This window comes from Ammospiza nelsoni, chromosome 1 (assembly GCF_027579445.1).
Source record: "Ammospiza nelsoni isolate bAmmNel1 chromosome 1, bAmmNel1.pri, whole genome shotgun sequence".
In the NCBI taxonomy this organism is placed as follows: Eukaryota; Metazoa; Chordata; class Aves; order Passeriformes; family Passerellidae; genus Ammospiza; species Ammospiza nelsoni.
The window spans coordinates 88,157,920-88,446,277 of record NC_080633.1 but is presented as its reverse complement, the minus strand read 5'-3'; the positions used below and the strand labels follow the sequence as shown (position 1 = coordinate 88,446,277).

The 288,358-nt window shown below is 41.1% G+C and overlaps 1 protein-coding gene across 3 annotated transcripts; it reads left to right on the top strand.

Annotated features, from left to right (window-relative positions):
* Positions 1–115,685: 115,685 nt before the first annotated feature.
* EPB41L4B (erythrocyte membrane protein band 4.1 like 4B) lies at positions 115,686–280,922 on the top strand. 3 transcript variants are annotated; one of them, XM_059477000.1, is made up of 25 exons: positions 115,686–115,985; positions 166,808–166,912; positions 177,648–177,690; positions 179,873–179,951; positions 183,356–183,400; positions 184,113–184,165; positions 188,120–188,240; positions 188,847–188,934; positions 189,491–189,579; positions 189,818–189,887; positions 190,060–190,229; positions 190,333–190,442; positions 192,455–192,485; positions 192,964–192,997; positions 193,952–194,019; positions 211,707–211,888; positions 217,398–217,513; positions 226,958–227,071; positions 238,162–238,229; positions 250,974–251,078; positions 253,949–254,087; positions 254,529–254,606; positions 273,896–273,964; positions 277,701–277,864; positions 279,470–280,922. In XM_059477000.1, the coding sequence occupies exons 1-25, from the start codon at positions 115,686–115,688 to the stop codon at positions 279,537–279,539; spliced, it is 2,511 nt and encodes an 836-aa protein (XP_059332983.1). In that variant the 3' UTR covers positions 279,540–280,922. The 3 variants fall into 3 exon arrangements, with proteins under 3 accessions (XP_059332983.1, XP_059332974.1, XP_059332991.1); XM_059476991.1 differs by having other exon boundaries at positions 226,958–227,083; XM_059477008.1 differs by lacking the exons at positions 211,707–211,888; positions 217,398–217,513; positions 226,958–227,071; ... (5 more) ...; positions 277,701–277,864; positions 279,470–280,922 and adding an exon at positions 197,037–198,469.
* The last annotated feature ends 7,436 nt before the right edge of the window (positions 280,923–288,358 follow it).

Below are 288,358 nucleotides of genomic sequence, written 5' to 3'. Positions count from 1 at the left end.
AAAACAAGCAGCAGTCACAACTTCTCCTCTTAAGGGTTTTACTGGGGCACCCAATACAGAATCACAGAATCACAGAATTTTCAAAACTGGAAGAGACCTATAAGATCATCTAGTCCAGCCGATGTTCTAACTGTTCAGCTAGATCATGGCAGCAAGTGCCACATCCAGTCTTTTTTTAAATTCTTCAAGGGATGATGCCTCTGCCACCTCACTGGGTAAATGATTCCAGTTTCTGACCACTCTTTCTGTGAAGTATTTCCTTCTTACTTCTAACTTACATCTAGCTTGACGCAACTTGAGACTGTGTCCTCTTGTTCTATCCGTTGTCGCCCGGAGAAAGAGGCCGACCCCCAGCTCACCACAGCCACCCTTCAGGAAGTTGTAGAGAGTGATGAGGTCACCCCTTAGTCTCCTTTTCTCCAGGCTGAACAACCCCAGCTCCCTCAGTCGTTCTTCATATGGCTTGTGTTCCAAGCCCCTTATTAGTTTCGTTGCTCTCCTCTGGACACGCTCAAGTAACTCAACGTCCCTCTTAAAGTGAGGGGCCCAGAACTGGATACAGTACTCCAAGTGAGGCCTCACCAGTGCCGAGTACAGGGGAAGAATGACCTCTCTGTTCCTACTGGCCATACCATTTCTGATACTGGCCAGGATGGCATTGGCCCTCTTGGCTACCTGGGCACACTGCTGGCTCATATTCAATCGACTGTCAACCAGCACCCCCAGGTCCCTTTCCACCTGGGCACTATGGAAATACCCAACATTCACAATATTCTAAATGCCAATGTAGTAACCCAGATACTTGATCCCAGATCAGCTTCAAATATTTTGTATCAGAGCAATGTAAGCTGATTTCTTTTTCCTCAATTCATCCAGCTTTATTTCTTCTAGGTAAGCAGAATTGCAAGAGCTGGATTTGATATTTAGCTGACTAAGTTCCACAAAGCCTGATGAGGCTAATGCAAATGAGGTGCATGGATTGTAATCATCCCTGCAGAATAAAAGATGGCAATGTGGCATGTCACAATTACGAGAGGTGGGGAATCACCACATTGCTGGGGTCCTGTGCATCTCCCAGGCCCATAAAGAGCTCAAGCAGTGGTTAAGATAAATTCCAAAGCAGACAAGGACTTTGAGTGTGTTACAAATTAGCCATTAAATGCCTCTCTTTCAGTGGTTGTGCTCACAAACATGCCAGCTGTTTTCTCAGTGTCTATAGGAGATATTGCTCCTGGACTGCTGCTGTTTATGTGGCAAGGCAAAACCAAGCCATTTGTGCAGAGGGAAGTTCTGCAGTGCTGCAGCTGCCACAGGGAAACCCTGGCTGCAGCAGGAGAGACTGCACTGCATGGTGGGCTGTGCAGAGGAGAGTGGAGCATGGATTCCCGTGAGACATCTTGGTGTTGTATCATAAATGAGCTACTGGACTTGAACACTTGGATTTAAACCCATTCACTCAAGCACAACTTCCTTTCTCTTGGAGCAGGCAGCAGTTCAGGGTCTGCCACAGCAGCACACCAGCCTTGCAGTAAGATGCCGTGCTGTGGTTGCTGATGGAAGGGCTGATGGATGTGTCCTGCTCTGCTGCAGGTGTGCTTGCTAACCCCAAAAAAGCAGCAAAGTCAGCAGCCAGCCATGCCTGGAACCTGGACAGAATGCCAGCAGGGCTGGGTGTGAGGGGAAGGCGGGTGGGCAGCAATGGAGAGCTGTGACTCCTCTTGGCTGAGGTGGAGTTTCCCCAGAGCTCCTGCCCATTCACTCACCTGTGTCTGCTCTTTCACCAGCAGCCAGAGAGGTCAACCCTTGAGCATGGATACTCACCAAGGCTTTCCTGCACCTACCCCTCTTGTCACAGCAAAGATTGGGGATTTTGCCTGCCACAGGCTGAAACTATTTGAGAGACACAGATGCTATCAAAGCTCTCTTTGCTAACGGAGGGTGGTTTGTGCTCCTGTGTTGCCTTCTGAAAGAGTCTTGATTTGACACCCAAGGAGTTTCAAGAGTGTCATGCTGATGTCTTTCTGTTGCTGTGACACCTTGAAAATAGGCTAACGAAGTCACACAAATTTTGCCTCTTACAGTCAAATTGTCAGGCTTTCCTGTAAAGCTGTACATGCCATTTTATAAATGCTGAATGTCTTCATTAGGCTGAGGGGTTTTTCTGTGGCAATTATGCCAGGGAAATTGCAGGCTCTTCCAGCACCATTTTATTGACAGTCCATCTGACCTGCTGCCCTGGGTACAGCATCAGCTGGCTCTGTCACCCAGATATTGCAGAGTTGCATCTTCTTTTCCTACATTTCCTGTGACACAGCAGAGTTGTGTAGCACAGAGGTTACTTGGGGGAGCAGCCACAGATGAGGAACAGGGGAGAAACAGGAGGTCAGCAGCACTCACTGCTACAGGAGCTTCTGCCCCAGCCCTAGCAGGGCTGAGTGACCAGTTTGCCCCAAGTAAACGGGGACATGACTTTTCACAGGGTAGCTCTAACCCAGAATACGTGGCTGGGTTTGTAAGCAGAGAGATTCAAAGGAAATAAACTCTTTGAAGCAACTTGTCCAACCCATTCTGAATGCATGTGTGTATGTGAGGGTTGCTGGCTTTTCCTTTTTCTTCTCTTCAGATTGGTGTGTGTGAAAATGGAAAAAACCCTCCAACCCTAAACACAGTTAGCCTTAATATTCAAGAGCTAAAAATCTGCACCCACTCAAACCTGTGAGATGCTTTCAGCTTACTGAGGCCTCCCTGGCCCAGTGAACCAGAGTGTAAAATGTGTGGCCAGTGGGAGTGCCCAGCACAGATCAGTGTTCCTGATATTTCTCCCTGCTGCTTGCAGGTGTTGCCTCACATCCTCATCCTTGTGCCTGTGCAGATGAACCTGGCAGTGCTACTCAAACCCAGGATTTCCAAGCAGTTTGTGAACAGAGGCAGAGCTGTTTTTCCAGAGGAGGGAAACAATGGAAAATGAGCAATAATTCAGTGGCTTGACCTTGTACTGACTGAGAGTGGCCCTGACTCCCAGTGTTCAGAAATGAAACATGAAAAACTTTTTTTTCACAGGTCACAGAGTAATTGCAAATCAAAGAAGCATCCTGCCAGCCTTAAGCAGGTGGGAAGATGTTCAGGCCTTGGCTGCCACCCCCTACTACCACATCCAGTGGGCAGCTCCATCTGGAATCCAGTCAGAGGGAAAGGGCTGGAAAATGTGTTTGTTTGGCAAAGAGACCCAGCTCCAGCAGTCACTGCAAGAGCTGTTCACCTGCAGGAATCACACCTCTTTTGCTTCCTCCTCTCACTACAAGGTCATGTCCAGGACATAACCCAAGTTTTGATTTCTCAGGTAAAAATTAACAGGTTTTAATTTGTACTTTTACCCTTTTCCTTTTGCACTTTGCCTGAAATACTTTCACATGGTGCTTTTGCAACACAGATATACAAAAGACAAAACAGGATAGAAAGAAAAACATTATCAGGAATCTGGTCAAAATCACTTTGTGGAAGCAAAGATCTAGATCAACAGTATTGTACACAGCAGTAAAAAAATATCAGATGGTTGCATTTGATGGAAAAGTGATTTCATTCACCCATTCAACAGAGTGAGTCCAATGTCAATAAAAACAGTAATTCAGAAAATAATTTCCCTCACTATGTTTGGAAGCTGATGTGCACACTCATATTAATGTGTGTGTGTTGACTCTGTGTATGCCTCATACACCAGTGCTTGATTTTATTACTGCCTTTCAGCTGCACATTAGCTCTTTGCTTAATTTTCTAATTAATCAGCATCTGCAAACATCATGAACATGTTATTAATCTGTTCTAGTCACCCCTGCAGATGTTAAATGGAGCCCATCCTGAGGAGTGTTCCTCCCTGAAAGCCTTTGCCATGTCCCTGCTGACCTGAAGACTTGGTCTTTAGAGGCAGAGGGCTGAACCTTCCCTCTGGCCATCACCTTTGTGGGTGACAAAGTAAATCCCTCTCTAAAAGGACCTTTCCCACATCTCTTCCCTCAGCATCCTGGGCCCTCTGAACCTTCCTGAGTCTGACAGAGCTCAGCATTAGAAACTTTTGAGGCAGCATTGATGCTTTACCTTTCTCCAAAGAGAGAGAAGAGTGCATTTTGGTGCTTTGGTGGGTGGAGGTGTAAATTTTGCTGCAACTACTCATACAATTTGATTTCTTTAAAAATCTTATGTTGTGTGCTGACAACTACCATCCTTTTATATAGTCAGCACTTAAAGCCACATGGCCTGGAGTAGCCTGTTTAAAAAAAAAGTGGTTTATATCAGCCCAACTTCTTGTGGAACTCACACACTTATCCTGTGATACCCTCAAATTCTGCCATAGCTATATTGCTCAAAAGAAGATAAACAGAATTTGAATGATTAGCCAGATACCAGCTCACTTGTCTGATGAGATACTTGAAAGCCTTTCTATTGTCTGTAACATTTTGTTTCCTTTTAGATTTTTTTTGGGGTTGTTTTTGATGTGGTTTTTTATTTGGTTTGGTTTTTGGTTTTTTTTGTTTATTTGGTTTTTTTTGCCACTGGTAGATTGGCAAAATCTGCCAGTGCAAAAAAAAAAAAAAAAAGTCCAGAGATTGATACTAAATTCTTTATTGAAATACAGTGTTATCTCTTCTGAATAGATGTATAGATGTGCTCAATTCAGTACCTACTATAATTTGGAAACAGCTCAAACTGCATGCCTTTAATGTGACAACATTTTGTCTGGTTTTCCACCTTTCTCCACTTTCCTCTGGAATTCCCCCCCAAATAGCTCAGTGTCATCAGCAAATCTTGGAAATGGAACTCAATTTCAAACAGTGGAGAACTGTTGATGGAGCTCGGTGTGTTCCTGTCTGTTTTTATTTTAAGCACTCATGTAATGTTTAATTGAGACCAATACAGCTTCATTTTTAAGCCATTGTTTAGGTATTGATGCCAAACCATGAAGGCCTCACACAGCTCTGTTATCTTCTGTATCCATGAACCCTGGTCCCACCCAAAAGACTCAAATATTTCTTGAGTGGACACCATCTCCTGTGCTGCTGAACAGGCTGCTGGCCTTGCCTTGTTCCTGGAGCCTGGTCTTCCTGTTGCATAAAACATTTGCAGATTTCAAAACCAGTTTAAGAAACATTTCTGTTATTTTTTCTAATCCTTAAACCAGTATCCTGGGGCTTTGCCTAGATTGCAAATATCAAAGAGCTGATTGAAACACTCTGGACTTTCCTGACCTCATAAGGAAAGCTCTGTAATCCTTTTGTTATGCAGGCATTAGTTTGTCCTGAGCTATGCTGATTTATGGACAGGAGAGGATGGTTTGGGTGTGAAAAACTGCAGTTTCTTTCAGGAGGCAGAAGTTCCTTTGGGCCTTATCACATGGACAATGGCTGGGTTTGTCACAGCAGTGCTGCTCCTCATGGGCTGCAGGGTCTCCCTGCTGTCCATGCAGCCAGCCTCCTGCTGTGCTTGCCAGGTCCTCACTGCCTCTTAGGGGGCTGGATATCCCAAATACACATGCCCTGGGTGTGGCTGGTGCAGCCAGAGAAGCTGGTGTTCATGCACAGCCAAGTCCCTATTTGTTCCCAGCCAGGTGCAAGACTGTATGAAGCAACAAGGATGGTAGGCTCCTTTCACACTCTGTTTTCAGGAACAGGCTGGAGCACAGCAGCTTTTGCCACTTGTCCCCGGGTCAGTCTGGACTGTGGCAGGGGAAGGGCAGAGTGATGCTCAGAACTGATAGCCAGGAAGGGTATCACAACATTTTCATTGCCTTGCAGTCCCCTTCCACAGACATCACATGTTGTGTGTTGAGCATTCTTATCCTAAAGAAATATCCCCCTATCAGCACATCTTGGTGATTGCAAAAAAAAAAAAAAAAAAAAACCAACAGCCCAGACCTGTGTGAAAATGCTAAGTAAATTAAGACCCCTCATCAAAAGCAAAGCAGTCTTGACCCAGGGATTTTAATTTTATTTAATTCAATTAATTTCTGATTAATGGAAACTTTTAATATCTTCTTTGGCTATTGAGGGGAAAAATAAGGGGTTGATCAATAAAACAAACCCTGAGGGAAATGTTTTTCATCCCCTTTCCCCATACTGATCTTCAGCCCAACAGTCTTCCTGCTCCTTTCCTGGTCCCCACTTCCCTGCATGTCCCTCTCAACCCCTCCCTGTCCCTCTGAGTGAGGGGACAGGTGACCCATGAGGTTGGGCTGGTGCACAGCAGGTTTTTTCCTGCTGATCCATGCCACCCAGTGCTCCTCATCCTGTCGTGGGTCCTTCATGGGCTGCAGTCCCTCCAGAATCCTCCTCAGCAAAGGGATCCACCACACAGATGTGTGTCTCCAGCCCTGCCCCCTGCTGCCTGCCTCCCCTGTGTAATTTCCCCAAATTTTGGAAGTCACAGCAGTAGAGTGTTGTTGTCCCTCCACTGTCCAAATTTATTCTCTTCCTGACACATGAAGCCTTTTCTTCAAATAAGGTTATGTCTCTTTTCCTTGAGCCACTGCAGTTTGTCCATGCTGGCTCAGAGGGTTTTTTCCCACATCACTGGTGGTCCTCAAGTTTCTTTTAATGTTTCTTTTTCCAGGTGGAAATGCTAAACGTTTAAGATTAAAGCTCCCAATTTGACAATTCCTGGCTGAATAGTTCTTATTTTGACACACATCAAAACCTCTCCTTTTCAAGTATTCAAGGCACATTTTAGGTGTATGACTCTTAAATATCCTCTCTCAGGTTTATGTGAGAAATTTGTGGAGTGTGTGCTCAGCTGAAGGAGCACTTCTCTGGAGTTTACTGTTGAATTGAAAAGGTGTGGATGTTCTCTGGAAAATACAAACTGCTCAGCACGTAGAGCAGTACCCCTGAGTCACTGTGATGCAAAAATAGCTGCTCTCTCTTTTCCTCCATTCCTTTAAGGGACTCAAGACACAACAGTTTGTTTATATTGATTAATTAGTAACTGTGCAGCTTACTACAGTTTTTGAACTAGCTGTGAATGCTTAATCAAACATGGCAAAGGAGTGCAGCAGAGATATCTACAAGATAGTCATGTAATACAAAGAATAATTTTTCAGGTAATGAGTTCCCTGACAGAACCATGCTTTCTATCTACATCTAGAAATGGATATGGAGCAATTTTCTTGGCTATTCTTAATAATGTAGAGAAGATACTGGCAACATGTCTATGCTCAAAATTCCCCAAGTCTGTTGTTTGTGTTTGAATACAGGTATAAAAAGGCTCCGCTTTGGTGGGCTAAGAAGTCTTTGCAGATGGAAAACACTCCAGTCTATGACCTCCACTCCACTGATCCAGAAATATGCTTCTGTTATTCTTCAGCTATTGTGTCTTTGAGAAGAGACCTTTCAGCTTTATCTCCACCTTCCTAGATCCCTTTCACTGCAGGTAGGTTGGTCCTGTACAAATAATTGTTACAAATCTGTTTGCTATGAAGCAAATACCCTCCCTGACTGAAGCCAAATGTACCTGCTTAATGAATGCATGCTGTCCTGAACTAATGGCAATCCTTACCATGGCTCTGCTGTGGCAGAAGGGACAGCATGGAGGGACATTCATGGAGGAGTGAGGGGGCTGACACAGGCTGCCACTTTTACAGATGGCTCTTCAGAGCTTGCTCCCTCATGTTGGACAGCACAGCAGGCAAGGTCATCCTTGCTGCAGCATTGTATGTGAAATCCCTTTCTAAACCACATAGCTGCTCACAGTTGGCCTGGTGGAAATGATCTGTGTCCCCTTCTGATCCTCAAGACAGGCAGAAACAGTGTGCAGTGTGCCCTGTCTACGCCTTACATATGAGGTCCTGGGCACAGAGCACTCATGCTGCAGGTGCCCTCTGGATGTTGCAGCTGCCCTGGGGTTCAGGGGATCACTGCAAGCTGCCTGCCAGAGGCTGGCAGGAGGCAGATATTGCTCACCCCTCTGCACCACCATCATTCCACACATAAAAATCCCTGCTGTCCTGGGGCTGTTCCACAGGGCAGCTCAGGGGCAGCTCTGACACCCACCGGTGCTGGCTCTCTCCTCGGCTGGTTTCCATCACGCTGTGGGCACAGCTGCACCATGTTTCAGCCCCTGAGTCTCTGATTTTTTCACCTTCAGCTATCAGGAGCTGGGTGTTTGCTTACCTAATCTGAGGCCTGGTTTATGAAACTTACCTCTGTTGAAACATGGCTTTTCTGTTAAGCCCTTTGATCTACATTGTGCTGCTTTGGGAAAGGCTGGGCCAGTCCTTTGTTTCTCTGTGTTACTTCAGTGCAGTGCTGGTTGCTGTACTCTGATTTTTCTGGTTGGGCCAGGAGAAGGTGGTGGCAGGTCTTATAGAGTCTAAATATTAAATAATATTTTGCTGCCTCACATGAGGATAAAATCACAGGAAAAATATACTGTACTTGGAGCAGGAGCCTGACCAGTGTCATGTGTCTGCAAAGACACATTCACAAATCCTTTTTCAGCTAAATCCCAAGTATAAAGTAAGTTAAAGAAAAAAACCAAACAACAACAGCACAAAAAAGCAAAACCAAACCAAACCAAAACCCCAAACCTACAAAACCAACAAAACAAAAACAAACAAAAAGCCAAAACAAAAACATCTACAAAAAAAAAAAAAAACCTGAAAAAAACCCAAAAATCCCAAAGAAACAAACAAAAAAAAAACACAAAAGGGGAAAACCTCCACAGATTATTTCTGCTGTATATTAATATCTGAGCTGTTACTTACATGTGTAATAGCTTGGGGCCTGACTCTGCTGCAGTCATTGAACTTCATCTTATGGATGAAATCAAAGTTGTTTTCATGAAAATTTTCTCTGACCCATCTACAGGCAAAGTCACTGCTGGCTTTTTTATCTTGTCTTCACATCCTGCTGAGATAGCAGTGCTGAAGCCAGAAGTTGCTGAAATGAAAGATTTTGCTGTCTGTTTTGTCACAGTAAAGGGTTTTGGAGAGGAAACATTTGAGGATGGTGACTCCAAGAAGTCATCCCAGCATTAGTTTCTGTTGAAGGAGTGCCAGACATGTCTTAAAATCAGCTCTCATAGCCCTTGGAGATGATGTTCATGGCAGACAGATCCAACTCCAGTTTCTATGTGCATCACTAGCAGTAAAACGACTTATTTCCTGAAAAGTTTTGTCTGTTTGGAATGTGTTTGCAGGGAGAAAACAACTAGTAAACATTTTAATATACAACAAATTGAGCTGGATGTAGCTGTTTGCTGCTGGTTCTGTTCTTTCAGCTGCACCAGCCATGGAAAAAATCAAACCTGTTTCAAAGAGGAATGCACTCCTTAGATGTAGAAAAGCTTTTTAAATTCAAAGTGTACCTTGAGAATTACTGGAGAGCTTGTAGCAAAAATTTGTGCAGACCTGTGCAAAACATCCCATTCCTTGCAACCGAGGAAAGCAAGTGATGCAACCTTACTTAGCATTACAATTGACTGGCACTGACAGCTGAAGATAAAATGAAATGATCACCTAGCAGCAGAATATCTGAGATCTTTCATGATGCCTGTAGATTTCTTAGGAGTCACCTCTATCTGTTGAGCATTTTAAAGGATGGAGCTTCTTCATAAAGAAGTGGGAGGACATATCTATTCTTCCTCCCCAGCAGCTGTGTTGTGTCATCCATTACACATGAGAGGCCAGTTTTGCAGCTATTGCAAATGATTGTTAACTCTATATTGGTGAAAATAACAAGATCATTCTGATTTATACCAGCAGGCTTTTATTTTGTCCATTTCTGCCATGAGTTCATTAATGGATAGTGTAGGGACCTTAACTTTAGGGATTTCCATGGCACAAGCATGGCAGCGAGCTGTACTCTCGTGGGCACCCCAGTGCTGTGTTCCAGCCCTTGCCACCCAAACTGCTTTGGGCCATGGGAAGGCCAAGGCAGAGCCAGCAGGTTCTTTGCCCAGGCACCAGAGATGCACCAAGTTATTATACCATGCCAAGAACTCCAGAGATGCACCAGGTTATCATCCCATGCCAGGAACTCCAGAGATGCACCAGGTTATCATCCCATGCCAGGAACTCCAGAGATGCACCAGGTTATTATCCCATGCCAAGAACAGCAGCCAGCTGAAGTACTCTCTGCTGTGGGAGGAGACCGAGCCAAACCCGCTGCACATTTAAGGATCTGGAACTGGGGGGAAGTTGGTACAGATTGGTCAAACTTTCCCCCAAACCTGACTCCAGTGAGGATGTGAAAGGTGGATTTCCTAAAATATGAAAGGAAGGACTTGTTCTGCCCTCATTGGTGGCTGAAGTTCCATCACTCATGTGATTGAATTGACAAAGCTACTGCCTTTATAATGCCATGGCTGAAGGCTCTCCAGGGAAAGCACTGACTCATAGGGCTACTCCTGCTCATCCTTTTCAGCCAGAGCAGGGAAGGACATGTGCAGAGGTATGACACATTTGAATCTCAAGCAAGTGGAAAACGTACCCTTCTTTCGCATTCCAACTTCAATGTCAGGAACACATTGATATGCTGGTCAATCCCAGGATTCTAAATATGGATGTTTGCATTAGTAAATTAGGTAGCCTTATTTTGCATGAATTTTCAAGTTCTCTTCTTATTTCCCCCTTTGTTCTAAAAATAAAAGGTCAAAAGAAGAGCTGAGCAAGGAATTTGAGTGCAAAGGGGGGTGAAATTGATGTCTAAACTGTAAATTTGGAGGGAGAAATTATTCTCTTGCATCTTCTTTTTCTTTGGTTGGGGTTTTTTACTTTAAAATGAAGGAGGGAAAAAACATCACCAGTCCGAATCCAAAGAAGGCCTTTTGTATTAAACCTGGTCTGTGAAATTTGGAGGTTATTTAATTGCATTTTCATAATTTATGTTTAAAAATTTTATGCCCAGGTGATAACATAAAAGGACTATTATATTTTTATTGAGAAAGCCAAAACAAACTGGCCCCCTAATGTCTTTGTTTTTGGGAAAAGGTGTTAATTTGACTTCCTCTGTATTTCTTATTTCTTTTAATAGAGATTTGTGTTTCTGGTCAACTTTGTTATGAGTCTACATCAATGCAGGCAGTGTGTAGTAATAAAGAAGAGAAAAATAAAGACCTATTTTCATAACTCTCAGAAGAATTTTCTAAAAACTTGTCTTTCTGCTTTCTAGTTAATTGAAATTTTCTTCCCTTGATGCATTACTTTCAAGGGCAAAACCAAAGGGCATCTTCTGAGCTCAGTTCCTGTGAAGAATTATGCGTGGTAGTCACTGCCCACTGCCTGAAAATATATTTTCTGAAAGTCTCTTGTGGCTTTTTTCAAATATATTTGGTTTTTTGGGTTTTTCAATCAACTGTTTTCTCAATAGTTTTACTTATGTCATTTAACAGGCACACAAAGAGCTGTATATAAACTATAACATGAAATTACCACACAGCCAAATTATTGTTAATATACTTTCTTCTTCTCCTAAAACAGTGTGGAGTATGACACAATTTCTACATTAAACAGTAAAGAGTATTATTAAAGAGTAAAAGTATTATTTGTTTTGTGCTTCCTCCAGTTTCTCCCAAAAGCAGAGGTCAAAGGAGACTTTCATTAGCTGGGGACTTGCATTTTGTTGATATCAGACTCATGGTAAAAATACAGCTAAATATAGATTACTAAATCCCTCCCTCCAAAAATCCCAACTCCAAGGGAAAATGAAACAAAAATCCAAACCAAACCCCACAAAAAAAACCCAACAAACCAAACAAACAAAAAGCCAAAGCCTAACAAAGCCTTGTCAACATTTAGAAAAATAAAAGCTCATAATGCACATTAGAAAATTGAAGCTCTTTTTGTTCTCTTCTGCTTGAGGAACCAGAGTTTGTCTTTTTCTTGGTGGTACCTTACAGAAAGGAGGGTAATTCCTCAGGCAACTAGATCAGATAAAGGACCTTTGTTAAAAACCTACTTATCATTATTGTTTGGAAATGTGCTGAAACCGCAGTAACGCATTTATCCCATGATAAATTTACAAGCAGTTGTGCCATTGCTTCTCACTGTGTATCTATCTACACAGACTCCTGAGTGTAAAAATAGATAAACCCTGGGTAAAGAAGTCAAATTTTTTGCTGTCTTGTAATAAATGGCTTAGAGAAAGATGAGGCATGCAATAGTGTCTCTGTGTAGGGGAAATACCTGTCTGTAGTTATATTTTAATTACTGACACACTTGGATTTGCTAGAAGAACTTTATGCCTTAAGGTGTGGATGGAAAGTCCAAGGACAGCAGTACTTGCATACTTTCCCAACTGATCTTCCATGTGATAGAAAAAGGCAAAATCTAGGTACATACACTCTGGAAACATACATATATCACAGAATTTGAAGGATTGTAAGGAGAAGGGAAAGATCAGAGCAGGACAGAGCGTGTTTCACAGTGTCATGTCAGAATCCCATGCAGAACCCTTACTAACTTACTCACTAAGTTACAGCTGCTTTGAAACAAGGGTTCAGTCAAGGACTCTGCTGTACCATGCCCTTCTTAGTAATTTGCTGACTGAAAACCAAATGTGTACCTTTTTATGTTTTTGTACATTCACATTCTCTGAACTAAAACGTATTAACTTAAAAATTCCGGAGTTTGATTTTTATCACGCCTTTGTGCTTGATTCTGGAAAATGAATTACTAGTTTAGCCAGATCTACTATAAATCAGATGAAATTTTTAAACTAACAGAAATTTTTTTTTTTCAGAGGCAAATACTGAGATGAAAATACAATGAATGTAGCACTCCCCTCTATTCCTCTCACATTTTCCACTGATGCCTCCCAGTGATGAGAAATGCGCTATTATGAATATTTCTTGCTGAGATTCTGTTTCTGGGGGACATTTTTTGGTTTAAATGCTTCTTTGGTAATCCATACTTAGCTGTATTTTTACCATGAACCTGATATCAGAAAAATGCAAGTCTCCAGCTAATGAAAGCCTCCTTTGACCTCTGCTTTTGGGAGAAACTGAAGGAAGCACAAAACAAATAATACACTTTCTTTACTGTTTAATGTAGATATTGTGTCACACTCCACACATTTTTTCTTTGAACATTCCCTTAAAACTAAAAATAACTTTGTAACCAGAGCGGACATCGCATTTTTACTTCTGTGTGCATCTCTCCACAGCCTGATGAGTCACTGTCTATTTCCATTTGAAAACCCAGGGCATCACTTTGCCCAGGTGCTGCACTCACTGGACCTGGGGCAGTGTGGATGTGAGAACTTGCAATGGGAATGTCCCCCCTGCCTGTGCTGCTGCACGAGGAACGTCCCTGCAGAGAGCTGGTGCTGAGCTAGCCTCAAACACTCTGCTTGGTGAGAGGCTCTGCTCCGGTTCTTATAACAGTAGTAGAAAAAATACCAGGAAATATTTGCTTCGTGTTTCACTTTTTATGACAGCCTTTATAATGGTTTATGTTGCAAATTCGTGTTAAGAAGGTTCTGCAAATGAATATTGCCTTAATGTGAACTCCTAAATTTTTCCCCAGGGGACAGTAATGTGGTTTTTAAGATATGCTGTAGTCCTTTTCTCCGTGTTTTTCTCTCATGGAATCCAATATAACCATTCTTTATTTTCTGGATTGCCAATTGCCAATTCTCTTTGCTACTGTCCTCTTTGGAGAGAAAAAACTCAGGAAATAGACTGAGATATGGGTGAGGAGAAATAAAATAGAAAGTCTCTCCCAGGCATAAGTTGCACTTTTTGAAATTGATACATCTGGGAACATCCAAAAAGGAAATATTACAGTATGTGATTTCCCACATCCCTGCTTCTGACAGTCTCTGATGATGAGTATTCAAAAGTATTTTAAATTCAACTTATAGAGTATCAGAAAAAGATAATTATCATTCTGAGGTTTTAAATTGCTTGCCAGTAAGATCCAGGGGGGAATTCCAGGTGGATTGCTCTTGTCTTTTCAGGGGTGAGCAGAGGACAACAACTGGGTTTTGAATCTTGCTGTTTCCAGCTGGTTTTGAATTAGGGTGTATTTAAAAAACCTGAACTACAGCAGTGGTGGTGGGAAGATGCTTCTCTTCAGTGTGGTATAGGTCAAATACAGATTTTGACCCTGGATTGTTGCCATTTAGGAAGTTTAGAGACTTGAGTTCAGGTATCTCTTTTAGATTTCCTTTAAGAACTTTGCATTGTGATGGCACATTGAAAGTCAGCTGGTTTGCATGGTACCTTAGAGTGTGGGGATGAATTTTAAAGTTTTACAAACTCCAACAGGATTTATTCAAGTGTGTGTATTAAATAGCTGCAAAAGGATTTTATTCACAGTGATCTTGTGTGGACTTAGAGAAGGCAAGATGAGCAATGTGTATTTCTGTATTTTATATCTGTGTGTGTGTGTGTGTGTGTGTGTAAAATAAGGCATAGGAATACTGGCAATTCTCTGTGTTCACTCATAGATGGCACTAGAAATTCTTGTAATTCCTGTCTTTGGAAAGTAAGTAAAATAATTTTTACTTTTCTACCAATAGATGGAAGTAGTAGTGTCTTTGCTACTTATGGACTGACTCAAGGAGCAATGCTTTCTCTTCCTACCTCCATTTAATTAAAAACTAAAATGCAAGCAATCTCCTAAATCCCAATTTTCCCACCAACACCTCTCAAAGAGCAGCCCTCTCCCCTAAAACAGCAGTATTGAGTTTATTTCAATACACAGGCAGAGCAGGCTAGCAGAAATAAAAGAAGAAATCAATGTGATTTTGAAGGGAGGATGCTGGCATTCTCCTGTTCCCAGAAAAGCTGGAGAGCCAGATACCCTTCCTCTATGCCTCATTTTTATAACTCTGTCTTTCCATCTGAAATCAAACCTTGAATGGGATGCAGCACACTGACCATGCTGCCTGCCAGCTGCTCTCAGGTGTTCATTCTATCCTCATCAGTATTCTTGAGATAATGCTAAATGCATGAAAATTAGGGCAAATGGTCTAATTTCATCACATTTAAATTAGGTTACATTCACCTCTGATGGCTAAACTTAGAAATTGTCCTCCTTAGTCTCTCAGCATTTTTTCCTCCAATACAATGCAGATGTTACTGTTTTAATTGAAAGTTATCAAGCATGCAGGGCTTATGGCCTCCTAGATTGATGCTACTGGAAAGAAGCACTTCAGGAGAAGGTGAATGAGGCACTGTCCACAATGAAAGGATGTACTGAGAGCCCCTGAAAGGGTGAATACATCTCCTATTAATGTACAGCAAGGGCACCAGGATGAATGGGGCTGTGTGTGTATCTCTTCGCTTTTTTGATGAGCTGAATGAATTAGGCTGTCTCAAAGGTTTATCAGTTCCCTTTCTTGGCTGAGTTTTTCCTTTGACAGGATAAGGGAAGAGACCCAAAAGTCATCAGCTGTATTTTTCTCACCTCACGTTCCTTGGTTGCCTTTCAATGGTGATATGTACATCTGTGTGTTCATGAGGAAAGAAGAGCCTGAAATCTGCACACATGGGAAAATAATTCCCGCTTGTAAGAACTAGCTGAGCAACTCAGCAAGCCAGCACTCTCTCAGATACTCTGAAGCACTGAAAACAACCTCTTCTCCAGCTTGTTCCCACCCTCCAGCTTAGTGCTGCTTAAACACTGCACACAGGAACCCTATACTCCAGAAAATTTATGGATTGCACACCATTCCCTGCTACATAATATTTTCTGTCTCCCAAGGGTCATGAATGGTATGAATGGCAAGGCTTTTTTTGCATCTGTCTGCCTTGCTCTGTAGGTATTCCTCAAGCTACCCTCTGGTTAGGAAAACATTGCAAACCCCTAAGCTGCTCACTTGCATCTGCCTTGGCAAGGTGTCCTGCATGGCCGTTCCTTGGGGAAGTGCCTTCCCGCACTGGGAACATTTCACTCCATATCAAAACAGCCTAGATGAGTCTTCTCCAGTAGGTAATTTTCAGTAGGGCTTCCAACATACAGATTTTCGAGGAGAAGAAAGTAAAAAAAAAAAAAAAAAAAAGCAGTTTTCAATATAACTTTGTCAAAAAGAAAAGTTTTAGTTTTATTTTTGAATACTCATCTTCCCTTTCCTAAGAATGATTTTTCTTGACAGCTCTTTTAAATTGTTCATGTTCTGTGTTACCTTGACTTTTAACACCATCCCTGTACCTGATGACGGCAATACTTATTTATCCATTTTTATTGCCTATAGTAAACAGAAAAAAATGAGTGAAAAACAAATAATATTGAGCAATAACTAGTATTTTGCTTGTTTCCAAGGGCAGTAAAGCAGGTTGTTCAAAACAGGTCAATATACACAACAAAAGGATGATCTCTCTGGTACTCAGGGCTATGGTTTTATTACTTTATGAAGGTTTTTTTGGATGGGATTGTTTTTTTTTTTGTTCATTTACTTACTTTTTCTCTTGTCTGAGTAGCTCTGCAGAGCTGCTTCAGAATTTTCCCATTTTAATTGTTGGAAACCTTTACTTTCCATAACGTTCATTTATGACTACTTTACTGTTATTATAACTATTTTTAACTGGCTCTCTCCTCTTGGAGTCTGTTTACTTTTTGGTGTGGAGCACAGAGCTGTTGATGTCTGTTTACCCTCTGAAGATGCATATGATGATAAAGTGCCATATTGTCTATCATATTACCTTAAAAACATCTAAAATTTTCATACAGAGAGAAAAAAGAAGAAACTTGTTCAGAGATTGGTAAGGAGATGCATCCTCAGGCAGCACATCTGCATGTCCCATCATGAATTTGTTTGCTCTACTGGACACTCTAATATTTGTGCTTCTAGGCTAGTATATCAGATGTGGGCTGTGTTGGTCACAGCCATATTAGCATTGCAGTATGTTTCCTTATCACTGAAAAGCAGTTTGCTGATGTAGAGACTGGACAAAACAAGGCTACCTCATCCCATGACAAAAAGTTATATCAGTTTCAAGATATTTCCTGTTCTACCTGTCGAGAAAGTTGCAAATTTAGCTCCAAAAAGTGAAAAGATTTCTTAGCCAGCTTCCCAATGGTTAGAAAAGTCATCTAAGAGGAAAATGCCCAGCTTCCATTCTCTACTCCACCCTGCTGCAGTGCCACACTTAGACCCAAGTTACTCATTTATTGTCACTCCCTGAACAGCTTCTTAGTGGTTCAAGTAGCAGCCACTGGGCGCACTGGTAGCACTCAGAAATCTCGCCCAGAGCGTGAATAACTTTGCTGTGAAATGTTTCCATTTGGGGGAATCATCATGAATAGCTGTGTTGTCAAAACAACCTCTGCTGGCGCCTGACGAGCGACCAAGGAGCTCTCGCGCAAACGCTTGCAGGAGCGCGCGCCGTGGGACAGCGCCAAGTGCTGATAAACATATTCTCCTGGAAACCACGCAGAAAGCTGGTAAACTCCCTGAACCTGCAGGGTATGGAGTGCCCTCCGCTTCCTCCAAGGAAGGATGAATGGGAGCTGCCTCCGCTGATGGGACATCAGTCTGTGACTACTTTTCTGTGCTCCTTGAAAATGTAAAAAAGCTGTAGCACAGTCGCTCTGGGAAAGCCTCCTGAGGGTCAAGGAGTGCCTGTGGCCACAGATCCACATTCAGTCATGAGCCGAATCCACCTGAAACTATAGGAGCCCTTCTAGTCCTTTCTAGCTCGTATAGTTTCTAGCAATGCTCAAGAGCAAGATCCTGTCCCAGCTACTCAGTCTTATTGTCTCCACACTGACAACTGCTTTTTCCCCATGGAAACAACACAGTCAATAGAAATGCCAAGGAGAAAAAAGCTCTTCTGAATGAGGCAAGGGTAAAATGACTGGACTTTAAAATTTCATTTCTTGTCCATTAAACTGGAGTTCAAAAGCAACATCAATCTGGGGAGCGTTTGTATTTTTAGCTGTTATGTAAAGTGAGTTTTGACATCTATTCATTAGTACTCACATGAAAATATAAGTTTCTCCTTGCAATGTTTTAGAGACACACGGCTTAAAATCACAGGTATACTTGGCACTTTTCATTTTAAAAAACTATTACTGCAAATAGTATATATCTGAAATACATTAAAAGGAAAAGCCTATGTTTTCACTTTCCCAGATTGAGGATTTAATTCTGTTTTGCATTAAATTTTGAATCTGCATCTCCTGTCAATAGAGGAGAAAAAGGTGTTTTAGGAATGGCACAGCCCAGCTGGCAGTGTGATGGAAAAAGAGAAGAGACAGACTCTTCTCAAACTTGTTCCCCAGATTTTAATTTTAAGTTACTGTACCCTTAAGAGAAAAAAAAAAATTCCTTAAGAGAAAAAAAAAAATTGTTTCCTGCACTTATGCTGCTCAGTAGCTACAATGTGACTAGAAAAGATATGTAACCCCACTTGTTGTCTTGTATTCTTAAAAGCAACCCTGAACTTAGACAGTCCAAAGTCAAGCCAAGACATTGTCCTGAGTGTGGGTATTGCTGCCTTGGTAAACAGAAACTGAGATTTTGATAACCAGGAATCTTGCTAAAGTAATAAAAGTTCATGGAAGCTGCAACCAGAGAGAATTTAGATACAGAATAATTAACCGTGAAATTATGATCTCAACCAAAAAAGAAGTGCCAAGATTCATTCAACTAATTTCAGAGGCTTTTTTTTCATGGTCATTATAAAGACAGATAGGAGAAAAACGATCTTATCTTTCATTTCTCCTCCCACTATGCAAGAGAGCGACTGCCATTACTTTTTAAGCTGATTTGTCTGAAATTACATTCACTGGTAAAAAAGATAAGACCGTTTAGGGTATAAAAAAGAAATAACAAGCCATGTCAGCTGTTTGCAGCAATATCACAGGGATTTGTGCACAAAGATCAACGACTGGAAAGTCCCATCAGCTGTTGGCAGGGAGGCAGGTACAGCATGACATCCCTGTGACCGTGCTTATGCCATGGTCAAGTCTCACTCAACTTCTGCAGAACCACCTGGAAATTTTCAGGACTTTGAATCGACCTTGATTTTTAAATTTTTGTTATTTTTTTCCATCTATGTTGTTCTGAAAATCACTGTGAAAAGGACTCAGTGATTAGACCTGTGGAAGTTGAACATGTGTGTGGGTGCTCCAAACTATTCACAGTGGCCGTGGGCTGGAATACAAGAGTGGGTGAAGTTTTTGCAGCAGAGGAAAAAGCATTTTAAAAATGGCAAATAACTTAAATAGAGACCATACCATCTTTGAATATTTTTCTTGTTTCCTGAGAAATGCATTTCAGCTTTTATTCTGTAAAATATCTATCTTATAGATTATAATGTAAAATTCTTTTTCATGGCTGAATTATATAAAGTTAAAATTAAATATGATAACACAGAAATGAAAAAGGGGGGCCAGATGGAAGATCTGGGGAGGCACAAAAACGCTGTGCAGTTGGTAAAAGTTAACTAAAAAAAGCCTATTGACCCAGAATTGACACGTCCAAGTGCAAGAGGAGAGGCAAGGCCTGCTCTGGAGGGAAAAAAAAGGAGGTAAACTCAGAGTCTGCTCTATAGGTACTCCATGAAGAGGCTGTGGATAACCTTAGAATATGAATCCTAAAATAAGGGAAGAAGTATTTAAGATAGCGAGCAATATGAAGGTGTTTCTTGTTGAGGACAGAAGCTACAAGTATGGATAGACCTAAAATTTTTGCTGATATAGAAATTGGGGTTTTTTACAGGAGCATGACAAATCATGCTTAATAAATTCTGTCTCATTTGCAGTTAAATTCTGTCTCCAGCTTGAAAGAAAACAGTGTGTCTTTCACAGAATCATCAAGGGTGGAAGAAACCTTCAAGATCATCTTGTCCAGCTGTCAACCCAACACCACCACAATCACATCTAAACTGTGTCTCCAAGTGCCACATCCGCCTCCTCTGCTCCAGAGGCAGTGACTCCACCATCTCCCCAGGCAAGTTATTCCAGTGCCTGACTGCTCTTTCTGTGAATATTTTTTTCCTTAATATCTAATCTGAACCTTCCCTGACACAACTGAAGGCCAATTCCCCTCATCCTTCCACTTGAGACATGACAGAAGAGCCTGAGCCCCACCTCACTACAGCCTCCTTACAGGTAATTATAGGGGACAATGCAGCTTCCCCTGAGCCTCCTTTGCTCCAGGATAAACAACCCCAGCTCCCTCAGCTGCTCCTCACAGGACTTGTGCTCCAGACCCTTCACCAGCTTCCTTGTCCTTCTCTGCACACAGGCCAGCACATCAATGTCCTTTTCGCAGTGAGGGGCCCAAAGAACACAGTACCCAAGGTGGGGTTTCACCAGCTGACAGTGAATTTCTGAACAGAAGAGGGAAGAAAACTGCCTGCAGCTTCTGAGTGCTGTGTGCATTTGTGAAGCTCCGAGACATTTTGTTTTTAATAAGTGACATGGAACATGAATAACAGAACATTTGCAAAGCATAACCCTACTGTGACCACAGCATTTTCCCACTGTTTATAATTCAGGGGAAAATTTATCTGGTGGGGGGAAAAATATGTCCCATGTGGAATTAGAATAGGGTTAGACACAAGAAGCCTTGGTTCATGTAGCTCCCTGGATGACACACCTGACTGGCTGCAGGCCCGGGGTTGGGAAAAGATTTTCCAATATGCAGCTCATGTTGGATAAGCTTTGAGCTCAGTGGATGAAGTCATGTGCAAGGCTGGGAAGCTCCAGGCTGAGCTCATCTGGACACTCATTTTGCCATGCACTGGAGTGAAGGAGGCCAGCCCAAAAACCTGTAAGATGCCTCGTGGGCTGGGAACTGTGCATTCCTCAGGGCAGGGAGCCCACAGCAAACTGTACCCACCTGGCAAGATGTCATCAGGACAAGCCCACGCATGTTCTGCCACAGATTTACAAAATGGATGAGGGGCCCTTCCCACAGCCCTCACAGCCAGCAGGAGCTCTGCCAGCAGCACATCACAGTGCTCCTGCAGCCTGCATGGGTCAGTGCCTGCGGGACTCTGCTGCCGCAAGCAACACCCCAGTGCAGCTACCTTCAGAAAGGAAAGGCCACGGGAAAAAAAAAAGGGAATAAAATATTAATTTCAATTGTATTTGATCAATTTTTAATATGGTGAGACCAATGAATTGAAGGCCAAATCTACTTTCATTAGAAAATGGAATTACAGTATTTTCTAAAATGAAACCAAAGCTGGGATTTTGAGGAGTAGGGATTTTTTTCTGAGCTCTACTCCAGCAGCAATACTGTGAGTCACTCATTTCAGGGAATAATAGCCCTGTGTTCCACTCCTTGGTGCTTTCACATAATTTACATTAATTTGTGAACGCAGGTCTCTTGTACTGGATAAGCTGCTTTTCAAGGTGACATACAGCCATTGTGGCTTCTCACAGAATCTGTGACAATTAGGAGATTTTCTATTTTACCCACTTTCATTCTGGGAACACTAAATATGGCAAATCAAGATAAAATATTGACCTGTCTGTGAAAAGAAATGTGATTCAGTTTGAAGAATAGGGTGTTTTTCACACATGAAGAACATTACATCCCCTTTTTTAAACTGTGTTTTGCAGGCCTGGGGTTAATGTGCAATCTGAATTTGTCTCTGCTGGCAAAGGGTTTGTCAATGTACAATATATTTTCCTTCAGATTCAGGAAAAATTAATATATTCTCCTTCAAACTCTAAGGTATATGTTGGCATAAATAAGTGAGTGTTTTAGGAAGAGAGAAAATAGTAAGATGGAAGGACTGATGCAACTTTTTTATTATTATTGGGGGTTTTCTAGTTAATTAGCTAGAATCATGGAAGTTGGACAAACAGATTAAATCAGAACCTATAATTTCCATTGCATGCCAGCTGCAAGAGAGAGGTCTTACTTATCTCAGTCTTACAGGTAATACTGTTTAAAACATCTATGTTGGAAAAGGAAAAAAAATCCAAAACGAACAAAAAAGAACCACAAAGTCTTTTTGTTTGGCTTAGACATCTGTGTTCTAAAAACCAGGCAAAAAGCTTTGATTATGCAGCCCTAATAGAAAGCACTGAAACACATACACTGACTTTCATAATGAGAAGAAAGAGAGGAGATCAGAGTTTTCCAACATACAAAGGTGCTTTTTCCAAACTCCAAAAGATAGTGTTTGGCTTTTTACCAAAATCAGTAGGAACCTCACCCTCTAAATATGCTTCAATTTTCTTTAAAACCACAGAGCATAAATGGGGCATCCAGCAATGAATTCAGATGGCAGCTGCATGGCAGCAGTGAAGGGACGTGGGTGCAAACCTCTGCAAGCAGCTCAGAGCAACAGTTCATGAAGCTTCCACAAACCTCTGGCTGTCAGGTGTGATTGCTCACTCTTTGTCTTATTCTGCACCCATGAACTTCCTACTTTATCTCATCTTTTAATCTGAGAAATAATCATATGCAGAATTGTGTGTGCACGTGCCTGGTGTCAGAGTCTGCCAAGCAAGCTGCTGCTGATAAATTCCCTGAAAATGGCAGGGCCCCTCCAGCTGCCTGCTCCATCCCCCTGTCCTCCCCTCCCTGCCCCTAAGGGTGCAGGCCCTTGGCCAGCAGCTGCTGCTGAGGCTGGGACAGTGGCTGGAAAAGCTGGGTCACAGGTTTGGAATGTGCTTTTTGTAGCTTTTCAATCTTGTACCATTTTTTGATGTCAATGAGAGTGGAGAGAGGGACATTCAAGACTACCACCCAAATACACTCAGAATTGTGGTGTGTTATTTTATGTTTTGTCTTTTCTCAAGGTGCTGGTCATTTGTGTTTCCCTTTGAGGGCTGCCTTTTGATGGGCTTCACTCAGGGTCTTGTGCTGGCTGCCTTGTTTAACCATTTATCATCAAAATGTTTGCTGCAGTGGAGACTTCTGGGTGCTGAGACTCCACTGACCCACTGCAGCTCTGAGCAGCACTACCTGTGCCCCTTGGCACTTTTCTAAAGTCAATCTTTGATTCTACAGTTTTTCCAGCTAACTAGCATACTTGGTAATTTAAATGTACTGCTCATCTAAGAGGCATAGAGATCTTTGAAAATGGAAAATACCCAGATTTCTTCTTAGACTACTGATTTAGATTTCAATTGGAACTTTGGTTCTGAGATAGTGCTAACATTGAACTGGTAAATTTTTGCTACCTTTTAACTTCCTTTCCCAGCTATTTTGAAGCTCTGCTGTAGCCAGCAGCAGGGTCAGACCTAAAATAAGGGGGAGCTGCTGAGTGCATTCACAGACCCTCAGGCTCTTGTCTGCCTAAGCCTCTGGGGTACCAATACCGAGGTGGACACCCACCCAGTTACTTCACAGCAGGAGCTGAAGGTCCTGCCAGCCCTCTCCTGGGGACCTGAGCAGACTCAGCAACTGACTCCTCATGCATCTGCTCTGGGCATTGTCCCTACTCCTTGTCCCTGCCCTCTAGGCTTAAAAGCTGCCTGAGAGCAAGACTTACCTCAATATTTCAGCACAGTATCTGTGCTTCCCTCACTACCCAGAGGATGAAATAACCTCTGCTCCCTATGGGAAACTCCCTGCCACCAACATGTCTGCTGCATGTGTTGCCCAGTACCTATGTGGGTAGGGGGACCTGACCCAGAGCACCCAAAAAAAGATTATATTCCAGCACAGCTCCCCATGCAGTTTGCTACCAGGCTACTAAAGATCTCCACTTATTTTTTTCCAGAAATGTATGAATAAATTTCCCATATTTATTCCTTACCTTGATTTCTCTTCTTACTCAGACAGTCAGTGAGTGGTTTAGCTTTTATATCCCAGTTGGCAAGGGTTTTGTTTGATGTTGTTGTTAATTTTGCTGGATTGGAAAGTGCTCCTGTGAAGGACGCTGTGTGAATGAGCAGTACTGTTATTTATTAGTGCTCACACATTTGCACACCAATCATGAAGGACAAGATGATTTCTGTTGAAGTCAGGAAAAGACAGCGTGGGTATCATTTGTTCAGGCAGAGAGTAACCTTGAAAGTGCCAGCAGAGAATGAAGTTGCCTCACTGGATGGGGAACAGTAGGGAAGTTTGCTGTATTGAGCAAGAGTGAGCAGGATTTAGTGAATTAATAGAGAAGGGAATAAATTTCTATCTTAAGGGCATGTTGTGGTTGTATAATATCTCTGCTTTCAAGGCCTTGTCCTCTCCTAGAGTCAGCATATATATTCTGCTTTTATATAAATACAGCCAGGATGACTTATGTAAGAATTTTGATCTAGGATTTGTACAACTATTATAAATATTTGTGTTCAGTATTTATAGTATTCTATATTTGTACATACATATTACTGTAACTATATATGGAATACATTATTACAATTTTACAAATTATTTGTGTAATAAACCCATAATAGAATCAGGCTGTATTAGTTGATATTTTAACAGGTTAATTCTTATTATTAGGAGTAGACTAAATCTCCTGCACATTAACAGTAAGGCAGTAGTTAGAGCACAGTTGCAGATGCAGGACATTTTGTTATTTTGCATTTCCTTGTAGCATCAAAAATTTTATAAAAGCACTTTTTGTTTTATTTCAAAAGGTGTTAATTCAGCTAAATTAAACCTCTTGGTTAAATTGAAACATTTTGTTTTCATGCAGTTGATGTGGGTATTATTTTGACCTCATAGAAATATAGAGCATTTGATTAAATTGGAATGGATTATGTCAACTTTATATTTCCTCTATAATGACAGTATTATGTCAGTGTTAGGTTCCATCCTATTCATTTGCACCTTTATTCTGTCCCTTGGGAATACCAGTGTGTCTGGTTTTCTGTCCTGGTTCTAGCCAAGCAAACAGAACCCAGAGAAATCAAAATTTCCCAATGGTGCCAGAATTGAGTTTCACTGACCTTAATTCTCTGAAATTGAGGTTAGATTTTATGAAAAACTGATTAACAAATCTCAATTTCTGTGGGGTTTGCATTCAGTGTAGTGAGTGCCACACCCCCATCGATGTCCTTTGACACAAAATGAGCGCAGAATGAGACTGGCTCGGCAGGGCAGCAGGGGGATGTGAGCAACACTTCAGGGTACAAAAGATACTCTCACAATCACAAATTAGTTTTTCCATAATGGATCAAAATGCCACAGTTCAGGAGTTTTTGCTCCTTCCTCTTTTCTCAGGCCTCAGGGCTTGGGAGAGGTATTTTGGCAGCCGTCTGTGCAGGTAGGAGAAAGAGAAGCAATAGCTAGCAGCTGGCTGCAGAGAGGCACTCGTAAAACTGAAATATAAAAGAGCTTGCCTGGATTTTCCCCCCTCCTAATTAGGTGATTTGTGACTATATTCTTATCAGTGACCTTGTTAATGCATCTGTAACCATTCTCATTAGCTTCTGAGTTATCCTTGGGATTTGCCTAATGAGAGTATGTGCTATCAGGATGTCAGATGCATTGCATAGTGGCCCTCACTGGCAGTATAATTTCCAGAGAGAACAGTCTATGTGGGACTGCCTAGGAGAGAAGAAATGGGCTACGTGAAATAGATGCATTTATTGATCCCCATAACATGTTTTGCAATTTTCTAATTCATCAATAAACTGAAGTGGTAACAAAACAGGGTGTTTGGTGCCCTCTGTGCTGAAAAAAGGTGATCCTGGCAGTGCTGAGTGTAATCACACAGGCAAGCAGGAGAGATGGAGCAGAGTTGGGACTTACTTGCCACACAGCAAGTTACTTTAGGACTTATGATTTGATGTACCCACTATTTAAAAGTGTCAGTTTCAACAATTACAAAAAAAAAATCCACACAAAACAGATCCCTATTTTCGTCACAGCAAGTGTTTGGAAAACAAGCCACAGAGTAGCATGAACCATGAAGTATTTTGTTTGATTACTTAAAATGGAATAGAAATTAGAATTCTAAAGACTATTTGACGACAATGAGAACTACTTGAGGAAAACTGCATCACATAGGAGAAAGTGATTCTTCTTTGACTTCTGATCTCTGCTATAGTCCTTCACACAAATATGTAAAATCCTACCAGATCACAAAGGGTCAATTTTATACCCATGGAAAAGATTATGGAATCATAGAATGTACTTAGTTGGAAGGGACTCATCAGGATCATTGAGTCCAGCTCCTGGCCTTGTGAAGGACCACTCCAAGAGTGACACCATGCGCCTAAGAGCATTGTCCAACACTTTCTGAACTCTGTCGGGTAGGTGCTGTGACCATAACCCCTGGGGAGCCTGTTCCAGTGCCCAAACACCCTCTGAGTGAAGAACTTGTCCCTCATATCCAACCTAAACCTCCCCTGTCACAAATTCAGGCCATTCCCTCAGGTCCTGTCACTGGTCACCACAGAGGAGAGATCAGTGTTCGCTCTTTCTCTTCCCCTCACAAGGAAGATGTAACTGTGCTGAGGTTTCCTTTCAGTCTGCTCTTCTCCAGGCTGAACAGACCAAGTGACCTCTGCTTCTCATTCAACTTCCCTTCAAGACTCTTCACCACCTTTGTAGCATCCCTTGGATGCTCCCCAACAACTTTTCAATCTTTTTCATACTGTGGTGCCCAAAACTGCCCCCAGCACTCAAGGCAAGGCCACCCCAGTGCAGAGCAGAGCAGAGCAGGACAATCTCTGTCCTTGCCCAGGCAGGGATGCTGTGCCTGATGTCATGCTTGGCCCTCCTGGCTGCCAGGGCACTGCTGACTCATTCTCAACTTGCCATCAACACATGGTATAGATGGACCTGTGGAGAATCTCACTGCATTACCCATTTACAGCAATTTACATGTTTGCAGCCCCAGCTGGAATTGAAATTTGCAATGAACTGATCTAAAGTAGGTCTAAGCAGTATCTTGTGGGCATAAGGGCCCATTACTGCATACAAAGGCACTGCACAGAGGTGAGCTCTTGATGATGTCCTTACAGGGCACCACAGCAATGTGCCCTTAGTTGTGCAAGGTGCTGTGCTTGGCCATCAAGCTCCTCTTGGAGTGTCTCACCCAGGTGTGTTATCCTGGTCACCAACCATCTTCCCCAAGCCTCTCTTGTGGTGTCATCTTGGGAAAACGGGGAGCAGCGATGCCAGCGCCACAGTGGGAAGCCCACAGGCAGTGACAACAACACTGTTGGAGGCCAGACACACCATCTTCTCCTGGGCACCATTCTCAAAATGCTAAACTGTTTGACTTGTCACATTGCTCACTCTGCAGACAGCATGATGACCTTTCCACTAATGACAGCTTTTTCTGTTTGCTTCAAAGTTGTCAAAGCTGCAATTCTATATTGGCAGTGTTACTAATATACCTGGGCCATTTCCACTCCATTGTGCTTATTGAACCTAGACACTTATTTTATGAATCCTCCCTGGTGCCAAGCAGCAGGTCTTTGAGCTACCCAGGGCAAGTGGGGAGGGGGAAATTTTTCTGTGTCAGAGGACAAGGTTAGAATGATGGCAAGACAGCTCAGCCCTGAATTAATGAAAGTGCACTTGATTGCTTGATCTGCGGCCAAGTTGCTCCCAGCCTGGAGCAAAAGTGAGGCCTGGAATGGGCATATGTCACTGAAGGAAGTTCATCTGCAAGCTGAGGATTGTAGATGGGAAAATAAAAAAAAATTGTCCCTGAATATATCTCTATTTTTTGCCACCTCTTTTTCTCTTTCCTTTCATAAAGAACTTGGCGACTTCCAATGGAAACAGCATACCTCTCTTCAACCAGAGCCCTGAAAGTGTATGACACACTACTGTACACTTAGCTCTTCCCCTTCTTACTATGCAAATTGGCTTCTTTCTTTTGCTTTGGGTAGTTTCATGTTCATTTTGTCCCAGAAGAGACAGCTAAGTCTTGCATTATGAATACATTAGCTGTAGCTTCTCCCTCTGTGTCAGTTTTGTCTCTTCATCATCAGATTCCCCAAAACCATTCTAGAATACTCTCACTTATTATTTAAAAAAATCTCATTCTGCAAGTGCTGAGGGTATTCTACATGCATCTGTAGTTCCAGAAAAGATGTGCTCCAAGGGCAGTGTTTTCATAGCAATACGTCCCCATTCTGGGAGAGAGGGTTGCAGGAAGAGGCACTCCAACCTGCCTGGTGGGAATGGCTTGCCTTTACATCTTGCATTCAGACATCAGAGGGCAAGAAGAAAAACTCTTCTAGCTCATGAGAGAACAACTCTTCAGCTTTTCCCCCAAGCTGGAGCACAAAGAACAGGGCCAAAAAGCAGATTACACCATATATGAACAAACAAGGATCAGGACCACACCATCCATCCCAGAGGTTTAGTCAGTTCCTTGTACACAGTCTTGCTCAGGGGTGCTGGCCAAGCCAAGGTGTTGGCCCCAAGTTTGGTGTTGGCAGCCTTGTATGGCACCTCCAGAGGGTAATTTGGGGCCCTGAAGGGACTGTCAGGCTATTACAAATGCTGGGTTTTAGAGTGCTAACTGTGTGACCACAATTCATTCAGCTGCTCCTTTGTCTTGAGCAGGCGCTTTACCAGCTAAGCTACCCCAATGCCGCTGTGCATTGGTTGCCTGTTGAGACTTCATATGGAGAGAAGGAAACAAATTCCAAAATGCTGCAGGACCTGCATTCTGTGTCGTGCTTGAGTTGGATTTTGGTTGCTCTGTGCCTTTTACAAGCTGGATTAGAGGCACCTGCAGTTGTACACCTCCTCTGTTACAGTCTCTACGTGCCTGCCTTCCACGTGCTGCAGGGAGAGGAGGAGGAGGAGGGGAAGGATGAGCAGAGAAGCTGCAGCAGCACTAAGGAGCACAGCAATGCCAGTGCCAGCAGGCAGAGAGGGGCTGACATGCAGAGAGACCAATTTAGCCATGCTGAGCCAAGGGCTCACTCTCGCTGAACAGAGCCAGACACAAACTTTGCTTCCCAATAAGTGCCTTTGCCTTATGCTTTCATAGCTGCTAAATAAGGGTACTCTGGCAGAACCATTAAAGCCAGGGAGGTTTATGACTTTCAGCAGGATCACACACAGCCTTGACTCAAAATATATCCTTTGGCTATGCTCTTAAAACCAGTTGTATACACTACTTTGTCTTTTTTTTTTTCTTTTTTAACACACTGAAATTGGTAAACAGAGGCACTCAGGCAGCTTTGGGGCTAAATCTCCTCATAAGAAGTGGCACCCAGATAAATGGCTTAAACAAAGAACTGCCATTATCTTGCCCATAAGGTGTTAATGAAGATTGTCTACATCATTTCAAACTGTAAGGGTTATGTAGGAAAGGTATATCTCTATGGTGCCAGTAAAATACTGACTGCAGCCGCAGGAAGACCTGGATATGAGCATTGATTCAAAGTGAGCCAGTACTGTAATAGACATGCTTTTTAAAATAGGACTGCATTTGCTTTAGCGGGTGCAGCAGTAATGGAGCCATGAGAGTTCGGCTTGCTTGATTTGTTCTACGTGGTTCTTCTGCTGGGAAGGTATTTGTAAGGGAGTTGGGGCCTGCAGTATTGTTGTGGTGATTTATTGTTATTTGACAGATTAGCTCAGGTATAATTCTTTTCACTGAGTCCTCTGTTCTTTCGGTAGAGCTGTGTGTGCCAACCAACTGAAATTTCATGTGAGCTATGTGTACATGTCTTGTTTTTGCCATTGCTCTCATCAAACCATCTGTGTTTGACCAGTGGAAGCAATGTTCCTCACGCAAAGCAAAGCTATATGCCAAAGAAACATACTCATGATATTGAGTCTGGGGGATTTTTCCATCAAATATGTAGTATTGCCATGAATTTGCAAAGATTATTATCTTTCAAAATATAGAATTTCAATCCATGCTTTCAAGTCTTCATGGGAATTACAAGAGAACAACTTGCGTGTGGAATTTTTTTCTGTAATTGTTGTAATTTTATTTCTAAGAAAAACGGATTCTGCTTTTTGTAGACACACTATATGTCTTATTTAAGGGACAAAAGACATTATCAGTACTTCATTTCTTCACTCTTCTATCTTCTAAGAAACCCCATTAATACTTATCTCTTCACATTTCCTCTGAAACAACTGGGTTATGGAATGTTTAATAGCTTTATCTTCTTTAGTTAATTCCCTGTGATTTAGATAATTCCCAGTCTGACAGTGCCTTGAACTTTTTACAGCACTCCTCATTGGAGGATCCCAGAGTTATTTAGCAGCAAGTCTAAATACAACTTTACATTACATTACCTTGAGTAAAAAAAGGGAAAGTAAGAAAAAAATTGCATGTGGGAGGAAAAAAGTGACAATAGCTGAGGAAAAAGCTGAGGTACATTATGCCTTTTTTTGCCTCCATCTTCAATAGTAAGGCCATTGTTCTCTGGATATGCAACCCCTTGGGCTGGGACATGAATGGAGAGCAGGATGGAGCATAATCCAAGGAGAAATGATGAGTTACCTGTCATGAGACTCAGACACACACAAGTCTATGGGGCCAGATGGGAGCCCCCTGATGGTATGGCGGGAGCTGGCAGACGTGCTCACTGGATCACTTTCCATCATTTACCAGCAATCCTGTATGGAGGGAGCTGGCAGATGTGCTCACTGGGTCACTTTCCATCATTTACCAGCAGTCCTGGATAATCGGTGAGACCCCAGTCGACAGAACGTGAGAAAATGTGACAGCCTTCCACAAGAAGGTTCAAAGCAGAATTCAGGGAACTCCAGGCCTATCAGCTGGGGAAGGTCATGGAACAGATATTCCTGGGTGCCATCACATGACACATGCAAGACAGCCAGGGGATGAGGTCCAGCCCACAAGGATTTACAAAAGGCTGGTCCTGCTTGACCAACCAGATCTCCTTTGCATTTGGAATCCTGTATTCAGTTTTGGGTTAGTGTGTCCAGAGAAGGGCAATGAAGCTGGAGAGGGGTCTGGAGCACAATTCCAATGAGGAGCATCTGAGGGAGCTGGGATTGTTTAATCTGGAGAAAAGAAAGCTCTGGAGGGAGTCTATACAACTAGGTTGTAGTTGGAGGTTTAAAGGGGGCTGTAGGGAGATGGGGTTTGGGTTCTTCTCCCAGGTACCAAGAGACAGGAGGAGAGAAAATGGCCTCATATTGTGCCAGGAGAAGTTTAAATTGGATATTAGGGAAAAATTTCTGCACAGAAAGGGTGTTCAGGCTTTGGCACAGGTTGCCCAGGAAAGAGATTGAGTCAACGTCTCTGAAGGTATGTAAAAGACGTGTAGATATGGCACTGAGAGACATGGTTTAGAGTCATGTGCTTGATTTGTGGTTGAGCTCACTGATTTTAAATCCTGTTTCCAATCTAAGTGATCATATGATTCTATGAAAAATTATATCTGTCCCAGATCAGGAAGCCAAGGGGCTTGTTCAGTTCTGTTCTGCAGACTTCGGCCGCTCAAGTCTACAAAGGGATGTTCTCTTCCAGTGAGTATGTTATCTTCTTTCTTTGCTTCCATTAATGGTATTTTTCAACCTAGTCAGTCTATCTTTTGAGATAAAGCAGGCTTTGGAGAGCTTCTAACATGCACCTGCCTCTGCAGTCTGATTAAACAGGCTTTGAGATTTTGAGTGAGAAGTTATGCAGTGCAAGCTTCTGCTACATGCAGCTGGTAACCAAACTTCCCATCTCCTGCAATCTCTTGCAGAAAAGACTCACAGCAGTTTGGGGTTTTCTTCACAAAATTTGCTACTTTGGTAGATTAGCTGCCTGCATAAGGTGGTAAACCAGAAAATCTTAAGGAGATGTATTCATATGAATCTATGATAATAATGAGAAGCAGGTGTGGATTTTCTGCACCTATTAGTTAAAAACTCATGAACCAAAAATCTCTGACCCCTGTGCTATATGTGCACCTCTGAATCTCAGACATGAGCCTGGGCCTTTCTTCAAATGTAATTTTTATCCTTCTGACCAGAACAGATTTTGAAACATTACTTAGGGACATGCAAGTTACAGGCTGTGGAAATTTCCCTTTTCTTAAGTATGAAGATCTGTAGGCCACCAGCAATTATTCTTGGTTCTGCTGGATGTTGAGACACATCCTCAACAGGAAGGGAAAAGGGAGGTTTGGTGACGCCAGCTCAAGGCAGCATGGCAGTAGTGGGTCTTCTCCCAGGTTCCCTGGTAAAGCATTTGTAAATGAAACTGCAGTCTTGAGCACAAACATACCTCAAACTGAAACTGGCTTTTGAGTTGGAGACCTGTGCACTGGGATGCAACATGACACACAAGTTAAATCCAAGTCAAGTTGCTTGTCCCTGATTGCCAATGGTCCAATCCAGAACCCAAATAGTATAACTGGATGATAATCCCTGCTTCCCTGATTCCAAACCAAGCCAGTATTGGAAAGAGTGAAACGAGCATATAGTGATATCCAGGAGTCCGTATTTATTGGACAAAACAAGGAACAAGCCTGAGGATTCCAAGCTATTTGTGTTGGTGAGTCAAAGCAGGCAGTCCTTTCAGTTCAGTATCAAAAAAAGTAGTGAAAGCTGATTTATTTGTCAGGTAACAGAAAACTCTGTTGGATACTGTAGTGTCTGCCTAGTTTCATAGCTGTGCCCTCTTTAATTAGCAGTATGCAGTGAATTAACATTTTAGGAATTCACAAAGGAATAATTAATATGCTAATGTTGTTGGTAATAATCTACATAAAAGCTTTATAATAAGTTTGGTGGTTTAGGCAAGCCAGAAAAATTAAAAAATACTCAAATAAACAGTTCCTTCTCTTCAGGAAAAGGTATCTCTAATATCAGTGCTATGGCAAATGAGTCTTTATAACTACCATCAATAAAGCAAGGAAGGACATCAAATTAGTAAAGTTTCAGTAGAAGGGCAGCTGTGGGGTTTTATAACAGCCATTTTCATTGGAGAGAATTGCAAGAAGAGGAGAGGTAGCACAGTGTGAATTGTAGAAAGTGTACCTTTCTGAAGGCAGGAGATGGTCTTCCCTTCTGCAAGGACCATTGCCTGAGAGCTAGAGGGTATCTGCAGTCAGGCCTGCAGGTGATGCTTTCTCTGCATTGCCTTCACAGGGTGGATTTAGCCTGAATCAGGAGTCATTGTCTCTGGAAGTGAGATCCTCCATGTTGCAGTGTTTGATTACTTAGCACCAGAAGGACAGAGGAAACTCCCAGTGCATAGGGTGCACAGACTTCCAAAGTCTACAAACCAGAAGTTGTGAACACGAGCTGTGGAGAAGGATGTACCTGAAAGGGAAAAAAACCTGAAAACATATTTCACTAGAATTAACATTGTCCCAGAAGCTCACCCAAGAGCAAGGATATGTACATGTTATAAAGAAACAAAATATATTTCCCCACTCTAAATGCTCACCTTGCAACATCCAATATAATGTATTTACCCCCTATGCAGAAAGGGGGATGTTAAAAGCAGTGACAAGCAGCTGTTCACTCCTCCAGAGACAGATGAATATTTCCAACCTAGTTTTGTAAATCAAAATCATCCAGGCATAGTCCTAGCTACATTTGCCCATGTGTCTCAATGGTAATCCAGCCAAGCCTCCAATCTCCTTCGGGTTTACACAGGGGGAAGACCCCCAGGGATAAGCTATAGGGACTTCAAATGAAACAGGCTTGAAATCCTTAGAGGGAAAGCTTTGCAGCAATGCAAACCTATTCATAATGATAGGTGTCGCTTTCCTACTCAATACGTGTTTATTTTAAAAATTTACATAGTCAGATGCTGTAAATATAAATCACTGGTTTAGTACTCATCTAATAAAAAAGAAACCAGTGCAGATATTCCTCTGGGAAAGCTAGGGTATGTTTCTCAAGATCCCTAAAGCCAAGAAATTCTCATCTGCTTCATTTAAGAAGTAATAGTTGTTTGTATTTGCTCTTGGAGGCAGAGGAACCAAATCAGAAGGGATTTAGGAGGACTCCATCTTCCAGGACTCAGGGGGATTCTGCATATGTTGCACATAATAAACCCAAATTCAGCACTTTGTAATTGTTGTTTTGTGTTGTTTTCTGGCTTCACCCTGCATTGACTGAGACACAGCTATCTTTGCAAATGGCACTTTGGGTTCTGTGCCAGGGAGCAGTAATGGTAATGACAGGTCTCACTGCAAAGGCACAGTAAGGTTAATAAAAACGCAGATGATGGGTTCCTAAACTCTTTTTAAGCTGAATTGTGTGTATGAGGCCACTTAGTGGCTGTGTTGCATTATGGCTGTTAATGACAATGAAGGTCAGCAAGGGAGAATTAGCTGATATTCTCCATAGAGAGAGAATACTGTGTTAGAGCCATGCAATACAATGCCCTTCCTCTTTCCACCTACCACTTTGTAAAGCTGGATTTCAGCTGTTGTTCAACAGTAAGTAAAACCAATGGCAGTGTGTATTGGGTGTAGATGGCAAGGTGTTAGCAGCTCAATAGACCTATTAACTGATGGAAACCTTCTTGGAAACACAGTAAGAAGCAGTCAGTGACTGCCCTGTGCCAAACACAGCCATGTCTGCATTGAGCCCACACACAGCTGAGCCCATCAGCTGGTGATGGGCACACCATGGACAGCTCAAACTCTTTGCGTTGCTTGGGGCGGGGTGATGAGGAACCAGGTATGAAAGAGTGAAGCTGACTCTAGGAAAAAGCAGGATGTGGCTAGGGAGAAAGGCTTGTTTCCTTTTTTTTTTTTTTTTCCCTTTGTTTCTCACTATCCAAATCTATTTTAATTGGCAACAAATTAGCTTTATTATCCCCAGATTTCTTTGCCTGAGATGGCAGCTGGCAAGCAATCTCCTTGTCTTTACCTCAGCCTCCCAGCATTTTCATAATTTTTTTTCCCCTGACCCTATTGAGAAGGAGGAATGAGAGAGTGCCTGGCTGGATGCCTGGCTGCTGGCCAAGGTTAATGTAAGTGAATATCCAAGTGGTTTATTTACTGGGTCCCTTCTCATTCCAGTCTCACACCTGACACTGTTAGCCTTCCTAGCCCATACTTCATGTTCTACTCTTGTCTCACTGCCAGCTTTTCAGCACTGCTGCCTCTGAGCTAGGAGGAATCTGATTTCCCAGAACTGCATGGGGGGGTGGAATAATCTGGTGTGCCTGTGGCAAGGGTGGGATTTAGGAAGGATCTGCCAAAAGCTGACACATGAAACATAACGGGGTGGAGAGAAAATTATACAGTATCCACATCAGCTAGGGGAGATGTTTTCTGTGTCTGGCACAAAGTGCTTAGGTCAGGTTATCAGGTGGCTTCAGTTCCACAGCCCTGTTTGCTTGGGAGCATAGCTGATGTACAGTCAAGTCTTATTGGGACAGTGCCATATCTTGTGTGTAAATATTTACTATAGGAGGGAAGACTATATGTGTTTAAAAAATGCATGGAAAGGAGAATAATTTTGACACGCCTGCTTATCTTAAGCAGATAAGCAGGTGTGTCAAAATTAGTATTGCCATCAAATATAATTTGTATCACCAAAATTTATTTTTAGAAATCACACAGAACATATTACTTTCATACAGACTTATCCAGTTTTAATGTTTGATATTCCTGGCTACATTTATTCCACTGATTCCACATCATAATGCATTTACATATGGTACACCGATTCTTTTTTTCCCCTGAAAGGTCTCCATTATTAGCAATAGCTTCCTGCAAGGCATCATGTTTCTGTGTGCTAGTTCTTTGAGTGCCTTTGCCCATACAGTATTTATCAAGATAGCAAATCAAGGTGTACTCTGGGATAATTATATTAAGTAAATGGCAGACCCATTTACCTGAGAGAACCTTTTTGGAAAGAGTTTATTGCTGGAAATTTAGAAAAAGGTTTTAATGTATAAGCTGTTAGCTGCTTTGCATCTCCTCCCATTTGATATACATCCTAGAATTCCTGCTGCAGAGAAAAGTGAGAACCAGATTCTATGTCCAGGTAATATATTGTGAAAGTTTGTAGTTGTGTAAGATAGTCACTCTTTGAGTGCTAATTGCTTGCCAGGATCAGCTCCTGACCAGCAGCATTTAAGTATGGTGTGTTTTTAAGAAGGCTTACCTCAGAAATAAATGACTGCATAGGGTAAATCTATGACACCATAAGGGCTGTATTATAGTACATTCTATATTAGGATGTACTCATCTAGGAATTGAAGAGGAATAGGGCAAAGCTTGGGTAAATATTTACCCCAGGAAATTATTACTTTTATTATTAGTGAGAGGGGTTAGAGAAGAGTTAGCATATTGAGTTTCTATCCAAACTAAATCCAAAAATGGGTGAGGCACATCTATTAGTATGCAGGCACCAAGGTATTTTCTTCCCTTCCTTTGCATCCTAGCATAGATGTTGTATGATATTAAGTCAGTGACATACAAATACAAAGCTGACCAGATGGTTAGACTAGGCAGGTAACTAAGTGATTGAGCCATGTTCAGTGTTGTATCCTGCCAAATTCACTTGATACGTGCTATAAAAATACCCTCTCTTACAAATAATCTGGCATTGTGAAGTGTTTCTGCCTCTGACTGAGTTGTGCAGGTTTACTTCTCTGCCTACATCTGAGTGAATGGTGTTTTATCCACCACAGATTCTTTCCTACTCTTTTTGGTATTACTCTGTTTAACATAAGGTCTCCCTGTCCATGGCTAAGGGTTTCTGCTATGGAGCTGGAGTTTACAGGAGTGTAACATAAGTTATGTGCTGCTTTTTGTACAGGTGATTTTCACAGACAGGTGAATGCCTCTTTGTTACACATGCTGTCTTTCCTCCTACTGTCTACTGCAAATGCAAGCACTTGGATCACTAAAATTGAAACCTCCAGTAGAGTAATATGAGGAAAAAAAGAAGAGGGTTGGATAAAAACATAAATTACCGTAAACTTGGTACCGTAAACTTTGGAGTGACCCAAAGCCTTGATCATACTGATGGGCCAAAGTCACTTCTCTGGGTAATTCCTATACTATACCACGTAAGTGTGAATTGTGCTCATTGCATGAAATTGGATATATTTGGCAAATAACTTTTATTCCTTTATTTGAAAAATGGTGCATTATGAATAATCATGCCATCTTAATTCCTTGTTATTTTTATTTTAACAATGATTATTTGGAATGTTTACTTGGGACATTTTTATTTACTGACTTTGAGAAATACCTAGCAAACCAAGAACTATCAACAGTGCTCTGTCATCTTTCCTCATAGCTTAAAGATGAGCTGAAAAGCATTCTGAAGCTCCTACAGGCATTGAAGTTCTGTGTCAGGATGATAATTTGTGGCAGAAAAGTTTCTTGTATGTCAGATCTATTCACAAGTGGAAAACCCAAATTCATTTTCAAGTAAAATGCCTAAACAATCAAGCTTAGCATAAGGCATCTCCCCACAGTGGAATGCCAGGCACCACTTTCAGAACTGATGAGGAATCTGGCTTATTCCCACAGCTTCTCACAATACAGGGAGACTGAGACTTAAAATATTCATCCAGATGGCACCTATGTGTGAGCTGAGCCACTTTGCCCAGCTGGACGTGCCTCCCAGCCCTGGAACAAACAGATGCAAAACTTATTTATTCAGTAGAGTTTAACTGTGATCCTGAGTCCTGTGTCTCTTCTCAAAGTAGCCCATGTTGTTTAGGATTTTCTCACAATTTCACTTTTTCTACTGGTAAATAAAGAAAAACATGAAAGCCTAAAAGTTGCCCAACTCTCCATATATCTTTGTCACCTTCTAATAATGTGGAAAACCTTAAAATCATAAGCCGCTTGCCATAATGACAATTTTAAATAAACAAGCCATCATTGTTACTCACTAAAAGTAATTTACGTCTCAAGAAATAAAAAGTAAACTTTCACTTTATGGAAGAGTTTTTTCAAATTAAGCACTTCACATCATTCCAGGAATCCAAGATCCATTTTCTTTTCCTCATTCAAGGTCTAATCAACACTTGCAGAGACAGCGTTGCATTATTTGTGTTTGTGTAAATGTGAGTGCATCTTCCTTGGCTAATGGGCTGGAAGGTTTTATATTGTATTTAAATTTGCTATTAGTGCCTATAATGAAGTTAGCAAGGCAAAGAACTTTGGACTTTCCCAAAGTATATAAGGAGAGGGCTTGATTTCCTTTGAAGAGTGAGACCTGTGTTGCAACTTGTGGAAACACCAGGATTCAGGATAAAAGGACAGCACGGAAGGGTTTATTTCTAACATTTGTCTTACTCAAACTGGAAGATACCCCTAATTTAATTTTGAACTTCCTGAAATGAGTGTCTAGTCTAACCAAATTCTCTCTCCTACAGTTGGTGGTAGTTTCAGTTATCAATTCTTCCTTCTGGTCTCAAGCATCTGACAGTGCCTGTCATTGTGGAGCCAAGGTAGGATATATGGACTATAGGGGTCAGGGCAAGTAACTTAGGGTTAGCTGCTGATATTTCAAACATCTGTAAGTCCAAGTGGGAAGCAAACATACTTTGGGTAACACAGAAAGCATTGCCTACTTCTTATGTTGGAAGTAAGTTCTGGAGAGAAGGAAACAAATAACAGAATACAGTGCAGACTACAAGGCTTGACCCCATTCTCCACACAGATCCTGCATCATTCCAGACATTACAAACTACCTGGTCCTCAGCTGTTTCCCCAGATATGTGGGGTCTCCTGTGAGGTTTGAGTCACGTCCTGCTAGTACTGACAGATGGATAGTCCCATCTCTATCCAAAATGCTCTGTACCATCCAAAAAGGTAATAGGAGCCTATGTTTAAGCAATTGAAATGCCTCTGCTGTATATTCTGTCAGCAAACTGCTCCTTTTCCAATAGCTGCAGTTCTGGGAGTCTGCAGTGTAGAATAGGAGGAGATACACCAACTGTGTTTGAAACACAGACCCAGATGAGGCTTACAAATGACAGGCCATGGAGTATTTTGAAAGCTTCTATTATTCCAGCTCTTCAGGGAAGATGCAAACCTTTTCTTTTTTTTAAACACAGGGAGCTTCTCTTTAGTTTTTGTGTCAACAGGAGATTTCTCCACAATAGTAATTGAAATCCCAGATATAGCTGCACTTTGTATTCATGTTTAGTAAGGAATTTAGGCTGTGAACTGGAACTCTACTTAACAGTGTCTGTTTATCAGCCAGAAAAAGCCATTTGCAGCAGGATGCTAAAATTGTGATCCAGTGAAGAAAAAATACAGGAAACCACACACATCCACCGCCCTTCATAACATCCTGTCTTTCTTGATCAGTGATAGTCAATCCCCAGATATTCTGAGACCTGCAAAAGCATAAAAGAAGCAACAAGTAGTATCATTCTTTGAAGAAATTGAAAAGAGTCTCTGTTTTCCTCTCTCAAATGCAAGAAAAAGAAGTGGTGGTATCTTTTCCCAGGTTACACCTTTTGTAGCTTGTCTCTTCTGATTAGAAACTTGCTCAGATTATTTTATAGGCAAGATGTGCCTGAATGGCAGACCTCAGGGGGTCATGATCAGCAATGGAGGTGTGTAGTCAGTGGTGTTTTCCGGGGATCTATACTGGCTCCAGTCTTATCCAAGTGGTTTATCAATGACCTGGACAAAGGGATAGGATGTACCCTGAGCATGTTTGCTGATGGTAGAAAACTGGGGGGAATGGCAGCTACCCATGAAGCCTGAGCTGCCATTCAGGACCTTGGGAGGCTGGAAAATTGGGTGAAGAGAAACCCGATGAGGTTCAGCAAGGGCCAGTGCAGGTTCCTGCATCTGGGGAGGAAAACCCCAAGTCCCAGCAGAGTCTGGGCTGTGACCCACTGGAGAGCAGCTCTGCAGAGAAGGACCTGGGGGCCTTGCTGGATGGCAAGCTGGCCGTGAGCCAGCAGAGCCCTTGTGGCCAGGAGGGCCAGTGGGATCCTGGGGTGCTTTGGGAAGAGTGAGGCCAGCAGGTCAAGGGAGGTGATCCTGTCCCTCTGCTTGGCTCCAGTGAGGCACATCTGGAATGCTGTGTCCAGCTCTGGGCTCCTCAGCACAAGTCAAGGAGGTAATGGAGAGGGTCCAGCAGAGGCCACAAAGATGATTTGGGGTCTGGAGCATCTCTCTCATGAGGAGAGACTGGGGATGTTAGTCTGAACAAGAGAAGACTAAGAGGAGATCTCATTAATACATATAAATATCTCAAAGGTGGGTGTCAAGAGGATGGTACCAGACATTTTTGGTGGTGTTCAGTGACAGGACGAGGAGCAATGGCCATAAACTAAAACACAACCTCAACATGAGGAAAAACTGCTTTATGTTGAGGGTGGCAGAGCACTGGAACAGGCTGCCCAGGGAGGTCATACAGTCACCCTCTTTGAAGACATTCAAAAATCAGCTGGACATATTCCTGTGTAACCTGCTCTAGGTGACCCTGCCTTAGAAGGGGGGGTTGGACTGGATGGTCTCCAGAGGTCACTTCAAACCCCACCAATTCTCTGATACTGTGGTTTCAAAAAAGAAGAGAAGCTCACATTAAGTGACATGGGGAATTGAGAGAAGGCTAAAAATAAAAGAATTATGAGACACCTAAAATTGGAGAAAGAAGTGGCTCTGGAAGTTAATACCTGAAGCTTATATATACTTTGGTTGTACCAGTACACAGACACACAGGTTCTGGATATGATGAGATGAGATGTCAGCATCAGAAGCAAACAGAAAACTTCAGAAGCTTGCTAGCAAAACCACAGGCATTATTAAAAAAAGAAAACAAAACCAGACCTTCTATTTATAACCTTTATCAAAAAGTGCAAGGCCACACAGGCTTGTCTTATAAAGATTGCTCTAAAATTAAAAAAGTTTCTGAAATAAGAAAGGCATACTAGGTGTCATCTACTGGTCCATTGTCTGTGCTAGTAAAAACCACACAGTTTTTTCTTATCCATCAGCTTTGCAAAGGCTGCTTCTCCAGGGTCTCCATCTGCCTTCTTCCTGCATGTCGTTCATGACCAACAGCAATGGAATCATGGAGATGACACTGCAGAGGTATCTGTGGCCTCCTGGTCACTCACAGTAACTCACATGCCAATGGGTGTCACGGCTGCCTGTGAGGAGCACGCTGCAGTTCTCCTGCCCGCAGCTGAGGTGTCCTGCAGGGCTAAGCAGTGAGTTGCTGCAGTTCCTCACACCAGTCACTTAGGAGCACAAGCACACATGAACACAAAGACGTGCTAAATCTGTTGGGTTGCAGTTGATTCCAGTGTGTATTAGCTGGATGCCTTCAGCACAGGAAGGAAGACGAATTTTGCATTTCTAAAAGGAGTGAACCAAACCACAGATCCACTCGACCCACAGGTATGAAGGATTTGGGGTCTAGACACAGATTAGTGCTTAACAACTTGCCAATTTCTAACCACTCTCCAATATCTTCTCACTGTTTTTTTTTCCTTTTGTTTTCATTCACCATGTGTCAAAGCACTGAAGCAGCTTGTTGCTCTGCTACGATTGCCAGCTGCTCAAGAATATATGGCACAAAAGCAGTTTTGGTGCTTGGATAGGAAAATATTGTTGGCTGTATTGGATACCAGCAGATGGCAATTTCCCTCTTTCTGTCATCACATAACACATTTTCAGTGAGTTGTTTCAGCCAAAAAATGAAAACCAGTCATGTGCTTTAAGTAACCTGAGTTTGTTTTGAGTAAACTTGACTTTCTTTTCCTGTTCTCCTTAGCCATCCTTACATTATTTCAGTTCCCAAGGAACTGGACATGGCTTCAGCCCCCACTAAGCCCAGGTTATCTGGGGACAAAAATGACAGCCACCTGGCAAGACCATGGTCACGTGTCGGTTCCCTGCGAATTTGCACTGTGCTTTTCTCTGTGCTTGTTTCCATTTCCCTTTCAGTTTGGTGAAAAAACCCTCCTTACATTATTTATTCCTTCAGTGAGGCGCATTGTCTGCCTGTCCTGTGCTGAGTCAGAAAATAGCACTATATAAGGTGACTGTACACGGCAGGCAGTGCTAAAGGGCCGTGGTGCTTGCCAAGAAGGGAGCTACAGTGGTAGAAGGAGAGGGGCTGTCATCCCCCCGTGCACATAACAAAACCTTTTGTTGCATGACCAGTTTTATTCCCAGGAAACTGTGTGTCTGGCACACAAAGCAGATAGTACCTAGTTTATGGGCAAACATAAATTTTTGTTGTTCTTTTGTTGTTTAATGGGTGATTTACCAAGTGCTGTACATGAAATGAATTATTCTTTGCTTTGTGGGCCTTTATGTGGCACTTCACAAACACTTTATATGCCATGCTTCTTCAGTCAGAGGGGGACCATCATGATGGATGCACTTTGGCAGCAGTGACTCCACAGTCTGTGGCCATCAAAAAAGAGCTTGGCTTGTCTTCTTCAGCAGAGGTAGGGAGAGAAACCAGCCCTTGAAGACTTCATTCAGGCCTTGAGATGCGCTGGGACAGAGGGGACTGTTCTCCCTGCTGCATGGCTTGCTTTGCAAGTTTCCCACAAACTAGTTTTTATCACAGATTAAAAGTTGTATTTTAAAAGCAGCACAAGTCCCCAGACTGGTCCATCCTGGAGCAGAGTTCTTTGAAAAATACAAGATGTGATAGAGACAAATCAGCAATCTGGTACATAGAAGTGAGGTAGGGAAGTGGAATACTTTTACATTTCCTTGGTGATTTCAGTGTTTGCACAGATAAGCTTTGGCATTTCACTTGGAAAGATTTTTTTTTTTAAAAATTTAATGTGCAGATTAGTTCTATCCTTTTATTTATTACCTAATTCTAGGTGGTCTATTATATGATGTCTTAGATTTTCAAAATATGAATGGGAAAATGCGAGGCTGTTCCTCTTCCTCCTCACCACTGCTGAGGGATAAAACAAGGTCCTACTCACATACATGACTCATTCAAATCCTTGTGCCACAGCACTGGGCCTTAAACATGTGCCTTTGGTCTAAGTCACTGAAGCCAAGGAAATGCCTCTCTGGGAAGGTGTAGGGCCATTGCAGCTTTTCGAGTGGGTCATCTTGCACTAGGTGAGCAACAGGGTAGGACACCCAGCAGTGAGGCAGCAGCACAGCAGCACCTGATTCCCAGCTGGGTACCTGTGAAACTTGCTGCACAGGGCCTGCCCGTGCTGGTCACTGAAGTGAGTGAAATCCTACAGACTAGGAGCTATGAGGTCTGAGGAGTGGCCCCACTGATAAGTCACTCAAAAATGTCATTACACGTTATTTTCCCTCATTTCCTTCATTCAAGTAATTTTCTCTTCTCTCTCATTTAATGTTGACTGGAATAAAGAAAATCATTCTGTAAACATTTTGTCATGTCAGACTTCAGCTTTTGCCCTAAATTTTAGTTCTAGTTATTTATTTTTTTTTGCATGATTGGTATGATATGAAACTGTGGGATCTCAGCACATCATTCCTGATATGCAGAGACACCGAGACAACCCCTGGGGGGCTCGGAGGTCCTGGAATGTTGCCAGAAGTGTCTGGTGGCTGGACTTTGATCCTGCACAGGAGACAACACCTGTATGAGGATGGGAGGATCTCACTGGGATAAATGGTGAAGGGATAGGTTAATTATAGTGTCAAACACAGGTTTTAGAATTTTGGTACAGGGGGGTCTAGAGAAGTAAGATGGAGGAATTGGGGCGTGTCCTGTCCTTCTTCTTCTTCTTCTTAGCCTCCATCTTCGGTGGTGGTGGTGGCACTTTGGGATTGGTTCTTACTAAAAGTGCACTTGTCAATAAGGGTGAAAGGTATTGGGGAAAATAGGTAAATATCTTATACGTAGTTTTGAGTATAAAGATAAGTGACCGCCCCGGGGGCTCTCAGTGTGCTCATGGCTGGCTTGCTGTGCAGACCTCTGTCGGGCTGAGAGAGAATTTTGTAGATAAGAAACTAATAAACACTGAAGACTGAAAAAAACCTGAAGACTCTTTTCGTCCTTTGGAGCGCGGGCTGCCCAAGGCCATCCCGAGCCTTTCCAGGCCATCAAAAACAGCCGAGAACGGGACATGAAACCAGTATTTTCTTTCTGTAGAACTGATTTTTTTTTCCTTCAAAAAAAGTTTTATCATTTTTCTTCTCTCTTATCCCTCTCTATGCACAGCTCTTTTCCAGTCACCCTGACAACGGCAAGGCTAAATACTGAGTATCAAAAGGCAGCCTTTTTCATATGGCACTGTGAAAAGTCCTCTCATGTAGCCAGAATGATTACTGTCAGGCTGATTTTTGCCTGATGACCATATTGTTCTGTGTCTGGAAAAACAGAAATACAAGTGCTCTTCTATGGGCTTTCCCCTTTATGACTCCACTCAGGACACAGCTCTCATTGATAATGTTGTGTTACCACTGAAGGGATCTGACTTGTCAAGATTTATACTTTGAAATTATTTTTCTGAGGTTTTAGCTAGATTAATATTTCTTCACTTTCTGGCATGTGGTCCTTAATTATCCTTTTGTTTCCCTTTTCCCATATGCTATGGACACATGTGGCAACTTAAGGCAAGAAAACTTTTGTTGACAATCCATGCTGTATTTCCCATAAGTAATAAATGTCAGTCCAGACCTAGAAGAACTAAAAACCCATCTGTTTGATGTTTGAGCAGGTCATTTTTTAAATCTATGACAGAACATCCACCCAAACATGAGTAAAATAGAAATTAGGCAGTTGGGTTTCTATAAATAAAACCATCTAGAGTAATGGTAAATATTCAATATCACTATATTGCTATTTTATGTCTGTATATGCTTAAAATAATAAGGCTCTCAAAACTCTAAACATTATACAACACCAGCAACATACATAGGATTTCAGGAAGTTTTCTTGCTGCATGTGACAAGTAACATGAGAAAAAGAGAGAAAAAACCTCCTATTTAATTTCATTTATTTCTTTAAGTCAGTCATTTATGTGACAAAAAATAGATGCTATCAATGTATAGGAATGCAGCCAAACATGCATTTAATTGCCAAAGAAGACAAGGTTGCCTGTTTCTAGGGGAACATTATAAATGTTTGCATGAGATAAAATAATGGGTTTTGAACATCTGTTTTGCATTATAAGTATATGTGTGCAAACACACGCCCTCCTCTATTGCTTTTCACAGCCTTTCTAAAAGGCATCTGAGTATTCACCAGTATAATAAGGGGGTTTCTAGTGATAGGCCACTTCTTTAGTAAAATAGGCCACTTCTTTAGAAAACTTAGTCCCACTGCATTTCCAGAGATTTGGGTGTGCATCCCCCAGGTCTCTGAAACATCATCCTGAATCTCCTGGGTGGCAGAGGTTTCAGCCTGTGAGTTATTTACGGTGGTGGGCACAATGTGGGTGGAGGTGCTCCCTGCCATGCCAGACAGCACAGCACAGAGGTTTCACAGGACCCCACACCCCAGGCCAGTCCCTAGACAAAGAATGACACCTTTTTGCCCGCGATGGCACACCCAAATCTAAGACCCTGTCCTGTCACCAGGACACCGTGTGACACAGGGTGGCAATTAAGAGCAAGCAGGCCCTGTGAAGCTGTGGACCATCATCTCCTGGAGCCCCCTGAGGGCCTGGCCACCTCTCCACTGCAGCAGCACTCTGTATTCAGGGCCATAGCTTGGTAATGATGGCTGTGTGGGGAGGGACAGACGTCTCCCTGGTCCCTCTGTGACTAACCCCAGGCGGCTGACGCAGGTTTGGCAATCGAGGAGCGGCGGCTGAGTCACCGTGATGCCGGCAGCACCGGGGGAAACATGCCAGGGACAACTCAGGGTGATGGATTTCGGCCCCAGCAGCTTCCCCCGTGCCTCTGACAGTAAACCTCAGCAGCACGTCCCAGCCTGCCAGAGTGGTTTTATTACTGGTACTTATATTTTTAGAGTTTGTTCCATGACAAAACACCAAGGTCTAACCCCCACAAACAATGCATGATTAATATCCCAGGCAGGGCAGGCTGCTGCAAAATTACTACATTTTCAGTTTGAAGATCCCACTTTAGTGAGTGAAGTGCCTGCCACTGAGATCCCTGGTACTCCCATCTGGACTGAGGCAGGATAACAGAATCACAGAATATTTATTCTGAGTTGGAAGAGAACCACAAGGATCATCAAATCCAGTTCTGGAGTGAATGGCCCATATGGGGATCAAACCTACAACACCAGCATCATCATGCTCTAACCAACTGAGCTAAGTAATAAACTCCTGAGAGAGAAAATAAAAGTTGAGCAACTTTGATAAGAATTAATCAACTAAACAGAAAAACAACTAGAAAAGAGGTTTTTATGATGTAACACACTTGCATGCCATCTTTTTCCACTATTCTCTCAGGGTCCTGATGGAACTGCTGATACAGCTGCACACAAAATTAAGTAAGACCAGAGTTTTGTACATATCCTAGAACAGAGATCTGATCAAGCATTGAGTTTCTTTTTTTATTTAAAACACAACCTATTTCTTTAGCTCTCCCCTCGGTATTTCAGTCTCTTCAACAAAACAGATAGCTGTTATTTTGTTAGTAAAGCCCAGGCAGTTTCCTCTGTGTTTCTTGCTAAATTTGGCAGGAGTGCATGTGGAAGAGCACGACCTTAGTACAGGCCTTTCCTGCTGTGTTAGGGCAGGGGGTTATGTGGGTTTCCCTGGGGCTATGCAACACAAATGTCTTATAGGGGACCAATACAGACTTTTCTATATCATTATAATATAAACATATTATGATGATTTGCAGCTGAGCATAAGAACAAGAAGTGTGTCTTCTCAAGGACCTAGATCTCTTCATGTTCCCTCAAAAAACTTAAGCTGAAACTTCACCTGGGAAAATGAGATTGAAGGTGAACTGAATAAGATGACTTTCTGATTCCACAAAGAAAATCTTACATGTATTATGCATTCCCCAAGCAGCAAATGTGAAGCTTTGACAGTTTTCTGTTATAATTTTAGTTCCGTTCTTCTGCTTTATCTTATAATGATGAGGCTATCTTCATTTGTTTATTCAAATAATCACTGAAACATGTATCGAGCAAAAAAATAAATGTCTGTATTCACATTCTGTTGTAGCAATTCTCTTTTTTCTCTGTGAAAACTGTAAACAAAAGCTGACACAGCATTAATAAGCAACTGTCAGTGTAATTAATATGAAGAAGAGACACGTTTCCCAAAGGAATGCCTAATCCTTTTCATTTCTATTTATCACAGCAGCTTACTAGTAAACAAATCTGTGCTTATTTTACTTCATGTAACCTATTCACTCTTACTTCCAAAACAGGGCTCACTTCAGCAAACTCTTGCTACCATAGCTACCAGGCTACCTATACTTACGGCAAGAGCTGTGTCCTCTTCTTGTTTGCTTCTGCAGGGGGGAGTTAATCTGAGTGAGCACAAAGGAGCAAAGCCTCTGTCTCTTACATGAATGAAAGAATAAACATGTGTTTAATGTGGCAGATTGCTTAAAGGAATGAGAATAACATGAAGATGCTTTATGATATCATTAGTAATGGCTTATAAGTTTGAAACACAGGGCTGTCTAACCACAGCATTCAGTGTGGTTATACCTGGATGTTGCTGTCCTGGTGTAGGCCATGGATTTTTGTGCAGTAAATAACAAATGTGCTGTTGGGAAAGGGTTTTTCTGCAACCTGAGGAGTTTCATGCTGTTGGAAGAATTCTGGAGTCAGTAACAGATGTCAGTCAAACCCAGCTTTTGCCCCAGTAGAGATAAGGAAGCTTAAGCAGCAAGGCTGGGAGGAGCCCTTTAGGCACCTGTGGGTGCAAGGGTGGGTAATCAGTGCCCATGTGATTTGATACTCAGCTGCAGCCTCTGCTAGCAACCTCTGAATCAGATGTGCCTGCCATTTGCCTCAATTCAAGGGGCTAAGGATGAGAAAATTTAATGTAAAATGAAGGGTGCTTATCTGGTCATGGAATAATGGTGTTACTTATAAACACTGAAGCAGACACAGAAAGTTTAACAGCAATATGTTATAGAAAAATTTAAATGCAGACTGCTTAGACAGGTTTTTTTTTAATATAGAAAAGTCACTTTTATCAAAAAAATTGATCTGTCTGCCAGTTATTCTAGATATATTCAAAATGCAATTGTAAATATATTAGATTGAGATAGTGTCTGGTATTTCCAAAAAGCAATACAGGGCACGGAGCCAGTGAATTGCAGGGTTTTTATGACGATGCAGTGCCTGTAACTAATGGATGGTCAAAGCTTTTTGAAGTGCTGTTCTACCCAGAGGAGAATCACTCTCAGCCTGACTGGGGAGACAACAGTTTCATCTCAAGTAATTTCATACCACAGTCATCCTGGTTATCTGCTTAAGCAGGTGATGGTCTTCATTCAGGCCTTTCATTTTGATTCTGCAATGTTGACATTACTGATGTTAAAATTATACACTTTAATTAGTAGTGCTCCATTATGTCCCATTCCAAAAGCCTGAAAGCAACAGTGACGTAATGGTTACTCACAGACTTGATTCTGCATCTGCTAAAACCCTCAGGAATCACTAAGCGCCCTGGCAGCACTGGGAGTAGACAGAGGAAACCAGTGCCTGTGGCATCATGAGCAAGCACTGAGTATCTTCACATGGCTGCCCACTGCAACCCAACTCACCCCACAGCCATCAGTCTACCAGCAAAACAGTCACAAGCTGGAATGCTACAAAAAGAGCTTTTGTTAGGTGACTAACCTTTTATCTTACCAACATAACACACACTGTCCATATTTATTTCTAATACTTACTCTATCCACTGCCCCAAACATGATTCATTAAGGTTAAGGATTCTTCTGTCTTCATGCATCAGTCATTCTAAGCTGCATTAGTTCAACTCCAGTGTATTTAAGGACTTATCATTAATTTAATACAGCTTGTACTGAGATTTGTAAATATAAAGTACTATCTAAAGACTAACCATTAATAATTGTCAGATCCTTCTTAAAATTATACAAGTATATCCATATTTTGCCCCATCTGCCATCCTTGCTGGGAATACAATTTCTCCATTGGATTTTATCCGTAGAGAGACGGATGTGGGTCCTCTAGAGCAATTTGTTTCAGACACCTGTGTTCAGTTCAAGCTCTGTGTTGCACTATGTAGTTCCCTTCTCTGCCTGATGCCCCCCTTTCTGTGTGCATGCTCATCAATAGTGTGCATCATCTCAGGAGTTAAGGTTTTGTCCTCAGCTTCCTGGAAACACAAAGTACCCTTTATCAGGCGCTCAGTGTTTTCTGTGCTGTAATTGTGGCTTCAGATGTGATTTTGCCACATCTTGCAGGGCAAAATCACATCTGAAGGGACAGTGTGGGGCAATTCTTCTGCTTCTTCTGCAGTCCATTTGCAAATATTCAGTCAGCCCAAATATCACATCTTGCTTGGACTGGATTTTGCATACACTTGCCTGCTAGTGAAAAAGAGCAAAGATAATTGTGCAACAGAGAACTCCCTCAGGGAAAAAGTAGTGGTGGAGAGGAGCCCAAACCAAAAGCTTATTTTCCACATAATTTCCATACTTCAGCCACAAGGTCTGGTATTGAGGATTTACTGAGATGAGGCACACACACCTTTGGCTTTAATGATATTTGTGGAGGAGCAATACACCATATTCCAAAGCCTTTATGAAATCTATGGAGCTCTTTTTTCAGGCAATATTACTGCAAGGTTGAAGAAGCCAGTGTTGGGCGAGTCAGAGGTGGAGAAATTCACGCATGACTTTGACAGAAGGTAAAATTTCTTGTTAAAAAATGCAACACTTAGAAAAAATTCAGGTCTTCAAGAAAAATTGTTCATCCAGGGAACACTTAAACTTGCTGTGGGCTGGCAGGACTTGCCCCGTTTCCACTCCTTTTCCTGCTCAGATTTTCCACTGGAGCAGGTAACACTTCCAGCAGACTTACTCCAGGGAAGACACTTCCACATACAAGGCCTTAGTGGGAGATAAGTTTGCAATGTGCTAACCAGAACTAAAAACCTGGGGGAAAAAGATGTTTCCATGTTTGTTTTTCTGTTCCAAATCTTATTCCATTACGTGTTGATGATTTGTTCTGAGAGTTGATGACCAGATAAGAGTGGTAAAGTTTCCTTCTCGCTTGAGGAGAGTTTGGTGGAACTTTGTTTGCTCAGTATCAAAATCTCTCAAGTATGAGACTGCTGATCTCTGTCAGCCAGTAAAGGCTGACCCAAATTGTGTCTACCAATCTGCAGTAGAATGGTAAACACCATCTCATCATCAACTAGTATTGAAATAAACCCCTGATGTTGGCTATCAGATAAAAATGTAATGAGTGATAAATTGATTCCATTTACAGGATAAAACCAGTTTGATCATAAGATTATTAAATATTAAACTGTGGTATTTCCACTCTTGCATATTTTAGTGATATGTGCCTGTTTCAATCAGGAATAGGCAGATTCACTTCTTAAGTAGGAAAAAATCTCCTTCTTCTGCTGTATATGGCATAAAGCATAAAATATATTTGCTTCTGTTTCCTGCACTGCTAGAACCTGAACAAGAACTTTTGATTTGTTGTTCAACTCAAGAATAAGTATCTTTTCTGTTTATAGACATCCTACTCTTTACTTAATTCAATAAAAGCCATAGACTTCAAAATTTAAGCATTCTGTGACTGTTAAAAAGAAGGTAAATAGTAATTTTGAGTAGCTCATTTCAAATCCAATCTTAATGAGCCAAATACTGTTAGCAGACGTTATACTGATTTTTGGTTATTTGAAATTTATTCTCACACTGCTGAAAGAATTCTCACTCTGCTGAAATAGTACATATACTCGGTAGAACAAATAAACTTTTAATGAAATCTAAAGCCTCCATAGATCATGTGAAGCAATATTCAAGCACATTTAGCTTTATATTACCACAGCTAAAACTTATACCTGAATAGGAACAGGTGATGAGACAACAGAGAAATACAATTGCTGCCACTGAGAAAGTGTTTAAGCTACAAATACTCTAAGTGAGATATTTTTGACAGATAGGAAAAATGAAATGTGGATCTACCATCAGGAAAGATAAAATATACAGTAAACAATATTTTGAGAATACTGAAATGTAATGAGCAAGTTTTAATGTGGTCTATTTGCACATTTTTCATCTTCTTTTTTTTTAATTTATTTTGTTACAGACTTGGTTATGACTTAGCTTCCAGGCTATTCTTCTTCAAAACCCAGACAAACCACTTCACAGTATTTTATAATAAATATGTCTGGGAAAAGTCTTCTGTGAACAAGTCAGTTTAAAAATATTCTTCTGCGTGTATATTTGTTTTATTTATATTTGCGTGTATATTTTGTGGTTGTTACTCATCACTTCTCAAAGCCCTGAGGAATTCATTAACACTTTTTTAGCTAGTATTTTTTATCTTTCAGCGGTTCATTTCTTTGTGACATAGGTACATGTGTTTGTGGGAACATGCACAGGATAAATTCTATGCACCAAAATACTTTAAAAATAGAAAAAGAAAAGTTAATCAATCCAAATGTTCAATAGAAATGAAAAATTAATCCCACTCTTCCTGGAAATGAGCAAGGAAAACTAAATAAATTTGCATGTAGAGATATGTTTTCTCTCCTTTTTCACTTTAACACCACCACTTTATAACACTTTTTCCTTCAGACCTATCTACAGAAATCTTTTTCAAGTCTCATTATTTGCTTTTTATCCACAGATTTGCTTGGTGAATCCCATTTAATCTTCATCTGATCTCCATGCTCTACCCCACTCTTGTCTTGGTTCAGGCCATCAGTCCTCATCTCCTGTCTACATCCTATTGCTCCTGTTCAACAGTAAATACCTCTCTCACATCTGTCACTGTTTCTGTTCTAAGATTTTATCCCTCCAGATTATTTCTCATTATGTCTTTCCTGCTTGTCAAAACATTACCCAGCAGCTCCTGAAGCTCCTGCCCATCTGTTTCAGCTTCTCCTTCCACCTCTGTAACCAGGCAGCCCTGCAGCTGCTGTGCTTTGACTTCTTCTGCAAGTCTATCACTTGTCCCATCTTAACCTAAATCACAAATTTCTTCCACCAGGATTGTCCAGGATGCATGGAGAGCTTGGAGCTTGCCTGGAGCAGACATGTGGGACATAATGGAAACCAAGATTTTACAATTGGTCTTGTGGAACAGCCTTTGTAACAGGAAATGAGGCAGAATTTGTATATTTATAAATTGATTTTTATAAATATTTTACCATAAAGTTTTGATTTACAGCATTTTCTTGCTGCTTGGAATAACACCACACAACTGTCCACACAACTGTATGTGTGTTCACTGGTTAAAATAGTGGATGTTTTTGAAGGGATTTGAAATGCGGGTTGAGCACATAGGTATGTACACCCAAATATGTTAATGTGCTTATGTTAATCCCGATTTATTATCTTAAAAAATAATTCAGTGGTTTAGATGTAAGTTTTTATTATTCATTCACTGGCCCTTTTATTTATTCATGTAGTTTTACTCTAAGCCCTTAAGCTATCATAGATATTTTATATGACAGTACTTAATTGTGTTCATCCACCAGAAATGCTGATTGAAAATTAAAATGTTCCTGCTCATTTCTTTCTGGGGATGTGCACATCGAAGATTAATAGATTCATTTTTATTACGTACATGTAAGAAACAGGACTTGTTAAGATGGTGAAATCCTTAAATTGATAGTTTCATAACTAGAAAGTCTACCTGAAGCAGTTAGTTTGGGCTTTAATGGGTGTTCCACTTTAGCCATGATCAGCTCACTAACAGTCCTAGTACTTGAGCTTTATCTTCATTATTGGTTTAATGAACTGAAAAAAGAGAGGACGAAGCTGAGAGCATGAACATTCCATGAAAGTGCGCTGAAACTCATTATAAGTAAGGTAAATTCATTAAGCAGGGGGTAAACTGCCTTTCACGGCACATGAGGTCTATTCCTGCATTTTCCTGGGAAAGGAAGAATGGAGGAGAAATGAGGGATCCCACAACACGACTCATTGGAAGAGTAGATGAAGGGTGTTTCCAATTCAGCGCATCCCACTGCCGCATGTTGGTGCCTCTGGAGTGAACTGAACAGATGGCCAGGCTGTCCTTGGTCCTCTTTCTCCTGTCCTCAGGGCTGGCCTCAAGGAGTGCTGGGAGCAATCTCTTTCTTATTGCCTATCCCCTGCCCCTCCTCTCTGGAGAGGTGATGTTTACACTCCCTTTCCTTGCAGAAGTGGGCCGAGGGGGTTGAGGGGCAGAGCCAGTGCTGAAGCCCCTCGAGAAGAAAAGTCCTTTCAGAGTGTGAGTGTCCTACTCTTGCCCTGGGCCACCTGACAGCAAGCACTTCCCCACTGCTGCCATCCTCCCTGAGGTAAAGAAATTAGACTGGGCCTAAGGTCCATAGACCTCCATGTTTTTTCCTGGCTGAGGGAAATCTCATCCCATTTTCAGTCTCCAAGAGAAAAAGATTTATCCACTTTTCTTTCTCTGCCAAAGCTCAAGAGAATGAGCTATGACTGGGATGGAAGACGAGAGAGATGCTGCCTATAAGACAAGTATATCAGAGAAATATGATCTATATTCACAACTTATGGAATATCTGGAATCCTCCTGAGCTCCTGGATGTGGCATGTCCACTTTGGGCTTTAACCCACCCTGTTCCTCATAGTCTTATCAGGTTGTGTTGAGGGAAAGAAGATAAGTATTTGCTATAGTTACTCATTTAACATGCCTTTGATCTTGAAAGACAACAGCAGATTTTTGCTTTTGAGCGAGGCCTCTCCTAGTTGGGAAATGAATGTTGGGTGTCTTCAGCTGCTAACAAATTCATTTCTGCCTGAAATAAAAATGAAAAGGAGGTAATGGCCAGTTTTTCTGGGCAGATGCCAGTCTAAAGGCTGGGTTCAGTGTGTTGTATATGGAATAAATGCCTGTGAAACCCTTACCCTGGAGATAAATTTGCTCCCAGACATCCAAGTATTCTAGTTTTTGAATCTCACATCCTGTGACTCACTAATGTACTGTCTTCTTGTGCCAAATATTGGTAGAGAAATAGAAGGAATCGTGGGGTTTTTTTGGATTTCTTTAGCCCAGTTGCATGATATTAATTGTTATGTTCTTACTTAAGAGATTTTTCAGAAGAAATACACTCCTTGTGCTTGAGATTAGGTTAATATGTATGAAAACTCTATTTTTGCTGCAATATGTTCTCATGCTGGCCACAAGCAAAGAAAATTAGGAAGAAGAAATCCCCCTTTGACTTCTAGGATTAAAATAGAGAGCAATGTGGAAAACTGAATACGTTTCCAGATTTTATGGTTTGCCGTCAGCTCCATCACTGGGACTAGCAGACCTGCACCACATAGAAGCGAAGGCAGGTGAAATATCCCAAGTACAAGATCGAAGTGGGTTTGGTGGCTTTGTTTGGAATTGCACCGAACGACACAGAATGAGTATGACACCTATTTGCAAATGTTAAATGGTTTAGGATTCAATGTATTGCTCTTCTCTCTAAACATGTGCATCACAGCTCCGAAAAAGTGATGTTAGTCGTAAGCTCAAGACTGGTGCCCAACATTCCCCTACTACATTAGCATTCACATTTGCTTGCTCCCCTGTTCCCAAAATGAAGATTAGTTTTCATCATGTCAAAGTTCTGAATGCCACAGGATTACTGTAGTCATCATTCACAAGATGTGCCAGGAAGTAATAGTGAAAGCAATTCCAGCTGTTGGTTTGGAAGTCTGGTGGCTGATGAGAACTAATTACACAATCATTTGAGAAGAAATATGTAGTGCTAACCCACTTCTTGATACGTATAACTTTGTTAATGCTTTGCTTAAATTTTGAAGTAGCAATGTGATTTCTACAAGCTGTAATGCATGCTTTGTTCCTAGTTAGTGTCTGCAGGCAGTAGAATTGTTGGGGACATAGTAGTAGGTAGAGAAGGTAAGTTGCTATAAATTGAAAAAATAATTGAAAGCTCTGAGTTATGAGTAAGAATTGTACTCTGTGCTATAATTTAGGTGGAGGGGCATTCATGATTTATGTTAGCAATAAAGAAAAGAACTTATAATAATGTAGCTGCTTTATTAATGTAATTATTAATTTATTCTTTATTATGTATGTGAAGAGAGACGAATTATCTCATAAACATCTTTTCCTAAAGACTGTGCACTAAATGAATGGTAAATAAGGCTGTGGTTGCAGAAGCAGGTAGGAATAGGAAAAATGTTGTGCAGAGCAAGATAATGAATGCCTTGGATTGAGAACCAGCATCAGAGATTCTGCATTGCTGTTATGGCTTTCTACCTTTTTATTCAATGGCAGTTGCTTTCCTGTTTCTCCTTGTTTCTGGTAGAAAATGTATTACAGCAAAGCTTAGCAAGCTCCTAAATCTGAAGTGACAGCAGAAGGGCAGGACAGGTAACAGAAAGCTTAACAACTTCTAAAACAGCTCCACATGTTGATGCACAAAGAGTATCTGAGATGCTGATTTCAGACTTCTCCCCTGGTGAAATCCTTCTGGAATATGAGTAAATGCTTTTTTTTTTTGTTTGGTTTTTTTGTTGTTGTTGTTTTTGTTTTTGTTTTGGGAGGGTTTGTTGTTTGTTGGTTTTGTTGTTGTGGTGGTTGTTGCTGTTGTTGTTGTTGTTGAAGTGTCTAAATGCTGTTGTGGTGTCTTAAATACCCAATTTTTCCATGATGAGAGGGCTAAATAGGCATGTTCTGCTAAGGCTTGGATGTGCTTTCAGTTGTTCCAAAGCAAGTCTTAGGCAGATAAGGGGTGTTCCTGCAGTTGTATGAAAGCTCAGGTAGCCCAGGCAGCCTTCACCCCACTGAACTACTCCATCCCATGAAACTCCTCTGCACTGGCATTTGTCCTGAGCTGACAGAAAGGCAGTTCAGCTACTAAATTACCTTGCCCAGATGTGCTCCAGATGAAGACAAAGGTGCTGCAGGCTGTTCAGGCAACAAAATGAAGTCAGAAAGCAGCACACTGAGGAATTGGAAAGACATGGCTCTGGCCTGAGGTTGTGCAGTAGAAGGGCAGAAATTGAATGTGCTTGTGGATCAGCACTTGGGAAGGAGATGGTTTAATTTCCTTCCAATACAATAATTTAACATCACATTTCCTAAGTGTAGCTGGAACTTTACCTATTGTTCTTTCCCACACTGAAAATTTCAAGGCAAAACCACAACAATATGGCTGATTTTGGGACATCAATCTTAACCAACTCCCATTTATTGAAAGTTGAAATCATTGCTAATGTGCTGCTGTTGCACTTTTGCTGCTCTGCCATAACAACTTCTGCCTTTGCAGCAGACTCTCTCTAGACAATGCAGAAGTGCTCACTGCAGAAAGGAGATTTCTGCTACTCCTGCAGTGCATCACCTACTTTGTGCTGTTAGCAGTTTGAAAGCTTTCAGTATGAATCTTCTTTGTGTATTTGACCAGACAGCAGGGGCTGTTCTTTCAGCTGGCAGCCTGGCGGCCTGGCTATTGCTCTGCACCAAGCAAGCCCCAGTCAGAAAGATTCCTTCCCCCTCCTCATGTTTTCCTGCCCTTTTACTTGCATTACTATAAGTCAGGCATAGGGACTTGAAACCAAAGTCAGAAGAGTGAATAGGACATCAATTTCAGCATCAATGCTGTCCTAGGTCAGATTGAACTGACATAGAAATGGGACTCTCCACAGCTATGCAAGGTTATTCCCAGACACTTAGCAGAAGTGGTCCATTGAAGTCTGGCCTTTTTTTCCAGGGGAGGTCACATCCTAACTGCATGAAATTCAGTTTTTAACTTTCCATTAGTGGTAACAAGCTGGTTTATGACTGATTCACCAACTGTCTCTCATCAAGTATGTTCTGCTCATGCCTAACAAAGTACCCAGTATTTGACTGCCCCCACAGCACTGCAGTCCCTGTTACTCTCAGGTGCTGCTGAGCAGGTTGACATGAATAGAGCTCACCCCAGCCCCACATGAAATTCAACAATTCCTGTGCTCAGAGGGATTGTTAGGCCTGCCCTGGCCAGAGCTGGCCATCAAAGGCCACTGCTGGACACTGCTGGCCACTGGAAGCAATCTCAGCTGCTGGCTGAGGATCACTTTGTGCCTTCATAGGGCAAATATTTATTTTGAGCACATGGACAGAACAGAGAGTGAGACAATACAAGAGACATCAGAAAATCATACATTTGTTAATCAATTAAGGAGTAATTGATTACTTACAAGAAGAGAAATCAAGCCATTTTAGGAGCATTTTGTTTTCAAATTGCTTGTATCTGGCAATCAGAGGGAATAATGGATCTGTGTGGAGGCATGACTGACAGACTGACTTGCATTACAACTTGCTGGAATAACATAAATGTTCGATCTAAGCTTTACCTATGTGAAAACTGTAAAATAGGTGCTGACTTTGTGGAATCAGTGGCAAGGACTACATACTGGTTGGGCACAACCTCCCTGTGCCTCAGGAGATGTACTGAGCCTGAAACTGAAAAGGGTACCATTTTCCCTCATGAAAAGGCAACAGCATACTTGATGGATCTGTCCAGGTTCTCTTACAGTTTCTCAGAAATGCACTTATCTCATCCCTGGAGAGTGTTTTACGGAAATATATTTACTTAAAATGTATGCAAGGGATTTCCAAAAAGCAGGTAAATTATGAAATGCTCAGTAACACAAACTGGGAGAGGTGGTTGCAGTATGTTTTTGTATATTTTCTAAGACATTTGGGATTCAAATACATAACTGGTGAGGTCTGCAGAGGTATCACAGTGAGCTGAAACCTGCAAAAATAAATTATAAGCCATTTAGATATTTCAGAAAACCTTCCTAAATGCATAATCATTTTCTTTAGGAACCCAGAGCTTCCAGAAATCATGCCCACTTATCCTATCTGCAAATGCCTATACAATGCAGGACACAGCTCCAAGGGAAAGGAATTTACTGTAAACTAAGTCCTTCTCATAAGTGATTTGGATGAGCAGAGTGAGATTTAGAATTTGAACTGCTGGTAAATAATTGAGCTCCAGACTTCAGGATAATGAAATGTTTTTGAAATCATCCAGTCCATCCCTGTTTACAAGAACACTTTTAAAAATTATTCTTATATTTTAAAAAAATTATCACTACATTTTTTCCTTTGCAAAAGAATCAATATTATAATAATTGCATTAATGAGACCTTGATGGTGAATACAAGTACAAAGCCACTTAAAGTGATTTTTTCTCCATTGATTGTGTTGGTTTGTTAAACTCTTTACTGGTTTGCAATATTTTGGCTTCATTTCTTTCTCTTCAGTTACTGTGGCATCAAAAGGTTCCCCTCCCCTACCATTACATCATTAGCATTCTCCTAAAAGCTCCAATGTACAATCTCTACCCCAAAATTAATGTCTAGTGACAGATAATAGCAAAGAGTAGTTAGCTAGCAATCCTTTTAAATATGGCTTGGAACACTGACTGCTGAGCCAAGCCATGTGGCCTGAAGCTATAGAGGTACAAATCTCTTTGCCTCTAACAGCTGGTGAGCACTGAGCAAGACAACTACTGAAAGGATCTTATGAAAGATTTCTTCCTTGTTATGCTGTGAAGCTGTCAGAAAGGTCTGCAGAATCATAGAATGGTTTGGGTTGGAAGGACCTCAAAGAGGTTCTGGTTCCAGTCGTCTGCCATGAACAGGGATGGCACCCACTGGAGCAGGGCCCAAAGCCCCATTCCACCTGGCCTTGAACGCTGCCAGGAATGGGACATCCACAACTTCTCTGGGCAGCCTGTTCCAGTGTCACCAGTGTCAAAGGCTTTGCACAATTCCAAGTACATGTCATCTGGTCTAATAGCTTAACTAATTGTAACAGGGAATAAAATCCTGGATTTCTCCTGATTTTGGTCTCTGGTGATGATCCAGGATGGCTCTGAAGTTGAAGGTGGCACTGGGCTGGCTCTCTGAGTTAGTGTCAGACCCAGCAGGATCCTGCCTGGTGATGCAGAGAGTATCAGAACTGATGAGTAAATTCAGTGAGGCCCTTTCTGCTCAGCCACCAGCCAAAGCCAAAAATCTCAGCAGAGGCAGATGGTATTGCCTGAGTTATAGGGACAGCTTTAGATAATGTGCCTCTAACACCAGGACTCCACTGCTCCCAATCTAAATTACAAATTGGCCTAAGCACAGCAGAAACTGAGAAAAAACGGGGTACAAGACACTTCTGCATTGCATGTTCACCCTAACTGCAGGGGAGACAAGTCTATAGGCCTTTCTTGCTTGTTAGACTCTTAATTTATCATTTGTCATCATAGGCTCCTCCTACAAGTCAGGTCCTCACTCTGCAGGCCTAAAATAATTCTACAAAGAATTATTTTAGCCTTGTCTGACAGTAAACATAAGGATGAGATGTTTTGGTGCTGCAGGGATGCCTTAGACTAACTTGTTTGTATTTACTTGTTTGAAGAAAAGAGGGACTCAATCTTAGCTAACACAAGTTGACCGTTTCCAAAAGCAGGACAGAAATTTTGGAAACTTTCTCTAAAAATTTCCATCATGTTAGTGCTTGTAGCCCAGCTTAGTCCTTTTCACAGTCTGTGAGGGGCATTTTAATGCCTGACCTGCACAGGACTAGAGGAAAACCACATTTGATAGGATGCTGACGTGGAGAACCACACCACCTGGATGGGACATACTAGATATGGTGTCGCATAAGGCTTTCCTCTAGAAGGTGGCTTTGTGCTTTCAGCATGACTTCACTTCTTGGCCAAATCTCCAGTTTTGCTTTGCTCTTTGATTAATGTTAAGCCATAATGACTGGTGTCTGGCTTTTTCCTCTTACTGTCTTGCTTTTGCTGACTAAATGTCCAAAAGAAAAGTTGTCTTCTTACTTCACCTTACTGCATTATACTTAGCCAGCTGTCCTGGTTTCAGCTGGAGTCAATTTTCTTCCTAGCAGCTGGTACAGAGCTGTGTTTTGGGTTTAGCAGGAGAATAAGTTGGTAGCACACTGATGATTTGGTTGTTGCTTAGCAGTGCTTACCCCAAGTCAAGGACTTTCAGCATTCCATGGTCTGCCAGTGAGGAGCTGCACAAGAAACTGGGAGGTAGCACCGCTGGGACAGTTGACCCAATTTCCAAAGGGAAATTCCATAGCACAGAATGTCATGCCCAGTATGTAAACTGGGGGATTCATGAGAGGGGCTGATCACTGCTCAGGAACAGGGTCTGGCATCAGTCAGCACGTGGTGAGCAGCTGTATCATGCATCAGTTACGTTTCTTGGGTTTTATTGCTCTCTCTTTTTGTTACTGCTGTTTTCATTACATGATGATGACGATGAATTTTTTTTTTCATTTATTAAACTGGGTTCTTAACTCACAGGTTTTATCCTTTTTCTTTCAAATTCTCTTCCCCATCCTACCTGGGGAAGGATGGGGATGGGGAATGAGATAGCAGCTCCCTGGTTCTTAGTTGTCAGCTGGGGCTGAACTATTTAAAGTCTGATATCAGCTCAATACCTTTCCTAGAAGCCACAGGAGTGCCACTCAAGAGGGAACTGGTGGGCAAATGTCTACTGGTAGTCCATTCAAAAGTGTTGTAGACAGAGCATCTCACAGTGAGATGCCTTTGCAGTCTTTGTGCAATATGGGTAAGTTACTCCTCTGCCTGCCTAGGTAATGACAGCTTTTAAGTAGAGAGGCAGACCTCTCAAGGGAGGCAGAAGTTTGTTCCTCTTATTTTAGTACAAATTTCCAATGTAAGTATGTTTTGTTCAGCATAAAGTTTAACTTTAAGAAAAGAGTTTGACACATCTTCACATCATCAAGACTATGTCTGAATTTCTTGGTGCTGAGGCTTCATGGCACTGAAGAGTATTATCTGACTGCTGAAAATAAAAACCTGATGAAAAAGGCAGCCTGTACTGTAGGAAGGACAAGGAAATGGAGGGTAAGATTTGGAAAGTTACACAGTGAGGGACTTTAATTCAAAAATCTCGGCTGATCTCATAGAGCTACACCATACCACACTGCTTAAAAATAGTCTGCACAAAACAGAGGAGAAAATTTAATGAAAAATCCATTGTCAGTAAAGGGTTACCCTTAAAACTGCATTTTAAACATGATTTCTGAGATAATTGCAAAACTAACAGTGTCTATTTTTAATATAATTCCTCCTACCAAAGAAATCCCTAAAGAATGGGAAGTAGTACCTGTTTATAGGCAAAATTGGTGCTTATTGCAGTTATGCTACATGCAAAAACTGCTACATAAAGCTTGTTCAAGTCTCACAAATTGATAGCTCTTTGCAAAGCAGTGGCCTCTGAAGGTCTCCAAAGTGACACACAGCATTGTACCAGAATTACCAAAGTGTCCTCAAATTTCTTGGTATAAGACAGAGGAAAATATCAAATTATTCTCTACTATGTCTGACTGATATCAGACAATAGTACGTGATTTTTATTATGAAGTGTTGATTGTGAGCCAATCAAGCTGTATTATGCTGTACTGGGCACTGGCATGGATAAGAAAGGGCAGAAAAGATTCAGGATAAAGGAATGCAAACAGACATGCAAAAGCAAAAGGGAAAGAGCAGTGGGGCACAGAGAAACAAAACATGTACAGCAGCAATTTCTAGGAATGAATCTGGTGGTCTTACAGAGTTTTTAAGAAAACATCTTGCCACCTGTGTGGCCTGAGTCAGTGCTTGTCTCTGGGTCACACTGAAAGCTGTAGGGTTAAAAATCAGGCACTAGATGCTTCTGTTCTTCCCATTAAAATGTAACTTTGTCAATTAAAAAAATAAGTTAATGGGATTTTCCTGGGCACCTGCTGTTTTCATGGCCAGTGGCATCCTGGCCTGTATTAGAAGTAGCGTGGCCAGCAGGACCAGGGAAGTGTTTCTTCCCCTGTACTCAGCACTCAAACCCTGTGTTCCATTTTGGACCCTTCTCAACAGGAAAGACACTGAGGGGCTGGGGCATGTCCAGGGAAAGGCAAGAAAGGTGGTGAAGGATCTGGAGCACAAGTCTGATGAGGGGTGGCTGAGGGAGCTGGGGTTGTTCAGACTGGAGAAGAAGAAGTTCAGTTCCTCTATAAAAGCTCACTCCTCTATAACTATCTAAAAAAGGGTTGTGGCCAGCTCAGGGGGAAGTCTCTTCTCCCGTATCTCAAGTGACAGGATGAGAGGAATTGGCCTCAAGTTGTGGCAGAGGAGGTTTAGATTAAATATAGGGGAAAATTCTTCACAGAAAGGTTTGTCAAGCACTGGCATGAGATGCCCAAGGAAGAGGTTGAGTCACCATCCCTGGAGGTGTTTAAAAGGCATGTAGATGTGGCACCAAGGAACATGGAATAGTGACATGGACTTGGCAGAACTGGGTTAAGGCTTGGACTTGATGACCTTAGAGATCTCTTCCAAACTCAACAATTCTATTATTCCACCACACCAGGATTCATATTGGAGAGGAATTTAAGGTGGAATGGTGCCCAGACACCTCTCAGGAGCTACTGCATGCCAGCTAAGACAGCAGAACAGTGAGCACCTCTGCTCCTCATCCACAGCAGTTGGTTGCTAAAAATACATGAACAAGCTGAAATCAGCAGTGGTTTGGGATTTTGAACTGCTGGAGCTCTGGAAAAGTGGCACTGCCTCTGTCATTGGCACAGTAATGTCTAGTGGAGGTATCAGCACAAATACAATACAGCATTAAATCACAATGACCAGAAGGCAGAACCTTAATTCTCATGTATACAACACGGGCACTGGCCTGAGACCCACAGAATCTTTAGGAGTGACCAAGTTGGGGGTCAGAGTATGAGAAAAACATCCCAAAGCATTGTAATTAGGTGGGAAACCAAACCCCCCCAGGGCAGGAATACAGGGACACCCATATACACTCTCCTTGCATGCTATGAGGATGTGCTGGCCTTGCTGGTGAGTTCTGGACAGCAAGCCCATGCCCAGGGAAAGCAAGCAGATATGGCACAGGTTATCTGGCTGAGTGGCAAGTGCTGTGCTGCTCCTGAAAGTGCCCTGCGGTCCTCCAGCAACTTATGTTCATTTTATTCATTTATTCTGGATTATGCTATTAAAGCAGCGCTGCTGCCTGTAAGCAGCTGTGCATTACCATGCAGATAACCTCTGACTGAAGCTGGCATAGCAACGGAGCAGTTCGCAGAATACTGCTACAGCTGCACCACACTGGGGAGGCAGAAGAAAGGGAACTGTGCTGAAGTCTTGGTTTCTTCCCCATTAGGTCCTCCAGGCAGTCACAGCAAATCTGGCTGTGCTACTTGCCCTAGATTTCTCCAAAACCACAAGCTGATTTTAAAGCCAGCGTTTGGGAAACAACTTGTGGTCATGTGAGATTGAAAGAAGCAGTAGTTTGTGCATTCATGAATACCTGCAGCAGAGGAAATGGTGTGTGCATGCTCTGAGCTGACTGTTTCTTTTTCTTACAGTAACACATATTAATAATTCCCTGCTTGGGAAAACAAAGGAGCAAACTCACCCAAATGGCAGAGAATGGTAGTTTTATAAGAATAGTGTCTTCATAGATGGCCCTTGAACAACCCCTGGAGATATGCCTGAGGGAGTTCGTGCAGTATCTGAGGATAGGATGGAAAACCTCACAAACTATGCACTGCATCCCCTTAATCTTGATGAGCAAAGTCTCATGGGGCATCAGACCCTTATACCAGTGGGGTGGTCACAAATATTGTCAGTGTGAGGCTGCTTATACATGGAGCTGCTCTATCTCTTTGTTAGAAGCACTGAAATGCTGCTTCTGCATTCAGCTTCAAAGGGAGATTAGCAATGTGATATGTATTGTAGCAAGGTGCTTTAGCACAAACTCCTCTTTTCTGTATTCTGAAGAGAAGAGCTGAGTGGAGTTAGTTCATGGCACATTTTTCTGAGTTAAGGATTACCTTCAGCTTTGTAACTTTGACATTGAGTCCTTCTCTTGTGTGACACAGCAACAAACAGCCAAGTGCTCTCTATGCATGAAGAAGGTAGGACCATGTTCCTTCCAGCTACAAGCCCAAATGATTTTCATTTAATGATTCTAGGTAGACCTTAAACAAGGACAATTTTAGAGGTAAAAATCAGCATACAATTGCTATTATGGAGACAGGCAAATCTCTAGCTGAATTCTTTTCACCTCCATAGAACATATACATTTCTTGCAGCATGATACCTGCATTAGGGAAGAGGATGGAGGGCAGCTCAGCTTAACCAGGCTGTCCTTGCCCTGGAAGCAACAGAATGGTGGTAGTTCATCTCCAGCTGCTGTGGTGGAAACAAAGAGTCCTTTCATGACCTGCAGAGCTTTGCACATATATCTTCTACATATGCCTGACTCTCCTTTAGAGAGAGGTTTCTTTATATTGCTGGAAATTGCTTGCAGAGAACTTAAATTTCACTTTTAAGGTAGTACTGAGCTGCCAGAGAGGCCCCAGAGATTGTTAGCAACAGGATTAAAAGCTAAACGTGACCTTTGCAGCACCTAATTTATGAGAACCTCTCTGCCTCTGAGGAGACACTTGCATACCTATTTTCCTACCCTGTTGAGTTACCACACTAGTTAGCAGCCTGACTGGGAGCTGCAAGTCACCTGCAATCAGCCAAATTTGCATCCTGCTGCAGCAGTGGAGTCGGGCAATGCCTTAGGCACTTATCAAGGGCTACAGGGCAGAAGCTCCATCTGCCATCTAGAACATTATCATGGGGGAAGATGGCACCTTATATCCATGGCTTGCAAAAAATCCCAGAGCAGAGTAGGAGTTTCTCAATCGCAGGGATTTGTTTCTTTTGGTACATTTGTTTATTTTTGTAGCTTCTGCATTAAATCCAGCGGCAGTCTTGAGAGTCCTCGTGAATCAAAGGCTCAAATCTCAGCTGAATGCCCTATTGACACTGCAGGCATTTGCATCCTCTCTGTTCTGATTCAACTCTTTTCCAGCAAGGTAGCACAGTTTCCACAGGGAGATGCAGCCTGCTGATTTCTTGTTGGAAACTGAATCCCCAAGAGCAGTTGTCCCACTGCTAAGAAAACACTGCACTTTGGAAGGGTCTAGGGACATGGAAACTGAGAGTGCAACAGCTGCCATCACTGTTCCAAATTTCAGCAGCTAGATTTTGTTCTGTGCCCTGTCCTATCAGTCTAGTAGGTTCAGACAATGATTACTGCAGGCACCTCACCCCTTTCCATGGACAGAAGTATCCTCATCTCCTGAATTGTATTAAATTTTAGCAGAAACACAGTTCATGATCGCTTAGCCCAGCTGGGAGAGGAGCACCTTATGGCATGATGCCCAATGCATGTCCAGGTTTTCAGTCAGACACAGTGGACCTAAGAACCTTCAAGGCAGTGACAGTCAAACTGTGAGAGTCATCCTTTTGGCTGTTGCTGGAATTTTGCTGAAGCCTAACTCCATTTCCATTTGTTGGATAAACTGCAAACCCAGTTCCATTGGAGTGACCAAGTTGGGGGTCAGAGTATATACAGTTCATTCCATTGAATGAACTGCAAACCCAGTCCCTGTTCCATTTTGGATAAGCAAGTATCAAAGCACTGTCTTGGAAGAAGTCGGAATTTTATGTGAAATGTCTTCACAAAATACGAGTGAGTGGCAAACTGCACGCCTATGTACCAAAGCAGTGGAAGTGCCCTGTAGGCATAGCTTAAAAAGAGCTGCACCACCCCCTCCTCCTCAGTAATTGCTGAATGCACATCATCAGGTATTTTTCATTTTCTGTTGCAAGATTTCCCTGGTTTAATTTTCTCTTTGCTGTTGAAACCTATTAAAGGAAAATGATGGAGCAAGCAACTAGAACTTATAGGTGTAATGTTCAGTTGTTTCCATAATCACGAGAAAATAAAGTCCAATGGATCATGTAGTAGAAAAATGAAGGAAATCTGAGCACCATCTCAAGCAGTGTTTACTTAATGAATATAAGACAGTGTTGATAACAATATTTCTTGTCGGTGGTACTTTATCATGTGATGAGGACTGCATTATGCAGCTCTAATTCTGGTTTGTGTTTTTTAATATACTTTTAATGAAGAAAAGTAGATCTCACAGCTCTTAATGAGTGCACTTTTCACCCGTAGGTAGAAGGAAGGGGAAGGAAATAGCTTTGGGAAAAAGAAAAAAAGAAACATTTTCTATCAGAATAGGAGGACAATAAGGGGGCCTTTGATGGAATGGTACATTTGGACCTTCCATGTCCTTTTCCACCAGCCACACAGATCTCTGTGTAACCAACACAGTTTCCCAAGAAAACTGCTTCCAGTCTTGAAATCTAATTTCAAATACTTATTAGTAAGAACACATTCAGGGACTGTTGCTTTTCAAAAGGCACTCTTACAGATATTTTCACAACTGTATCATCTTTTGGTAATATTCCTGCAGACCTAGGGCTCTCATGTGAATGCAGATACCCAAGGACATTTACATGCATAAGGTACGCATGTAAGGATAAGCTTCTAATTTATGCCTTAGGGCTGATGTAAGTGAGGAACTGAAGCAAAAATCTGTGCTTGAATTTCTTAATAAGGTTCGGAGGGATTTTAGTTATAAATGGTATTGTGAATGCAAAACAGAAAAACCAAAAGTTGTTCTTCTTGAGTAGCTTCTTTGTCATTGGTATGAACTTTACCACAGGGGGTAGATACGCAGAAGTGGAAAATTCATAGTCCATTGCCCTCCCTGCTGGAACTATTGTTTTTCATTATATAAAAAACTGAAATGAACTGTTGGAAGATTGGGTGAGTAGAGAAGGATATCTTTTTCTTTTAATGTAATCCTTTTTCCTTTAGTTCCTGTTACATGTCAGAACTATGTAGGTTAAAATCCTTTCTGAATCTCTTCCCAGAAACATCAATGAGAATTTGCTTTTAAGTGCCTTGGCCACCCCAGCTGTGGAATAAAGCAGAAGTTTGCTGCAATTCATATGCTCTAGCATCTTATGCTAATTAATCCCAACCCCAAACAAAGCTGAGGGTAGAGAGAGGGGGAGAAGCAATGAGATAATAAAACTAATGCTTATGCAATTAGGAAAGAAAATTCCTCAGTGGTTAGGAGGGTGAACATACTGCTCATTTTTATCTCCTCTGTATGTCCCTTTTTTGCTTCTCTATTTTATCTGTCTTCTCATTTCTTGCAGTGATTCTGGATGGAGGAACAAAGCACAAGGCAAACCCTATGCTCCTGTAGGAATACTTCATTATGCCATAGTATGGGATGACACATGCCTATCTCAGCCAGGAAACTTCTAGCCAGAAAGTTGTTTTAATACAACAAATGTGTGAATGATCAAACCCAACCATATCTGTGAGTCTTCCTTGGAAAGGAAAAATGAAATGCCTTTATTTACTGTTTTTTCACTTTTACAGACCCAAGTGACTCTGAAGGTGAAATCACAAAAGCTCATACTGGAGTAGACAGCACAAACCTAGGAGATCAAATTAATGTTCCCATACCTCAGGGAGACTCCTCAACACCCTGTCTTCATGGTAATCCCATCCTGATCTCCTTCCTTCCTCCACCCTTTATGTAGGGATTTAGGGTGTTTAGGTAGATTATAAACACACCGGCAATAAAATATAACTGTAAAAGCTTTCTACACTGAGATTGTTACAGTTCTTTCTTATTGCAAACCTATCCAGGGCACCATATTTGCAGCATTGTGTAATTTATCTCACCTGGTCAAAAAACGTGATGGCACTCTCTGTGAATGAAGGCCACTTGTCTTAAGGATGGAAAAAACCTGGATACCAGAATTTTAAATAAATTGGAGTAGAAATGTGCAACAATTTGAATTCTGAGTACTTCCTTTTGAACCAGACAATCCAAGAGAGAAATCCAGTCAGGCTTTCTTGACACTGTGTAGCCAGGATACTCTGACTGCAAAGCCCCTGCCCCAAAAACCACAATGACGACCCAGTGTCCTCATCCTGTGGGAGTGGGGCATGGAGCATGGGGTCCCAACCACACCTCTGGCACTGCAGCTCAGCACTGAAACACCAGTTGGAGCAGGTCTCTTCTGCAGAGCTCTGTTCAGTCCTGATGTGCCACCCCCATCACATGGATGGAAACAAGCACTAATGCTGAATTGAGGAAGCAAGCACACAGAAGAGATTTTTGTTGTGGAATTTTTGGGAACACAAATGTTTCTCCTATCTTGCAAGTGACAGACAAGATATTTTCAAATATAATGGACTTCAAATGTCAGGTGTCATCAAGGGTGAGACTGTGAATGCAAATGAACTGTTTTGATAAATGCAATCTAAGTACCAAAACCAAATTACAGCTTCCATGCCATGCCAGTTATCCTGTGTGAGGTGAAAGCAGCACAAAGTCCTGGGATGTGAGCAGAGGATGTGCATTTTCTCACTGCACTTGGGGCACAGGCACCACTTGAGACCTGAGGGGGCAAAGGGGTGATAAAAGTGCAGGGCAGTTGAACTGGAAGCAAACAAAATATAAGCAACTTCCTGATGTTTTCTGCTTCTGTCTTCCATCTGAAGGACAGGCAGGTGGTCCAAAATCCTACAAGAGGAGGTCTGCTACAGGAGCAAGCTATTTGGTCCTTCACATCCCATCTATTCCCTGGTACCTGCCTTTTTCTTTTGGGCATCACTGAATTACTCAAGTTCTGATCTGGAAACCCGCCTTCTACCAATTTGAAATTACTAAGAGTTTATTTTACTTTAGAAATATAATCTTTCATGAGAGCTGAGATGAAGATTTTTAAATTACTCAACCACTCTATGCAAACAATAACTAATTTTTGTAATGCCCCGGTGAGGTAGGTAATTATGTATTATCCCTTCTGACAGGCAGAGACATTAAGTTTGAATTGGCCCTAAACCAGAGGAGATTTTTGAACTCAGTTTTCCTAGGCTGAGGTGAAATTTTGAAGAAAGCTTTAGTTTGATCTGATGCAGGTTTTCATTTTCCATTTTTGTGTCATCAAGAAACCAGGCTTGGAAGAATATCCCTTGGCTGAGTTGCCAGAATATGTTCATAAATGATTCACTTGAACCTTTTGCAGTTAAAAATGACACTGAGAGTACCATGGAAATAAATTTTTGAGGGTAGATGAGTCACCTGGGTTTCATTGCAAGTAATGACAAAAGCTGATTCTGTTACTCACATGAGTTTTATCTTCATTGCCTAAAATGCTTTTGCTGTATAGTGATCTGGCTGGATTGCTCCACCTACCCTTCCAGTTTAGGGTCTTGTCATAGATGAGGGAGTGTGGTTTGGTTGTGCTAAAACTGTGTAAACCTGAAGTGATCAGCATCCATGTTAGGTGTAGGCCCTCAGTAGTCCAAAATTGGCTTGTGGTCTGAAACAGGTTTTGTATCTCTTCCAGAATCTGCCACCTACAACAGCTCAATTATCTTAGGAATGACTCACTGAGTTCTTGTGGCAGTGAGCTCCTGTCCTAATTAAGGGAACAACCACCTGAGCTCTTGCCTTGCACAGCTTTCCAGTTCCCCTTTTATCTTCTCTCATGACCTACCTTGCTGTGACCCGTCCCCAGCTGTTTGTGCCCATGCTTGCCTTCCCCAGTCATCACATTTACATGCTCAGCATCACTCTGAACCATTTCTGCATGCTTTTAGGTGATCAGAAGGGTTCACAGAGACCCAGGGGCAGCAACATGGGGGTTACAGGGCAGCAGCAGCACTATGAAAAAAGCACAGTTTCCTCTCCATGATGACAACTTGCTCAGCTGCTGATCTTTAGGTCACAGGTGGGCTCTCACAGGACATGCCAGACTGTGCTTGCTGGTGAAGGCCATCAGCCATGCTATTTGATGTCTGAGTACCCTGGGATAGCCACAGTGCTCATCCCTGAGCACATCCTACTCTGACATTCAATTACCACGGCCACTCTCCTCTTTAGCTTCAAAACAAAGCCATGAGGAAATATAGACATTTCTGTAACTTGTGCAGCACAACACAATATCTGGGTCCTGTAAAATACCCCTAAGCCCTCTCCTCACAACAACTCCAGCCTTGTAGGAGTCTCAAATATTTCTGAAAAAACTAGTTATGTTTTTGATGGAAATTACAGTTTTTACACGTTTTGAATGCACATTTTTTTAAAAAATGGTATTTTCTAATGAAATGATGCACAGACTGACAGCAAATCTTTGCTTCACTCTGTAATAGATCTATCTATCCTGATTTTTTAGAGAAGAATATTAGGCACAGCAGGATGAAGTTATTTGATGAAAATCACTCAAGTCTGCTATGATAAATGAGAACTGTAACAAGAACTGTGATATCCTGTTTTCTGATATGCTGTTCATTAAGTCACTCAGTAGTCATGCTATAGTTCTGTTTACTTAGTTTAAATACAATGTTTAGAAATCAAAAACTAACTTCTCTATCTATGCATGTACAAGTAGGCATGACATGTATCTCCTTAGACTTTAGTTCTGTGCTAATAGATGCAGAAAATTTTCACCACCTGCTATCTGGGCAGACATGGACTGTGATTTTTGCTACAATACAAAGTAGGATTTATATTCACAGACAGTGTACAGTTAGACATGCTTTAGCATCTTTCATCCTAGATCTCTAAAATGGAGGATAGAGACTTCCACTCCAGCATAGCAAGGTTTTTTCTCCTATTGTAAAAATGCAAACACAAACACAGATTCAGATGACAGTTCTATAAAGCAGATCTAAGCCATTTCTTTTTTGTTGTTTTCATTCCTGTTGTCAAAATGGGATCCAGGATCTGTCTGTGATGCAACTACCAACAAGTCAATGCAGTTAAATATTAATTTTCAAATTTAACAGATCACGTGTGTCATTATAATAATTCAGGGCTTTAGAATCATACTGAAGAAAGGATCTTGAGAGAGGCACCACCCAGGACAACAGAACTAATTTATCTGGTTTTGCTGCAACCACCTCAACACAAATGCTGATTTAATAAACACTCATTGCTCTTGCTGGCTGGATTCAGTGTTCACCACAGGTGCTATTTAGCTCTGAAATGCATGATGACTACAATCAGGCTCAGGGAGAGGCACATTTTTCAATAATAGATTGGTGTCTGGACATGTCAGCAGCTCGTGCCATACCTAAGTCTGGTAATGCTAAAACTGAAAACAAAGGTCCAGTTCATAAGTTCAGAGGGCTTAGCTAAGACAAGCAGGAGCACATCAACCAAATGCATCACTGCCACGTTAGACAAGGGATCATTAACTCCTGGAAGGTGTTTTTTCCCAGTGCTGCATGTTCTTTCCATTAACGTGTTTACTCATTTTGTTTTCAAATGCATTCCCACACATGTCCTGCCAACACTTGGGCATCCCTGTGACTGTGCACTTTCTACAAGAGCTCTCTCTGGACATATGTCCCAGGGTCACATGTGATACTGGGAGCATCAGGATATGGGAAGGGATTACAGAGCCCTGATTGTCATTGTCAGCAGGTTTCATCCTGGCCAGATGATAAATGGAAAGCAGTACACAAAATTGCTGTGAGTAATGAGGAGCAGCAAAAAGTGAGATAACTGAAGTGTTATGGAAGAGACAGAAATCCTGTTTCAAGCACATGTATCAAAGATAGTTACACTATTTAGGTTTGATAGCTTGTACAGGGGTACATCAGCAGAATGTGGTATTCTTGTGGCTTTAGGCATTTACACAGATCTAACTTGGCTCGGGGCAAAAACCTGTTTGTTTTTTGTTTAAAAAACTGGGAGTCTGAAATTTCCATTCTGAACAGAGTGTGAAAAAAAACACCTTGCTTAGGAAAGAGAACATAGACAAGAGAGCCCAAACAATACCATGGAAATTAATTTGTAGACAGAAATGTGGTGGTCACAGGAGTAAGTCTGCCTGCCTTGACCATGATTCAAGCAGCTTTTTGGACAAACAGATTTATGAAGAAATAGCTTTACCTCTCAAATCAAACTACCATGTTTTATATATTTAGCCAAATAATTACCAGCCTAAAAGGAGAGGTAAGAATTTCAGTTTGGGCCTCATGCATCTCAGGAGAATGCTTTAATCGTTAAGTACTAGTTGGTTTAAATCTCAGTCACTTTCACCTCCTAGAATCAATCCTGGGCTTAGTAAGCCTTCTGGATCAATAAACCAAGTTAATTGAACCTTTTCATGGAAAGGTCCTGTTTCACCTTACTAACATTTTCTCTTAGGAAAGACAAAATAGCTCCATATCAGTATCACTTCATATATCGTGCATGAAAATGCCATCTATTTTAGCAGCCTATTTTAGTAGAGATATTTGGGTAGACCACAGTATTTTTTTTTTCCAATTGCTTTTTCTGATTTTGCATAGATGCTATACACAAGAGGTGGCTGAGGAATTCTTTTTGCTATATTCCTCCTCTAGAGAGATTTGTTTTTTCTAACTCTGAGCTCTTTCTGAATTCAGATGAGCATCAAAGCCTAGAAAAGACTGAAATTTTGTCCCTACAAGAGAAAGATCATCTACTAAAAAAACCCAGCCTGAAATATCAGAACATCTCTCAAAATAACTATAGAGTGTCCTGATGAGCACACCTGACTTAGCATGGGATTGGAAAATGACAAGCAGGAACAGACAGTGTCATCACTCTGTCATAAGTGACCCTACTGAATTATGAGCTCTGTTTTAGAGGGGTTTTACCACATCAACCAAACATCACACTGGATGCTTTGTAGCACACAAACCAAAGTGAGACCCACATAAATGCGATGCTGGTCTTGAGGTGGCATTCATCAAAAATATGTAGGATGCCCAAAAAGATCACTTCCACATACCACCACAAATACAAAGTTTTCCCTTCTATTTATGTTTTAATTGTGGTGCCCAGAAGGCAGCTCCATGATCTAAAAGAAGAGACTTGGGTATAATGGGCATAACAGCTGGTGGGTGCTGTTTGTAAGAAACATGAGAAAGAAGAGAGGAAAGTAACTGTGGAAAATACTAGAACTTTTTGAGCAGTCGAAGTGCCAGTAGCCCTGGAAGAATAGCAAAAGTAAAAAAGAACTGCAGAAATACAGAGATGTAGGCTTTGGAGTAAACTCTAAAATCCTCTTTGTCTAAAGCAGATAAAGTGTTAGAAGACAGTATGTCACAATATCTTTGCAGCTCTTGGTCTCAGATCTCAGGACCAGAAGGAAGGCATTAATTCACATATGAAATGGATGCAGCTGAAGGGAATGTAGTAAATAAGGAACAGCCACTCAGCCATGTGGAGGGACTGCTGGTCAGGCACCAAAATAAATTAAAATACACTGTTCACCACCTATGCAAGAATAGAAGTTAGGATTACTTCTTGCATAGAAGTCAAGGTTCAGGTATTTCAACTCTCCAGCTGTGGCAAATGATGAAGAATTAGAATCTGCTTGCAGAAAAACTATTAACAATTACCAACTGTGTCAAAGCTTTCTCTCTTCCCTTCTCTTTCCAGAATTGCTCTTAATTAGACTACATTTCAAATGTGGTTACTATTTAATAAGAATCTTCAAAAGAAAACAGAGCTAAATTGACAAAGATTGTTAAAAACCACCTAATTTCTTTGGGTTTAATCCTTTGTGCCAAATAAACTGATGTTTTCCAAATTCCATAACTTATTTTAGAAAAGTTAATTGTCAGAGAATGAGTAACTGCAGACCAACAAGAAGACAAAGTTTGGTACAAAAGCACCCATTCCCAGTCAAGCTTTCATTCTCAGCCCCTCAGACAGGGTACATTAGTGCAGGAAAATCAGCAAATCCTATGGTAGCCAGAATCTATTACAGAGCTGTATTTATCACATGTCCCTTTATGCACACCTTTCCAATAATGCAAGTGCAGAGCTGCCTTCTAACCATTAATTTGCTGGTCTACATTTCTATGAAAATAATGATATTTACAGTGCTCTTGCTGCCCATATAAGAATTACTTAAATTTCTTCAAGCCTGTGAGGATTGGAGCTTTACTGATTAAAGTTCACAGAACAGTGAAGAGAAGCCATTTCCCCTGGAGACACTCTGATCAAAGGAGGCCTATGAGATTTAATGCTGAGGGTCACAGAAGAGGGACAGCTCCTGTCACAGGAATACACCTTAAGGCAAGTGGATTTACAAAAATCAGAAGGAGACAAGAAGGGGAAAAAGGCAAGGTACATGACAGGAGTTCATTTCAACTGCCAACGTAAGAAGTGGCAGGGAAGAGCAGGACATCCATGAGAAGTCAGGAAAGCCCAGACAAACATAGCGAACTGGCAAGGCAGAGAAGAAGACAAGCACAGAAAGTTAATTGGATCCTCTGAAGTTTAATTGAATGTTAGACAGAGAAAGGGAAACTAGTTTGTTGGCTTAAAATTACCTACAAAGTGAAATGGAAAAATCAGTGATAAGAAAGGAAAAAAATCCTTGATGCAGCTCAAATATCTGAGGGATAAAGAAGGGAAGCCAGTAGAAAAATCTGCAGGTTCCAAAAATGCATGTTCACCCATGTTTCTTTGGGTATATGTCTGTTTGGGTTTTTTTCTTCTTTCTAAAATATCTAAATGGGGAGGGCTGTTGCTACTTCACAGTTCAATGTTTCTAGACTCCACCTGGCTTGGCCAAAGGTGCCCGGATTCTCCAGATTCCTGACACTGCTAAGAGCCCCATTGGTGGCATCACATGGGAAGTTGATGTTTGCATCCTTGCTATCAAAACCTTGTCTCATAAACCCATCAGTGACTTGCATGGCTACTGTTGACCAGTGCAGCTGATGCAGCACTTCCAGAAAACCAGAACTGGTGCCCAGCAAGAAGCAGCTCCACAGCACATGTGCTGTATTAGTAGTCAAGCTGGGAAATGGGATTACTTTGATCACAAGTATCAAAGCAGAAGAAAAGGAAGAAGCAGGTATTGCCTCATATGTATTTGCCGCGCTCCAATATTACTGCTTATATAATAATTGGGGTAAAACCCAAAAGCATCACAGAGTGCATGTGTTTCACTTTCTGCCCCAAGTGGTGGGGCACAGTAATTAGGATTCTTTGAGGAACACAAGATTTTAAATTGTTAACTTGGCTTGCAGGGGCAGGCAGTTGAGTGTAAGAGAAACTATGATGGCATAATACAGGGAGGGAGAAATACACATTAGTCATAAAGGAAGACAAATTATGTCTGTAAACTTGATGTTTTTCTTTGATTTCTTACATATATATATATGTATACACAGATACATAAGCAACCTCTGAAATGCTTCGTTATAATTCAACAATTTATAGGAAAGTTTCTTCTGTGGTACTTTGCATGTTTTATTCCCAAGACAAGAGAAAAGAGGTGGAAACAAAACTGTTCTCAATACAAATCTGATCAGCCCCTTCAGTTTCTTTGTTATGATAATTGGTAATTACAGGGAGAAAAAAAAAATTCTTCATTTAACATGAAGATTGCTTCAAATGCCTTCCCTACACATGATCTATCACAGCCCACCTATGGATGACATCTGTACTGAAGGTTAGACCAGGTGACATGAACTCTCTCTGAGCAGCTGCCAGCCACTGCTCCTGCTCCCCCATTCCCCAGCACCTAGGGAAGCAACTAGGGCAGTACCAAGATCTGGATATTTGAAATGGGTTTTCAAATTTCCATCCACCAGGCTAAACAGGGAGTAGTGTTTGAGATACTACTCCCTGTTTAGCCTCGTGGATGAAAATTTACGTGGTGCCAATGAAGCCATCAGGAACGCTTTGGGCCAAAATCAGAAGCTTAAAGAGGATTAACCCCATCGTGAGAAGAGCCACTGCCTAGTCATCCTCTGATTGGGCCAGGCAGATCCTTGCTCCCTGAGGGTGACTGTGACTGCAGGCATCTGGGGCTGGGTCACTGCTCTCCTACCCTCATGAACTGAACCTTTCCAGCAAAAGCCTGCCCAGCTTTGTGCCCATCTGCTGCACTACACCGGGATGCATCCTGAGTGATGACAGCTGAGTCTGTCCTTCCAAGTCAGCTTCTGTGCTTGTCACAGAATCACAGAATAGTCTGAGTTGGAAGGCACCCAGAAGGATCTCCGATTCCAACGCTTAAGTGAATGGCCAGTAGAGGGATCAAACCCACAATCCCAGTGTTATTAGCACCCCTAAAAGGCACTCAGTTTTCAAGGACCAGTTTTTGACCAGCATTAGGTTATGGCACCCACACCAACCACCAAATTCAGACTTGGATTTCATAACCAGTTTCTGTTTACATCCTGGCTTGAACCTTGGTCTGGGTTATGAGGTTCACTCTGGTCTGCCTGCCACAGGTCCTGACACTTCCCCAGCCTGGAGGTGAGTTTTTCCAGCAGTATGTGGCAGATAAGCTTTGCTCCCAGCAATGTGGGGGAACTGCTCTGACGGGTCCCCGGAGGCCCTGGTGGCAGTGGGGAGGGAGATGGGAAATGGCAAAGCTCTGACTAAGGACAGTTAGACCTATTTCCCCAGTTTGATTATCCAGTTGCCTTCCTGACTGTCGCAGACATCTTTCATGAAAAATCCTTTCCTTAGGATTTTTCCTCCTGAGAAGCCGAGAGGCCTCAGGAACAAAATGCAAACATTGATTATCTGCTGCTGTGGAATACAATGAGTGGATCTGTGACTGGCCCTTAGATCTTAGATGTTTGTAATTGGTAGCCGATCACAGCCCAGCTGGCTCGGACAGAGAGTCCGAGACAGCTGCCTTTGTTATCATTCTTTCCTTTATATTCTTACCTTAGCTAGCCTTCTGATGAAACCTTTTCTCTATTCTTTTAGTATAGTTTTAATATAATATATATCATAAAATAATAAATCAAGCCTTCTGAAACATGGAGTCAGATCTCCATCTCTTCCCTCACCCAAAAACCCCTGTGAACACCATCACACCTGACCATGTTCCCTTGCCCACACACAGCACATGTGCAGGTCTGCACACACACACAAGAGCAGCCTTTCAGAGTTCAATGTTCTGTTATGCACAGCTTGCATTTATTACCTTTTTTTTTTCCTGGAGCCAACACGTGACATCTGTGATGGGAAGATTAGATTTGGATAAATTAGATGCAGTATCAGGCAATTTTCAGAGTGAAACTAAACACTTTTAACTGGTCCTGGAAAAGGGGAAAGTATTCATATTGCAGAAAAGTATTTGCTAACACTGCTGAAAGAGATTGCAGTTTGATTCAAGGGTAGCCTTGTCTCTTTGTTTGCTTCTGAATGCTTTTGGGAGCTTGCTTTCTAATCTTGACTAGATACATATGCTTATGTATGCCCATTTTGTACTGCTGTGCTCTTGTGGGTTTTTCTGAAGTATTATTAAAAAAGGGAAACAGAAAAACCCATTGATGTGAAAGAAATTTCCAGCTGAATCTAGGTGCTTGACAGTGTGTACAGGTGTGCTAAAGTAAATACACAGCCTCCAGAAAATGTAAAACAGGCATTCATGCACAGTCTATGGTACTCTGCAAACAAATCTGCCAACAGGTAATGAGTGAAAAATGTTGGTAACTACTGAACTTCAAACAAATATATTCCACTATTATCCAGGAAATGCGTGCACTCAAATGTAGTCACAGATTGTACAATAAAATTTTATGGGACATTGCCTTTATGCATAACACCTTTAAATGTAAAGGCAGAAGGAAATGACTGTGTGAATTCAGGAAAAAAATACCTAGCAATCATGCCACACCAACGGGAGACTCCATTGTTTGGAACAAAGCAAAATCAGCTTCAAACCTTGTTTCCATTAAGAAGCTGAGCAGTATTGTATATAGATAATGTGAGAAAAGTTGACAAAATCTGTTGTTGTCTGGGCTTTCTGGCTTGCAGCACGCACTTCTTTGTCATTTATTGGTAATTTCTCAGTGTAATGGAGTTAAACTGGAATTACATTGGTATTATCACTAACGATTTTCAATCTGGTTTGCTTTATGAGACTTTTAGACAGTTGTTTCGGTGTTCCTGTTACTTCTTTCCTATACTGTGAAGCCAGTTACAGGATTGCCCTCTCTCACTATAGATTTTGTATATGCCATGCTTGTGTAATATGTTTCAGCAGAGTGAAGTAATGACTTGTCGTAAAGGAACTCATATAGGAACTTCTTCAAATGTACACTGCCCCTGAAAATATACCTTCTACATTAACAGCAATATTTATCCCACAGAACCACAGCAGTTTTAAACTCTAAGTCACACATTCCCTAACTTTTTAGCTTTTGGCCATTTGAGCCCCTGGTCAGAGAAACCACCACCTGTAAACCTGAGAGTTGACTCCCTTGGCACTGAAGTGCCAAGGTTTTTGCTGGAGCCAAGGCATCCACTGTGGATGGGGAGCTCCCATGAACGACATCAGTATTTTCCACAGAAATAAACTTTAGCTCTTTCAGCAGCAGTTAGGAAACCAGGAGGGTTGTGCAAGTGATCCCCAACCAGGAGCTTTCCTTGGGAACCTGGTTTCCATGTCTGTGCCTCCTTCTTCTGTCCAGGGCTGTACCTGATACCCTGCCATTCCTGCATTTTTTAGAAATACCAAGAGGTGCAGAGGTGCAGAGGGGCTGGGCAGGCACCCTCTGCCTGTGCCAATCAGCTCACAGGAATTCTGGCAGCAGCTCTGGGGTGTGTGGAATGCAATGGGTGCCCTCGTGCTTCTCTGCAAGAATTTCTCTGCTGGCCTTACAACAGCCCCATTTCTGTGCCTTTGCTCCCTAGATTTGATCCGATCCCTGTGAGCCGTGGCCGTGTTATCTGTGCAAAGGGTCGTGATGTTTTTAAGGTATAAACAAATGTCATGCATTAAATCATTACTTTTATAGACTCATTTAGTGCGAAATCACATTCACACTTCATTTACCAGATCCCAAAGCTCCAGAGAAATCAGGATCATTTGTTCCTAACCAGGCGGATCTAGCTGAGAACGGCAGTGGAGGAACAGCTGTGAGGAGTTATCCAGGTGTATCTTAAAGCCAGTTTACAGGTCAATAAATACAGGTATATTCATTACAGCTGTATCCAGAGGCTGCACAGAGATGAGCTCATGATTGCAGACCATAAAGCTTTCTAATGTTATTCCAGAAGGATAACACTGGAATCGATGCTTCAGCCTGCCTTGAAGATGTGGTGTAATGAACGACAGAAGAAAGCCACAGCCTTTGCCCAGAGACAACTCACACTTTCTAAGTGGCCTCTGAACAAGTGAAGTAAACCAGCTCATGCCAATGAGAGCAGAGTTAATACACACAACAATATTCATTTAGCTCAGGAGACCAGAACTGGAGGTGAACAAAGCAACAGCAGAGTTTACTGGGAACCTGAATGTCTTTTATAAAGACAATCCTGCCATTTTATACAAGGGGGAAAATCCTTCTAAACTGGAACCAGGATATAAGAAAATTCCAATTTTGCATTACCCAGAATTTCTGGAAGATGTTGACTTGATACTTAATAATTTTCTCACGAGTCAATGTGAGCAATTTATTTCAACATGATAAAGACCTTTCTCTTTCTTTACATTTGTGGTTAGTTTCACTTACAGCTACGCCATATGAAATGTAATTTAAATTCCCATAAATCATTCAGTGAGAATCTCTTCTGCCTCGACACTGTGACTTGTTGCAAACAGTGTCTACTTGAGAAATCATCACATTCCCAAAAGCTGTATAGCAAGAGTTACACTTGGGGCTTTCTGTGTAGTTTACAGTCAGGAAGGAATCCTGCACTTTTTAGATTGCAATTTGGAGGGTCAGATTATTTCTCTGTTGGAGCACACCTTGGGAGAGATAGGAAAGAATTATTGGAATACCTGCTCTCCTCTTCATTTTCATCAGCATTAATTTGCAGCTTCCTTGGGCCCTCTTGCTTCCAAATTTCCTCTTTAATGAGCATGGGGAGAGCTGGTTTATTATGAAATACCAGTAAGCTACTGGTAAGTATATAAATATGGATAGGTTTAAGCAAGACAGCAAGGAAAGCTCAAGTTCTACTCCCACTCTTCCCATACCTTAAAATCATAAGAAATTTGACAGCACTGCCACTGGAACTAAAAAGTAACTTTGTTTCTGTGAGATGAAGGAGGCCAGACTGTACATAGGGCTGACATATCCCAGTACATAAAAAATGGCCAAAAAGACCAAGAAAATAATTCCTGACACAGAGCTTACAAAATTTGGGTCTCTACTGGGAGAGCAGCACTAGTGAGGTGCATCAGAGAACATCTCAACAAATGTGTTTTCTATGCAGAATTCACTGTATTTCCCATTCAATAGATTTAAAGTGTCTCACAACGGATAATACTGCATTAAAAAAATACATTTTATTTTTATTTTTTTTTACAAATATATACAGTTATATTTTTATGTCTGTGTTTATAGAAACTAAATTTGGACTTTTGACAATAATTCATTCCATTTTTTGCCTTTCATCCCTTTAATTTTAGATCCATGTATCTGTTGGGATTTCTCTGAGTTTACCTTGAGTTAGCTGCCTAACATGGGGCTGGGATGCTGTTTGAGATGCGCTGTGCTCTCTCACCTGGCCTCCAGTGGCTGGCCCAGGCACTTGCCAGAGCTGTGCAAACTTCTCTGCAACCTGAGGGTGCCCAAAATGGCACTGCACACCTAAAGAGCTGAATCCCAGTTTGCAACCCTTTCACTGAGGGAAGTAAAGGAGTGAGAGAAGCTTGAGATGCTGACATGGAAATTCATGTTTCTAACTGCTGCTGCCTACATTGCTGCTCTTGCAGCCTGGCAGCTTCTTTTTAAGAACTGCTGCAGGATGGATTTGCTCTTTCCCTCTGATTACACTGCTGTTAGAGCTGCCTGGCAGGAGCTTCAGCCCTTCTGTTTCCTGACTGAGCGTGTTTGTGTGGGGTTGGATTAAGTGAAGCTCCCTGTGGGAATGGCTTCTGTGTGTTCTTGGTTCCTTTCCCAGCCTGGTTTCTCTCCATGCTGCAGACACTGAGGTTCTGAGGGGTGGGATTACATGCATGGCATCCCTGCAATCTATTCAGAGCAGGATTTAGGACGTTTAATGGGGGCAAAGAGGCTTGTCTCTCCAGCTCACCAGCTGCAGTGTTGTCTGGGCAGGAAATGTTGTTCTGCTTGCCCAGAGCCCATCACTCAGGATGACTCCCCAGTCCTAACCCATCTCCAACATCTTGCTTTTTTCACTTGTCTCCCTTCCCATTTGTTGCTCAGGATGAAGCTGCATTTTTTTCACTTGATTTGAGAAAGCCAAATGCTTTGGAAGCATTTGTGTGCCAGAACAACATGGCCCTTTCTGTTTACTTACATGAGGCAATCAGCACTGGCTCAGGCAGAAAGGGCCTCCCAAACATTTTGGGGACAGAAGTGGAGGTGTATGAACCACAGGACTTGTCAAGCTGGTTATAACCTCTGCTCCCACTTCTGCCATTTCCTGCATTCAGTGATGTGGCATCCCAGTGATGCTGGTGCTCCTTTCCAAACAGGAAAATGCATCTTAGCCTCCTCAGAAGGGGATTATTTTGTGCCCTGAAACATGAAACCTTAATTCCTCCTACAACTACATTTCATTTCTGTGAACAGTTGAGCCTTTTTGATATTTTTTGAACCTGGAAATAAAGGACAATTATTAGAAGTAAAATATGTTATTAAATGAGAGCTGACATGTGTCAGGCTTATTGATGGGAACTTGCATAAAATGTGATATTACTTCATTCCTACCTTAATTGAAGATATTTTCAGCCTAAGTGATGTGTAACTGCTCGGTGATTTAGCTCTCTTTTATGAATAATTATATTACATGTATTCTCTCTGGGTATTTCCATTGATACATAGGAGAAGTATCTCTCAGAATAGCCTCTAAAGGGGTCAGGCAGATCTCACTTCATTGAATCCCTTTGAAAATAGCACATTTTGCCTTCTTAACAGTTAAATTAATAAACACAATGAGAAACCTTTCAAATGAGAGGAATATTCCCTCTGCTTATGATCTAATTCCCTGGACACCCACTTACTAAAGATTTGACAGGAGTAACATGAAGCTACAGTATTCACTATGTGGTTCATTTTTTATCAAACAAGACAGAAAGAATGAAGCCTTGTCTGTGTTTGAAAGCTGTATCATGTTTCTGCCATTTCTTTAGGCATTCTTACAGAAACCTTTCAGTTCTCCCTTTCTCATCTTCTGCAGGCTATTGTATTAGCAACATCTTTTCAGTGATTAACAAAATAATGGTGATTTTTGCATGAAGCATAGGAAGAGTCTTATTCTTACCTGTGTACTCATGAAACAACCAATTTCAAACTGTGATGAAAACAGAAATAATTATAAACACTTCAGAAAATAAAGAAATCTTCAAGAGTAATATTTAATATTAAACACCACACAGAAAATTTCCCAGGCAACAGGCCAAGCTGAGATTAACTGGATCTTTTTTAAGAGTTGTTTGTAATGTAAATTTAAAACCAAATAATAAAAAAAACTTTGACAAACCTTTACATCATCACCATAATCTGCACCTAGACCCAATGAAATAATAGACAGTAAAGCTCTCAGCATCCAAGCCAGGAGTATGCAAATGCCATATTCTGCAGCTCACTGATAGCAGCTGGTGAGCTGAATCTAACTGCACCACTTCAAAGCTTTCCTAGGAAATAATTGAACACTTAATGATTTTAAAGTTCCAAGATAGGTCTAATGCCAATTTGTTGTTTAAATTAATTTACCTAGCAAATTATCAATGTGTATGTCTGGAGCAGGCTTACCTCTGTGAGTGTGTTTGCAACTCTGCTACTGTGATGAGCAGAACAAGAAATGCAGTGAGGCATGGATCTTGTCCTAGGACACTGGAGTAAGCCGGGTAGGTAGTTGGTTCGGGATGAGATAAAATATCCACCTTTCAGGCCAAGCATTCCTTTGATATCATTTATTTGCTGCCAACTGGGTCTTCTTCCAAGGCAGACTTTGGAGGGCATCTTGCTTCAAAATGCCACAGAAGACTCAGACTTGCCTGTGGCCAAGAAGCAATGGCCTTTGTTTAAGGCATTTCTGTGTGATGTTGGTGTTTCAGTACCAGCTAAGCTGGCTTCTGTCAGCTGGAAGTAGAGAAGAGAGGGAGGTCAACCAGCAAAGCCACAACAGGACAGTTACAGGAACTTTCCTCTCTGTCCCATTTCTCAGAGTGCTCAGGGGCACCCTTTGAAATGATGAGGCAGCCCACTTTTAACCCAAAAAGCAGCCTGTTCCACACCACTTCTAATTGAAATGTGGCCTTCATCACCATGGCATGTGCACCTGCATTACCTGAGGCCAAGGTTGTCATGTTTGTTTCTTCTCCCTTGCCATGTCCCAGGCAACTTCATTTGCACCACCTCTAGGTATCTGCTCTACCTTTGGCATGATTCTCCACCTCTGTTCATCATCTCTTTTGGTCCCAAGACTTGCTGTAACCTTGTCTGCCCTTCTACAGGCCAAGCTGGAAGTATGCTGAAGGGTTACTGCAAAGCTGTTCATAGGGCCAAGGGCAAAATAGAACTTGCCTTGTGGATAAATAGGAATTTTCAGCCCTCAGGTTTCTGAATTAAAATATGTGGCCTCAAAAGGCTGTAAGATAAATTAGTGAAAAGTGCTCTGTGGAAAAATGTTTAAGAGCCTTACAGCATGAAAAGGGGAAAGATAAACTCCAACCAGCCTGGTCTTGCAAAGGGTTTAATCCTTCTTTATAAATTAGCCTCTTTGTACCGATGAAACATGTTTGATCAGATTCCAAATCATGGTAGTGACTTGTGCCAGCTGGGAAGCTGAAGAGTAGAGGAATGTTGGATATTTAAATATTTTACCAGCCCTTCATCCGGGTTAATTTTTTATTAGCAGCAAATATGCCTTTCTGCTGAGGAGTCTACAACTACTGCTCACCATGCTGAGGTATGGGTACTTTTGCTTTGCACAAAGACAGTATGAAAAACAAGAGTTGAGGGAAAAATTGGTGCCACTCATTTCTCTTTCCTAAGGGTGCACCCAATGCATCCATACTGATGAGCATTTGCGTTCTCTGTGCCTTATTTGCAAGCCTGAGTCTCAGAGTTCAGCGTTTCCCCACTCACATTGCTCTCTGCAGTATATAACAGCCACTGTGCTGCTGCATCATCCAAGCCATACCAGATCCCTGGGTCTGGGTGTGATGAGGGTGGCAGCTAGCAGGTCACTAGGACAGAGAGGATTGCAGCTCTATCTATAAAATCTGTTTGAACCTAGTTCTGACTAAATGGTTTCCAGTGGGACAGGCCTGCCCATGACCTGTCTGTTCTCACCAGCAAATCTTTCATGGTTGGGGTTATTGGCCTCTCCTGCAGTCAGCTGTGGCAAGGACACCACCAGGTCTCTGCCAAGAGCAGCCATGGATATTGTCTTGTAACCACATCTAGGATCTTGGAAGATGGTCAGCTCAGTGCTCAGAGTGCAACAGCTAGAGCAGGAAGCAGGAGTAGAATCTGTTCTGGCCATGAGCAGCTATGATCAGTACAGAAATGTCTGTGTAGATAATTATTAAAAAAAAAAAAAACAAAACAAGGCAGCTTTCTGAGCAGCTGCCTCTGGAAAGGGTACCAGTGAAGTGGCAGTATAGAGGTGAGCTGGTAGTCTGGGAGCATGGGGAAGCTACAATGATAACTAAAACATCCACATGAAAAACAGATATTTTAAACAGATATATTAGAGTAAATTTTGTGGGAATTCACCTGATTGTGTAGTACTACAAAGTCCTGAAACTTTATTCTTTATACATATCTAGCTAAAAAATTATACCCAGTCTTACTGGTTGGTCAACTCATAGTGAACTATTTATTCTACCCAAAACACTAAAAATTTTCTCCCAGTATTTTCATTGAATTATTGTGCCAAGGGATACCTGGAATTCATATTAAATTTAGTATTTGTGGAGATGACTGTAGCGACTAGGACCACCCTGCTTTGTATTCTTCCTCCACTCTTTCATACTATATGTCCTACTAAATTAATTAAAAAATTGGGGAGCCCTCCAGTGGCTAAAATTATAGAGCCTAAATTACCAGTGTATTAAAGAGGTATTCAAACATTTGGTGGTGTCATCCAACTTCACAAAAATCCATATAATTTTAGTATAGAACTTTACAAAGTATTATCTTTCTACTGAAGACACAATTTTTGAAAGGTCAATCCAGTTAATTACCTGTGGAAATACTTGAGGAAAAATTTCTCTAAATATTTTTTTTAGAAAATACCCAGAAATGCAACATATAAAATATCAACTTCAAGCTCTTAGAGTTTTCCTTTTAAAGGTAAACACCAGGAATTTAAGAATGTTCTGCATTTGGTAATACAATTGTTCTCCTGCTCCTCAGACTCTTACTTGGTATTCTGCTTTTCATTTAAAAAAACTCCAAAACAAGCCAACCATCCTCTGTGTGTATGGGAAATCACGACTCTTGACTCTTTGAAAATCTCTATATTGATTCTTTAAAAGTCTGTTTATTGCAGGTTTATCCAGAAAATGTGCCAACATGGTGTTCTGTTAAAAGAAGAGAGAAAAGGTTTGCAGCCCAGCTGAGGTAAACAAAAACTGCTGAGGGACTCTGCTCTGGATCCTCCTTGATCTCACTTCTAAAATGCTCATTGATTTCCATGAGAAGAGATTTGGACTAAAAATCCACGGGGAGATGTTGCAAAGAAAAATACAATTTTTTGTCCTTGAGGCAGTAACTATCTCCTGCTACATGCTTCTGTTGGAATTTCTGTTGGATCATGGAACTAAGCACAGAGGGAACATAAGTAAGACTCTTATAAATGAGGAAATCTGGGACAATTTCATATGCCTCTCATTGCAACAAATTGGAAACCCAATGCAAAGCCCATTTAAGTCAATAGCTTTTGGCTTGGGCTCTTGGAGAAGGATAAATGGAATAAACCAAGAAAAATGCTAAATCTCCCTTTGAGCCAGGAGACAATCTTTGCCTGGGAGGTGATTGCTGAACTGCAGGCTGGCTCTGCCATTGAGTGGGGTGGTGACACCCAGCCCAAAGCCTGAGCTCCCAGTCATCCATGGCTTGTTGTCAGCTGCAAGGCAGCCATGAAGCAGAGCCAGTCCGGTCACCAGCCCACAGAGAGACTCCTGCCCTCTAATTAGCTGTGAACTGACGTCACTGACTTGAAAGACCTCCCGGTTTGTTTTTTTTCCCCTTCCTCTCAAATACTGCAACAGGTCTCCATCTCCTTGCACACTGCTCCACAGCTGACAGGCAATAGGCAGTCTGAGACAACATCCCAGAGCCTGCACAGAGGGATGGGTGTCACAGGAGGGCAGTTCCATCACACAGGCTTATCTCAGGCTGCAATCACTGACCTTGGCAGTGCTGGGCTGCAGGGAATGACAGCCACTGTGAGAAAGTTGGAGCATCAGCTTCAGCCTGATGGAAACAGCCTGCTTCCCAAGGATGAGGATGGCCAAATCCTGCACTGCACTGTGACCACTGTCCTGGAAGCCTTGGCTGCTGCTGTTGTTGAAGGGCAATACCAAAGCCCTCTCCTGACTGCCACAGCACAAGTCCAAGAGAAGAAGGTGCAGAGTGCATCTATCATCTGCAGAAGCATAAAAATAGCATGGGGTGCCTACAAAATTGAAAACGGTCTGTGTCAAGAGCTGTCAAAAGCTGTGGTTGCCACAGGGATAATTGGTTTGTGCCAGCTGTAGTTGATGGGTACCAGGCTGATGAAAGGAGACAGGATAATATGCCTTCTGTTGTTTAATTAAGGATTTTCTAAATCTGTATAAACTGAAAGCTCTGGATGTTGCAAAACACCCAAATGCACCCCAATATTTGTAGCAATAACAGAATGCTGGGGAAACAGGATTCCTCCTAAAAAAAGCATGCCCTCAAAAGATGCAATCCCTGTGCATGAACGATGCTCTTGCCCTGCATTTCCCACCGAACTGCTCCCTTCAGATTAATGCTTCTCAGAATCTTCCCTTATCACAGGGGCTGCAATCTTTACTTAATACCCTGAGGGAGGGACATCTTGGGTTATTTTGCACAGTTCAAGTGATTGAAATACGACAGCAAATCGTTAACATGATCCCAAAACTGCTGGCTCCTAGCCCAATATCTTTTCTTCAGTCATTTCAAAGAAGGTGATTAATAGCATGTCAGAGAGCTGCTCTGTATACCAAACACTACTTGAAGGACTGTAAATAGATAAAACTGAACAATCAACAACTGTATACTGAAATAAGGCCAGGTACCCGAAGGGTTCTGGGAATCTTAGTTGTGATTTCTACTTTTATTGTTGTTAATGGTAGGTATCAAGAGGAGATGAATAGCTCTCAAATTAAATTTGCAGCTAATCTCATAGTAGGTGGCAAAAACTCTATCATAGAGGCAGCAGCCTTATCTGGAGGATATAGTAATAAAATCCAACCTGAACAACACCAGCTAATACACCCAGAAGAAATGAAGAAACACGTGTAGCTGTTTGATGGGGCTGGAGGTGCCTATAAAGTAGCAATGCTGGAAAAGTGCTGGATGAGATGATGTGCAGCAAAGCCATGAAACTGGCTGTAAGCTCCCAGCGTGGCACAGCAATTAGGCTGGGCAGCCTGTGAAAACAAACCTCATTGTTGTGAGTCTGGGCAACATGAAAAGGATGACATTCTTTTCACAGGACTGGCATGCTGGGGGAAAAAAGATTACTGTTACACCATCAAGTATTAAACTCGTGAGGAAAAGGCTGGTGGTCTCAGAAGTGTTTATCCCTCAAGCACCTCCCTCTCTGAATTCTCTCCCTGTTCCCTGCTTGGCCAGTTTTGCAGGGATCTGCTCCTGCAATCAACTCCAAACCAGGAAGAGCAGGGGTGGCACAGCTGTTCCCTTCTGCCAAAATCACTGCTGGGGGCTTGTGAGTGCCCTGTGGCCCAGCTGTGCTCTGGTTCTCGGCTGCAGAGGTGGGGGGCATCTTCAGAAGAGTGACTAGTATTGGATAAAAGAGTGATCTCAGCAACAGAGGTAGTGAGTATAAATGTAGTATTGCTCCACAAAGGGCACATCTGCCCTTATCCCAAAAATAAGAGGATGGGAAAAGATTCAGAGATGGGTTTACCAGGGTATTCAGGAGTGTGGAATGACTTTTACACCAGGAGCAGCCACAGACACCAGGACTCTCCAACGCAGGAAAAGGACTGATGCTCTCTAGATCCAACAAGCACCATGGAAGGATGGGTAGGGAGTCACTGTTGGCTGTCCCTCATGAGTTTGATGTTCCACCAGGATGCAGTGACATCAGAGAACGGCTAAGGCAGAACTGGCAAAAGGAAACAGTTCTTCACAGAGACAGGGTAAAATATCCATACTGGACCAAAACCAACTGGGTTAATTCATAAACATCCACTACAGCTTCTAAATACCTGAAAAACTCTGCTGGATCAGGAACTGCAAATTTTCAAAGGCTGGGAGATTATTCTGGCAAAACAGACCTAACCTGTTCTTGCACTCTTGCTTGCATGTCCACTATGACTGTGGTCAGAGTCTCAATACTGGGTCAAATTGGCAAATAGTCTGACTCGGAATGGCCACTCTGATGTCTCTGATGATTTGTAATGCCACAGGTTTCCTTGTGTATTTCCTCTGGCCACAGAGCTGCACCAGGCCAACCCTGATGTTTCACTTCTCTCTGCATTTATTGTGGCAGTGGATATATGATCGAGCTACACATTTTTGTGCCTTCACTAACCATCTCTTTCAGTGGTCACTATCTTCTCCAGGGCAGGACAGGCACTGACAGAGAGAAGTATCTAAACTGGGGAACAGGGCTTTTTAAAATCTTCCTGAAAAGTGATTTTTAGGTCTCTACACTGAAGTCACTTTTACCACTTTCAGGTCTGGTTGCTGGTACATTTAGCTGTAGTTCCCACAGTCCCAGACTTCACCGGGGCAAAGCAAGCTACAGCTGGATCAGTCTTCAGGGATCCCTCTGCAACTTCCAGGTGATGAGTTTCTTCAGGTCCTAGATGCTCATCCTTGTCTTAAAGAAATGTGTCTTGCAGCAGCTCATCTTGTAGCAATCCCCAAAACCCCCATCCCCAAAATAAACATAGAGTGTTTGACTGCACACTGCTCCCCTGATCAGGGTATCAGGTAGTGACCACTTTTCTCTCCCAGGTCCACTGGGCTTGGATCAACCCCCTGTTACCTTACAGGTGGAATTGGCAGCTCTCCAGAGTATGCACTGCACGTTCAGCTTCTCCATTTCTCCCCTGAAATACAATCTGTCTGCTTCTGAAGATTGTAAAAGTAATCAATAATAGGTTAAGTGGCACATTTTCTCCAGGCACTGGGTATGCTCTGTGATACCTTTTATTGTGCTTAGGGAATAAATTTTTACTCACTAACACAGATTTGGATGGGTTTGCTTTTATCACATTTAAAAACAGGAGGCTAGTCTGTCCCTGCCCCCCCACCTCTTACACCACTATTTCTTAATGATGCACTTTTGTCAGTGAAGATGAGTTGGTAAAGACATGAGGATTACATTCAAATTCAGCTGTATTTGTACTTTAAACATGCGGGAAATGAGATGAGGGGAGGAAGAGCTTATGCTAATCCAGACAAATGGAAGAGCTTGTTTTCACATGGTTTATTTGAAGTCACATTAAATTCTGTTTGTAACCAGATGCATCTGCAAAACTGGGGCTGTCAAAATTTATATGCTTACCTGTTGTTATACTACTGCTCTAGGGCTTTTAATGAACTGCCATGAGGATGCTTTAATCATGTGCTGCATATGCAAAGCACAATGTAATTTATTAGACAGCTAATCAACAAAGCCCATCTTCTAATTCATTCAGGTGGTCAAATGAAGGTAGAAAGATAGAAGTGACTAGCTTATGGCCCCACAGAAAACCTGCCCAAAGCTGGGACAACAGTATGGGAATCTGGCATTACCCTCCCAAGCCCTACCTCCTCCCAGGGCTGTGGTGAGCCTGTGACACCTTGGCGTCCCAAATGAGTGATTATGCAGCACTAGCAGTGTGTCTCCCAGCTCCAAAGGGAAGACTGCTTTACAGAGGAAAACAATGCTTCCTGGGCAGCTAATTAATCACTCCTCTCATCTTTAAAAGGCAGTGTTGGCCCTTCACACCACTGAAAATCTGCCCATGTGTCCCTTTGGCTTGGCTGTTTCTGGGAGGTGATGCTGGCTCCCTATGCCAACTGCTCCATCAGCCTTAGTCACAGCTCATGCCAGGTGAATGGAATAGGATAGCTGGTCTTGGAGCCATCAGGGAGATGAAAGACACAGAGCCCCTCCACCCTGAGCCAAAGATTTGACTTTTCTAGTGGTGAGGCTGGCCAGAGCAGTGTTTCTGCAAGTGGAATTGACTGGTTTAGGCTAATTTCATCCTTCATGCACAAGGTAGAAGAAAACAGATAGAACAGAGGCACTAGAAGGAGCTACCCTGCCTGGGTTTGGTGGGGTGTCACTCTTTAAAGGGTGAGCTGCTTTCAGTCAGACTCCACAGATGCTGCCCAGATCTACAGAAGGAGGACACATCCTGCCTGTATCAACCTTTTCTCTTGGTCTAATGAGCGTTTCTGTGAAGAATCAGGAGGCAGCTCACCAGCTTGCTCATGGGTGGTTTCCACTGCTCCTTTGAAAGCTCCCCTAGCACAAGACACCAAAGTGACACTAGGCATGTGTCCCTCATGCAGCCATTCAAACTGTGCCTGCCAAGTCCTTTTTGTAAACAGAAAGTGTATCACCCTCTTCACCAACATGGGTGTAAAATGATTGCTTCCTAAGAAATAGAGACCCATTTGGGTTTTTTGGAAACTTTTTATCCACTTTTGTTTCCATTTCTCCCCCTTTCTCCTTTTACTAAAGCAGGCCTGCTGGCCTATATTTGCAATGCTGAAGAAGGTGTTCCAACATTTCCAATGTTCAATATTTTTGTTGAAACAATCTTGAGAAAATAATTTTTAATTAAACACATTTACTATTTCTCATCTCTGTGTGATCTGTCTGATTTCCTAACTCCTCAAAATGACAAAAAACATTTGTCTGTTCATAGATGCTGGCCCAAAGCCCATCACACCCACAGGCTGTAGTTTTATGATATGAAATGTTTGCCTAATTCTATGTACCATGGAATTATAACCTTAGTTTAAGGAAGAAAAAAAAATCTGTTACATAAGCAATCCCACCAGAACATGGAATTAAAGGACAAATTCCAATCTAGGCAACTCAGAGGAGTGGACATGTATTTACTCTCTGAGATTACCTTTTAGCAAGTGTTAAGATACCACAGTGAGAGGTGCTGTTATAAAAAGAAAACACAGATTGCTGGAGCTAAAGCTCAGCCTCTCCAGAGAATACCAGAAAATACCTCTGCCTCTGCTTTCTAGCACTTGCTTTTAGCAGGTACCCTGCACAGCAAGGGGGCAAAAAAAAAAAAAAAAACAACACCAAAGCCTCACAGAACCTCATTTTGCAAGATGCAAAATGTTTCAGGTAGATGTTAATTGACCCCAGCTCTTGATTTCTGTGAAAGCTAAACGTGCTTTGCTATGCCACCAGGCAAGGCAGGAGAAGGAGGAGGATGTGCTCAGTACTTTCATCAAGAAGCTCTACACATGCCAGCTTTCTTCTCCTACGGATGGGATGAGACACAGGCAGTATTTCTTGGTGAGCTGTGCATATTTCTGCAAATCACTTTCATCACGTTGCAGCAATTCCAACAGATAACATGACATTTTTCTCCCCTTTTGCATGACACCTTTCTCCCTTTTCTTTTATAAAGCACTCATTTGTGTCTTGGTAGGTTTAGGAATATAATCATCACCCAGTCACATGGCTCAGTACAACATTATGTTTCTTACATCTAATAATGCTCAAACACTTCTTGGTATCGCTGTATCTACTTTGTATTTGCTGATACCACAAACTGCTCACAAACAATAGATGAACTGTTTCTGTTTCCCCCAAAACTGACACAGCAACTTCATTTTGAATGCATCAGTATTTCCCAAACTTGGATTTTTCAGGGTTGTCACATTCTGCTTCTCAGCATGCCCAGACATGCTCCTGCCTTGATGATGCTGAGCAGCACAAGGGCCGGTCCCTTATCACACATCTCCCTGCCCTGGGGAGTCACAGGCCAGGTGCTCCTCTGCCTGTGCCACCAGCAGAGCCTGATCCAAGGGCACTGTCCAGCTCCAGGAATGTGCCACGAGAGCTGGATGTCTGCAGCTGCTGCTCTCCAGGAAGGCACAGGGCCCTATTTATGTGTTCCCCTTTGCATGGGACAAATAAATGTTCACTGAGGGCGAGAAAGAGCACAAGACGGAATTTGAATCTGTACAGCTAAGGTTATGGGTGGTGAGCTTGCACATGGAGAGGTGGGATCTGAGATGTGCTCAGAAGGGCATGGAGCCCCAGGGAAATGCTGAGACCAAAGTGGCCTTGGGCTACCTGTGATCTCTTCCATCTTCCAGCTGGTGCCTAGTAATGCCATGGAAAGATGGACAGCTCCTCCAGGAGAAGCATGAGTGCCTCAAGTTCCGTCTCTCCTTGTGTTACAGCCAGCAGAGGTGAGAGATATTGGCCTAAGTTGTCTTGAGCAGGGAGCAGCCTTTTGTCACCTGTATGGTGAGCTCGCCACTGACATATAACACCAAAATACTTCAAAAATACCAAAGGGAGGAAAACACCAGAATTTTTTAAGCATCAGCCTCCAGGTGACAGTTGGGTTTTGGGATGGCAAACTTAAATTCATTTTGCTTGGTTTTTCTTGCTAGACCACAATGCAAAAGGTACAAGGGTTGATCTTTGCTGTTTATAGCTTAGTTTGTTCATTATTATTTCATCTTTCCCTTACGGTACATAGTCTCTATCACGCCAATGGTGTCTTTTCTCTCACCTATACTGGGACTAGTAAGTACTTGAGTGTAGGAAGCAGTTTTGTTATTCCAGGTCATGTCGATTGGGTTGGAGTTTGGCATCAAGACAATCTGTATTAGCAGATACCTTTCAGGTGTAAGCTGAATGCTTTTCTTTACACAAAAACACAACAATTTTTTAAACATCACTCTCCAGCTGACACTAAAGACTTGCACATTTTTTAGAGAGAAGTGGCTCCTGGGAGTCTGCCCTGAGATGGACATGCTGAAGGGACAGCCAACCCTCAATGTTTTCTTTGGACTGCCTCCAAGCTCCTGTGTTGGCTTGCTGACTCCTCTGACACCCTGCAGCTCCAGCACAGGTCACCAAGCCAACCTGGGCACTGCCCTGTCTGGAGCTTGGACCTGTTTAAATGTGCATGAGCACAGCTGCCACTCAGAGAAGGTCCTACAGTACAGAGGAGCAGCTGAGCACATAGTGACGAGCCCTGGTCATGGATCCTGAGTCCCTGGGGGTGGCAGCCAACACAGACAGGATGCTGCCTGTCTTTGGCCCACTTGTGCTGCCTGTTTTCCAGCCTGTGGTGAGCACAGCTGTGAGTGGGTGGCCCTGCCAGCAGCACGAGCAAGGCATTACACAGAAAGAGCCCCTGAGCCATGCAATACTGCTGAAGGAGGAGACATCACTGTCTCAGGACTTTTCACCTCAGCCAGCCAGCCAGTGGTGGCTGCTTGGCCAGCAAGGAGCCAGGAGGATTCTGCTTTCTGGGAGAAAGGGAAGCCCAAGCATGCAGCCAGCCTTGGCAAAGCTGTGAAGGCTGATGAGAAGCAGATCCAATTTAGCAGGTCTGGTGTCTGCCACCACTGCAAGATCAGGCACCTGTGCCCTGCCCTATGCAGCAGCTGGCCCGAGGGCTCCTCTCTCTGCTGAGCTGCGGCTGGTGCTCATGTATGGCTTCCTTCACAAACCCTACCAATAACATACACAGCTTGTGCAGCAGGTATTGAAAACTGATTCCTGAGGACATGTGAATCAGCTTTTAGAAATGGCAGCAACATCTTTCACTTGTTTCTTTTATATACTTGAGTAGCTGAAATAAATTAGCTATGCTGCTGCCTTAAGTCACTGATTAACTTCAAGAGAGTCCATATTTTTGTCATCCGAGGTTTGCAGGCAAAAGTGGTATTGCTAGTTAGATCAACCAGTACAATTTGAAAAGTAGCCAAAGTTTGGGACATATGGTTTCTTTTTTAGGTCTGGAGTGGAAGGAGCAGAACTAATACATTTCTTTGCAATACAAGTGAATCAAAGCAGTTTCTTCTCTTGTTTTGACAAAACTTCGTGATTTTCTGCACCTGATTTTCACACCAAATAAATATCAGGAAAAAAACCAACGCACAATGCTTTCAGTTTTCATTAGGAATTGAATAAACAGTCAAAAGAAACATACACAACTGCAAGTCATTTTGCAATGATGATTATGTACTTGTGACAAAAAAAGTTAATGTTCTAGACTGGAATCTGTTAATGAAAAAAAAAACATTGTTCACTCCTTGTTCAAAGAACATGCACTCATACACTTATAAGTATATTAAGGCCTATAGAACTATTAAAATATATTGGACTATTGAAATCAGAAGTTATATGGCAATAAGATCCAAATGACCTTTGAATGGCTTCCTTTTAAAAACAAGAGAAAAGCTGGGGCTGTCATAGTGAATTTCCCCCTTTACTAGCTTGATTAACAATAAAAATTGCAAACTCAACTCCTTTGCTCCTTTGCATACTCTTCTTCATTGGCTTTTGCAAGGAGCAAAGCAAAAGTAACCAAGAATACTAACCCTGCATCTTAAAAGTTCAGAAGATGTGTCACCAGGTACTCCAGGTTGAACTGCAAGGGCTGGGAGCAGCTCTGGAAGAGGGATCAGAAATGCAATTGATTCTCACCCACTGCTGTAAATTCATTGTTTCTCTCCTGTCAGTCACTGTCAGAGGTAGTGTAGGAGAATGACTGAGAAGCAGATGGCTCCATCTAATAAATTTTGCAGGCTCATTTTTAAACAAGTGAGGCAGTCAGCACTGACAGTGCTTCACAGAAGCCCTTCTGCCTGTCCCAGTGTCAGCAGCAGCACTGAAAATGGGCTGCATGTCCCTGCTGGTTAGTGGGCTGGTCCTGCCAGGCCTGGCAATAGCCTGTTTCTCAGTTCTCTCAGCGGTGGCACCAGTCTCTCTCTCGCTAGCAGACGTCTCCTGGGGGTGGGGAGCTGAGTAGAAACCTGCTGGATGGAAAGAAGCAAGAATGTATTCTTATGTAAGGAGGATGCTTTTTACAATGATGGTGGTGAAACACTGGAACAGGTTGCCCAGAGAGGTGGTGGACAGCCCATCCCTGGAAACATTTAAGGCCAGGTTTTACCAGGCTCTGAGCAACCTGATTTCAAAGTGTTCTTGCTCATTGAAGGGGAGTTGGACTAGAGGACTTTTAAAAGTCTCTTCCAACCCAAACTCTTCTATAATTCTATGATGCTACGATTCTCTGACTCTTTAAAGAATCAGCTTGCACTTTGATGCTCACTGATACAATGGTGTGTAGGACTGTCTTCAGTATGCATAAGCAAGGGGCATTAATTGGTAGATGGTGCTGGTGGTGATTTTGCTATTCTCAGTGGGACTCTTTTTCACTTCCTCACATCTCCAGCAGCTATTCTCAGCACTAGGTCAGCTTGGTCCGAGCTAAATGCTGAATATGCCTCAAGCAGCTTTTCCAAGCCATGGTGCTTTAGCATGCGTGCACACTCACATATGCATTATCTGTGTAGGCAAGAATATTAGGCAGACCCTCTGTGCAGCTTCTGGCAGCTTTGCAGAAGCTTTTCTCTGAGCAGAGTGCAGCAAACCAATTCCTGTTGTCAGTAGAATCCAGGGGGGAAAAAAATCGGTCTTCATGGATTCCTGTAAGTGAAATATTTAACATATTCTGAAGCCATAAGTTAGTTTTCTCACATTTCTCCCATTTTGCGAAGAAAGTAGTAGTGCATGCATATTCATGAGTGTATGAAATTGATGGGGAATAATTATGCTATTCCGGGTAGTAGTAAAAATGGTTACATTTTAGTCACTTTTAGCCTGAAAACCTCTGTGGAAATAGTTGCTCAAATTAAATCTATTTAGAAAATAGATTCCTAAAGAATAGAGGATTCCTGAAGTTTCTGTGTATCACAACAATCTCCCCTTTAAGAAGGTCAACAGATAGTTCAATTCAGATTCAATTGTCTATTTAAGTTTTATTTTATATAGAATATAGCATTTACTCTCAATATTATACACAGTATGTTTAATTATATAAAGCATCTTACCTACATATAATAGTGCGTATTTTTATGACAAAATTTGCAGTGAAGCAGGTAAATGATTATTACATTTGTTTTGTCTCAGGTCAGAGAGTCCCAAGCAGTTCTGTGTTTTGGGCTACTGCAGATGTGTTGCAGTGCACTTGCCAGAATAACAAGGCAGCTGCCTTGCAGGACTTCACAGTTATTCATGAGGAAAAGGAAATATTTCAAAGAACTGCTAACCAAGAAAACGGCCACAGAAAAAAATCACTTCAAGATTTTTTCTTCAGTTCACATTGCAATTATATGAGAATTTTGATTGATATTTAGGCAATAGCTTCCTGACTAAATCTAAAATTTTCTTGGTTTGGTCTCTGTGTGTATTCTTGTATAAAGGCAAACCATTTGGCTGAACATTCTTAAAAAGCTATTTTTGGTATGTATAGCTAACCACAACTTGCAAATCTTACATACAAAAATGCACTTCAGCATTTCAAGCATCATTTGAATACCATCAAACAAATTATTGCTTCCAGGTTGCAGAATGCTCCCATGCACTGCTAAAGGCTTTAAACAGAGAAATTTTGCTGTGGAAAACATGGCTATTGGACACCTGATCAAAAAGATCTCTGCTCCAAGACAGAAAGTCCAATTCACTGGCAGACAAAGCAATACTCTTAATACAAATTTGGCATCTCTCATTTGCTTAGAGAAGCCTAGGCTGGAGCCAGATGTAATGGCTATAGACATAATTAATGCAAATTATGCACTGCTGTCAGGAGACAGACTTTCTAGGCCATGTGTTCATTATTGACCTCTGCTTCTTCATGCTGCACCTATTGGGGGTAATATTGAGTATTTATTAAAAATCTTAATAGATATTCAATATCACTGTCATTTGCTGCTTAGTTTTCCTGTTAAAGATCAAAGGCAGATGATACCTGTCACCTTCAAATAGAGATGAAATAGATGGCAATTTTGGGACATGAAAAGGGAAAGGGAAGAGAGAGAAATCACCTTTCTCAGACTTCATTTTTTGGAACCTATTATAGTAGACCAGGCACTATTACAGGGTCACAGAGGTTGCTTTGTGACAGATACCTCTATTGATAACTGACTTCCCATGCACTTTTTCCACAGTGAGGAAGAGAATCTATAACTTCAATGACCAAAAGTGCCTGATACGTCCTACATGCCCCAGAACTCTGGAGTTACAGGTATAAGCAAGTTTTTACATAAGACTTCTTTCCTAACTAAAAAAATTTCACCACATATAGGAAAATAATGTATAATCAAAATAACAATTTTAATAAAATACTAGTGGGATTCAAACCACTCTGTGTTCTCCTATAACGTGTAAAAAAAGCCTCAGTTTTTGTGGAGAGACAATAAGATAAGTCACAGTATAATCTGCTTTCTTTCAATATACATCTTATGGACTAAGAGTTCACTTCATTACTGGCTATAGAACAAACCTCTGGGAACTGAAACATTTCTAGCCTTACCCCAAGCAGAAGGTACAGGAGTTTTCCTGTTTCTTTTGCACATTTTTCCTACGGCAGTATTTGGTCTGTGAAAATAGGGCAGGGCATGGAAGCAGGCAGGTGGCCTTCTTCCAGATTCAAGAAATTGTGTCTTTTCTTGTGATTTCAGCACATGCAGAATATTCAGTTATGCTCACAAAAATGCAGGTACCCAGCCTTGGCTCCAGTAAAAATATGCTTCAAGGTCCTGATTCAATTTATGGATGTGGGCAATTTTATCCTTGCAGGTGATTCTATTGAAATAAGGGAAAGCTCTCTGCTGAGGCAGTTTCTAGAAGCTGGAGATGTGCTTTTTGGATTTGGGCCCTTGAATATTTTGAAACATGTTGCGATGCACTGCCTTGTGGTGGGTTACACATTACTCTGTGTGGACTCCCACTGACTTCAGGGAGTCTGCCAGGACCCACTCAGAAGTCAAAACCTGGCCTTAGGCACAACATTTATTAACCCATCAAAAATGAATTTTGAGCTCTGTTTGGGTGCACCTCAGTGAGTGACAGCCATCAGTGTGTTTGGTGTTGCTTTCTAGCTATCCTTGATGCAGGAGAGAGAAAATTCATCTACTCTTCCTCTGAGGCTACGTGATTCACCAAGAGCTCTGGCACAGCATTTCTCACAAGTCACTCTGTTTACTGCTCCCACCTCCCAGAGCTGCAGACTTTGGAGTTCCTATCAGCGTGTCACCCTGCCCTTTTACGAGCTTTAGTGAAGTAATTTCTGTGCTCTCAGTTCAGTTTGGGCTCTGGAACAAGACACCAGGGACAGCAGGAGGAGCCTTCTAGCACAAATAAGATCTGCACAGCTAAACTTAGGGGAAACTCCACAATACTCTATTGATTTTTTTTCTTCTCTGTACTTAATAAAATTTCACTTCAGTCTAGAAGTGTAACAAAATGATAAGATTGCATATCCCATTTACCAGGATGTCATTCCTAAACATCAAAGGCCTGCTTTTAAAAGGACACAGGTTTCCTTTGACCATTTTGTACAAAAAGGGTATGTGCACAAAACCAGGTAAGAATTTCTGTATTGAATTTCAGAGATATACTAGTGGTTATATGGCTGGTTCACTGCAGAACTTTGAACACTAAGCAATGATGTTGTGTTTACAAATGCAGGAACTTCACCCTACTGAGTTATTTGTCAACTTCTGTCAAAGTTTAGACAGGTATTTTTTACATCAGACAGTTTCACGATGACATCACGTGAGTGTTCAAAACAAGGACAGCAGAAACCAATCAAAATTTCTTGTCACTGAGGGAGGAGAGAAAAGAGAGCATGAGAATAAGACCCTCTTATTGCCTCTTACGCATCTTGGTGAGAGATAAAAGAGTGCAGTCCCATGCCTAAGACTGAGTTATAAATAATTGTCGCTTTGGCCTCGAGTACCACAGACCATATGTCTACACTGCAGCCAGCACAGGTCGCATGAGTACACCTGAGTTGGGCTTGAGCTCTGGCCCAGGCCTGCCTTGGCAGCAGGGACATGAGCGCAAATTCACCTCTCCAGTCAGCCAGCTCCTTTGGCAGCATCACTGTGGTCCAAGCAGTGCCCAAGCCAGCTCACGGCTTTGTCTCTCTGACCCCCAGCTAGGTGTAGAAACAGTGAAAACAGGGAAAAAAGAGGGGGCAAAGGAACAGTGAAAGTTCCAAAAGTCAGTATTCTCCAGAACAATTCAAGACAGCTGCTCTGCATTAACCATTGAGTCACAGTTCAGGAGTATGACTCCTTTTTCTTCTCAGGGATCTCAGCCCATCGGTAGGATCAGCCTTCCCTGCTTCATTTCTCCCTTCAGGCATTAGCAGAGCTGCATGCTGCCCTCCTGCTCATGCAGGGCAGATCAGCTGAAACCTGAGAGGGAGAGGAAAGACAGCTACAGCATCAAGAAACTCTCCAGGGAGGGAGGGGTAAGCAGAGCAAGGTCCTGGATGACTCACAGTGGGGTTTCAGCGCTCACCAGGAAATGTGGCCACTGATTACTACACTTTCATTTGCAGTCTGAGGTGTGGGAGGCATGGCTCTCGATATGCATGAGCAAATGGCACTGTCTGAAGGCTGAACCACTACAGCCCTAGCAGAGTATCCCTCTGTATTTCATTCCATGGGAAGGATCCTTTCATTGACTTCCTGCCAGGAGATACCAGTGGCAGAATATCCTGGCACCACTTTTGGCAAATCCCCTTATGAGTTACATCCAACTCCTCACTCTCTTATCACTGATCTCTGGGAGACTCCACGCTACCTTTCTGTTGGTTGCCAGACCAAGGAGTACTCCACATCCATGGAGTAAGCAGGTCTGTCTGGGACGTGGGTGCAGTAACTCCTGCCCACCGAGCAAAGTAAACACGGCACAATATTTCCCAGCAATGCCATACACAGTTACAAGCACAACCAGATAAATGTTAGGCTTACTCCAATACAGGATTATGGTGTGGTTTGTCACAACAAAGCCAAATGAGATCCATGTTACCTCCTCATTTGCATGGCACACACAATTCCTTTGGTGCATGTATAATTTGGTGTATGTATAATTACTGAGAAGTGATTCAGGGACGTTTAGATCCTGCACTACGCATTTGGCTCCCCCCTTCTCCCAAGTCAGGGAAGTAAATATAGAAATAACTTCACAGGAAAATTTGAGTATTATGTTTCTAAAAAGAATTTCAAGAAAGTAACAGGTGACTAACATTACTGATGTAACAAGAATATATTAGGTGAATTTCAGCAGTAAATCTCAATCATGTTACCTATGCCTTAGGGTATTAAGACTTGAGAGCTTTAGAGACCTCTGATCTGTGTTCCATTACAGGGACATGAAAGCACTGCCTCATAAAAACAAAGGGGGAAAACAAAATAACACTGGAGTTTTTAAAAAGTTGTTGCATTCTGTCACATTAAAAAAAAGAGACATATTCTTATTGTATTTCTGACATAATCATGAGCCTTCAGCTTGAGATCTTGACAGACTGCTACTGTACTAAAATCCATACTGAAAAGTTTCCATGGTCTCTTTTTCTTAAATTTTTTTTTTTTTTAGCAGAGCTTCAAACAAAGAAACAAAATTCTGGAAGTAGCCACAGGTGAAACAACACACTACTTTCTAGGACACCAGTCCAACTGGTTCCAACTGGATATAAGGAAAAACAAATCCTCAGGAGGGAAATTAGGCATTAGAGCAGGTTGCCTAGGGTCATTGTGCAATCTCCATCCTTGGAGATGTTCAAGACAGAACTGGATAAAACACTGAGTACCCTGGTCTGATTTCAGAGCTGACCCTGCTTTGAGCAGGAAGTGGGATAGAGACATCCTGAGGTGCCTTTTGACCCAAATGTTTCACGCTCAGCTGAGTAGCCAGTAATGATTCTGCTTTGTTGTGAACCATTTTTTAACACGTAGAATGGGGGCCTTCCTTTCTTATAAGGAAAAATAAACCCTTCTGAATATTTACATGGAAATGGAAGTGTAGGAGTGTCAGCTGCACACAGCTGAGCCTTCTGGCTATGGTGGTGGCTCAAAAGGTGTGAGACCCAGCTTCACATCTCTGCTGCATGACTCAGAGTAGAAGTTTGCCCCTGCACCACTCCAGATGGGTTGCCAGTGTCACACCTTTTGGATCCGTGTTTGCCTCAGCTTGCTCGTGGATGTCTTGGATATGTTTGTGGTCACCATGAGGCTTTTGGCTCAGCAGGGCAGCATGGTTTGGGGATTAAGTCCTGAGCCCTCTGGAATCCAGCGGCGGTCAAAGGTGGTACAGTGCCTGCTGAGGCTTGGCCCAGCCTCAGACTGCTCTGAGTTGTTTGTGGCCCCTCTTTGTTCACAGAGCAGCGCTCTGAGACTCCACAATAGCCCAAGAAAGGTCATGTTGCTGATTTTCTCCTTCTCCTTAGCACATGCCTGTCACAGCCTAGCTCTGCAAGGTAAGTATGGGATAACAAATGCCAGCACCCAGACCCCAGACCAGTGTCCTTTGTCACCTTATGGACAGTATACAGAGATTGCAAAGGAGCCCTGGGGGAGTGCAGTGTTTTCAGCATCTCTGAGAGCTCATTCAGTGCTCTCGGAGGCTGGCTGTGCTGCATATAGCCAAAAGTTCCCAATGGCTAATCCTGCCCCCAAAATTCTCCTTCTATGCCCTCAAGCACAGCATTTCACCTCTCTGTTGCAATTTCTTCATCTGTAAAATTGGGATAATGACATTTTGCTAACTCACAGCACTGCTGTGAACTTTAATTAAGGTAGGTTTTGTAAAATGCTGTAACGAGGGAAAGCACTAAGAACAAGTAGATTATTTAGTTAAGCTGGCTGGTAATGGTGCTGCCAGCCTTGCCTGAATAACTCAGGATCTGTATGCACAGAGATTGCTATTCTGTACACCTTTAAAGATAAGCATTGCAGGCCTTGAGTCCTGGGCAGGCAGGATTCATTTTGGGAGTGCCTCTTCCTAAGAAGAGTGGTGTGCAGGAGTTGTCAGGATTGACAGAACGGGTCAGGTTGAAGGGACCACAGTGGGTCATCTGGTCCAACCTCCCTGCTCCAGCAGGGTCATCCTAGAGCACATGGCACAGGACTGTTCAGATGCTTTTCCATGTCTTCAGTGAGAGAGACTCCACAGTCTCTCTGGAGAATCTGTTCCAGTGCTTGGTCACCCACACACAAAGAGGTTCCTCATGTTCAAGTGGAACTTCCTCTGTTCCAGTTTCTGCCTGTTACCTCTGCTCAGCACCACTGAGAAGATCCTGAATCCATCCCCATTACGCTGCTCCTTCAGATAATCAGAGACATTGATGAAATCCCCTCTTACATTCACTTCCCACCTTCTTTTTCTTTATTCTGCAGACAGCGAACAACTTTGATTTACCAAGATCCACCTTAAAATGGAGTACAAATCCAGGATAGTTGTGATACCAAGGACTGACTGCACAAAATCCTCTTTCTGTGTATAGGAAAGCCACAGGTTAAAGGTAGGAAACCAAAGAATTTCTGTATTGCAGTGGCAGGCATTATAAGGTGACAGCATTGCATCCAAATGCCTTTTCCTTAGCATGTGAACAGCAGTTTTGTGATGGAGTTGCTCTGTTTTGCTGCCACCACACAGGCACAGACCCTCCTCTGCCATGGTCTATACCTTGCATAAGGTGGCTGAAGCAGAGTTTCTTGCAGGGAAGCAAGTGGTGTGTTCACAGTGTGCTGCAGGGGCATAGAAGGGATCACCCTGCCTGATGTATCCAACTCTTCAAATGCACTCAGACTTCATGTCACTATTTTCTCTACACTGGACAGCTGGACAGCAAGGCTTTGGGCATGTGGCAGCACTCAGCAGAGGGGTGACAATCACATGCAAACACCGTGTCTCACAGGTTGTGTCCACCTGGATGCTGTTTTTTATTTTGCACCTTACAGCAGCAGCAGGTGAAGACCATCATCCACACACCTTCCTTCCAGTTCCTTTGCTACTTCCTGGGCCAGGAGAGAATCAACTGCTCTGAGCGACACTGAGAAATTGAGCAAGTGAATGGCGAAAGGCACACCAAGAGAGGGGCCCAAGCTGTGCCTCAGAGAGCAGGAGTCAGGCAGTCAAAGGGACAGTGAGGGGACATTGTGGGGATCCTCTCTGTGGAGATCTTTCACTGTCCTTCTTCTACACCTGTAAGAAGGTCTAGAAGAAGGACAGTGAAAGATCCCCAGGCTGTCACCACAGCCTTGCCCAAGGAACAAGGCCCTGCTCTGCTCCCTCCCTGCTCACATGCTGCCTGGCTGCATCCCTTGCATGAGAAAAGACCAGTCCCTCCAGTCAATTCATCTGGAGCAGTGAGGTTTGGGACTCCATATTCTCTGAGGAAGATTCAATCTGTCTGGCTCTTAATACCACCCTGTTGCTCTTTGATCAAAGATTATTTAAGCTATTATTGAAATATTGTGCTCAGACTTCTATTATGGCTGGTATTCACAGAAACAATGCTCCTCACTAGCTGAGCAAATAATGTCGAGCTGTTTGTTTTAGACAGAATTCCACATATTCACTTTATGTTACTTTCACACTGCTGGTCACGAACAATGACACTTGTCTGGGGCTACAAATAATTACTGGGAATCATATTTCAGTGACATTTCCAGCAAGCTTCTACAGTGAAAATTCATTTGCAGCACGTCTAGTTCCTACACATTTCTTTAAGTATCAGACACCTGATTGGCTTTGGGGTTTTGTATTCTGACGAGTGCCAGACTTCCTCACTGTGTTTCCATTCTTTACATTTTAAGCATGTTTGCAAAATGTCAAACATCTAAATCAGTTTGTTTTCTGTCAGGTATGGAAGAGTATTGTCTGTAATGATCAGCTGCCACTAACCTGGCTGAATCCAGGCTGTTTGTTTGCTAGTTCTACTATGGACATCTTCACTTCCAGGTATTCTCAAGCTTGAGCATTAGCACAGCATCTTTTTTACTGCAAGATTGTTTAGAGTAGCAAATACAGAGTCAGAGCAATGGCCACAGCCCAAGACTAAATGTTTGATTTTGCTGCTCAGTTTAGATACCTGAAATGGCATATATGGATATGTATTTTCAAAGCTGAGTTATTTAGTCCAACCTGAAAAATCAAGCTGCTGATGGGAGGTATAGATCAGGCTTATGAAATTAGTAGATGCTCTTGACAACCTGGAACTCTGACAAAAAAAAGTTCCTGACAAGGCTTTTTGTTGTTGTTTCAATTTGGTTTATTTGTTTGTTGTTTTTTTTTTTTTTCAAGTGCTCCTGAGAAACACAGAACCATCATAGAATCATAGGATGGTTTGGGTTGGAAGGGAATTTAAAAATCATCTAGATCAATCCCCCTGCCACAGCAGGGACACCTTCCACTACAACAGGTGGTGGCTCAAAGCTTCATCCAATCTGGCCTTGAACACTCTCAGAGATGGGACACTCTGCTCCCCTTTTTTGTTTGTTTGTTTTTAATAAAGATTTCATAAAGTTGTTTCCAAGCTATATTTTGGAACAATTAGTGCACTTCAACTGCTGCCCCACTTAACAGAGAGAATTTGCATTGCTGAGATTCATCATGCATTTGAAAACTGTTGTATGGCAAGTCTAATAATCCAAATTATTGTTTGCTAATCCAATTAGGCATTTTAATTAAACTGTGCAAAGTTCAGTGCTGCTGTGAGGTTTTATATCTGCCTCTTGGTTCATTTTATTTTATAATTTTTAGGTGTTATCAGATGACAGAGCTCCAACTCAGAAAAACAAAGGTGAGGTGTCTGAATATTGGCATACTGAGTGGGTAGCTTTCAAACACTCCCGTCACTCTTTCCTGAATAGTCAAGTCAGATAGAATTGCAGATCTTATCATTAGCAAAGGCATCCAGTCCATTTCTCTGCCACTAGCTCACTCCTGGCTGTGTATTTACTTCTGTTTCCTTGTGACCATCACCCTGACTTCAAATCTGCTCAGAATACTCTTATGGGATCTGGGCCCAAACTGATGTAAAAGATTTGTTACATAAACTGGTAAAGCCCAGAAATAGACTGAGGGAGTGCACATGAACTCTGATAATTCCACCTAAAAAAGGCAAACTGAAGCACACCTAAGCTGGAGTTGCTTTTTACTTGACAAAAGAGCCCTACTGTTTAAGTACCCCTTCACTCCACAACGTCTTGTTACATCTGTTCTCATTCTTCTGGAACAGCAGGAAGAGGAGAATGAGAACTCCTCTATGGCCAGATATGGGAACCCTTTCCCCTCATATGAGAAAGAGTGACACACATAATACTCTTTTCTTCCTAAGCAAAGCTGGGGGGAGGCAGAAAACCAACCTTCCCAAGGGGAGAGGTCTGATGAGCTGTCACATCCCACTGTGCTGCTCTCAGGTCAGCACGAGCTTTGAGCTGGCAACCAAGTCTGCTCCGAGACTGCAATCTTTCCTTTCCCCTGTGCACAAACAGTGCTGATTCTGAGCCACCAAAAAGGGACTGACCATCCTCTTAGGCAAGCAGTACGACCATGACTGCTCCTCCTCTGCTTGTGGATGGGATATCAGATCTTGCCTCCACTGGGTGGACAGAAAACAAAAGCAGTAAAACTCACTGCAGGCACAGGAGTAGGACAGGCACTCATCTTTCCTGACACTTCTCAGGAGAAAGACTAGCAGAGCTTTAACTCTGCTCCATGCTTCTACAACAACACCAGCTGGACAAGAAAAAGAATAGAAAAGCAGCCCTATATTTTTAAAATTTTATTATACAGAGCTTTACTCTTTTCTTTGCCAAGTTCATATTGTCAGAATAGTTTATTTTTAAAAACTTTAAACATTAATTCTTTTATTTTGAGGTTTTTCATTTTGAATGATCTCATACCTACAAAAGTCTCCCCCAAATCTGTTTCAGGAAGACTAGAAAGGGCAGTTTTCCTGCTGTGATGTGGGATGTTAGACAACCCTGCAGCCTGATGGGGGAAGAGCCAGGTTACATGCAGGCAATGGGCTTCTCATCAGTTGCTGATTGAGATTTATAAAATTATACACTAGCTGATAGCCGATATCTGTAATTGTGCTATGACTGCCAAAGGAGGCAGCAGGAAGATTCCAGCCAGCAGACCACCACTCTTGTTAGCATGATCATTAGCTCAGTCCTGCATCAGCATTTAGGATGCTTTACCTGGGACTGGACTTCAAGGCCACCCACTGCCACCAGCATAGCCGTCTGTCAGGATGTATTCCTGCTGTGGAAAGCTTGATGTTGGTGTAGCAGACACAGGTTGCAGTGTCTGGTCAGTCAGTGGCTTCACCCAGTACTAAAGGCTACTTAAGATCTCGAGTGTGGCTGTCTCCCTGCTGATCCTTTTTCCCCGCCTCCAGCAGAAGCAGCCAGGGAGCCCTTCTCACCCTTTCTGAGGCATCCTCTGTATCTCAGAACTCTGGAGGGACTGCCCCTGCACAGCTCCCAGTTGGCTGGGCAGAACTCCAGTTTGGGATTCAGTTTGGGATTGCAGCCAGGCTTATTTTATCTGCAGAGGTTTTTGCCTGAAACCAGGCCTGAAGGGTTTTCAGTCCTCACAAGTGAGAGGGATTTTTTTGTTTGACTTTTACCAGAGGAGGCTATACCTCTCTGGGTTTCATTCTTTTTATGTAAACAACTCTCTAGTCTATGTAGATGTGCCTCCAGGCAGGTATAGATACATTTTAGGAACTGAATAAATACCTCAGCTACACATTTGATCTTGGCAAGCAGGGAGTTATTTCACCATGCAGGACAAGGATGGCCCTTGTAACACAGGTAGATAAGAGGTAACTTCCCAGAGATACACTTCCGTTCTATCTTACACATGGCAGTTCTTTTCTGGGCTATCTGAAGTCTCAAAAATAATTTCTTTCTATCCAATGCACTTTAAAGATTCATAGTTTTCACTCTTACAAAAAACCAAAATTTTCATTATTGAGTCAGAGAAAGAATAAAATGCACGCTTAGTTTCTGAGTTTGGAGGAAGGGTGATAAGCCTGACAGTCAGAGAGAGCAATGGCGACACCAGGCACCAGGCTTGGCTGGGTACAGCTCCATTTCTTCTGCTGCTCTTGGAAAATGAAACGGGATTACCTTTCTCCCCATGCCTAAGTGGGTGTTTCACAGAAACTGTCTGACTGACTGAGGGGGCTGGCCACATTCACCCAAAACACAATTTTCTGAGAAGCTGGTCTTTGAAAGAACATGTGCATCAACAAGTAAAACTTTCTCCATCCTTTTTTTTTTTCTTTTTTTTTAACCTGAGAGTCCTTCCCCCACAGTGAAAGAACCCTTGGTAAACTCCAGCTTGGGAGCCCAGCCGCTCCTAATATTAGCTTGCGCCACTATGCAAATGCAGCCCTGGTGTTCCCACAGTCTGGGAGGGACCCAATCCCAGCTCCCACAGCATCCAACAGCTGCCCACAGCCTGTGCTCTGCCACCACTGAAGACTGCAGCATTTGTCTGCACTTCAGTTCTGACTTGGCTTTTCCCCGCTCCTGTCACTGGGTGTACTTGTTGCAGCTCTGTGCTGGGGAGTCTCCCTCTGCTCTAGTCTTCAAGTGCAATAAAACATTAATTGCTGAGAATACACAACTTCAGCTGCTAACACTTAAGAAAGATGGTGAAAGCAAGATTTCAATCATAATGCTTTATCTCAATGCCTACATGTAAACCTAATCCAGGAACTTTCTGTTTACCTTTTCTGGATAACTGTATAAACCTGCTCAGCAATTTCAAAAGACATTGAAAAACCACAAAACCCTGTTTTTTTTTTAATGTTTAAATTTAATCTTGCAGCAAACCTGAGAAAACATTAGACCTCATGACAAAAAGTAAGCAGTCCATTTCTCCACACTCAAGAGCTATTCCAGTAGTGCACTGAAAGTCCTTTTCACTCAGGTCAAACAAACTATATGGACTCAATTTCTCCACTAAATAGGATCCTAGCCTGAAGACAATGGAACTCTAATGTTACAGGGTTCCAGGCTGATAGCTGTGTTTGGCTCAGTGGTTCTGGGATAAGTTTTGGGCCCTGGCTGAGATGGTAACATGTTGGTACGCCCCTGTGGAGAAGCAGGTCCAGAAGAGCTGAAATCTCTTTTCTTCCCACCACTCTTCAAAAGGCCCCCTCACCTCCCTATAGCACAGGATGGGAGCAGTCAGTACCCCTCACCCTACCACTGATGCTCTTGCATCATGCAAGGCAACCTCAATGAACAAATGTTTACAGCCCAGTCTATTCTCCCATTTAATTTTTCTCATCTATGATGGTGAGAATACTTAAATATCCAAACAGAGAATACTTATGGTTGCCTGCCTGTTAGCACAATTTTTTTACGCCCGCCTCTAAAACTGTAAACATGGGAATGAAACATCTGTTGTGCTTTCAGCAGGAAAAGAGATTACAGTGAGGTACAACTACCAACATTCTTTATTTCTGGCTCAGATTTTTTTTAAAATTGTTAAGAGTTTTAACACAATGATCTTATACACAATAAAGAACTTACATTTAAATAGGCTTGCAATTATTTTCACTACGTCTTAATAATTTGAATGACACATGCCTTACTCTTTCATGAGCTGCCAGGGAAAAAAAATCCCATCCAACCCAGCAAAATTCTCTCTGCATGGCTTCACACCAGTGAACAGGAAAGGAACACTCCACGAATCTCCAGTTTTCACCTAAAGCTGCCCAGTGGCTTTCAGGTCTGCAAATGGTCCTATTGTCAGGGTGTAAGAGAGATATTTTCTCCACTGCAAATTTAGAAGAGTTCATAAATTCAAACTTGTAAAGGAGTCAGGACCATGCCATTGCTTTTGAAAGCAATACATCCAGTCAACTGAGTTCATGTGTGGCTGAAGGCACACCAAGTATTTTGGAGAAAATAACTGTGGATATTGTTGTTCACATAAAAATGATGCTCTGTAAATTTATTTGTTCATTTCAGGCAGAACTGTCTGTATCAGGTTGTTTTTTTTTTAGAATGACTTGATTTTTAGACAGATTTCTTCACTGTAACTGGGACTACACTTAAGGGAAATAGAACTAAACACAGAAATAATTGGTTCCAACTCTTCAGCAATGTGTTGTAATATTGCTAAAGTTATCAAACTTTCTTATTAAAATATAAAGACATTTCTTTATAATTAAGTCATAGGATGCATAAAAGGAAATTTATTATATTAATAATTTATATATTTTTAAACTTCTCTGGCTCAAGATGTAGTAGCCAGCACTTTGCTGAGTGTTTTTATGCAGCCCTGTCTTCTGAGCAGAAGCAGCCCTTCATAGAGGAAACATATCTTTCTGTATCACTGACTTCAGAAAGATGAGAAAAATAAATTTATTTCTCTGCACGCTTGGGATTCACTGTGTTTGCTCCTGATAAATTTGAAGGATACAAATTTTGTCCCAGTGATATAAGGAGGATCTTTCTGATCTTTCCACATACTTCAGCCAGTCTACATGACTTTACTTTTGTTTTTGGGAAAGGGCTTCTGAAAACCTGCCAGAAGTTTTTCCCAGTGATTCCAACTGGCAAATGCCATAGGCATGGGAATATCTCAAAGCTGATATGAACCCCCTTTTCTACCCTTTGGCAGCATCACAACCGTTTCCGTGGTCTAAGTGTCTCTCCACCTTACACTGCCATCCTCTGACAGAGGATCCAGAGAGACTAAAAATACTGTTAAATAAAAACCCATTTATGTGACAAGAGAAGGAAAACAGACTCAGAAGAACATTACAGTGTTCTGATGCCATCACTGCAAGATAGCATAGGACAGTGTGTGCACAGCACAGTGTCTGGCAATAAAAAGAGGAAAATGCTGGGCAAGAAGGAGCCTCTGTTGACAGCACATGCATATTATTAATATTTGATGGAGGAAGGGAAGGAGAGGAGAAGGATTTGGAATAGGTTTCCTTCGGTTGGTGCTGCACTTCTTATGAAACAACAACCCCACAAACTCAGTAGGAAAGTAGCATGTCAGGAAACTTCAATGATCAAGTAGATGTTAAGTCACAAAATCTCTCAAAGATTTTCCCCTCCAGGTCATTTATTATGAAGAGATATTGCTTTCCAATCCTATAATAGATTTTGCTTTTATTACTGGGATAAATTTGCATTTGTGTCTGACAATCTATCTAGGAAGCTAAAGTCCATATACACACAAGAGAGTTCATTAGGAAGTAGATGGTGTTGTTTCATTCTATACTCAGATTATCAGTCAGATAAAGATAATATTTTAATGAACATTTATTTTACACCCTAAAATGAGCTGTTTGCTGTTTAGGAAATGCAGTTTCTAAAAAACAAGAGTTACAGAACATTTCTACTGTATGAAACCACTTCATAGTATGTCAACAACATAGTATGTCCTGCTGCCTGGGGAGGTGGTGGAGTCACCATCCCTGGATGTGTTTAAAAGAAGACTGGATATGGCACTCAGTGCCATGGTTTAGTTGAGGTGTTGGGGAATGGGTTGGACTTGATGGTCTTGAAGGTCTCTTCCAACCTTGTGATTCTGTGATTCTGTAACAAATTGGGCCCACATCCCTCAGGTTTCAGCAAAACCTGTGATGGATAATGTAAGATTAGAAATACAATTTGATTTAAAAAAAAATAATTTTTATTTAAACTATTGGCACGGATGGTTCAGTCTTTCAGTTTGGATTTTTCTTTCCTGTTTCCTTGTTACTGGTAGGCACAGGACAAATAAACTGACTCAGCAGCCTCAGTGATACTCTCAAACAGTTCAACAGGTGAAGGGCTGAAGTCTCCAAATGAGGAAGGGATCTCCTTTCTGCCACCAGCATAACATCCAGACAGTGGAGTACTCAGAGTATCTGACTTATGCTTCTTTTAATTAAACACATCTAATGTGATGCTTGTTCATTATAACTTTCACCTCTGCTTTATTGCTCAGTCGATTTTTAATATGCCCTGAAAGTTTCCAGGAGTTCTCATAAGTAGTTTGTTGCCCATCAGACCTATACAAGGTATCATTCAGCATTGCAATGTCAGTCAAAAGTAATTTTGTGGCAAATTTTAGAGCTTATTAATTCATCACAGCACAAGAAGCCATGGATATCTATTTTCAGTGGAGACAGCATTAAAAGATACATAATTATGGTTGGAAAATATTCCTAGAAAACTTTACTTTTTCAGCATGTGATGATTGCTTATAGGTAACATTCTGAGCAGTCTTCTAGGCTCACCAAAGATTAACATCAAAACAGTTCACCAGTGGAAAGTGCCTCAATTTTTTTCAGCTGAGCACCTGTTATCTCTGCAATTTAACAAAGCATTGAAAACATTTTTAATTAATGCTTTAAACCTAATCATAAGTTTGACTATAGATAATCAATATTATTTCTATGCATTGAAGTCAGTACAGAACTGATAACATTCTTACTAAAGGAAAGAATATATGATTAAGTCATATTGAACCTGCTTATTAGATGGAAGGGAGGCATTGTAAAGTGTTCATTCCTCAAGAAATATTTCCTTTCTCCAGATTTTCTAATGGAAAGTTTTTTGTTCTTTCATGTTTATGAAAAAACCGTTCTGGATATACAAAACCAGCTCTTTGAGTAGACACATTTATTCTTCAGTGAGCTACTATTTTATTTATTCTGTCAAAAAAAAAAAAGGATTTTTTTCTGTATATATGGATTAACATGAACAGCAATAGCTGCCACAATTCATGCCTACAGAAACACTGATATTCCAAATGGAGAAATATTAATTTTTTTTTTCTTAATGGACGACTTTTGAAACACTTGGAGCGTTATATGAGTTATATGTTATATGGAGTGTTAATGATAAAGTAAAGTCCTAACTACCTATGACCATGTGATACCTTTTGCAAGAATTCATCCACCAGCTCCAGCACCATGGCCCTATGACTGGGGTAACTTTCTGCCTATTCAAAGGCATATTTCCATTACAATTGTAGGAGAGAGATTCTTAGTATTTTTCTGGGCTGTTAAACAGCTGCTGCATTTCAGTGCTGGTAAAACAGTTCTACATATAATTTTCCTTTTTTGTAATGAAAGTGTTTTGGGATCTCTCTAGATGAAAGATAGACTAGAAATGCAAATTATCCTTAGCCACATAACTCAGAATTACCTTTGTATTTTATTCTAAATCTGTGTCTGGATATATAAAAATCCTGAAAATCAGTGACATTAGACCTGCTCATTTAACTGACATGCTTTTGGGGAAAATAAACAGATAGAACTGCCAGCTGCTGCATGAATGTTGTAATGGAATGAGTGCTAATGCTGAAAAGAATCCCCTTTAATGAAATTTTTAATAAAAAATTTAATTTGATTTATGTGTTTAGAGAAACAGCCCCAGAAAATTAATATCCAAAAGCCTGAGTGAATTTATGTCATAACTTCTCAAGTTTCTTTTTCCCCCTAGTTTTATTAACATAGACATTTGGGGTTGCACCAATACTTGCTCTTTGAATCTGTATATATAAGTTTGCTCCAAGTAATGACTGTAACAAAACATACCCTGGCAGAACCTTGCAAAATATAAGCCTGTTTAAGTTATTCAGTAAAGATAACATTTCTCCAAAAATGCAGAAAAAGAAACTCTATCTGCACGTAAATTAAATTTAGAACACTGCTTTGCATGGAGTGAAAGTCTGGCAGGCCAGGAAAAATCCACAAATGTGATTTCAGTGACAGAAAGTAAAACAAGACAGAGGTCTCTGATGTCCAGGCAGCCCATGCACGCCCTGTGCAGGAGAAGTCTCTTCACAGAACTGTCAGTGGCTTTGCTCCCCCAGCCCCATGACATGGTTGCCTCCATTTCCAAGCTTTCCAAAAGCTTCCAGACAAGATTTGAACAAAACCAAAACGCTGAGTGAAAGAGCAAGAACAAAGTCAAAGTTTATTTAGATACAAAGTTTTGTATCTATCAAACTTTTATGTAGTTATTTAGCTACAAGCAGCAACAAGGGGCTCCAATGGTTAGAGATTTTCCCATCTTGCTGCTGTTACACCAGTGTCAGGAAGGATTTTGGTAAATGCTCTCCCATTTACACACTGCTCAGCACCATGGCAAAGCCAAGGGTAAGACTGGTAACTTGCAGGGATTGCTACCAGAACTTCAACATGGGTTAGGAAAAATGGTTTGCCTATTGTCACCACCTTTCCTGTGGCAGTAATCAAATCATGGCTTCCAGAGGAAACTGGAGTACTCTGTAGGAGGTTAATGATGCAGTGGAAGGCTATTTTGATAAAGATTTAAGGGAAATACCCTTAACTACAGTACAGATGAGGACCATGACAGTTTCCGCTTGTGTCTCTCATGGGAAAGCAAGCAAGTTGCAGGCACTCTGAGGAGGGACCAGCAAACCAAACCCCTTCAGGACCTCTCCATCTGAAAATGGAGAGAGGACATAGATGGGTGAAACATTTATGTAGAAATCTGAATATAAATGCTAGTTTAAATACTTCTCAAGGCATCCTCAGTACCACTGTTGCTCAAGGTTTTTGTTTCACAGCTAAAGATAGCTCTGCTGGTAACATGAGACAAAATAACGGTGGAATTGTTTTACTCCAAGAGAGGCTGGGCACTAAGGAACCAGCTTTATTTCCTCCCACCACCAGCTCCTTCTAAAAGATGCTTTACTGTGAGCATTACCTTGTATTTCTTAAGATGAGCCTTAATTGGACCTCAGCATCCCTATGGCAGTTCTGTAAATGCAGGACTGCCTCTGGGGTATGGCCACTGGCCTGTATCAGGTGTGCTGCTAATCTAAGTCAAGCAAGCCTACGTTTCTGCATTTTAAAATACCAGACTCCTGTTTCCATGACAGAACTTGAAAGAGACAAAGGGCTGAAGTCTCACAGCTTCAGAGTAAAACAGATTTTTAGCATGGCAAAAGATTTGCTCAGTTTTCTGCCAGTCCAGTCCCAAGTGATGCAAGACCTCTCTTCCACCCCACTCTCCTTTGCACAGAATTGCTGTAGCTCCCTCAAGAGACAGGAGTATTTCTGCTGAATTTCCAACTCTTAAGATAATTTGTGCTGCTTGTGGTATGCAAACGAGCTTTATGGGACTGGGACATCTTCACAGTGTTCAAAGCAGTGAAAGAACCCCAAGGTATGCTGCACCATTCAGGATCTGAAAGAAAATTGAAATTCTGCTCCCAGTTCAAGGAAAAAAATGAAGAAAAAAGCCATAATCTGTATTAAGCGTCTGCTTTTGATTGTGAGCAGTAGCAGGCAGAGATCAGCACCTTTCCACTCTGTTTCTATAAAAGCTTTTATGCAGCCATAAAGTGCAGAAGGGCTGCAGGTAGATCACTGCCAAAGATCATGCAGTTTGGTGACGGTCTTGGCTGATGAGACACTTCAATACCTGATCCAGGGCATTGAAGGAACATGGAAAAGGATGCAGAAGCAGCAGGCAGTTACCTAATACTATCAAGTCTCAATAAAAAAATGACAAGCTGAGACATTTTGGCAGGCTTTCTGAATACCTAATAGGACAATGCTTGTGTAAACGGGCCTGGAAGTGAGGTGCAGGGAAATAAATTCACAGCAGAAAAAAAATCCCCCAAACCCACACTTTAGAAGCAGCAAATTATTTCAGTTCAAAGCTCGTCAGATTACATTTGACCATAGGGTAACAGAATTAGCCGCACTGATTGTTTCTGCAAGACACGATTCACGTCCAGTAGCAATTCAGCAAAAATGCTCCCACCCGAGCCAGAATACATAAGTACTTAACTTTTTGAGCGACCGTGAGAGTATTTGTACCTATGGATTTGCTATGACAGATAAACAAACCCGTACTCCTTAGGGAAGCGAAAGGGAGTAAAACCCCGGGACAGTCGGGAGGGTCTGGTTTTTCCACGGGGCCAAGTTCTCACAGCGGTTTCCTTAAACGACCAGACCGCGCCGATGGCAAAGGCAAACGCGGGGGCATTTCCACGCACCGGGCAGACGTGTCTGCGCACGGGGATGTAGGCGGCGGCGGGAGAGGCGGTGCGATGCCCTCCTCCTCCTCCCCCAGGTGGGATCCGCCGCTTCGGCCACCTCCAACACAGGCGAGATCCGTCCTTCTGCCTGCGCCCAGTTCTCCATCCCCCCTCCTTGCCTTTTTTTATTTCCAAGTAACTTCCCCCGTCCCCTCTCCCGCCGGTCCGAAGGGGCGGAAGCGGCAGACGGGCGCGGGAGGGACGCGGGGCGGGGGCAGCGCGCAGAGCGCGGCGCGCAGCAGGGGCAGCCCGGCCGGCAAGGGAAGGAGGCTCCGCGCCCCCGCCGCTGCTCTCCGCTCCTTGGGGGCCCGGGGGCGGAAGCGAGGGGCCGCCGTCGCGCAGACACCGCCCCAGCGCCCGCGGAGCCGGGGCTGCTTCTGGAGGGAGGAGAGGAGCGGAACAGCGCGGCTCGGCTCTTGCCCAGCCGGGCTGCGGGGCGCTCGCCCCGGCCTCCCCCGCAGGTGGCCGCCTCAGCGGCTCCCCCTGCCCGCCGCACGGCCCGGTGCGCGGCGGCGGGAGGGGCCGCGTCCCGCCCCGCCCCGCCGTGCCGCTGCCGGGCGGCGCTGCAGAGGGCGGAGCGGGCGGCGCGGCCGGCGCCCGGCGCGGGCTGGCTCCCGGCGGGCGGCGCTGCTGCGTTGCTCTGGGAGGCGCCGCGGGGCCGGGCGCGGAGCTGCGGGCTCGGGGGTGTGAGCCGCCGGGCAGGGCGCCCCCAGGATGCTGCGGTTCCTGCGCAGGACCTTTGGCCGGCGGTCGATGCAGCGCTACGGGCGCGGAGCCGGGCGCGGAGCCGGGCGAGGGGGGCTCGGCGGCGAGGGGGACGAGCGGGACGGGGGGCTGCGAGGAGCGGCCGCCGCCGCCGTCGGCTCGGGAGCCTTCCCCTCCTCGCCGCTTCCCGGAGGGGTCGTGCACGGCGCCGGAGCGCCCGTTCACATCCCGGCGGCCGGCGCCAGCAAGCTGGTGCTGCAGTGCCGCGTCCTTCTCCTGGACGGGACCGAAGTCAACGTGGAGCTGCCGGTGAGTAGTGCGCGCTTCCCTCCGCCGCCTGCAAAACGGCGCCTGCAGCTACCCTCTCCCCTCCTCCGCATCGTCCCCCCCTCCACGGCGACGGGCACCTGCGAGTGCCCCCCCCCGGCCGCACAACAGGCGCCGTTCTCCGGGAAAGCCTCGCTAGTTTCGCCCTTCCCTCCGCGGGCGCCCTCGCCGCCGTCTCCGCCTGCATGCACCTGCTGCCAGGTGCGCGGCGCGCCTCCCCGCCATGACCACCGCCCGCCCCCGTCCTGCCGGCGGGAGCCGTCTGCGCCCTTCTCGCCTCTCCCGGAGCCAGCGGGGCGGTGGGCAGCCGCTCTCCTCCTCCCCTGCGCAGCCCAAAGCAGCCCCTTGCAGCGCTGCCTCCCTCCCTCCCGCGGTGCGGGCGCTACCTGTGCTTTTCCCCGGCTGGGGCGGGGAGCTGCCCGCCGAGCCCGCCCGACGGCACCGCCGGCTAGGGGGGCATCCCGGTGTGCCGGCCGGGGGAGAGCGGAGCCTCTGCGGGGCGGCGGTGCCTTTGGCTGGGGCTCGCAGCACCTGTGGCGCCGCGGGGACAGCGAGGCGCGGCCGCAGGGGGGGTCTCCGGGGGTCGCCGCCTCCTTCTCCTCAGTTCTTGTTTCCCACCGTCCGCGCTGCCGGGGCCGGCGGAAGGGCCCTCCGGGATGCCCGAGGCGCTCTGCCCGTCTCCCCCCATGGTGCGGAGCCGGGGTCAGGGCGAGCCCGGGCGGCTCCGGCGGTGCAGCCCGAGCCGGTGCGGGGCCGGGGCCGGCGCTGAACTTTTTCCCCTCCCGCCACTGTGCTGGAGGAGTGAGGAATGAGGAAGGGACGGAGCTGGCCTGAGGGGCTGTGCGTGTGTTGTTTGTGCCTGCTCGCTGAGGTCGGGCCGTGTTTGTCGGTGTTTCGGCATCCCCAAAGCCCGTTGTGTGTCCTTTTATCGCTCTTAAACGCAGCTGCACGGTGTGTATCGGTCATTTGCAGTTTTGTTGTTTTCATTCCTCACAGCTGCTAAGTACTCACCACACATCTTTTTTTTTGTTGACTTTTCCCTCCCTTTTGAAACCCAAGTTTCCCATGAAATAGTATGGAACTTTACTGTGTTTGAAAAGCATTTAATCTTCTTTCCATTTCAACCTAAATAGTCAGCAGCCATTAAGCTTGGTCTCCAGAAACAGGTGGGAGAACTTAGTAATAGTGAGTGTAACAGCTTGAGAAATTGTGCACTGCTTTAATCTCCAGCAATATAAAAGAGAGCGTTTTTTTCAGAGTACCTTTAGACTCTTGTTAGGTGCCTTTCATATTAGCTGTCATCTGTATATATTGGCATCATTTCACTAAAACATGGAATTTGGCAACCCTATTGTTTCTGCTTGAAGGAAACAGAAGAGATTGAGTAAGACTCCTACAAGTGAAGTATGTGAACGGAGCCACCTAGAGATACTTGCTGCAGCATTATCAGGCCTCCCTTGCCTACAGACTACAGAATTGCACATTTCTAGATATTTGAAATGCTAATGTATTTCCTTTCCTCACATCTCCTTCTCAACTTGCTGCACTCCTCCTAGCATCTCAGCACAAATCTTTTATAATGTAGAGTTGATGATTGTTATCAGTGTGCTAAGCGTTTACTTATAGAGGTCTGTGTCAATAAGCTCGGTAAATATTTTGTTTAAGGTCATACTCTGATTGCCAAAGGTCAGATTTTGCTGTAGAGCCCGTTTAAGAGGGTCTGAGGGTTTGCAGGATCAGAAAGTGAGGTAATGATGCTCATAGTCCTTGAGTGCTGAAAACATATGGACATATCTGCTTGGCCTAGTAAAGAAACTGTGAAGCATACTTGCTTGAATGGACCTCCAAATGAAGTTTAGACTTGCCATTGCTCTCAGAATGTGAGCTGCACATGTGGTGGTTGTAGCTCAGCTGTCCAAAGAGAGAGTAAGAAGTTGTTTTGGTTTTTTTTCACCCAAATTGCTAGAGTGATGGAGGACTTTGGAGCATGTAAAAGCTGTCAGTGTTTTGAGGATTAAAAACTGTTCTGTTGAATTACATATCTGTTCCTCATGTTTTTTTCCTTTCTTTAACAGAAAGTGACAGCCACACTGAGAGTTAGAAAAACTGAAAGAGGCATTGCAGTGTTTATAAAAGTTGATCAGTAAAGTTTCTCTGAGCTTTGTAGGTTTACATTTCATGGGAATAGGGCGTGAAACAGAGTGTGCTTTAATACTCACAAGCGGAGGGATGGGATGGTGGAGCTGAATGAATTGAGTAACATCCCTTAAAAAAAGTGTATGGTGCTTTCTTTCATTTTAGCTCAAATTTTATCAAAAGGAGGGAGTGTGGGCTTCATTACCAATGAGCAGCTTACTCATGGAGTCAAGTACAGAGATGATTGCAGAGGATTTCACTGTGCTGCTGATTGTGTTTGCAAGCACTTAATTTCAGGAGATACTGGCGTCTATAAAATGTGCTCTTCGTGCTGACACTGCTCCCCTCTTGCCTTTCTAGTTGAAAAAGGAACTTGTTGATATTAGAACACAATACTCTTGCAACCACAACTTTTTAGGCTATCTCAAAGACTTTGTTTAGAAGTAATTGAAAGGTTTATTGGATTTCAAAGACTATGGGGTTTATTTGCTTGTGTGGAGGAATGACAGAAACTATATGACTGGAGGAAAATTAACTATATACACAGAAAAAAGGTTCTGAATTCTTTTCCTATTAGTTATTGTTTCATTTTTTTATATATTCCAATAAAACCAAAACCCTGAAACTTTTGTCCAAGTTAAATGTAACATATTCTGCCACAGTGTTTTCTTATAGGTGGGGGCTGTTGGAAAATAAATCCTGCATCAGTAAATCGATAACTGTCTCTGTGCTTAATGTTATAATTTGTGTGATAGTGTCTGTATCAGAAAGTACACATCTTGTAAGCTCTTGTTAGTTTATGGTGGCAACAGAAGCAGAGATCTATCCTGATCTCCAAGTTCTTCCTTAGCTCGTTCTTCTCTAGGCTGTACGGCAGTAGTGAACTAGAGTCACCTTCCTTCTTTATTGGTGCTTCCACACCCTCTTTCTCCTGGAGCATTTGCACTTTATTCTTTTTACTGCATGTGCTCTGCCCTTGGACTACCCCATCTGCTAGCCTGCCCTTCTCTGTGCTGTGTACTCTCTCATTTGTAGGTGTTCTCTGGCTTTCACAAACTTGTTTCGTACCCAGCTGCCCCCACACAAATGTCAACATAAGATTATTCTGAGCACCGCAGATACCCCTGGATAATGCTTTCTATACTCAGCTTCTTGCATGAAATTTCAAGGATTGCTTAATGATGCTGGCTTTTTTCTTCACTCTTAAGGCAAGAATCATGTGCTTTAAAAGTATTCTTTCTAAACAGAATAATGCACTGGATGGCTTTAGAAACCCACGAGCCCCTCGGGGCCCTGTGTTGAATGTGAGATGCTATTAAGGTTGGTGCTGCTGTTACACAGGAGTGAGTGGCAGTTGCCCAGTTCTGTTGCTGTGGGGTGATTTCCCATGGGAAGGGGAATATAAATGGTGTCATTACTTCTTCTTGACCTGACACCACGTGTCTGCACATCTGAAATCCAGTGATGGGAACTGATGCAAGGAGAAAAACTCTTCCATTAGAAATCATCCCTCCTCCCTCACACATAGCTGTCTGTGTATTTCTTTTTACCATTGGGAACCTGTTCAGTATCTTTTGTGTTCCACTCTCACACTGGAGGCTAGTAGCTGGTCAGAGTTTGCAGCTTGGTTGTAGGTAGATGGAAGGCCACTTGCTCACTGTTGCCAAACAATCCTGCCTCTGTTTTTCTGAAGCACTCATGACTTTAATGAGAGAAGAACTGGTTGTAGGTGACGCTGTGTTCTTACAGAAAGAATGCAAGGGGAGAGCATTGACATTTAGGCAGCAGTGATGGTGCCTGCTAGTTAATACATAGATAGCTTTCAGATAAAGCCAAAAAGCCAAATTTTTCTTAACTCTAAAGCATGATGGCTGACATTTCTAAGAACTGAGCCTTTGATTTTTAATTAGGTGCATCTTATGAAAGCTTAAAGGGCAGATATGAAAGATGGCTATTCAGTGTGACTGTCAAGAGCAGCAGGAATTAATGTTGCTTAATGCTGTTGAAAACAGTATTTTCTGATAAATTGTGGGAGGGCGGGAGGAGAATGTGTAGAGTGTTCTTGGCTTTCTGTAGTCTTAAGTGGGATAAAAGAAGCAGCAAATGGTAAGCTTCCTCCACTATGAAAATCCTCATCCTGCAAAGCAGATCTGAGATACCTTACATTTTCTGTGATGTGAATCCACAGCAGTCAACATGTCGTCTGTTATAAATACTTCTTTCTAAAAATCTTCTTGCTCTGATAAATTCCTCTGCTGCTGTGAAGGCTGTTACAAAGACTTGTGTGATGTATTAGAAAGTATGTAATGTTTAAGGATTAAATTAATCAACAACTCAAATATAACTCTTCAGATCTGTGAATTATTTTCAGATGAATGGCTTTTCTATTATTTTTTTGCCATCCTTTTGGTGTATCTGTTTTAATAATTGTTTTGGCTGCTATGGAAACACTTCAGGATAGGAATAGTAAATGTTCTTCAGTACTGTTTTCTAATCTCTGATCTGCTATGTGTCATATTCTTTTCTTATTGGGGTAACATGAACATAGCAAAAATTGCTGTCTGGCCTCCATGCTTACATCAAATGTAAATGTTAAAGTAACTCTAGAGCAGTCATCTCAGTTTTATTGATTAGTGTATTTGACTTGATAAAGTTATAAATATCAGGAGAGAAGTGCAACTCATTTTTTCTTTCTTTCATATCTTATATGACTTCCAAGTAATGTTTCATAAATGTTATCTCTAAAGACATGCTCTAATATGCATGTAGATACTTGGATTCAGGTCCTGCTCTGGAGTTTCCTAACTAAGCAGTTACACTCACATACACCCCCCTCTGACAGATATATTACATCACATGGGTAATGGGATTTTTTAATAAATTCTTTAAAGCTTTTATCACTTATAAAATTGGTAATATGCCTTCTTTATGCAGAAGTTACCTTTCAACAATATAAAATTAGAATACCTGCTGGAAAATGTTAAAAGCATATTTGCAACACTGGAAAGGGAAAGGCCTCTCATTTTCATGGGTTCCTATGAGCACCAGCACCAGTAATTTGCTTCATAAACTGATCAGGCTCTGTTGTAGAAGAGGTTGGATATTTTTGCTTCTTCAGTTTGTGTTGAAATGCCTTTTGAGTACGTTACAGCTCTGATTAAGCAGCTGTATCTGAAACTCAATGTGTTGTCTGCTGGTAATAACCTTTAATTATGTTATCCCTGTTCCATATGCCTTGATGCATTGCTGCAGTGTGTACTGGAGGTGTGTGAAAGGCATTCACAGTACAATCACATACAGAATCAGGAACATGCACAGTCCCAGAGAGAGAAAAATGAGATGGGGTGTGCAAACATGACTGCAGCCATGCTTCAGAAATGCATGAGATTAGGCTTTTGAGAGAGAAGAGGGAATTTTTGGCCCTTGATGTGCTTGCCAAACATCCCCAATAAATCTACAGCAGATAAAAGAAGCATAGTAGGAAAGGGAGTACATTGTAGAATAAGGAGACAAAAAGCAGTGTTTTGTTTTGGCATATGTAAGAGAGATTCTGCTTGTGAGTTCCATCAGTTATTAATGAAAACCAATACAATTTTTTCAGTACAATACAGATAGACAGGAGTGCTGCTGCAAAGAGTTGACAACCAGGGAGGGGGAGAAAGCCAGCGATGAGAGCAGTGTAATGCAAAAGCAAGAGCACCTGGTTCTAATTCTCTGATGGAGAGTTTATGTGTTTGGGGAGAGGATAAGGTTGCTGTATGCATTTGTTCAGAAGCCTTTTAGCAGTAGACTAGCAGACTAAGCTATGCTTAGGAGAGTAACCATGTGAAAAGTCAGTGTGACTCTCATTTATTAGCCCAAAAATGCATTTCATAGCAGATGTTTGCCCTGGGCTTACCTGTCTGATAGCAAGCCTTGGAGAAACTTTGAAGACTACCAGGGGTTTGAAGGGAGAGGGTCTGTTAGAAGGAAACTTACAGAACAGTTTGACAATACAGAAACTTTTTTGTCAAGTGTATGTCTAATATGTTTTGGGGCTTTGTTCTGGTGGTTCTGTTCTAGCCTATAGTGCTAGGTGGGAAGCCTGTAGGTTTGGGCTCTTAGTCCTGAAGAGGAAAAAGAACATCTGGGCATGTAAAAAGTTCCTATGAGGTAAGAAATAGGAGCAAAGAGAGTTTGGAAGTGCAGTACCATGCGTAAGAGCAAGCAGAGGACGAGTTTTGTTTGGATTGCCGAAGATGGTATAGGAAGAAGAAAGCTGAAGAGACTGTATGAATAACAGTATAACTATATATAAAGTATGGGATTTATTGTTCATCTGTTTCTTTTCTGAAACTGAAAGGGGACAGCTTCTCTGCTCCTGCTTCTCTGCATATGCTTTGTCTTCATGTACTTCCTTGTGCTCCTGTTTGCACTGCCTCTGTAAATAAACTGCCTCTTTTTTATGTAACTTTCTCTGAGAGGCCTTGTTTAGTGTCTTGCCTTCTTCAAGACTAGGCCCATTTTGCAATTCAGGTCTTCTGTTGTTAAATTCCCAACCATTTCAACTCTCCCTTTTCATTTGCAATCTTCTCCTTCAGCAATTATCTATACTTTTTCTGTGTGGATATCATCTGTATTACCAGCATGATACCTAATGAATTTTCTTCTTACAAGAGCAGATATATTTTAGTTTCATGGATCTTCCTTTACTTGACTCTGTTTTCCCAGTCTGCAAAAGTAGTTTTATTTTCCTCCCAGGAGCAGCTAGCTACACAAGCTGTGAGGGGTCTCTTCTGGAAGGCATTCTTTGAAAGAGCATTAGAGGTCTGCTTCCTTCTGGTTTGGGGCTTGAGCATAGTTCTCTGTCCTATTCCCTCTTACTAGTTTAGAAAATTTCCATGTTTTCCTGCAGTTGTCAGGAATTTGAAAGGCTCCTCAGTCCTGTTCCTTCCCCAGGAAAGTTCAATTTCCCTGCTGTGGCCATGGGTCTGTGGCTGGCTCTGCAGCTCATTCAGGCAGCTTGACTCAGCCCTCTGTGCCCCCCCTGCCAGGGCACCAGTGGTGCCGGGTGAGGGCAGCTTGTTGGGGACATCTGTGCAGCTGACATTAGGGAAACACTGGTAGCTACTGCTGAAGTTATTAATTCAAAGGTTAAACCTCCATACTTTAAAAATGTATGGTTTCACATGGGACGGCAAGAACGGACCTGAAAAGTCAAATGATGTGGACAGGAGGTAGAGAGAAGGAGGGAGAAGATACACATGGTTGAGTTTTTAGGCTCTTTACAGAGTAAATAGAAGGATAAGAACAAGTACAAATAGTTTCCTTTTTTGCTAGAAGGATGAACTCAACAGCTGCTAGCAGTATGTACAGTGTTTCTGGGTTAGTATTTTAAATACTTGAGAAACAGGGGGCTTTTAGTACTTGTTTTCCAATGTAGACTATGGTAAATGTTCTTTTATTCTTTTATTTTTTCTGCATTAGAAATAAAAGGGTTGGAGGGTAATGAAGTGTTTAGAGTGACCATCTGCTCTTCATTTGACTTACTATTTCCATTTATTTCTATGCATCAATTTAATGTGTCCTGGACCATTAGCTATATTGTGATGAGATTATTTTGAAATATTTGTTGAAGTTACAGACTCAGACTCCTGCTATGAAGCATGAAAAATATTAAGAGTTAATTTATGTTGGCTGTTTGGTTTTGATCTGTACAGATTCAAATTGTTTCCCTTCCTTGTTGTTATGGAACCACAGATAGTTTATCCAAACAAATACCAAATGTTGTCTTTTTGTTTTCTCTTCCTTTTTTTTTCCTTTAAACACATTGAATTTATTCTGTATTTCATTATATTAATATGTGTGGTACAGTTTGAAAATCCTAATAGAAGAGCCAGTTTCATGTTTGTGAAATATTACAAATAACTCTACACAAATACATGGAGAATGTTGGTGCTTTCTTTTGAAGAACTTCACTTTATATATGAACATAGCAGTATCAAATATACAGCTAGAAAAGCAGTGTTACCATTTGTGGATTGTGACCTGTAATTTAATTATTCTAGACTGTAACATTATTTTGAAGGATAACTTATTTGAGGATTAATTCTTTTGTGACTGTTTGAAAATAATGCTTTCCTCAGTAGTTCTTTGTAGTACTAGTAATTGATTGTATGTATTATTTTCATTTGTATGTTATGTATATATCAAAAATAAATGAAGAGGATTGAGAGGATTTTTGTAATTTAGCAGTCTTGACTGGGAAAACACCTGTTTGTTTTTTTGTTCTCAACTGACTCTAAACAAGGATACTGTTTCCCATTTTTAAGTTTAAAGTTTCCTATTGTGTGCTTTTCACTATGTGAGATCTTGTAGGTTATATATTGGATGATGAACAATTTTAGTTGCCTTTGTGAAGCTTTAAGATTATCCCATGTTCTGAACAAATTCTCACTTTGATTTTGATAAATAATATCAGCAGGCTAACTGCATCACATCTCTTTTGATGGTATGAGGTCCAAACATTACCTGCTTTAACTGTGCAAGTGAGTATTTTGGGTTTTCTGAGAAAATAAGCAGTCCTATGAAATTTTTTCCTTCTTCTCCCTTGTTTCCATCCAGAATTGATCAAGGCTGCTTTCTGTCATTTAAACAAATCTCCTTCCTACCTTGTTAGTGGTTCCTGGATCTATGAAAATGGTATGATTTTAAATTAAGTGCTTACATTTGTGTAAAAAGACCAAACTCAAGAACTTCCATTCTCGTAAGCAGGTCTGAACGCACCAGTGTTCAGTGCAATCATTGTGTTGCAATAAAGATCACTATTCAGTAGAGATGCTGATCCTCAGTGTGGAGGTTTTATATTCAAGCTACTTACTGAGTAGAAATTCTTCCTGAATAATGAACCTTCCATGAGTGCTGTGCTTTGAGAGATGATGAATGATGAGTCTGTTATCTCTTTGAATTAAGCAAATAAGTGAAGAGTGGTGGTATTCTTCAAAGTAGGTCGTATTGCTAGGAAGGGCAGCACCCTGCAAGTGTAAAGTCCAGCCAGCAGTATCCACTTTTCTCTCATTTTTTGGGCTTTGGATGTCTATGGAAATTGCTGTGAATTCAGACATCCTGCTGTAGCTCTGGGGAGGGATGAGCTGGTTTAATAGTGTAACAACATAACTTTGTTGTGCAAAAGACTTAATTCCTTTTCCTCCCTCTTCCTGCTGTTTCATGTTACTGGGTTTGATTTAGTTTCTTTCCCTGCTGTTCAGCAGCGAGGAGAGGGTGGCAGGAAATGTTCTGCTTTGTGGCTGGCATCCCGTTTCCCTGAGGAGGAGCATTTCCAGCCCTGCTCTCGCTGTCTGGACTCAGCCCAGGGATCTCATCTGCCCAGGGTGTGCTGTGAGCGGGGCTGGGAGCACCCAGCTGCAGGGTGGGTGGCTCCGTGTGCCCAGCATCTCCCTGGCACTGCTCATTCTGCCTGCAGCTCTCAGCAGCACTTTGGAGTTTTGTTCTTCCAGTTAATCAGATGTTCGTTTTGATGGGTTTTATTTTTAATGGGGGAACTTGCTTACTAAGACAGTAGAGACCCCTGGTTCCTTTTACAGAGGCCAGTGAAGCCATTAAATGTTGACTGTAGCACTTTTCCCTTTCTCCTCTGAGCTGATTGCTTAAGCTGTTATCAGCCTGTGTGTGTGCTCTGTTGCCTTCATTTCCTTCTTCTCACACAACGATATTTCACATTTGGATTTTCTCTGTTCAATGAACTGTTTCAAAACTTATAAAATCAAACCCCCTGGTTTTAGGTGTGAAAATGGGTGAGCCTTTGGGGCACCAAAACTCAAACTGTTGCAAACAGCAGGCACTTGGAGAGGAATTTTTCTTTTTATTAGAGGGGTTCAGTTCGTGAAGGGCATATAATATATTTTGGGAGGTCAGTCTATGAATAAAAAATCTCAACAACAAATATTTTATACAGTATTCTTAAAGTTATAATGGTAAAGAAGATGAGGTTATTTGTTGGGTTTTGCCCTCAGTGCAATACAACAGTTATTTAGCCACTGCCTTCATGTTTTCCCTTGAATTCCCTGTGCCATCACCTCTTTTGTTGGTATTACTTATAATTGTGGGGGTTTTTCCCTGTTTAGCATGTTGATGCATTATATGCATTAAAATTTATCCTACAGTAAAACTTTTCTGATGTGTCATTTCTGGCTTTAGAAAATAAAGATGCTTACTTTAAAGATGGAAAAAATGAGGAAGGAGTTGGCACATTTGTCTGTATATTAGCAAAAAAATAGGCCTAAGTTGATGACTGCATTTCTCAGAAGGGAGTGGGAATAGAAAAATTCAGTGCTGTGAAACAAAAACAAGTGGGTTTTGTTTGCTGCTATTGAAATTTGCCAGCAGATATTCTCATTTTACAGTTCATGTGCTTGGATTTTGATGTATTTTCACATTAAACACCCAGTGTATTTTGATCTGTGATTTGATCATAAAACATGTTTTGTAAAAAATAAAAAAGTTCATCTGTTTCAGCAAATGTTTTGCTTTAACAACATTGTTATGGTCAGAAAAATGGACCATATTTAATACATGTTATTGTATTAGCTACTGATAGAATGGTTTCTTCTTGAAGAATTTCATCTCATTTCGAGATAGCAAAACAAATCATCTGACTGCATTTCCAGTATGATCAGAATCTTGAAAAATTGTCAAACAAAGCAGAAAGATATGTTCTTCCATAAACAGAAAATACTGTTCATCCAAATTCCGTTTCAGAAAGCAGATTTTTCCCTGTATAAGCAGCCAGTTTCTCAGCATTTGTGTAATGCCAGGAGGGGAGAACTTTCCCAGCTGTTTCAGTAAGCTGCATGCTGGAAGCTTTCTAGGAAGAGAAAATAGTGAGAAGAACCTCTGTGTGACACCTTTGTGTGAGCTTGCTGTGACTTACGGGAGATGCTGGGAGTGGGAAAGCTGCAGTGCAAGTGCTGGCTTGAAGGATAGCCCTCAAAATGAACCTTGTTTCTTTTGCACTCTGTAAGGCTCCTTACTGCTTACTGAAATCAAAAGTTACTTCTGAATTTAGGGCAGATAGAGCTTTTACATAATGCCAAAATCTTCAGTAAGGTGTTTGGAAAAGTTGTTTCTTGCAAGCTACGGGGCAAACAACTGGTTAGGTTGTGAGAGAGATAGGGGAACATCTAAAGAATATGAATTTCTCTTTAATGCATATGCACTAACCTCATTAACAAGATAAGACTGTCAAGACTGGGGCAGCATTAAATGACTTGTGGGAGCCAGGAAATACAGATCCCATGAAAAGCCTCAGGCCTGAGGAGCTCTCCCTACAGACAGCAGCTCTCTGAGCAGCACTGCCTGCATTCCTTGCACAAGTTTTGGATTAGACTCCGAAATCCTGTATATGGGAAGGAAGCTTTTTCCCCAGTTTTCCTTTTAAGTCTTAGAGAGCTACATTTATTTTTCGTACTGGTTTCTTAAATGGTGCAGTGGTCTGTCTGCATTGCAGAGCTGATCCAGGTGAGGTGGAGGATGAAGTTCTTTTCTTTCTGTTGTCTTGTGCATTATGTGAAAGTGCTCACTGGAAACAGCAGATATTTGACTGACCCTGTGTGATCCAGCTCCAGTTTGTGGTGCTGGAAAAGTGTCTCTGAAAGCAAAACATGAATTCAGTGTGGTTCTGGAGGGACAAAATGTGACCACTTTCTCTGCTTCTGAGACTGTTGTCTGCTTTGCTTGGAGAATATCTTCTGTGAAATGCCAAACTTGGGTAATCTCTGCCTCTGCACAGATGGTAGTGGAAGCTCCCTGAGAGGCAGACGAGGGCGTGGGAGGCTGAGTGTAGGGCTGATGTTCTAGGAGATTCAGGGGTGACCTTACTGCTCACAGCTGCCTGAAAGGAGGGTGGGGACAGGTGGGGGTCACTCCCTTCTTCCAGGTAACAAGACACAGGACAAGAGGAAATGGCCCCAAGTTGTGCCAGGAGATATTTAGGTTTTATGTTAGGGAAAATTTCTTCACTGAAAGGGTTGTCAAGCATTGTAATGGGCTGCCTGGGGAAGTGGTGGAATCACCACCGAGGAAGTGTTCAAGAATGTGTAGATATGATGCTTAGATATGTGATTTAGTGGTGGACCTGGCAGTGTTAGGTTAGTGCTTGGACTTGATCTCAGAGGTCTTTTCCAACCTTAGTGACTCTGTGGCTCTACAATGAAAATACATGCTTTGGAGTATACTTCTCTTTCTGTCCTGCACATGGACATAACCCACAGTACTGATAATCTTGGAGTGGTTTTACTGCTAAAGGTGGGTTTTAAATGGAGAAGTGGCACCACAGACAAGCCTGCAGCTTTGGTTTCAGATCTAAATGAATTTATGGTGTTCCTTAAAGTGCCTTTGGTATCTCTAAAGCCTTTGTGAGGCTGCTGGTTCCTGGTGGCAGTAAGAAATGGGATTTATGTTTGAGGTAGGTAGGATTTATGATGCACGTTTTCCTTTTGTGCTGGCATAGGGAGGGAGACAGTGTTTTCAAGTCTTGACTAAATGAATACAAACTTACACAGACTAACAGAACTTCTTGTTTTTACAAGTAATCATTTTTCAAAGAGAGTTATTAGAATGAAATATATGCAGAAAGTCTCTGATTACTTTTACCTGCTTTTATTTCCACCCTACTCACCCCAAAAAACCTGTCTACTTCACCACTACTTCCGACCAAGATACTGCATTTGCTCAGAAAATTTACCTTGCATTAATGGTTAGCAGATGTTCCAGCTATCCTGGTTCCCATTTTTTCCTCCTTTTAACATCTTTTGTTGAGGCTGTTAGGATGATGTTAAATTGAAGTCAACTGACTATTCTCCTAAACATAATTTCTTCTATCACTCTTTATATTTGAGAGAGTCATAAATAAATAGGTTTGTAAATAAATAGGATCTAAACTGTAGGTTTGTTTCAGGTCAGAAAGGGTTATTGTGAACCCTTAATCTGTTCCTCTTCCCTGATCAGTCTCTAGAACTTCTTCCAAGAATATGTTTTAAGGCTGTCACTTTTTTACCATGGATGCTTTCCTTGGATCTCATTATTTTATCTGTCTTCAAGAATCTTTAATGAGAAGCAGTTACTTATTCATGTTGCATTTGGACTTATCAGTACAATAATTGGTCTTTTATGGTATCTAATATTTTTATGGTCCCTGTTATCCCCTGTCTTGGTACTTGAGCTGGCAGGCAACAAAAAGTCATGGAATTATGGGGAAAAAATATTCTCCACATGCAGGTATCTGAAATTCATACACATGCTACCTCTCAGTCTTGTCTATGTATAAGTAGATAAAAACGAAATATATTTACAGATGTGTTTCAGACTTTTCAGAAATATTGTTTATAGCTTTTTTCTGACTTTGTGACTATTGTGCAGACATTTGAGCTGCGTGCAGCAATGTCGTGTTATAATGGTTTGCTGAATGTTAAATGAAATGGCATTGCTTCTTACCTAATGTTCCCTTGTTTGTTTTCTTGGCTGTAAGGTTGCACTGAGAGATCACAGTCCATTGTTTTTCTGTTGTCATACCAGGGTTCTTGCAGTGCTGCTGAAAGTCAGGGCGCTGTCTTTGACCTGGTGAGTGTGAGTGAAACTCACGTTCCTCTCTGGGTGACTTGTGCTTTCACTGAATTCAGCTGCAGTGTGTTGATGCAGTTCTGCATCCCCAGGATTTGCAAATCAGTATGTACAACCAAAAAGACCCATCATCTCCTGCTACTGTGCCAGTTTTGTTCAGCAGGAGTAATTTTATTGGTTTCCTCCCAGGGAAAACTGGTGACTGTGAGCAGAACACTTTGGGGTTGCACTGACAGTGCTTCTTGCTGGCTGCTTTCCTCCTTTCCCTTCGTGATTAATTTTTTTTTTAAATCTGCCTCTTGTGAACTACACACATCTATTTTAGGAATGCTTCTGCTTGCTTCTGTCAGACTCATCAGCTGTGTTTTGAGAGTATGGGTGTTCTGTGGTCAGTTTAATTTGAAACAGTTCTTGGCTTGTCATCCCATCATGGTGCTGTAGACAGACACAAACATCTGCCCTTTCCAGCTGTTTGTGGGGCTGTGCTGGAAGCCAGGTCAGGGATCAGACCCAGGGATGTTTCATTGTGGGGGAAAAAAATACACATTTGCAGCATTGAATGTCAGAAATTTGTTAAAATTATGGCATAAGTGAAAGTCCAAGCAGTAGCCAGAGGGCACAGAAGCTCTTTAAAGTTCTGCAACAGCCTGTGTTGTTGAGTTGGGCTGTGAGGCTCTAAGTAATCACTTTGGGAATGGATTGGTTCATGTGCTTGGTGCTCTCATAGCTCGGTCATGTGGGTGCTTCTGGTCTGTCCCACCAAAGTACGACAGGTTAGTGTGAAGCGGAGAAGAAATAAGTGCTTGGTTGCTGCAGTCATGTTGTTCAGTGACAGAAATTGTGGCTAATAGCTTGAGCTAGATCTGCAAGAACTCATCTGGTCCGAAGTCAGAGATCTTCATCTAAGTCAAGAAATTCATCTAAGGTTTATTATTGCTGTAGTCAAATAACAGTGTAGTTTTATGGGGGAAGAAGTTAGAGTTGTTTTATGAGACAATTTGTTTGAGATCATGATGAGTGGTATAATTTATGCTGCTGTTATCTAATCAATTGCTGACTGGACCCAGCTGTCTCTAGTTTTTATTTTCAGAATCTAGAATTAACTCTCAGCTAGAGTTGATAAGAACAACAAAGCTGATACTGAATTTAGAAAGATATTTTGAATTTTAGAGGAAGTCACCTTTTGTCTAGGCTTCAGCAGTGGAGTTTCAAATGGAAGCAGGACTGAAAAGGTGATCTTAGGGTCATTACCTGATCTGGATATCCTGTGATGGAGTGCATCCCTTATCCCTTTAAGGCTGGCTGCAGATGAGGCAGAAGGAAGCTATGTTCAGAAAAAATGACTGCTGCATTGAGCAGGGCCTGAATTCCTAATCTATTAAGGATCCATAAAATTAAAATGGTCTGAGTTTAATTGTATATCTCTATTTGTAGATATTCCAGAAATGGGTCTTGCTACTACAAATTCAATAATTCTTGATTGTGAATAAATGTCAATTAAATTTTATCTTTCCATTTCTAATACCTCAGTTATTTTTAATTCAGTCTCTATGAAAGTAGAAAGTAGACTGTGGATGAATTTGACTTCATGTTACATTTTCCAAATTAACCTTTTAAGGTTTACTATTAAATTACTGCATTTATGGAAGGAAGTGTTGTTTAAGAGAATGATCTAAATCAATGCTTTTTAAGAAGCAGGTGGAAGATTATTTGTCTTGAAAGAACAAATGGATAGCTCTGAATCATGCTGAAAGTCTTCCAATGGAAAATATGATTCTACTTCCAAGTACACAAGTTACATTAGAACAACAGGTTTCTACTAGAATGACAACTATTTTAAACATTTGAATAAAGATACTTTCTTTTTTTTTTTTTTTTAAGGGGGAAAACCACAGGAAAAAAAAAGTTTTGAGTTTTGCTTCAGGATTTTCTTTCTTATGACTAAGTAGTTGTGTTCTTTTGATGGCTTGTGGCATAAATCCTGTTTTCAAAATGCTAAAGAAAACAGAGTTCCCAGGCCATCTGGTGCTTCTTTGTGTACATGCATGCCTGCATCCATTTACAGTCAGGGCTGTTGTGCTGCAGCTTTGGGGTGAGGGAGATCAATTTAGATCTGGGAAACTTAAAGGTTGCTGTGGTTGATGCCAACCAGAGGTGGGAAGTGTTGGTTTTAGTGTTCATGGCTGAAGGTTTCCAATTTAATATCCAATTTTTAAAAATTATTAGGCGTTTGCTGCTCCTCTTGTGATACTCCCAGAGCATCTTTGGAGGTGTTATACTGTCTGGGTGGTGAGGTGACAATGTGTGTTATCCCCATCTGGACAGGAGACTTGAGGCTCTGATAAACTGAGCAGAACAGATTACCGGAGGCTGCCTAAGACGCTGCTGCCTTCAGCTGTCTCGCTCTGTGCCTGAACTGACAGAAGGGTCTGCTGCATAAGCAGCTGTGAGTTTAAACCATGGGAGACACTGAGATAAAGGTGTGTGTGTGGTGGTGTGCAGGGAATGGTGATCTCTAGCAGAGTCATGGGTATGTGTGGGTTTTGTAGAGTACCAGTGAATTCTACACCTTCGGTAAGGTTGCCCTGTCAGGCTTCTCGGTGTGGTTCTGCATTGCTCTTTCTGCACCCACAGTATTCCTCTGTGCAGGTTTGTGTCTGGAAAGCCCCTGCACACTATTGCCATTGTATTTTGGCAGTAAATGCTTGAGTTCTGTACGGGCCAAAAGAGGATCTGAAACTCTGCTGGAGGGAAAAATTAGATTGTTAAAGTGTGGATACTTAGGACATATTCTGTAGATGAAAAGCCCCTTGACTATGTGAGAGTGAGGAAACACGTTCAGCTGTGGTGCCTCTTTATCTGGACTTTGTTCTAGAAGCAGAATTTCACCTTACACAAATACTGGGGGCTGACTGAAGGTATTGCAGTGTTACAGTACAAAGTTCTTTTTGCTCTGACATTTTTTATTGAATTGTGGTGACTGTCTTGTGATAACCTTGTAGGGTAGAAGATATGAGCTTTACTTGTGGAATACCCAACCAGCCTAAAGAAAAAGCACCTCTTTTGCATGAAACTGGCATGTAGAATTTGGTTAAGAACAGTGATAAAGCATAGACAAAGCTGATAATTTGCTGAAATACAAATCTGTCTGTGCTGCAGCTAATCTAGACAGATTACAGGTATTATTATTTGTTAGTGACTTGTTACACACTTAAAATCACAGAAAAACAGATATTTGTCATTAACTTTTCAAATTACTGGATAAAATTTGTTTTGAAGTTCCCCCGGCCCAAGTACTTTGGATTAACAGGGGGGAAGAGGGAGGTTGGGGAGGCAGTTTCAAATATTAGTCAATTAAGACCTCTGATTTCTTTGAGACTTTTGTTAAACATGTCTGAGAGGGAGAGAGAACCAATTTGCCTGTTAAAAATGTATCAGAATAGAACTTGAGACTTTGAACTTGTTGCCTGTTAGACTTTTTTCTTTTCTGATATGAATTTATGACTTGTCTAAACACACAAATTACTAGTTCACTGTCAGTGTAAAACAAATCAAAACCAGCTAAGTTTAAATATGATACTCTTATGTTGTGCGTCATCTAAAATGTTCTAATACATTTTCTTTACAATTTTGCCAGTCACAATGAAATGTGAGTGCTTGTAAATTGGCAGACTTATGTTAAATTGTTTTCACTCTTAAGTGCTAGATTCATGGTTTTCTTAGTGAAGTCTCTAGTTTGGTTGTTTTTTTTTTTTTTTTTTCCACACATGTTCCTGATCAGTACTTAAAAGATGTGGATGTTCTACTCTTTTGATATGTTTTTGATATGTCAGTATCTAAGAATCTGCCAGGTAATGATTGCAGCTTTATCCAAACTTCATGCTGCTGATACCAAGGGCATCTATTTTACCACAATAATCCTTTCCCATCTGATTCAACTGCCTTGGCCAATGTATCAGAAATTATACCTGAATGTGGCTGGTGCTGCAGCCGAACTTTTGTGTTACTATGCTTTGAATGGGAACAACCCGTCTGTCCCAATGATTGTCCTGTTCAGGCTGTTTCTGTGCACTTGGTGTCATTCTCTGAATCTGAAATATTCTGTTCTGGTGTGCCACGCTCAAAGCATATTGTTCTCCAGCCTGGTGGCCAGCATGTGCACTTGCATAAGTGCTGTGGGTCCTGAGTTAGTCTTGATGTCATGAATTATCTTCTCACATCTGCAGGAGCCTGCTCTTTTCTCTTGATGTTTTGTCTTGAACTTCATCTTTTGTTAGAAATGTTTCAAGGCTAGAACTTGGTTATTGTGACATAAGGTGTGGTTTTGGTACTTGATGAGAATGTGTTGAGGTCTTTAGTGTGTGTGTCTTAACTTTATCTAGATTTTGAGGAATCTGTCTCCTTCAAAAAGTAAACCAGTGGTAGGAATCTCATTTCTTAGGATGACCTGGTGGCTATCATTTGGAAAATGTCTCAAAAGAATAAGGCAGGAGAGTGATGCTCCCAACCTCAGACTGATAATGTCGTTTTGGACAATAAGCAAAGTAAGACTACTGTATTTGTTTTGATTAGGTGAGGAGTAATGTTGTAAACTGGCTTTTATAGAGGCCTTGCAAAGGAAGTATTCCTTAGACAGTCAAGTGATAGAGACCTTTATGATGCTCTGGAGTTTGGTGCTTCAGTGGACAGAATTTCTTTAACCTGTGGGAAAAGATTTGACAAGTTTTTCTGCTTAGACCTTGTAGTGAATAAGACCATGTCTTGTAGCTCAATAAAAAATAACAGTCAAAAAATGGGTTAAACTGGTTTTTATAAACTCAGTGATATTTGGGTTTAGTTAAATGGAATGTTAAACATTAACACATGAAAAGATTATTGGCAAAATACTGAAGTTAGAAACTCAAGAGCTTATAGCAATCCACTCAAAGTGCATTTTTCTAAACAATTATGAACTCTTATATTTTTGTGTTAAAGGAGAAATTGCATTAACTATTGCAAGCCTATGTAATTTATCATAATTTGTTCATGACAGGAAGAAAGAATGTAACAAACTGTGCAACTCAGCATAATCATTCTTTTTGACATGCTGAATTTGCATGCTAGCATAACACTTTTGACAAAAATAACATGTCTTCAGTTTGCTGCACATTTTTAAGGAAAAAAAAAATCAACCTGAGATCATCAAGTATGAGGTTTTCCCCACATTTAATAAATTGATAGTGTTTGCTAACTTGCATAGACATAGGGGCAAATATGAGATGAGTTGAGAAAGGGCTGGGCTTTTTAAATGCATGAACACTTGGTATATTTGAATAAAATCTGCTGCATTCCTCAGTGATCTTGTGTACATAGAATGCAGTAACTTTGTGGTTTTGCTGTAATAATGCTAAAGTGCACCTGGTTGTTGAAGAAAACTTCATTATGTATGCTTTGTGACTCTAATGATCTTTGTTTTGAGTAACTGTGACTCATCTGGGGATGGGCTGTGGTGACAAACCAAACTCATGACACTTAACAATTTTTGGGTTTTGCTTCCTGAATCTGTTGTGCTCTTCACATTAATTTTTGATGATTGTTGCCTGACTTCCCATCTTAATTGTATGTTGGTTCATTCTGCACTTGCTTTGGGCAAAGGAAACTCAAAGTACAGCTCTGGGACCCAAAGATCTAGTGAGTGATAAAAACTTATAAATCAGTAGATAAATTTAACTGGCAACAGTACTTGGCACGTTGTAAAAGCAAACCTGAACATGGGAAGGTAAATATAAAGTTTATCAAGAAAATAAAAAAAATGCCTGTTGCCTTTGTTCTTCCAGCATTGAGGATATACTTATTTAGTTTGAGAAGTGGAGGAATAGAGAAAAGGTTTGTGGATAAAGTCAGACTTGCATTCCTGAAGAAAATGATTCTTTGACAGAATAGGGGAAAATTTGTCTGTTGTCATTGGGATGACCATCTTCTATGTTTTAGTAGTACTCAAATGATTTCTAGTTATTACAGAGTTTCTGTTGTAGAGAGCCAAAGCACCTTTTCTTTGTATAAATCAGGTTGAACTAGGTCAGGCTTGCATTTTCCAGTGTTGCATTTTTTTTTCCTCAAAATTTTTATGCTGACATAGTTTTTCAAATCAGGGTTACCATAAGGTTTCTGAAAATTAATGAGACTAAAGCCTCTGCTGTGGAAGGTGTGGTTAAGGGTGAGAACCTTGTGTTAATGTGAAAGGTCACGTGAATAAAAGAGCAGCAGAACTGAGAGGAAGGGCAAAGGCAGTGAGAGAATGTGACTTTGTTGCTGGCTGCATCATGTGCACACCTTGAGCTGCTGCAGATCACAAGCTCTCTTTGTTGATAGTCATCACCTCCACATGTCTGCCAGTGTCACAGAATGGAGAAGGACTCTTGCTTCCTGACTGAACACACAATGTGCATGCACTTTGCTAATAACAAATGTAGGCTCATCTGTAACATACTCCAAATCTAATTTTTCTTGCGTCCTCCCTCCTGCACTCAATGTTATTTATAGTAATAAATGTTTTACGAGCCCTTTGTGCAATTTTAAGGTCTAGCAAAACTAAAATACAGATTATGGTGTTATTTTGTTGAGAAACTGAGATGACTGTGCCATTTTTCTTCTGAAATTAAGAAATCTGGCAGCCTGAAATGAGCAAGAAGTATTCAGTAGGGTGCAATTTCTGAAAAAGATCATTACTTTAAAAATACGGTTCTCCTAGAGTAATATGGAAAAGTAGAGGAGCTTATCCAGCAAACACCGATCACTAAATGCTGTTATTTATGTTGTCCATTTAGCATGAGTGCCAATTTTCAGATAAAGGAAGTTGAAGGGAACAGATTCAGGTCAACAGAGTTGCTATTATTCCTGATGTTTAAGGGATTATGTTCTTTAGTTCATGTTATTAGAAGCTTTTTGCCAGAAAAATGCATGAAAGATGAAATGAATCAACAGTATGAACTCTATTCAGTAGCTAAAACATCCTCAGCCACGATATTTATGTATTAAAGTTGAATACTTGTCTACTTTGCACAGGTCTTCCAAAATAATTAACATGTATATATTGCTACACAATAATTTAAACAACAATTTAAATTACACAGTAATTTAAAAGGCTTCATTAAACCTAAAAAATGCCAGGCTTGAGGAAGCCATGTGTATATGTGGTTGCTGGAGCGATTTGTCATTTGAATTGAGAATGAAGCCCCTATTGAAAGCAAATGAACTAGGAAAGAACTGATCCAGCTGTATTGTAAATGAGCCTTAGAAATGAGTATAAGGCCAGTGTTCATTCATACTGAGAAATGTAAGGCTGAGACACTGGAAGGATGCTTAACTGTTGCAGGATGAATTTATTTTCCCTATGGGTCTGATGGAAGGGGATGGGAGGCAGGGGTGGGGGGGAGAAAAACACTGAAGGAGAAGTAGTGTGTCCCCTTAATTAAGGGCTCTAAGCAAGCTGATATGGTGACATACTATCAGTCTTGGTACTAAATGCCAACTTAGTACTTATTTAAATAGAGGCTTGTGCTGAAAGTATGCCACTGCTCATGTTAGTGAATTTTAGTAATTTGCTACTGGGTGTTTTTACCTGCATGGATCCATTTTTTTGTGATGTACACTTCAGGCATACTGAGATTGTATTCGTTTTGTCAGTAGCATCACATATGTAGCCTATATATCCTTGAATTTCCCTCCTTGAAGCTGTGTTTCAGGTCCTGTTTCATTCTAGATCTTTGTCCCAAAGAGCCATTTGATGCCACAGCACTGTATCGAAACTCAGGAAGGCAGAGCTGCAGGTTTTTGGAAAAAACCAGAGTAAGATGAGCATTTCTCAGTTCATTGTAGTGCCAACAAGCTGGGACCTGCTTATTCCAGTGCTCCACCCTTGTCTGGAGACAAGTAGGCAGTGGAAACAGGGATATCTGAATAGGCCTTTCACCTGCCCAGAACAAACACTGAACTGGTAGACACTCTGGGCAGATGATATGTAGCCAGCTATGATGAATTCATCTTTCACAGTTCAGATTTGGTTTAGATCTGTTTTTCTGTGTGGAAAATACCATGCTTTGAAGCAGGTGTCAAGCTTCAGACTGCCTTTTTTTTCCTCTGTATTCTCTATGTTTGCTTCTTTCTAAATATGCTTTGCAGGGTGGGGATTTGAGAAAGGAGAGGGTCAGTGCAAATCTAGCAGTCAACAGCATTTAGATACCCCTCAGATTTCCTGTCTTCCATTTAAGAAACTGGTTTTTTTAAGAAAATTGGGCTGGTCCATCATGAACCAGAAATCTTTTGCAAGACTGCATTATTGATATAAGTAGGTGGTTTTCACCTGAGCTCATCTCTTACATTTCATTATTTAAAAAATTCTAGTGGTGTGTTTTATGTTAGCCCTAGTTTCTGTGTCTTCAGCACTTTTGCCTTTCAGTGTTACAGCCTGTATCATAAGCCCTTTTTGAGCTCTGCTAATGCACTGTCCTCAGATGCTGATTCTTTAAGCTTACCCATGGGAACAATTCAGTCTCAATACCTAGGTCAGCCCAGCTCTGTTTTAGTTGACTTGAACTAAGGTGCTGCTGTGGTCCTCCTACCTCCTTTTCCTACTCCAGTTGCTTAGCATGTTGTGTTTTTTCAGTTAAATCAGAATATTGGTTCTGCTCACTTTCCCAAAAGTCACTTTTACACCTGGAAGACCTCTTTAGGTCCATTAGTTTTGCTGGTGGGGAAAAAATGAGGACTTTGTTTGCCCAAGGAGACTTCTAGCTAACAGAGATGCTCTTTTCCACTTCAAAAAGAAGTCCTGGCAGCTTCTGTCTGTGTGAGAAAGTGTATGTGTATTGGATCTCTGTAGGGCTGCTGCTTCATCCTGGGTGTTCCTTTCCCAGAAATAGTTCAGCAGGAGCCCAGGTCTTTTGTTCTTATTTAGGTGGCTAAAGGTAGCTAAGACTCAGATTCTTATCTTGCAGACTTTGAGGGATTTAGTATTTCGTTGCCACAAGTGGGATGAGAGCCAGCAGAATGTGAGGGAATGAGGGAGCAGATCTTACACAACCTGTGGTTGTTTGGACTCCCTGCAAGTCTTACTTGACTTGCATTCCTCCTCAGCCCCCATCCTTGATGGTGAGATGAGACTTTAGCCAGGAAAGTGGGACAGCAGAACCTCAGCTGGCTTTCTATAGAAACTGCTCACCTCTGGGGTTATTGGGAAGTTCTGGGCTCTGTGCTCTGCACAGGTGAGCAGTCTCCCTGCACTGTGCCAGCTGGATACACTCTGAAAAGTGAGATGCTTGTCTGGGAGATCTGGAATCCACAGGGATATGTTTTCTTTATAGAGACCCAGTTACTGAATCACAGAACTATTTAGGTTTGAAAAGAGCTTTAAAGATAAGTAATGCTGGAGAGCTTTTACCTTTGTGCAAACTGGGACTATATTCTGGCCTTCCCAAGAGCAAGAGAGGGCAGAGCAGGAGCTCAGAACAGAGGAATATTTCTGGGCAGTAAAATAAAAATGAGGGTTTCATTCCCTTCTCTCCTGCCTGCCTTCTGATAAACATAGAAATTGCAGCTAAATTTCACAATTCTAACCTCTGGTGTATGCCTTTTCTTGTTGTATTGTAATCTACTATTGTATGACAATTAGCCATCCAAAGATAACAGAAGCATAATGATGTTTATGCTAATTCTCCTGTAGACTTTATTTTCTGGGTAATTTTATAGTTACAGTACCTGTATAACATGCCATGAATACTATCTCCTAGGAAGAGGAAAAAATCAGCAGCACAGTCCACACAAATTGATATGTGGATTGCAGATGTCTTTACAACCCTGCCTGGTCATCACAAAAGACCTTTGGCAAGAACTTCTATAATTTGCCCAGTTACGATGCTTGCCTGTGATAGTGAGATAGGGTTTCAGAGCCTGTATGTGCACTTGAGGGAAGATTTTGCTGTTTTTCAAGCTTAGGCACAGATTTCTGTTGGTGTTCTACTTCTGTTTTACTCTGACAAAGCTCCTGTATGTTTGCTGTACGCTTGTAGTGTGATCTTCTTAAAGGAGCTGATAGTACAAACACTTCTGTGCCTTTTTAATCTCTTGCCATATAAAGAAAATTTTGCTGAAAGCATCCAAAAATGTTTTTTTGTTTCCTTTTGTGAGTGCATGCCTCAGTCTTGTTGTGTATTACAGATACGTATGTCTTGTTGTTCAGTTGCTGAATGAAAAGGTTGAAGAATTAACATTCCCTTGGAGAGATAATCAGTTTTCTTGGAATAGCTGCTTAAATAAATGAGAGATTGTGCCTTACTCCTTCTTCCCCTCCAAAAAAGGCTGAATTAACAGATGTTTTCAAAGCAGCCTTTAGGTATTCTGAATCTTATTTAAACATGAATGAGGCTGGAATGTTGTTTGTTCTTGTGTATGCGTGTGCAATTTGAAAAAGACATTTATGCTACAGCTTTTACTAGTGACATCTATTTTGATTGTTCTCTTTTTCTAGTATTAAATGACATACATGCCAAGAGGGATTGCTTATTGTTTTTACATAACTTCAAAGAAAACTCAAATTTTATTAATTTCTTCTTGTACTTCTCCTCCAAGATGTTAAGGAGTTACACCCTTAGGATAAAGGACCCTTAATCCTATTCCACATAAACCTTTACATGTCAGTTGATTTTCTGAATATAGTAAATATTTTCCTGAAAGCTGATAACATTTAAAAAAATAAAACAAAACCCAGGTTCTTTTGGTTGGTTTTTTTTTTGTTTTCTTTTCTTTGTTTGTTTTTTTGCTTTCATATTTAGCGAAGGATTAATGAGACAATTAGAGCTGTAGGAACAATGACATTAAATATGTTTTTCCCAAAAACAAACTGTGAAGGCATGGAACACTTTTCTGCCAGTAAAGATGTGAAAGTCTCAGATAGCAGAGAATTTTGTAGTTTCAGTAGAAGCATTTTGAGTATGTAGAAACCAGCCTAATTGCTTGCAATAAAGCAGCAGTGCTTCAGGTGAAAGCTGAACCTGCGTTCCTGGATTATCTGATGTGTATTATCAAAAGTGTTCCTCATATGTTGGAGGAAATATGAACTCAGTGCTATTAAATAGCCTGGAATAAAGCAAGCTTCTACCAGTCATAGCTTGCTTGTTGCAAAGTGGAATACAGAGGAGAAACTTATGCAGAAAGAATCATTACAAACCATCTCTCCATCTGAGTTTTGGGTGTTGAAACAGCTGACTGGTAACAGAGTTTGCTTTTGTGCTTGGAAGCAGACAGAAATGCACAATGACCCCAAGTAAAGAACACTCTTATTAACAATATTATTTGGAACAAATTCAGTTTTTTATAAACTATGTTTCCAATGAAATTAGCTGGATTTTGTGCAGGCTTAATTTAAAGCAGTATTATCCTCTGTGCATTGTCTACGTATTAAACTTCACAGACAGCTGTTTAATAAATTGCAAAAACAAGAGATGGAGCAATAAGAAAATCTAGGGAAGTCTGCCTCCCAGCACTGAGTTATTTCTGTGGGTTACTGCCTTGATTGTTGTTGTCTTATTTTTTAATTTATTTGTTCTTTATTTGAACCTGAAGTATAGCTGAGGGTTATGTGCCTTGTAGGGTGGTGCTGTGTGCCTGAATTTCACTTCATTTTAGTTGGGTGCACACTCCTTTGGGCTGCTTTGTAAATACAAACCTCTGTGTCTGTGTGTTTATTTCTTAATCTTGACGGCATTTGTTTTGTTCCGTTTGATCCTGGCATGCATATATATTAGCCCCTGGTAGAGATGAGTCACATCTGAGACATGGTACATGTGCAGTGCTGTTTATCAAGCAGTAATTTCAGACTTGATTTAAATATATTTCGTTTAGCTGGAAGGTGTGTGCGCCTTGAAGAACAGGCTTGACAAGATCTTGAAGTGTAAGTGGTAGCAAGGCAAATGTGATCTGTAAGGAGTTTATAGCTCTGAATAGTTGCTGAAGTGTTGCAGGGAACAGAAGAAAGATTTGGTAGAAGATGGAAAAAATGTGGAAAAATAGAGGGAAGAGAGAGAGGATAAAATAAGACAGTTGGGAAACAGGTTGCTTGAAAGGAAGGATATAAAGTCTTACTTTTCCTGTCCCTTAGCTAAGGCAAGTACCAAGTGCTGCACCAACGGAGGAGCAAACCCAGGCATCGGCAGATGCTGGGTTGGAGGAAAGCTGCTGGAAAGCTGCTGTGCACAAAAAGGCCCGGGGGTCCTCGTGGACGGCAAATGGAGCCTGAGCCAGCAGCGTGCCCTTGGCACAAAGGAGGCAAGTGGCACTAGATGGAGTGTCAGCAGCAGGCCGAGGGTGCTGATCCTCCCCTGCTGCTCTGCCCTGGGGATGCCACACCTGGAATGCTGGGCCTCTGAGCTCCCCGGTACGAGAGAGACACAGAGATAACAGAGAGAGCTGAATGAAGGGCTGCTGAAGTGATCAAGTGGCTGGAGTATTTCATAGGAGAAAGGGCTGAGAGAGCTGGGACTGTTTAGCCTGTACAAGAGAAGCCTCGAGGGCTGGGCGGGGACACACGGATGGCACACGCAACTTGTGTTTAAATACCTGGAAGTGGGTGCAGAGATGGAGACAGGCTCTCTTCAGTGGCACCCAGTGGCAGGACCAGATGTAATGGGTGCAAACTGAAACACAGGAGGCTCAATCTGAACATCAGGAAACGTTTTTTTACATATTTTACATATTTTCCATAAGAATGACCCAGCATTGGAATAGGTTGTTCAGAAAGGTCATAGAGTCTCTATCCATGTACAGAGAAGCAGTTTGGACACAGTCCAGGACAGTGTTCTATAGTTGGCCCTGTTTGAGCAGGATAGCTGGACTAGACCTTCAGAGGTAAATTCCAACCTCAACCATGCTGATTTCCATTTCTAACATAGGCAGTTGTTACATTAAAGAACAGATTTACTCTGAAGATATCATGGACCTGGTACTCCAAAGTCACTGTAGCACAGAAATGCAAGTGACACTGTTCATTTGCCCAGGATACTGGGGCAGCATCAAGTCTCTTTGGAGTATTTGTCAGTCTAGTTGTTGCAAATTGTCCAAGGCAAGAGATCCCACGCCATCCTTAGGCATCTTGCTCCTTTGTTTTACTGTTCTAACTATTAGAACTTTTCCTAGTCTAAATAAGCTCAGCTGCAAGTTCAAACTTTCCTGTTCCATACTGAACATCACTGATTGCTGTCCTCTTCATAAAGCACTTAGTTGTATTGAAGGAGTGAACATGGAGACTCTTCTGACTGGGCTGTGTTCTTAGATGGTAGCATTTTTGAGACAAGCATCCAAGCAGCCTTGTTTGGTTTTCTTCTGTATGAGCCACATTTGCTAAAACTATTGTCCTTGCAGTTCTCTCTAGGGTGCTTTCTCTTTTTCTGTCAGGAGTTGTAAACACGGTGCTCCAAACTGAGTATGGGATTCCAGTTGTGATTTGTTATTAGCAGCAAGGAACTGTAATTGCTTTCCAGAGACTTCACTGATAACCCTCCTAGGAAGATAACACTCTGCTGGAAATCGAACCTGCTTCTTTGGGCAGCAGTCTAGTATTGACTACATGGAATTTTTATTCCATTGTGAGCACCCCATTCTCTCTGCTCTACTGCTTTCTTGATTTTATCTTCTTTGTATGGTATCTTATGTCTAATGGATTTTTTTTTTTAATGTTGAAACCTCTTTTGATTGATGCTTTCTTTACTAGTGCTGCTTTGATTTTCTGAGTTTAATCTTTAAAAAAGAAATCTTAGTACAGAATTGTTTGTTTTGGACACTTTCACCTAAGTTATTTGACCTGTGTCTTGATAACATCTATAAATTTTAAAAGCCAATGTTTGTCATTCAAGCCAACAGTTAAAACTGTTGGAAAGAATGACATCCAGGAAATAACCTAAAATGTCTATCTCCTGCTTATGAGCTTAGGTTATTTAGCTGCTGTCTTGAGAGTACAGTTGATCAAGGATATGAGTCCCCACATAATTGTAGTTTGGATTACATTTCTCTAACTTGTTTAGGAGTGTATTTAGAAAAATTTATGTTCAGAGAACACATTAAAATAGGCTGATAGTTCATGTGGAGTTTTCCTTTCCATCTTTGGGTTAATTGCTCTGCTGGGAATGGGGAAGGTTTGCCATTACATAACATATGTCTTAATCCTCTTCTCAGACACATCTTCTGTACTTTGACTCTTAAGTGGGAGACCTGGATCCCTGTGGAAACCTTGAAAGTAATATGTCCTGTGAAAATACTTGAAATGCCCTTGTCCAAGGGAAAGGGAAAAACCAACAAAAGTAGTGCAACATCTCATATGAACTTCTCCTGTGAAGAGAAGCCAAGTATTTTACATTGGAACCCTAAATACTGAGAATTTACAAAACCAGTTTGTTCTAACTGTAGAAAAAGAGCAGTCCTCTCATATTCTGATAGAGGCCACAAGCTGGAGAAAGCACAAGAGTATTTGGCTTTTTATTTAAGTACTAGGATTGAAGAAATAGTATATAAATAGGGTCCTAGCTCGTAAAATCATTTGACTTCATACTATTTGCTATGCCATTTTCTACAGAAATCAACCACCCTCTAAGGTATACTGAGGAAAAATACATAAATTTTAAAAATATTTCTCCAGGACCTTTGTTCTCAGAAGAAGCTGAATTGTGTATCCGAAGGATTTTTTTCTTTGTTTTTTTTTAAATGTGAATTTTCTTGCTAGTAATTAGTAGAGATAGAATCCAATACTGTGGAAGAGCTTACTTAAACTGCTTTCTTGGACTGGACTGCTTTGTATTTTGGGAGTTTTTCCCTTTGTACTTATCTCACTGAGGCACCACTGTGTTGTTATGAGGATTTATTTTGGATATTGCTCTTTTCCACTTCAGTGGTAACTTTTCTCATATAATGATTGGTTATGAAAGCAGCTTTGCTTTTATGGTATTATATGTTGACAAAAGAAAATAAATAGATGACTTTTCCATTTTAAAAGTAGAAGTTTTGGGGGAAAAAAAAAGGCACATGGCATGAGCAGTGCAAAGCTTCTTTCTGACTGCAGCCTGCTTGACAGTGGGGCTGTGCAGGTTCAGGGTCCCAGACCAATCTGCACCTCTGTGAGGAGAAATCTAGCTGATATTTTTGAGGCTTGTGTTGCTGGGGTGTAGTTATACCTGTATATAGCATGTAGATCCCTCAATTTGTAAGAGAGCAGAAAGATTCCTACTTTGGCCCCCTCACGACAGAAGTGTAGACACAGTAAAACAGATGCCTCATGGTGTGTCTGCAAATCGAGATACCTTGTGAGTTGTTCATTGTTACTTTGAAATCAGTTATTACAGCCTTCTGCAGAAAAGGCAGTTTCTTCTTTCCACCAGAAAATGCCATCTACCACAGAGATCTGTGAGCATTGTTCTGTTGACTGCCGGTCAGTGCAGTATTTTTATCAGCCTTTCTACTCTTGTCAGAAAGGATCAGGAACTGAAAAAGTGCTCCCCCCTCTCCTAAGCGTGGAGAGATACTGGGGTCTGTGTTCTCCTCTGTATTTTGTTGCAACATGCTGACTGTTGCTTCTGTACTTCTCAATAGAGAAGTACTTTTAAAATATTGGAGCTACCTTCAGATGCCTTCTTCTGTCTGTGACTATAGGTATTAACTCTGATTTTTTCACAGAAAAATCCTGAAGTATCTTAATGTTGATAGGTGTTTTCCTTCCTTCTTTGAACTCAGTTTCTTTTCTTTGGTGTCATGTTACATTTGGAGGCCATAATGAATTGTCGTAAGGTGATACTTTGTAAGTGACTTTAAAAGCCTGAAGTTATAAAACCATTTGAGATTCTCCAGTGGAAGAAAAAATGATGTGCTATATAAAGACAAAAAGTTGCTGTCCAAAGCTTGTGTCTTCATAGGAACTTGAACAGAAAAATGCTTAGGACTAGAGGATATTCTTGTTGTTAGAGACCTTTCTAGATGCTTTTAGTTGGTAGTCATGTGGGTTGTTTCAAGCTCGTACTCAAAGCAGAGTCAAAACTTAATTTAGACTTTTTATTTAAATTCAGACTGAGGATATCATCTCATCTTTAAACCAGTAATGAACATGCTGCAACTTCTCTGGGCAACCCTAAGGTAAAAGAAGTTTTTAGGACATCCATTTGAAACCTTTTCTGTGTCGATTTGTGTCTCGTTTTCTTACCATGCATCTCAGTGGAGACCCTGGCTCTGGCAGTTGCTTCTGCTTAGCTCTCAGATAGCTCTTCTTTTTTCCAAACCTTCCTTCCCCTGGGCCAAGCAATCCCAGATCCTTCAGCCATTCTTCATGGGGAAGGTGCTGCCCTTTGCAGAACCCCCTCCAGTTATCAATGGCTCTGTTGTAACTTGTGCTGCCTTCTCCCAGATGTGATCTAAGAAGCAGTGAGTAAAGAGTGAGTTCACTCAGTCTGCTTGTAGAGCTCCTGTTGCTACAGTCCAGTGTGTTTGTTGCCTTCCTTGTTGCCTGGGCATGCTCCTGGTTTGCCTGAGTGTCAGGTCCTTTCCAGCTGAGCTGATCCCAGCTAATCAGACCCCAGCCTGTACCACTGCAGGGGATTATTAGTCTGTCCCAGGTGCAGAACTTTGATGGGCAAATTTCATGGGAAATGTTCCTGTTGGACCATTCTGCCAGCCTGTCTGAGTTACTTTGAGGGGCTACCCTGCACTTCAGTGTGACTGGACCCCTCAGCTCACTGTGTGCCAACATCTCAGTGAGGATGCATTCTGGTTGAGGAGCTCTACTTGTAACTGCCCTTTAGGTACAGGATGGACTGATAGCTTCTGCCTTTTGAACCAAATCATCCAGCCAGTGTTTCATCCACCTAGAGTCTAGATGTGTTAACTGTCAATACACTGACCTGGATTCAAGGGTGCTGTCAGATATGATGTTGAAAGTTGTTTAGTCAAAGTGAGCAACTTTGATTGCTCCCTTCTCCTTCACAGATTTAGTCGCTTCGTCACAGTGGTCAGTTGTGTTGATCAAGCAGATTTATCCTTGGTAAATACATGCTGCTGTTTTTCTCCATCATCTGCTTTGTGTGCCATATAATATTGTGGTTAATGCTTTCTGAAAACAACTAGAGGTCTCCTGCCCATTGTCATCACAGAGGCTTTCAGCCATCCAGACATCTGCTAAGAAGGCCTAAACTTTGGGCAGATGATGTTGGAGGTTCACAGAGGTTGTAGCTGATTAATTCCTAGCAGATGGGGCTAATGCTCTGTTTGCCCTATTATACAGCAAAGAATAAAGAGTCTGGTGGATCTTGAGTGATCATGAGATGACTGAGTTCAGGATTTGGAGAAAGCTGGAAAGCTGAGCAGTAAAATTAGGCCTGTGGACTAGACTCAGACTTGCTTATCTGAGAATTTGTTAAATTGGAATTTCTGGGAAGGTGTTTGATAAAGGACTTAGAAAAGGAAATTTGAAAATCTGACCTGTTGGACAGCTCAAGAAAACACCATCTCATTTTCCAGGTATGTCAGGACTTTGAACTGAAAAGCCCACTTGACTGAACAAGAGACTTCTTTATGAACAAAACCAAAATCTTTATGAAAAAGAACATATAAAAAGTGGAAACATGGACTAGCAATAAGAGTATGAAAGCATTACTCAAGTATTTAAGGATGAAAAATGAAAGGCCAAAGCCCAGCAGAGGGCTAATGAAGATTAACTGGAAGGGTTTCTACATAATTACTAGTAGATAAGGGAAAAATTGTAGGAAAAGGCTAATCATATGTTCATCTGCAAAAAAAACTGCAGCAAAACTCTGAAAGCAATTGGCTATTCAGCCTTATTTCCATCCCTGGAAGGATCATGGCTGGTTTCCACATCGGTTAAGTTTGTAAATGCCTGGTCAAGAATTTATTACTTAATAGTGTGCATTTAACGAGAGTGTGCTTACTCAATCTCGTTGCCTTCTGTGGCAAAATGGCTCTGTGTATGAATGACAGAAGTGTCACCTTCTGAGGTTACTAAGGGTTTGAATAGTGCCACCAACTGCATTCACATTTAGAGGTCTAAGGAAGTATGGGATGGATGAACAAGCTGCCTAATGGGTTGAAAATCAGCTGGACTATTATCAATCGTTCAGCATCCAGCTGGCAGCTGACAGAGTGCAGTATGCCAGGGGTTGGTCCTGGGGTCCATATTTTTCAATATGTAGTGATTTGGATGATGACATATATTTGCAAATTACACTAAATTAGTGGGAGTGGCTGACTTGACATATGGCAAAACATAAATCCAGAGGGATCCTGAGAGACTTAAGGCTTGGGCCATCAAAAGCTTCATGAAGTAGAACATGAAGTGCAAAGTGGTGCACCTGATGCTTAGCCATGAATCAGTGCAGCTGGGAACTGATGGGCTAAGTGGCTGCTCTGCTCAAAAGAACCTGGGATTATGGTTGAAAGCAAGTTAAATATTAACCAGTAGTGTGCCATCATTGTCAATAAATCTGGTGCTGTGCTACATTAGGAGTACAGCCAGCGGATTATGGGAAATTATTGTTGCTCAGTCCTTGGCACTGAGGATACTCTGCTAAGAACGTTCCTTTTGGGCTGACTGGAAAAGTAAATGTCAGGAAACTGCAGATGTTTCGGTGGATGGTTCCCAGGGTGGTCTGCATGACCTTCAAGGGGGCGCTGAGGGGAGTTAGCCTTGTCTGGTGTAGAGTAAGCTAATAACGCTCTGCAACTATTTGAAGGGCAGTTACAAAGATGATGGAGCCAAGCCTGTGTTAGTAGTGATGGATGATGTAACAAGACCAAAGACCTGTTTTCAGCTTGAGAGGTTTACAGTGAACATTATGAAAACTTACTCCACTGGGAAGGTAGTATAGCACCGGCGCAGGTTATCCAGATTAGCCATGAGATCTCTCCCTGTAAAAGTTTTCAGGAGCTGGATGGATGGATATCCATCCATCTATCCTTATTGTGTTTAAATATACAAGGCAAAGGATATGTTGAAGCCTCCTGCCCTTTGATAGTTTTACATTATCTCATTTTGTTTTTCTTCTATTTTTCTTAGGGATGTGTACAAATAGATGTGAAGTCTCTCTGAATTCAGTGGAGATGCTTTAACATGCCCAAGCAGCAAGTTTTGCAGTTAATGAACGTACCTCCAGTGTATAGGGAGAGAGATGGGAAAAGAAAGAACCACAGTTGTCCCTTTAAACAATGTTCAGCATTGGCAGCAGTAGTCTCTTGGGCTTTGTCCTAGGAAAATACGGTAATTTCAGACTTCAAGATCATAGTCTGGCTTTTCTCCCTATTGAGGGAGTGGAAGTCTAGGCAGAGTTCTACTAAGCAAGTTTTGTTGGTTTTTGTTTTTATCTTTGCCATAATGATGAGACATTCTCTCCTAGTAATGAAATTCTAATAGAGCTTTTGGGGAACCCTTAGTATACTTGTAGGCTTTGCTGCTTCCAAACAGCTTCTTGCCTGAAATGGGGCTGAGAAAGTGGGATCTTAAGTGTTCCTGGGTATCTTCACATGTGCACCCATGCACACATTTGACTGCTTTGGGGAGCTGGGATTTTCTTGGAAGCAGTTTGCTCTTGAGCTCCTTGTGCTTCACTAAATCAACATCTCTTCCACAAGGGCTCTCTCTGTCACTGATGGATGGCAATTCAAGTTCAGCATAGCAGGAAGCAAAAAACTGGAAAGCACTAGAGAGCTTGAGAATTCTTAGATATGTTTAGCAATTCCTGTCTGTGGCTTCAAGAGTGAGCAAAGACTAGGTGTATTCACACCAAAAGGCTGAGTTTGCTCTGTGAGACTAAACATTGACTTGCTGCAGCAACACAGTCTAAGTCTGTGCTTAATATGTTTAATGTGAAATAATCCTCCATTCTCATTAGGACAGCACTCATTATCCCCCTACCTTCATCATAGTTGCTGCTTAATTGTTACCTTTCAGAAGAAGGATGCCATACCTCTACACTTGATACTTGATACTGTTGTCTGGAACTGGCAGTAATTTTATAAGAATATTTAAGTCTAGCTCTTCTGTAGTGGCCAGATGTGGTGAACTAGAAGCATAAGATCTGAGTGAGTTGCTCATGAGTTTGTGTTTGAAAGCTGTAGCATGGAAGTGGGCTGTGTGAGAGCTGTGCTTCCTTTCTCCTGATTTGAGGCAGTGGCACTTTGGAGTTTGTTGCACAATTTCTGGAGCTGTTTGTGTGGACAGTGTGTTGCTTGGGCAATCCTAGGCTGTTGATGCAGAGCCTTCTGCCAACTAATTGCCCAACTCTTTTCCCTCCTGTACCTTGATTCTTGCATTGCAGTCAGTTCTCCAGTACAATATTTACACATACAATAATTTTGTTGGTTTTGGATAAATTGTTTGTAAATATCTTTTGTGCTTAAGTTTTCTAATGCCATCCACTTCCCCCTGTGGGCCCTCCAGTTTCAATATTTACATTTGTTTCTGTGATTGAAGATGTTCTTAAGTAGCTTGAAATTAAAATAGCTGTGTTGGGCAAAAAGTAAACAGAATGTCTCCTTACAAGTCTTGTAGCTGTGTAAGTTCTAAAGGTGAGCATCTAGATCTTGTAAATGGTGCCCAGCCAGGCATAATTAAGGCAGGGTTGTGCTGGGCATTGCAGGATCACGCAGCAAGAGAAATTTATGACCTTAAACTGGTCTTGTAAGGCTCAGTATGTGTACCATCTAGAAGATAATGGTGTTTGCTGTGGTATTAATGCTGGTAATCTCGATGGGTTCCAGGTTAGTAGATGAATACCGACTGGTCTCCTGTCTTTTTCCACATTGTCTCTTCTAGAGGTTGAATTTTTCAATTGTACCTCATACATTTCAAAATTTATATTTGCTTCCATGACTCTTGTTACCTTCTTTTTCATTTTATTGCTGTCTTCTCTTGACTCTTCCATGCTACACATTGTTGCAGCCTTCACTTTTTTCAGTCCCAAGTCTTTCTCCTCTGCTCCACTACAATGACTTTCATCCTTTGGTTTCTGCATCAGTTGCATACGAGATATTAGATGTGCACTCCTTATAACAGATGTAATATATTTACTCCTGGTATTGCTTGCTTTCTCTGTCAGCTAGCTGATCTGCTTACCATGTTCAATACAGAAAAAAAAACCCACTTCTTTTGTATTAATATTGTGATTACATGAAGAAAATATTACTTGACTCCACTAACCCCTGCCCTGTCTGAAAACATCAAAATAATATTTCACCTGTTTATAGAGATGCTGCAAAAAGAATACAGGATTAATAGCTGGGCTGCTATGAAGTACAAAAATACAGATGCCATCTAAAGCTGTTGAGAAAAATTAAGATGTGATTTTAGTGCATGATAAAAGTATGGTATGTGATGTCTGTTCCATTATGTAGTGTTACATGTGCACCAGCTTGTTCTGACATGTAAATAAGGCAGTTCTGGTTTCCTTGTGAAGCTTTATAAATAGTGCAGCATACCTGCTGATATCTTCTAAAGGGAGAAAGATGTTTGCAATTTTTATGAATCCTCATATCTAAGGATGATGCAAATAATATGAGTGAAAAACACTGCTATGTACATATTGCATTGACCTCTTATTCATCTTGATGGGATATGTTCAGAACTACTTGTAGTTGTTTGGGGTTTTTTTAATTCGAGAAATGTCTTTGGTTTGCCTTTTAAGCCCTTTTTAGTCTTTGCTGAGTCAGTCTAACTTCAGTCGAAAATATGTGTTTAATCTAGTTTTTAGTATTAAGATGTAACTCCAGAGGAAACTTAGCCATAGTAGTTCTAGCAGAGTTGTTCTGCTGTGGTTACCTTGCAGACTTCCTATTCTGAAATGAGTGCTGAGTTTACTGAAGTGCAGAAGTTACTCCAGAACAAATTGCTTGTGGCACAACCTCTTCATGAGGGAAGTGGAGTTTCAAGTTACCTTACTGACCAGGAAAGCATCTGCCTATATCCAGATGGTAAACAAGCTGTACCATATTCCTTCAAGACCCTGTGGTCTTGAAGACAACTGGTGACTCTGTGGAAGATGATGTTTTAAGCATTTCTTGTGTTGGTTTAAAGCAAATTGGTTAGACCTGTATTTTTCTGAAAATTGTTGTTTGATCTTGTGTCCTGGGAACCAGATGTATTGTGCCAATGGATTTTTTTTTTAATGCTTGTTTTGAGTAGTTAGGCTTCCATTTTTCATGCAGTTATACTTAACTAAGTGGGTGCTTCAGAGGAGAATAACAAAGACAATTGTTTGAGTTTGATGTCTGCCCTTACCCTTGTGCTTCAAACAAATCTTACAATTTAATACTCACCCTAGATCATGGTTTATCCTGAAAATTCAAAGCAACCAGCATATTTAACAGTGATGAAAGCTAGAAGACAACTGGAACATAACTTGAGAAAATGCTTTGCTTCTAAATGCTGCATGTAAACAAAATGGCATTAATTCAGTACGAGTTACACACTATGTCAGAAAAGGCTTGTTACCAACAAACTGTCAATCTTATGTCTCTTCATTTGCAGGAAGCTTAAATTGGGGAGGGGGGAAGTGGGAACATTTATGACTCACATGGATTGGGAGATAATAAATCTAAACCTATGTTTACATTTAAAATAACATAAGGCTTTAAAAATGTTTCAAGATGTTAAATATTTGTCATATTGTAGTTTGTAAATTTTGTGTCTTCATGATTCACTGGGGAAAATGAATTCACTGGGAGTGAGAGAGTAGCTCAGGCTAAAGAAGGACGGTTTCCAACACATGAGATTTCGCAGCCCCTGGATGTTGTGAAAATGAAGCTGGAAAGCGTTTGGTGTTGCTTGCAGGCAGGTGTGCCCTCCCCACTGACTCCCTGTGGCCCATGGAGTCTTGGCACTTCCCTTTGTGTGGAATGTCTGAGCAGAAAGGAGAGAGTGCTCTCACTTCAAAATAAGCTGTATTTTGTTGATCGACTGTGTTTGTATCAGTAAATATATTCCATTTGTTAAAAGGTTGACTTCTAATTTAACTCCCAGAGTTATTGAATAACAAGTGTGGAATCATTTCCTCCTCTGAAAGTTGGGAGAGGGGAGGGAAGATGAGAGAGACAAACAAAGGAGACAGCCTAGTTCTCAGAGACTGAAAGAGTTGTTATGCCTTGTTGAGGATGTGAGTTCAGTGATATTGTCAGTAGAGAGAGTATTGCCTTTCAGTAACGATGAGTATGGCAGATCTAAGATAACCTTGCCTTGAGCTAGTACAGCAAGGCTCTCTACCCTCCCCCTGGAGCCCTGACTATTTTGAATTTCCTACTGATGGCCCAGTAGTCTGTATGTGATGGATGAGAAGCATGCATACCAAGGTAAAGACAGTGGAGTCTGCAAAAGGGCATAAACATATGTATGTTTGCATACATGTGTGGATTCGTGTGGCAGGGTTTGGTAGCAGGGAGGCTGCTGAGAAGTTTCTGTGAGAAGATTCAGAAGCTGGCCTCATGTCAGATGGAGCCAGTTCCAGCAAGTTTCAAGATGGAGCTGCCATGGCTAAATCTGCATCCATCAGCAATGTTGGAGCACCTCTGTGATAACATATTTAGGGGGAAAAAAGCCCTGCACAGCAGCTGTGAGAGGAGCAAGAAAACTGTGAAAGAAACAGCCCTGCAGACACCAAGGTCACTGGATGAGGAGTGACAGGAGTTGCTTCAGGCACTGGAGCACAAATTCCCTGCAGCCTGTGGTAAAGAGCAGGTTGAGGAAGGCCCATTTCCCTCTTGCAGCCCATGGAGGCCCACAGGGGAGCAGAGATCCACCCTCAGCCCATGGATGTCCCAAAGCAGGAGCAGCTGGATGTCCAAAGGAGACTGTGCCCTTATGGAGAGAGGAGCCCATGCTGGAGCAGGCTGGGGGACATGCTGGAGCAGTCTGTTCCTGAAAGACTCTGCTCCGTGGAATGATCCCGTGCCGGAGCCAGTCCTGAAGAGCTGTAGACTATGAGAAGATTGCACTCTGCAGAAGTCAGTGGAGTGTGTCCCATGAGGTTGGATCCTCTCCTGGTCAGTGAAGGAGTCTATGCCGTGGGGTTAGATCCTCTCCTGAAGGACTGTATCCCATGGGGTTGGATCCTGTCCTGAAACAGGGAAGGAAGGAGCAATGGAAGAGGAGGAAGCAGCAGTGAAGAGACTCTACCCATTTTCCCCAGACCCACTCAGTGAGGGAGGAGGTAGAAGAGTCTGGCATGAAGTCAAGCTTGGGAAGAAAGTGGAGGGGAAAGTTTGTTTAGTTCTGATTTTATGTCTCACCATCCTGCTGTTATTAATTAGCAATAAGATATGTTAATCTTCTTCGAGTTGAATTTGTTTTGCCCATCACAGTAGTGATCTTTCTGTACTTCTGTCAACCTGGTAGGATATATGACCCAGCCTTGTAACACTGTTGTAGCTCTTCCCTGATCTCTGGCTTGGCAGTGTTCCTGGCTACTGCCTTCACACAGGTCACCTGAACACCCCAGCTTGGTGTCCTCTGAAAAGCGATGTGTCCCATCTCTTCCTTCCTATGGTAGATGCAGGTGTTGAACAGGATGCAGGTTCCAGGATGGATGCCTGAGGGAATTCCCATTAGAGCATGTCTCCAGGTGGTGTTCAAATCACTACTCACTTCCCTTTGAGAGCAGTGATGTAGACATCAATGATCAACCTATCTAGACTGTAGTCCCCCAGTGTGGATGTGGGGATGTTGTGGGAGACCATGCTGAAAACCAACAACAATCGAGATAAACAACTTTTGTTGGTCTCTCATCTAAGATGATGAAAAGGCATAATTGAAGATCTTCAGTGTGTGTGATGGGTGAGTGAGCATTCAGCTTATCACTCTCTTAATCTAAACTGTTTGTTTTCCTCCAGCATATGGTATTTTTAATACAGGGAGATGAAAGACTAGTCTCTCTTAGTCTACAGTCTCTCTGGCTGTATCAACAGTCATATGTGCTTTGTTGCTCAGCCTGAATAAACTTCACGACATGCTGTCTCTTTCAGAGTCAGCACAGCTGAAGAAGTGAGTTGACACTTGTTCTTCCTGCATCAGCAGTGTGGTGTTGTATTTGGTTGCAATTGTAGGCTCTGCTGGTTACATATATATAACTTTGAAGTCATCTGAGTTGCTGGTGTCATCTAAAAGCTGTCAGGCAGTGAAGTTGTCCCTACAGCCAGAGTTTGGCTTGCAGAACTTTGCTCCAACAGAAGAACTTGAGTTTGCTCTTGACTCTGTCCAAGTCTGTAAGTCTGGTAATGAGAAACATTGTTCATATTAATAATGTCTCCAGGACAGTGATGGATTCCCAACACTGGACACTTATAAGATTGACCCGAACAGGGTACTGGGCCATCTTGGCTAGAATGTGCTTTTGCCTGGAAGGTTGGACCAGAGGTCCCTTCCAACTTGGTATGCCATGATTCTGTGATTAGTGGTAGAAAACAGAATTAGGCCAGCAAAATATGATCCTCCAGTGACTTTTTGACTTTTTAGACCATCAGAGTGTTTGGTATTAATGCTGATGGTTTAAGTTCTGTTGGATATTTAATTGAAGTATTGCAAGTTTGTGGGAGTTCTCTGCTCTTGTGTTCACTTTCATTGTGAAATAAAATTCTTCTGAGACAAAGGGACTGCTACCAATTTTGTTGGCTTTATAAATGAAAGGTTTTGTTACTGTCTGCAAAGAACTGGTGGTACAGTCTTTGCTGGAGCCATCAAAGAGTGGCTTCATTTTTAAGTAGTTCATTATCCCTTCAACTAAAACCTATTCTGTGAAGTGGCTATGTGTTGCAGTGATTTTTGGATATGGACTTTGATGTATTCAAACTATAAGGCCTTGGTGACATTTTTTTCCCTGAAATAAAAAAATTAAGAATTTTCACTTGAAAATTAAGTTGTTATTTTAAAGAACTGAGGTGGTAGTAGTTCAGCTATTTGTGACTGGCCAATTTGGAGTGTCAGGTCTGATCTATCTTGAGAGTCAGACTCTAAGAGAAAAAAATTTGCAAAAGTTGTCAAGCGGAGCAAAACTTGTGTTGAGGTAAAATGCCCAGGTGAAAAGAATCAGCCACAAGGAATGCCCCATTAGCCTGTCACAGTGCACTGGGAGTGTCACCAGTTTAATGAGTTCTGCTGAATTTCTGGCAGACACTATGGCAATAGCAAAGTTACCCTATGTTTTTCTGGTGGTCTGAATTAAACATGCAAGCTCTTATTGAGATGTTGTTAATACACATGTATAATAAGCCAGCTGATACTATATTTTTTTACTCCTTTATGCTGCTTGGGTTTAATTTCCATGAGAGTTTTTTGATTCTGTTTTATTTCGCCTTGCTGTGCGAGTGTCCAGAATTCATTTCATGGCATGGAGCAGGCAGGGTAGCTGACCCTGAAAGCAAAGGACAAAACTCAAAACTTCATGCAAACCACTAAAAGCTGCAGCCTGCTCCAGATGGATTTTCAAATCAAACCATATGTGGGGCAGCATTCTGGGTATTGCAAGTCTGTCTATACTCTCTGGAATGTATGTACATGGACCTTTGATCATGTGTTTTCATCTGTATTTTTGCCTTAAAATTTCTGAAGGCTGTCTTTTAAACTACATCCAGAGGAAATGCTGGCACACAACACTCCCTCCAAGTAGGCAGCAAAAACTGCAGGATGCAGGGAACCTGACAGGAAAGAAGCCAGACACTTGTGCAGATTAGCGGTTCTTCTTTTCTCACTTCTTCAAAAACATCACTTTTCCAGATTCTGATGAATACTGTGCTTTTCTGCATACTGACTCTGGGCTCAGAGGTTCTGTTTATAATGAGAGCTTTTATCTTCTCAGCCTCTTACCTAACTCGATTGGATGATCTCTTGGTTGGCATGAAATATCAACAGATCATTTTTGGCTTAAACCCAGTGTTCCTGCACCTCATATTGGCACTCAGAACTTCTCAGTTTATTCAGTAAAAACCCCCAGACATGAGTCCTTGCTCATTTTTTAGAATGAGGATAAACAGAACATTGTGCTGCCATGCCTATTTCAGTACAGTACGGTGTTCACTTGTCCTTCAGATCTGAATATTTGCAAGAGAGCAAGAAATTAAATACTATAGTATGAAGAGAATTTATCTTGTCATGTAATTCTTTGGCAGCAGTGAGAAGATTAGAGTGCTGAAGTTTTTTATAATAAATCTAGCTCTGCCATTGGTTTTAACTGAGCAGGAGCATGGTCTGAGAGGTGTTTTCTATTAACTTGAACTGCTGTTTATTCTTTTTTATAGTGGTTCTAAATGAAGTTTTTGAATAAGAACCACATGGCTTTTCATCTTGTATATTGTCTTTCTTGAAAGTAAATGTAATTTGTAGTGATTGTCTTTAATTGCATATACTTGTCTAATTATGCTTGTGTTTAAAAATAATTGTCTTCTTGGCTGTCCACTAAATGAAATACTTTTACTGGCAAACTTCCCTGGTCTTCCTCTGTTTTTAAATCTGCTGATTATAAACCTGCAGTTTGAGAGTTTACTGATTTTTCTGAATCTCTGGATTTTTGGGTCTCTTCAGAGAGAAGCAAATAATTGGGATTGATTCTTTGGAGAAGACTATGACTTAGTATATGGAAGAACAAAGAGGGAAGAGTACTGAAGTCAGTTGGCTGTCTGAATAAACAACTTCAAAAAGAGTTTCTCTGCATTTTTAAATCCATAGAGCTTCTGAGGAAAAGACCACATTAGAGCTTTGTCCTCAAGTTCCAAACTCCCTTTTTGGTCACTGGTTCTCTTTCACATCTTTGAGCTTTTTTTACTGGCTGTAACTGTCAGGGTGATTAATAATAAATATGATTTATATGGAAGGTTTAGCACATTATAGGGTAATTAATATAGGTAATTAATTCTAATGCTAGCATGCATGTGGAATTAATTTTGTGCTATGAAAAGTGCCACAAATAGTAGATGTTATTTAAGTTTTAAAAAAGACATAGAAATAATTGAATATGAATTACATGAGCATTAACAGTGTGCAAGTTTATGCTGGAGGAGAGGAGTGGTTTTAAGGAACTTTGTTTTTTTTCAGATGTACAAGTAAATTCATGCCGCATACATGATGTGATAGTACTGAAGGAATCTGCACCTTTTTGCTTTTACAGGTCAGCACTTGGTGGTGAGGATTCTGTCCTATGCACCCAGAAGTGGCAATCTTTAAGGCATTATGTAAGATACCCGTTCTTTGAGCAGCTGTCCTAGGTTTTGCCTTCCAGCCTCAGCCCAGCTTTGTGGCCTCCTCCTTGCCTGGATACCCGTGTCAGGAAGGAGCTTTTGGCTACCAGGCCCATGCCAGGCTCTGCTGTGTGGCTCTTTGTGTGGGGAGGGGGCTTGAAAGCACTGCTAGCTTGAATTAGGAGCGATGTTTAACTGATGTAACTCCTCCCTGTAGCCAGTTCTTTACAAGGCGTTCAGCTGCCCTGAAAAACCTCTTGGGTGGGGGTCAGGAACAGAACCTGTGACTTGTCTGCCTGGGAGAGTGGGAGCCCTGCAGCCTTAATTTATGTCAAGTACAGCTACTTGACTTGCTTGTGTGTCTGACTGGCCCTTACTGCTGGTCTGAGCTACATTTATGCTGAAGCCAGGTTGGCAGTAGAGCCTTATAGGTAGGTAAACTGCTTTATTGTAGACAGTCATAAATGTGTCCTATTTAAAACAGGTTTTAAAAATTGGAAGTAGTTGAGACATGCACCCATGCATGTGAATTGTATATGAAAGATGTGTCTATATGGAAAATTTTGTTTGTACAGTTGCATCTGTTTAAAACTATTTCTACTCGTGGAGAATTCAGGTGCAGGTGTATAAGAAAGCAAAGATGTCATTTGAAACTTTGCTACTGCATTAGCATAAGAAACTGCAGAGTCTTTGCTAAACTCTCTCGGGATCTCCTGATAGCACTTGCCTATTTCTCCTTGTTCTTTTTAATGTCATCTTATGCCAATGTTCCATGTTATTTCTCAGATACAGTTTAAATTCATGACCTAGAATTTTCTCTAGCTCTCCAGAAAAATGGCACCTCTATCCCACTGTGATTTGTGCAGGAGGGCAATGGGCAAGGGCAGCCTAAAGCATAACATTGAGTTGTGTTTGATGGTATCACCTCAAAGAGGTGGCTCCCGCTTCAATGCCCATAGCTTAGCTTTATCAAATAAAACCTCTTCCTCTGGGAATGCAGAACTGTAAATTTGATTTTGAGTGAAATCATGTAGGTTAAGGAGTCTCAGCATAGCTTTTGTTCTCTTTATCCTAGCTACTTCGTGTTTCCACCACTTTGTTTGAGGGGCATGTAATATTTCAAGTGGGTCAGGAGGGGGAGCTGGCATTCTAGGGGTGAAAAAGAATCTTCTTTGCGTACAAGTAAACCCTTTTTTTTTAATTGTGATGGGGTAACCTCTCTGTTCCTGAAATAACAGTAGTCCAGACTGACTTCCAGAACATAAAGTTGCAAGGATTTTTTTTTTTTTTTTTACTGCTTTGTTCTGTGGCTGATGGTTGCTTTTATCTGTTACCTGAGGATCATACTTAGAAGTGCTGACAGTGCTTTTCTCTTGGGAAGAGGTCTGTGTTGCCAGTAGTATATGCAGGTGATAGGGACAATGAGCAGAACCTCACCCTCCTCTGAGTCTAATAAAATAAAAATGTCAATAATGTTGACAGTAGTAATTGCATGTATAGGGCACCTACCATGGCAGTACCTGCCTGCCCTTCATGTGACTTTTGGAGAGATTAAAGGCTTTGCAAAGGCAGCTGCCCTTTAGATGAGTGATGGAAATGTGAAATTGCCCTGCATAAGGGTTTCCCCACTGCAGTGGGTTAGCCTTAGCCATCAGCCAGGCTCCTCCCCAGCCCCTCGTTCAGTCTGCAGGATGGGGGTAGGAAATATGGAGAAAGAATGGGAATTAAAAGACTCGTGGGTCAAGATAAAGCTGACTCTTTCCCTAACTCAAATCCACTCCTTCACTCCTGACTTCTGTACCCCCCACCACCAGTGGTCAGTGGGTCTGCTGTGGAGATGACTGAAACCAGCTGTGTCCAGCCTGGGACAGCCCCATCTTCTCTGCAAAAAACTAAGCAAGTGGTAAAATTATCCCTTCCAGATAATGTAGGTCTTGAGACATGGTAGTTTCTTGCTCCATTTTTCTGCAGCAAAACAGGCTTTGAGCCTCTGGATATGCTACTATAATCAGTTTTGAACAGCTGTACTGTAAAATTCAGCTAGTGAAAGTGCCTATTTCAAAAACTGTGCAAAACCAGCTTTCAGGAAAAGTTGGCATTGTTCAGATCACTTTATAAGTTTGGTTCACTTGTCCAGTGGAGGAAGAGACAGAATGTGTTTGAGAGGTGGGGAAGGAAGTAACTGGAAGCAGGGATGTGTGAAGTGGCAAAGGAAACCCTATACTCTCCCTTCAAATCTCACCTGACTTTCCTGGATCTGCTTTATGTTTGTGTTCCTGTATGTAGGAATCTCTCCAGTAAGCAATTCCTGGCATGGCTTTGGACTCTTTGGAGATTGTTTGCATCTGAGGTAATTCCCTCTCTGCTCTCTTGTCTGTGTATTCTCTATAATGCTGTGCTGCCAATTCAATCTTTGATTCATCCTAATGAGTTTGTACTTTATGAATAATGAAAAATCTTCTCTTTCTTCCTGTTGCAAAGCTTGAAAATAGCATATTATCTTTCCCAACCCTTAGTTCTTAGTAGTTTCAGTTTCTTGGTTTTGTTTGCTTTATTTGTTTTTATTGTTACTTTTTTGTTCTTGGACCATTTTAAATTTGTTTTTTTTAATTGACAAGTGACTGCCTTTATATAACAGGAAGAAAGTATAAGCCAGTGCAAGAAACTTTTCCAGTGTCACACTAGCATGGTAAACATACTGTGATCTGACTAGAAGCCCAGTGCCATTTGGGTTTATGTAGAGACTTGGTACATATAAAATACAGTGATCTATTTATTTGTCCTTGTTCAGGCTTCTCCAGTGAGTGCTGATTCTTCTTGTCAGTAGCTGGTGGATAGATAAAAGTCTGGCTGCTGTTAGGAAATGCTGCTGTGCAGCAATAGTGGGATTTACTATACCCACTGTTAGGGGACTTTTTCTTCATGGCCGTCTGCAAATTCTCATTGGCATCTTGGTTGCAGAAACCCAGCTGCCTTGCACTGTTGGCCAATCTCCCCACAGAGAGAACATTCTGAAGTGGTTGTGTGCTTATCTGAGGTTCTCTCCATCCCCTCGATGGGATGTGACTTGTGACAGTCCTAGCTTTTCAGACTTTTATCGTAGGCTTTGAGAGTAATTTGAAGGAAGCAGCTTGATTTGTTGGTTTGGTTTATTATTTCTGGGAATTTGGGGTTCTTTTTGCTTTGGTGTTTTCTCATTTTTCAAGGGGTTCTTTAACTTTCCCTCTAAGCTGCTTATGCTCAGGAAATAGCAATATTTTAGTTTGGGGCCTTGACAGAAATGACTGGGAGGAAAATGTTTGTTCTTTCAAGGTTATAATAAGTAAATACCATTAAAGGGATGTTTTTGTCTTCTGATGAAGGGCTGAGGGCTTGGTTGTGTGTGTGCATTTGGCATTTTTTGCTGGTTTGAGTTTTTATGCAGGGGGGAAGTTAAGGGGATTTTGACTCTTGTTTTCAGCTAATTTCTCAAAAGAACTAAAATGAATTTTGTTCTCCTTCAGATAAAAGTTCACATGCGTCATCACTTGCATTTTCTTCTGGGCACGTTCAGCAGAGCTCCTTGTTTCTGTGGTCTGTACTACATTTAAACATCATTTGCATGCAGTAGCAGGCTCTGAAGCAGTACTGGTGCTATTGCCATGACAGGGTGAGAGGCTTAATGGTTATTTGAACCGTGTCACATTTTCAAGTGAGCTTGTAGTCAGAACTGAAAATTTAAGTCAATGGTTGGCTGGTAAGAAAATAACCTGACATCTTCATTGCAGCTTGAGCAAGCTAGCCAGCCTCATGGAAGTATGATGTGCTAGTAAATAACTTTCTCTTCTTCAGTTAGCCCTGATTTTATGAACATAAAGTAGTATTTGCATGATTTCAAGCACAAAAAATGCAACTCTTTCCCCACTTTTCTGAGTGTGCTCATTAGGCCACCAGAGGAGGGTGGGACAGGCACCCAGGTCATGGCTGGTTTGCAGTGTGCCCTCTATGGATGGCAGCTTGCACACTGGCATTTGAACACAAGTGGCTGACTGACAGTACTGCCTGCAGCAGCAGTGCTGGGATGGGTAACGTGGTTTTCAGTGCAGCTTTTGCAAGCCCAGCCATGGCCTCCAACATGTACCTGGCTGAAGCTGTTGGATACCCTGGATTTATAAGAATGTAGAACAGTTGCATTTTTGTGCTTAAAATTATGGAACTACTGCTGGCTTTCAGTACAGCTGATTGTGTTTGAAGCAACTGAGGGCTTGACTGAGCAGAAGAAAGCAAGTTAAAGGACAGATGATAACTGAGCACCAGGAGTCAAGGCTAATTAGGAGCACAGATGGCTTTTATGCATGTTTAGCCTGTCTGAGACACTTGGAGACAGCACTGCCAGTGACTGCTAAAAGGCAGAGCGAATTCTCACTGCTGAGCATTATGGCCAACAGCTCAAGCCTTGAGTTTGAAAATGAGCTTTAGGTTTGAAAATTGAGTTAATAACAGTTCAGGTTAACACTAACAGGTGTGAGAGGGCAGAGCAGAACATACTGAGCTACTGTTGTTTTCAGGAGGTGTTAAGGACAGGAAATGCTGGTGCCATCAGAGCAGCCTGTGGAGGTGAGACTTGCTTGCTACAAAGGTGCCTTTTAGAATTTACTAGAAACTCAGACCTGGAGTGACCGACCATCAGACCATAGCAGCCCACTCTGAAAAAATATTTAACATATTGCAGAATACATAATATTGTGCTTTCTTTCAAAAAAGAAACTAAGCCTGCCCTACCTACCCATTGCTGTTCCTACTCACTATTCAGTTTGAGATGCATTGGCTTTGGTTAGAAAGCTAATTGGCTTTGACTTTCCTCTTGGTGATAGCTTATTTTCCTTAATTTTGGTTGTCATTTTGTCTGCTGGCAGGCTATTTCATGTACCTCCTGGCCTATTTGACAGGTTGTTTTCCCAAGCACTGCTTCAACTGTTTCTGAAATCTGTTAATAGTTTGTTTGTAGCCCTGTAGTCTGAGCTCTCTAATATGACTCAAGAATTTCAGCCTCTCCACTTGGGTTCAAGTAACTGCACTTGGGTTTGGGGAAAGTGTGGGCAGAAGCTCTTCAGCTCTGCTAGTATGTGCTCTGAGAGTGATCAGTGGCATCCTTGCACTGTATCTGCTTTAAAATGGGAATTTTTTCTGGCATGTATGTCCACTTTCCATGCCCTTTGGCAAAAACCTTTCAAAGAGCTCTGGAATAGCTAAGATCAACACTGATCAGCTTGTTTAGACAGGGCCAGGTGGTGTAAAATGTCCCTGGCTGACCAATGTTCTCTTTCCTTTATGTCTACCAGAAGCACATTAAAATCTCTTGCCTATTTCCATGTCAAGTCTGGAAGAGTTTCTAATTGGAGAAGTTAGTCTTTGTTTTGTCATGTTTTAGCTGACCAGAATTTCCATAGATTCCCTGAGACTGGGAGCTCTCTGGCAGCAGAAGATGTAGCCTACTTGAAATGTGGGCCATGCAGCTGTCACTGTTGTTGTGCAAGGTGCTTTGTACCCATCCCAATTGGAGTCTTTGTAGGATGTGCAGTGAGTCCTCATTTAACATAAGAATTCTCTCTGAATGTGATTCATGATCCAAAGGAAGGTGATAGAGGGGTTTATTTGAGAATGGCTTCAATGAAACAGTGGACAAAACTCTCATAACTTAGGTGGAACAGGGGTGGATGACATGAGAAACTCCTTTTTTTCCTTTCTCTCAGTGATTGCTCATTATCAGGGAGGCTCCCAGTCTGCAAGTGTAATTGAGTCTTTGTGTTTCATCAAGTGCCTGCCTCATGCTAATTCAGTTATGCCTTAGGTTGCAGCTGTAGTTTTGTTTGTAAGCTGAGCATTTCATGCCCACCCTCCCTGTGAGGTTTCGTGGTGCTCACACAAGTTCTCCTGAGTTCCAAGGAATACTCCACCAGAAACTGGCAGTGCTTTAATTGATGTTTCAAAACAAAACAAAAAAAAAAAAAAACCCAAACAAAAACTCCCAAACCAAAAAGAAAACCCTACCAAAACAGAAAGCAAAGACAAAAAAAACCAACAAAACCAAAACCCCAACAGAAACAAACAAAAACACCCAAGTCAACACAAGGCTTTGCAACTTTTCTTGCATCACTGTTCCCAATTTTAGTAACTTCATACCAACAAAATAGCAACTCTAGATAGTAGTATATGCATACTGTTTGTTGCCATGTACTTCATTTTGTGAGATAAAAGTTATGCAGGCCATTTACATCTGATATTTCTGAGCCATCTGTCTAGCAAGGTATGACTGCAAAATATTTTTAGTTTATGGTTGGGGTTTTTTAGCTGTATCTTCAGAAAATAAGCACAAGTCAAAGGTCTGTAGAGAGAGTATGATTTATTAAATTCCAGATGGTTTGATCTACTGTGAAAATTTTACTGTACAAAAGCATTATCTTGTCTTTATGTGGTACCCAATTTTGAAAAGGGAAACATGTCTTTTAGCTACTGTTTTGTCTAGAAGAGGGGAGAAGAAAAAGATGATGAAAATCAAAATTTTTTGCTTTTGAGACCATGCATATGTAATGCCTGAGGAAAAAGCCTTCCATTTTGATTATTCCACCCATTTCATTCAGTGCACTTTCATTTATCAGTCCACAATATGACCTGCAGGATTGTCAGTCAGTGATGAGGCAGAATAAAGAACAGGTAATCCTTTCCTGTTAGTAGAGGAAAGGAGTCAGTCGCTTTTATCTCCCTCTGTAGTCCAACATCTCAAAGGAAGTTTTGGGTCAGCAATTTGCTGGCTGCAGCAGCTTTATATCATTTAAGGGGCACAAGTTGCTGGGAAGGCTCATTTAGTGACGAGTTAAATGTTACAATCTCCTGTAAGCTGTGTATGTAATACTGCATTTTATGGTCTAGCTGTGCAGTGCAGAGCTATTCTGCATGTAACACATGTTAAGCATTAACTACTGCTTGGGTACAGAAGGTGGAGTGTGCTCTCTCTGGTTTATATTGGGTGTGTGGCAGTGGAAGATAAACATGTACTCGTAGTTAATGCCATAAAGCAAGCAACCATGAGCAGAGTAGGGCATCAAGTGCATTTTTCCTACTTTTGAATTTTTCATGTTCTGCTGTTTCTCTTCATTGCTTTTGAGGGCTTTCTCCTCCCTCACTTAAGCAAGGTCGGTTTAAATTTTGTTGAGCTTTGTTTGGCTTCTTTTAATCAGTGCTGATTTTACTCCATATAAGAAAATATGTTCTGGATGTTTTTGTTCAGTTTATAACAATTACAGTACAAGTAAAGACGATGACTTCTTAGCAATGTACTGTTTTAAGAGACCATTGTAGTCTCAGCTGCCTTTAATAGACTGTTGAACTTTGGTTACTGATGTCTATTATCTGCCCCTTTCCCCCCTCAAAATAATGAAACAGTATCTTACAATGACAGTTTAATGTTGGTGTTAAGCTTTTATGGAGCTTTAATTCTGCTCTTGAAATTTGATATGATTCAATTTCTGTGCTTCTGTTTTGTTAGTTAAAAAACCCTAAAAAGTACAACTTAAATAAAATTTGCTTCCTGTACCTGAGCTTGCTTCACTTTCTTGGAAAAACAGAGGTGTAACTTGTGATCTTGCCTGTTGCTGAAGAAAACTGATTTTAGACAGCCTAGAACCCTGAACAGGAGTTCTACATGTTATGATTGATGGTGCCTTTGTGCAGAAGGCCAAGCTAAAGGAACTGAATGCTTAACTGTGAATTTTGCTACATTTTGGGTAAAGTGGAAATGCCTAATATGTTAGTTTTTAAAAATGAAAAAAAAAATCCTTAAAGTTGTAAGAGGGACAGCAGTCACAAAAGTGGATCCTGGTCAGTACTTCCCTGTATAAAGCACAGCTGTAGCTTCAGTCTCTTACTCAGATTTATGATCATCTCATGTATATTTGGCCAAGGGGTGATTTTGCTCAAGAATTTGAAAACTTTCTTCGCCAAGTAACTCAACAAGATTTGCATGAAGAATTGGTTATTGCCTTTTTCTTCAGCCCACCTGTAATGTTCAAGCTTTTCTAGTGTTGAAGACTGACAATGTAAATTCTTGCCATAACCTCAAAACAAGTACCCAGGCCAATGCAGCCTACCTTTAAAATCTGCTAAGTTTTCTACCCTTACCTCTAGGCCATAGTTGGGGTTTTAGTTGTTAACTTTTATTTCCATTCTTGCCTGTTTCAGATGGCATGCCAAGTAAGTTTACAGCTTTTTTGGCCTTTGTTTCTTCATTTAAAGACTGTAAATATTATGGCAGTTGGCAACATAAATGAAATATTATCAAATCCTATAAATTTTCTTCACAGTGCTCTTTGAGTGTTCAGGCTGTCCAGAATTTATTTTGCAGCTTCAGTGGTGATGTGGCTCTGCATGGCTGCAGTTGCTGTTGATAGCCAGCAGATTTCAGGCAGTGTATGTTAATCAAGCTTTTCCTGAGAATCTGACTTCCTGGGGTACAAAATGACGGCTCTGTGACTTAGGACACTTGTAGGGCATAACCCTTCCCTTTCTCTTGTACATTTTTAATTATGATGAACTTTGAAAGCTTGCTTTGAGAGCAAAATCTGATGCTGTTGGAATAGTTGCAGACAAGAATGGCATGTCACTCTCTCTTTCCCTAGGAAAATAAAAAGAAATGTCAATGCAATTTTTCAGAATAAATAGAATTGCTCTTTTGATATTATTTTCCTTTGTGTATCTCTTCTCACATGTTTGAACTTGAAAAGAAACACACCCAAACAAACCCACACTGGCCAATTTTTAAAAAAGCATTTTCTTTTCTGTTACAGAAAAATGCAAAGGGACAGGAGTTGTTTGACCAGATTGTGTATCATTTGGACCTTGTAGAAACGGATTACTTTGGCCTGCAATTCATGGATGCTTCCCAAATTACAGTGAGTATAACTTAAGTTGATTTTTATGTTTTGTGCCTGTTACTTTATTGCTGGTGCAGTTCCATGGAGAGGTGTCAGCACTGGGGGCTGAAATAAGTGATGCCATGTTTGGTTCTTGCACATAAAGCTACATCCTCTGAATGAGTCCTGAGTCATCTTATGTGACACGCGTGTAACTTGATTGCACACAAGTTAAAACAACAATGAATTTTGGTAAAGAAAAATGTACTTTATGGTTACTAGACTCATGGTATTCAAATTGTTTTGCAAGCAAGGATTTCTTGTAAATTTTCTCTGTTGTTCTGTGCACACATTGTATTGCTTTGAGGGTTTAGGTTCATTTGCAAGAGCAAAACGTTTTAGCTAAAAGTTCTTCTCCTCTTCCTTATATAAGGACTTCCAGTATCTGCAGGTGAAAGAAATAAATCTAAAAAAAGTATTTACAGATATGAGTAGATATATTAATAAGATAGGATTAAAATACTACAGCATTGTGATTACACTGTATTGATATATATTTAATCTTTTCCTTTGTCTGCTCACTCTGTGTGAGCAAGACGTTTTACAAAAAACCTGCACTGTGGATAGAAAATATGCATATTTGGGAAATGAATGTTTCTTTTAGTGCTCTCTGGTCAGTTCATAAATATTTTTTCCATGAAGCAGCAGCAGATGTTTTCTCTGGGATAATAAAATAATGGGAAAATGTGGCTGCAATATTGACATCCTGGGAAGTGTAGGTTCTAAGTTTATCATCCCAGAATTCTCAGCTTTATTCTCTAACGAGCTTGGGTCAAAGGATGGATCAGGGTTCAAGCAGCTGCATTATCATCTGTGTTCCACCAGTCACTGTGAACAACAAACAGGAAACCTATCCAGGTACTGTACTAATGACTTGATACTAGAAGAAGAGAATCTGTGGGTTTGGGGAGAAGCAGTATTAATCTATTTAAACTTTATCCTGATGTCTAAATTAATTTAGGTTAATATCACTGAAAACTGATGTTTTGAATGAAGTATGTTCATAATGGTTTTGGGATTTTTAGTTGATTATGTGTGTGTGCTTCTGATAAAATTTCTAAATACATAAATTGTGTATACTTTTATGATGAATCTGATTTTAAGGACACAACTAATAGAGCAGAGCCTGCTTATAACGGGAAAAACATATTATATTGTCACTGATTGTCAAATCATCCAACTGGGAATTTGATAGCTAGGAATAATTACCGAGCAAGGAGCTCCATGTTTTGTAAGAAGGAAAGCAGAAAGGAAGAGTGAAATATCCTTTCTCAGCAAGAATGAGGGCAGATCAGCCAAAAGCTGGGCTGAGGAAGCTGGGAAGACTCATTTTCTTGTATGTTTGCAAAACGGAAGGGCTCTTTTGACTGGTAAGAAAGATGCAGTAGCTATGTCTTCTGTATGGAGCTCTCTCACTGGTGTTGAGGGCACAGTGTGGCTATCTATACATGCAAGTGTTTCAGCTTTGTTTGTTTGCTATTTCTTTGTTCTTTTAAGGAGGGAAGTACATGATGCATCTACAGCTGCAAAAGGGATGAGGGCTGTGAACAGCTGCTGGGGGGGTCTGAAAAAAGCCAACTCTGGTTGCAGGGCTTTGGTGGTAGGGTTGTGATATCCTGAATTAAGAGGAGTGTTGAGGGCAAAGTCTTTTACCTTCCCTGAAGTGCAAGGCCAAAAGCTCTTACTTGGCTCTTGTGTTTTTTGGTCTGGCTCAAGCTGGGCAGAGAGTAGAGCTTAGAGAACTTCAAGGCACAAGCTTTTATCTTGCCCAGCACCCTGTGCCAAAAGGTTCCATGCTTTAAGAGCCTTCTTTCATCTGCTATGAACCTGTGACCTGAACTTTTTGTTTGCACAGCAATTAATGCCTAGCCTCCATGGGCTTCTGCTTAGTGCCAGCCCAGACACACAATGCCAAGTGGGGGACTGGGAGATTAAAATTGTTAAACCCCTTTGAGGCTCTAAGCCTTTGTCTTTAGTGTGTATTGTTAAGGGCTAAACGTCTTTAAGCCACCATTACAAGTAAGAGAACACAAAATAGTCTTTGAATAGTGGAGATTGCTTCTGTGTGCTCCAAGGCCAGCAGCTTCTGAGTGCCCTGTTTCCTTCAGTCCTGTAACTTTGCCAGAGACTTGGGACAAGCAGTGTTGATAGCTGTGATTTAGAAAACAAAATCATGATTAGAGTTTATCTGCTTTGAGAGAGAAAAAGCTTTAATTGTTTGAACAGCTTATTTTTAATACAAACCCCCAACATAAAGCTGTAAAAAGCAAGATGTCAGCAGTAATGCAGAAAATACTGTAAAGCCTATTCAGTGAGCTCTGCATTAGCTTGTACCTTGTGCTCTTTGAAGATATCCATCAGAAGGATGCAGAAGGATAGAAGGATGTAGATAATCATCTAATAGTTTATTCTAAAACAAATTTTAGTGCACTGTTGTATTTTGAGTTACTTGCTGTTAACTCTGGAAGTAAAAATACTCTAATACAAGAAAACAATTTCTTATTCTAGCTGTTACAGAACTTCAACAGAGATGTAGTGCTTGGGGTGACTGAAGGGTGTCACTCTGATGTAGGAGGTCTCTGCTGTGGTTTAGAGAAAATACAAAGCTTATTGGGTTTTCAGTTACTTTTACTACAGCCTGTGTTTTCTAGCAAAGCAGAAGGCCTTGAAAACTTCGGCTGAGGTTAGAAATAGCAATAGTAAAATCTTGGGAGACCATACTATGGAAGTTCAGTTGCCATGAGGAAGTATTTCGCCGATCTTTGTAGGAACTGGTTGCATGCAACGTTTTCAATGGTTGGTATGGGTGTTTGACTGTTGGTTGCTGATGTTTATTCATTTTCAATCCAGGAATGTCCTTCCTTTCTCTTATTCTAAATCATCTTAATAAAAAAAAAAAAAGGCTTTCTGTGGTTAACAGCTCTTTGTGAACTCTATATTTTATAGGGTCTCTCAAGATTTAGATATCCTCATTTCTACAGTTGCATTCTTTGTTCCAATTTTCTGTCCTTTGATGCCAAAACATGGATGCTCTCCCAGCCCCTCCTGTGTTTTTTATTGAGAATTTATAACTGAAGGATTGCTCATGTTTATTAGCTTGGAATTTGCTTGTTTCCATCATAAATTTTGTTTCTGTTCACAAGAACAATCGCAGGGTAATTGAAAGGGAAGGATTTTTAAGATCAGTCTTTGAAATCTCTATTTTTTTTAGTTTGTGCAGATGAGCTGCTGTCATCACTGGGAATGGATGGAAGCAAAAGAATTAAATTGCCCTTTTTCTCACATGTGTCTCTTTCAGTGATCCTCTAAGTCATTTAAGTCCTTTATGTCTGATCTCTAATGTCACAAAGACCCCTTAGATTAAAGAAGATCTGTATGGAGCAGCCTTTCCCAGCTGTGCCCTGCAGCCAGTTGAACCCTTTGGAGGATGTGTGATTGCAGCAGTGTATCTGGCACGTTGGGAAGCACTGGATTTACACTGTGTGTACAGCAAGACTGATGTGTGAGGACACCCTGTACCTCCTGCAGGTGCTGCCCATGGCTATGGGGGGGACCAGGATTCCCTGGGAAGATGAGTACCAGGACTAAGCTACAGTGAGTTGTCCTGGTAAACCATGTTTGCATCTGAACTTCTCAGTATTGACCAGTTTCTAAATTGGGTTCTGATGCAGGAGGTGAGAAGACAGTGGAAGGAGAACATGGAGAAGGTCGTGTAGAAGTGAAATAGGCTTGCATGAAAGCAATTGCTCCAAGTAAAAAAAACAAGAGGGAAAAAAATTGCCCAAAACTGTGTTGCCCAGAATGGTCCTGACCAGCAGCAGTGTGTCAGGATGCACTGATTCTGACACTGAGATCCTCACCTCTATGAAAGGCTGCCTTCTGGCCAGGTTTTTCTGACAGAGTCAGGACCGTGTATGACTCACGACAAAGGATTTCAACAGTGCTGGGGAGCAGGAAGGAGGCAAGCTGGACAACAAATAATGTCAGTACCTTTGTTTTCTCTACACATCAAGAACTAGATTCCTGGATGTTTCAGCAGGTATTGGGTCAGGGACTTGTAGGGCTTTGGTTCATTATCACTGCCTCTGCTGTATCTATCTGAATTTTCTTTTAAGGGCTCATTGATCGGGTTTTTCAGCTGCTGCTTTTGATATTACTGTTATGACTTCTTAAGATGTGAGGGATGGGGAAAAATGAGCAGTTCAAACCAGTCAATTAGCCTCATAGTGTGATATCTGGGAGTCTTTTTCCTTTTGTACTTCTTAATACTTAAATGAGTGTTCGTGAAGCAGAAGAAAATTGGGACAAGCTTTTTTTTCAATATACTGGATGTGGGAAAGAAGGGAGATTAGTAAAAATTTTGATAATGCTAAGTATTTCTTTTTCTGCTACTGTTAGAAACATGCTATTTTCCCCATGAATAAGCTGTGACATGCCTCTGTGACTCAGTTTCCCTCCCTCAAGCTCTCTTGTTTCCTCTGGATGATGAGCACTTTGGGACTGTGGCAATTGCAGGACGTGTGTCTGTGGATTGTAGCCAAGAGCAAAAAATACCAGTCACAGATGGAGGGTCCCAAAAGCTGTAGAACATCCTGAAGCGCTTGATGCTTCAGTTTCTAATAGTGGCAGTGATAGGAATGCCAGTTCAGTCAGTGGACACAGGCAGTGTGGCTGACTCCACAGCGATGCAGAACACCTGATGAATGTGGAACACTTCCCATCTGTTGCTGTCCAAGTCTATATTGTGGTTTGTGAACACTTGGTGAAAGACTGCAAAACACTAACACATTCCAGTCTCTAGTCTTCCAGTAGCACCTGCTGTTTTGGGAGGACATTTTTCTGACACAGACTTGAGAAGCAGGCGTACGGGGCAGGTGGTTGTTGTGCTGTCTGTCAGTGATGCTTCGGCACCTCTCTCCGGAGTGTAAAGAATTCTCTCTGGGACAGCAAACAGTCTGTGTTGTCTTTCTTTTGTCTTTGTGTGTGGTTGGAGCATAAGCTGAAGTGATTTCTCAGTTGTCTTCCACTGATATAGTCAGGTTTGTTGCCTACTTGTTACAAATCCCTTCAGTTTATTTTTGCAGGTTTGGACATAGGCATCAAAATTAAAAATAAATTGCTAGAATTGATCTGGAGTGGTATCAGCCTTCACTGTCTGCAAAGTAAATCTAATGAGAAATATACTAGACCAGGAAAGTTTTTTATATAATTTTTCTATAATTCTGTGATTTACTTCTGTCAAGTCTGCAAAGCAAAATATTATTTGGTTATCACATGGATATGAATTAGGATAGGCTAATGGTCTTGAAGGACATCTCTCTGTTATTCTTGGTTAGTTTATCTGGTCTGCAGTTAAACCACATCATTTATCAGGATGCTTCTGAGATGGCTCTGTGCTGACTCAGACTGGGACAGGCCAGGCTTCCATGAATGCCACTCAATATGTGGAGCTCTCAGGGTAAAATGGATCTGGTAAAGATCCATTAAGTCCTACCAGTGCCCTCATGGCTCTGGAATTAGCGTCTGTGGCCTTGTACTTCCCAAGATCACAATCTGGAGCTTTATCACAGCTCCATCTGCCCTCCTGCTGCTGGACAGCTTTGCTTGCACCTTACATTGCCGGCTCTGTCCCACTGTGTGTGACTTGTGGAAGGCAATGCCTTTCTTCACAGGGCAAGAGAGAGCTTGGCATGGGAGCTGCACAGTGGTGTCAGCTGAAGGGGGCTGCTGGAGGGCAACTGGTCTGCCTTGTTCAGGCCAGGGACAGCTTAGAAAACTGACAAAACTTTCCCCCTGGATCAGGTTGGTCCTCCAGCGGTGTTGATGTGGATCTGTACCACTGTGCCAGGGCCCTGCTCAACAAGATGCTGACAGCAGTGTTCAAAGGGGGTCTAAATCAAAACTGGCCAGCTGGGACTAAAACCCCTCTAAGATCCTGCCACTGTTTTGTGAAAAGCTGGTCTCATCTGAGCCCAAATGCAAATTTTTCACCTCTTTAATCCCAGCTTGGCTTTGTAATGTGAATGCTATTTGAGTAGAAGTGCATTCCCTTTTTTCTTCTTTTCTTTCAAGTTGGGTAGGTGAGATTGTAGAGCAGCCTCCTGAAAAATGCCTGCAGGTCTTGTTTGTTGAAAGGGGTGTCTCTATCCAAGGTTCTCATAGCAGCTTCAGTTGTACCTGGTTTTTTGGGGCTTTGTTCAGTCAGGTTGGACACCCTCAAGGATGGTGATGGCTCCACAGTCCCTCTGGGCACCTGTGCTTTGTCTGAACAGCCTCATGGTGACAGTCTTCCTGTCTAGCTGGGATTTCTCCTGAGTCTGGTGCCACTCATCCTTCTGCCATGGAATACCTCTCAGAGGTGTCAATCACCTTCTCTACAGCCTTTCAGTGGGCAGCTGAAGTCACCAGTGAGGTGAGCCTTCCTTTTTGAGAGGAGCATAACTTTGTAGGAGGGATTAGAGGAACATGAGAACAATACCTCATTGTTTTACGTTGTGAACTCCTGGGAGATTATCCTGTTCCTAAGTGTATATTTGTGTACTCCCTGAGTTTCTACATAATCCCAGTTCTCATTTGGTATTCTGTTACTATAATAATTATGTTGAAAGGTGACCTGCAGAAGAAAAGAGGGCTTTTGCTCCTTTGCTCTCTTTTCAATCTAAAAATGTAGAGAAATCCCCAAACTGTGGTTTGGTGGGTAGAATTTTTATTGGCTTGATTTTTTGGTGTTTCCTTCCTCCATGTGATACATACATTTTTCACTTCTCTGCTTTAGAAGGTTGTGTGAGTAATAATGGCAGGCAGCTTGGTAGGATTCAGGTGCCTAGGAAACCAGAAAGCAAGAAGACAGCTGAAGGGATAATTGACTTTTGGTTTTAAAGATGCCAGCTTTTGTTTAGCACACCCTCTTTTCTGAACTTGATCACTGAGCATGATTCTCTCTCTTTTACCTCCAGGCATGACTTGAGAAAGCTTTCAACCAATATTTTTCAGTAAAAATGGGCTTCCTCTTACTGATCGTTAAATATATAAATAAGCATAAGGGAGAACAGTCTATTCAAGATGTTCTTTGTGCACTTTAAACTAGCAAAGAAAGCCAGTCAAAAAGGGTCAAATGCAGTTTTTTTTTCCTTTTCAGCTCACCTTTGAGGGCTGTATAAATCAAGACAAGGAATTTTCATTCTTTTAGGAAGCAAGTAGAGAGGTGGTGGAATTTACAAGCTCAGGTGTGTGATTGTGGGATTGTGTCAGGCTGTGGAAATCCTCCTTTCAGTCTTCATTTGGCACTCATGTGGTCCTCATAAGCTGACTGCTTTAGCAGCTGTAGCATATCTGCAAATATATACTTCCCATGCTGTATATCTATTTTGAGAAAGTACTGGCTACTACCATTAGGAAATGCTGAGCTACTTATTTTTTCCTCTTCAATTAAGCAAGTGATCAAAAGAGGAGACCATGCTGAGATAAATACATGCTTCCAGTATTTTAAGAAATTATATTTTTTTAAGTGGTGCTTCTTTCATGTGGAATTTATTGGTATTTGTTTTCAATAAATGAATCCCAGTCAATGGCCACTGTGTTATGTCAGTTAATACCATAAGAAACATTATTCATTTGATAGAGCAAAGAAATTTTGCTGAGATTAAAGAGGAATAAATGGGAGTTAATCTAGCATTTGACCTTCCAGTTTACCTGACAAAATTAAGGGAGGGACCACATTGTTCTCTGCAGCTGATGATGGGAAGTGGAGAGGGAGGCACTGGGCTCTCCTCCCTGGTATCCATGGAAAGGATGCATGGGAATGGTTCAAAGCTGAAACATGGGAGGTTCAGACTGGACATTGGGAAGCATTTCTTTACCAAGAGGGTAATCAAACATTGGAACAGATTTCCTAGAGAGGCAATTGATGTCCCAAGCCTGTCAGTCTTAAGAGATGTTGGACAATGCCCTTAACCTGAAGTGGTCAGGCAGTGGGACTAGGTGGTCACTGTAGGTCCCTTCCAGCTGAACTGCTTTGTTCTGTTCTAGCATAATCATAGAATTCTGGTTACCTGCAGTTTGATCAGGTTTGGGTTTTTCTTCCCTTACTATGGGCAAAGTAGCTTAGACACTGTCTTCCTATCATAACACAGTCCTAAAGCAAATAATCCCTTTCCTCCTCCTTGTTCTGCACTGATATTTCCAAATCCAAACAGGATACAGGGATTATGGTGGGGTATGGTTGGAATGAGTCTGGTCAGTCCTGGTCCTACACTGTGAGGTCCATAGTTAGGTTTCTTTGGTGAGTCCAGATCCTGAAATTATGTATGGTCATTTTGCCAGAGCACAAAAGAGGCAGAGATATAGTCTTGTATCTCTGTGCTGAGAGAAGAGCAACGCTCCTCTGGTTTTATTCAGCTTCCTAATGAGACTTCAGAATTCATTGCTTTCACTTCCCTCTAACTGAGTCAGCAAGCAGTATGTAGCCAAGCCCAAACCTATTTTAGGCTTTAGCTAGAATGCTTTGATTTTTTTTTTCCAGCTCAGAGGGACATTTGGAAGGCTGGTGTGGTACACAGTGTGAAGAAGCCCTCTGACATTATCTGAGGCAAAGAAGTGTTAAAATTCAGCCTGATTTTCACAGAAATTGCAGAAAATATCTGACTGTGAAATTGGAGTTGGTTCATAAATCTGCATGAAAACTTCCAGGCCTTGGAGCTCTGGGTCAATAATGCTGTCAGCCCGTGCCCTACCTCCGTCTTTGTGTTTATGATCCGTGTGCTGGCACATCACACACTTGATGTGCAGTGCAGGATGGGGCTGAAACAGCAGCTCACTGTTGCTGCTGAAGAGAGGTGACTTTAATGCTTGCTGTGCTTTATCTCCTGGAGCCGCCTGCCTGTGGCTGCTTAGGTGCAGAGAGTGATGATAGCTCCTGTCTAAGCTGTGGTCTCACTTAATGGTCTGCACAAGCAGTTCCTGCAGTCTTGTTGGGTGTTTTTTTAGCCATTACTTAAAGTATTTGCACTTGCAAATAATCAGTTTGAAACTTACTCTTATTTGAGCTTTAATGTACCTTAAAGACCACATGCCAAGAAAAGGGACTATCAGCTGTTTTTTAGTGGGAATTATTATAGTTCAGGTAGTGCAGTGCTAGTTCCAGAACATGGTGCTAACAGGAGTTTTTAGCATGTATTATAGATGTTTTTCTACATGAAAAGCTTTTCTTTTAATGCATTAATTATATTTGTCTTTGAGGGACTTTTCTTTAGCCAAAATAAATATTAGATAGAAAGACATTTTCACAGCTAGGTGTTTGAAGAATAAAAAATTTATCTGCCCTGGAGCTATGAAAGTAACAGACTTATATAATTTCAGTTAAAAAAAAGGCAAAGTTTCAATGTTGATATTTCTTTTCTTATCAAAAATTTGAGATTTCACACGGCTGTAATTTTTTCATAAGAGAGCAAAATAGAGACAAAGTAAATTCCTTGTAGCGCTAAGGATTATATTTATATGAGCTGCTGTAATGTTTTATTTCCATTCTGGTAGAGATTTCTACCAGATTAGAGATTATAAGAATTGATTTCTTGCCAGCCTCATCTAAGGGAGTCTTGCAAGTCTCCTGCAAATAAAATCACCTTCAGAATTGTTGCTCTATTTCTCTTTCTCCTTCTTGTGAAATTTATTTACCTTAAGGGTAGTAAGCTGTCAGACTTTTGATCTGTATACATCTATACCTGTGATAAATTTTTGCCTTGGTTTAGAGCATAGTTAGTAAGTAAATACCAGTATTACTAGACAACAAATAATTTTGTTCATTTTTTTCAGCCATAGTAGCATGGTGATGGTGTAACAAGTAGTCATTGAGAGATTATCCTTTTTCTGAAAACATTTATTCTTTAATAGCAAAAAAGGAAGAGGGTTTTTTCCAAAGATTTTGTTTCATAGTACCTACTTCATAATTTTAAAATATATTTAAAGATAGAAAACCACTTATTTCAAAGAAATCCAGAACTCTCTTACCAATTTGTATGACAGAAGCATTTACATGGAGTTGCTTCAAACAAGATTGAAGCCTTCTGTAGGGCATTGAGCAGAGACTGTCAAAGATTTAAGCTAAATTTACACCAGATTGTGTTTATTGCTGCCTTTCTGTAGATGCAACTTATACTGACAAGAGAGTGCATACACTTTGCTGGGAATCAGATGTTTTTGTCATCACTGTTGCACTATTCCAGATCTTCTGCCTTAGTTTAAAAGGAAAGGGTGAGATGGTGAGATATACATCAGTGTTTGCTCTTAATGGGGTTAAGTCTCCATCCTTACCTTGAAAAAAACTTGGCTGTGGAGCAGTGGAAGGCAGGATAGTACAGGCTCTGGAGGGCCTCTCTCAAACAGAGGTTTAAAGGAGGCTGAAACTCAGGGTTTTGGGGCAAAAGGGTGCCTTCCTTACACACCACTGCTTTGTGGCCTTGCATTTTGAAGTTTCTACTCTGGAAGAGTGACTTCCCTGGCCACTGATGAATTTAAAATCAAGCTTTCCCTGGTGGAAGAAGGGTAGTTAATAAACATGCCAATAAACGCTTTCACCAATATGAGAAGTTTAGAAAATAAATATGGCACTATTTCCTTATAAGAGATTTTTATCTGTTAAATTTTATTGTAATCAGTTTATGAAGTCAACAAAATCTTGAAATGGAACTGCTTCTAAGTGTGGATTTTCTTTTTTTAGCACTGGTTGGACCATTCAAAATTCATTAAGAAGCAAATAAAAAGTAAGTACTGTGTCTCTGCCTATTTATTTTGTTATTTCCTAAAGAATTTGAATTTAGTGTATTAGAACATGATAGAGAATGTTTAAATATGGCCTCTAATGGAATAAATATTCCTTAGAAAAGAGTTTTAATTTAAGGGGTAATTGGCTGACCATGTCTAAAGGCCAGAGCACTTATTAAGCAGCAGCCAGGCCTTCAGAAGCCCTTGTTAAACCTGTGCTGTTTGTCTAAGGCAGAGTGGGTTGCCAGGTAATTTCAGTCTGATCTGTGAAATTGGGTTGCCTGGACACAGATCGCCATTCCTGTCACTGCTTCTGATCCACAACAGATATCCTGCAATTTCTTTCAGAGAGTGAATGGAAAATACTTCATTGTGTAATGATTAATTTTTAAACCTTTTTTCCATATTATTATTTTAAGAGTTTAACTAGCAGAAATACCTGCTGTTTTGTCAAATGTAGTTCTGAAATAGCTGCTGTTTCATCAAAGGCAGTTTTGGATGGAGGGGTTGGTGGACTGTATTTTCTGTGAAAATTGTCTGAGGCAGGGAAGTAGTTCCTGGATTTTTGATAATCTGGTTGCAGGCTTGGGTACAGTACAGCATTGGCATTAACATGTTTTGTTAGAATGCTGCAGTTGGCAACAGTCATGCGCCATGAAGACATGGCTTCTGTGAGATTAAAATGTGTTCTTCAAGAAAATTGTTGACTGCCTTGGAGGACCTTGCAGAGGTAGATCTTGATTGCTTCAGTGGTGTTTTGCCTTTTTTTTTTTTATATAAGTACCCAAGTATCCAGATGATTTTTGTAAACAGTGGAGTTCTTCAGAGGCCTTTAGGATAGTTTGCTGTCACCCCATGGTGTGTGGGTGTCAGCCTGCTAGAATCCATGGTGAAGATAGCTGCTGTGGGTAAGGTTTTTGCTGTTTGGTTTTCTCTCCCCTTTTCATCACATAACTGCTTTACCTTAGGTGACTAGCTGGTTTGCAGCTGCACTTTCTCTAATAGCCTTGTCCTGGAAAATCAGTGATTCTGTAGAACCTTCAGCCAATTTAGTTGCATTTTTTTGTCTGTTTTTAATGTGTGAAGAGCCTATTTTAAAAAGAATTCAGCAAATCGTGGCTCTGAGGAATGCTGAAGAGGGAAGCAATTTGTTGGGTTGTTGTAAAGGTCTGTCTCACAACAGGTTACTTTCCTTTACCTTGAATTCAGCAGATGCTTTGTGAAGAGTTCCTCTTTCATGATGGATGTTGCTCACTGCTGTCTTTTCCAAGTCATTTTCTCAGCTTTGCAGACCTCACCAGTGGTGCTGAGCTGTGAGCTCAGGGTGCTATAACCTGACTTACAGGAGCTGTGAGGGAGACAGAATCAAAGCTCTAATTAGCTGCATATAACTTAGTGGAAGGATCATTAATAGGCACGTGTTTGCTTGTTGATGTGGTGTTATAGAAGATCTTAGAAAAGTGAGGAAAAATGATTTGTCCATCAATTAATACATCAGCAGGCAGCTGGCTGGAAGATGAGAGTTAGGCAGATGAGGATGCAATGGTCACAGTTTCATGGTAGCTGGATAACTTCCTGTTATCTGTGTTACATGGGAAGTTCGATGTAGCATTCACCTTCTGACTTCAGGTAACACAATTCTTGCAACCCCATGGAATTTTTGAGCTTCCTGTATTCATGGGTGCCAGAGTCTTCTCCAGAACTTTTCAGTCTATTTATCTTACCTTTTCAATTAATGTGTTTCAGTTGAAAGCTGATCTATTGGGTAGGGGGTTTTTTGGAGTAGTGTTTGTGCCTGGTAAGAAGGAGCATCACCCTCTCCTTCCCTCTTCCTTCCATTTCCCCCTGGGCCCAGCAACAGGGTGCGTACCTAGAAACTTGTCATTCACAGCATGCTATGAGGCACCCCTCTTTAGACGAAAATGGGTTTGCCAAATGGACTATTGGCTTGATAAATTTCAGTTAATGAGTATCAAAAAGTATGGTAATCATCTATATTTTTTGTTTATTGCATGCATTTTTGAATTTAAAAAATCATTAAATATTTTCTTTGACGAATCTGAAACATGTAATTAATTTTGGGTCTCTTGGGCTGTGGGGTGGTGTGGCAGCTGTTCTGCCTTAGCAGGGCTACAATGAGTGTAAATCTTTTTTCCCCATTTCAAATCTCTGCATGTGCAGTTGGACCTCCGTACACGCTGCATTTTCGCATTAAGTACTACTCGTCAGAGCCCAACAACCTTCACGAGGAGTTCACAAGGTAGGAACTGCGCGTGGCTGACGGGGATTTGAGACATCTCAGGCACGTGGGGGTACTGCAAGCAGGTGATTAGAGCTTTCTTATTAAGGGTGCTCATTTTGTCTGCCTTCTTAGGTGTTTTCCTACTGTCAGAGTAACATCATGTTTTTTATTTGCTGCCAGAAAGCATCCATGGGGCTTTCCAAGCGTGTTGGTGTGTAGGAGATGCTGTGTTCTGGTGCTTTGAAGTTGCAAAGAAGGGCAGAGTTGGGTGGGGAAAGCTGCAGCTGGGAGACACCTGCTCTTGATATCTGCCATCCTCTGAGAGGGGTTTCCATTATGTCCTGCTAAATGCCAGTGCCCTGCTTTGTTCCTGCTGCCCTCAGACTTGGGGGTGATTTAATAATGGTACCAGGGGTAGAGGATTTTGGGAATAGCCAGCTTGAGCTCTGAGTTAACAGTGAATTGAATCCCTTCTGCTTCCCCGTAGTTCTCTGTGAAGCAAAAGCCTGCATTGTATAAAGTCACTCTACAAATATCTGGAAGTCTCTTGTTTCAATCTGCTGGGCTCTTTCTGTGGACCTGTGCCTTGGTGGATCCATAGCACCTTGGTTCAGAGTGTATTCTGAGAGCTGGGAAAGCAGCAGCTGGGGTTTACTTATCTTTTGTATCTGCTTACTTTGTGTCTTCTCTGTATAATATTCATCTATCTTAATGTTACTTTATCTTTTCTTTTGTTCTGCCTCTCACCGTAGGGCACTTTCTGTGTCTTCTAATTTGCTTGGCAATAATCAGTGTACTCCTAATCAGCCTGAGGTGTTTAAGGATGGTTGATTGTTGTAGTTCATGTGCATGTGATGTTTACACTAAACTTGTGCCTGCAGGCAGATGATTACTGTCTCCCTGCTGTCTGCTGTGCCCACCATGCGTTTTTTTCACTGCCTGAGACAAGATTAAAGGGCTAATTGTCATCACCTCATGACAGAGACACAGGGTCTTCAATATCTGTTATCAGTTTAGCCCAGCAGTGATAATTCAATAAAAGGGCATATTCCTATAGAATGTATCAATAATTTATGGAAATCCCTGCCACTTATGTAGCTAAGTATAAGATCTTGAGAGAATCCAAAAATCTGGATGATTTATGGACATCTCTAATGAGAAAATGCAGTTAAATTAGTAGGAATAATATGTGTTTTCTGGAAATTGATGTAAGTCTTCATACATCAGGGTGCATGTCTGACAAGTATTACATTTCCCCTGTGGTCAAATTATGACATTACTGTCTACCACAAGATTTCTTTCTTATGTGCTCTGAAGCATATGATCCTAGTCACTGTGAGATTGGGTTTCTGAGCTATGTGATCATTGCTGTGATCAAGTAAGACATTTTGTCTGAAAGTATTAACCTCTGATGCCTTGTGATCTAATTATTGCTGAAAGGTGACATTTCAGAAGACTATTTTAATTAGAAAAACACTTTAGTCAGCTAAATATTCAGTGTTGTCAACAATTTCTTTTAATTATAAGCTTGGCAGAAGACCACTGTGAAACTGTGTAAGAAAAATTGTGGTGCCTTTTTTTTCCTTCTTTCTTTTTTTTTTTTTTCATTTTTGGTTGGGGAAAGTAATTTTGAATTTAAGAAATCTATAGTTACTAAATTTTTATTCTTCTAATTTATGGAGGGTTTTTTTAAGAGTCTTTGTGCTAGTCTTTGTGCTAGTCTTTGTGTCATATTTTCCATGTAGCATGTAGAGTGAAAAGTGAAGATTAATAATTGTACACTCAAAATCATTCCAAGTAGAAGAAAAATCGTCCTTAACAGTAACTGTGAATTTTCCAGGCAGGAGGTGTTCATAATTCCTTCTGGAGATCTGCTTTGTAGTAGACTTCCATTTATAGTAAAGCTAAAAACATCATATTCTCATAATTAACACATTATTGGGAAGCATTAAAACCCTTTACCTGCTCTGGTTTTGTGTTTAAAAAGACAGTTGAAATACGGTGCATTTTGGAAGACATCTTCTGTCACTTATGTGTGACCTGATTAGTTAGTTTAGTTAGAAGAACAACAGAGGAACATGTCTCTACTTGATGTTGTGGAGAATTTTCTAAGGTATCTTGTTGATTTGGAGTAGCAGCAATTGAGCTGCCAGTGTTTGCCAGCCTGTGCTCAGTAAAGGAAGAAGGGTAAGCCATACCCATCAGAATGGGGCTGCAGCACTGCACCAGCCCCCTGAAACTGATAGGTGCACTGCCTAGAGTCTTCTTGCAAGTTTAGAAGAGTTCATGGGATTGTGAATGATCTGGGCTACCAATAAGAACAGGATGTATACTTGTCTACCCTTAATCTACACATGCAAATACCCAGATTTGATTGGCAGTCAGGTATTAGCCAAATATGTGAATCAGGGATGTATCAAAGAGCTAACATGGATAAATCTGATTCTGCTCTAGTGTTATCATGAGATATTTTAATCTTCCTTTTAATTTCTGTTTCCCTGTGTGATTCCAACTGTTTGTCCTTCACCACATTCGCTCCATGTTCTCTGTGATGAAAAAGCCCCACTTTGTCTTTCTAGCATCCTTTGTAAAGACAGGAGAGGTCTGTGTTTGCATTCACTGGGCTCTCAGGAGTGCCTCGTGCTTTCCTCTCTTGAGTCACTCACCTTTGCAAGCCTCACCCCACAGTGTCCAGAGCAGTGCAGAGCCTGCCTCTGCCTTCCTGCCCTCTACACACCCCTTGCATGACCCAGGGCGCTTGTGCATGCCTCAGAGCCCACTCTCAGTGGTGTCAATGAAGCATGCCTACAACTGAAGGTTAGCAAAGAACAGCTTAAAATACTACAACAGTGTGAAGGCTGTAAATTCCTACTTGGCGTACTAAATAAATGTGTGAGCTCTATGGAATTCTTTTATTCAGAACTCTGCTATTTTTAAGTGACATTTTGGTATGAAACTTTCTGTTTGCCCAATTTGGACTTTTTCCCTGTTCTGTGTTTATGTGTGAGAAGGCAGTCCTGAAGCCTTCATGCCTTTATCTGTGTTTTGTTTCTAGATACTGTAGTTCAATTCCTGTCTGAATTAGGTGAGACCCAAGTTTAGGACAACACTGCAGTGTAAGTAACATTTAGGTTGCTGTGGTGTATGCTCAGATAGAGCACATCCTTAACAGCAAGGCTTTGGACAATGTCCCAGCCACAACCAGTGGACAAAAAATGATCTTCTCTTTGATTTTAGTGGAAGCTGTGGGAGCTTTGAAGCTTGTAGGGTGTATCTGTGTGATCCCAATGGCCCTTTTTTCTAAAGAGCAAGTTATTAAAGTTGCTGTTACTACTCAATGAATTGGGATATTCTTCCAGCCACTGGAACTAGAAGGATGCCACTATAATTACTTTTGACTTTCCGAATTTTTTATTTGTCAGGTACCTGTTTGTATTACAGCTCCGGCAAGACATTCTTTCAGGGAAGTAAGTACCTTTTTACCCTTGTAGCTGTAATTTAAGGAATTTATAATAGTTAATCTCCTGGTGCATTTTGTTTTTCTTTAGAATACAGACATATAGAACATTGTATGTCTCCTGACTATATTACTGACAACCAGAATGGGTAAAGATTTTGATGGATTGATGAGGTGATGGAAATGTTTAAAGAGAGTGAAAACTGTCCTGGGTTTTATGACCTGAAAATGTAACATGGGCTTGCCACATTTTTTCAGTATGGTGGGTGAAAGAGAGGATGAGAAAATTGCAGTGCAACACTTTTTGTTCAGGTCAACTCTGAAAAAATACTTTGTGTTTTTATAGTCTTACCCTGACCAATATTCATTCACACATGCACTAATTTATTTTTTTATTACAGAAATGAAAAACCTTAAACCCATATATTTGAAAATACAGTGTTATAGTAAAAATGGTTCCCTAGTTGATTTAGTGTTTTCTCTGTTGGTTCAATCTTGTTTTATGGTGAAGTGTATCATATTTAATGCTAATCAGAATGTACCAACTTAGGAAATAATGATACACAAGTAACAATTAATTGTAGATGTTTCATAGCATGAGTAGTTTGTGGAAATTAATGTTTCCAGTTTTTCTATCAGGCTTCTTTTTAGCTTTATTGCAAGAGGATTTCACTGACAAGAGATGTGATTTTTATAGTTTTGTGTTTTGTTTTGTTTTTAAGACTGAAATGCCCATATGAAACTGCTGTTGAACTAGCAGCTCTGTGTCTTCAAGGTATGCCATCTTTTGAAAGTGGTTTGTCCTAATTTATTAAAAAACTCACCTGCTGGTTTCTTTTCCTTTGGTACTAATGCATTCTTACTGATCATATATAAATGCCATTCTTTTACCCAAGGAGGAGAATTTTAGGGAGATCACTTTCTTGACTTGCCTCCATTCATAACTTCTGAACTGCATTAGCCAATATCAGCACACCTGCTATGGGGAGGGAGTCTCTAAAGCATGGCTGGACAAAAGTTTCATGGAAGCCCAGGGCTGATCAGGGAAGAAGGACCCAAAATAGCTCCCTGCTGCGGGAGAAGCTGTGGTGCATGCACAAGTGTTACCACTTGAGGCAGAAGAGCCAGCTGGCCCTTCACACAGTTTGTGGGAGGTGGGTGCCTGTGAATTTGGGCTTCCTGCTGCCTGAACTGTGCCTGGGAGAGGAAGCCTCCACAGTGGGTGACTCAGGAGATGGTTCCAGGGCAGGAGGGAGGGAGTGGCAGGTACTGGAGAGGAGAGAATTACATGGGGGGAGGGTAAAGAACTAAGATCACTTCTTAGTGGCAGGAGCAAGGATTTCACTATGTAAAAGCACTTCCGGTACACTGGGTTTCATTACGTTATTGTAGGACAGTGTGGTTTTTTGTTGCTGCAAGAATGTTAATACAAATATTTGTTCCATTTCAAGCAATTTGTTTTGCAGATGGGGAGGAAATTTTTGTAATGAAGCTCAAACCAAGTTCATTTTTTTCTAAAAGAAAGTGCAGTGAGCTGGACCATTCTAAGCAAATAGCAGCAACATTCATTGGAATGAAAAATTCTCTTCCTCTTTCACTGGTGGTTGGGCCATGGCACACAGACAGCTTGGGCAGAGTTGCTTAGTTTAATACAGCAGTGGAAGTAACTCAGTGATTCTAGATGGACTTGACAGGCAAAACTGTGAATTCAAGCAGCAACAGGTGTAAATTTTAAGGCAGTGGATTGTTTTACTGCAGCAGTTGGCACAACTGTGATTGTCAGGTGTGCAGAGAGCTGCTGCAGGCAGACTCCTTTTGTCTTTTTGAGGTGAAGGAAATATGGAGCCCAAATTTGATTTGTTGCTTATGTTTCCACAGATAAAAGCTCCAGTAGCCTCACATCTGGTCCAAGCAAAGAGGACCAAGCAAACAATAATAGGTTAATGCCTCAACATTTTGGGTAGCTGCTAACACCTGTGATTATTGTGTAAATGCAATACAATTGCTGTCCATCATGTTTATGATTTGTCCAGCTATCTACCAAAACTAATACCCTTGCTGTCTGTGGGAACATTGTTTTATGCTTTTTTGCTGTCTTTTTTATTTTCAGTTTCAGTTTTCCACTATTTTGACATCATTGCAATAAGCTTGTCCCAAATTATTTCATTATTGCAACTCATTCATTCTCTTTGCTGACATACATAATAATAAGCATTTTTGGTGTCAAGTTTGCTACATTTTATTGACATTGGAAACATAATTAAGCAGAAAAGTATAAAGAAATTTTGATTATTCCCTCCTCAGTAGGTTACATTTTCTTTGTAAAATGCAGTCTTGCTCCTTAGTGTGCTTTTCCTAAGAGTGAGAAAAAGCTATGAATTGCTATTTAGGCACTGGTAGTCTGAGCCCTCTGAAAGAAAAGTCTTTTTACAGATAAGCTTTAAATTTCATACATGTCTCATTTTATCAAGGGAGTTTTCTGTTAAAGTAATTCTTGATTTGTTGCCAGTCCCATGAAGGAAATTCTGTAGCAAGGAACGCTGGTTTATAGTATGGGGTAACATATGAAGCAGATAGGTAATATTACGCTTCATTTAGGGTTTATCTGTGGAAATGTCATCAAACTTGAGTTCTCACTGTTACAGTTAGTTTTTAACTGCATCATTAGTGTTGTATGGTCTTAGTGCTTAACCAGATATACTTTTGAAGCTGCTAATTATATTGGAAAAGAAAACATTTTCTCACATCTCCAATTTTCAGTTCTAATCATAAGATATTTTCATGGAATACTGCAAAATTTGTTTCCCTCAGTATAAAAGAATCAGCTATATATTTTTAAAAAAATATATTTTTTGGCATTTTCAAAAACTTTCTAGGAAACATCCTTTTGAAATGTCCCCCAGGTTATTTTTTGAAGAACACAGATAATGTGTATGCATTACATATGCATACATATGTATATGTGTTATGTAACACCTGCCCCACCTTCCAATCTCCCCCCCCCCCCCCCCAAGAAGGGGCATGCCAAAGCATGTCATGAAGACAAAAATGAAGAGATGGGTCTTCTGCTTTGCCCTTGCATCTCAAAATATGAGTGCTGCTGAGCCTGTGTGTCTTCTGTCCTACAAGCTCACGATTCTTCTTATCCCTACACATCCTCCTTACAGCACAGGCAGCCTTTGTTCCCCGCCTTCTCTCTCAGATAAGTAGTATAGAAATCTCCCATGTTTTTCCTAGATGGTTGGCAACACATCAAACTTCAGACCCATACCTTTTTCTCTCCCCTTTAATTCCTCCTTGCTAATGTGTTTGCTGTGGCTCCCTCTAGTATCCTGGAGAGACTGGACGGCCAGTAATTCTTAATATGTGTTAAATAGGTTTCTAGCTTTGATGAAACAGCCAGGGAGCTGAGATATCTGTATGTCCTTTTCTTTAACAGAGATAAGAATACTGTAACTCACTATGGAAGATTACTGTTGAGAGAAAAAAAAAAAAAAGTGTGTGAGACAGTAATTAAAAATGAAGACCGAGGAATTCAGTGTCTTTAATATCCTCAGGACTGCTAAATGTTTCAGCAAAGCTCAAGTTCTCAAAATCACCTAGTAGGTGTTATCAGCCAACAGATTGGATTTTGAATGTAACTTCCTATCTACTGATGGATCCTGTTAAGTATTTTTGAAGTCTGGCTGTGACAGAAATTTTTGCAGCTGTTAAGTGTAAAAGCGCCCTGAAGGAATAAAACTGTTTTCTTTGAGGGATTTAGTTTCCCTCTATGCTTCTTCAATTTTATTTTTATTTTGGCAGTAGTAGTAGGAGTAGTAAACAGTTAAGAAATGCTGACTGACAAAGGGCTGGTTGGCAATCACATCATGTGTCAGGTGACAAATGCTATTGCTGAAGAGTGTATTTTCCACTGGTGCTTGCCACACGGTCCTGAGGCAGCAACGCTGAGCCTGAGTACAGCTGAGAGGCTCCAGGAGCAAAGCTGTCACAGACACAAGGCAGTTAAGGGTGTCAGTCACTGAAATGCTCAGCACTTGCATCTCCTGCTGAGCTCAGTGGAGTGGGAAAGTATTCTGCTCCTAGAAAACACCAGAGCCTAAGCATAGAAGTAGAAAGTGACACCCTAATTATGTCAATGTTTCAGCATTTTTTTTCCTTAAAATTATTAATATGAATATTACACCACCACTGTGATTTAAAAATCCACACAGCTTTATCACTGGTTTAATGAGACTAGGTATTCTCTTCATGTTTTGACATGAATAGAAACATAACTCCTGAATTTGTCCTAAACCGGGACAAATAACAAAGCATGTGATAGAATGGGAAGTGTTAGGGAGTGAACAGTATGCAATGAGAGGAAGTTTCAAAGTCACCTCTTCTAAAACAGAAGATGCATTGATGATTGTTTTTAATAGAAACTTTATTTCCTGTAAATGCATTAAAAATCCAGAGGAGCAGCTTTATTTGAGCTGGTTCAGTCATAACATTCCTGAATGTCAGAATTCTGTACTACAGAATCCTGCAAATGCATTTATCTGACTTCTGCTGTGAAATCTGATTTGAATTTACTGGGGCCAGGAGTAGGGGGATGGGGTGTTAAAGCATTCTGCAACATGCATAGGAACTTGCAAACTATCCTTATCTTTGTAGGGACAATGGAATTAAATATTTCTGGTCATCTCAAGATCTTTATATTTTTAATTTCTCAATTGATTGATTTCAGCTGAGTTGGGAGAGTGTGAGCACCCTGAGCACACACCAGAGCTCGTGTCTGAATTCAGGTTTGCACCAAACCAGACTGAAGCAATGGAATTTGACATTTTTCAGAAATGGAAAGAGTGCAGGTAGAGTACCTGTGTGGGAGTGGGGTCTCTAGCGACAGGTTTTCTTCTCTTCCAAAGTCAAATCCTTTCAACAGGCATGAAGTGGGGGTTATTTTTGTCAGTGGAGAAGTATTGTAAAAAGTCTTTGAGCCCTCTCCTTCCCTAGAAAAGCCAGGCAGTAATTTAGGGAAGGTTGGTGGGGTGAGTTTTAATTTTTTAATGGTTTTTCTTTTAGAGTATTCTGTAATAACTTAAGGAGCCTTGTCTTCTTCCTGTTTATGTTGGAAATAAATCTCTTTCTCTTTCTCCCTTTCTTTCATTCAAACATAAATTTTATGTTTGGGTGTTAGGAAACTCATTTTCCTGTCTTTTGTTAATAAATATGGTAAATTTTAGTGATGCTTTGTTACCTGAACTTTCATCCTTATTGGCAATTTTAGACCTTCTTGCATTTTTGGTCCTCTGTTTTATTTTCATTTGGAGGGAAGAGGGTAAAAACATAAGATTGAAATACCATTTAGTATCTTTAAGACTGAGGACACAAAGAAAAGGGTTAGGGGGATGAATCTGAAAGCATTTGAAGTAAATAATTTTTTTTACCATGAAGTATGAATTTTATGTTCATAGGGGAAAGAGCCCGGCGCAGGCTGAGTTGTGCTACTTGAACAAAGCTAAATGGCTAGAAATGTATGGTGTAGATATGCATGTAGTTAAGGTAAGATCTATGTGATGTTCTATTTTATCAGTGTGATGTCCCTGCCCTGGTGTGGGCCAGTCCCTGAGGAGTGTCCTTGTTGTGGTCTGGGCTGTCCCATGGGCCATGGTCCCTCCCAAATCATTCCCACCTCCCAAGGGTGCTTCTCTGGGCTCCCACAGCATCCCTTTCCTATGCCCCTTTCCCACAGCATCCCTTTCCTGTGTCCCTCAGTTTCTTCCTGTTGTGTCTCCTTCCCCTGGCAGGAACTTGAACAGGTGAGGTGAGGTGTGGGCTGCCCTGGATGCAGTGTTGGTGTGGGTCCATCTCCATGCATCTGAGAGCCTCTCTGAGCAGCACATGGCCTCCTCCCACAAAGGGCACCCTGCAGCCTCCCGTTGCCAAAATATGCCACTTTGTACCCAATACAGCTGCATATTCTTCTGCTCTGTAATGTTAAAAAATTATGGCAACTTTATTGTTTAGTTTAAGACCTATGGATTTTGCAATACTACTGTATTAAAAAAATGTACACTGCTCATGGCAGATTAATTATTTATTCTGTACTTGCTTGCAGGGAAGAGATGGTTGTGAATATGCTCTTGGACTGACACCAACAGGCATATTGATCTTTGAAGGAGCCAACAAAATAGGCTTATTCTTTTGGTAATCTGCTTTTGTGTTATATTCCTTTTTGTTAAAATGCTGAAATCTTTCTCCTTTGCATAATGGGATCTCGACTGTATTTCGTAAGTTATAATTGAATCTACAAAGTTTAAAATCTGAAGGTTAAATCTCAAAGTGGATTGGCCTGATTAGATGTACCACTCTCAAATGTGAAAGTTGTAGAAATAAAATTATTTAATATTATTTTAATTCTGTTCTTTTTGATTCTTGTGTTTAGGCCTAAAATCACAAAAATGGACTTTAAAAAGAGCAAACTAACGCTCGTGGTTGTAGAAGACGATGAACAGGTAACTTCTTTCCCTTACTTGAGCCTGATCCAACAAAGTGTGGTGTGTGCTCAGGCTGGTAAGAACACAAGGGAGGCTCAGCACACTGTTGGCCCAGGCTGTGTTTCTCCTACCAAGGACAATAACTAATATCATGCATGCCAACTTGCAAAGCTTTTGTTTCTGCATTTAGGGCAGAGAGCAAGAGCACACATTTGTTTTCCGGTTAGACAGTGCCAAAACGTGCAAACATTTGTGGAAGTGTGCGGTGGAGCACCACGCTTTCTTCAGATTGCGAGCCCCAGCAAATAGTAAATCTAGTAGATCCGACTTCATAAGGCTGGGATCACGCTTCAGATTCAGGTACTTCGTGAAGTAACAGCAATGTATTTATCTTTGTACAAAAGAGCAGGTACAGCTTCCAGCAGAAGGCAGCAGTTTACTTTGTTTGTTTCTGTGTTTTAAGTGGGAGGACAGAATATCAAGCGACACACGGGACGAGGTTACGCAGAACTAGCACGTTTGAAAGAAGGCCCAGCAAGAGATACCCATCTCGGAGACATTCCACTTATAAGGGTAAGTGTTTCTAGACATCTGTGCACTGAGCTGGAAATGCAGGTGTCCCATTAAATTCCAAAAATGTCACATTACAATTGTGACATCTGTACAGAGTATGTCAGATCACCTAAAAAACCAGAACGTGCATGGAGTTTTTTTTTTTTTGCCACAGTTTGTTGTTTCCCTCTTCTGTTTTTGATCTCAAACTACAATTAATTCTTCCACCCCCATCTATGGAGGTGGTACCTACAGCTTCTTTTGTTACTCTATTGAGGAGGAAAGAAAAGTTGCAGAAAACCCACTAAGGCAAAGCATGTCATGTTTATTTGAAGAATTGCTTGTGTCATGTGGGGTGGAGCCGTGTCCAAAAGCCTCACTGACTTGCTTACCTAGCCAGACAATTTTAGGGTTATTGGACTCCTTATGCAGTTGTTGTGGCTTTTCTGATTGTAATGACATGTTATTCACCTGTCCAGACTCTGACCTTAACTAGCTTGCCCTGGGAATTGAGATGTGCTGAATTTAAATGGAATGACAGAGAAGTAATTTCTCTTGTGGTTTTGTAATCTGTCCTTAAAAACTTGAGCTTTTTGTTCCATGTAGAAAAAGCTTGAGCTTTTTGTTCCTCCTAGGAAGGAGCACTGCAGGATAACTCTCCAAATTCTATATTACTTGAGCCTGCAGGTATAGTTGCTGTATGGAGCAAGGCTGTACAGAGTAGGGTGAGATGACATTCCCCTAGAATGTCTTTGCACTCATTTGCATTTCCAGAATATAAACCACAGTTCCATGAGCAGCCCTTGTGGTATTATGGGGACATTTTTGTCTCACTTACAGTGGGGGAAGAAAGGGTGACAAGCATGCATGCTTTCTAGAGGCTGTAACTCTTTCCCCTGCTTCCTGCCTTAGTACATGGAAGGAGTTTAACTGAAATGCATATTTAATAAATCTGTGAGATGCTGTTATGTGAGACATGAGAGTCAACTATATAGTGTAGGGTATTTTTTAAGTGGAAGAATGAATTCTTTAATTCTTGCCATAACAGGATCTGACAGATGTGCAGGTTCTGCCTTGAGTCTCAGTGCTTCTGTACTTATGTCTGTGAGAGAGAGGCAGAAGAAAGTGTGGCTTATGCTTAGTTATGTTCTCTGTCCATTGCAGCCAGTCAGAACTTTTCACACCCAAGTGATTGTCTTCTAGAGAGCTCAACAGCATGTTTGTTAGGTTAATGCAAAAACTCTCTGTAGGTTGTTGTCTTTTCATGCATCTTTTGGCCATTAAGCCCTGTACCTAAATGCAGCCTGCAAGGGTTGGATTTCTTCTAGCTCTGTCACTTTTGAGACTTCTGCAGTGTGTCATTAACTTCCTGCATTCAGCAGTCAGTTGGATCTTCACTTTCTCTCTGAGAAGTTCTTCAGTTCTCTTGAAACACTCACAGCCATGGAAAAGAGATGATACCCCCCAGTTACTCAGCTGCCACCTTCACCATTCTTTCCAGCCTGTCCAAAGCAGAGGCCATGACCTTGTTCCTCAAGATTACTCAGTGCCTCCCAGGATTCCCAACTGATGGGCTATTTTGGCTACCATTATTCCCTGCAGTAAGACACAGGCCATTGCCAGCTTGGTGAATACTCTGGTTTCTGTAAGATAGTGAAAATTTCTGCAAGGAGTAGTTTCTGATTTCCAGTGGACTTGATGGTATTGGCATCATACTACAGTAAGATGAAGAAAAAAGTGTTCTGGTTGTGCAGAACGTACTCTGCCAAAAATTCTGTTTTGGCATTTGGGAAGAATATGCTTGTCTGCTGTCATCTCTAAAGGGCTTTTACTCTGGCAGGACCAGAGGGAGATGTGTGTCTCCTCATACTTCATGATGTTGCACAGGATTACTAGAAAGCACAGGGCTGCACTTGAAATTCAGACACTTCTGTGCAAATATGTCTGTGTAAGGATTCACTTCAGCCAACAAGAACTGCAAAATAGCCAATATTTCACTTGTCTTAAGATTTTTGTGTTTGTTTCTTTTTAAGCAAACAATCCTGTGAAAGCAGCACAACTGTGGTAAGTGACTGCCCAACTTTTTTCTACCCCTCAGTTGCTGTTTTCAGGCTAAAAAGATTCTGAAGACAATATATGCTTTAGGATTTGTAGAAACAGATTCTCTGGTGTGGGATGAATTGCTTTGGCATGTCTCATTATGCATCACCAGATTCTTCTTAGGGTCTGTCTGCTTCCATTGTTTAATCTATTTCTTTTATTATTTTTTTATATGAAATCAGACCAAAGTAAAATATACTTCCTTTTTGCTAAATGCTCTTATACTGTGTTATCAAGCGTAATTTGTTCATGTTTTTTAAATCTAAAGCAAAGAAATTATACACCGCTCTTTCACATCTTAACTGCTATGGTGTGTATCTTGAATAAAATTATGATGTCCTTAATAATATGAATTTTGCTTCTCTGTGGTACTTCCCTGAACTAAAAAACATTGTGATGTAGATGTACTGATTACATAAAAGCAATTTTTTTTCTCTCATAGTGCTAAAAATACTCCGGAACTCCATAACTACCAGGTAAGAGCATACCAGTTACAGAGGAAAATGTGGTCTATTCCATATTTTATGGTAAATATTTTTGCTCTTTATAGTTTGTACAGCTGTTTTGCTCCCCTTTCCTTACTCTGGAGTGAGATTTTATGATGTGTCAGAAATAAACAGCACCATATTGGGGTTAAGGACTTTTCTCTTTTTTCCCGTGTTCTTGGATGCTCTGCAAGCTGAGTACACTCCATTTGCCATCTTCTTTCCCTTCCTTTTCTTTCTGTGCAAGTTAAAGCCTTTGGGACTGTGAATGTGATGGGCCCCAGGAGACTGCTCTGTGAGCAAGCTTTTGTCTAGAGCAGCCTCTCACAGCAGGTGATCGTGACAATTTCCAAGTTGCAATTACCTCCCTCATCACAACACTTACAGAGTTCCCTGCTGGTCAAACCCTTGTTGGGGTTTTTTTAATACACTCCAGGGAAAACATTACCTGATTTTCATCTGTGCTGCTGACAGTCAGTAGGTACTGAGAAAAAGCAAGCTTCCAAACTCTGCATGTGCACGAGAACTTAGTCTTAACACTTTTTATTAAAACCAGTGATTTTGTTTTACTGTTTCTCTTCAAGATCTTGTGGATATAAGAAGGAAGTCCTGTCACCAAAGACAGGAGACCTCCTGAAGCCTGCTGTTAAAACCTTTCTTATTCTCCACCTTTGATCAAAGTTGACGTTTTTTGATGTGCTTTCTATGAGAAGCACTGGATGTGCCAGGTTGTCTGTCAAACAGGAGAACAATTTTCTTTGCATTGTCCCATGAGTGTGTCCTAATGAGCAGGCTCAGCACCAAGAGGCTTCACTATGTGCTCAATGACATGGGAGAAGGTCAGAAGCATTAGAGTTTCTAGGGTTCACCAGGAAAATAAAAGTGAAAACTTAATAGGGAGCTTTAATATGCTTTTATTAACCATTTCAATGTTTCCATTTGCAGCCCCAGTATCATCCTAATATACATCCTGCTCAGCCACACTGGCATCCACACACCCCTGTGAATGTAAGGTAAGTAATCTTCCCTTTGTGGATAAAAGATGATTACTTCTTTCATGTTACTTGATATGAAGCTTTGGTGGCCCTGTTGGGCAGTTCTCTGCACATGAAAAGCAAACAAAAGTTAGAAGTATGAGATATAGAGACATTCTAAGGTTTGCTTTGGAATATGAATCTTTTTCTCTAGTTGATTTCTAATTCAAAAATCAAAATAGAATGTTAGTGATCTCCTGTAGGGAGTCTGTTGGATAGGGAGCTGCTGTGTAGCTTAATTGCGAATCAATCAGTATTTGTTTGTATTTAATTTCCTAAGACAGAGGAGAAACTCATTTTACTGTAAAGTTAAGCTATTAATAATTATATTCTTGCAGTGGAGCACTGTTTTCATCTTTTGCAGAAATGTATATGAAAAAATGACAAGTACATGGAGCAATTTATCAAGAACATTAGAGATAATGAGTAAAATTATAGCACTGAGTTTTTGAGAACCATTTCACAAAAACATTCCTGCATGTGCTGTTGTGCTATCTTCTTGCATACTTCTTTCTTTGTAGCTAGTGATGAGAGACATTGAGGGAAAAGACATTTTGGAAGAAATTCAGTCCAATTAAAACTCACTTGGTGGAATGCACGGTGAAGGCATGCACCTGCTGGTGGATATGTATCTATACGTGTACACATTATAAAAGCCAGCCACTTCTTTATCCTAATAAAAAGTAACCTTTTTAGATGACTCAGGTTTTTAGACAAATAATTACTGTCTTCAGTGAAAAATACCAATACCCTAATTTTTGTTTCTCCTTATCTAACATTTATATTCTTACATCACAATAGGTAGACTTTGGTTTTAGTGTGGGCAGGCTCTGGGGATGAGGCCAAGTTTAAAATAGATGAAAAGACAATTTGGTGTGAGTTTGAGTCTGAGAATGCAGAAAAAGGGCAAGTACATGATTAGAAATAATAGGCAGAGAAGCAGACAGGCATTGTCATCTCAAAATTTCTAGTGCATAGCAGTGAAGAAGATATTAAATTTGTGTTAGAAACAGGAGACTTGAAGTTGTGCAATGAACGTTGCCTGTATTTCAGGCTCAGGAGTCTTCCTGGTTTTAGGGTTTCTTTATCCAGTTTATTATGAGCTCTTTAAAATGTACAATTTCACATTATGAAAGAGTGGCTGCCAAGAGAGCCCAATGATTTTATAAATCATTTGAGGTTTTGCTGAAATTTTTCTAAAGGTTTCATCACTTACGATACCAGTCCGTGACATTTTAAAGCCAAATAGTTCACCCTGGAGCAGAATGATATTGAAATAAGCACAATAATGTATTGTAGTGTGTGTAGACAACCTCCCCCTTCAGCCCCTCCACTGCCTGGGCAAAGACTAAGGTCAGTGAAATATGAACAATGGCTTTTTTATTGCAAGGCTTGTAAAGCTAAAAAAAACAACCCATACTTAAAAGCTCAGTCATAGATGCTTGGTAGAAAAGGTGCTCAGAATTTTGGTCCCATTCAGGTAGAAGCATTTAAATGTGTGATTAAAGTGGAAGTTTCAAGTTATTCTAACTTGGAGTCAAAGTGAAATAATTGGATAATTAAAATCTTGGACAGCTTGATTTGAAAAAGCTTATTCCATTTGAATGCAAACTTGAGATCACAACCACTGATGCATAAAATTCCTTCTGCTGTGCATGAAGGTCTGGAATAGGCATGGGCTGAAATGAAATGACTTGTGTAATACATATTATATATGGAGCTTTTGTTGAATAACTTGTGAAATAGTATGTGGAATTGTGTCTCAGTTTTCTTAGTAAATTTCTTTCACTGAAATTGTTTGCAGATTCTTTCAGTGAAATTGTTTGCAGTTAGCTTAATATTTCACCTTCTGGAAAAAAAATCCAACGAACAGCTGTCATTATATAACTTTAGAATATATCTAAAAAAAAAAAAAAAAAGGTAAAATCTAAACCTTGCCTGTGTTTCTGCTACTATAAAAAAAACTTACCAGAATCATAGAATGTCTTGGGTTGGAAGGGACCTTAAAGATCATCTGATTCCAACCCCTGCCATGGCCAGGGACACCTTCCACTAGACCAGGTGGCCCAAAGCCCCATCCAACCTGGCTTTGAACACTTCCAGGAATGGAGCATCCACAGCTTCTCTGTGCAACCTGTTTCAGTGCCTCACCACCCTCACAGAAAAGAATTTCTTCCGTATATATAATAATTGCAGCTTCAATTTGGTAATAAGGTAATGTTAAATGTTGTGGTTTCCTACATAGTGTTCAAAATCATTGTTTTATTTATTCCCCACTCTGCTGCAATGATTTAGGGGGCACTGTAGGAATGGCTGAGGTTAGTTTCTAAGCAGCAATAAGTAATGAACAAATAAGGAAAAAAGATATTAAGCAGCAATAAGTAATGAACAACTAAGGAAAAAGATATTTTCCTTGTAGTACTTTTGCAAGTCTCAGAGAATTACCTGTACTAACTGTAGACTGGGGGTGTTCTTAAGAAAATGCAACTCTGTAAATTACAGGCTGCTTTAGTGTTAATTAACTGCACCAGTGCCAAAGGAATGGCAGCACCTACAGAGCTATTTTCATTCATAATAGGATTGCCTTTATTAACCCTTTGCACTTTAAGGATGTACTGTCATGAGCTCAGTGTTTTGCATGATATGTTTTATTTTACTTGTTCGTTGTACAAATTTAGTTTTCCTGTAGCCTCCTCCCCTTCCCCACCCCCCTTTTGGAATTCCAGAGCATTGATGCACTGTGCTTGTCTGTAACATTGCAAACAGAGAGGGTTTTTAATGATTGAGCTCTGGTTGAAAGCCTTTTGAAATCAGCTACAAGATTCCCAGTTGCTTCAGCAGCTTCAGCATCAGACCTATGGGTCTGTCCCCATTTCCTTGCCATGCTGTAGCTCCACGTGCATGCCTAGCACTTGCAGGATGAGCTCATGTTTCTGTGTAGCACTCCTAAGTTGACTTCCATTCCTCACTAACCAATAACTGTGCAAATGGTACAGGCCACCCTATCATGATGACAGGCCCTATTGGAAACCCCCCACAAGTGGAGAGGACAGCAATTTACGGTATATCCAGGAACAGAACCAGAAGAATTTAGGAGGAGTCCAAAGCATGGTGTACCAAGATAAACTCATGACGACTCTCTGAAAAACAGCCATCTTCATTTCACCTGCCACCTTAGACATCATTGCATTCCATGGTCCTTGTCTGTCTGCAGTATGTTCAAAGTGTATTGTGCATAAAGTGTGTGTCTTTGTATGTACATCCATCCTTGTTTAGTGTTTGTGGACATTCTTGGGAAAAGTGTTTTCCATATCTTTGTTTAAAAAAAAAAAATCTTGAAAAACCTCTTTTGAATTCTGGTAAGAATTTTCAGTGCCCTGAAACCAGAAATATTTCTGGGGGTTTTCATTCTACCCTAGTTTCAAATCTGTGACCCTCTGCCTGGCGTTGAAGATCAGACATTTGTGCCTTAGTTATTTTTATTACCTTGTGTCTTTTGAGTCAAATTAATAGATTGAGAACATTGTTTTTTAGTGGCATGCAAATAGGAGATTGGAGGAAGGAAATAATTCATTCTGGCAATCAAATTGGCTTGTGGGCCACTAACAAAGGGAGCCTACTGAGGCAGTCATAGGTTTGGATGTTATTTGTTTCTAGTTTTTGTGTTCTGCAGAAGAAAATAGAGGTGCTTACCTAACTTTGAAAACAAATATAGGGAAAGAACACTGTAATAAATTTCACAGAGTATGTAGGTTTTTTTTGTTTTTGCTTTTTTTTTTTTACTTCTTGTATTGATAGCATTCCCCAAAACCATACCTGCTGCTATAAAGGCAAGAATGTTAAAAATGAGTCCTTGCTAAAAGGGTGCTGCTGTCATCTTATATTTAATGTGATTATGGAAGTGAACTTTTAATTACATGAAACTACCTGCTGATAACTTTTCTCTGAATGGGCTCAAAAACACAACATATAATCAGTACATTAAAAAATGAGGACATTCCAGTGGAATAGCTCTATTTTTTTAAAGTTAGACATTTGTGAAGTTGAATGTATATTTTGCAGACCTAGGACTTTGAATTGGACTGGCTGCTATTTTGATCACTTGCAGACTTTTTGTTATCTTTAAACCAAAAATCACAGTGCCATCTTCACTCATGCATTTGTTTTAGTTAGGCCTTACATCTGTGGTCTCTCTGAAGTTGTTGGAATGAATGAATCTTCATTTGGGATGTTTTCAAAATGAAGTAGTTTTTAACTTGATTTTGATAAATGCACATTTATAAATGGCTATAGCAAATTTTTTCAGAGGAAATTTGATAGTTTATAACTTTTTGTGAAATACATTTGTTTACAAATGCTATCTTTTATTATTTGTTTTGATCTTTCCTGTATGTGCTAAGTACAAATAAAAAAATGTCAATCTTGTTGATCTGCTTATGATGCATTATTTATTTTAGAAAGATTTTGGGGGAGGGTGGGTAGATATGCTTGTACCTGATTTCCCCTGTAGTTACTAATGCTGTGGTGGATTAATGTTTCCAGTACAATCTGTAGAGAGAGCAAGACAATAAAGCAATTGTGCACTGAGATGTGAAAATGCCAGAGTAAGCCTAAGGTGTGTAATCACAGAGGCTGACTTTGGTTTCCCCAGACTAGTCTTCCTCTAGTTCAGCAGCATTTTATTTAAGAAAGGAAGAAAGAGAAACTTTGTTGGAGCCACTGGAACAAAAGTGTAGTTTAGCTGCTGCTCTGAAAGCAGTCTGGAGGAGGGTTTCTTGAATATTCACATTAAAGTGTGAGGCAATGGTGCTTTATTCTTTACACACCTACATTCATAATACAGTGTCATTCTTGTCATATAACCTTGTCAGCTTCCATGTGCTCTGTTGCCAGTGTTCCACCTCATCCTGTGTTGCTGTGTGTGGTTTGGTTTGTTGCTGAAGGTGCACTGAGCAAGGGATCCATTCCCTGACAGACTGCAAGGAAAGACAGCTCAAGGCCCAGCTGGTCCTGTAAGTGTTAAAAAGCCTCAGGCACATTGGGAAGAACAACCTGAGGGCCCTGTGTGCTCTGCAGTTTGTGTGTGTTGCCTCAAGGGAAGCACTTGTCATTCTGCTCCTCTGGAGAAGGAGCCCACACACTCTGCACTCCCTTTTCCCTTGTTCATCCCTCACCCTCCCTGCTGCCTGCAGAAACCTGAGCCAGCCAAGTCCTGGAGCCGTCAGCTAGGTAAGGAGAGATCAGTGTGTCTGTCCTTCCTTCCTCTAGCCATAGTTGGCTTCCTGTAGCAAATGGGCTAGGATGCAGTTGGGAAGAGGGAGCGTTTCTGCCTGATTCCTCTCTGAGCCCAGTACTGCTCTCACCTGTGCAGCTTACAGCACCCAAACAAAGGTAGATATGGGTGGTATCTGTCTGAACAGGGTAGTAGAAAAGAGTTGCTTTAAATTTTAAAAAGCACATTGGTGGTTTTTTCCTAAAATTAGCACAGTTGTAACTCACAGCAGTTTGTTTTTAACAAGTCATAGAGGTCTTGTGATGCTAAGATTACAATTTTTTGTTTGAAGCAACACAAAATACTGCAGCTGAAACCAGATTACATGTAGAGAGGGGAGAGAGAAGAAAAGTTTGGAAAATGTTTGGTTAAGTCTGTTGTTAAACGCAGCAGCAATTTTTATTTAAATTATTGGGAAAGTTCTGTCCGAAAAAAATCAATACTACATCTTAACTTTGTGCTGCTTCAGGAATCCTCTGGTAGTTTATAGGCACAAACTCAATATAGGACCTTGATGGCCTGGTATGTGAGTGTTTATACACTGAATGACTGAATTACTTTGCCTAGGAGTTCCTCATGAGAAAATGCTGCACAGTTTTTACCAAAAAGCATGTTACACAGTCGTTCTAAGTCAACACATTTTAAATGTTATACATAGGAAAGTTTGTTTGTTTTTTTTTTTTTAAAGCCTTGAAGATTGCTAAAAGGAGGTAGCACCTTCTTAATCCAAATGAAACATGTTCTCAGGGGTACCCATTGAATTGCATGTGCAAACTTTCTCCACCCAGTTCTGAAGTGTGTTTGTTGTCTGAAACCTTTTTATGAATCCAGCATGCACTTAGAAACTTCTGTAATTTGATTACAGGTCATAAACACTATCCTTGGATCAGCTGGGGGTGGGGGGATGGAGGGGAAGTCTGAGTATAGCAATAGGTCTTGCAGAAATTGCACTGATCTGAAGTCCAACATGGAATTGCTTCTTCCGTGTGCTGGAGAATTAATTGATACAACCTGGCTGAGGGTATCTTTTGATCATCTCTCTGCACACCTTCCTCCTGTGCTTAATAAAGCTGGAAAGCAGATCTTCCCTGCCAGGGCTCAGGCCTGGCTCTACACTCAGTGTATTTGGATTTGCAGAGGGATTGGCCTTGTAATAACCATAATCCCATGTCCTCTCCCCCAGGAACTGCTGGGGGAATTGAAAAGCTGATGACTCTGTGACACCACATCTGTAACACAAGCTGAAATATATCGCTTTTCAGCCCCAGCCAGGCCCTGGCATGCAAACTAATGACTAATATTGAATACTGAAATATGATACCTGAAATAGAATACTGAAACTGTTGTCACTTTGAATATATTGTTTTAGTGTGGGCTTTTTCATCAAACTTTCATTTTCAGCTATTTTTCTCTAGTTGATGTGAGTCACAGGCAAAGTGAACAAAGGGATCAGGTTTTGTAATGCATTTCTAAAGCTGGCAGTCAAGGGTTTGCATACATAAAGGCAAGAATTAAGTCCTTCTGGACCCTGTTATCATTGAACCCATGGGCAAACTGACCAAGAGGAGGATTGTTTCCTCACATTGTGGATGGCAACAAGGCATATATTATGGCCTGGTGATGTAAAATGTGATTTTCTCTTCCTCTGAATGAGCACTGCAGAAGATGTCTTTTCAGCTTGCAAAAGAAAGTGGCAGAGCTTGCAAGTAATTTTGAAAATAGAACTTTAGGTGCAGGCAAGGAATGAGCTGGGAAACATCAAAGGCAGCAGGGGAAAAATGAAACTGAGTATATCACCTGCTTCTCAGGCATCAGAGTTGGCGAGATGGGGCTCTCTCAGAGAGAGGAGACAGTTCAGAGCTGCAATCATCTCTTTTGAGAGGAGAAATATTTTCAGTTTGTGTATCAAGCAGGCAGGCTTCTATCTGTTTCAAAGGAGAGAAGTTTTGATGGACATCCATCTAACCTGACACTCCAGTTCTCTGGAAAGAATGTTGGCAATGAGAGGTTTTCCTATTACTCTGCAACAGAGAACCAAGGAAAACAGAATTGTAGGGCAAATGCTGTCATTGCAGCATTGCTAATGGTAGCTAAAGAGACTGCTGGTGCCAGAGCTGCTATAGACCAGCATTAATGGACATAAATTAGGAAATGTAATGTTTTAAATTGACCTCGGAGTTTGTGTGTTGTGGTTTGAAAGGGCACTGATCCACCAGGACCCTGGCTTCTTTCATTAAGACTGAAGTTTCATGTGAACCTTGAGAACCAGCTTGAACTAACAATATGCACCCTAACCAAACTTTTGCTACATTGTGAGGATGGAGATTTTGAACTGTATCAGAATAAATACTTTTTTTCCTATGTTACAGCCAAACTGCACATGCTTAGAAAATCACAATGCTCTTACGCTGCTCCCAAATTTTAGTGTCAAAGAGCTTGCAGAAAAATCAGTCCTCCTTCCCAGCAGGCACGTAGAAGGATGCAGCTTTTGGAAGAAAACAGTCCTAGTCAAATCAGATCAGAAAAAACATGTAGAGAGGTGGGCCACACTTTTCTGTCTACCTCCTGCAGTACATGGTAAAGCAATGTGTGGTGATCATGAAGGTGTTGTTTGGCTTTCCTTGCTTTCTACCTACTCTTGTACCTTGAAGGGACTGGCCAAAGAGTTTCCCTTTCTCAGTGCTGTTGCTCTGGTTGCCACTGCATCACCAAAAGAAACCACAACAAACAAGAAGCCTCAAAAAAACCCCAACAGATAATTCAGTTGGAGTTCTTCCATTGGTATGAATCATTTCCAGTAATAAAGCTACAGAGTAAATGCTGTTCTCAAGCACTTACTAATGACTGCTTCATGACTGTGCTTTAAAGCAAAACAACTTACTTTCACAAAGCTGATTTCACAAGTGTAATCTGAATTTAATTGTGAAGTTCCCATGTCAGGCCTCCCTGTGTGCTGTCCCCTGCAGATATGAGTAGCTTGCTATGGAGGGTACAAGCATGTCTGTAACAACTTGCATATTGCTTTTAATTTATGCATGTAATATACTTTCAGTTTTGAACAGGAAGAAGAGATTTTTAAAAAACCAAAAACCTTTCTTTTCCATCTAGCTTTTCTAAAGATGATTTTTTTCCCCTTTCAGTTAGAATCTTGGCAGACTTGACACACATATTGGTGGAGATAAGTAGTTCCACGGCCTGACCCAATGTTACTTCTTTGTTTTGTGTTATTTTGTATAGCAGCTTTCTAATGGCTGTGGGATATTTCTTTGGGTTTGGTGGCACCTTATCTTCTATGATCTGTTGCCTGTATCTGTTCAGAAGCAATCTAGTTTGTCACTAGCAGAAGAAGCATTTATGATGACTGCCTTAATCATCACGCCCTCTCAGAACTGAGGAATCTGCCAATTTAAAATTAAGATAAATGTTCAGCTGTGGCTATGGGAACCAGTGGAAGTGCCCCTAGGGTTCTGTTTTCAAATTGCCACCACAATTATATTTCCACCATGAACATACTATCTTTGTAGTGTGCTTGATTTTTTTTTTCCATTTTCATCTTTCTCCTCCTCTTCCCTTTCCTCTTCATTTTCCTTTCATAGCAGTAGTAGTATGACCTTTATCTTTAAAACTATCAAACAGCAAAATCTGCATCACATAGATGATGTTTTGGATTACACAAGAACAGATGTTTCATACAAGAACAGTTTGGAAAACCTCTAGTTGGTGGTCTTATGCTGATGGATTTTAAAAAACACTATTTCTTTTTTTTAACTGAGGCAATGAAAAACCTCTTCTACTTTCTGAGTCACAACAAAAATGAAAGAATTAGACACACCTAATTAGAAGTAGGAAGTACTGATCTAATGCAATTAAACTCCAGATAAGAAGCTAATTATTTGTTAAGTTACTTTTTTCTCCCTAAACCCATAACACTCTGTGCTCGAGTTCTAATGACAGTAGCTTACCTGCCATTACCAATTTCTGCAATTTTGTCTTCCTTAGAGAAGCAGAAATACAAATCATTAGTGAATCTCCGGTGCTCTGTAAATTGTGTAATTGCACAGTAATGGACTAAGTACCTAAACAGATGTCAGAGTGGCTGTTTCCTTTCATCTCCAGGGACCAAGGCCCTGAATATTAAGGCCTGGCTGGCAAGCAGCAGAACCAGCATCAGGTGCCTGCGAGCCGAGTCTTTCTCATCAGTAAGAATATAGGAATCAAACAGGAAGGAAGAGCTCAGGAAAAAATGGGTCAGGCAAACAAAAAGCTCAAGTAGAGAGTTTAGGAGAAGCAGAGTTTTACAGTGTTATGTGCAAAAGAAAGGAACTAGAAAATGAAAAGGAATGGATTCTGCTAGAAACTCTGAGAATGGTGAAGAGGAATGAAAGCAGCAAGGGAGCTTTGTGATTTCAGCATCTCTGTCTTCAGTACCTGGGGCTTTCTAAATCAGTAGTAAGGCTGATTTGAAGCAAACTTCAAGGAACTTGAATGTAAAATTGGATGCTACTTCTGTATCAAAATTTCGAGCCCAGGAGGCCTTTGTTTGTTATGACTCAGTTTCAGTGGTTACATTTAATGTTTGTGTCTCATTCTCTGTTTCTGATTAAAAAAAAAAAAAAAAACAACTGTGAAAATGGCTTTAAAGGTAAAATGAACAGTTTCCTGCTGTAAGTTGGATGAGTTGCCCAAGTATTGAAGTGAGAACCTGCCCAGAGATAGGGCAGAAGTTGCAAGTAAGTAATTAAGAGAGGTCTTGCTGTGCTGAGTGATTGATTTTGTACTACTTTTACCTGTTAATACTGTGTTTGTGTTTTAAAAAGGGCAAAAATCTGTAACCTAAAAAGAAGTCATTTGTGTAGCAATGGAGTCGGTTGTGCTCACGCTGGACTTTAAAGTTACGGCAAATTACTGAAAATTCACAAGACAGCGTATTTTTTGTAAAGCATTAGCACAGTTCATAATCAGAATCATTTAGAAGCATGAAAATTAAACAGTTTGGTTAATTTCTTTTAAAACAAGTTTTTTTTCTCCAGCTTAGTAAGGATGGAGACAGAAAGGAGATTTTGTAAGATGGGAGCATATTGTTAAGGGAAGATAAATCCAGTGGATTGGCTTCAAGGCTAAAGGGATTACACCTTTCTAATCTGCCAGATGCAAGGCTGCTGTAGTTCCTGGCTTCACAGGCCAGGATGACATGCTGAGCATTCCTTCCAGAGATGTAAATGCTCACTGAGCACCCACTCAGCCAGCCTTGCCGAGAAGGAGAAGGGCAGTACCTTGAGCAGCATCTGCATACACCAACAGCAGCTCCCAAATGTGGGGCAGCACAGAGAGCTCCATCCTCAGTGCAATCAGAAAATAGGACTGCAGTTGAGAAGATGCCCTGGACTGTGGTGATCAGAGTTTGACCAGCCAAGCTGACTAACCAGCAGATTGCTTACATGGGGCTGGTTATTTTTCTCCTATGCATCCTGAATGAAATTCATCCTGCATGTGAATTCACCTCTTTCCTTTCTCTTGTCTCCTTGCAGGTACCCCTGCTTTTTACTTGCAATGCTTCTGGTTTTGCTAAGTCCATACTCAAATGTCCCAAGGCTTCCATGATAGTTAGGATCTTACACAGAGTTACTGACAGAGTTTCTTGGCCAATGCTGGCCTTGCATGGCTCTTCTCACCCAAGAGACCCTGATACTTCAGAGGTCTGTGATGTTTGGCCATTGCTCATAGGTACCTGTGAATTTCAGCAATCCTTCTGGGCATGCTCTGTAGCATTTTTTAGCTGCTTCTGCCTTAATCTTAATGTCCAGCAACTTCTGTTGCATCCTGTGATTTCTCGTGTTCCCCTCTCCTAGCTAAGCCTCAGGCCTGTGCCTGCTTCTCTCTGCACCCTTTGGCAGCAGTGTGCTACTGAGCACAGTGGAGATGAGACAGGGATGTGCTTAGCTCACAGGACCTGAGTTATTTAATGAGTTAAGTGGTGGGAAAAGCTGCACCATGGCTGGCAATCTGAGATCAGCTGCAGGCTGCCTCAGAGGCCACAGCTCTTTGCTTGGCTTTGCTCCTGTTTTAACCTGAGCTGGCTTGCTTGGATTAGCCACCCCAAGTTGTTTTATTTCCTAAGGACAAGGAAATTTGCCTTTGCCTCTGTCTGAAAGGGGAAGGCAGCAGACTTGAGGGAGGATCTTGTTGGTCTTAGAAAATTTTATGTCTGCTTTTCAGAGTTTTCTCATCTACAAGGACATCTGGGACAATGAATTTTTTTTTGACAGGTGATTAAATATCATTAGCTATTGTTAGTGTTAATTAAAAGCCTTTGTAAATGAAGAAAAGCACGCTTAGTTCCCCAGTGGGCATATTTTGCATGACAGTTTTGCAAGACTGTATTTTTTTAATGATCTTTATGCAGATAAGGTGAAATCTATGAGGACAATGTCTTTATTGAGTCAAGATTTGTTCCTTGGTATTTTATTAGAACATGCTGTAGGCTTTATTCTGGTGAAGAATTCCAGATTAGTCTTGCTTCAAAACTTAGTTCAGCATCTTGTGTCCTACAGCAGGCTTCTGTCACCATTTATTAATATATTTTTTCCCTATTATAATTTTCTCTTTAATTTCAAGGTTTTCTGGGAGCAGGCTGCTGGCTGCCTGCTCTGCTTTCTGAGTATCCCTAGGATTGGATGAGGACTGTGGATCATCCCTGGCAGCAGGGAAAGAAATGTGCAACACAATTTTCCATGCCTTCCCTGAAGGAAGCAAATGGGCCAGCTGTGATGTTCTGGTGTCAGAGCAGAGCAAGGAAGTGTAACCACAATGTTAGCTTTGGTTACACTTCACACAGCCCAGGAAGCCAATTCTAGCCAGCAAAGAGATCTTGGTTACATGGTGCAGGAAGAAAAATCAACATAGGTTTGGTTTTAGTGATCCCAGTTTTCCTTTACTTAGGAATAGTCATTGCATTTATATGTCCCAGTCCTTGGCTGCAAAATGAAAGTTCACCCTCTCTCCTGTTATTGCAGTCGTCCTGCTGTGGTCTGTTCCTTTCTCATGTAATCCTGGGTCAAGTCTTTTGCTTCACTACAATATCCCTGGCTATTAAGTGATATCCACACGCCTTCTTCCTATCCCCTCATTTCCTCTTCTTTCCTCTCCACAGGGACATTTTCAGAGAATGCAAAATTCCTTCTCTCTCTGTGCCACTTGCCATGCTTCAGCAAAACAAGTGGTATGTGAGACTCTAAGCATGATTAAAGGAAGTTTAGCTAAAAGTTCATTGTAGTTTATTTGGTTGGGATTTTTTAACTGCTTTTGAAGCATGGGCAGGCAATTAACCCAGAGTCTACCCTCCATCTTCCCAGTAAAGGGAGATACTAAACCCAAAAATTAATGTTTGGCTTCGCATAGCTGTTAAGTTTCCTCCCCCTGGCTGCACACTGAAATTTCACACGCAGTGGCTGCTTTCATTACATACACATTAATACACATATATGTTAACAGGCACTGCAACACTTCCCCTGGCTGCCATTTGGGAGCACATCTAAAGCCCATTTTGATGTTGGAGAAGGCATTGTAATGACACGGCGATGGGTGATACATCTCCCAGCACATTCAGTACAATGCCAGCAGTGTGAATTTTTGCTGCCAAAACCCATGCAAATCACCACCAGGCTTGCTCCGAGCTACAGATGGGGAGGACTGAGAGCAGTTCTGAAGATGTTTGTGGAAAGTTTGAGGATTTTTAAATACTGGAAAATAGCAGTGGTTTGGTGCAGGAGGAATGTTCAAAGCAAATAGAGGTGGGTGTGGTAATTGTTGAAGGTTATTTATCACAACCAGACCTGGAAGCCTGGGATCTTCTTAAGCCACTGTTCAGCTGTGGTAGGAAAGGTCTAAACTCTTAGAGTCATCCACAAGGCATGATAGTTTGAGCCTGCTTTCTGCTCTTGCCTCTCCAGCCTACCCATGGAGAGGAGAGAAGAAAGCCCCACCATTGCTCTCCAAGTGTAACTTCAGACAGGTGGAAGAGGCTAAAGGAAGAGTGGGGAAAGAGGGGCATGGGCAGGGTGCAGGAATAAGCTTGCTCTGGGACACAGGTGCAAGATGTTTCTGCAGAGCTACACCAGGAGACTGAGGCTGGTAGCTGGGAGGATGGCATGGAAAGGCAATCACGTTTTTTAAAAAAACCCTTGTCACTCATGGGTTACACCAAAATGGGAGTCCTTGCATACCGGGCCTGTCATGGATGAGAGAAAAATCCTGATTAGCTACTGATCTTAGCACATCAGAAGGATTAGGGCACAGCTCAGGAGGAATGTTTTTGCTGTTGGGTAAGAGTAATGTGTCACAGCTGAGGTTGTGGGGCTGGAAACCTGGCCAGTTTTGGAAAGGACCTGATATTCTTGAACATCATATGTTAGACATGAGTCAACAATCCCAGACTATATTAAAAAAATGTCATGTTCCATTGTGTAAACAAGAGTAGATCCTGTAGGACATGGGAAGCAACCCTTCCTCTTTGAAACATGTTTGTAAGGCCTCAGGTGGAATGGGGTGTCCAGTTCTTAGCACCACATGTTGGAAGCAGAGCAGGGGGCAGCTGGGTGGACAGGGATGGCAAGATGTCTCAGACCTGCATATAATGTGCAACCTGTGAGGGGCAACTGAGGAATTCAGAGCTCTACAGATCCAGAGGGGAGGTGTAAAGGGCCATTTTCAAAAACACAGGCTTCTGTGGCAAGAAATAACCTTCTTACTGTGTCTGTGATGGATGGGAGATAAAATAGTGGCTTAAATTGCAGTAAAAGAGACAGAATAAACAAAGAAATAAGTGTAGACATGTTGAGACACTGAAATTGATTGCACAGGAGGGTCATGGAGTCTTTGCTAGTGAGAGTGTTGGAGGTTCAGTTCAGGTAACACAGGCCCACATACTTTGGTTTTGAAGGCCTTCAAAAAGTTTTCTGTTCCTTATTTTCCTATGTCCTCTTAACACTGTTGTGTATGTGGATTCTGTACTAGAGATACAGTTTGGTAAAGAGTAGGTGACTGCAGCACATGAAATCTAAGAATGTCAACTGAAAACAGCTTTTTGGGTAAAGTGTCAGGAGGGTAAAATTGAGACAGGACTAGTGATGTAAATGAAAACTGTAAAATAGGAAAGGAAGTTAGAAGATATGTGTTATTTGCCTTGTTCCTTGATGTGCTGCCTTTTTGGTCAGAAGGAAGTAATTAATGTGAATTTGAGGCTAAAGGCAGCACTAACCTTCTTGTGAACACTGAGTGGCATTTTTGAAGGTTCAGCCTGCAGAAACTGAATCCTCAGGAGGCTTTTTCCTGACTGAGGGACAAAGAAGAAAGAAATGTTTGCTTCCTTTGCACACTTGCCTGTAGGGCTCTGCCTCATTTTTCTTGAAGGACAGGAGCTGTCTGTATAGGAAACAGCTGGAACTTGTTGAGAAAGCCACACAAGTAAATCACAGCAGAGAAAAGGAAATCTGCAGGACAGCTGAATGATGTTTAAAAAGTAAACCAAAGGTGTGACATTGGCATACTAGGATGGCCAGAATGCAGGTGCAAAAGAAAGGATGAAAACTACTACCTGTCCACATAATGCACATAATCTGAGAGCATTAGTTAATGTCTGGGGAACAAGTACAAATTCCTGGAGGTCAGGAGTATGAACACTTCAGCATGTGGTTAAAAAGTTGGTTCACTGAAAGTAGTGATTTATTTACATCAATAGACTGGGAAGGATACATGAGCATGTTTTCTATTCAGGTAAGCCAGATAGAAGCAACCAATAGAAGGCAAAGTTAGCAACAAAAGGATGCATTGAGTGGAAAAGTGTCAAGTGTCTATCTTTAGGCAGTGGAAGAACAGAAAAGTGAAACACCTGATATGAGATAGTAATGATGTCACCTTGTAGAAACTACACTAAGATACCTAATATCCCCCTAAAATATGTGTGAGAGAGCACATAGAAAAGGGATTTGGACTACTTATGATATTTTTGTTTGGGTACTGTCAGATTTTCTAGTTGGCAGGCTCTGGGGCTGCTGCAAGGCCTGTTGTTTCTGATTGTTCAGTAACTCCTTGGCAGTGAGGGTATCTGTGCCAATGCCCAGCCTCATATGCATTGGACATGCAAGAGTTGGCTGACTCTGAGATAAGCTTGCCTTGCCATCTGTCAGTTGCTGCCAGCCCTGGAAGAGTGCAGGTGACCACACGCTTTTACATGGCCGGCAGTCTGAACGTGGGATTTCACATTGGAGAGCACTGCCTGGGTAGTGACACCCTGTCTGCAGCTTTGTGACCTGCTGTTCTCAAGGATTTCAGAGCATAGCTGAACATCAGCTTTGCTGGGCTAGCTCTTTACTTCTTTGATGTAATGCTGTCCCTGCATTTTACATTTTACATGTTACTCTCCTCTCTGGACAGTCAAGAAATACATCTAGAGGATTTGGTGCACATTTGCCCTCGTGCCAGAGGTCAATTCAGTTGGCTCATTCAGTGCTCAGCTTCTTCTCATTTCAGCATGGAAGACACCTTGGGACCATAGCAGTATGAGGAGTCCGTGTAAGGATTTGGTGTGATTAATTTTGAAAAGACCAATTGAAAATCTGCTAAACCAACCTGCCAGTGGGTGAAATGAAAATCCCTACATGTAGGACTTTGTGTCCTGAAAAAAATTAATCAGATGGAAAAAAAAAAAAATGTGCTGAGGCTCCATCCCTAAACTCATTTCCCAGTAGAGTTTTAACCATGTGAACAAAACCACCTATCTTCTCAGTCAAAAAATGTCACGCCAATCCAAGGCCCTTGAAGGGAAAGTGCAGGAGAGCTGCTACAATTAGTGTGCAATCTCATTAGCCTGTGCCATTTTCCCCCTGTAGGCACTTGCTTGATGTGATTATAGCAGTAAAAATATAGTGCAGTTTGAAAAGACAGACCAGTCCTGCATTATTTGAGCTCACAAAAGCTATTCCCTGTGTATCAGACACCTATTTCTATTGTTTCCTTAAGGCAAAAAAGCCATCAGAAGTGCCTTTATTGGCAGTGGTTGCTTCATGCTGGGAACCTGCCAAGATTAATATACACAACATTCCCCACCTCCTGCTTTCAAAAAGTAACCAGCATAAAAGTATTATTCAATTAGTACCCAGTCAGAAACCTCATGTCGTCTGAAGTTGTTACTAAGAAGACAGTGGTTATTAATGATGTACCAAACTGTGTGTTTCAGTAGAACTTTGGAAATTATACAGATGTGTTTATTTACCAGATGACTGGTTAATTTTGCTTTGAATCACTGAGTAATCTGCAGAAAACATATGTAGCAACTATCTTAGGTATAATTTATTCATTGTTCCTTTAATTATTTGGTTTGCCTTCATTTCATGTTGTCAGGTTTTTTGGCTGCTGTTATTAATAAAAGCAAACTGAAAACCCATGCAGCTGCAGATATAATTTCTTTAGCATATTTCAAATAGGCAGGGGATTCATCTTTTGTTGAAATGGATTGATTTACTGCAACTACTGTCTAATGCACTACAAGAGAATAAGTTAAAACCTTATAAAATTTTTAAGCACTCTTCTGAGGAAAGCACATTCAAATAGTTTGCAATATCTGTGTAGAATTATCTCAATCTTTTTTGGTTGCTGGAATGGAGAGAAAATATCACTTCTAGAAATTCATTGTAATTTCAAACAATAAACTGAAACAGTATCAGTTAAAGCTAATGAAGAAAAGCAGCACTGTAATTTGTCACGTTTCAGTTAGAGATGATGACTTAAAAAGTCAATGTGTCCCCGTTTGCCAGCTATTGCAGATTGATGATAGTTAATCTCCTGACTAAACACATGAAAACCCCCCACCAAGACCCAAACTAGTTATACCAGCACCAGTACAATTCCTTCTTGACCAAGTGCTATTTTGTATGTTGTTATCTGTAAAATGTTTTATTTCCCAATTTTTTCCCTAAGTCAGAATTTTTTTATAGCTATTTTGCATCAAAAATGTAGAGACCTGAACATTCTCAGAAATGTAGTCTTACTCTGAGACTGTTCCTTGGTCTGCTCTTTGGACAATTTCACTTTAAAAGAGTTGTTGTTTTCTGCTTGATAATTTTCCTTTCCCAGGAAAGATTCTAGCAGAGATTATGTACTGTGTAAAATCAAAAATAGTTCTGATCTTAAAGTCATACAAACAAGCAGAGGCATCCTTTTTTCTCATCACGTAAATCTTGTGGAGATAGAAAACTGTAAAGATTTGGGATAAAAAAAACATATTTTATTTACAAAAATGCTGAGCAATTTTTCCCAAGAAAGTTTCCACTCTGTCTCTCCAAAAGTACAATTGGTGCTACTGTTTACTGCTCTAATTTGAACTGGATTTATTTTGTAGCTATCCGTTGAACAACAGCGATCTGCATCCGTTCAACATTGAGGAGAATGGTGGGACTCCATACACCACAAAAATGGCTGCAAGGCACCACCACCACCATCGGCATCACCACCACCACGCCAATTACGGTGCCCTTACTCCTGAAACCAAGGACATTGTTTCTGCAGTTCCAAATCCAACCAGTAAGTCCACTGCAGTGATTGTTATTTCAGTGACTCTGCTGCTTTCAGGTCTGTCTCAGGCAAGGAGGCAAAGGAAAGGAAAACAGTGTGCATTTCAGTTTTGCTCCTTGAAGAATGTGCTTCCTGTTATTATTTGCTAGCTTTGTAGCATAAACAAACGAGACAAGATTTGCAATTTCCTTGGTTTGCTGCAGGGCTGTGGGATTTGGTGTTAGGTGGGTGTTCCATAGCTGAACAAATACCCCATTAGTCACACATACTGCCTCTCTAACCACTTTTTGGCACAGGCTCCTTTTTCATTGTTACTATTTGTTTGTATAGTTTCACAAACTTACCCTCATCTGCTATTGTCTTTTGCTGATCTGTCCAGCTGGCCCTCAGCCCTCATTGTTTGGATCTTGTTTTCATGTCTGGGCACAGGCAGCAGAAATTTTGGAGCCCTGGACATACAGCATCTTGCTCTTAGTTTGGGTATTTGGAATAATCGCAAGCTTTAGCAACCAAGACTGGAATATTCTTGCTTCCTTAGTGGAGAAATTTTTGGCTTGTAAAAAGCAACAAGGAGAGAAGCCTATTCACTCCTGATGCAGTCTGGGGGAGTTTGGGTGGAAGTCTCTGCTGCTGAGCGTGTACAGGCACTTTTAAGCGTACAGAGCTTGGCCAAATATTTTACACAGGAACTGGAAGAGAAACATCCCTGTCATTGAGCATTGCCTTCTAGATTTACAATCTCTGCACTCTGCAGTGTGTCAGATGCTGAAGCTGTGTAAGAATGTCAGATGATGGGCAAAACAAAATATGATCTATTATATTCCTTGTCTCTAGGAAATGATGAGTTCTTTCCTTGCCCAGTTTTGGCTTTCATAACTGTAAATGACCCTGAGATAGCTATCCATTGTGGAATCGTTCACCCTGGTCAGTTAATCTGATAACTTTCAAATTCCTGAAACCAGGTTCTATGACTGTACTGGGTGACCCTGACCGTAAGCAGTCCTACCTCAGCAGTATCGCATAGGCATCTATCTGGACAGGCACTTTAACCAGACTTTGTTTGGAAGATCAGAAACATTTTCTTTCCCCAAGAGAGTGCGATAGTTTTGAGGTATTTGCATCTCGGCCCTGCTGTGCAGCCACCGGCACCCCTCAGGAGGGGAATGCGGGCTGTGCCGGTGTGGGGCAGCCCCGGCCCTGTGCGGCACAGGACAGGACAGCCCGCCCTGTGCGGGCTGTGCCGGTGTGGGGCAGCCCCGGCCCTGTGCGGGCTGTCCCCGCCCTGTGCGGGCTGTGCCGGTGTGGGGCAGCCCCGGCCCTGTGCGGGCTGTGCCGGAGTGGGGCAGCCCCGGCCCTGTGCGGGCTGTGCCGGAGTGGGGCAGCCCCGGCCCTGTGCGGGCTGGGCCTCGGCCCGGCGCTCCCGGGGCCGCCCCGCACGCCGGGCTGGGCGCTGGGGGGATGCTGGCACGGCTGTGCTGGAAAACCTCTCCCGGCTATCAGCCTGGCACCGTGGGAGGCGGTGACCTTTCTGGGGGGTGTGCCAGCCCATATTTTCCTTTCCCAAATTAGAGCTGAAGCATGCCAGGAAATTCATTGAGAGCCAGCTATGCTGCTGCTGTTGAGCGTCCCGAGCCAGAAGGCACTGCCGGCCCTGCTTTCCCCGGCTCCCTCCTCGGGGCTCCCATCCAGCCCCCAGCTCCGTGTCAGGTTCCCCTCCCGGTGCCCCACTTCTGTCCCCGCAGTGCTGCTGGTCTCCAGCTCCCCACTGCCGTGGGCCCACCTGCGGGACAGGAGGTAATTAAAGAAACAGCAAAAACCACTTGGCACAGGGTGTTTATTCCAGCACTCTGTCTCCTCTCAGGTCACACAGCTCTCCTGCTTCTCCTTATTGCAGAAACAACCTTAGGAAAAGCCTAGAAGAGCACAAGGGCAAACATCAGAAGCAGTTCTCTTTGTGCTCAGTGAGATGAAACTGGGGCCTGGGAGGCTCCATGTCCTTCCCCAGATATGGGGAGAGTGAGCCCTCTCCCTCAAACTGGCCCTGGTGGTGGGGAGCAGTGTCCCTGGCCTGCCTGGCAGCTGCCATGCTCTGAAGGGGACTTCAGAAGCCAGGGTGTGTATGGCACCTGTTGCTGGAGACAGATTCACCTTTCTCTTCACTTGGTCTGCTGAAGACTGCTCCACACTATTTGATGCAGAAGAAGAGAATCAGTGCTGGTTCTTGCTTAATGCCAGTAGCACCAAATGCCAATTCCCAGTTTCTCTAAGGGAGTGGAAAGGGATGGGACACCTCCAGGGGGAGGCTGTGGTGCAGCTGTGCTGACTGCTCCCAGCTGAGCTGTTCAGGCAGCTGTGCATGCCGTGTGCTGGGTGTCTTAATGCTGCTGTGCTGCCCCACTGCAACCCATTGCTGATCCTCTGTGGCACCTGTGCATTCGGCTGGAGGTGCAAAGCTGATTTACCTTGAGAAGCCAGTCCACGGTTATATCTGGCATGTTCATGCTGTGAGAGCAGTGGCAGTCTGGGTAGGAGCACTTCCCTTAAAACAGAATCCGACTTACTCATTTGCTGCTTGGGGTGATGGGTTTAAGTGACTTTTCAAGGTTGGTGCTCCAGGGACTAGGGTTGGTTTGTTTTTAATGGTTTCATTAAAATGCTGCTCAGGCTATTTCAGCTGAGAAAACTCTTGTAGAGAGCCTGTGGGAAAGGTTCACAGTGCATGTACTGAAATGGTTAGGAGCATGCTGGCCATTGGCTGTTTATGCAGGACATGGCACAGTGTGTGGGCCAAGAAAAAATCAGGCGGAGAGGAAACACTATCAGCAGTCTGCCTCAGGAACGTGAGGACATGGGGGACTGATGTCTGGCTCCAGGCTGTGTGGAAAGGCCAGTGCTGGGAAAGTGTTTCTAGGAAGTAAGTGGTCACTAAAATGGGGATGCTCTCAGGAAAGAGGGTGCTTGTGACCAAAATATCTTAAGTGGAAATGCCTGAAGAGCAAAAAGATCTCATGGGGTAAATACACTGTCCTAGCAGAAACTTCCCTCTAAGGCTGACAGAGGTAACACCAGCACTTAACCTACCTTGTGCTTTTCCATGGGACCACAGGTGTTTTGTGACTTGTTCCAGTTGCTATGGACTGGACTCATCACTGAGCTCTGAGATGGTTTTGGATTCATCTGAAGTGGAACATGGAGTGACCCACTGATATGTACCCAGCATCAGGCTGAGAGGGAGAAAGCATATGCCTTTCTTCCACTTACATCTATTCTGAGAAATTCCAAAAGTCCAGTGCAATTAGTGGGACACAGGCAGGAGGGAGGGAAACAACAATGTACCCAGCCAGGGTTCCTTTAAATGCTAGTGCATGTTTCCCAGCAAACACACAGCTCAGGACTTTGTCACAGAAACAAACAGAAAACAAACTCGGGCCAGATCTGCCTGATTTTTCACATTCCAAGTAATTTGTCTGCTTCAATTACTGGAGGAAGTGAAATCCAGTGAAACAAATCTGACGTGTGTGTTTATGAAGGCAGCTCAGCAGAAGATGTTGTTTTCCTGCATTCAGCCTGATCCTTGTACTCGCAATGCTACACCTCACCTCAAAGCTAACATCACATCTTGTGGTGCAGCACATCTTCCCCCAGCATATCCCAGAACCCCAGCAACAGCAGAACTCTATGCAACAGCAGTCAGCCTCACAGGGAAGAGAAGGTGAGCTGCTTGCTGAGCCTAATTGGCATGGTAAGGTTGTGCATGGATTTCCAGGTGCACATGAGCAGACTCGCCAGCAGCAGCTGGGGCTATCACTGGGAGCAGATGCCAATACGTATGCAGTGCAGCTCACAGAATTTTTATGACAGAAAATGAGGAATGGGAAGAGGGGACCCAGGTTGCCTCTTGAACTCTGGGCTGAGCTTGCAGGTTATCACTTCAAAAAAAGGCATCCTTCACTCCTGAGCAGCTCGCTACAAAAGACCTTGCATAATCCTGAGCAGAGAATGGTCTAACACAGACTGAGTTTCAAGCTGAAAACAGCACTTTGAAAAACCACAGTGCTGCCAGATCCTTCCTTGGAATGAAAGCCTGGGTTTGCCAAGACTTAATGCTGACTCAGGAAATTTATGCCTTTTGTAGAAATTAATTTTTTGCCTTTTCTTTTGTTTGTTTTTGAGGTTGGTTTAAAAAGCTAAACTGGCCTGCTTGCGTTCCAGAGCTCTCCTTTTAAACAATCAAAAAAATAAAACCACCCAGCTTAAAAATCAGTCTAAAATAATAGCAAACTTGAATAATTTAAATAAGGCACTTCCTCCCCTTTATTTTCTTTCTTAGGAGGAAATTAGAATTATTTTGTTTCTTAAAAAAAACTGCCCATCATCATGTCTGATTTTATGGCTGTGTTAATTTATTCCCAGTTTCACTGTCTCATATGCACAGAAGCAGCTGTGATGTGAGAAATGCTGAACTCTGGCAACACTAACTTGTGATGAAAGACCACCAAGAGGAGTTCAATGATGATATTGTAACCCTTTCTAGGACATTATTACCTCAGGGTCTGATAATGTTTCGCTAACACCAAAAAAACAGCTTTTCGCTTATATCCCTCTAAGCTGGCTTTAGCAATTTGTCTCTAGTTAGCAAAGCCCTTAATGTATATTTAAACAGCTGTAGAATTAGATCTCGAGTGAGTAATATTTAATATTCTTAGGACAGCTTAAGAACCTGATCCAAACCAAACTGCAGTCAGTGCAAGGTTTTTATTGATTTCAGTAGGCTTTGAATCAGACTCTACAGAACTGGATTGTTCCCAACTGTTATTATCTGGAATCCATGGCAAGAAGAAATATGGGAGGACACAGAAATTCACTAAATCATCACATTATGAAGGTTTTTTTTTCTCAGAGTACTTGCAAATATATATATATATATATATATATATATATATATATGCCACAGCATCCCCAAGATGATGACAGAGATCTTTTAGGGCTGTCTGAAAAAGTATTTTTTCCTTGTCTTTATGTGTCAGTGGCTTGTTCAAAATCTCTGTTGACAAAGCACAGCAAATTCCTGACAACAGTCTTAAAGAGGCTGGCATATAAATAAAGATGTCTGAGAGAAGCCAAAAGCTATACTCTGATCTCTTTACACATCACATGTTTTGAGAGTGGCACCTTGGCTGCATAAATAATCCCTCTGGTGTCAACTAAGTTTTAGAATATAGAGGGGGTAGAGGCAGTGGGGAGGTAAGGAGAGAAATATCTAGCCCAAAGCTGGCAAAAGCTCTGCTGAAATGAAAGGATGGGTGAGAAGGAGGAGGGGGAGGAATTGTTTGCTAAATAGAAGAAGGCAAAATGACCTGACAGGCATAATTATGAAACATTTTAGAGGGTCTTACAGAGAAGATGCTTTGCCAACCACCGTCTCTTCAAATTCAGTTGAGTGTCTTGCTCTGAAGTTCTTCTGTAGCCTCCCTTCAGACTGTCTCTTTTTCTTTCTTTCTTTTGGGCATCCTTTTAGAACTGAGCTCAGGACTTCCCCTTCTTTATGATGAAACTTCTCATCTGAAGAAAATAGAAACGGAGAGTGTGAAGGTAGTTGGACCATGGCCAGCCCTGCACGTCAGCATGAACAAGGTATAGCATATACATATATACTTTTACATATACATGCCAGAGCACCTTTGTCACTTCATATTCAAAAGCTGCTGCTTTTTCACTTCCAATTCAAATCAACATTCATCTTCAACTGGCTTGCTTTTTAATCACCTCTCACCATCTTCTTATGGGACTGGGATTTGATTTTTAGATTTAGCATTTCAATCAGCTTTGCCTTTTAAAATTTCAGAAGCTGCTGCAACAATGTTATGCTATAGTTTTAGTTTAGTTGTGAAGAGTTAGTCATCTAGGCAGCCCAGAGCTGTAAAAAAATAACAACACTTTAAGTGATAAAAAAAATCTTGTTTTTCTACATGAGGAGTCCGTGTTATGCCATAAACTCCCCCTGGCATCTGATGTTAGTGGGTGTTTTATGAGACAGTTTTTGCAGGGGTGGCCAAACAGCCATGTCCTGCTGTTTCTGCCAGAGATCAGCAAATCAGTGGCTCCTCATATCCATGTGAGGATAAATCCACTGTGCCTGAACTGGGATCCCTTGATCTGAATCTGGACCAGGATCTCTGGTTTGCAACCACACAGGTCCTGAGCTGGACCCTGTGAAATCAATGAGAGAATTGCCACTGTCTTCAAAAGAGGTGGGTCCTGGCCCTCAGTGACTCAGTACAGACCTTTTAAAAGAAAAGTGGTGTTTTGAGAGTTTTTCGTCAGCTTGAGGAAGAACTCAACTAAATTATTTTAACTTGGTTTTGCAAACAGCCTTTTGTTATTGATATTGCTTCCAAAAGTGTTAGGGAAATTAAAATCCAAGGAAACATGACCAAGTGTACCAAAAATACAAGCACAAAGGGACTGTACATCTATATAGCAGAATCTTTCTTTTCTCTGGATGAGAGATTCCAGGAGATGGAAGTCAAGGCTAAAAATCAGTGAGCCAGGTGTTTCTAATGAGACAATTAAATACTGGAATTTTTTTTCAACATTACAGTTAATTGAATTTATTCTTTAATGGACGGGATTTATTATCATTAAGACTTCCTTGAACCATGTTCAGTGTTTGTCATAGGATTGTGGTGTAGTTCAGCTATGGACTGCAGTCCTTATGCCTTATTAATGTAGTCATGAGGTAATTACCTGTGTCATGATTTTTGGAGATCTCTCAATGAATAGAGGAAGGTGGAATATTTTTGACTTTCTCCCAAATCTATTTGGTTTTCACCTGTGAGGGGTTCTAATTTTATCTGGCTCAAGTGGGAATTAAAAAGATAAATCATAAAGTCAACAAACTGGGATGAAATGGGAAAGTAGTCACCTTTCATTCCTATGTGCATTTCTCAAGTTCATCTTCTAGAAATATTCTCAACTGGTAATAAGTGCAGCTTTTTATAGGCAAAGCTTGTTAGGCACTGACATAGTTTGCAAAAGGAAAATTCTCCATCACTGACTCATCCAATGAATACCCAGGTCCTGTGAGAGGATGGACTGGTGTAGTTCAGATGTGACTACTGATGCTCTATCTGAACCCCGGCAGAGAACATTCACTCGGATGTAATGTCCAAAACATGCTTTAAAGGACTGTCCTACACTACTGAGCTCACTGAGAGCTGAGTTTGTCATATTTAAAGGGCCAAAGTGAAGATGTGAGAGGACTCCCTCCACATTGACCACAGTGCACAATTGGGCAAACCAATCTGACTTGTGCTGTGCAAAAGGTTCAAAGATGTGATCCTGTGATTTCAAAATGAGTAGATTTATGTTCTGTTTTCTTAAACTGAAAGCTTAAAACACTTTGGTCCTGTATCCCACCATACTGTGAAAGTAATCCAAATATTGTACCTGCAGCTTCTGCCTGATCTCTGATCCTCTTGCTCATTCATATTCACTGCAAGTCTGTGGAGGGAGGACTCAGCTCTTTTATAATTAAAGGTTTTCTTTGGCTTGTCCTCACAGCTCTAGAATCTTGTCCACAGTCAGATGGATTATTTATTTAAGGACTAATTAGCAGAACCCAGTATCATAACAAGTCAGAGCTTCACAATAAATGCAGCTGCACAGTAAATGCAGCCTGTGTCTGCTGTGATGAGTCTGCCATCAGTCAAAGTTTAGCTGATGAAAAAGTCTTGTAATGAGCACCAAGAGCTGCTAAATGCTTCTGTTTCTGGCAGAAACTCAGCAAAAGGCAAGACTAGAGACATAGGCTGTCTAATGAAAACCTTCCCCTGGCAGTCATAGAGGGTTTGGGTTTAAGAACTGGGCAGCATTCCCATGAACAGCAGCTACCATGTGAATGCAAAAGAGGCCAGCCCTTCAAAATTTATTAAAATTACTGGTTTTAGCAATCTGAAAATTGTACATACTCTTGAAACTGGCCCAGAGTCACCACTGGAAAGCATTTCAGTGATCCAGCCCTACATTACGAGCTATGGGGTGTGACCAACAAATCATTCTGAAGTTCTTTTGGCCTTTCGTTTGTGGTTTCTTCAAGCACCATTGTCTGACCTAGATTCTGGTGAAATGTGTATACAGAGCTCACAAAGCTAGAACAAACAAACCACAGGTCTCTGAGCTCTGAGCAGAGCCTGGAATTGCCTCATCAGATGACTTCTCCAGTGAAAGAGAGAGACATGCTGCAAATATTGGGCTGAAATGCCATAGAGCACTGCCCAGCAGAAAGGCAACAAGGCAGGTTAGACCAGGTTGAACAACTCCAAAATGCGACAAGAATTTTTAACTGAGAGTGAGGCCTTCAAAGTTCCTTTGGTTATGGTAGTTAGCTAGCTACTCAGTCCAGCAGCAAACAGGTTTTAATGAGTGTTCAATGTGTCTAGTTTCTGGCAAAAAAATGAAGTTTTAACTCCTCTCCTGCACCACTCCATTGATTTCTGGTCTACTAAGTGCTTTTATGGCCTACTCTTGCATCCTCCAAAATATTATGCTTAAATAAAACCACTGAAGCTTTTTCATTTACTTTTTCATTCAAAAGCTGTTTCATTTACTCTATTTCTGATTTAAAAAAAGGATATGATTCCCACAACTGTTGTGGAGTCCCAGTTTTCACTCCCTCCCTTCTTGTTGATAATTGTTATTTTTTTCAAGCAAAGTGCTTTCAGGCTGGAATTTGTCAGGCTTAATAATCGACCCATAGGAGAATTAGCAAGAAATTGGGTAAATTAGATTCTGCAGTTAATTAATTTGATTGTCTGCTACAGCAAACTTTGTCTCATGGGAATGATGAATGGATGTGTCCAAACTCTTTTCCAGAGCTGTTTGGTATGGTGTGCGTGTCTGTCCACCTTCTGAATGATGAAAGTCTGATTCAACTTGTTTTGCAATGCCCTTTGGTGCTAGCAGACTCCTTTATCTCCAAGACAGACAATCTCAAGTATTGTAGCTGTGAATGTATTTCTGATTTTCTTCTTGGAAGCCTTTCATTAGAAAAATATATTCTCCCATCCCCTGTTGCTTTGTGTGTGTGTGTGTGTGTGTGTGTGTGTGTGTGTGTGTGTGTTTATGATGTGAAGCCAAGAGTGTATTGTTAGCATTTCTGAAATCTCAGGAGTCTAGTAATTATTAGCTCAGCTGTAATTATGGCATAAAAATTAGGAATAATAATACATTTCAAATTGTTTCTACCTCTTTTCCTGATGTCAAGCTCACCCTTTCACTTCACCTATGGGTCCTAAGGTTGGTGATTTCATTTTGATGGGGTCAGAGGGGGAATTATGATGGTCATAGAATCATGGAAACATTTAGGTTCCAAAAGACCTTTCAGACCATTGTGTCCATCTGTTAAGCCAGCAATGCCAAGTCCAACACTAAACCATGTCCCTCAGTGCCACATCCACATGTCTTTTAAATACCTCATGGGATGGTGACTCAAACACTTCCCTGGGCAGCCTGTTCCAATGTTCTATCCAGGCATGTTCATGTTTTCAATATAATAGGAGTCTATATAATGAAAGTCTACAATATACTTTGGGTCCTTTTGTATGTTTTCAAATAAGCTTTTGCATTTTGCTCTTTCTTCAATGGTCTACATCTTTGCATTACACCTGAATTTACTCTACATGGTGGCTTTTACATATATATGCTATATATTATGTCTTCGCTCTCTTTATTGCCCCTAAACCCAATTTTGTCCAGGTTCAGGTCTGCACTTTAACTGGCCATTGATGAATTCTTTGCAGTCTTGGGTCCCCAGTGCCAGACTGTGCCCTTTGCCCTACCACTCCATATCAGCACTCTTCTAGACCATGTCCTGTGTCTTCCCTTCTCAAAGCCCCTGTTTTCATATCAGCCCTACATTGTTTTAAACTACATGATTGTGTTAGAGTCCTAAATACCTTATTCTACAAAGAACACTGGTGTTTTTTATATAAAATTATTGCTGCTACAGCTAAACTTAGTAGAACAAAGCTGCAGGCAGATTGAGAAAGGTTCAGAGAGAGCTAGCCAGATGAGCCTTAACATCTTTGCAAACTCTGCTCAGAACTTATGGCCTTTTGCTAGCAGGGCAAAAGTATGTTATAGGACTGCCCTGTTACACAGATTGTCTGCTTCCAAATGACACCACCTGCAAAAATCTGTGGAACTACCTGCTTCCTGCATAACAGCAATGTCCAAAGCCACTGAGGTTTCAGAAATCATTTTTAGTTTAAGAAAAGTCACCAAATGAAACTCACCTTTGTGATGTACCTGAGACTCTTCTGTGTGGTGCATCAGAGGGTATATCCAGGAAAAAAGGCTGCCATGGTCCTCTGAGACTGTCATGTTGCTAGCAGTGACAGAAGTAGGATTTATTAACATTGAGCAATAGCATTTTATAAAATAAATTTTATACCAAGAATTAAAGAAGTTTACCCCAAGGATATAAGCATAACAAGACTTATTGGGAGTTATATTTTTCATTAGACCAAGTAATAGCTAACCTCAGGAAAATATTCTGTGTCTGACAGTGTAATGAGGGGTTTGTTTTTGTTTTTTCAACTGTACTTTTTTTTCTAATGAAGAACATGCAGTTTCTGCTTGTAAAATTTACCTCAAATAAGAGTAACACATAATTGTACAGGTCTTATCATTGTGGTATCTGTTCATAATTGGTGTTAGTTGTCACATGGTTAAAAGCAATAAATTTTGTTGTGAAAAAGGGGCAAAAGTGTTTGCAGATTTCCATGCACATTTGCAGATGTAGTTGAGTCCCAGGAAATCTCAGTTAGCTAATGTGTTTTCAGAACCTATATATTTGTGTTGTCTTTGTTAAAATTTTACCTCCCACTAGTAGTGATGACTAGTGACAAAAATAGACCTGCATTCCTAAAGAAAATATTCATTCCATTCTTCAGTTATCTCCAGTCAAATACATGTTTTAAACATGTTGTTTGTCTAAGAAGAGGCTATCAATAAATTCACAGAGGCACAAGATCATGAATCTTGCCTTTGGTACAAAGTTTGATGCAGAACAAAGCATGAACCTTTTAAAGCAGAGCTTGGAAATGTTATCTACAGGAGTGGTATCGCTATGTTTCTTGTAGCTATTTTTATATTCTGTATGTGTACTTAATATTCACTTAGCTTTGCAAACCAAAGTCAGTGTCATCATTATCTGACACTCTACAAATCTGCCTTCAGTTCTAGTATCAGCAAATGTAATTGAATTCAAAGTAAATGTTTGGGAGGAGAAAAAGCAAATGTAAGACTTCAGTTACAAAAAGAAAAAATGCCTCTAATTTTATATGTGTATATATCTGAGCTTGTTTGACTTTTTCCATTTAAATGCAATTTTCCAGTGTTCTATTTCCATGGAAAAATAAAATTCTGCATTGGTGGTGAAAAAAATGTAAACACATTGCTGTTATTGAGATCAGCAGAATTGGACATGGAAAACTGGAGATTTATCAGGAATCCTAATGGGTTTTTTCTTAATTTCTAAACCTTTTATGATGAGTTTAAATTGCAATTCTAAGCAAGAATATTCTCTCTTTCAAATGCCAGTTTGACTCTAGGACTTTCACTTGAAAGGGGCATCTAAGATTCTTTTGAATTGTGTCATAAAAAATTATAAAATAAGAAGTTTCATTAACATCCTATCATGCTTAGCATTGTAATAATTTCCAAATACAATACTCTGAGTGTATAAATTAAAACAAACTGTTAATAACTGCCAGCCTGGCTCAATAGATGAATAGCTGCTCTCTTTATGCTGCGAGCAGTGTGGATTCTGGAAATATAAAATTTATTTATTATACAGCAAAATAAAGTAGAATACAGCTTTCATTCTTGTAGCAATACTCTGTGGAGATTCCTAATGCAGACAGGTTTTAGATCTTTGATTTTCTTACAAACTAGTGAAATGAATCACAGAAGATTCTGCAGGCACTTTTGTAGCCGTGAAATATTTTCTTTTATATTCTTGATGACAGTTATACTTTAGGAGTTAAACAGGGAGATGAAGGAGCTTATATGTAAAGATTAGTGGCATTAGGGAAAAATAGGAGCTTATATAGATGCTTAGAAGAGCTAGTAGTCTGCAATAAGGAGATGCTGCTTTGTTCTGTGATTAAAGTTTACTTTTCATCTGGATCCTCAGCGCCGCTGACTCTGTGTGTAACAGTCTCAGCTAATCAGCTGTGGGAGAGCAGAATTCAGCAATGATTCAGGATGTGCTTTTCTGTGGCAGAAAAGACTGCCGCTGCCAAGGCAGGCAGGCAAAGAAGCCTTTGACATGTGTTCAGAAGCTGAAGAAGGCCTGGGTCAGGCCAAGTATTGCCGTGCCCCGTGTGTGGTTTGTGTGCAGTTGACATTTCCACTGGGGCAGGGGGACACGGTGGCCTTTGGCTGCTGGCTCAGCGGCTGCTGAGCAGGACGAGGCCGAGCAGCAATTGCAGCAGTGTCTGCTCTTCATGTCTGACCAGTCGCTAAAGGTGCTGCTGCTCCTGATGCAGTGCAAGCAAAGCAAGTTTTGCTTGCCTGAAGGTGAACCCTTAAAGTGTCACCCAAACCAGGACTAAAGCAGAACTGAATACCCAGCACTGGCTTATGAGAAGTGTGCACCTTCTAGCAGCAGCTTTCTCTTTCAGCCAGGTCAGCCACCATCGGTATTTGGACCTCTCAAGAATCTCAGTGTGGGACTTGCACATCAGATCTCACACTGGGGGTCTCCGTTAAATGGAGTCATCTGCACAATACTGAATACAGCAGGAGATTTAGATCTTTTGAGGATTCCCAGCTATAGGGCAGCCCTGGGAGTTTTTATCTTCCTCTTGGTCAATGTGGGAAAATTGGGCAGTGGAAGAAGAACAATAGAACTGAAAAACATCTATATCCACCTGAATAACCCACCAGAGGGATGGGACTTGGGAACATTTCTTGTTATGAAACAAACTTGTCTCCTGAACAAGCCTCAATTGCCTTGGTACAGCAAGTAAAATACCATTGTCTATTATTGCTTGACTGAAATGTTATTTAATTAGTATACAGTGTTCAAAACAAAGGTGAGATTTTGCATGGCCTTTAGAAATGCCACTGTTTAATGTGTTGTTTTTTCAGCTGTTAGAAATCAATACACATGGGCGTTGGCAGTGGTAACAGCCTTTTTGAAATGGGTTCACTTTGTCTACCAAGAATATCAGTGAAGTAAAAGCTGTGCTTTCTTTACAAATAATTTTGTGCTTTTGATTATCTCCCCTTCTCATCTTCACAAGTATCCTAGAAAAGACACCTATGGCAATCAAATATTTCATGTTTGGGTTTAGTGCATTGGTTTTATTCCATATGCTTGCTGAACTACTATTTTAATCAAGACTGAATAGATGACTGCAGTTCCATAAGTTGCTCCAGCTAGACACTGTCACTTTTCATTTTATGTAGTTTCTTTTTCCCTTAGGAGGAGACTGAGGAGAATGGGAAGTCCAAATATATCTTCCTCTAAAAAAAGTAAATGTAGCTTGACAAATAAACATGTAAGAATTATTAGAAATTTGGCAGAGAAAAAAAAAATCTCATGACGAGCAGTCCTTTAACAGACAGTTATTCAAAATCATACCTGGCAGCTATGGAATTTTGGATGCAGAAGGCTGCTAGACCAACTTTGCTTACACATAAATATCTTGCAGTCTCAACAGAGTTCTGCTAAGGTCTGGCTCTTTCCCTCCCCAGTGTTTGCTGAACATTTTCCTCAGGCAACACAATTGCTTTTGTGACTTGCTCCACTTGCAGAAAGTGTTCCCCAAATCTTTATATTCCCATTTGTCGGTGCTTGCTCGAGGAAAGAGTCTGTAAGATTGTAGTTACCATCAGCCAGTGGCATGCCAAGGGGGAGGACAGAAGGAAGGATAAAGGAGACAGATTTTGAAGTTAAAGGGCTAATCACATGGTAATTTCACTAGCAAAAAAAATTATTGGTTCTGTCTTGAAATACTTGGCAGAGGTGAACCTTGAGGATCACTGGACCTGGTGTACTGATTCATTATACCTGTTGTGGCTGAAATCTGAATGGCAGCATTATATATCTGCTCTGTCTGGGTGTATACAACCACTCACCCTTCTCAGCCAGGAGAGCAGAAAATGAATGCACAATCTGGGCTGTTACTCATCTCTAATTCAGATGTCACTTCCAGGAAGAATAGGAAAGTTTGCAATGGCTGTTATGCCATAGCCCAATTATTCTCTAAAAATATGTGCCATATTGCAGTTGCATTGTTTAAGAGTTCTTGTTTACAATCCTGGTCTCACCATACTCTCTTTGTTGATACATTATTCTTACATTGTCTTTTTGTTTTCCTTTTCTGCATGAGAAGTTTATTAATGTGGCATTTCTGCTGGACATAGTTGTGTTCAAGGCACAGAACCTTTAGGTCATGTTTGACCAGAGCACTACACTAGCTACCCCGAGGCCAAAATTTCTGGTTCAGATCACTGCGTAGGTAAAGGATTGATATCAGGTGGAAGCAGCATGAGCAATGTTTAAAGTTCCTTGATTTTCCTTTTCCTTCTGATGAAGGAGATTTTGCTTGGCTTGCAATTAAGTGAAGATTCCTTCACATTTCTCTGGTTAAACTTGCAAAGCTTTGCACTTTAAGGGTGGTGTAAAAAGCCAGTGTTCACTATAATTGTGCTGTTTTCTCTTCTGCCTTCTGTGGGATATTTTGAGACAATGTTTTGTTTCCTTGGTCTGATCACAGGTTTGCACAACCACTCCAGGGCCTGGCTGGGCTTTTTTAGTGTATCTTCATTCCACATCATTTTTTTGCTTCTATTACTCAGGCTTCCCTGGGGCTATTCTTGTCTTGAACATAGTATCAAGTCATTAAACATTTCGAAATCTTCTAAGATATATCTTTCAGAGTATGAATATGGAAGTTTTAGCCAATATTGCTGAATCAAGTTATTACAAGTAAAAATTTAACCTTTGATAATTTTATGAACTTATCTTTCTAATGTACGTCACTGCTTTTTTAATAAATTCAGGTTGAAGACAAGAAGGTATCAGAAAAACCTCTTCATGCGCCTGTGTCACCTTCATCTGTACCTGACCATTTGAAGTGCAACATCCTCAAAGCTCAAGTGGAAGCTGCTTTTAGAGTAGGTGCCCAGGTAATCTGAGTTTAATACTTTGTTTTTTTAGTTGTTGCATAGCTTTCACCAGTTCTCCAAAATCCCATCATTCCTCCTGAGGAAGCATGTAATTTTTAGTCAAGTATGCACATTCACATAGCGTTCTCCAGCTGCTCTGCAGTTTCTTCAGGTAACTCAAAATGATTGATATGGTGGAAGTAGGAAATTTATCCTAACTGACATGATTAATACAGCCAGGAGAGGCTGAGAAAATAGGAAAGATGGCCTCAGGAAATCTCTGTTTTGTCACTCTAGCTTTTAGTTTAGTTTATAGCTTAGAAAGAGTAACCTCTGGAGTTTGCTGAGGCTACCCACTACTCATGGAAACTGGGTTTAAGATTGTTCTAATGATAATATCTATGTATCCAAATTCAAGCCTTATTTCAGGGGATGATCTTTAGATACCTGAGTGTGAAATATTAGCTAGTCTTTTGCTTTCCTACTTGTTCGTGTGCTTTTAACTAAATTTTAAGCTTCTATTTTCACTGCTTGGTTAATGTTTACATTAGATTCATCCTGTTTCAAAAATACTCTTTTAATAATGCCATACCACTGAAAACTGATGCTAAATAGCATGACTGTAAAAAGTTATTTTCCCAGTCAGAGGCTGAAACCTAAAATGTGGGATTCTTCTTAATTGAAATTTGTGGACAAAAAATAATGTCATCAGTGCCAAAAAATAAAACCAAATACAAAGTTTTAGGAAGGAAAATAGAGGTAAAAGATTTTTATAATGTTATCCCAAGTTCCTGTGGTATAGTTGAGCACACTATTCTCTTTGAATACAAATTATGTTGGTATTTCCATTGCTTTGTTTCTTTTCACAATAATGTACCAGGTCAACTTGCCCTGCAAAGGACTTGGTTAACAATCAGCTTTGTGTATTTGTTGTTCCCTGGCAGATCTTTCACTTGAGAGCTGTATTACATCTGGTCTAGATAGATTTAAGTAAGCATCAAAATTTTGTTATTCTCACTGCCTTAGATTTCAATAGCAGAAACCATAAATCTGGCAGCATAAAAGGAGGAAGGAGTTGTTTGGGTGATTCTTTTGTCTTTTCATTTTTGCTTAAAGCAGTTCTCTCACCTCTCTGAACTCTGTGTTGTATCAACTGTGTTTTATGCAGCATATTTCTGCCCTTGGGTTTACCTTCTGTTTTTCCTGTGTTTTTTCTACAGGATGTCATGGTATACTTCTCATATTTGTATTTCCTCCTGAATATGCTTAATGGTCATGTTTGACTGGCTAGTTAAAGGCTGAAAGCAGTGTGTGCTGCTGCATTCAGAATACATTATTAGGGCAAGATAGGAAATGTGCTTAACGTATGCATCTCTCAATTGACCTGCTCTGCCTTAATTTTTCAGTCTGAGGCTTTCCAAGAGAAAGCATCCTGGGTTGCTTTTCCTGCCATAACCATATTCTTTAGCTGTTGTTGTGTTGTAAATAATTTTCACAGCAAATTGAGCATTCCTCTTTTCCTTCTTGCCTGTGTTGTTTTTCACAAGGCTTTAAAAATCAAATTGGATTAAGTAGATATCTGTGGGCTTGGCCTTAATGAAAAAAATCTTATTTCAGGGGAAGGAAGGTAAAGAAGACTGTTGCAGCATAGCAAATATTGTGGGAAAATAATGGCATAAGGTTCAGTTTGAAATCCCTGAAAATTTCAGTGCTAACAAAGTGTGGCTTAAGATTTATAGCCAGTAAAATAGGAAGACATCTTAATCTTAGAAATCCTCATTCAACTGCCTGCTTAGCCACAAAATTGCCTGTGTAACTAGAGATGAGTTCTTTTGCATTTGAGCTCCCTTCCTGTCAATTATAAAATATCTGATACATTGCAAAATAAGCAGGCAGAGCCCAGGCAGTGATCAGCTGTTCCAGTAAGAAGCTGTGGCTACACAAGCACTGAGAAGGGTAGGAAAAATGGTCATGGTGAAGGTGCCAGTGGAAACACAACATTTATCTTCTGGAAGGCGGGAGAAGGGAAGGCTGCTACAGGAGGACCTGACAAACACCTTTATGGTATTAGATACCATAAATCCACCCAGTTGTCTTCTCTACCTGCCCCCCGCCCTCCAGACAATTAGCTGAATACCACTAGCTAAGCCATTTCCCAGTGGCAGTTCAGTCATCTTCTGGGAAAAGTGAGCTGGGGTGGAATTACAGTGCTGAGAGACACAGCATCCTTTTGAGGGAGCAGATAAGGAATAATTTTCTTCATGGAAGACAACTACTTTACTCCATATATTCCCCCAGGGCTGTGATCCTGCCCCTCTTTGACCCCATGTGACATATATTGCTGCTCAGTATATCTGGAGGACTAATGATGTTATCCTCTGCCCAATTCTATCTTTTGATGCCAGTTCCATATTATATCCCTGAGAAGTCTTGCCTTCTGGCCTTATTCTTAACACTCCGATTTCTCATCTCTTCTTTTTTGTACTGTCATATTTCAATTTACTAGGCAGCCAGAGCAAGAGGTATACCTAGGATCTGTAAGGCACAGCTTATATTCCTCGAGTTGTAAAGCAAGGCAGCCTTACTTTTCCTCATGTAGAGCACAGTTAATCCCATATTTCATGATAGCACAAAAAAATAGAAAAAAAAGGGGAAAAAAGGAGAATTTGCTCCTCTAGTTTATAAAAGGAAGAAGAAAGAAACACTCTGTCTTATACACATTGGTGTTTGAAAGGAAATGTTCTAAGGTCCCCAAAAAATCTATGGTCTAACTCATTCTTTTTGAAACTTCATGGGGCATCTTCATTATATGGTTAGGTTTAAAAGCATGAGAAAAATATTGGTGCACTGTAGGATCACATCCAAAATTAACAAACTGTTGCTTGAAGTATTTGTAACAGCTCTCCCTTCAAGCAGTAGGAATATTTTCAATACCATATGCTACTAACATCAGGATGTGACAAGTATATGAAAGCACCTCCTGCGTGTAGTAGAAGAAGAAGCTGTTCCTTGTAAATTCAGAGAATTGAGTAAATGTTTGCAAATGGAAAATATAAGTTGGGACAGAAATTTTTTGTAGTTTACTTTTTTTTTAAGGCAGCTAGGCACCAACACAAGACAGAGCCTTAGAAATTCCAGTGCTTATGATTTAAAAAATGAAACCAGGGGAAATGTTGCTAGACATTTGAAAATATATCCTGGAATATGATCTCTGTGCTTTTTCATTTCAGAATTGTGCCAAAGAGCTTATCACATTCCTAGGGGACAATACATCTCCCACAGTTATAGCCCTGAGTTAGAGACAGAAAATTTGTAAGGTTATGGTGCTGATCACTTAGCCCTGCTTCTGGTTTAGATTTATAGAGCAGCAGAAAACTAACATGAGTGATGATTGGTTTTCTTAATGTGGTGAAGATGGGAATATTTATGTGCCACTCATCTAAATGTAGAACCAAACTGCAGTGTGCGCAGGTATGCTGGAAGCTGGATCGAGGAGCTCACTGCCATGGACATCACAGATGAGAAACGTGAGGAACCCCCATGCAGCTGTGGGAACCTGTGGCTTGCACAGAGCATGTCATACTTACCTGTAGGGCGAGAGCAAATGAGTAATGTTTCATAACACACCTCTCAAACTGTGCCACAGGGATCTGCTACCTTTTAGCTGACAGACTACATGTCACAGTTCCCACATAATTAAGCTCCAGGGGAGCCCTAAACACTGTGAAGCAACTGACATGTCTTTTTTTTTTTTTTTTTTTTTTTTTTTTTTTTTTTTGCATATATTCCAGGCTCTTCATTTGAGAGGTACTCGTATAAAGCTGCAGTAAGGAGCTGTCAGAATACAAAAGACCAGCTCTCCCTAGCATTTAAAACCCCTTTGCAGCTTGCATGAGTCAGTGCTGAAATGCTGTGATTGAGCAAACGTAACTTGCTGGTATCAAACAAAGAGTCCCTTTGGCCAAAAAGTTCATGGCCCAAGTGATGAAGGAAAGATACTTGAAGGTTTCAGTTGCTATTTTTATCCATTTTGGCTTTGGACAAACCCTAATTATCCTTAAAATTAAGCACTGGGTCCTGAGCAAATGTACAGCTATCTCAGCAGGGCTTTTTATTTTGGCAGGCAGTGTTCGAGCAGTTTGTCATCCACAAGTGGTGTCTGTATTCTGCACCTGTTATCCAGGCTTTCCTAAATCCTTGGGTTGATGTGTGTCCAGCAGGTTAGCACAGGGAAGGATCCCTTTTCTCACAGATTTCTACTGCAGCTGATTTTTGCATCACTCACATCTTCCTCTTGTCTGCAGACACGGGAAGGCCAAGCTCATTCTGCAGGTACATTTTTGCAGTGCAGTTTATAGAAGACAAATAGAGGTGACATTACTACTGAGCTACATTATGGGTTGTTTGCTGAGAAAAAAAAAAAAAAAAGTGGTGAGAAAAGGTGGTTTGGAGCTGCAGGGTCCTTACAAAAGAGCGTACAAAATCCCATTTATTTCTCCCTTTTCAACCCCAATGGAAACTCTTGGCCGGGAGAGGTATCTTCAATCAGCCAGGTTTGGGTTCTCAAGCCATTGATTCCCCTGCCTTCATTCTCAGTAAACAAAGGGACATTTAGGCTGAACAAAGGGACGTTCAGTCCTCTAACTCCTTTCACACTCTAACTCTCTTGACAAGCCTATACACATGCAAATTTTTAGGCCAAGTCGATAGCCATCTGTCTCTTTTTTTCTCTCTTTCCTAGAAACAAGGCCGAATATCATGTAATTTTGCTTTAAGTTCTGCAAATATGTGAGTAAGTGCATGTAGTCTGTGCTGTTTAGAGATGTCTTGAGGAAAGGACAGGTCTGTGGTACAGAAAATACCTCAGGCCATGCAGGATACTGGTGTCATCCTGTGCTCTCTACATGGATGCAAGCCATGGCTGCAATGTAAATGAGTCTGGCATCTATGCATTATTTATGGTAGAAAAGGTGCAGAAGTGAGGCGATCCACAGTACCAGTCTCTCATGGATACATTTTTGACAATTCTTTGTCTCTTTTAGTGTTCTGCCTCCTTTAAGGAAAGAGCCAAATGTAAGAACTTGTCATCTTCAAAGTCCAGATGCTTTTGCCATATATTTCTGGAAAAAATTCCCCATCTTTATGCAAGCTGGGTCTTTGGAGCTTTATTCACTTAAGGAGGTCTGGATTCAAATCCTAATCAGGTCATGAATGAAAATAGAGTAGGTGAGGGGAAGACACTTGAGGATTTATAATCATATGTGATCTTTCTTATTATAGGACTTAAACAAATCCTTCTGGATACCCAGAGGAATTCTCAGCTTTCACTAGATGTTGACTTAAGTACCCTGAAAGGATCAGCTTTTCCAACATTTCAGGCTCCTTCCATCATGAATTAGTTGCTGTTTGCTTCCCTCTCCTCCTTTCCTCCCTCTCTCCATCCGTCCTTATTCACAGCACTGAGCTACTGCACAATTTGACAGTCTTCGCACAGAGATCAGAACTGAAATTATGTGAGCATAACAGGTCACAGCTGAGGTGTTCAGGCTGTGGGGGAAGCTTCCACAGCTCCTTATGTACACTGTGCCTTCCTTGCTAAAGCTGTTGCTGTTAGTCACCCACTTGGATGAGCAATAACCTCACTGTCAAGTTTCAGGCTAGGTAAAAAGAAGCAACTGCTCTGGGACTCTCAGCTGGAACAGCAGCAAGTGCAACATAGCATCAGTTATAATTGTTCATAACAATGGAATTTAAAAATGGCGCAGCTTCAAATTCTCTGTGTTCAGTTGCTATGTCGAAACAGGTTTGCTCAACTTAAAAAGTGAGGCTACAGGAATTTCATGGTTCCACAGGTATAAAAAGACAAGATTTTGATTGTGTGTGATGAATATATGGTACATGGCAGCTCATTAGAAGAGTGTCAATAATGATACTTCAAAATCAGGGAAGGAACTGAGGAAATTATGTGGGAGCCTTGCTGGAGATGCAGAAGGGGAGTGAAGATTTATATAAACAGAATATGGGAATTGATGAGATCTTCAGTTTATTCCCTGGGATAGTGGAGGCAAATGTGGCAGTGGTGTCACAAGACTCCCAGAGCTGTGGATATGTCAGCTCTGTCTCCTCTCTGAGACTCTGCCAGGACATGATGAGACAAGTACTGTTAATTGCCTTGATGTGTAAGAGCCTCACCATAGCCCATGGTGCCAGGCCTTGTTCAAGGGGGAAAAAACCAGAGTAGTCTGTTCCCAAGAGACATAAACATCATGCTTTTCTGCCTGAGAAGTTACATTTGACATATTAAATCACCAAGGTAGGTTTACCTTGGCAGAACATTCTTCCTGATGACATGTTCCTTAGCCTGTATTATCTAATGAGATCAGCCAACATTTGGCATGGCTGACAAAAGATTAAATTGTTGATAAAGAGCTGAAAAATCAAATATGATTCAGGGCTCCTTACCATCATTATAGATTCAGAAAGAGCCAAGATAGAGAAGTACTTCCAGGCCCACTGTGGTGAGAGTCATTCCTTCCTTGACTTTGAAGATCTCCAAACATGTGAAAGCTGTGTTGCTCTCCCCTCCTTTCTGCAACTGAGAACTTTGTGAAATTGCTGAAAAAGGGCCATCATATGTTTCCTATGAGCCTTCTAGATCCTTATCTTTCTCAGATGAGAACCTGGCACTCCCCCTGGGCTGCAGTGATCTGATTCTTCATGCAGTTTTTTTGCTTATCCAGGGTGCTCCCATTTTGGATCAGTAGAGGTGAGAGCCACAGCAATTCCCCTTGTGTAGGAGGAGAGACACAATGGCACTAGCTCCCCATGGTGCTTGCTTGAGGCATGAAGAACAAAGACTGCCTTGCACAGTGCCCCACTGGCAAAAATCACAGAAGGCTGGCTGCACCCAAAGTTCTGTCTTTACTGTATTTTCCCTCTTGGTACATGCTTGGTGCAACCAATTCCCATTTTAAGGTTCTGTCTTCCATTACCCTGGGGCTAACTCTTTCTTCAGAAGAAAATTGAAGGAGCTGCTGTTCACTAGGCAAATCCAGCCACCAGGGCTTATGAATTCATGCATGGGATTACTCTCATGGGCCAGAAAGTGTTCCCACCTCCTCTAGAAAGCTCAGCAGAGTCTGGTGTAGCATCCCTGGAGCATCCACCCCCTCTCTAAGGCTCCAAAGGGCCTGGCTGCCAAGGCAGCAGCAGGGATTAGCACTGCTCAGGAGCTGACTGAAAAGCAGTCTGAGAATTCCCAGCTGCCCGTAGGTAGATGGCTCAGAGAGCTGTGGACAAAATTTAGGTACTTTTCTCCTCTTTTCATCCTTTGGTGAAATTATCTCTTAGCAATCATCTGTGAAGAGAGCTTGTACAATGGCATTGCTGCCCAGTCATGTTTCTTGTCCCTTCATAGTATAAAGCAATGCTCAAAATGATAAAGTAGTTCTTTGTTTCTAATATCATCCAGAAAGTTAATGGCATATGAAAACAGAAAATAAATTATTTGTTTTTTCCTCTGGGCCTGATGCAGATAAAAAAACCCAGAATGGCATTGTGTGGATGGATTATATGGATAAACTTTTAATTTGATTTACAGTCTGGTAGCCAGAAAAGTGGCTTGTTTCTCTTTGGGTAATTATTAAATTAATATGCTTCTGTATAAATTGGGCTTCCAGGTCTGCTATGCCCTGAAATCTCTCCCTCAGAGTAGCAGCCTCTGTGGGAGGGGAGAATCTGCCTTAGTTAAGACCTAAGCAGCTTCATGCTTTGCTTCTGCCTCTGTCTTTCTTACATCAGTGCTGGGCTTTCAGTGGGTGAGAACCTCTGCCCAGCCCTGTGTGTGTGTACATTCCCTACCAGGCACCTCCTGCCACCCTTGGCTAAACCCCCTTTCTCCATTGCTGGAAGGCATCCTGCAATGGAAACCCAAATCCTGGCCCCAGCAGGTGCACTTGTTTTCAAATTAAGGCAAACCATCTGGGAATTACAGTGCCAGGGCTGTCTACAAGCACAACCCTTGTTCTGAAGTCATGTCTTTTCAGTAAGGCTGAGGAAGTCCTTCTGTGATTAGTGAATGTGATTTGCAGTGTTAAGAAGAAAAATAAAAGCAAGAGGCTGCCAGGTGATGACTTACTGACCTCATTTTGTAGAAACACCCCAAAAGCCAACAAGCCCTCAAGTGAAGCAGGGGTGGTACACTTTCTGACAGCTGCAGCCCTTTGCAGAAGGGTTTGCAAGTATAACATTTTCCTGTGTCTGTTCATCCACAGCTAGAGAGGCATAAGGTGAGAAGAATGAGCCCATCCTTGTTAATCTGTACCTGCCAATGCACACCCATGGCACCCTGAGGGCAGGCCTTATCACCTGGGGCTGCTCAGGCCCCCCCATTTCTTTGCGTGCTCCCTCTCTCCTTACAATTTAGAGTGGGATTACTTGCTCACTGGTCTGCAGTGCTTACTTGTGGGTTCAGGAGTATTTTCTGATCTCTAAAACCTGAGTAGTAGTGGAGAAAAATTAATACCAAGAGAAATTCCTCATTGATGGAGCATGCTGGTCATGCTGCTTAGGAATATATGACTTCTTCAGATGCAGGTTTAGCCTTCCAATGGAGAGAAGACAAAAGAGAGAAATAATGTAGCCAGAGAGCTGAGAAGCCACCAAGGCTCTAATACAGTGAAGCCCTCTCAGCTGGCTAATGAGATCCATGGCTTATTGCATTTAAGAAGGTGGAATTTTAATATTTTCATTGCTAGTCACAACCCCTGCATTGCGTTCTTGATCTCTGTAATCTCTTTTCCATTGTTGTGTTCAAGTGCATCTTAAAATGCAGATCAATTACTTTGGTGAAAATTGGAATGAACTAAAATTTGTAGTTTTAAAAAGTAACCAATTTGACACATAATAAGCAGCTAGCTTGACAGGCTTAACAATAAAATGTTGCTAAGACATCAGTGGGGAAGAAGAGACCTTGTATTAGGTTTCTGACAGCTGGATTCACATTTACAGATTTCAGAAACCAAACAACTTTATAAAAAGCATTATAATTTCTGCAGAACAAAGAAATATTGCTTCCACTGCTCATCTATGCCAACAAAGAATGATTTTCAATGCTTTCTCCCAAGTCCTTAAAAACTTTTTTCTTTCCTTTCAAGAAATCAAAAGAGTTTGAATAAACATTATGCAAGACAGAGCTACTAGAAGACTAGTAAAAATGTTTTCTAAAGCTGAGCTGAATTGCTTAAAGCTACAAATTTATTAAAATTGTAAAATTGCACTCTTGATCCCCAAATGGTTTATGAGGTGACATTAATTCACTGAAAACCTTGGCAGCAAAACATTTGGTGGCTGAGTTACAATGATGGTGGTGTAGTGATAATGTCTCACATTTATCTGATTCCTTAATTTCTGGAGTGTTTGTGCAGGACTGAGAAAACCTCTGCCTGAGGGAGATTAAACCCAAATATGTAAGGGCACTACATTGGAGTGGAGCTTCTCCAGTAGCTGCTGCTGATCCTGTTCTCCTCCAAGTAACCTAGCTGAAAACCAACTTCCTCTGTGAACTAGCCCCCTGGGAGAGGGATAAAGTTGCTGATGAGGGTTAGAAGGTCCCCTCTCTGCAGATGGGGGCTTTGGTATCAACATACAAGATTCAACAATTATAGTAGGAAGGGATGAACTTCCTACTAAAGGACTTGTCTCAAAATGCCCTCTAACCCATTACTTCAGGTGCTTGCCTGGGCTGGAGAAGACCCAGAACAGAGTTCACTTTCTGTCAGGTTCCCAGTGGTTCCAGTTTAATTGCCCATACAGTTAATTTTGTGTACACAATTAAGCTGGAGCAGTCCCTTTGCAGCATGGCTGATGATCTGGTAAATAATGATCTGGGAAGTGGCAATGAGGGTTCTGTTCTCTCTAGCACAAGGGGAAAACAAACCCAACACTTGGGTGATTTCCCCAAGCATTGAGTATCCCTACTGATATTTTTAATTTAGTTCATCGCTAAGGTATAGAAGAAACTCAGATTTGATTTTGTTTTCTTTTCTTATGAGTACCCACAAATGAAATATTTCAATTTTTATTGAATGGAAGGTCTTATGTAACATTACAATATTTTTATGTGTCTGTAAAATCCTTTGATTTGGATTTGATGGATTTGAAGAAATCTGTTTCATCCCATTTTAAGAGGATTAGACTGACACATTTAATTTAATTTGATCTGGACCTACGGCCTCAAATTACTGTGGTTCAGATACTGAACACTGAAAAACCACTCTGTTGTGGGACTATTTCAGTCCCCCTCTGTTCACATAGAGGGTTGCAAATGTCACAGTCTGAGAAGTCCCTGACTGATGGGGAGGAGTATTTGGAAATACTCTTGTCTCTGTAGTCAGTATTTTCTGTAGTGGGGGGCAGTGTTGTCCTCACACTGGCATTTACACATGGATTGGGAATACCGCATCTCAGATGAAGAGTATATCAACACCTGCCCAGACTGGGCATTTCCTAGGTAATAAAGCAATTTCCATGGGAGTTATTTTGCAATACTAGTATTTTCAAATCGACAGAAAAATGGCATATGAGAGACAGGACTCTGTAATTTAGCAGAGAGCAGTAGTGAGTGAGATTTTCTGTGAATTGTGCATACAGTGTGAATATATGTAGGGAATCACATTTTTCAGTTAGATTTTCAAAAACTGAATGAAGAGTTGGCATCATTATTTCAGAATAAATATTTTTTCTACTCCAATTGAAAGGACAGCTCAATTACAGTATGTTTGTCTGTGTAGATTTTGTATGATTTCTGCTCAAGTGCTTTCTGGAGGAGCCATAAATGTCAGTGTTCCTTTCTTTCTCCTCCATTACCAATCTCTCCCTTATACTATTGCCCTGCATGTTGTACATTGTTGCTCATCACAGTGAATCTCAGCTGTAGGAGATGAAAACCCAAAAAGATCGTGTCTTTTAAATCTGGACAGAGTAAGCATTTTGAATGCTGCAGTTTTCTGAGCTGCTTACAGGAATAATTTTTTAATAAACTGTTGTATTATCCTAAGTGCATGGATGTTGTACTAAACTTTGGCTCCTTCTTTTAACAGGCTGTGAAAGAAGAGACCTCTTTTGTAAATCCCAGTAAGACCTCCAGTCTGCAGGACCCTAATGTAAGGTCTGTTGCTTCTTGTCTGTAGGGGAAGAAAAAAATTAATGTAATGAGGGATTTCCCAAACATTATTTCAACTTGTTGTTACAGTTCAATTTGCTCATCTCCCGGTTGCTGAGTAAAGCTCACCATGCAATGACCTAAGAAGAAGGTGGCTGTCAGAGCAGTGCTTATTTTACACATATATATCAGATATAGTTCAAGAACTGATAAAAGCTCAGCTTTAAGGATCAGGCTAAGTGTATCTATTTGAATAAATGACAAAAGCTCTGGGTAAGAAATCAAGTCTAGAGACAATCTTATAAAAGCTTATATTAAAAAAGTCAGTTTTCATAGCTTTTCTATCAGAAACATGCTAGCTGTCCAAACTGGCATATCCCTGTGTCTAGATTTTCCCAATTTGTGCAAGGTCTTTTCTTCTCAGAAGAAGAGGCATTTGGTATACAGTCCTCAGAAAAATAACTCATTTGCAGACAGTAGTAACTACTTTTGATTGTACTTTTCTTCTGTTGATAGAGGATAATTGTCTTTCTTTATTGGAGTGGCCATTTTGAAGAGGCATGTTAATTGTAAACATGATTTGAGTGGCACAGTATGCTGTCTTCCAGCAGGTGATTAGAGGTTACAGCAGGAGCATTTGGAAATCACCTGCCTCTATGTGTCCGGTAGTTCCATCACGTTGAACATCTGCAGTGTTGAAATCTGAGGGGAGAGTTTGAGGGAAAACTGTTGCATATTTACAGCATGGCTGCTAAATCAGCTAATTACACCAGTGTATCTGGTTTTTATATGTTCATGTACATGTAATATACATATGTACTGGAGCACTAATCATCTCATTTTATTTTATAGCTTTTGGGTGGTGATTCTTGCAACAGAAAACAGACATTTAATCACCTTATAGAAAAGTCTAGTTGAGGTGCATAATGAATTATATTTGAAAAATTAAGTCATTCTGAACTAAAAAATTAACACTTATAGTTGGGAAAATTTGTCAATGTTAATTTCAAATGTGTATTTTCCCTACAGTGTGATAAATCTGCATAGCCTTCAAAACCACTTCATTCAGAAATTCCTTTCTGACCAGGTTGGGCTAGCAGAGTTGCTGTGTTTGCTTAGTGAAAGCAGCTACCTAGAGAAGAATGGTGGGGATGGTTGGTGGTGCTGAGGCAGGAGGAGACACGAGAGGCGATGCTATTGCCTCCCATGGCAGCACCTGGCTTGCTTGCAGTGCAGCTGTGATTCCCAGTTTCCCAGTCTCTTGTCTTGGGATACCCTGCAGAGCTGAAATGTCTCACCTGAGAGGCCATGATTTTCTCATTTGTTTGTCCAGGAGGCTGTAAACTCTGTTTGATATTTAGATTCACCCATTTTTCTTCTGTGCCCTTGCTCTTCTTAGACCTGAACTAAACTTTCTTGAGAAATTATTTTCTTTCTTAAGAAAACTCATCACATACATAGCACAGTGACCTATTTCTTTGTTTAATTGAAATGGGTTTCCCATGTTGTCTCTGCCACAGCGCTTTGTTGGTTTGCTGTCACTTCCAGAAGCAGTTCAGGAGGACCTAATTTGTATATCCCTGTGTGACTGGGATTGTGGCTACAGACTTGTTTTCCTTAATCACTTCTGCTGAACTTCTGAATAACATCTGAGAAAAGCCTTTTTACTCCACGTTTTGGAATAGGTTCTCTCTTGCTGCATACTTTTGAACTATAAATGAGTGGTGTGCTTTGTAAAGTGCTTTTTAGTTAAGTACTATTCAGCATGAGGTAAGGTTGGTAACCTGGCTGCAAAGCAAATTTCACTGTTTTCTTTCCCACACATCCAAACTTATAAAATTGTAAAAGTCACATTGGAGTTCTTGGTATGCAGCGTTCTGGTGTATACTTGTCCAATATCTATTTTTATCTGTGATATGTCAAGCATCATTTCCTCTACAGTGAGTTGTACCAAATGAAATGGAATTCTTTTATTGCTGTGTCCTGAAGGTGCACATATACAAGTAATCAATGCTCAGGGATAGACCAGTTTTAAGGGGTAGACCAATTTTAACAGCCTACATATATGTAAATCCAGTGTCTAGCCATTTTCTTTCTCTTTCAAGCAGCTGCTCTTTCTACAGGGCTGTATGCACCTCTGCAGCCAGACAGCATGTGATCTATTTGCCAATAACATTCTCTATAACCTCTGTCTTGTGGAATTTGATGGACGTAAATGAGCCTTTGCTCTGCTAGGAATTGCGTCTGAGTAGAGCCAAGGGTTAGTTCATACTGGGAGACAAATTGTCTGGGAGCTTTTCTCTTCTCTTTAGCAGAGACAAGCAGAACAACCCTTGGTAAAAAAACCTTCCACATGGAATATATATTTTTTCCCTGCAAGTGCTCATGCAGACATTTCTGTAAACAATGCCTCTGTGAATCTTTGAAGACTCTGCTGAAATATCTTGCTGGTTGAAACTAGTAGCTGTCACAGCTTTTTAGCAATACTCCACTCTTTTCATGTGAGAGATTTATAGCAAGGACAATGACTTTGTCTATTTTTCACACTGATAACTGTCGCAGATATCTTTTATGAAAAATCCTTTCCTTAGGATTTGTCCTCCTGAGAAGCTGAGAGGCCTCAGGAACAAAATGTAAACAACAGTTATCTGCTGCTGGGGAATGCAACAGGTGGATCTGTGATTGGCCCATCTTGGATGTTTCTAATTAATGGCCATCACAGCCCAGCTGGCTGGGACAGAGAGCCAAGCTACAAACCTTTGTTATCATTCTTTGCTATTCTATTCTTAGCTAGCCTTCTGATGAAACCTTTTCATCTATTCTTTTAGTATAGTTTTAATATAATATATATTATAAAATAATAAATCAAGCCTTCTGAAACATGGAGTCAGATCCTCGTCTCTTCCCTCATCCAAGAACCCCTGTGGACACCGTCACAGATAACTGTACAAAACATTACAAAATTCTTTGTTTTTTCCAAACCCAAGACACAGGGAAATTCATTCAGGCCTGCTAGTAAGCAAACATATGCAGTTTTGAGCAGTAACTGAAGCATGAATTGTTCTTATTAATAGGGAACTAGAGGGTGACAGAGGAGGGCAGTAGTGCTTGTTTGATTAAAAAACTGTGCTCTGTTTGCTACCATTTTGTCTGCTCCTCCATTGCCATTCTGAATATTACACTTTTAATGAATTAACTGCTTGGATATGGCCTGTAATCTCCCATAGCAATTATTTTAGCATCTGCCATGACAGACTCAATTTGGCTAACAATTGCTATAGCTCTTTGTAGAATTAGTTCTGGTTCAACTAGTAATTACTCATATGTCTGTGTGGTATAGCCACTTTTCCTGCAAGTCAGTCTCCAGTAATTTTCTTGGGCATGGCCTTGGGATAATGTTGTCATTTGACATGCAAAGTTGTCATGTATTAGGCAGTTTATCCACCTGTTTTCTGTGTCTTCTGGCAAACTCCAAACACTTCTTTATGTAAGTAATTTTAAACATGAGGAAGGGGGAATCAAAGCTGAAACTGAAATAACACTAACTTTGCAGCTTTCAGGAGGGAAAGCCTTGTTAAACTTGCTCTGTCATTTGGTGCACAGGCTGGAATTGCAAGGTTGTCTCCTGATCTTGCAGTTAATAAATAACCTGTACACACCAGATTAGGATGCAGGAGGATATGGGATCACAGCAGACTGCAGTCCTGTCTCACTCCCTGCCTCTGGAGAGCAGTCCTGCAGTCCTGCACATTTCTGTAGGTTTTCCTCCTCTGGATAGGATTTTTTTTCCTCCCAGACTGTTTCAAGTGCTGGTTCCAACATTAAATGATGAAAGAGCTGGTGACTCAGTAACTGAATACATGCTGCAGCATTCTAGCTTACATCCTCTTTAATCCTCAATTACACTCTGAATTGGGACATAGTTGTACATTCCCCTTGGTGACCCTACTGCTTTGCAGATAACCTGTAACAGAGCTGCAGATCTGGACAGTGGCTACAGGGAAATTGGGTGGTTGCCTCAGCTGGATCCATCTGGGCTGCATGTGACAGAGTTCTCAGCTGAACAAAGTCAAATGAGAGCAGCTAACAGAAGGGGAATTTCTCTAGCAGGTTAAATAGGAGAGCCATGAGTTACCTTGATAGGACACAGGAGTCCTCTGAAGAAGAGTCAAACCTTTCTTTATTACAACTCTGTTGTAACAGATCTGAAAGCACATTTTCTTCAACACCAAAGTAATATGTACTCTATAACTATATACTAGTCACTATGTAGCTGGGCTGTATGCATTTTGGACAAGGCAGAAGAGAACATTGGTTTTTGGAAGAAGAAATACCTGGGAAAAAAGTGTTATTTATGTATTTGCTTTCTTTTTTTACTTTTTTGTTTTTCTTGTTATTCTTTTTTTTTTTTTTTCTTTTTATACTGCCTGTGTTGAATCAATAAGAGATAGTTTGCAGTTACCACTTCACATGGTGAAGCATGCTTTGTTAAGGCATGTAGTAAAAATGTGTTTGTGTCAACACTGGGTTAGTTTGGAATTTGTTAGGGCAGTCATTTTGCTAGGATTTTTAATAGTGCTTCTTTGGGGATGTAGACCCCAAGTGTACAAGGGAAGAAGTGATCACATCCATCCCTTTCAAGGCCAACAAGAGGAATTCATCATACAATAGAGCTAGAAAAACCTTTCTAACAGATCACTTTCTTCTTTAGTATTGTAAAAGGACCTGTCATGGTAGCAAATGCTCCAGAAGGGATTATGAGGAAGCAGCAGAGGTATTTTCCCATCTGTTAGAGAATTCCTGACACTCGGGTATCTGTCTCTGTGTCCAGATGGAAGTATTGAGGGAGAAGTGTTTTGGGAGAATTTGCTGATTAGATATCTAATTTAATTCATGCTTGAGATTACTGAATGTTCTTATAGTTTTCACAAGGCTCTCATCCCCTGCCTCTATCAACTAGTCTTTTTGTATTTGGTTCTTTTAGCCTTGAGAGATCAAGGTTCCAGCTGTTTACCAGAAACAATGAAGGAAGTATAGTGAAGGAAATATAGTCAAGGAAGTAAAGTGTTGTTCAAAATAGAAAAATGAAAAATGTAGCAGCAGCTTTCCTATCACCTCTGGTCACACTTTCCTCTTGATCAGGGGCATGTCCCACCTTCTGATTTGGGATGTGGAGGTTTCTGTCCTGCAGTGTATCAAGGGAATGGGAATTGCAAAGTCACCTTTTCACTTTTTTATAAACCTCTCCTGTTTCTCAAGAAGGGGATGGGTGCTAGAAAGATAAACTCGTGAACTTTCTTTGCAGAAATATATTGCCTAATTGCCAGCCTACTTAATTTATTAAATATAAGGAATATATGGCTAAGCACAGATCCCCATGAAAAGAATTTGTTTTCTTAGTCAAATCTTTGCCAGAGAGAAGCACCAGCTGTCCAATTTCCCCAGTGCCTATATATTAATTTCTCCTCAAAACTCTTTGAAGCATGTTTTCTTTCTGGCTATGACCACCTAGATAATGCTATAGCATGGATACCTGAGTGCATGTGCATGTAGGTTCACACATACACATTTGGACTGTATTTAAGATAAAGGTCTGCACTTTTTCCTGTTTTGTTTTCTTCTTCAAACATGTCTGAATACAAGCCTGGGTATAATTCTGCTGTACTGGCTTAAGGAATTCCAGAGTTAAGAATTACACCAAAATAGTTCAGATGTTAAGAATTGCTACTGCTTAGGACAAAGCAAAATACTGTCTGTCTTTGGGCATGGCCTGTTTGCCAAAGTAAATTTTCATCTTGGGATAAGTCCAACAGTAGAAATGTTGGTAAAAATGCCTGAAGTTAAACAAGTTGGGTAAGCAACTGAAGTGAAATTTGTAAGACAGGACATTACCTAGCAACTGGATTTGCTGATAATATACACTTTTCTTCATGTTCACATGCTGCTCAGGAAAGCTTAGATATGATATGTTTGGTACCTGTAAACACTAATACCTTCTTCATCTCCTACATGTTAATCTTCATGAGGGCTCAAGGCAGGACTGTCACCAACTCTAGATCAAGTCAGCCATGGATTTTTCTATCTGAATTTTGAAAACATCCAAATACAGGATGGAGATTAGACAGCCTCTTACTCAAAATAGTGATCAAAAGTGTAAATATAAGTTCAGTTGTCAGTCAGGAACCCTCTTTAGCTGAAGCCCTTGAGTTGGCTGGTCAGTTATTACTGTTCTTGTTGCTGTTGCCTTTTGCTGTCATGCACCATGTGGTACATTTATGCACTGCAATATTTATTTCCCTTAAAATATGCTTTTGGGTTACTGCCAGGTTTGGCACGCTTTATATCCCACATGGTTCAGGATTTGTCTGTGGATTTCTTTCTGTTTAGACCAACTGCTGCATCACCCTTTGTTGATCCTTGTTATCCAAATTATCTCATCTTTCATAGGATTGCAAATAGCAATATTCTTCTTATGTGGGAGTAGGTATAAGCACCAGCTGGTGCTTTGTGCATTCATTTATTCTAATTTTCTTTGTAAATCTTCCCATCCAAAACCAAATTACGCCATTACATTGAGACTAATTACATTAGGAGCTGCTCAACACGTAACGTAAAATTAAATGTTATCTCGTAGAGCTCGATGATGCTGCACACCAGAAAAGAGGGGTGGAAAACATTGAATTATATCAAGTTTTACGGGGTGCAGATGAATCAGGAGAAGTAATCTCAGGCACTCTTCTGAATGCCTACTGCAGAGTAAGCTTGGCTCATACAGATTGTCAGAATGTGATCAGCCTGCTGTGCCTTGTGCCTCTGGGGTGCGCTGGGCTTTGAGTCTGGCTGCCTTTCAATGGATGGGAAAATGTCCAACACCTTTTGTGACCAAAGTAATACTTCTAAAATATAACTTCCATGTATCATCAAGGAAGGAGTGTCTCTCAAAGTAATGTCTGCACTCTCTGTTGGCTTCTTCCTAAGAATTTTGAATTGCTTTTAAAAATCTCCTTTTGTCATTCAGTCTTTACCTTAAAAAATATAATAAGAATCATTCTCCAGCTGAAAAATTTCAACCAGCCTTTCCAAAAATGAAGCGAATATCTGAATACACATCACCCTGGCCTCAGTCCAGTGACAGGTTAATGGATCTACTGCTCTAGCTTTTTGCAAGAACCTCACGGAGTAATTTCTGCATCAAAGTCATAACTTCAAGCTGAACTCTTGAATAGCCTTTACATGCCAGTCTGCATTAAAGATTACAGATAGCACGCCTAGGTATGTTCTTTGACTTCATTCTGAGTCTAAACTCCTCTTTGACCTGCTGCCTGAAGCCAAATGCTGATGAATTGTTTGTAATTGTATTCTTAACCTACAAACTACAGAGGAAGGAGCAGTACTCAGACCTTTCAGATGAGGTTAAGCTAAGGAAATACCCCACTTGAGGTGCATTTCTTTGGCTCTGTCCTGTGTCCCCTAAAGTGTGCTTAGGCTCCTTGGAAAGCACAGGATTCATTATGGCTGTCCTGGTTGCTGTGAGCAGGGGTAGGATTTGTACTCAGTTTGACCTTAGATACCAAGTGTTGACCTCTTGCATTACCCAGAGCTGTGAGAGAAGAGCAGCTCCTGTATGATCATTATCTATTTGTTGGACCACAGGGGCACTGTACTTTTGTCTAGACTGCACATAATTTTCATTGCAAGGGCAATGGAAGGAACTGACAATTTTTCCTTTACAAGAGGCAGAACTCAATTTGTGAGTAAGAAAAGCACATAAGCTGTAGCAAGGATCTTTTTTATACATCTGCAATCTATAAGGAGGGGGGTGTGGGAGGTAAAAAGAAGAAAAAAACTTTATTCAGAAAATTTGATACGGGTAGTAGCTTTAAAATGTCCAAGCAATGTTTTGAAAAGCTAACCTGTCTTCTGAGAAAAGGTACCTTATCAAAGGGAAAAAGAACATATTGTTTCTTAACTTCAGATGACCTTTGAAAAAGAAATGTGTGAAATACTAAGAGCACAGGTTTAGGAAAGATTTGAGTGTTTTTCTGTGTTTGCTTAGCTTGTTAGGCTATGTCTTTGATATACAAGAGAATGAATCTATCAAGTATTTTTCCTTTTCCTTCCTTTCTTTCTTGCTTATCCTTCCCAAGTTTTCACTATCATGTTCCCACTCAAAAGGAATTCTGCAGCCAAAATCAGCCTCTGGGGCTTTTTTTTTTCCTTTTCCATGAGTCAGCATCTGAAAGCAGGTTAACTTTCATGCAGCTGGCTGTATCCTTGTAATCATGGGGTTTTTATCCTCTATCTCTTGGCATCAGTTTGGGAAGACACAGGGAGAGGTATTGTTCCAGATGACAAAATAGACACAAAGAGAAAGAGAAGTAAAGAGGATAAAGCCTGTTAAAGAGAAGTGCAGGAAGTGTGTTCCCCCAGCAGTCTTTGGTAGTTTTAAAATCCTGAACGATGCAGTTCCTCCAAGGCAAGAGAAGTTAATTAATGCCATCAGTTTATGATGTGGACAATCATTTTATCCCGCATAGCCCAATTGCCACGTTTCAAACAAGCATGGAGGTCTGTCCAGAGCCTCCCAAGCAGGGGACAAGGAAGCCATGGCAAAAAAATGGGTGGTGCAGGAGCAGTGCAGCCTCAGCCTTGCAATCAGAGCCAAGGTGAGGTGGGACACCCTGAGTCCCTCAGCATGAGCACATGCATTGCACCCCCAAGGAAGGTTCAAGGTAAACCAGCGTACATCTGTGCTCACTTGAAATGTTCCACAGGGTAATTTTTTTTTGTGAGTAGTTTTGGTTTCAGTCGCCTCCTTGGCTGCTAGTCTGTGAACAAAACAGATTCCTTGGGTTTGGGGGAGATCTCTCTCTGGGTCATGTTTGTGTTGCTGTGCAGGCTTGTGGAACAGGCTGAAGCTAGTTCAGGAGAGCGTGCTGGCTGTGGCTCAGGAGGGTGCTGGGGCTCTCAGTGCACAGGCAGTTTCTGCTGACCTGCCACTGCATGCTGACATTCATGGCTGTTATTGTCATTCTCACCAGGAAGCGACAGATTTTTATGCAAGGTGCCAGGTCATTAAGTAACTCTGTCTTGGTTCAGTACCTTCATTTGTATGCAGTAGTGGTTGGGTACTGTTACAGGAAAAAGGTTTATGAATTAATGACATTGAAAAGAACCTTCTAAAGGAACTGTAATACACTGTACATTTTATTTTTCATTTTAATTCTGAGTCCCACTGATCCTTTAACACTTTCCTCCTATACTTTTCCTCAAGCTGTATCCTTTGTACAGGACTACTGTGATTTATATAGTTGTGTAATTTATATAGGACTACAAACTTGAAATGGTGATATCTGCACACAATCACTCCATTTAAATAATTGAAATAATTACAGGTCTTCTCTTCAAAAATCATATCTTTCCATATAAGAATTCTGGCTGTAGAAATCAAAGGACAGTAACAGAAGTTATTCTGCTACTTTTTCTGGAATATCAATGAGACTTTTTAAGAGTTTCTATGATATTAAAAGCCTGCCATTTTTAAAAGACAGATTGGGCACTGGGTTGATCAAGCTGAGCACTTCCTGCATCTAGTTGCTGTTGAGAGAGTAGAAACAGTTCTGAGCAGATCCAGACTGAGGAAAAGTGTTTGAAGATGGAACAGGAGCTGTCGTGGAATTTTTAGCCTGGTGTGAAAAGAGGTAACCTAGCAAGGTTTTAATGAGGACAAAATTCCAGCTCTACCATTTGTAGGACTAGTCTAACATTTCATCTTGTGCTAATGGCCTCTTTGGGTAGAGGCATTGCCACAGATCCTTTTCATTCGGGAGTAACTTCAATTTTCATCCTAGCTAACCTGCAGCTTCTCAAAATATGCAATAAATGGTGCCTGTCTCTTCCCCAGTGGCCTGAGAAACAGCAGGGGAAAGGTACTTGCTGCCACCAGCCTCTAACAAAACTTATGGCAAAATTTTATCATAATGGGAAAGAAGATTTTGCTTTTAAAATGGTATTGGTTTTGCAAGATAAGTGAGTAGAATACTTTATTGGTGTAGTACAAAACATAAGTTTATCTGAGCAATTACAATGGCTGAAAAAGGAGTAGGTGTGTCTAATGTTTACTTGACCTTTTTTTTTTTCCTACTTGAAAATCTGCAGCATTCAAATGAAAATAATACGTTTTTCATCTTTCTATTGGATTAGAGAGTAGACACTGTTTGTATCTCAAACATTTTATTTACAGTTCAGTGAAATTTTTCATTTTAAACATTTTTTCAGCATTAATTCAGACTTAGAATTTAAAAAAATTTCATATGTATAAGTGAGTTTTATAACTTGCTTTGAAATCATTGCAAACTGTTTTAGTTACAAAATTGCACTATATCTTTTCAAACAAAAATTTGATTGTGACAATTGAGATAATTGCTTCAAAAGCCCCACCTCTTCCCTTTTCTTTTCTTAAATTACAAACCACGGTATTCCAAAGGAGATACATAGGCTTTGTAAAATGAAACGTAACAAAAGAGCTGAAATTATCACTTCAAATCTTCCTTTGTGTGAAAGTATATGACTGACTTACATCACAGGTTATAATGTTGTCCTGAGAAATCCGAAGCACTCATGAACTGGAAATAGATTTGTAACCAGCTTTCCTATTCTACACTTTGCTGTTTCTTGAACCACTTCATAGCATTAGTTCATCACTTGCCATCATTTTGAGGAAATGTTATTCAACTCATGTAGTTTACATCACTCTGTTTCCACTCTCATTGAGTTGGTGAAAAGCTTTAAAAATTGTAAGGTGTCCTCTTACAAAATTATTGGAAAGTTGTGAGGACCATTCATACAGAGCAAGAATGTCAGCCAATATATTTGAGCTGAAAATAATTACAGTCATTTACACCCCTTCAGAATGTGATTTTCTGTTGTTTAATGTCTCTTAACATATTTATCCTGCTTATGTCAGACTTCAATTGGAAATCACTTTGGGTAAATAGAACAAGTAATTTTTTTCAGTAGCCAAAAGATATCTTTGTTTCAGGAAAAGAAGAGCTAGTGTAATCTTCCAATCTGAAGTCTGACTTGATCAAAAAAAACTTGGGAGCTTCCATAATGAGGTTGATTCACATATTTTCAGGTCAGATATATTGAATTCAAGACTAAACAGATGATTTGGGCTTCCCCCCCCCCTCCCCCTTTGCTTATCTTTCCCTTATTTGCCAGCCTAATAGCCTAACAAACTCAGCAAAAGGCCTTCAGATCTGGCTGGCTTGTTCTGCATTAATATCATTGAGAAATCTGTGATAAAAATGACTGACACTGAAATTCGAATAGGGGAAAGGAAATATGTCTGATATTGATACCTTACTGCTATCTATACCAACTTCTTGAAATTAATGGGAACAAATAACAGGTAAATAATTGACAAAAGTTGTTTTATGAGAAGGGGAACTAGTAATCAGGTTTATTATGTATTTATGCCCTTTGTACTTTACTATTTTCCACTGTTTCATCTTATGCTCTATGACCTCTCCAAAGACTAAGAAATATTTAGGAAAACTGAATATATAACCTGAAGGCTGTGCCATCTCATTTGGTTCTGTTGTAGCTCAACATCAGATTCAGAGAGAGAGTTAGCAAAGCTTAAAGCACACAGGGGCATCAGAGGGATCTACAATAGTGAAAATTAAACAAGCGTGTCTTATTAAGGCTTTAGAAGGCTAATACAATGTAAGTAGACTAGAAAAACGTTTGCCATTTGTGAAATGTACCTCAGTGCATGTGCAGTCCCATCAGCAATCAGTAGGGCTGCTCAAGTTAATAATTTAGAATCTGACTTCAGATTAGATGGCAGAATACCACTTCGCAAATTTTTAATCAGGAGTTTAAATTTTTTTTTTTTAATGTTTGGCATATTTATTATATTTATAGTACACATATAGTGTATTTAATCATAACCTGTTGCTTCAAGTAAAAGCAGTATTTAAGATGTTTCATGTGTCTTCATGCCCCTCAAGCTCATGGTTGAAATGGTTTCCTCCCAAGGTCATGAGGATCTTTTATTTAGTATTTATGATTTTTTTTTAATTGAAGCCTGAGTTAATTCTACTGATATATGGTTAAGAGAAGATTCTTTCATGTGGACCTCCTCCTGCCATGTCTTTCCTTTGTTGAAGCTCTGCAGATGTATTTCACATTAATGAGCATCTGAAACACATCTGAGTTTTGCTTTTTTTTAGCAAGCTGGAAAAAAATTGATCATTTTTCTTGGATCATATCCATTAGTTCATTTCCCTTGAGCTGTTCTTTCAACTGTGGAAGGATAATGTTTAATTTCAAATAAAAATATTATAAGCAGAACAGGTTTCACAATTTATAAAATAGTTTTTGTTAAACATATGTTTTGTAAAAATATTTCTGACGTGACTGAACTGCTGGTCTGTTATTAAAATGTGATATTTTGGAAACAGTGACATTTCCACATGGTCTTTCACATAGGCTCTGTGTTTGTAACCAGTGGCTGCTTCTATAAATGGTATGCCCAGCACAGGAGGGTGAGTTCACACATCCTTTTCTGTACACACACACACACACTGGCCAGTGAACTATAAATGGAACAAAAGGATGAACTCCAATGGGCACTAGCCACTTTGCAAGATAAGTAAGTGTCGATGAGTTAGAACTTTGGTGATATGCCTGAAGTAGTTTAAATAGAGCCTCTATGACATATGTTTTTCTTGCTATTTTTAGAAGCCCAGCTCCAGTGAGACCTGAAACTACACCAACAACTGTCCCTGCAGAAAAGCAGGAGGTTAAAGCTCCCCGTGTGAGGAAGTTAACAAGGCAGTACAGTTTGTGAGTAACATACAGCATTATCTTTTTGGTTTTGCCTACTACAGCTGAAAATGAAGGGGGATGCTAATTATTGCTCTAGCTGTGCCTTCTGAAAGTCATGAGTGCAATTACATGATAATGATCTTATGCCGATACCATTCCTTTCATCACTGAGAATCTTCATGCTTTTAATACAAAATGAATTTGCCTTTCCTCTGCAGTGGCTAACCCTTTGAATTGCAGGCCATCCACCTTTTCCCAAGCTTATGGATTAGGAATTAAAAACCTCTTTACCACATGAAATGTCAAAGACCTGGTGTGAGCTGGAACAAGCTGCTCTGTTGGCTTCATTACAACCCCATTTTCAAAATGAGGAAAACATTCTTTAGTTGTTGGGGCATCAAGCTGTGCTGCGAGCCATTGCCTCTCAGAGAGTGCACCCTCCCTCTCTGTGATTTGTCACATGAAGAAATTGCTGAGCCTGCTACAGCTACAGCCAGCAAAACGAACTCTCTTAGTCCTGGAAAGAGGGATCTGTGCCTAGAGGGCTTTGGCATCCCATTTACACATATTTCATTCCACTTGTAAGTCTCTAGAGATGTGAGGTACTGAGCAGAAGTGAAAGTCAATGTTGATTTGTCCTCCCATGAAAAGACAGACAAGGCCACCAGAAATTAAAGGGAAAAAGGAATAATGTCAGCATAAACTTATAAACTTAAGTACAAGGTTACCAATGCTATTATAAAGGAAAAAAATATGTATGCTTTCTGTGTGGAATGGCAACTGTTAGTCCATCCAGGATTTCAGCATTCTAATGTGAATAAATATATTTCTTGTCTCTTAAAAAGGATTCTAATAAATATCAATATGTTGGGGCTTTTTGTTTCACCGTTAAAAACGTTGTGTTTGTAACAATCTGCATTACCAAAACTGAAAAATTATTTAGGACAAGAAACAGAGGAACTAGTCAAATTGAAGCTAGGAGGAAAACGAGCTATTGGCCAAACTGGTATTTGTCCAAGAGGGCAAGACTGGCATGTGGAAACACACAATCACTTTTTGATTGATGAGGTTTTGATGAATAGTTTTGAACATGTCTTGCTCCCATGTGGATTTTTAGTTGTCCAGGATAAGGTGTGAGGAACAGCAGATGTGCACATCTACCCACAGGGGCCATCTATACTGTGGCCATGTGTAGGGCCAAGGACTCCCTAGTGAAAAATATGGGCCCTAATTTTTTTTTTTTTTTTTTTTTTGCTTTTGTGAACTCAAATTCTGTTCACTTTAAATTATCTTGTATCTGGAATGCAAACATGGGAAATGTGAAGAAACAGCGAAGGATTATTGTGAAAGTAATAACAGTAAAGGCCATTTCTCAGTCTTGCAGCTCGTGTGCTCATGGCTAGATGGCTGATAAATCAACCCTAACTCTTATTTTTCCACTCCCTTGTATACACCAGAGGAACTTGACTCAGAAAGAATGGGGAGGGTGCCAGTGAATTCCTGCTGAGAGTGGAGACCAAGGACTGGGAAAATGTCCTCTACATGTTTCTGAAAGAGAGATTAACTAGGTCAACAGCTCAGCTCTGGGCTTGTTACATTAATAAAATGTCTATTCAACAGGTCCAAAATATTTCACAATTTCTTTCCAGCATAAAACCTGTGTACTGTGCCTGCTATGGTGCTGAATTCTATCCCTAACAAGAAGGAATAAATTATGAAGTTTGAAAAAGATAATATTAATCACCAAAATCTTACATCATAATTAAAAAACAATGCTAGGTAACCCAGCATAAAGTTGCATAACCTGTATGTCATGTAGTTTTGAAGGTTTTTGTGTTGTCCAGGCATGCTGCCTTCAAGCGGCACTAAATCAAGTGTAGTTCTGTTCTGGAAGTATCTGGCAAGGCAGATACATGCAGTCAAGCTGGCATGGCAGCCTTCTGTGCACAGTGAGTACCTAATTGGTAGTTAAAATTAGTGCTGTTTTATGAGCAGAAGTAATTTTTCTCATTATTTTTCACTGTGCATTAAGCTGTCAATCTGTAGTCTTTTCACACATCATTCCCAGTAATAAGGCTTCTGTAGGCCAAATTATGACTCTGTTTACCTCCATCCAAATGCAATTAACAACTGGAAGCATCCTGACTCAGGGCTGACTGATCCCAGTGATCTGTAGTCAATAGGGTTCTGCAAAAGTAAATGAAGGTGTAACATTCTTTACTGGCTTCCATTTAGTAGTAATAGTAGGTGAGATAGAAAGAGTTCAGCTTGATGGCCTAAAGCCCAGGGTAGGCAGGCACCCTCATCTTAAATAAAATGTTTTCTCTGTAAATGGAATAAATGGGACAGGAAAAAGATACCCTCACAAGAATGTTTTTAAAGAGACCCTTTTTGGAGTCAATCAAATTCCTTTAAGTACAGTTTGAAAATAGAAGCATAGACTAGCTCCATAATGGGTGTCAAACCTAGCGTGTCTGAAGCCAATGAAGCAGTCAGATCCATGGATGGATGTCACCATATCTGTTCTTATCAAGGCTTCCAGCCTCCATGGAAAGGAATAAACATTAAAGTGGAGTAATATCCAGTCCGTTCACTCACACATATATACATAATCCATAGAAACACTACTTGCACCTAATAACCATAAGATTTCCATTTGCAGATGAGAAGTACCTAACCAATCCATTTTTAAGGAATCTTTAAAGCTTGAAAACAAAATCTAATTTATTTGGAAAGGTAGCTGCTTTTTAGAGGGAAGAGTAAATGGAGCTTCACTTCAAAGCACCACAGCAGACATAGAGGTTACCAGTGCTTCCTCTGACACAAGTGCAGTCAGAACTCCAGTGGCATTTTTAATGAGAAAATCTGTCTGTTTTTATCAATGGCAGTGATGAAGATGACCTTCCTCCTGCACTGGCAGCAGCAGCAGCAGCATCAACACCTGTGTCTTCAGCCTCTCCCGGGTCGCAGAAAACGTGCACGCCACAAACATCGGAAGGACAAGCACAGGTTTCGCCTGGTGGCAAGGTAACACACAAAGGGATGAGCTCTTGTCACTTGGGAGAGGGTTCAGGAAGGATAGGAGGGAGTTGGGAGTAAAAGGTTTTCCCTAGATGGAATAATTCTACATTTAAAAGCAGTTTTTAATGCGGAGTTGTAGTGATATGTTTAACTTGTTGTGTAAGGAAGTATTGAGAGCCTGCTCCAAGACCCAGATAAAATCCATAACAGCTTTTCCTCAGCATTAGTGGGCAGTGGATCAAGATTACTCACATGGATTTTAAAGGTGTGTAATTATGTTTTTTATCTTTCCTGAGTAGCCACACCTGAAAAGCGTGGTGTGAAATTTAAAATCCATTTGGCAATCTGTGCTTTAAGGAATTGAAAAACTGAACAAAAATAACAAAAAAACCCCACAGAAATTAAATGGTTCTTTATTCCAATGCTGGGTTTCTTTTTTGCCTTTAGAGTTCCACAGATGCTGGGAGTACATTTGCTTTGGAGCCAGGTGACCTCCTGATGGATTTCACAGAGGCCACACCAATGGTAAATAGTTTTAGTTTGTAACCAGGAAAATGTAGAAGTTTTCAGTCATTTGTCTGCAGCTAAAATGAATGGGATACTATGCAGTGTTACAGAGTGCACAGGAATAAAGTAAATTTTCTTGATATTCAGTGATCCTGAGCTTCTGTCAAACTCAGCTCAGAATTTCTGAAAAACAGTCCACATCAATAAGTGTTATGGCTGATCTTCTGAATGCATTTATTGTTGGATAACTACTTATTTCTCTCTCCTATCTTTACACATTTCTCCACTGGTTTCACAAGCTTCTTTGTCTCTTCAACACAGATTCATAATGTAATCATAACTTTGCTTTTGGGATTTGTCTGAAAAGTTACTTCTTTTTGCCACAATTTTATTCAGAGCTTACCTAATAGCCAATCCCAAGACATGTACCTGCACTTTCATGTTTCATTAGCAGAGTTCTCTTCCTCACTTTCGACAAAGATGCCTAAAATGTGCTGATTATTAACTTATTTTTTTGGAGCTACATGATTTATATTTTTGCTTAAAAGCCAGTGAGAGATGCCGATCTGAAATTGAAATACCTCTTGACTTCAGTGATCTCAACTCTTTCATCTCAGATTCTCAGCAGATTTATTGCATAATCATATGATTCTTTACTTCCTCCAAGTCATCCTGCATTGCAAAAAATTTTAATGCCAGGTAGCTCCTCTCCTGTCCAAAGGCATTTTTGTTGTCTTCTAGAAACCAGAGTTAAAGCATGTAAAAAACATGACAAGGACAGCATTATATTTTGGGCATAAATGTTGTTGTATTGAGGTAATTCCATCCTGGGCATTACTTTCACTACATGGTTAGGTCCTAGTTTACAGTATTGGAAAGGTGCTGTGGGGTTGTGCCTTTTGCTTCTGAGACAATATTGTAGTTGTCTGTAAATAACTGCACTTGTGTCCTGTTACCACTGGATGAGAGCTGTGGGGATCCACAAGACACAGGCAGACTGAAACCGAAACTACCAGAAGGGAGGTTATAGCAAGATTGGTATCAGTCTCTTCCCAAGACAGAAGTGAGAGGAAAAGAAGAAACTGCCTTAAATTGCATATTAGTAACAGTTTGTTCACTGAAAGGTTTATAAAGCATTGGCACAGGCTGCCCAGGGAAGTGGTTGAGTCGACAGCCCTGGAGGTATTTAAAAGACTCGTAGATGTTGCCCTGAGGGACGTGGTTTAAGGGGGGGACTTGGCAGTGCTGGGTTGTGGTTGGACTTGATGATCTGGAGGGCCTTTTCCAACATAAGCAATTCCATTATTCTATCTAGGTTAGATTGTCCTTTTCTATATTAGTAGCACATTTGTGGCTAAATTGTAATTATCTGTTGGAATTTACAAATAGATTTCTTATTCTAAAAACCTACAATGTCTTACTGTGTTAATCAGAATTTAAGAAATGAGCCATGAAGACTTCAGCAACTGACCTGCTCTAGATAACATAAGTTTGGTTGTTTTGGTGGGGTTTTTTTTCCATTTAACAGAGGTCAGCAATACACATTTTTTTTCCAGATTAACATAGAGGCTTTTTGCCCTAAATATTTAACCAAATTATGCTTTCCCCTTCCCTACCCCACCACCCACTGACATTATTTATCACACTGTATGTTCATGAACTAACCTTCCATTGACTTTCTTGGTTTTAATATTTTGGAGAGCAGTTACTGCCCAGCATCAATCAACCCTTTTTGTTTTGTTTAACATCTATAAAGGTCAGCTTGTTCTCTACAGAGCAGGTATTGTTTACAGACCTTTCTCTGCAGTTTCACTGACTACAGGCTGCTCTCAGCTGAGGTTTGAATGAAAAGTTTACTCTTCAGGGAGAGAGGCTCCAAGCAAAGACAAGCTAAGGGCAAATGTGTAGCTTTGAGACAGTCTGATTATTTAATAGTTCTGTTGTGATAGAATGTGCTGTCTGTTATTTGAGAGTCAAGGTAATGTGCAGCTTAGCATCCTGTTACTGTCAAGTCTGTGGTCATGTGCTGGTTTTGCATGCTGTGGCCTGGCCCTTGGGAATTTGGTTATTAATTGCACACATTTGTTTCACATTCAGTAACAGGTACAGTATCTGAAGGGGTCATTCATGTTGTCTTATTTGGGGTATTTGTCTGAGGTGATAGAGACAGAAGTTCAGGTTCCTGTGTAGTCAAGGTTTTTCTGCAGAGGGTTATTCCAACAGCTCTGTTGTCTTTGTTGTCTGGGCTAGAAAGACAAAGACACCTAAATTGGTCATCCAAAATTAGGTTTTGTAATTTGTTTTGGTCATGATGTACGCTGCCAAACTTCCCCAGTTCACTGGAGAGCTGTTCATTTGAATCAGCTTTAGATATCCTTCCTTCTTTTCTGTAACATTTTAACATTTTTGGTAGAGAGTGATTAATAGTCACTGAATGAGGTGCATGATCTTTGTTGTTCAGTGTCTAACCACTGATGTTTCCTGATGCCCTTGGGTTTTATCCATGTTTTGCTGCTGTTGCCAGCAAAACAGTGGAAGATATCAAATATAATAGAATATATTCTGCAAATTACACTTAGAAGTGGAGCTCAGAAAAATAAATTAACTTATAAAAATGTAAGGATTACTGAATGGAGTGAATTAATAGAAATCATCAAAGGTGCAATGCAGGGATGAGAGCAATCAAATTTGCCTACTCAGTCAGCCTGGAGGAGGCATTGTGATATATACAAGAAGCAGCTGAGCTCTAATGGTCACTTAGTCATCAATACTTAGACTGCCAGGGCAATTATGAGGCAGACTGATTTCAGGAAATCGTTTTGCAGGAAAAATAATGTACATTTACTAATGCAGATTGCCTAGAGGGAAAGGTATCCTTTTGTGCTCTGCAATCCTAAACCCCTGTGGTTTATGCACACTACTATTCATTTTTCGATTAGATCCTACAATTAATTGACTACAACATATTACTTGTTGTCCTTAAAACAATTATAGCATGAGTCTTCATCTTTTTTTATCCTTCTATTGTGACTTTTAGCACCATGTCCTTTTAGCTTGTATGTGAACAAAATTCAATCCCTCCTGCTTTTGTGTTTTGGAAAAAGCAAATGGATTTTAAAAAATGCAGCATCATATATAAAGAATTATTTTAATTAGGAGCATCCTTAATGACATATATTAGAATAAGCTCTGTCAGTGCAGTAGGCTCTTTCTCCTCCTGCACTCCCTCCTTGTGTTTCTAGCTTTTCTGGAACTGGAAATCACTGAGCTTTAAGCTATTCTGTTGTGGCCTATAATTGCTGTGGTTTCTGACATGTGTATGAATGCAGAGCTTTTCTTGTTTAGTTACAGAAAGCTCAGGCTTAAGGCACTGAATGAATGTAACAACTGCTACACCACACTGACAGTGCCTTCTCAACCAAGAGAGAACTCAGTGTGCACAAACTTCGGTTTGACCTAATGGAGTGGGACAAAAGAAATAAGAGTTCTACATACAACATGGCGGTATTCCTAAACTTAGACTAAGGTTTGTAATGCAAGGTGGATGGGCTAGAACTAAGTCATGATCACATCTAAAGAGGCATCAGAGAGCAGTAATTTACAGCTGGCTAGTACTTTCAAATTATAGGTTATCTCATGCTGTATCAAGTGAATAATTTTCTAGAGCTTCACCTGCCATCTATTGGTGGAAAATGGAAAGTAGAAAATTATTTGCCTATTTAAAGCTTGAGATAGAACGTTTAAAAGGTATAAATTACCGGTATGATAGTTTATGCTTTCAGTGAAATACAAGATATTTTTTATTAAGGGTTAGTTGGAAACAAGTATGTCTATTTTAGTGATAGCATTGCTAGGGTATGCAGTCATGCTCGTTCAAAGGGATCTCAGTCTGAAAGTGTACAGAATTTAAAGCATTATAATCTACTATTCTGGAAATAAAGGGAAGGTAACCAGGTCAAAAGTGAGTCAGCTCGGGGGGAAAATGGGAGAAGTTTTTGTATCTTGATGGAAGTGATAAAACATCCCCAAAAACTCTCAGTAGATAGTGAGCAAGAGGTAATGAATGGAGCAAAATAAGTAATGTATCTTTCATTCTACTTCCATTTAATGCTTGTTTTATTAATAAAGAAGATTTAATTTAATTTTTACTTGCTAAATTTGCATGAAAACTTTGCAAGGTTGCAATAAGCCAAATAACAGAGTGGGAAGTGAGTTCAGTAATTCCTGCCTTCATTTTGAAGAACTTTTTACTTTCTGTGCAGACCAGTTTTTCAGCGGAAGACAGGTAACCATATCAAACTCTAATACCTCCATAACCAGTCCTTTTGGCATTGAATTCTAAACGAGAGTGAATATAATGTAATTCAAGACTGATATTTGATAAGAACATTAGCATGTATCTACTATCTAACTGACTGAAAGTATAGATCAAGTATCTCTGCATGCCCCCAAGATCTTTGAAACAGCTCAGTCAGAGACAAATTTGTAAATGCTTTACTGATGGTGAACCACATACTGAAGAAAAAATAGGACTCTTGAAGACTGGGTGATATATTTCAGAATTGGAACCTTTCTACTTTTACATCTTCATCACAAAAACAACAACAAAAAGTTTCTTAGTATAAGATGAATTGGATGCAATAATTATGCAATGGATTCAAAGGGGAATATTAAAAACGCTATTTCCCAAGCCAGCTTCTTAATTAACAGCTTTTGCACACTCAAATTTACATGCAATGGCCAATTATGAGCAAAAGAATTTGAAAAAAACTCAGATTGTCTGTTACACATAGACATGAAAAGGAAAAGCGGCAAGCAGGATGTCGAATGCACCTTTATTCCCAGTTTCAAGTTCGTGCCCTTTAACTCCATATTAAACTGAGATAAAGCAAAGAACAGCAATTGCTAAAGCAAACAACATCAATACAAAAAACTTACAGCAACAGACAATAAATCTAGTTCCACGTGAACTCAAGGAATACTCTAAATTTACTCATATTGCAAAGGACCATTCTTTTCTGCTGCAAGAAAAGGGCACCAGTTGGATGGGAGCACATTGCAAAGAGGTTCACTGTAAGGCTCAGTCAAACTGAGCACCACACTGGGGATTTGCAGGAAGTGCTCGGGGCCCATCCAGCATAAGGCTCCTGGGAGCACACAGCTGGAAGCAAGCAGATGCAGGTTACCTGAGCATCATTTAGGTTATATAAGGCATGTCAGTGACTAGGGATGGAACTTAGAATATTTTAGAACAATCATAGTCTTTGGACAACCAGATAAATGGGTGAATACATAAAGAATTATAAATAGGACTTGTGACTAATATGTAGCTCTGCAAAGTACGGGGCTTTATTGGTGGATGCCAGTTTCATAAGCAGTCTGTTGAATTACTAACATGCAAGATAATGGAGTGTCAGGCTCAGAGACAGCCCCTTGAATCTTAGTTTAAAATTCACTAAATTACCTAAAACTCTTTGACTGCTATTTAGAGATTTGCTATTTACAGATTTTCTCTCATTCATCCATTATAGAAATAGTCAGTAAAGAAGCAAGAGAGAATTCTAAAATATTAACTCTAAGCTTCTAAATTTATTTTTATTTTTCCTCTGTTTTAAGTGATTTAAATTCATTGGCCCAATATATTTTTCCCCATTATCTGTATACTGAGAAGGACAACTTGGTGCACTCTAGATATATGATGGATGATTCAACACTTTTCTATTTCTTCAACTAATTGAAAGTGAATTCTCAAAAAAAAAAAAAAACAAACCCAAAATCCACAAAGTGCAATCCATTGCTGACTTTACACCTGTGGACTCCATGATAAATAGGGAATGATTTGTATATGAGCAAAAAAAGCTTCCAAAAATAGGGAATGGTGTTAAACAGAAAAAAAGTTGAGGCAGGTATCATAGAATTCAGTTATTTTAAATAATCAATGGTCCACTGGCTAACATTTTATAAAACCTGAGGTGAAGGTAACATCAGAACATAGTTTGGATCAAGAGGGCAGAATCTTTTCCCTGGAGAGGTGATAAATTCTGCCACATACAATTATTTTTTGTTGCCTTTTATGATTTTTCATATGCTGTCCTAACTATTCTCTAGCATTTCTTGCACCTGCTTCATGGTCATAGAAGTTATAAAATGTGCAAATGCCTATCAGTAAATCTGGTTTCTGCCAGATCGTGCAAGCAGAGCTGGTCCTGGAACTTAAAGCTTTGGCTGGACTCCATAGCAGTCCTGGGCAGATGGGATCTCATTTGAGAAGATATTTACACCAGAAGACTGGAGGATCCTGTAGAACCTGTGTGCCTGCAGAGATATAAAATGCTCTGTAGCTAATGACTGTGAGGTTGTTGCACAGTGGTGGGATGTTTGTTGCGCCTGTGGTTCAGTGGCCATTTCCAGATTGGCCTGTGGAGCTAGAGGACTGAGGTTGTGGTGTCACAGCTGCACGTGTAGGTGGGTGCTGGATGTTTTAATCTGCTCCAGCTTCCTTAGTGGGGCTGAACACTAACCCTACAAACAAAATTACTTAGCTTTAGGTCAAATAATCTCTGAAACCCTGGGGTTTCACAGATGGCTCTCCTGAGGACTATAGGAGTGATAAAGTACATTTACAGCAGTGTAGTTTCTGGAGTAGCACTCCAAAAGGAAGTACTACTGAAATTATTTTAAAGTTTGACCAGTTTACAGGAGGGGTTACAGGATGTGCTTGACTGCAGTAATGGTGACCTGAGGCCAACTGACAGGCAAGGTCCCAGGGAGTCTGCTCCCTGATGATGGAGAGCTTCTGTCAAACACCACAGACTGGGCAGTCCAAGGCTGTCTGTGTGCTTCACTTTTTGTGCAATTAGTGCACTAATCGCTTTTAGTCTAGAGCTTTTCTCAGTACCTCTGAAGTGATATAGATTGCCAACACTTCAGCCATGTTTAGGACGGTCAGAAAACTTGAGGGTCATGAACATTACTGAAGCTTAAAAAAAGAAAAAAAAAAGAAAAAAAGAAAAAAGAAAAAAGAAAAGAAAAATAAGAAGAAAACTACCTGAAATCCTTTTTTCCTACCTCCTCAGAAAAAAATAAAGGATCATTCCATGCCAGTAGCAGCTTTCTCTTTTGCTTGAAATCAACATCAGAGTAAAAGAAAGGAATCAAGTAAATGCAAGCAAACAGATTTTAAACCAGCTGGCATCTACCACCTACAGCAAGCAGAGAAGGCAAATCTTTAGCAAAGCTTTTATAACCCATGAATTGTTGTAAATCAGATCTGATGTGTTCAATCATACATCTTTTTTATTTAAGATTATTGCTTTACTTTTCAAGCAAATATGTTCCGTGTTCTGAGCAGCAGTAAGCAAGTGTAACGTCTGCCTAATAAGAATAAAAGTGAACAATACATAGACAATGCTTTCCAGACACAGAGTATAAATCACCATCTTTTTGTCCTGGCTGAGGCTCCTCTTCCAGTCAACAATAATCAATGTGATACAGGAATGCTCAGCTTCTGTGCAAAGACTGAAACCAGGTATATCTTTTTGCGTTTGCTCTTGATGAGACAAGTACAGTGATGAAGCTATTATGTCACAAAGACTTTTGATAAAGGCATATTGATCACCTTTTTTTGACCTGAGAAGTACATTATTCCTTTTGTCTCAGCAGCTGTGAAGTTCCTAATTTCTCTTCCTCACTGTGATTAGTGACAATTGCATTTAGACTTCAGTGAGTAACTATTGTGTGTTTGTTTTCTTTCCAACCATCTAATGAATTGATATATGTGTAATTCTAATTCACATTTTTCCAGTGTGATAATAAGTGTGATACTAACAGCTTGGCTGTTCAGTGAAATTTCAGTTGAATGTCTCCAGGCTTCAGCAGAAAATAGGAACATCTGCTTTCTGAAGCTTTTTTGACTGGCTGAGTGACTCAACTTGTAAAACCAGCAAAAAGATCAAGTAAACTTTCTTTTTATTTGCTACACAATTGAATATTCAGAACTGATAGGATTTTTTTTTTCTTCTTTGAAAAGTAAAATCTGGTTGTCTACATTTTCCTTTCAAAAGTCTGTATTGGAAAATATCCTTAACTGAATGTCAGAGAGTAGTAAGAAGGGTAGATAAAAAGATCAGACCAATTTGAAATTAAATAGTGGTTCATTTTCAAGTGATATTGGGTTATTAATTTCAATGAACTCACGTTTCCAACCAAAATGTCATTTCTGAATTAGGGACTAAAAACTGCACTGACAAAGTGTTGATTGAAGTCTTTTAAAATATATATTTTTAAATATAGAGAAAATTTAATCAGCACCATTTCTTTTGTAATACATTCAGGGCAATACACGTTCAATAAATAGGCATTTTCTGATGAGAATTCCTAAGCAGTAGCAGTCCTTTTTGATGAACCACAATTGGTACCTAAGCGACCAGAGATTTTCTCTTCTGGCCTATTCTGCTTTTTGCTGTTATTCACAACAGTGGGTAAATTCTATACTGAAGCATAATATATATTTAAATTTCTGTAGTCTGTCTACTAACAAGCAAAACCAAAACAGAAACACAATCATTGACCTATGACTTTATGACTTATGACTATAACTTTATACAAAGCTTAGTGCAAATCTTATTACTCAGTGGAATAGCAATAGAAGAATAACCAGTAAGTCAAACTGATAAATTGAAGTTTTCATAAACCTCAGCACATGTATGGAAATTCCACAGTTCTATGCCTTGTTCCAGACATTGTATGTCATGGAAGAAAATTGTGATTTAATTGTGGGAGAAAGAAAACAGGAGTTTCCTAATTCTAACTTATTAGCTATCATGGTAACTGGATTGCAAACCAATGACCTCAGTAAGTAGGGTTCCCTTCTGTTCATATCCCTTATATGACTTAAAAAAACAAAAAAAAACAAAAAAAAGCTAAACTGTTTTGAGCTGAGGAAGAAAAATTCTACAGAGTTAGATATTCTGTACAACCATTTTAAGCCTGATTAGTAGAAAGCAGTTCTTGCATACTTCTCAGAATTATTCCTTGGAACTTACCCACAAAACAATCACTATGGAAGAACTATGGATTTATGGTTTGCTTTATGGTATGATATTCTTCTCATTTTCAGTAAACCAAGACCAAATGCTTGTACTTTCTAGGAGATGCAGATGGTGAGGTCAGGAAAGTAAACCTCTATAAAACTCATTTAGCAAGTTAATGTCATTTATTGGTCTTTATCAAAAGGTTGACTAGAATCTTGCAAGTGCTCCAGTGCTGCGGAATGTCATTTGGCCTCTTCTGGCAAAGCACCAGCTATTGCCAGGATGGATTGTGATGAAGGAGCTGGCCCTGCCATCTGGCATACACACCCAGCCATGTGCACAGGCTCTGCTGAGAGCCCTGTTGGCAGTGCAGGAGATGGGAAGTCATGTGCCAAGCACAGTGGGCTTCTGACCACCTGAATTTGTGCACAATTTGGCACTCATTTCATGCTGCAGCGAAGTTGAGCAAACTGTCAAAATTTATAACCATGAAGCTCAAGTGCTCACATACAGATAGAATCCATGTGTTTGCATCAGTGTCTGAGCTGCCCAGACTTCAGACAAAACTTGTTCCCTTCAAAATATCTGTGGTCAGGAGAGCCCATATTTGTGTGTGCCTCTAAAGTAATTTTGGCCTTCTCCTGTCTTGCTGCTACTGGTTTGGAGAAAGGGTTGAAGAAACTGTGCTTTCTCTTTTCTTCCTTACCATGAGCAGGGTGGTGAGGCAGTATGGATAAAGGCTTTTCTGTACATCTGCAGTGTGGCTCAAGTTGGGCACAGTTAGTTCCCAAGCTCATAGAAAGCACAGTCAAAAAGCTCCAGGCATAGGATTGCAAAAGAAACCCCAAAACCAAACCAAAAAACAAAACCCAATAACAAATGAGAATGACACCCTGCTCTTACCCCTCTGCCAAGAAAAGAGAGTATCCTGGGTCTTAGCCTGCAGCTATCCCAGGGCTCTTGGGAAGAAATTTAAAAGTAAACACTGTAAGCCCCCTCGTCATTTCCAAGTTATGAAGTTGCCTGGACCAGTTTTTGCTCCTCTTGCATTTTAGAAGACTTCAGGGTTTTTCTGAACTGAAAGAGTAAACTGTAATCTTCCCAGGGACCACAACATCAGCAGAGGTTGCCAGACAATGGTGTTTTCACCTCCTCCATCTCCACATGGTGCTGGGAAGGGGTCTTTGAGGAAGTGGTGTTGGAAACATGCCTCACAGGAAATGTTCAGCCCCAGTTTGGGGGCTGTGAGCTCCTGTTGGGATGGACGGGAAGTTGGTGACTGGAGACCAGGATCTGCTTGTGACATTTTATTCATAGTGTATTTCTTCCCTTGAAGAGGTGCCACAAGCAGATCTCTGGGGAGAGGACTGACATTGTTTGGCCTCTCTCTCATTTCCATTTTACTTTTCCTGCTTCCTGTAACTTTATAATGCTCTTCAGTTGCTTTCACAGAGATGTCTTTAATAATGGATCCTCTCAAGCCTTAGCTCAATAAAGAAAATATGGGGAAGCAGAGCTCTGCTCAAATGAGAACGGCCTTCTGGCACTGAAACTGCTGTCATTCCTGAGCCAAGCAGAAGAGTTCTATACTTGTGCTCTTGGTCCAAAGGAGATATTTCTTTTGTAATTAAGGATGGGCAAGAGTGAGTTATGTGCTAATAGCCCAAATTGATTTGGATTATCCCTTGGCTGGGACTAATCTCTTTAGCCTGGGACATATCTGAGTGCAGTGTCTCAGACTGGGAGACTGGCTTTTAGGGTAATATCCCTCAGACACAGAGGCCTCTGATGTGTTTCACCACACTGAATTGGCATAGTGTTACAATGCAGGTGTTTGAATCTGTATATGCCTAACGAGCTCTTGTGTTTGAACACAACTAGATTTTACTTGCAGTCAAGCCAGAATCTTTGTGTTTATTTAATGCTTGATGGCTGGCAATATGAATGATTCATAGTCAAGGGAATGAGGTTATGAATAAATAGGTTTTTATTTATAACATTTATCACAAAACATTTACTAGATATGGGATTGAATTTGTTAATGCATGAATTTTAAACTAAGCAACACATTGCTTCTTATAGACTTTCAGCTTCTACTCCAGCTGGAGTTGATAGGATCAAATAGTTTTGTATCCACTACGTTTAAAGAAGCAGTGCTCTGCTTCCTTGATGCATGTTGGAAAAGGTGACATATTATGGTGGGAAATTATTATTGTCTTATAGAAGTTTAATTCAGAGTAGATGTTTAGAGTAGAGAGGCAGTTGCAGCACAGCAGAGCAGTCAGCACTCTTATGTGTACTTGAGATCATAACTTGTGAGAAGTCACCAAAATTTGTAGGCACGTGCACAGATTAAGGCTGTGGTAGTCCCTGGGACTGGTCACATGCTGAAGTTGAAAATACACTCAAGTGTTCTTCTTTATAAATTTATAAATAGTGCACCAGTTTGTAATTTTAACACTTTTTCTGCAGCTCCACTGACTTTAATCTACCTGTGCTATTCTTTTCCTTTAACATAATGAACTGTATAAACTCCTGGGGATTTTATCAGAGCTCAATAGCCCAGAAAAATAGGACAGAAAATTGGTGCAAAGTATTTCTTACTATCCTGACATTCAAGGAGACTATGATGGGTTGAGTTTCTAGACACTTAAGGACTTTCAGCCAGCTTTTTCTCTTACACAAGTAGAGATTGATTACACTAGAGAGACAAACTATTTGTTTCTGTAGGACTAAGGTCAAGCAGTACACTGTTTGTGCCAATGTGTCATAACTTTTCAAGACAGGAATGTGATCCTGAGGGTTCCAAAAAAGGGCAGGTGTGTTACATGGTTATTAATCAGCCTTTGTGGGAATGTCCCTGGGTTCGAAGTCTCCGTGTTAATAAGTCTTGTTGAACTAACAGATATTGGGTCAGTGTCTATACTTAGAAATAATCACGTGAGGTAAGGGTGAGTTTTTCCATCTGGTACAAAATACAGTCTGCTTGCTGGCAGTGAAATTGGGAAGTATATGTCTTACCTGGGGCATTCTCAACTGGCAGGAATCACAACACTCATTTCCTCCTCTTAATGTTATCCATCTATAGTGACTTTCTTCTGTGAAAACAGCCTCCATCTGTCAAGATGCCACTTGATTTTGTTAGCTGTGCACGTGGTGTAGGCACCCACCACTGGATCACCGTTGATTTCATTGGTAAAAGCCAAGGGACAAGAAAGGTAACTTTGCATTAGCTGTTCCAGAAATGCAACTAATGCAGCAACTGTTGGAGAGCAATCATATACAGTGGGTACCTACTGCTTTCTGTTTGTTTCATTTCTGTGTTTTAAACAAAGACTAAGCAAGTCTTTAGTCTGCATTTTAGCCAACCCACCAAGACTGTGACATCATTTTGCCTTGCCACGTTTTCCTCAGGGGATGGTGACTGGGCTGACAGCCCATTCTGTGGTTATGTTCTGTTAAGCTTGCTCGCCTTCACAGCACCAGTGAAAGAGTTCTGAAAATCCCAAAGACTGTGAGAGCATGGACACCATCTTGTTTTGTCACATCTGAATTGTTCTTATTCTGTATTCTTTTAAAAATGTCTTCTCAAAAATATTCACAAGGCAAAGTTATGTCTTAAAAAATCCAGGATATTCATTTTCTTCCAATGTGCTGTAGAGATGCTGGACTGATTTAATAACACTATTACCATCATCCCTCATGCTCTCCCAATACCTCTGAAATCCCTTTGCTAGCAACCCATAATTACAGTCCTTAGAGTGAAAATCTAGGGTACTCAATCCCTAAAGGTAGCATAAAAAAGATACTATCACCAACAAAATTTGTAGGGCTGTCCTTGTAAATTGTTACAGAAGCTGACATGAAGATTCAGGCTTATATCCAGGGCATCTTAACTGCTGTGATTTAGGTAGACCTGCTTGCAAATAGTGTATAGTTTATACTGCAGCCACAAACTATTATGCAAGAAGTATTTGTGAAAGGCTAGAACTGCAGCAAATCCAAGCTTTAGCAGAAACAGAACCTTCTACATCTTCTACTCTCATGAACTCCCTTGACATCCGTTTGGGAGACAGAAGTCCCTGGAGCACAGTCAAGGAGCTGCATAGCCCCCTCCTGACAATGCCTCTGTGTTGGGTTGGATTGCACAGTGTCCCTCTAAGAGGGAGGAAAATACCTGATGGAGAGGAAAGTACAAGCAGCTGGTGAGACAGGAAGAAGGTGGTGTATGCTGCCAGGTCATGTTCCAGGACAGGTGGACTCAGCCTGCAGCAAGGGCCAAAGAAGGGCTGGTGTACATCAGTGAGCAAAGGAATGGCAAGCTCACCATTTGAGGGGCCCCAAGAGAACTTGTCTCATCAAAGATACTGTGGGATGAACATGGAGCTTTCAAAGTGGAGCTTTTTCAGTTCACCAGAAGGAATTGAGCGGTACCTGTGGGAATCGGTACTGCAGTACAGTGGTCCGGTGGAAACTCACACCAAATCAGATGATTCAAATATTTGAATGCCCTTATGCGGTTCTTAGGAATTAAAGAATATTCTTGGAAGTATTTCCTTGATCTCCAGACTCCCCTAGTTTTTTTTTGAGATGAGTAAGGGAGACCCAAATACCAGATGAAACTATGAGGTAGATTTTCCAGTGTTGTCTCCTCAGAGAGAGTGACAGGGCAGGGAGGTTCTGAACATGTAGCTTCTTCCTTCCTGGATTAGTAGTTTGAGCAGAAACCCATCCTCTTAAGAAACTTCTCATTTTGTCCTCAGGGTGTTTTCAATAGTACATTTTTGCAGAAGTTCCCTCTTTAATGAGTGTGAACAAAATCTGTCTGCTGACACCAACACCTGGAAATCAATTCAAAAACTAGAAAAAATCCTGCATCCCATGAAAAGAAGGTGGACTGTGATGCAATACATGTGGGATTTGCACCAAATGTGGTTCATCAGGGCATCAAGTTCACACAGCTTTTTCCAAGACTAATTAGTCAATAGTAGTTCTTATTTATGTTTCTGTCCTGTTGCAAGTTTGCTGCACTGTTTTGGTCTGATTTTTGCCCTGTGCATCCTGGCAGTGATTATGCCTACCTGTCATGGTGGTTATGTTGCCACACAAGAAGGACATGAACTGGGGTTGACATAATCCAAGTGTTGGATCATTTGAGCCTGAAACCACTCCCACTCAAAAGAATTTGTTTGTCCCTGTAGATATTGCATGGTAAAAAATTCCAGAAACTCTTTGGGTTTTTACATTTTCTGCCTCAGTATTCATTTCAGCCACTGAAATGGTATTACAGCAGACAAGGAGCTTTACTGAAAAATTGTGGAGCCTGGAATCTTCACACTGGTTTTGGAAACCAGGCCTAATGGTTAACTGGTATTTTTTAAGTCATGTCACATGTCAGGACAGGGAAATGCCATTGCAATATCCTCCAGACATCTCAACTGATATCCCTTTCTAATTTGATGAGTAGAAACAGGTCTCTGTGCTGTATAGATATGATGGTATTCAACTGACATTGTGTATAAAGCAATGAAATAAAGCAAAACAGAATATTCCTCTGGCTCTATGTGTATCCTGAGGGCCTTATTTATGACACTGCTTCAGGTGTTAGCAGCACTGCCTCTTCTTGCAGTACTGCATGGGAATCCAGTGAAGTGTTTGGCCTGAAGTCTGTCTTCCATCTGGTCAGTGTATAAAGAGACAGTGCAAACCCACTGAGATCACACTTCTTCACCATAATGTTACAAATGCCTCCTGTCAAGGGGCAGGGGATGGCAGTGAAGCAAAGTGTCAACAGCAGAAAATTTTACAGGACCTTTGTGGAAGGATAATTGTGCCAGGCCAGGGATATTTCAAAGGCAAGGGAACACATCCAAATTAAGCTCACTTCTCCCAAAGGTAGCATTTTTTTGCCGAAGCAAGGACATTTGTAATATTCCCTTCTGATAGAAATACCAAAATAGCTGATTTTATATCAATAAACTCAACAAAAGTACTCTTTCTTTATCTCCTTCCACTTCCATATGTTTGTATGAGAAAGTAAGATGTTTTTCTCTTAACTCATCTAAAAAGTGTTTCAGGAATGTGCAATTGTTTTTACTGAGATTTGAAATTCCATCCAGAAGAACTCTTTGCACAAATGCAAAGAAAAGGGGAAGATTCTTCCTTTTGGCTTCTTCATTCTCCCTTTCTATATAAATGTCAAGAAAAATCAGTGCATTAATTCTTACTGGCTGTGGCAAAGATTCCTCCAAAATATTGGAGGAATCCACTCCAATGGACAGCAATAATGCAATAAGAATCTTTGAGTACTAGCAGAAAATAAAGAGGAATAAATTTTTGCTTTTTTTCCCATGAAAATTGATGTGACTGTTATATCTGACTGGTGTTTAGGTTTCTCACCTTAAAGATTTCTCAACCATTGGACGTCTCTTGAGACTATGCCAATCCTTTGGTTTTTTGGGTTATTTTTGAGAGCCAACTGTTCTTTTAAGCTTAGTAAATTCTCAACTTGCCAAGCTAAATATTCCAGACAAGGAGCTACCTGTCCAAAGTAGTTCTGCTACGGTACTGCTCCCTGACCTTTCAAGCAAGGGGCATTTCAGGTTATGAAACAAGCCCTCAGTATGTGAGATGCTGCTGGAATGTCAGCCTTCTTCCCTCCCCTTTCAAGCCATGCCTCTGCCACCTGACAGTTACTCATGGGGCTTGCCTTAAAGGTTGTTTTATGGCTGTGACTTTGGCTGCAAGACTCTTGGCACTCCTGCAGAGAGAACAAGTGTGCTTGAAATCAGGTTTCGTACTTAAAAGCCTGTCTGTGCTGTTAAGGAGAGCACAGCTCTAACCTCTTGTTGCTCGTGCTATTTCTGTAGCCCCTGTGACACCAGTTAGTCCCTGCTGCTCTCATGGAAGAGCCTGACTGTACCAGAAAATGCTCATCTGAGTAGGGTGGATGAGATTGCTGCTCCATCTGCCAGGACAGGAATTGTACCCAGCTGTAGACTTTAAAGGTGTTACTTGTTTTGTTTCATACCAAAGCAGACAGCAAACCTCACCCTGGTCTATAGGAACTCCATGCACTGACAGCTACTGTGTTTCACTTCTCTGAGCAGCTAGAGTTCAGCTCGTGAGATCAACCTGTCCATGGAACTGCCCACTTCCTCTTCCCTCTCCTTTTCCTTTCATGTGTGCCTTCTCAGGTAAAGCCTGGAAGCTGCTGAGGGTCTCCAGATGCTGGAGGAACTGCAGCTTTGAAGTAGGTGGTGGAGTTGGCTGTGCCCTTCTTCTGTTCTCAGTTCCCAGGTGGCATCTTTCAACTGATGCTGCCATGACAGGGAGAAAAAAGCACCCTGGAAAAGTTAAGAGTCTGCTTCTTCCATGTGAGTTAGGAGATACTTAAAGGTATGGTATGTCTTCCTCCTAAGACAGGGAGAGAGGCTGTGTGGGGAAGGCATAACATTTAGGTTCTGCTCAGGGAGTTGTTTTGCTTTCTGAGCTATTCTGAGATTTTTGATTTCATGCAATAAACTCAACTCCAGTGCAAGGGTAAGGAAGAGACTCACCCATGATGCTGCTTTCCTTGTGTGGTGGGGTGGGAATCACAGGCTTTTCTTCCCCCTTCCAGGTCCTGGCAGCTGCTACTGCTGGCCATGGTGAACATGCAGGACAGTTAGGTCAAAGTTGGCAAAGTGTATTCCTGACTGAAGAGACCTTTCAAATTTCCAAATCAGGTTTCACATAAACCAGTTTTTAAAGTGATGCTTTCCACACTGTTGTCTCCCCATCCTGCATATCCTCTGTCTAAACAATAATCTTGAATATATATTTTTTTCTGCTATTGTATGGATTAGGATATTGTACCAACTTCCTACTCCGAAGAGCCAAGGCATTAATAGATAAGAACTTCTTGCCAGTGTTGAAGAGGCAACAACAGTGTTGTCTCTCTGCCTTGCCTATGGAAGCTGGCAGCAATAATTTAATCAAGGCCTGAGCCAAAACATAAACTCTGTTGCGCCTTTTGAGTAACAGTGGGCTGTTCTCAGAGGCAAAAAAATATGGGGGGAAGAGTAAATAGCAAAGGCTTGTCACTCTTAAATTGAACACAGCTATGGGGTTTTTTCCCCTCTGTTCCCTAATTTCTCTTTCCACTTTGTTTAAAAGGCCAGAAATTGAGTGGTTTATAATTCAGTGAGCCTTTAATTTCTCAACATTGTCCTATTCTCAAGATTAAAACAGCACAGCTCACTGAGAGAGGGACTCACACTGATAACTAAACCAGACTGACCATTTCTTGCCCTGTTTGGATGCATAGGCTGGCCTCACACACATCCACAGATTGCTGGTTTTGCAAGAGGGTATTCTGCATGGCTGTGAGTCACAGCATGTGATCAGGCTGACTCCTGTTATGTGCCTCTGCTCCCAAATCTCAGTGGAGTCTCCAGTATTCTGCATAATTTTTCTTTCCTGTGTTCAGTAACTGCTCTTCATTTCTGTAATGAGACTAACTGGCAAAATTGGAGAGATTTTAGCTGTGGGATATCAAACTCATATGGCACACGAGCAAAGAGCTTCCCAGCCCTGTTTGTCTTTGGCTCAAAGATTTTATTTGTAACTGAGTACACTTGTACTTTGTACTGTAACATCATATTGTAAACCCTTCATAACCTGAGAATGTCAGCCTGGGCTCATGAGTATTTGCTGTCTCTCAAAAGAGTGAGATATGCTACAGCTGTCCAGATTTGGCTCTGGGTATAATGTAAAATTACAAACTTGTGAGGAGCTATTGTGTGAGTCTAATGAGTTAGGTTCAATCAGCAGTACAGCAGACATACATATGCTTTGCTAACAGACATGAATATAGGACTGTAAAAGGACTGTGAAACTTCCTTTAATAAGTTTGCATAGAAAATTGTAATTTGAAATAATTTCTCCTTCGCAGAGTTGTTAGCTCATTTGTGCCTGTGTAATTGATTTACAAACACCTTTACTCTGTTAAAAAGTCATTTACATGCTTGACAGTATCATTGCTATCCATACTCCTCATGTGTAAGAAGCCTGACAATTAATGCTAAGCTTAATTCCACATGTTTGCAGAAGGAAGCCCACAGATAGCTGTTAATTTCCCTTGGTACCCTTATAAGCCAATATGTTTCTCCTATTTTATTTGCAAAATAAACACTGTACATTTACTTAATTATATTTGATGTCATAATTCCAGGTTTTTCTTTGGCCTGCAGGGGCTCAGAGCCCTAAAGGTAGTTTTCCTCATTATTAGACAATAGTTGTATGGCTGTAGTTAGTAAATTATGATTGAATACATGCATAACAAAGCAATGCACAGCAGTTTCTGTAATAAAGTGAAAAACACACCTTTACAGTGAAAAATGTAATTTTCCAAAGGGAAAGCATGAAGTGCAGTTCAAATTCAAATGTTTATTTGCTATTTTGTCCTCTCTGAATTAATGAATAATAATGTCTGCATTCTAAAAAGGAAAATAATGAGAAACAGCATTCACAATGAAGTGGGACAGATTGTTGCTTTTGATATATTTTTAATTTCAGCTAATGTTTAAAACTATGTTAAGGGCAGAAGTGACTTCCAGCAGGATCTGGTCACACCAGTGACTATATCCTCATGGACCAAGCCCTCTTGGCAGATGGATATGTTGGTCTCTCCCCTCTTTGTTTCCATGCACTTTTCAAAAAACCTCCAAGGGTTATCCTTTATCCACAGCCCTCTACTCAACACAGAGCATCCTAGCTGCCTGAAACAAACAGCTGCCCCCATGGTTTTTTAATATATTATTTTCTTTTGATCTTGGGTGATTGTTTGTCTTTGGTAGCAACAGTGTAAGTGAAAATTTGGAAGTCTAAAATATTTAAAGCACAAGTTCTTTACCCAAAGTTCCTGTACAGCAAAATTTGCTCCTGCACTTCATATTGCATATCTTAAAATGTAGTGCTGGCTGAAAGAATCACATAATAATTCTGGTGACAGAATTGGAAGATATATTGTATGCAACCAGCTCTGTATTTGCTCAACATATTTAATTACATGGTAAAATTAATTTTTCAAGTTTTCATATTTATGCTTTGACTATTCATCATCAGGTTTCTGTATGCATTTTTGGAAGGGTCTTTTTTGGGTCTGGTCCAGGCACTGCTGAACTGCTCTGATTTGTTGGATATGTCACTGTGGTTGCAATGCTTTGCTGCTTTTTTTTTCTTTTGCATTTTTATGCTCTGAAAGTAACATCTTTTTCTTTATCTTTTTTAAAGATAAAGACATTCCCTGCTGATACATCTAATCCTTTTTTCGATCCCTTTACAACAGTACCACAGTTTTCTGTAAGTAGAATGTGCAAATAAAGAACTGTGTTTTAACACAATTCCAACTGATTTTTTAAAGTGTCAGAAATCTATGCACTAAGCAGTCCTCAAAAAATTTTAAAAAAAGATAAATTCCAAGTAGAAATTAAGAGTACGAAGCATTTAAATATTCCCATTATACAAAATGTTGCCTGCATTCAGACATTGCTGTTTAATAGACAGAGGACTAAAAGTTAAAGGTCAAGGTTCACCACCAATGAAGTCAGTCCCAAAATGTTGTACATTTCAGGACTGTAGAGGTGAAGCTCCATGACATCTTTACAGGGAGCTGTAAGGGAATGGGAAGATTTAGTCCTCTGTCCAGCAATTGCATGGCCTCCTGCCTGAAACCACCTGCTGTGCCATCACAAAGAGGGCCCTGATTTTCATTGAATGTACAGCTGAACTTTAAAGAATTATAGTTGGTGTGTGAATGACTACAGTGGTATCCTTGTACAAACTCCCATGTTTACCCAAGAACTTGAATCCAATATTGAACTTCATTCTTATTAAATATTCACAGAAGACGTGACTTAGGGATTTTGGTGAGGTAAACTACGTACAAACAGAAAAAAATTAGCTGACAATTTAAAAAGTAAGTACGTTCAAAATCTTGCTTTGGTGGCAGAGGCATTATGTAATAAGTATGACCAAAAAAGCATGAAAAAATAACTGCTCTTTAAGAAACACTCTGCTTATAAACACCATGCAAAATGATTTGTAATTTTAAAGTTACATTTGCAAAATTAAGCATTTCGGACTTTGACTTTAAATTTTACTGGTTGCAGCAATCTATATCTGGCATATAATTCAAGACAAGTTATTTCATTCACTGTTGGGTCATGTAAGGTTCTGTCTGTATTTAATGATTTAAAGAAAGGCTTTTCTTTCACAATAAACCTGATCATGGGCTTTTATGTAAATGTGTTTTTTCTCCAAATAGGTACTTTAAAGCCAAAGTTAGTTAGGCTTCCCAAGCAATGTAAGTGCCACAGTTGAGCTCTAATTAAATGCATTTGAAAGTACACAGGAATGTCACATCAATGTTTCATTATGTCAGCAAGTCCAGATGATAAAATTGTGATAAAAGCTAACCCAAAGTTACAGTGCTTGTGTCTTTCACAGTACTCCTTTATCTAAGCAAAAATATGTGCCTCCCAAAATAGCTTTCTCACTAATTAGTATTGATTGTCAGATATTATTTTTTTGTCCCTGATGGTTAGGATGAAAGCAAAATTTAGGAGTGCTACATAACGTACATTTTCATAATTGGGGGGGGTCAGAACTCTAAAATACAAACAGAAGATATACTGATATACTTACCCACAGAAATTTCCATATTGCAGAGAATGGCTATTTCATAGCAAATTCAAATGTTGAATTTTTGTTATGTTCTGTCAGGAGAAAAGAAGCAAAGCAAAATTCAAACTAATCTTTCTGAAATCCCATCTTGTCCCCATAGATTCCCATTTTCCTGGGCAGGTGGAGAGAAAAACTGAGACCACAAATATTTAAAACACCATTGCAATAAAAACCGAATGATGTACGATCCATCACGTGACCCTTTACATTCCTTTTAGTGATTTAAGTACAAATATCTGTGGTGAACAAGCAGCTACCCATGGGACTGCACAGAGATGGGAAAACAATTAGGAGAGTTAGGTGGCTTTGGTCCTGTGTTTCACAGCCCTCTGTCCCAGCCCAAAGGGAGGTGTCTCTCCACTGCAGCATTTCAGACCATCCTGATGCACTGCTGAGGGCATGAAGAGCTACACCGCAGGCAGGAGCTCTAAGGGAAGGGTAGCTAGGACTTGTTTGGTAATTGTTTCATTTTTATATTTTATTTTTTTCTGTCCTTATTTCCCCTTACCCTCCCCTTTTTTTTTTTTTTTCTTTTATTTTTCTCCCCACTTGGAAGAAAACATTGGAATGTTATTGAGCAGGAAAAGGATTATGTATAGTGATGTTTAGAAGGCTTTACCTTTCACGTACAGCTCCAAATTTGGTGGTGTATGTGCAGTTCTGTTGATTTGATCAGATGAAAAATTAGATGACTTGGTTACCTGTAATGTTTAAATATAAGCTTCAACTCAGGAACCCTCTGAATTTCAGAGATTTCCATAGAAAAATGGCAGGTATGATGGCCATAATCTCAGGCACGTGTAAGCCACATAGATTTAAATTAGTGAAATTATATCTGTTTAGACCAGTTAACTATTTGGCTGAAGTGTGCAACCAGACATATGTATAAAAAGATGCTTTGGATATCTACTGTATAGTCATCATCCAGAGCAGACACACTATGGGACTCAAGGCAGCTCTTCAGCAAATGTAGCTTGTCATCACTGTGCTGATTTCAGTGAGGCTGGCAGAAGTTACATCAGCTTCAGAGTGATGTCTTCTTCTCATGCCATAGGGTAGGATCTGGCAGTCCTCGGAGCACAGGGACACCAAATTGCATACCCCTGCAGTTTGTAAGGTTGAGTTTTAAAAGCTGAATTACAGAGAATTTTGAACAGGTCCTATTAGCCATTATTTACATGTTTAAAGAAACACGTGAGAGTTTCTTTTGTTGATTTTCCATTTTTCCATTTTACATTTTGTGGAATTAGTGGAATTCCTTTTGCTTCAGAGATTATTTTGGATCATTCGAGATATGTTTAAACATGTTAAAAAGCGACAATAAGCAAGCAAACCTAACACAACCAGTCTTTCCTGGGCTCAAATAGTTTTCCCACTGTTTGAACTAAGTTTGTGAATCACTTGCAGAGAGTTGCAGAATTTGAGAAATAATAAGACCAAAACAAACCGTTGCTCTTGAAATAGCTGCTTTCTTATGATGATGACTTTTCCTCCTCCCTGCCTTAGACTCTGAACAAGGTTCAGAGGAAATAGGCACCAAGGAAGAAAGGTAGGCTATAGATACCAGTAGGAGCATGTTTTAATGATCCTGACACACTGACAATTGAAGTTGCTTTGTATTCTTCCCAGGTGAGGGTCAGACCTGCACCACAGGTGCAGCCACTAGCTGCTCTGGTTTGGCATAAGAAATAGCCCACACCAAAAAACAAGACAGGACTGTTTGATTTTTAGGGATCTTCCCATTCTGGTTGTAAAAATAGTCCTGTCTTTGCTATAATACTGTTGTGCTGAAATACCTCACCTAAAAGACAGGAAATGGTTGCTTGCTGCTTGTCTTAAATCTGCACTTCCAATATTGCTTTAACATTGCTTTTCATTGGATACTGAAAGAAAAATTCTCTTGAGGCATGTTTCAGTTAGCAAGTGGGAAAGAGATGGAGATTTTGAAACCTAATCCTAAAAACCCAGATTCCCAGCTGTTAACAAAACAAAGAGTAGTTAGAGGACTCGCCAGCAAATTGTATAGGATTCCTGAAGGATATTCCAGAAATCTCATGTTGTCAACATTCTGCATAATTTTTAGGGGAAATACAATAGTGATAAGTGTCATTCTCCAAACTGATCATGATTTTACCTGAATGCTGCCAGTCCCATAGGTGTCACCTCACTCAGTACATGTTGCAATCAGGCTGGTCCCCCAGGCATCAAAAGAGGTGGCTGTGGAGCCTCTGCAGAGGCTGCACTGAGAGGTTATAGCCACGGCCTCCCATTTTTTCTCATTCTTAATTGCTGTTAAAGCTAATCTACAATTTTTCATTCCGTGTGTGTGTATACTTTTATTTTTTTTTTGTAGGCAGAATTTGCAGACAGCAAATTACAATGCTGTGCGGTGCAGTCGTCTCCTAAGATTACGCTGGTGTCTCCATCACCCGTGCTGAGGTCTCTGGCAGAGACCATCCCAACTCCAACAGTGCAGACAGTATATACGTCGCATAAGCCCATTTCGCTGGCAGACAGGTACCGTGCAGTTCTTTCACAGAAATGCTATGATGTTTTCTGCATTGAAGGAATCAGATTGATTTCCCTTTTTCTGTCATAATGACCATAAAGTGTCAAAAAAAAAAAAAGTTTTCTCTTATACTGAAAGATTTTTGCTTGACTACTTAAGAATAGGTGGGTTATGCAAAGAAATATCTGTAACTGATACTCATGCTCTGAGATAAAGAAAAGCCTACCTTAATTAACTGCTGCAGCCAGCAGTGTACCATTTCTGTGCCCAATGGCCTGGAGACAAAGGGCTGTGGAGATTTTTCCTCAGGCAAGTCATTTTGTCTGAACCACACAACTTTTGTTTTAATAACTGCTGTTACAATTTGTTTTTTGAAATTAATGTCCATGAAATGTCCAAACCTGAGTTTGAGAAATGTCTGTTCTTCTAAATAAAAAGCAGGCATTGGTTTTCTTTCTTGTTCCTCTCTCTCTTTTTTTTTTTTTCTATTTTAGTAATGTCAAGCTATAGTGGTCTTGTAATTTCTCAGAGAATCAACAAACTACACCACCTTTTTACAGACAGAGTCTTTTCAGTTTTCTGTTCTGTCATCCTACTGGTTTTGCATGCTGGGTTCTTATTCTATAATTTAATCAAAACTGAACTCAAGCTGATAATTTACTGAATATCAATGTAGCAGTGGATATAGTCACTACTTCTGGAGCACAAATAATTCAAGGCTTATGAAGAAAAAAGTATTTCTTTGACATCATAATGAATGAATCTTTTATGCTTTTGGATTCACAGTCGTTTCCCATTTTTGGTTGTTAATTATTTTTTGCAGCTGGTTAATTGCACCTGCACATTAATTCAACATTGCTTACTCATCTAAAAAATTATCATTCCAGTGAAAAAGTAATTCTGAAGCTGTGGTGCTGAACTCAGCTTCTGTAAGATGTCTCATGCACAAGTAGGTGATTCTACCCCTGCTTGTCCACAAATGGGCTGCAAGATTTCTGCAATGCCTTTTTAATCTCCAAACTGTTACAAGTGTGAGATACATAAATTTCAGAACAGCATGGTAAACAGTATCAGAAATTGAGTCACTAAACCAGGACATTCCCAGGGTTACAAATCCTCTGGGCTCTGGGGTGAATTGGTGAGAGCAAGGACCTCAGGCTCTGATTATGGCATCCTGCTATGTGTAGGATTGTGGTAAATTCAGCATAGCTATATATCTATGTATATAGATATCTTCAAATATCAGATCACACCAAGGAGCAGAAGGCTGTCACAGTAGTCTATCATAATGGCATTTGCTGTAGCTGCTCCATTTTTAGAGTCCTTGTCCCGCTTCCTTTGAAATCAGTAGCCTTTAATGAGGGTTAGATAAAATTATAAACTGTTTTGCCATGTGGATCTTTTTATATCCTTCTTCTTGCCTCTGTTTGCTCCTCAGAAATATCAAGCGATACTTGTTTTTGAATCAGCCATCAGTTATCAGCTTTTTCACTGAATTGTGTCTGACCTTTTTTTCCCCTCCTTTGGTATTTTGAAAATGTTAATTATTTTAAATTGAAATCTGAGACTTATTGTTGTTCCCATAATTGGCTGTTTGTGCATTAATTACACAGTGCTGAGACTCTGAGGCGTGAACTTGAGAGAGAGAAAATGATGAAAAGACTCTTGATGACAGAATTATGAAACTTGCACTTCCGTCAGATGGAGAATGGATTGGGGCCTTTCATGTGCCTTCTGTCTGTTTACATTCCTCTGCTTCTGTGTACTCAACATAATGCATCGGGAAAATGTGTGATATTCCTGGCTCGCCTGGATTCACCGCCGTTGGTTAAAATTACGTCTTGGCTAGACTTTGACTTGAAGGAGTTCCTTTATTCATTTGCTGCTGGGAAATAAACCTTCAATCCTTTCTCTCTCCTGAGATTTTATACTATTAACACAATTAATTTCTGGTTTGGTTTTGGTAAATCTAGGGCAAAGAGGATCAGCAAGGAGCATACTGATTTCTATTGGGAAACACTGTTCTGTACATATGTTAATAAGTGCACAGAAATTAATGTTATGCAGAATATTTTGATAGTAACATAGAAAATATGTCATTTTGTACAACTGAAAATTGCAATGAGCTACTGCTATTTGTTAAGAGAACCATTTTTAAAGCAGAAGAATGATTATTACATCCTAACCCCAGGACTGTTAGTCTCCACAGAATAAACGGCTGTCTTATTAAATTCCTAACCTTAACCTTCCCTCAGAGATATAAATAGCTGCAACTGGGAGAGACACCCCACCACACAGACACACACACCCAATACTTCCTATAGCTTATCACCTTGACCTAAACCTTCAACAGAGTCTTACCGTATTTCCCTTAATGGATGAAAAAAATCCATTGTTTAAAGTAATTTGCTACTGACTTTCTAGCTTGATACTGACTTTTTTAAAGCAAGTGAGGAGCTTTACCTTCTCCAGTTTGCCTAGGCTTTAAGGCTAGCCCACGCTCAGACATCTTCTGCCCCAGCACTGAAGGTTGCAGAGCCTCAGCGGTGTGGACGTAGCTCACACAAGGAGAATTTTTTCCTTTCTGGGTAAAAAACCACCTTCCTGGCTGACATGAATTGATTGGTCCCCTTCAAGAACAAGAACGATGATCTTTTAAGGCATAGCTGTGCCTACACCCATATTTTTAATTCTACTAATCAGCAATCCTGTGCAGGACTATACATCCTGTTCACCTCCAACACCCAAGCAGCCTCTACTTGCAGTGGAGCTGTCTCAGGCATGAAGTGGGGTGGGTAGTCCAACACTAGCAGAGCCACAGGGAGGGAATTGATGGGATACAGGTAACGCTACCAACTATCTCCTAAGGAAAAAAAAAGGTCTCAGTTTCCCCTTGTTCAGTAGTGCAGGGTCACCTAGAAAACTAACAATATCTGACTGCCTGCTACAAGGTATTCTTTCAACAGGAAAGGTTTTGTGCATTTTGTATGGCTGAAGATGTATATTTTTCTGTTACTCTGTACACTATGTTCTCTTATTTGTATTAAGATAAAATATTGCCTTTCATTTGGCACTGATTACAATGGCTTTATCTCAGCTTAAGCAGTTTGTTTGTGTGGAGGCTGGGAAGTGATTGCTGTGAGACTGGATTTCCTTCAGTTAGCTTCTGCTGTTTTTCTAAAATGAGAGTTCTGGAGAGCTTCGTAAGACTGGATTGCAGTGTGAAGGTATAAAATGACCTGTCTATTTTATATTTGCTGGGACAAAAAATTAGCTTCCCATTTAAATCCACCAAGCACAACACTTTCTGGTTGCCATAAATTGGGTCAAAATACACAGCACAACTGTTAGGTAGAAAATCACATTACAAAATTTAATCAAGTGGCTCAACATGAGCAGTGGGCACAAGGAGCCACAAAAACACACCTGGACTGTAGATTTAAGAGCATTCCAGTGGCTCTTCTGGGTAATCAAGATATGACTTGTATGGTGTCCACCTGCTAGCTGTAGTGCCAGGGCACTTCTGTTCCTTTTGTTTTAATGCCCCAGTCCATCAATCCAGGGTTCTTATAAATTGATTAGGAACATTAAATCCCTGTGAGAAAATTGGAAAGGAGGGGAAAATGCACAGACACAAAAGAATGCAATTTCCTGTTACTCTTTTCTCACCGCTTCCCAGAAGGTATTGGTGAGGGAGAAGCAGCAGCACATTTTGCCTGCATCCAAGTGAGGGTGAGCATTTTGAAGAAAAAATAAAAGAAAATTGTAACTAGAAATGCTGGTTTGGGAGAGAAAAACAAAGTAAGGTTGAGAATGGCACAGTGCTGACTAGCTCAATCTGGTTTTCTGCCTGTTAGGTAAGCCTCAGTTGTGTTTGAACTGCAACAGTTTCACAAAGTCATTGTCAAAGAAAACCCAGAAAGAAAACCCCAACCAAACAAACAGAAAAAAATCTGAACATACTGATTGATGCAGTGGACTTTAGGAACCCCACAATATGCCCTCAGGTTTGGAGGCAAAACAGATCCACGTTAGGACTGTCTGATCACTTAAAGCAAAAGCCTTTAGCAAAACTGAATGCCTGAGTCAGACTAGCCTATAAGATATTCTGGTTCATAAACAGTCTAAAACAGTATTGTTTTTAATGCATCATTTTTGCTCCCATTGTATAAAATTTCTTCAGCTGAAATAATCAGAACCGGAAAAGAAGTAACGTGAACCAAGGTTACTTTACATGGCCAAACCTTTATAGCTGAGGCATGCTCTGGGATAGCTGAAGAAGGGCAGAGATTCCTCCTTCTGTGGTTCCCACCAGGAGAGGAGGGAAAGGCTCATGTGGCTGCTTAGTTTTTGTGGGACATTTTCTACAGAACAACTCTAAGTATGTTGCCTTGTTGTGTTTTAGTGTCTTATCCACTGGCTGCCACTGTTTCCTATTCTGCAGTCTAATGGAGCTTTATTAAAACTGTTTTACTGAAATCAAACTAAACTTTTAACTGTGGAATGTCATCATCTTGTTCTTTCTTACTACGTACCTTCTTCAGCCATGCTTGAGCATCTCAGTTTTCACATCCTCTGAAGAAACACTTCTGCCTCATCTCTGGTTGGGAATTACAGTGTTAGGACACCTGTTACCCAAAACTGCTGTGAACAAGACAATGTCAACATGAACATATTGCAGAGGGGCAGATATTGCAGATTTGCTCCTACAATTTAACTTTACAGGTGTTAAAGGATACTCTGCCTGAAGGTATGTCTATATAATAGTGCAGAAGTATCTGAGCTAGCTTTAAGCTTGCATTTGTAGTTGTGGCAGCATGAAGCCCAGCACAGGCTATCATTATCATGTACATTGACATGTGTAAAGATAACGCATTTGAACAGCAGCCTTCTGAAGCATGGGCTCCAGAACTGGTGATAGAAGAGGGTGGCTGAAAGGATTTTATCTCTTCAGCTCTCCTGGGAAAGGGTTCATCTCACCTAACATTAAAATGCCCAGCTCTCACCTGGTGAGAGATCAAAGGACCTGTCTTCCGGAGGTGCCTCTGATTCAAGTGTCTACCTTAAGTATATATACTGACTAAAGTTAAGTGAGATGAATCCTGCTTTCCCTCCCTCTGGCTAGGTCTACATTGCAAACCCTTGCTGACTCAGCTGCATCATCCAGGGTTCAGCTTCAAGGTATGATTTGGGATCAGCGTAGCTGTGCCAGCGAAAGCCTTGAGCGTTAGGTGTAAATAAACTGCCAGAAATGTCCTTTTGTCAGAACAGAGAGCTGGGATAACAACTTACAGTGATATAAGCGCAGAGGCTTTGCTGTAGTCATGCTCCATCTGGGAGTTGATGAAACCTCCTGCTATAGCCACGCTGGCAAAGCTAACCAGGGGTGGCCCTGGCTTTTCACAGTGCCCCGACTGATGCTCCGGCACCATCAGCAGATCCCAGCTTCTCAGTGCCAAGTCTCTAAGCAGCGGAATGCAATGTTGTCATGTTTGGGTGATTCCAGCAAAATTTATTGGCCATTTAAATAGCTATGCAAGGAGTTAAATATTTTCTCATTTTGCAGTCTCTTATGGAAGCCAACCAATTGTGCTTCGTTTTTTTTTTGTGTGGCTCAGCTGTTTCCACTATTTTGTTTTAAAAGGAATAACTGAGTTTTCTTTAGAAATGTTGGTTGAGATTCCGCACCTCTCTCAGATCCCATCATGTGTGCAGACTTTTCATGTTTCATAGACCCTGAAAGTGCAAAATTTGAAAATTAACTCCTCCAAAGTTTCAGTTCATGGCTTCACTCTCTTGCAACAGGATGCCTACGCGCCCATTTGAAACAGAGCTAGCAATGCAGTGAAACGTTTCATTGGAGGCAGCATCATGTTTTGTTTGAACTGTTTACAAATAGCCTTTGCTTTTATTTATTTTTTTTTTCTTGGATACAATTCTGGTTCATTTGCTACAAAAAAAACCTACTTGTAATTATGCAATGGAATATTTTTTCTTTTTTTTCTTTTCTTTTTTTTCTTTAATGTCCTGATGTTCAAGGAGTTTGCAATAAATATACTGAGACTGATCTGTAATTGCATGTAAGATTAGCCTCACAACTGTGTTTTGTAAAGTTAAGTGCCGTAAAAGAAGCTGTAGATGATGTGGAGAAGGAGGGAAGATAGAGAGCAAGTGGAGGCTTCTTTGGCAGCTGCAGCATGGAGTGGTGGGTAGCAGCTTTAAAGCAAGACTGCTCACACCATTTTGTTTCACCTGAGTAGCAGCGTGTATCATCAGACAGTGTATGATGGCATTTTGTTGAAAACATGCCTAAAGAGAAACTTTTACGGCTCCGCTGTTTACCTGTTCCTGTATTCATGCCTGCAATAAAAGAGATGAAAAATAAATCACAGAGTCTGTAGTCAATTAGTAGTCAAATCAGTCATTTAGGAGGCAAGGGGCAACATGCCAATTAAAGGAAACTTCTGCTTGCTAGGAAAGTGGATCCACCATCGTATAAAAAATTACAACACAAATTAAAAATGGAGAGATAACTTCTTCATAAAGACCAGAGGGTTTTCTTCAGCTTAAAGTTGTAGTCTAGTGTTGTGGGTGCCAATCGTCTGTGGGGTCATTAGGTGGAGCACATTTTGCTGAATACCAGAGCCAGAAAACACTGGCAGGATTAAGGTAGACAAACACAAAACTTGGCAGGTTTTTGGGCTTTCATCTAGGGATCAAAAGGTAGCAAAAACTACTACTAGAGCGGAAGGGGTGGGGAGGAATACTCCACACAGAGCTGAGAGACACCAGGTTGTTAAACTTCTCCATAGAGAAAAATTTAAAAACATACCCACCAAAAAAAACCCAAACAAACTAAGCCTGTTTACTTCATTTGTTTTTCAAACACAATTAAAACATTTCACTCAGATTTTGCCTTGATTTTGCCTTTCTTTCAATGTCTAAATGGAAAGTTTCTTCAGAATGAAACATTTCCCTTTCCTTCAAAGATCTCTAAATCTCTGATTTAGAGATATTTTGACATTAACTTTCCCAGTGCACTTAGGAAATTATATCCCAGCAATGTTCACCCCATTTTCTGAGGTTGCCAAAACTCTGTATTCAGAAGGAATCTGATCCGAACCCAATTTCTCCATCTGGATCTTCTACTATTTTTATTCTCTGTGCGGAGAAATAAGAGGAGCAACAGCTCAGCGTTCTTCCAACTCCACTCAATTTATACCAAGAAAATTGATTATCCAGACAGCAAACCTAGTTAATTAATTCTCCTTAATACAGACCTTTGCTAAAGAACAGTGTTCTGAGGTGCAGTGTGATGAGAAGCTGCGCGCTAAAAGGTCGGCAAATACTCTTGTGGAATTTGGCTGCAATGGAAAAGTGTGGGGACTTCAGATGTAAATCTGAACAATCTTTTGGTTCATTATCAGATGACTGATCCATGAGACTGAGTTTGAAGTCACTGAGATTAATTCTATATCTCTGGGGACATGCTTTCTCAAGCAGAAAACAGACTTTGCATACAGGCACTCTTCAGTTGGGGCAGGGGGATAATAAGGCAATGGTTTCAGCCTGGCTGTGGTGCAAAAATCCTGTGGCAGCAAGGGGGTGGGAAGGCACCCATCAGGGTGCAGACACAGGCAAGGGGAGGGATCCCCAAGCCTCATGAAGGACAATGGCTGTGCCTTTGCCAAGCACAGTGAAGCCTTTGGGGCTGGTCAGCACTGGGATCCCCATGCCCAAATGCAACTTGACCCAAAGGGCAGCCCTGCAGCAAACCCTGAGTCATGTTTGATTCTGACCAGATGTGTGGGAGGATACATCAGGGTATAAGGGAAATAAAAAATCAACTATTGCCCTTTCCCAGCCATCCCAGGACAGGTTCATGGGAGCATCCCAGCTTTTGCTGTCAGATGAGGAGACCAGGCTTGCCCTTTTTGTGAGAAGCTGGAAATTGGAGCAGTTTAGCTGCAGCATCAGATGCGTTTGACAACCCTGACAAATACAACTCAATCTTATGTGCTGCCAGTAGTGCATAAGGCCTCTCCTCACCAGTCTTTAGGGTCTATGATGGTCAGGAGAAGAGGGGAAAAACAACAAGAAACAACAACAAGAATAGCAGCAACCCACACTGTCACCTGCTGGGCAGCCTGATGGCAAAGTACTGCCTGAAACATTATTTGCCTTTTTACTTTATTTTAAAATTACAAATACAAAATTGCCTAATTATATAAGCAACATGCAATTGATACTAATTGTGTTATTTTTTTAATGAGTATTTCTACTGTGTGTGTGTTTGCTATATCATGCCAGTGAGTGCTCAGCTGTGTCATCAGAGTGGCATAAAAGCCACATGGGTCTTAATTGTTTCATGCAGTGATTATTTCAGTTCTTCAATCAGGGAGCAAGTTAACCCTCCTGCATTGTTCTTCCTCTGCCTTTTATTAGCAAACTCTTATGGAAATCCAAAAAAACCGCAGCAAAAATTTTTTCTTAAAAGGTATTTGGTCAGTCAGCTTAGCATCCCAGGGACTTCATGATGTGAGGAACTCAAATATCTTATTTTTTTTTAGTTATTTTTCCTGCTGCTCTTAAAAACAGCAACAAGAAAAAACACAATTTCTCTGCTAATTTTCTCATACCCTGCTCTGGCTGCTGGTCCCCTTCCAGCAATGCCAGGCTCGGCAGGGGCACAAGGTGGTTTGGCATGAGACAACAAAGACTGGGTGAGGCATTTTTGGAGGGAGGAGTACTAATAGCACCTAGCACTACTGCCCTTCTTGGGGTGCATTTCTTGCTCTGGCTGACTCAACCTCTTCACTCTCCAAGGTGGGATGTGCACTGCCTTGCTGGGAGCTGAGGTATTTGCAGCTCCATGGCCCCTCAGTGAGGATTTGGGGCTGTTGAGGCTGAGAGCTGAGATGCTTGTGTGTGTAAGAGGCACCTATAAGAGCTGAGGCTCTCAGGTTTTGGAGGCTGACTTGTGCCCATGTTGTGAGACCACGAGTAGATGCATGAGGCTCTGGGGAGAAAGGTCAGTGTGAGCTGCCCTTTACCTGAGTGTGCAAAATTAGGAATTTAGTGGTAGAAGCATCCCTGTGAGACTGATTACTCCTCCCTCCTGCAAAGACAATTCAAACTTGTGCCCTCCAAAGCTGACTGAACCCCACAGGACCATCTTTGCTCAAGGAACAGGCAAGGTTCGCAGCAGAGCTGCAGTGGGTGAAGTGGCAGTGCACGTGCTTGCTCTGGGTGAGAACAGCAGTGTCCTTGTCACAGTGGCTCACAGCTCCCTGTGGCAAGGCCAGGATGACAGCCCCTGGGAAGCACCTCTGCCAAGGCTGCTGGTGTATGAGCACAGAGGTGAGAAGTGCTAGAGCTGACTTAGCTCTGCAGCCCAAGAGCATTCCCCCCTTTTCCATTTCCAGCTCAACATGCCAAGGTTCAGTGTGGGTTCCTGACAACTTGCCCTGGCTATTGTGAGACACCAGGAACAGAAGACGCCTCCTGTAATGACCTGCCTCACAACCCCTTAGTACCTTTCTATGCCACCCTACAATCCTTCTCCCTCCTCTGCTTGGCACTCATTCACAGACTGCTTCATGGGTGCTTGCTTCCTTTACCCTTGTGAGCACCCCTTCCACACAAGCACCTCTGGCTTTGTTGACTTTCCCTTTGAAAATCTCTTGCCTTTTTGAAGGCCCTTGCCAGCTCTTGCTTTCCCTGACCCTCAGGAGGTGTTCCTCCATACGCACTTTTCTGCCTTTCCTCTGTGTCTCCCACATCTCTCACCTCTTCTGCTGCTGTCCTGGGTCCAGTATCAAACTGGCATTAAAGCACAATGAGTTTTCTTGCCAAGCAGGGAACCTCTGTGAGATGATCTCTCATTAGAGACCAGCTAGTGAGAGTCTGCCATCAGCCAGGGCTGCAGGAGCTCCCATCAAGTCCAGTAAATACCTGTGGATACACTGCTCAGCCTCAGTGACTCTCCTGACGACTCCATAGCACAGGAGAAGGACACAGAGAAATATTAAAGAGAGAATGTTGTCATTTGCCTTACCCATGAAGTGAGTGATTTTGCTCTCATATTTTGGATGGTTAATCTCCATTTTATCAGTAAGGATGATAGTTAGTGAATGGAGGCACCTCAAAGAAGTGTGACAGAAGTCACCTTCTTTCCCTAGCTCTCCATCCCTCTCTTTCTCCTTCCTTCCTTCCTTCCTTCCTTCCTTCCTTCCTTCCTTCCTTCCTTCCTTCCTTCCTTCCTTCCTTCCTTCCTTCCTTCCTTCCTTCCTTCCTTCCTTCCTTCCTTCCTTCCTTCCTTCCTTCCTTCCTTCCTTCCTTCCTTCCTTCCTTCCTTCCTTCCTTCCTTCCTTCCTTCCTTCCTTCCTTCCTTCCTTCCTTCCTTCCTTCCTTCCTTCCTTCCTTCCTTCCTTCCCTCCTTCCCTCCTTCCCTCCTTCCCTCCTTCCCTCCTTCCCTCCTTCCCTCCTTCCCTCCTTCCCTC

Excerpts from the sequence above, each read along its gene's own strand:
- EPB41L4B (XM_059476991.1), top strand. The coding sequence starts at position 115,686 with ATGCTGCGGTTCCTGCGCAGGACCTTTGGCCGGCGGTCGATGCAGCGC. Across the intron at positions 179,952-183,355 it reads CTTCACGAGGAGTTCACAAG|GTACCTGTTTGTATTACAGC; the intron begins GTAGGAACTGCG and ends TTTATTTGTCAG. Across the intron at positions 254,607-273,895 it reads TCACAGAGGCCACACCAATG|ATAAAGACATTCCCTGCTGA; the intron begins GTAAATAGTTTT and ends TCTTTTTTAAAG.